Here is a 235,309-nt window from a genome sequence, read left to right as displayed (position 1 = left end):
CCACTACTGTGATCCTTGTATTATATATTAATTCATGTAATCACCCCTGACATTCTCTTTGACTAAAAAAAGATAATAATATGTCTCAGTAAAATTGTCATTATCCACAGTTACATGAGATGTTAACATAAAGATAGGCATAAAGTGATATCACATGTTAGCGAATAATTAGTAAATACCACTGGTATATTACAGTGCGCCGCCAGCTTGCTCTATATACGGGGACACAGGACATTAAGTCAAGTCAAGTAATTGGTATATTACATACAAAAGCTTTATAACGATTTGGACAAAGCTTAACAACATTTAAGTTACAATTAAACCATTATGAGTGGGGCGTTAATGAACTATTATTATTGCGCCTGAGAGTTCATTTTCTAAATATTCATTAACGGTCTCCTTTAGCGCTCACTTAGTAACTGAGCTAAGTAATAACACTTTATCAGATAAGTATTCATATGTACAAAGCAGTAAAATATAGTAGTCTATATTACTACACATTACTAATCTTATATATATAATTCTCGTGTCACAATGTTAGTTACATACACCTTTAAAACGACTTGACCGATTTCTATGAAATTTTATATGCATATTCAGAAGGTCTGAGAATCGGCTACTATCTATTTTTCATACCCCATTAATATTTTTTTTAATTGCGCGCGGACGGCGTCGCGGGCGTTAGCTAGTAAATATTATAAATATTGATGTTTGGATAATTCTTTTTTAGATGTATCTCCAGAACAGCCCAATGGATCTGGATGAAATTTAGTATAGAACACCGTCTGAAACTATAACATAGACTACTAATAAAGTTTTTTTTATTAATTTCAAACCGACGGAGTCGTTGGCAAAGGCTAGTAAAAATTAAGTATGAAAAATATGTGTAATTTTTCAAACCTATACTCAAGATCTATGAATGTTTTCACAGAAATTTTCCTCAGACATATCAAATTTACAAGACTGTTTTGACATGAAATTTATGGATAATGTCCAAAATAACATGACAGCAATAAACTGTTTACATGACCTTGTCTCTAATATGTTAATCCGATTACTAAAATATACAAACACAGTCAGCAACCACCATACAGTCCGAGCAGACAGTTTCATCAACAAATCATAAACATTGTCTTAGTTTACAAAATCAATTATAATCAAAATTATTGTTAAGTCAATCAAGTTAACTTATCTACCGTTTAGAAATTAGGTTCATTTCTTCTTCTTTTTAACACATTTCAGTTTTGTTTAGATTAACAAGAAAATAAAAGCTACATATTCTCCTCAGGATTAACTAAATCCTCTAGAATATTGTACAATATGATTGCCGCGCAAGTATATGTTTTAGCGACGTACCTTCCTCACTATGGCTTAGTGTCAGAGATATTGCTTTAGTTTGTTTAAACGTGGGTTGCTTAACTAACTTCAACTTTCAATTTGTTAAAATAAAATATACGTATCTTACTAACATTATAAATGCGAAAGTTTAGAAAGATGGATGGATGTCTGTTAAAGGGTAATGACCAGAACGGCTAAACGGATCTCGCTGAAAACTGGCATGGATGTAGTACATAGTGTGGAAGAACGCATAAGCTACTAATTAACGGTATATGCATAAAGAGATAGAGTTTCAGGAATTTAATTTACAGTATTCGTCTTGTAGAACAATTTGCATTCTACTTGAGAAAAGTCCTATTCGGTTTTAGATTATACATATTAAAATCTTTTATATCTTTAGAAAGAATAAAAAAAATGAAGTAAAAATAATTTGAGATTCTTAACGCCATTCTCTCTAATGGATTTTACGTTCATCGTAAAACGAAATTGCAAGCAGTTCGACAATAAAGCAGTAATAAGGAGAACACACACTGGAATAGCTTCAGTTATGAAAAGCCACGCTCAGTATCGCCGTGAAACTTTATTCTTGTCGCTTTTGCCCGATGACCGTATCTGCTTTATGCCTTCTTTACGGCTATTGTTTCCTGCTATTAGTTTTTTATTTAATTTTTCACAACAACGAAACGTTTCATATACAATGCCGCATTTTTTAGTTACTACGAAATACACAGATAACAAAACGCTTCGATGGATGGTCGCACAAGAAAAGCTGTCGCAATAATTGCGTATGGTTCGGTTTGTCTACTGAAGTCGGCGGATCAGTAATATTTCAGGATTCTAGGAGAGCGCACGTCATTCTTTTTACTGAAATATGAAAGGTATTTTTAAATCGCAACTAAATTAAATTTATGAATACACATATTATTTAAAAATTTGGTAAAGTTGTTTAAACGAAAACGTAATAAATAATTAATAAAGTTTATTGTTTTACATTACATTGCTCCAGCAAGTAAAGTTTAGACATCGTTTAAAAGTTTATTTCAAACTAAGAGAAATTAATGGATATTTGTCTACGATAAAAATAGAAAAGTGAATTTGTTTTTGCTGAATGCTATGGTGCACATGCGGTGAGTGTTATTTTTTTCATTATTTTATTATTGTACTGTGTAACATTGTAGAAAGTTTGTAAATAATTTGTCACTAGGTCTGACAATGTATGTTTTCTTGGTGCTTTACTTCGTTTTACTTAAACAAATTATGTTTTGACCACAAGAAATAGATGCGGGTATAATAAATATAAATATTATTAGAAAATATCTATTGTGTTGTAGAGGCTTATGGTAACAATAAAAATTGCTAACAAAATTACACAGCCGAGGTAACTGGAGCGGTCTTGAATAGGCAAAGTCTAATGAGATGAAATGATATCAGACGGTCAGACGGACTACTTTTAATCTTTAGATCGAATTAGAATACCGTACTTTGAATTTGTAGAAAGGTCGTTATAATATTGGAGAAAATTTGTATTCGGATATATTTAACTTTTTGCCTATATAACTCGTAAGTAGTATTATTAATCTTTTTTTAAGATAATCCGTAACCTAGTCTTTGAAGTATTTGTTGCGATAAGTTTGCCCTACGGGATATATAACTATGTCGGAAAAGGAATTGAACCTACGACTAAAAGTGGTAGCTACAGTTTTGGTTAGATTTACACATGAGTTGATTATTTAAAAAAAAAGTTTCTAGTTTCCTATTCGAAAAGTGATTAATCTATTTACGATTATTATTTCTAATAAGATTATTTATTATTTTTATTAGACATCGTTTAGTTAACAAGAACATAACAGTTATGAGTATTAAAATGTACATAGATAATATTAACAGAAATTTTACTTCTTTTTTCATTGGTCTTCAAAGGTAAATAATCTTCAGTAAAATATCCTGATTAAAAGATGGTATGATACGGAATACAATGAAACCCAACGACAGTCAGAAACTAGAAGTACTTCGTAATCATCGCATATTAAATAAAGTCCGGAAGGGTCGGATGATACTCTACGTAAGCTCGCTAATGCGTTATTGAATAAAATAAATTCTGATAACTTCTAATGAAAAAGTAAAAAAAATCTTTATTTAACTAAAACCCATTTTTCACGAAATTTGTGAAAAATGGTAAATTCGAAATTAGTAATGGGACTCTGTCTCCGGAACTTGTTAAAGCGTAGTAAAAAAAGTAAAAAAGCAGTAAATAATGAAACGAAACAAAAATAGGAAAAACATTTTTTACTTTATTTTAAGAGCCAGTGTTTAGTTTAGTCAGTTAAGTGAATGTCTATTACTCTTCGCATTTTTCAATATAAGTTGCGACCAAATAAACATGATAAATAATTTTGGGAACTACATCATAACGAAAGATTACCGCTCGGTCTAGTTACTTATCACAGTTGTTACCTAGGGGATAAGTAATGAAAAAAAATATTTCGTAATTCTTCGCTACTTTGCTAATTACAAAGGATCCATGACCCCCTAGTGTATACATTTAAAAACTAATTACCTTATTATTTGGTTCGACTTGAGAATTTACGAACTTATTATACTTAGAAGTCCTCTACATGGAACACTTAGTCAACAGCGTAGAGTTTAGAGACTCGAAGTTTAAGTTGTGATTCCATTAAAACTTTGAATAATGCTAACCGATTTATAATTATATAAATTAACTTATTGGAAATATTAATACCTAAACTTTTAAGCAATGCAATTAAATAAGAGCTTTTCTTTTATTTATAATTATTAAACATTATTAATTCCTTAGATATTAAAATTATTGCTTAAAATTTTTTAAGTTTTATTTTTCTACTCGCAGTTTCCCGCAACTGGTTCGTCAATTTTTCCATTCATTGCGCTAATATAATTCTGGTAATGTCCAGTGTGATTCCTTTAAAGGTTATATTGGCACCTTCGATTATGACTGCAAATTTCATTTGAAATACAATTTGAGATAGTGTCCGCAGCTGCGGTGACTGCGGGCAATAGGTGGATGCAATTACTGAAGCACTTTGTCTTACGAGCCTCGAGCAATTCCGCTAAAATCACATTTAACGTAAAATAGATGTATCAAAGTGATTTCCAATAATAATTATGAATATTTTAACACTCATATTTATGTTTTGACCTCGTATTGGAACACAAAGATTTTTATTCATTTATTAGTAGGCAAAAGTCATTAGTCTTAATTTATTATACCATAAACTCTATTTCAAATAGATTTATTACCGAGAACCACAGAAATATTAGCGTAACTTCAGAAATAATAAAAGGAAAGTAATGTACGTCAATATTTACTACAATATGGTTCTGTAAAGAATTGTTTGTTTTACAAGGCCGGAGGAAAAATGAATTATGAATAATTTGATTATGACTTTTGCATAAAATAAACGTCATAATGTGCTTGATAATAATAATATTAAGGTTAATATTCTTTTACTTAACAATTTTATTTAATTTTCTTTTACTTTACATATTGACCATGTACTAATTAGGTTTGAATATAGTCTTATAAAGTAATGTTTTAATAAATAATGATGTACATAATCATTTCTTCTTAAATATTACTTTTATAAAAACATCTTTAATCAACGAAGGTACCATATGGATTTTTTTTATATTATAAAGTGGTAAACGAGCAAACGGATACTTGAATTCGCCGAAATGGTGAAGCGACCGCTACCTATAGACATTATACTTGCGTTGCCTACCTTTAATCGACGTATATCCAATACGATCGCTTTACAATTAAAACATGTATACTATTATTTAAAATTTGTGTAATTTTAATCCATGATCCTTTTCACGAAAGATTTGAAATGTTTTATGTATTTACGTTATACGTGATTCACTATGTCACATTCATGTTCGCCTATTCTTACATCACTTGTGCATCTAGTCATCTGTAATAAGGTTCGTGCTGCAATTATGACGCATTAGTTAAAGCTTCACTAACGATCTAATAATGCTAATAAGAGTAAACGAAGCGGACATTACGACCAGCTCCATTAATTATAATTTAATTTAAAATTTATTTTGTCGGACACAACTTCTTACTTGTTTTAAAGTTTAGACACGCGTTTTATGTGTATTAACGTTTGTAATTTTTTACCGCCGTACTTGTATTTATAGTTGATTAGAAAGAAAATAATCGCTTACCGTTGGTTTCCGAGACCAAAATCTAAGTATTAAAACATCGTTACCCCTGTCATATCATCATCTTTGATAAAACAAAGATAAAAATATGTTTTAAATGGGGATATTGGTTCCAAAAATCCACGATAAGTAATTTAGGCATTATTACAATTAATGCTACCTTTTTATTTGTTGTTGGCGGTTTGACTGCATTTTCATTTTATTTAAACAACAAGCAGTGGCTCCCGAATTCGTCAGCGCAGACTAAAAAAAAAGGAAAAGAAAAAAATAGCCTTCCATTAAAACTCCTATCAAAATCGGTGCAGCCTTTTCGGGGATTAACGGTACAAACGCGGGTTTGCGGACACACAGAAACTCAGACGGGCAGAAACACAGACAAGAACTTTTATAATTGGATTTTCGTTATAGTTTTTTCGGTTTTTGCGATAAAACGTACAAACACTTCAATTTTATTAATAGATGTATAGACGAAATGATTAAATATGTATTTATATGTACTTTTTGCTATTCTACTTTTTTTAAATCAACTAAATATTGCAATTTATTAAATAAAATCCATAGATTAATTTGTTGCTGATATTACAATTTTATCGTTTAGATTCGCGTTGTTTTATCGAAATCAATTGACTATTGCTGCGAATAGTGTGAGAGTAAATACTAATTCGGTAACATGTCTCCGCGTTGAGTAAACAACAGTAAGCAATAAAACAATTAGAAGGAAAACACTCTAACTTATATAGAAACGGCTAAAACACTCACGTATATATATCCGGTGTCGTCACCGACTAGTTTCGAGCCCTACGGGGGCTCTTCATCAGGGTGAGTGGGATTGGTATTATTTCGCGGACGCGGCCCGTCGCTCACTCTCACAGCCCCCGTAGGGCTCGAAACTAGTCGGTGACGACACCGGATATATATACGTGAGTGTTTTAGCCGTTTCTATATAAGTTAGTGATAATGTCTCACGAAAGTTTGAATAATTTAATAGGAAAACACTCAGAAATAGCTCCGCTCGTTCTATTTTCCGGCGTTATATTTGGTTCCACTATAAATTATCTTTAATTCGTTAAATAATTTTTCCAGAAACTTTAAATTTCTTTGTATATTCTATATTTTACACAACCACTTAAAGTGCTCGAATATATATGTAAATGCGCCCCGTTAAAAACATTATATTAAACATTCCTGATTACCTTTAGAGCGAGTTCGAGTAATTAGATATTAGGAACAAACAAAAAATCATATCTTTAAAATCGATCCTCTTAATTTTTTAATTACACGGAATAAGAATATTATTAAAGAAGGAAAATAGTAAATCATTTTTCATTACTGGCATGTTCCAGCAAAAATGCAAATCAATTATTATTTTTGGTCGTTTGTTTATCCTCAATACGACACGGGGAATTCATCAAAGATGTTAAATATCAACAGTTTATGCTTTCTGTATTCAAATATAAGTAACTTTTTAAAAAATAGACATTTACAACATTAAATAGAACGAAATCAAATGTAGCTAATATTTTTTTATCGTATTACACATCTACTTGTAAAATTAAAAGATTTCGGGTTCGGGTAAAGCTCAACAGACAATGTTTACGTTAATGCTTGTCTACAACTCTGGAATAGTTGGATTGTTATAAATAAAACTATTCACTAAAAATAGTTATCAAAAAACAGACTGCCTCCAGCGAATGATACGGTAAATATTGATATATAAAGTTTTGAATGAATAAGAATTTTCGGTAGCCTTATCGGTAAGTTATAGAAGGTTTTTAGAATTTAATCTCCCACACTGTTTTGGGCTTGTTACAGTTCAACGTTGTAAAATGGACGAGGTAATGTACAGTTAAATTAAAATACCCTTTCTAAAAATATTTAAAGCTAGCAAATTATACCAATCTGTCATCTTAAACTTTGTATAACGCTAAGACATTTTTGTAAATTATACAAATTGTTTCTCAAGAGTTCGTCCATTTTTGTAAGTGGCCATAAAAATGTAAGTACGTCACGGCAACTCTCTTCTGTATAATTTTTATACTTTGCGCGAACATCGCTCTTGAATATTATGGCCTAGTATTTGAACTCAGTTTTTACTTCTATTAATGGAAGGAGGTGTAAAGTTATTCCAAGAAAATTACATTAGTTTTAAAACATAGCATAATAGTAACGTTTTTTTCTGGTTTTCTAATTGGGATAAGTAGTGTCGGACCACATAATTGTAGTTCTAAATTATTATTATTTTTTATATTTTTTATTTACCTGGCTGACAAAAAGGGTAATGTTTTTGCTTGTATGTAAGTTTGTTGGAACGAAGTTCCTTATCGCGCGTTGTGAAAGGGGGCTAGACGGAAAAAATTCTTACGAAAAGTTGTCACGACACTTTTTGCTATAGTAAGTATGTTAACGACGAATGAGCGCTACTTCACCATGGCAACGACGTGACAATATATAACGAAAATTCATAGAAATAAAATGTACTTCTTGTGAAGACTTAAGTTTTTTATTCATAGAATAAACATTGGTTCCTTCACTAATTAATCGAAAGGATACTTCGTTCCATCCGGGTGTCCCTTGACACCTCTCAAGTTTTTTTTTTGTATATGGGTTTGTATGTACTTTTGTAAATTCTATGTGACGAATTAGATCCCAAACAATTAAACTGATTTTGACGAGTGAGGTGTAATACGATTTATCTTCTTTCCCGGAGTGTAATGGGGTATTTTGCATCGGATACTCAAATCACATAATAGTGGAGAAAGATAATTCATTACATTTAGTTTTAAAACGTATTATTTTATCTATTAGAGCCTCAGTCAGTCGGGATTTTTAGTTTCTTGGGCTAGGTTATTATTATTTGTTAATAAAGGTCCGCCGCCACAACACATTTAGAGTTCTTTGATGAATCTCGCATTTACAATGATGATAGATTAAAAACAACTGTGAATTAATCGAAATCATCAAAGGCGACGCATGTTATTTCTGATTGCGTAAGAACTGCATTAATACCGTCACCGAATTACGTTTGTATAGTTTATAGAGTTTGACACAATTAGGGTAGGTAGAGACAAAATGACGTTAATGGGTAAAATGTTATTGTCTATTTCTTTTCTATTTCGAGTTCATAATTCGATAGATTAAAAAAAAAACTGCTACGTGGTTATAAGGAATGTGTGTATCCAGAATCATATTATTTATTATAGGCTAAAAGTATGAACCTATTTCGTTATAAATAACTATTATTGAAGCCATCTTGTTCGTATTTCCGTAAGTTATACCTAAGAGTCAAAGCTCTTATCGACTTCGAAATAAATCTGTCATAAATAACACAGAGCGTGTGATTCTGCCGCCTTCGACTGATTTTATTTTAGGATATCGTAAATCCTAGAAAATTTTCCTCAAAATATCTTATTTACAAATATAATATTTACTTATGTAGATAACAAGTTGGATTAAGGTATATTGCTTCTATTATAATAGAGTGAAAAAGTCTTATTGATGTGATTTGAAGCATACATTATAAAAGTAAAAATCTTAGTTTTTTTGTCGTCTGGTAGCTTTATGGGAACTTATAAACCTGGTAAATAGAGAATAATCTTATATTCCAGCTACGGAAGATTTAATCATTCCAGACACATTACATTTCAGGAATATTGTACATAAATAAATTCTAAGTCTCATTATAAAATTATACCTGATACATAATATTAATCTGGAAATTTGGTAGAGAAAATGAGTGGACGTCGACGGCTTATCAAACATTATCTTGACTAAATCGATACTAGTAGCAAGTGTGAACACAATTATTTTTTTTTTATCAAATATTACACCACTAAAATACCAATTCCATAAACATCTAATCATAAATTTTTTTACCGTGGGATAAATAATATGTCCACAATACCGTAAAATGAATATAATATTAGTATTGTAAAATTATGAAGAAAGGGGGGAAAAAAATTGACATTCAAGAACTTGACTGTCCAAATTTACAAGAAAAACTCCGATAGCTTTCCTTTAATACATAAATTCAAAGAGAGCTTTTCTGTCGTAGTTATAAAATAACCTGTGGTTTATAAAATTTCCCACTAGTATAACCACAGCTTTAAAGGACATACAGGCAGCAGTATCTCACATTTTTACGATGATGCAGAGATCACATGGAGTGATTTAAATATCTTACTGGAACACTATGAGTTTTATAGAGTATTATAGATGATATAAGAATATTTAGAGAAACTACTAAATGAAGATTGTAAAACGTAAAATTCTGGTTTAATTTAAATTCATGTTAAATTTTATCATGCATAATTATTTGTATAACATCGATATTGGTTTTAAATTTTTCATTTCGCTTTTGTCTATATCTTATACGAGCCACCTCGTGACTCTATGTCACACAGTGTCGGAAATGTCTATGTAACAACGGTAACAACTTCTAGTAATACGAATTTTAGTAATAATCTGTCTTAACAATACTTAATTTAAGAAATTATGTTTTCATTAAATATACATTTGGTTTGATTAATTTGTGAACATCTATTATTAAAACTCCTTATTAAGGGCTATTAATAAAGCCCCTTTGTCGTTTGTTCTAGCGAAATAAAGTAGTTTTGCCAGATGCAATCAAACAGCCATCGGGCGAGATATTTCGCAAAGGAAATAGAACAAGATTACGTAGATAGGGTGCAAAAAGAGTTATAGGAACAGCTCACTGTGATCGCAATTTCGATTGTGGTCCAATGATTTTTTTCTGATTGATTTATGTTCCGTTGTTGCCGATTCTTAGTTAAGATGGCTTTAATTTATCATCAGTTTTAAAAACTTTCACATCTTTTGTTGCCTAATATTCAGTCGTATAGGAATATGATAAAATATAGTGAAAAGACATTGCAAAAGCACTGCTTGCTTTCCTGAACTATATTAATAAAGAACAACACTTACACAAACCAAAGAATGTTTTGAGTTTTAATATAATGTATATAAGTAATGTTTATCTTAGTATTAAGTAATAAATTGAAAAGGTTTATTCTATACTTCAAACCAGTGAATTTCAGGCTTCTTATCTTTTCACAAATACGAGTAACAATATATCACGTGAAGGTTTATGAGCGCTGCCTTCGGCCGATTTTATTTCGTCTACGTGTTTGTACTTAATCCTATAACAAACATTGCTTTCAAATACGAATAAGTGTCAAATACTCCAAAATTGAGTACGGCAAATATCAAGTCAGCTTCTTATAAAAATACTTATTGAAATGTAAGATTCGATTTATCTTTTCATATGCTTTTTATGTCCAAAATAAATGATTTAGCTGAACTACCATGTTGATACTTTATTAGCTTGTTTTTATTGAATTTAAAAAGCTACACATTTGCTTATATTGTCTAAATTTTGTATTTGTTCAGCAGTGTTTTGAAATTGTAAAGTAAGCCATGTTTTGGTACAAATGTTTTGGAAATTCGTACCTATAGATAGGTGAACAACACTACGAGTATTTTAGTTTTATTTCGTTTGAAAGAATGTTAGAAGTTTACCAGGAAATTAAAGTTAGTTTTATGGTCACCGGTTGATCAGAAAAGACGGTGATGTGAGAAATTGATTTATAAAGCTATCTAAAATATATTTAACTTTGTATCTTCGAGTAACTCACTAAGTTAGAAGTTGAAAACGAGATTTTCTTTACAAATGGTAATCAAACAGCTCTTCAAAAGAACATTTCCGATTCGATTTTATTGCGTGAGTCGTTCCAATGTCATAATTATTTTTCAACGCAGAAATAAACATATTTGCAGAAAAAGAATTTTAACAATTCAATCGTGGTGTATGTTTATCTTTAGAAACTGGAACTTATACTTTACAAGCTTTTTTTTACTTATTTGTGAAGATCTAATTATGTTCATTTTATTTCAATAGGTTTCATTTAATTATCTCTATTATGAGAGATACTTAATAAGTGCGTACTAAATTAAAACGCGACTGGTTAATTAAATTACATATTATAAGTTAAAGTTTAAGAAGTGGAAAAGCTATAAATAACATCTAATGCAGGAATTGGTCAGCTTGACCGGTGAAATACCACAACAAAGAAGTCAGGCGTGCAGTGGAAACAATTAGTTTACCACCGAGTAAATAGTAAAACAATCGTTAGATAGTGTTTAAAGCTTTTATTTTCGTAATGTATATAAACATACATAAATGTAGTAATATGCGACATTAATATTTGCGTAATATGATAATTTTTGCGGTGCTATTGGGAGAACACTAATAATAACCCATTGTTTTAATACCTTGACCTAAAAGTTAAATTTATAGATGTACAGAGTACGCCAAACGTTGAACTAAAATTTGTTGAGACTTTAATCAGAGCAGGGACGAATTTGTGTACTAAATGTGAACCTATTTAAATTTTCTGAAATTAAAATAATGCATTTTTCTTCTTTGACTTTTATAAATAACTATTCAATGCTGACTTAGCAAATTACGGTCAGGTCTGGTCAAGCGTTTAACAACTGCGCCACCGCCGGTCCCCGGGACTCTAGGTAGCATTTAGATATCGGGTTCTGATGAAATCTACTGCTAAGAAAATTACTGCTCCTAAAATATTTTTGTCGGGTAATTTCAATTAATCAATCGGATAATCTAACAACGTAATTGAAAGTATTGGATTTTCGCGGCGCCGTGATTTAAAGGGCTCTAGAATCTCGTGTCTATATATTAAAAACGATTATATGAAACGTTAATAAAAAAAAGGAAATTGTTAATATATTTATTATTTTTATCATTCAATTTTACTTTCTTAAGGTCTCGTATTGCCAATCTATCATCCCTCGTAATACAATGAAACAAAGTTAGTGTTGTTTATATGTTCACTCGTGGCTAAAATAAATCACGAGGCGAAAACTAACACATCAATATCCGCGTAACACTTGGTAATATATTAACTTATTTTCCAATATCCTAACAATTCTGCACGAAATAGTGTTTCAAGATAGATATGAAATGTAAAAAAACTTCGAAGAAAATAAACATACTGCAGATGACATAAATAGTTACTACATAATTTCATAATCCACCTATGAATAAATATCTAACAATGATCCTACTTGAATGATTATCAATCAGTTTCAATTCGTTCAAAAAATTACGGTTCAAACTACCGAATTCAGAATCGTTTGAAAATTAAATCATATCATGACCTTCATAAGGTGTTCAAAGACTATATTTTATTAAAGTAATATGAAACTAATGAAAATATTTAAGAATAAAATTATATTAACGTTTTTTTTACAAATAAATCAATTTATGCAATTAAAAGTTTATAATATTTAATTTATTTATAAACTGATATTAAATATTAACAACAATTATATAAAACAATTTTCTTGAAACATATTTTTTTCAAATGTATAAATACTGTTGAAATATATATGTAAAGATCAAAGCACAGAAAATTATCTTTGAACGAACCACGCTCAGTAAAATATGAAAAGAGATTGTCATTAAATTGTCTAAATTTATCTCCAAAGAAAATTGAATTTTGATTGCCTGAACAATGGAATAACACTTATTTACTTTTTCAGTTACTTGACAAAGGTCTATCTCAATAATTGTAATGTTTATTGTAATATAAAAATTACAGACAAATAAGTGATAAAATATTTTGTTTTATTAAATATTCCATACTTTGACGTACACTCAAGTACATGTTAATCATAATAAATACCGAGTACACAATTTTTTTTAGTTGGACTTATTTACATTTTCATTAGGGTGTTTTGGACTTTAAGTAAAATACAAACTTCAAACTTATGAAAATATTACTCTTGGCCTACACGACCAATTTAATATACTAAAGTAGACTTTTTATTAAAAAAATAACAGATCTGAGAATCAAATTTGGGATAATTCGTGCGTTATTAGAATTGTATTTTATATTGGTTTATTTTTTGACACATTTCATCTTGTTTTTCATACCTGAGACTTGATTCATAACATTGTTTTTGTGCGTGTACTGATTTATTGAATTAAATTTCATCGATCAACAATAAATTACGATGATACGAAACAATCAGTTTACTTGACATACCAAGAATAGTCACGTAAAGCAACTTCTGCTAAATAATATATTTTTTTATTTATTTTTATAACTACACATATTTCGTGTCTGAGTTATTGAATAATTATATAACTAAACTCTAAAACTATATTCCACAAGAGTCGTGCATTGATTCGAAATGCAAAACTATTATTCTAATAAATTATTCTAACTAGTTATGTTTCATATTTAATCCCAATCCCAATAGTAAGATAAAAGTTTTATTGATATAGTGTTCTCAGTGTTTTCACCAATTTTAAATCTTGACTCGTTTTAAATCAGCGTTTAACCTAGCCAGTAATTAGTGTCGAACACAAGGGGCACCTTTGAACTTTAGATTGCTCCCTTGCTATAAAATTAAAGCGCGCATTAGGTCACCTAATTACTTTGGAACTTACCCATTAAACCTCTTCATTTACTGAACTGACTATGTATTATGGAATGTCAAGATTTTAGTTTTTGATACATCATCATCTGAGGCGCTACAGCCGCGGGTGGGTCTGGGCCTCGTCAAGTAAATTTCTCCACACCGGTCTACTTTGTGCTTTTTCCAGCTGTTAACGCCGATATTTTTGATACATGACATTCTAAAATCAACTTGTAAGTCTAACTGTGAGTTTACACTGTAGTAATACGTATTAAGAAACATTGATTATAAACATAAATAGGGTAATTTAAATTTACTTGCGTTAACTTCTGCGAATTAATTAGTTTTAGATTTAATAAAATAATAATTACCTGCTAATTATTATTAGAATTTCAATAATAACGTTCATTGGAGTTACATTAGATTTAGAACGTAAATTTATCCATGCCTTAAACAATTTAGATTGGAATACCGAGAGGCTGTGAAATTCTTCCTTGGAAAATCCGACGAGTTATTTTAATGTTTTTTTTAATATTCGAGTAACGCATTGTCTTTGATCTTTTTTGTGTGTGTATTTTATTGTAATAATCTAAAGAAAACATTAGTAAGTTTTAAATATATAAAAAGCATATGAAAAAGAAATAGTTATCTCATAATGTTTCCACTTATATTCATACAGTCAAGGTCTTTTTGAATTAAAACGCTTACATTAAAATGTTATCAGCTTAAATAAAAATTTTGCGCAATTTACTGTATATTGTTGTATCAGATAAGAATAAGAAATGTGTCCAATAAATTACAGCCCTTTTGTTCTTCCGCCACAAATTTCTTTTGACAAGTTTGCTAATAAACACAGTATGGTGTCAAAGTATAAAAAGTTCGACAAAGTTATCTCGAACTAACCAAAATAATGCGGAAAATCTGCGGTTATTGAACTACTTATCATATACTTACTTTTTATTCAACATTTTGAAGGACTTTAATATTAACTTTAGTATCGAAAAATATTTGAAAACATGCAAAAGTTACGATAGATATTACAAACCACATTTTTAAACCTCTTCCCTGTTTACATACACACTTTGAGAATTACATTATTCAATGTTAAACATTTTATTTTTCGATTATATACATTCGGCGTTTACATTTGAAATTAATTTTAAAGGATAAACTTTGATATCAATTCGTGAACTCCAGAAATAAAACAGTATTAAGTATAAAAGTTCTTTAATGCAATAATATTTTTATGATTAAATTGACACAGAGTTCATGAAATAATAAAAACTTTAACGACGTTTCCTATTTCTAAAGGAAATGAATTATCAATTATTCTATGCTCTGTATACTCGTATACCGGAAACTTTCTGAACAATACCGTTTTAATAAATTCTTAACAGACATTAAGTATTACTGTAGGTAATTAATTTATATCCCGAAATAATGTTTAAAGGCAACATTTTACAATGTTTTTTATCATCATATGTTTAAAAAAGTGATAAAACACAAATCCAACATATAATATTTTTTTTACATTTGCTTTGTGTACATATAACGAAATTGTTTGGTAAATTGCAAAGGTGTGCAAATAATATCTCTGATTCAAGTTTTAATAGGTTTTGGAATTTTAGATTGATTTCGGAATATTGACATTAATTTATTTTGTGTGGATTGTTTGATTGATGTGTATTAGTAATAATATTGTTCTAAAGAATCCAACAAACAAATATGGTTATTTCTATTAACATCAACTTTTCCAAAGTATTGAATTGCGGAACTTAATAATTATAACATACTTCTATTATAAAGCAAATTATTGTTAATCAGAACCCACACAACTACCAAATAAAATGCGCAGCCAATCCTTTCCAAACTTTCCAGTTAACAATTACATAACAAAATTTTAACATAGGTCTTATTTAATAATTTTACTAAAGGAAACACTACTACTGTCATTCCTTTTTTCCTAGACTATATACACATAGGTATTATGTAAACACAGCACCAATATGTATGTGTTGAAGTAGCCGTATCAATGAACATCACCTTAGAAAATTAAACCTTATCCAATACATTTTTTAATTAATCAATGTGAAGCTATAAAATAAAGAAAGCTAAATAAGTAATTGATATGAAGGAAAAATGTGTATAGGTTGTAAATGTGGGTGTGTAAATTTCATAAATTTCTAAACTAAAATTACAAGCAACGTATTTTAAAAGCGTTAACAATCGTACCTTATAAAAAGTAACTAAACTGTTTTTTTATTGCTAAAGACTGTTATTCAATTAATGATGAGTTATTTTGTTACTAATGCTTTGTTTTTAAAGCTCGGAACTTAAACATAAAGTCTAAATCTAAAAGTATTTGCTGAAATTTTGGCCTGTTTGTTCAGTATTAGGCATAACAAGCTTTAAATTCATTGCGAGGGTAAGAAAAGTTTTGCTCTTTTTTGCTCAAGAATAATAAGGGCAAATATTTTCTTAATTTGCGAGTGGTAATAAAAGAAAAGTGTGTTTATGTGACTGTATTTACTTATAGGTAATAAATAAGCGATGACAGTAAATAAGTTTATTTTAAATACTCTATATTACGAATGAATGTCTTTTTTATCTTATGTTTATTGATTAAAATTTTATCACAATATAATTAAAGATATTATTTTCCACAACATTCCAATATGTAACTTACCACGGAAATTATTTATGTCGAGCGAGCTTTATTAAATTGTCACCATTTATCACTCAACAACAACACGCGTTCACTTGCGATATGCGTAATTGGAACAAATAGGAATTAAACTTTTTAAAGATAAATATCAAAATTATTGTTTTGTTTGTATGAAAGTAGTTATAAGTATTTTACATGAATCTTATCGCCAAGATTGTAAGGTGCGCGTAGCCGTAAACGCTACGGCTGCTACGAGCTACGAATATTAACATTCTAACATTTTTGTTATGTTTATAAATCCACTGAAATATAATCCATCTGAAGTACCTCCTTTAGTATAACTTAATGAAATTAATTAGACTAAAATGTGAATTTGATAGAGATGAAAATAAATGAATTGTTACTTACTAGGTTATAAAACAATTAACCAGGCAAAAGAATTTCTACACTTTCTTCAACAAACAGTAAATATACAAGAATTTACTTTTTTGTCTCGCGATGCCTTTGTACTATGGGATTTTTACTTATAAAAATGGTTGATTTGTATTATATTTTCTATTGTAAAAATAGCTTACATTGAGCTATTTACCGATGAATTTAAAAGTAAACCTGCTATAATATATACATATAAGTACGATACGTTTTTATGCGAAAAAAAGTAATAATCTATTTTCTCACAATGTAACATAAAGGCACTTAAAAGCAGTGATAAAAAACTTTGTGTAGTAATTCAATTTATGAACGACGTGTATGGAATTATAATATTCACAGAATCTTCAGAATAGTTCAACACCATAAAAAGAAATATTTATTAGATTACACTACATTGAATATTTATTGGGCTAAGAACTTTGAAATTAGCGCACTTTTTTTTCAGTTCATTCACATCAATAGTATGGATATGTATTTTTTTGTATATTACCAAGATAGCTCGTTTCTTTCTTTGGACGGCAGTTATATCTTTTTGGTGTTTTACTAAATAAAATTAAAGGCTAATTGACAGTAACACAGATAGGTTGTAATACGACATGCAGTCACAATTACAATTTAATAAATCGATTTGATTAAACTTCTGTAACTTCCAAGACTTGCTGAATTCATAAAACACAAAAAAACTATTATATATTATTCAACTAATTTACGCATAACTCTGTTTTGCTTATTATGGTATAAAGTATTTTATTTCGATGAAATGGAACGCAATATTAATTACATTTCCAAAGGAACGTGCTTTTACTAAAGTTTTATTCTTATTCTAATAGGATTATGTCGGGAAAATATATGAAAGACTATTAATAAAAAATAAAGCGTTTCTTGTTTTACTATAATACAAAATTGAAGATTTAATATAACATAGTATATATGTGTATAGTGTGTTTTCTATATACTTGAAAGCGGCTGGAATGATTTTAATGAAATTTCCACAGTTCAGCGGTTGATCTTGTAAAGTTTGTTAATAATCGTATCACTTCATATGACTATCGATAAGTTTACTATATCTATAGGTATACATATACATTGTGATCTTTGACACAACTTTGTAGAACGTGTTTTTTATAAATAATAATTTTGCCTTAATGTTGTCACCGTCTGTTGTAATTAATAACTAAGATAGAACAACACTAGAGATTTATCCATGTATGATTTTTCCAAACGTGACACAGTTCAGTTTAATTAAATATAAAAAGTTATGAAGCTAATCCCCAAGCTGATTGGCGTTCATCGCGTATTCATGAATAATTTGCTAATCCTCTACGTACCGCGCACCTTAATGTTATGAGTGCAGGGCAAAAATAAAAAGGAATTAATGTTAAATATTCAATCTAACTTAAAGTGAAGCAATAAAATTAAGAATAGTTTTTTTAAAAGATGTTAATTTCGTTCCTTTAATACTTGCACTATATTATCACAGTGTAACAAAGACCTTTGTAAACGTCACTCTCTCCCAGTACAACGTCACACAAATAATGTAAATACATTCTCGCGCCGCGGGATACACATACACTTAAGAGCTTCAGCAGGGAGTATTGAATCATTCTATAATATCATTAAGTTTACTTCGATATACTGAAGACAAAGATAAAAGCTTCACGCCTTTAACATGATGTCAATTTCATTCAATCCATCGTCAATGTCAATTTCATAATCACCCTTTTTTGTAAAGACTTGGTCAATGCGTAAATGTACTAGAAGTGTGAGTGATTTGTGAACTAAATGATTTATTCCCAATTTAACATGGTTTAGGCAGTTGATAAACTCGTTTACTAATGATCTACTTTATCTCATTTTAAACGTAATATACTTATCATTAGAATCTTGACAAATTCAACCAAAATCCAGTAACACCCTTATCTGCCATTGTTAATAACTTTCCACGACTTATCAAATTACATTTTGAGGGCGTCTTTGACAAAGGGCATTGGAATTCGATTAAGGAAATGTAACAGATGCTTGACCCTTACTGATTCTATTAGTACTATACTTGATTCGCCAGTCCTAAAGATTAGAAACGTTATAACGATTAAGTAATATTTTAGATTTAGTTAGTTTATTGACAAATTTTTGTTAATAAAGAACACTGACTATGGCGATTTGACAATAGTACCTATGTATAAAATTTTACGAATGTATTTAATTATTTAAATTCTTATAAGATGATGGCTATGGTTTTTATAATTCGAATCCCAAAACATTTTGTTTTATAGAGTTACTATACAGTTTAGGGGAATTCGAACCATTTAACCAACAACTTTGATATCGTTAGTCTGACGTCAACTCACCGAGTGATCCTTGCGAGCTAAGCTTTCAATAGATTATAATCAGTCGGAGTAGATTTGTAGAGACGTTGAAAAAGGACACCACGTTGTGACACCATAACGGCTTTTACCAAGTTTATGTATATATTTTAACTGTGGATACGTAAAGCAAATTACATATCAAAGAAAACACACTTAAAATTTTTCATTTATTTACACTATTCACAAAATCACCATAGTATTTGGCAGTATAGGTCATAAGTAAATCGACTGTCGGGCGTTCTTGAGTCGAGGTGTTTCGTAGCTAAATTGTTCTACAACATTAGTAAGTCTAAACTAACAAGGAATGTTCGCTTGCCTAAGCACGGAGTAGTAGAGTTAGAACATTAGCTACGTTCATCAAACATTCAAAAACGTTGTTTAACTTTTTAGATAACTCAATACAAAAATTATAATTTACCTAATAACCAAGTTCTTGTCTAGCGTTGCCAGGCGTCCGGATAAAGCCGGACATAGGTTGGCTTTTTGATTGCGTGTCCGGCCAAAATAAACGGTTTTCCGGCTTTTGTTAGGCTTTTTACATTTGCCAAACGAGAGTGTACCTATTAATACTGAGACAAAATCCCAGATAATGTAGGGTGTCCTACCTTTTTACCCAAATGTCCGGCCAAACTGGCTGGTTTGTCCGAATAGTTTGGTAATAGGTTTGGCGACCTGGCAACCCTATTCTTGTCTGTTTGTACAATTGATACATTAATAATATTTTTTTTACAGATAAAAAAATTTAGACAAAATGGGTCGGAATTCTGGCGGTGTCGAATCTAATGGAGAGCTTCGAATATTGTTGGTGGTAACAGTAATAGTAGGACTCCTTCTGATGTTATCTCTGCTGATGTGCTACGCCTGCGTGCTTAAACGCTTGTGCTGCGGCACACCAAGGGAAAGGTCCAAGAACTTAGCGTGCGCTAGAAGAACTGAAAGCTATCCCATGGGAGATGTCACTCTCCTCTCTCAGCCTACGGAAAGCGAACGCGTTTAACACGTTCAATGTCACTACGATTTTTACGGTTTAAAGAGAACAAGGCGATTCGATGGCATTGAAAGTGTTAAAATAGAGTAATTATTTATGATAGTTATATAAGAATACAACCTGTATTTATTAGTAAACTTAGCAGTGCCAACTTTAAGACAAATTTTTATTGACAATTTTTTGTATGTTTAAAATGCAATTTAAAATAATATTAATCGATGCCCACGATTACTTAAAAAAAGTGCATAGACTAGGTCTATTTAATAATCTCTAATTTGTAAGAAAAAAAATATAATTTAGAGTAGGTATTTGGTATATTATAACTTGTTGAAATTTTAGTAGGAAATGTAAAACGATGTCATATTCTGAAGGCTAATTATGTATTCCGTTAATAATAAAAATTAAAGAAATGAAAGTGCTTATTTTAATGTCTGATTTAATATGTTCCTAAGCAAACAGCAGTTTGAGGCATAATACAAATGAATATAAAAGTTTGCAACTAACTTCAACTAAATTGAGAATAGTTATTATTGACTTTATCTGAAACCTTAGTAGTTTTGATTAAATATACGAAATTATATCTGTTTAATTTACTCGAATAAAACTGTTTTTTTTTTCAATTGTTAATATCAGAAAGTTTGTTATTACAACAGAAGAGGGTAAAGAGCTAGTGTAAAAAAACCACTAAATGTTAATTTTTAAATAACGTAATGTTTTATTAGCTTGGTTTATAATTATTTAACAGCTGTATTAAAAGTTACTATGTGTTTGATTATTTTTAAAACAATTCGGTAATAATTGAAATAAGTATGCATAGACAAAATAGAGCATAGCAATACACTCTTTTTATTGGGATAATTATATTTCGATTCAAAACATTCGAACAAATTCACAACATAGATACTTTTCAGATAAAACTGTGTACTTTTGAATTCTGAAGTATCCAATTATTCAACCAGATGATTGATGATGATTCTTATGTGTAGAATAATAGAATTAAAATATGAATTATAGGGATATATAAAATATACCAAGTAGGGTTGGCGACAGGCAGGCGGCCGGCCGTAAAAACTTAAGCCAAAACTTTAAGGTTCATAAAACCTTGTGTGCCGACCCTACGTAAGTGGGATAAGGCCAGGGAGATGATGAGGGATATATAAAATATACCAACAAATTAAACAATAAATGAGCAGTATTATTATTTATTTAATATACATAATATATCCCCTGTACTTGTATCTGCTTTTACCATTGTATATAAGTTTAAATTTTCTTTTAATTTTTAACGATGCAAATTTTATTTAAAGAAAACAGAATTATAATGAACAAACATTTTCAAATTACTCTGTAAACCCTTTAACAATATTTTAAAAATTCTTATATGAAATATATAAACTATAGATATGTTGCTATGAAATATTATAACAATGTAAATAGTACCATTATTTTTTAAAATTACGTTTAACAAATTACATAAAATTCAATATGCTACATTTATACAAAATAATCTATATTAAACTGTATACAAACTTTATCTTATTATCTAATTTTATTTAAATATTATTTATTTCATTTGTAATATACAAAATGTACATGTATACATTATAATGAAATTATAGTAACAACGTATATAAACTCATTGTAATTTGAAAAATAAAATATAACTATGGTGTATAATTTTGTTCCCGTAACACTCCATGAACCAAAGTCCTTAATGATTGCGGTTTACAGTATTCTTCCAGCCAATTAAATACGCCAGCAGAAAATTCAGCGAAATTGTTTGTGGGCACTGATTCAAATGATTCAAACAACTTATCCATTATACCCTGAAACTGATGACATAATAAAACAAATAAGATTTTATAGCTGTCTGGAAAAAGGTTATGACATTGATTCAGCATAGGTTATAAAATGGCAACTCTAATAATTTGCAATATAGTATGTCAATTTAAAGGCACATTCATTTGATCAAACTATTCATCTAACAAATCGATATACTGTCAAATATATTGACTTATAAAATTTGACAAAAACTTTGGTATTCTAAGCAACACTTCTAATTAGTATTGCCATATGTAAAGCTTTAATTTCTGATTTTTGACTGAACAGATCTAACAATTTACAACATCTACACAAACATATATGATATTATTAAAAATGAAAGAATTATATACTTTATACATACCACTTGAAATTTATCTTGATCAGTTAGCCTCTGTTCATTATGTCCAGGCACAGAATGTTGAGCTTTGACAATCTGTTCGTAGTTAGCCTGCATGATGCGTAGTGCCACTACATCTTTACGTAATGCATTCCTTTCTTCTTCCTGCCTTCTTCTTTGTTGAAGAAGATATTGAATATAATCTATAGATTTTTGAAGAACCTGAAATGGAACGACTTTTTTAATCAGCTATTCATTTTTGTATTTTAAAATCTAATTACAGTAAGAAATAATTAATGTTCATGTCATTGCATTTTATATACATGGTTGTTTTTATTTACCAGAAAAAAGCAGGTAATTTAGGATAAATTATATAAGATATGCAGTTATTTTTTTACTCCATAATGATAAACTTACAAAGTGTAATTTAAAAATATCCTGTTCAAATATGGACACACTACTTTTTACAAGCAAAATTCTACAAATCAGTCAGTCTATTAAAATGGCTAGGCTAAGTCAAAGATGGGTGTAAATATCATTTTAACTTTTTATAAATAGAATGTGCGGCAACTATTATTAAAAGGATTACCTTTGTGTATGCATGCATTTACACTGATATATATTTTTGGAATCAACCAATCATAAGGTTTTTGTTGAATTATTTTGGATTTTGATTTGTTTTTTTTTCATTTATGATCAGTATCCGCAACAGGTAGTGCTATTTATTTTTCTGGTAATTAAAAAATAACCATGTATAACAGGATAACTATTGAAAAATTTTATGTCAGTACATCTAATTATTTTAATGAAATATTAATATTTCCCATTTATTTTCTAAATAGAAACTTGGATGAACTGAGATACACAAAAACTATTTATTCTGTTCTACAACATACTTATACAGATAAGATAATAGTAGTTTTAATAAAATGAATATTATTCTTATCTAAGCAAAGATAACATATTTGGCACAGTTGATTGTTACAAATTGGAAATAAAACTTATCTTAAAATCCATGTAGACAAAGATGACAACCAAATAGATTATAAAATAACTAAACATGCAGAAGTTAAACATTTTTGTGTTTATTTCCTTTTACAATAGAAAAAAAAACAGTACAGTATAATACATTCAGTTATACAGCATTACTTAGCAGATAAAATTCATACTCTTAACAAGAATAAACATTATAGAATATAGGCGGTGTAGAGTACAATCTACAACATTAAACTGGTGTACTGAACAGTGTAATAATCTGCCTTCAGCTACTATTGTTGAATACTCAATTGACATACACTTTAAAAGCAAACATAATAAAACAAGCTATATAGAAGAAAAACTTATTATGATTCCCTTACCGCTGCTTTACTTGGTTTGTAACCAGATGCATCTGTTTGTTGGCATGTGGGCACCAGCTCTTGGAGCGAGTCATAACCTTTCTTTATAGCATCCCTTCTTTTTTGCTCGGCCTTAAAAGCGATGAATATTTAAAATTTCATTAATAACTTTGCCAGATTCAATACTAACTATGTATATTGTTTTATGGATAAGGACAGAGAGATGATGAAAATAATAACATATACTAATAATAACTGTACCATAGTTTTAAATTTTTGGCAAAAATGTCATTTCGTTGTTTTTGTATGTTGGGATTTTACTTAAATAGCTAACCTGTGTGTGGGCCTCTCTTCGCCTTTCTCTAAAGCTTAGAGCTGAAGCCTTGTTATCTCCACTATCATCTTCGTCTTCTGTAATGAAAAATAGAGCGGTATTAGTAGTACCGAATCTCTCAAATATTTTAACGTAAACAAATATTTAAACGTGAATACAGAATATGTTTGAATTTAAAATATATCTTGTGAGTCTGAAAGTAAATTAATAATGTTTCCCATTGAAATTATAAACATTAATTTCTAACCTGAATTATGATTAGATGACGAAGGAGTTTGATGGATATTTTGAATAGAACCACTGCTTCCACATCGAGGATACATAATATTAAACGAATAAAAATTACGACGTAATTAAACAATCAATTTACAACAATAAATAACTTTACCTATAGGTTATCAATTGACAGTTTTACAGAAATACCATTGATAATTGAAATGACAACACTTTGGATCAATGTTGCTAACATCTAAGTCCACCTCTCATAGGGATGGGCGTTGATTCAACGAATTAGTTGACAAGTTTACCGTTATTCATTCAACTAATTGAATTTAACGTTAGTCACTGCTATTCACCAACAGTGTAATAGCACTAACGTAGTATTGAACGTATAGTTGTATTTGTATTTTACTGATTGGCTGAAAAAAATGCTTGTAAGGTTTCAGGTGTTCAGTTTTTCACCTGTCACAATATTACTTTCGCTTTGTTATCGAATTATCTCCTGAAAACATCACAATTTTCCATTTTAATTAAATCAATGAATTGTCTGATTGGCATTCAAAAATACTCGTTTATCTATGGTTTTCTGCAATTGGTAAAAATTGGTTAAACCATGTCTGTAAAACTGTAATGTTGGTAGAACGGTAGTACCAAGTGTGAACGTTTTCTTTTTCTCTCCATCTCCAACAAACAAAAAATTATTTTTTGTGCAAGCTAAGCGCTGTAGTGGCTATTGCGTCTTAACAATTAAATTTGCTTGAAAACCAAAGATAAAATTTATAATTAATAAATAAAACATGTGCATGAACTCTTGAGTGAGTGATTTATTTGAGTTAAAATTGTTTGTCGGATCATGATGTCTATAATCGTAGGTATACCTACTTGAATGCTCAAGTGACCTAGCCTACCATGGCCACCATTTTAGAAATGTTCGATTGTGATCAACAGTATATTAGTATTTTTTTGTCGTGTAATTTTAAATAATATTACTCACAATTTCGAATCTTTTGCAAAATCAACTTATGACGACTACAGTCACGATCTGTCGTAATTTTATAATTAAAAAAAATTGGTCGTTAAATGAATTGTTGACTACAGGAGAAAGTTTTTTCAGAAGTAATAGAAAAATAACTAATCACAATGGTTTCGACGAGACAAATGAGTAGTATAGGCAGCAGCAATAGTGGCGGCGATGGGTCAGGACCATCTCACGCGGAACCGGTGACGGTGGCCCGTGTGACACGGCACTCGAGCGCCTTACTCCCCGGGGGCTCCTCTCCACATGCCGGTTCTTCTAAAAATACATTGGCACCGCCACCCAAAGTATTTACCACTAATTTCCTTGATATGCCTACCGAAGTCGTGGAAAAGATTTTTCGCATTTTGGGATTCAAAGCAGTCGCGCAACTGAGATTGGTAAAATTTTCATATTATAGCTACATACCAACTGTAAAATACATTAATTTTTATCCACAATTCTATGAATATTACTTTATGTTTATAGATAAAAATAGAGTTTAATGTACACTAAATTGAACACAAAACCCATTCTTGCCATTTAGTCCATATCACTTGAAACAGAGTTAAAATCTTAACTTAGTACTGTTGTGTTTTAGGTTATCACCATGTTGCTATAAACTATGTTATTACAGGTCAATAGGCAGTTCAATACAATTTGCAGTGGTTTATTAAACTCAACATTCCAACGTCTACAAAATCAGATGCTGCACAGATTTCAGTCAATAAAAGCTAAAATGCCCCGAAGGGAGTCAGCTCGTCGAAGCCATCCATTAGCATGTGAATCTGATATTATTGAAACATTACATATGAGATTGAGTCTATTGCAAATGACATTTGGGAAACATATTGAGAGAAAACACTGCTGTTTTTTTCCTGGAGAGGTAAAACAATTCTTTACCATATCTATGATTTTTTCATTTTTCATTGGTATACTTTAAAATTTTCTGGATTTAAGGTTTGCTTTACTTTATAGAAAACTATACAATTTACACCTTTACTATTCCAGTCTTCAACATTTAAATAATTTCAACATTTCAAAAAGTTTCAACATTGCAAATAGTGGTTATTGTCTTAGTTTGTTTTAAAATTTTACCTATATATTGGTTATTATTTTACTGTTACAGTAAAATACTAACTTGACCATTTCAAAATTTTACATTAAATAATTTGAAAGGTGAATCAAATCTTTCACTTTATATTTTCTTTTATAAAAGTTTTGTGTTTTAATAATTATCTTTAATTTTAGATACTGGATGAAGTGTATGGCATTCTATCATATTTGAAAACGGCAACTAAGTTGGCGAGGCCTTATAAAGTAACGGATGAGCTGTTTGATTTAACTACAATGGCAATGGAATATTTTAAAGAGCACATTGAACCTAATTTGCCTGAAATTACGTACTTTGGTACTGATTTCTTTGATATTACTAATGCATTTTCACGTAAGTATTTCTTTTATTTATTTATTTAATAGTAATAAAAAATTTATTTCTAGTATTTTTTAATTTTTTAACAACATGTACTAGGAAGGCCTAATTTAGCTCTCAATTAAACATTGACAGCTTGATTTATCAAGAATTTATTTGGTTATTTTCCTCCATATTAAATCCAAAAATACTAAAGATGTTTGTGATTGAACTAAACATAAGCTACATAAAGAAAATAACATAAAAATGTTTAGAGTCCTAAAATCTTACCTACATTATTCTTGTAATTTGTAAATTGGAAAATGATTATGTTGTTATGTTCTGTAAGAAGTCTTTCTTGAAACTTATGGGTCTTACATTTTTTTAAGTAGGAATGGATGGTTATAGCTTGGTACATATGCTTAATTTATTCACCTTTAAGTTAAAGGCAGTTTTAAGATGTGTGGCAGGTATTTTTTCCCTTCAAAAAAAGCATTTTAAAGTAGTTGAATAAAAAGTTACATTGATGTGGTCATTCTTGTTCATGATAAACTATTTCTAAATCTTGCAAATACAAATAACTTAATGTCATAGGTGTGTCATGAATGATTGTTTCAAATATTATATTTGTTAAAAAGGATTACATCACATAATCACATGAGAGAGTTTAGTCCAAACTTAAACTTTCCCCATGATAGGTAGAAGTTTATAGATCTGTTTTTTTTTTTTTTATAAAATGCAATCTGTAATACAAGTAGACATCATAACTCTTACTTATAGAAGTAGGTGTAGGTGTGTAGTGATTGTAAAGGACACAGCTAATTATATTATGTGATTTCATTGCATTGTGTTTATTTCATGTTAGCTTTAATCATCATAATGATGTGGTTCTAATTACTGTATTTGCTACTATTAACATTTCAGCCACTAATATTGATTTTATAGTTGCAATACCATAGGCATACTAAGTGAAAATTAGTTTCACTATATATATATGAAGTTTTTTTAAGCCTTTTTTCTTTATGGACCAAAAAAGTTTGTGTTACAAAATAAAATCCACTTAGTGCTAAGGGTTTATGAATTTTGTGTATTTATTATTTTTGTGAGGAGTAAGTGAAAATAATTTTCTGCATTTTAATTTTGAATAGCATTGTTTTTTCCTTACATTTTGTTAGTGACCATTGTTAAGATTATTTAAATTTTAACTTCCTTTTTGTGGAAGTTATATTTTGCAATAACATAAATATAATTACAGTGCAAATAGCTCTTTTTTCCTGTTTATGTATCACTGTGATATTTGCACAGTAATGTTTCTGATCTCAATACTTCAGTCATGAATATCTTACAATATAAATTATATGGGAAAGATAGAAGTACAGATATAGCTCCAGCACAAAGATGACATGCAATTTTTTTTTTTTTTTTAAGATAAAAGATATTCAACAATTACATTATAACATATGGATGTTGATTACTTGTTTAATTTTTTTTCGATATAAATTTCCAGCTGGTGAGAGTAGCAAGTCGTATTTGTGCCTGGACTCGCCGCCGCCGAGTGGGTTCGAGGCGCGGTCAGCGGCGCCGGGTGGTAGTAGTGCGGGAGACCGAGACACCTCTGTTATGAACCCCTATCTGGAGGAGAGCCTGCCACCCTCGCCGCCGCCGCCGCAGAGTAATATGGTGCTCCGGAAACGGATACATCGCATCAAACAGGGCATGAAAAAGTAAATTGTTTTTCAATATTGTCACTGTTGCTCATAATGAATAATTTACTGATCTTCAGTTTCTGAGACCAAAATCCCTGAATAAAACATCGTTTGTCTCCGTTTTATAATTTAAGTTTTATAAGAGGATATTATGTTTTATACAGTGATTTCAGTCTGAAACCGACAATGACACAAACAAACATGTACATATTTTATTTCTACTGGATGTTAAAATATTTGAATGCAATTTTATGTGTTTGAGTGATTCTCTGAATAATTTAAATTTACATTTGGAATAACTTTGAGCATGATCAGTTTTAGTTGATTTTATTTTTGAAGACAAACTTAATTTAAATTCTGCTTGGAATAAAAACAAAAATACATTTCTAATAAGAATCTTATTATGCTTTGCTAAGCTACTACAGTCAAAATCTGTTATAACGACATCGAAGGGACTACTCATATTGAGTCGTAAAAACCGATAGTTGTAACAACCGGTGACAGGTATTAATAGGAAAGATATGTAATAACATTCAGCCAGGACCTTTGATTTTGGTCAATTTAACCGGTATGTTGTTCTAAACGATGTCGCTATAAACGGTTTTGACTGTATTTTATTTCTTCAGTTAACAATTTTTATTAAGAAGGAAACATAAATAGATTTCTGTTACTTCAGGTACAATGACCAGCTGTCTGCATTACGCACGGACCTGCGCAGCTGCAAGCGGAAGACCGCCCTCCAGCAGAAGCAGATCGCAGAGCAACAGAAACAGATCGCGGAGCAGCAGAAACAGACCCTGGAATATGCCAATCGCCTCGACGACTACGACAAGAAGAATGAAGAGACAAGTCGGAAGTTTCAGACTTTGTTGCAGGTCAGACAAAATTCTATGAAATATTTATTCTTTAACACTTTCAATGCCACCAGGTGGCTTGGCGAGTTTACGTGGTGGCATGAAATTATTTAAAGCTCATCAAATCTACCATTTTGATACAAATCTGTTCAAGGTTATGAAAGTATTGTGAGATTGTGTTGTGATGGGATTCAGGACAATTTACCCAACCGTTTTTATTTCTACATTGGTTTACATTGCATTACTTGACGTCTTTCTAAAGGAAACTAATATGGCACAAAAAAAGAAAAAATGTGGACATAGTACGAGTATAATAACATCGGTGGTCGCGAATAGTTTTGGATTGAAGATTGTATGCGGGCTATGGGGTTTGGGTTACCCTGATTTTGGAAGAACCGATGTCATCGTGACGGTTGCAATGCGGCTCGATGCGGAAAGCAGACTAATGTATATAGTTAGTAGTTGTAAGTATGTATTGAAAGTTTAAAAAAGTCAGAATTGTATGAAATGGTTGGAAATACAATGCAAAACAGTATGTGGTATGATAAGCGTGATAGTTAAATGAACGATAGTGTCAACAATGCTAGCTAGATAAATATAGGTTATGCATAATTAGTTAGAAAAACAGTAGGAGTAAGGACTGAATTTTTGAATGGATTTAAAAGAAGCGATAATGTTTATAACTTTATTATTTCAGTTCTTCGTGTCGAACGAACAATATTAGATTTTAATTATATATATTTTAATTGGTTATATGTTTGTTTTCCAGGAGTTAAACAAATGTAAGACGGAGCTGCAGTACTGGAGGTCGCGGTCGCCGGCTGTGCCGCCGCTGTGTGCCGAGTGCGGGGCCTCACTGCGACTCTCACCTGCCGCTTTAGACCAGGTAACATTGTACCCCTACTTAAATTATAGTTATAGAAAAACAGCATCACAATTATATAACATTATGTCTCATTATACACTAGTGAATCTATGTTATGGTTTTGGTTATTACTTTAACCTTTTTATACATATACGAAACATGCAACATCCAACTATTCAAACACTCGCATTTATATTATTAGTAAGATGACAACAAGATAGTTAAACTCTGTATCTCATAGATGTGTAGTCTATTCAATCCTTCCAGGTGTTTTAAAGTGGAAAAGAAAAATACTTGATCAATTTTAATATTCAAATACGATTCTAATAATAAATAACTTAATAATCTAAAGTTGTAAAAAGAAATAGGAAACTATTTAATAGTTACACTAACGTATTCCAGTGGGCTACCGCGGAGACGGAAACTAATGAGACAGCAACAGCGGGAGGTAGCAAAGACGCGGCGGTTACACCGGCGTCTACTGAACCCGAACCTGTCACAGAGATCCCCTTGAAGAACGACCATAAATCTGAAGCCAGCAGCGGCGAGGAGAGCACCAACACTCCGCCTACACGCAGGAGGGCCTCCGCAGACGCCACGGCAACACCCGACCGCAAGAAACGTCGTCTTACCCGCCCAAGGAAACTTTAAACAGAGGTAATTTCTACCTATAGATATAAAACCTATTCCGGACCACAATATTACGGTGAAAAAGTGTCCGGAAGCCCTTTGTTGGGGTAAGATCACTCAGTGAAGTCATTTACAATACAGAAAATTTAGATAATCGACTTTCGATTAGAAGTCAAACTTGTATGAGACACTCCATCTATAGGTTATATATTTATGCTCGCTCTGGTATACTGCTGTTTTGATCATCCTGTATACCAAATACTTTACAGCGATTTTAACTACACATGTGGAAAAGTTAGTTCCGTATCAATTTGTAAAGTATAAATTTTTTCCGTTTGAAATTAGAGTATTTGTGTCAACAGTTCATGCATAATATGTAAAATAATCCTGTATTAAGGAAAGTTGCTGAAATTCTGAATTTGTTTTTAAAATAGATCATCTTATATACATAATTGAAAATGGCCTGATAAAATGAAATTACTAATAAATGCAACATGTAGCTCACATTTTGTCTATGAAAATTACAATTTTGTTTTGTCTACACGTCGTTGTTCTAACATTAAGAATAATTTGTTACATAAAAATCAAGTTTTATCCACAATTTCCTTAACCTTGGCCTTGATAACGGAGAAAATGCGTTCTCTGCATAAATTTTGATTTAAAAACGGTTATCTTTCTATAACTCCTTAAATATTTGATCGCTACATTAATTTTGTGTGGAAAATTGCAAAATTAATATTTATTACCAATACTACATTGGTACCAATATTAAATTATACATATTCACGAAATATAACGTGGTTAATAGATTTTTGGTTTGTATTTATTTATTATTACCTACAAAGACGCTTACATCTGAAAAGAAAATAAACATACAAAATATCTTATTTATTTATGTATATATTTTTTATATGCAATTGATGTTGCTATTTATATTAAAGAGTTGAACTTTATAATACAAAGTGAAAAAATCTAACTGTTAGGATATTTATGAAGATAAGATGTAGGACATCGCTCTTTATAAGTGATGTTGTCTTTGAATCGCAAATTAAACATACTTCATGACCTAAAAAAGTAAACAATTTAACAACAAAAAATAAACACTTGTCATTCAAAACATCTTGGATATTTGGCCAAGACACCGCATAAATACGAAACAGTTTACTCTTCGAATCGGCAAAGCCTTATACAAAAATACATGTATTAAAATCAAATAGAAATGGCTTCCAATATTTTAAATTGCTCTAAACTGACATCAATAAATCCTATATTTAACCTGGATCTTATTGAAAAGTAGACAGATTTTTCTCCATTTCTGGTTACATTAGTTTTGTAATCCACATACCAATAAAAGTACATAATCACAATGCAAACTTAAAAGCATAATGGAAATTTTAAAAGCATATATGTAATTTAATATATAATATGTTTAAATAGTACATTAAAAGTCACTTACTGTCGAAAAACATATTATCAATACTAGTCTATTATCTTTGTTTAACCTTCCTAATAGTACATGTTCAAATATATATAGAAATTATAAGAAGGATTTGTTCAATTGAATATATGACCAATTATATATCCAAGTAATTCTATTGCTTGGTATTTCATCTGAAATACCTTCATATTTTAAATAAAATCAATAAATGAGTATGCTTTTAATTAAATTGCCATAATTTAAAAAAATAATCTTAACTTTAACTTTACACAATCATTTACAGATTACATGAGAAATACATATTTTAGTATTACTTTACAAGATTTTTATTGGTAAATATATTGGAGCAAAATTTGAACATTTCAATTTATCCTTTAGTCACTTTATATTGTGTTAACCAATTATAATTTGTATTGGTTATTGATGTAGATCTTACACAGACATTGTTCAGGACAGTATTTATATACCAAATGGCTTATATAGAATTCTATAAAACTTTATTATTTAAGTAACCCGTTATTTGTAAAATGTCCATATTAGTGCGGAGAATTTAATATATTAGTAATTAATATAACCTCTACAGTGCAATGCTTTTAAGACAATAAAAAAGTTTGTGCGTAATTGGTATAACTCAAAAAATAACTCAATATTCACATTAAAAATAATTTCTGGATGTTTCTAAATTGGCCTAGTAAATAAAGTATTAATAACAAAATTGTATATTTGATGATTTGTGCATTTATAAAACAAATATTTGATAACATATCAACAAAAAACTATTTAATTTCAATTTATTACTTTTTAGACACAGCTTAATTCATATTGTTTAAAACACTAACAATGAGATGAAAATTATTTCCCTATTTTGAATTTGTCGATGGGTGTTTTCTTAAAAAATAATCGCTGTTTAGTTCATAGGTGTTACAGCCTTGATTAATTTCAGCGAAACTAGATGTAGACACATTTGTGAATATCGGTGAAGGGAAGCTTGGAATGTTGTTTTTTTCTTATTTTATGTGTAAATATTCTAAAAGAAAATCTCTCGTGTAATGTACAAATAATATATTTATGATTATCTTATGAATATAAAAACAGTGTATATTAAATATTTTTGTGACATGGTGTACAGTTAGATGAGTTTACGACGTAAGGTATTTTTCCTTACCATATGTCTACATGTTTAAGCCTTCACACAATTCTTACATCATGTCACTTAAAAAGCTAAAAACATATCAAGCGAACTCATCGAGATTTCAAACCATTAACAAAAAAAATAATTCATACTATATGTATTATATTTATTAGATACGCACAATTAACTAAATCTATTGGGAATTAGTATTGAAATATACCTTTTTATTATTTTATCTTATTTTATATAAAAATTCAGTTATTATTGATAGTTTATGAACTTCGACGCTGTATTTATATTTACGATTTAAGTACAATATTGTTAATTTATTGGATTTTTTATTATTATTTCATATAACGAGATATATGTTGTATTACTACAGATAAATTAAGAATACGTTCAAGATTCAATCGAAACAGGAAATCAGTCTTATATTGAATATTTCTTGATAGGTAAATAATATATCTAAAAACCAGACCATTGATTGTAGCGACGAGTATTGTCTTGAATTTTCCGAATTCTAAAGATAAATTTTCCCGGTACATATTCCACCATTAATTTCTTATGATTGATTTCTTACCAAAAGTGAAAAATATTAATATTTAATATAATTTATACATTTATGTTATTGAGTATTGCCGTAAATATAATTAGGTAGTTCTTAAACGGCCAAGTCCAGTTACAATACTTAACCATCCACTATAATATACCATCCTATATATTATTAATATATGTATTTATTTATTCTAATTTTGTTTCATCTTCGACTCCAGATTCTGTAACATACGGGAACTAGGGAAAGTTAAGATGAATGTCAAAAAAGACTTCAATGTACGGGACATTAGAAAACCTAAAATGTTCTTTGTTATATGATGAACAATTTTGAATGCGTAACTGCATTTAGCAGAGTGCAATGACCAATTCTGATCGTGCGATGCGCGTTACTTTGTTGTATTATAAAATTTGGACAATAAGAAATGTTAGTTACCATTTGTCTGCCACATTTACCCTTTTTAGGAATTAAATAATTGAGATTAAGTCATTAAATTCGCTTAATTTTATTTTATAATCTTTGTAAACATAGTTTCTTATATTTAACCGGCGTGAAACTTGTATAAAATCAACTTCACGTCATTTAAAAATGGCAATGGTAATTTAGTAAAAAAAGCACTTTTACTCTTTGATATTTATAGTGACTTTATTATAGAGTTCAAAACTCGCAAGTTTTCGACTATAGAGATGTGCATCGACAATTTGAAAAGGATTTTAAAACGATCTTGACCTTATTAATCTTTCTTTTAATCTCTTCAGTGCAATAGTTTTTTACTCGATAATTTTGAGAAGCAAAACCGAAATTCAAAATAATGGATGTTAAAAAAAATACAGTCGAATTGATAACCTCCTTTTTGAAGTCGGCTAAAAATCATTATAAACGTGAAATAGACTTGATATATTTCCATCTATCATTTAATATTTAGTACATTTGTATGTAATATTGGAAACTGTTTTACTAAAATGTACAAAATGATGCAAATGCATACAAAATAACTAACTGCATACAATGATTTGTATCTCGGCCGCTTACATGATGTTGCATTGTAAATGAAAATTGTGAGCAAAGCCCACGACGATTGTCTAAATGGGGTTATATTTTTGTATATAATAACAATTGTACATACTATGTATGCCGCGTTTTGTAGGATTGTAGATTTCACTGAGTTTAGCTCAATGTTAAGACATTGTAAATGTAACATGGAATAAATTAATGCTTTACGCGAAATCTAAAAGAAACGCTGCTATATATTTTCCATACATTGGAATCGACGGCGTCTAAACTTGTTGAGCTGAATTACCTTCAGTTAGATGGGAACTCATTTGATTTGGTGCAATTTGTTTATATTGATTTTTACTTTACTACGGCTATGATTTTTATTGTGTAAATAAAAATGGTAGGAAAAATTTCTTTCAAAAAGTCAGTCGCTAGCGTCTGTCAAAGATAAAACAATGTTTTAGTAGTTTTTTTTTTGTAACAGAGATGAATGTTGCAAGTTTTTTTTGGATTCATATTATTTAGCTGATTATTTAAATTTGCTTTGTGTACATATAAATAATATAGGTTAAGTAGTTTTTTTTTTTTGTTAAATAAATGCGCAATTTACGGCTAACTGGATTTATTTCATGAATAATATAATTAATTTTATGTATTTGTGAGTCGTGTCTTGTAAAAATATATTCACTATTGTAATTTTATGTTTTCTTTTCCAAGTAGGCTTTTTCCTTTACTTATTTGTAAGTCTGCAATTCCTGTGTACCTACATGTATAGTTTTAAAACTAGAATTTTTATTTGTATAACTTTATAATTGACGAATGTACGTTAGACCTAATTAGAATTTGGTGTTGAAATGTAGTATGTCACTGTTTGAAGCAAAATAATTCGTGTCCGTGTATTTTTAGTACTTAATCTCATTTCACTTTGTATGCAAGTCATGTCATGAACCCTTTATTTGTGTTACATGTTTTTTTTTTTTTTTGCATAAAAACTTCCATCTGCATCTCGTCTTTTTGATTGTAAACAAAAATAATATATTTATACAAGTAATATATGTAAAAATATGTACATAGACGAGTCTTAACTTTAAACAGTATTTGCTGAGAATTTTTTTTTTTCTTTAGAATATGGATGCAGGTGTTAATTGCTTACCAAATTTGTTTGATTAGGCCTCCCTTGTTATCTCCATCATCGTATAAAATATGTTCTTAAAATGATCTTATTGTAAATTACTTTTCGCAAATCTCCAATTAAAAATAATCCTAAAAGCCTACATTACAATAGACAATTTTTGTTTCAATAGTGCAATAAGTGAATTATATCCATTGAATGGTGTTTGTTTTTGCAAGATTGTATTTTTTTTATTTTATAATTGCTATAGGGTTGTAAATTAAGATAAAGTAGTTGTGTTAGAGAAACAAAAAATAAAAAAGTCCATGTTGTGCAACAACGCGCACTGGAAATATAATGTGCTCTGATGAGTGTGTACAACCAGCAAGACTGTCAATTGCTGTAGATATCTCCTTTTATGATAGTTATACGATATAGTATTTTTATTAGACAAAAATACAATAAATGTGTGAAGTCCATTACAGTATTTCATTTTTTTACACCTTCACTTTTCAAATTGATAGACAAAATTCAGAGTACCCGGATTCGTCGAGCTTTTAAGGGTTCATATATTTGGTCGTAGATATCTTAGAAGTAAGTTCCGTGTCATGCCACAGAGAGGTTTCAAGCAAGAGGTTGGAAGCAATTCCTGTGTCTGATTAGTGTGCGTGCTGGAGTCCTAAATTACCTCTCCCTTCCCATCCTTTCCTTATAAGAAGTGGATTTGACAGAAGTGGGGATGCTTTGGCAGGGAAAATATTTTCTTTCTGTGCGTCCCCTTCTCTATCGATTAAAGGTATGCAACGCAATCTGCAATTGCAGATGTCAATGGGCACCGGTCGCTTCGCTATTTCGGAGAATTCAAGTGACTGCTTGCTCGTTTGCCATCTTATTATATAAAAAAAAAATTAAAAACTATAAATTTTGTCTTTCCTCGTTGTTTCAAGTCTTTGTGTTTAAAATGTGTACAATTTTCTCTAAGGATTAACCAGAAGTTCCCTTGAATTTGATTAGTATTTTATTCAGAGTAATGACGTCTCTTATTACGAACAAGTTCGTGAAATACAAAATAGGTTATATACCCACATAGTGATAAACAATACTGATGAGGACATAGAAGTAATTAGTCATGTAACTGACTTATTGTTTAGACGAATTTACTACGAGACTTTTATCACTTGAAAATTAAAATAATAAATACTTGTAATTATCATCGGTTCGCAAAATTGTTCAACGCTATTTTAACAATTGCCTTCTTAAATATACATAATATGATTAAAACAGCTATTTAATTGTGACAATTTTGAAAATGAAAAACTAAAATTATCTATGATCAAATCGCTTTGTAATGTACCCGCATTTGATTTATTATGAGTTTTGTTAAAGAGAACACTTGTGTTATTAAAGCTTTGATTAGTTGTGAATCAGAGGTTCGTTGTTATAATGTCGCATTAAATAGTAAAATGGGGTACGTATATTATTATTTAGATATTTGCTTATATGCAAGTCATTAAAATTTTGAAATCGAATTATTATTCCTTTCTTAATTACTGTATACAGAACATAGATATCGCGAATCACTTATTTATTATTTAGTTCTATTTTTAATGACTTAATTGTGCTTGAATGATATTATTTGTTCTGTCGACACTCTGAAATATAACACCTATATAATTATAGGTTATAGGTAAACCTATATAATTATAATTATAGGGGTAATAGACTAATAGATGACCAAGTATTCCCCCTGTGAAAAATGTAATATTCTGTATTTTGTCAATTTAATGCCAACGGTACTTTCAGCAATAAAAGTGTTTTAAATTTATTTTTTAAAAACGAAAACTATGAACCATATTAACAATAATTTGAAAAGTAATTCTTTAAAATAATTAGCTTAAGAACGACAACTCACGGCTCTGATTGAATATGGAGTTAATCTACTTAATAGTAATTGTTGTCGGCCCGATTGTACAATACTATAAAGAATGTTATAATTTTCACAAGGGGGATACTTGGACATATGGTTGCCAGGTCGCCAAACCAACTAGCCGGACAGACCAGCCAGTTTGGCCGGACATTTGGGTAGAAAGGTGGGACACCCTATATTATTTAGGATTTTGTCTCCGTATTAATAGGTACACTCTCGTTTGGAAAATGTAAAAAAGCCTAACAAAAGCCGGAAAACCGTTTATTTTAGCCGGACACGCAATCAAAAAGCCTACCTATGTCCGGCTTTATCCGGACGCCTTGCAACGCTATTTGGACATCTATTACCTTTAATAGGGTGAATAAATGAACTAGCCTCCTCAAACTTTATTCTTAAATACGTATACTTCAGAACTTGACAAACAGTGTTTACAGTTAGTTAGTTAACAGTGTTTGTGAATAGATTGTTTTAATGTATAAACAAAAGACAGAGTTAAAGTTAAAAAAGCATTATCTTCTGAATGTGTGATTGATAAAAGGCACAAAACCTTTAATAATAATTTTTAGCTGAATTGATATATACTCAAATTTAGCGAAAGTCACGGAGTATGATCGTGCCAGATCACAAAGATAAACTTTATTTTATTTTATTCTTTGTTTTTAATGCTCAATATACACGTTGCAAATGATAATAAAAAAAAATGAGCCGTCATGGGACGCCTGGCAGATGTGAAACATCGTGTGTGTACAAGTAATAAGCATAAAAGATAATATTATTAAAATGAAATATATATATATATACCTCAGTATAGCGACCCGTCGCCACGCCAACAATTTGGTTTACAAGGGAGCCTATAGATGTTTCACATCAAAAAAAAATAAGACATATGTAATTGTAATTTAGAGAATGTTTTGATTCAAAATAACAAATGAATTAAAGATCGATATAAGATAAACTATAATTATATTGATTGGAGAGTATATCGTCTCCCCAATTAGTTAATGCATCTAACTTTCGCATACAGAGTCGTTAAGGAGGTTACTCAGTATACATGAAAACATGTGCGGGAAAGAAATTTTGACCTTTTTATATGTAATTTAACCTAACCCAAACATTAAATATGTATTTATCCTTATAAAATTCAAATCGCGTCATTACTTGGTTGCGGCTAGGTATCATAAGGAATACTAGTAAGTGACGTAGGGATTTCCAAACATAAATAAACTTATTATAATTAAAAATATTTAATATGGACAGGACAATACCAAGAGTCCATGAATGTCCATGAATTTGCAACCTTTGTCTATCCTGTTAATTTTTGTAATTTGTTCAGTATACATATATAGTATTTTTTAAATATTACATTTAAGTGTGTATGAATGTTTTATGTATTTATTATTCAAATGCGCTAAAAATTCGTTGATGAGTAAGCGACAAGAAGAGCAAGACATTCACCTGATGCTAATCAACACCTACCTACCTATAACACAATTTTGTATACAAAGGATTTTGTAATACAAAATCCTACGCTGTTTGGCCTCGTCTGAGAGGAAAGATCATTCGGCTGTATAGTTTTTATAAAGGAGTAAGAAAATCTTTTAATTTAATCTGCAATACATAGACGAAGGGAACAGAAAAGTTTTCATATTTGACAAAAAAGCATAATTGTTTTCGTGTAAGCTTGGTTAAAATTATTTATTGGCTTATTGTCTAGGCTTATAAATAAAATTAAAAGTATGATTTCCTCATTTATGTATAGCTAAAATTATTAAATATTCATATTTAAATAAGCAATAATGGAAATGCTCTAATTTTAGAAAACCACACCGAAAACAGGTGTCCTTTCGTGACAGGGTTATAAGCGCGGGAAAGAAGTTTCGCACGACAGTTGTGTTTGCTACTGCGTTCGCGTCACATCGCGCGCGAAATAATACCATTTCTACCCGGTACTCGTGTGTTAAGTTCTGTGTATTGTGAATTAAAAAATTTAAGACTTGTATGACTAAACGTCGAGATCAAATTAATTTAAACATTTGTATACATCGCGACTGCATGTAACTATGTATTTTGTAATATTATTTGTAATTACTGTACTTAAAGGTATGTGTAACAAAATATTTTAAATATTTAATATTAAATTATATTAAACAAATTATTAAATGACGGCTAGCTCAATTCTATGAGAGTACTGTAAACTATAATCTTCCATGTAATCTTTGATCAGAGAAAGTGAAATTAGTTGCATTGTGTTGGTTAAGATTGCGAGTGCATCGAACTAAATTACGAAACTACTTCGTTAAAAATATAAAAAAAAAACAGAATGGTCTTAAAACTTTATAACGTTATTTATAGAAAAAAGTAAAATAGCATTCAACTTTTCAACGTCAAAAGAGTTCCTATGAACGTTTTTAATTTATAACAATTAATTTTGTCTAACTTGACCACAACCCCACCTGATGTTACTGACTTGGTCTAAAGGTGTTACGCGTTAGCTTAGTTCACTCTTCTTGGCACTCTCTATGCACTTGGACGGAAACTCTAACACCGTCAACATCTTCTAATCTTCTAATTTTCACATCCTGTCGTCAATACTTTGAGGCGATGTTAATTCATTTATTTCTTTACCATCATCATCATCATCATCAGCCTTTTTCTGTCCACTGCTGGGCATATACATTTCCCGATGTCAATTATTTATTAGTTTTTGATAATTATATATATTATACTAACTGTCGCTCACGACTCGTCGGCGCGGAATTAAAAAAAAACTTAGTAGCCTATGTGTTTAGCAAATTTCAGCGAGATTCATGCAGACGTTCTGGAGATACTCAAACATCCATCCATTATGAAACATTCGCATTTATAATATTAGATTAAGCCGGTTTTAATGCACACATTTATTCCTAGATATTGTACTTTATCTGTAATATCTATAAACGGCTAATTGCATGAATCACAAAACTTTATAAAACCACACGAAGCAGACAATTGGTTTTATTTCTCAGATGTTATCAGTCAAATTTTTAAAGTTTTTATTTGATACAACAGTAAAAAAATGTGGGAAAAACTCAACACAATAAGTATTGAAAAATGCTTCTTACGTAATTTTTACATATTCTTATAATGGGTTTTATTTAAAAAAAAAACTGAAAACTTATTCAAATATGATTTGGCGAGTTCCAGCATTTCTCATAGTACAAGTGCCTACTTATTACGTTAGTGTTGAATGGAGACAAGTTCGAAGTTCTGCTTTTTTAAATTAGTTCTTTCATCGTGTAATCTTTTTATTAATATATCGAACCAACAGTGCATATTTTCCCATTTTTTTATACACGCTATTGTTATCATCTAGGCAAAGTATTGTCGCAATATTATCGACCCAAGTAGTTTTCTCTTCAGCGCTCGTAGGATTTATATTCGTGAATCATGACCAATTAGACAGTTGCTCATTTTCACACGCAATATGTATACGTATGTATTGTAAAGAATGAATTAAATACGTCACGACAAACGCGTGTCATTGTAACATTAAAAAAGGCTAATGTCCGTGACCGAGAGTAGTTATGTTCTGCTTTATATTGGCTCATACGATTTTCCATTTTGTATTTGAGATAATTTTTAGCTTCTTCGCATATTATGCGTGATGTGAAACGCATGTTAAGTGTATTATATACATTTTTGCATCAGACATAAGGTGACTTTTGTAGTTGTGACTACTACAAGTTATAGTTAAACAGTAAATTACAAACGGAATAGTTACAAGTTTCTTTATTGCCGAGGAAATCATGTTTCAAGTGTTCATTTCCCCCTTGAACGGAAATATTTCCTAGGAAATTGATAAATTTCTTTATAACATGTTTTGTCGTTATCGAAGCCGCTATGATTCATTTTAAATGTCTCCATGAATTGTTGACTTATTACAGTTCTCTAGTATGTACCGCTATCTGCAAGTGGCGTCAGTTTTAAGAATTGATATTTTATATTATGGCTATTTTATTGAAACGTAATTAAACGAACTAAAGAAAATATTAAATAATTATACATAAATAAATAAATATACATAAAATAAACAAACAATCAACTCTTTCCTCTTTATAATATTATATTAATTCATAAAAAAAACCTATAATAAATCATGCTATCTAATTATAATATGAAAACGACTTAAATTGTGTGCCAAAGCTAGTTATATAAATTAGATTTAACATAACTTGTTTGAATTTAAATAATTGCTGTAATCTCGTATCCTATCACCTTTCCAAAAATACAGTCCTTGATACGTGGGCTTGTGATTATTTCATTTTAATATGTTTACGAAATTAACGCAACGCAATATAAGGCATTCTATCTAAACACAGCTTGAGCTTTTTGTAACATATGTTATTAACTCATTCAAATTAGTGCTTAAAACTATGTAAAAGGGCTTTTTTATTTCATTAAGTCTTTATGGAAACAATAATCTTTTTGCCATTGTTCTCTAGGGCCCCTGTTCATGAGGTTAGCATTCACTGAACACCATTGTATTGTTGTCTAACAAAGATTATAATTGCGACTGAATTATGAATAACTTCATCCAATTGTATAATATAAAATACATTTAAAATATTCTAAGGGATCGTTCATTAATCACGTGAGGCTCGAATAGTAAAGTTCCGAAAAAATCACGAGGAGGAAGAGTGGACTAAAATAAGATATCAGGTGTATTTATATTCTGACTAATGATGTAAATTTATTAAATAAATTAATAGTATTTCAAAAATTTCCATATTACTTTGTATTAAAAGAATACACGTGATTTTAGGTATATACCTATCTATCACCAGAGTGGGACATAAAGGTGCTAAAAACCTTACTTGATTAAAGGACGATCCTTCTTTGGATTTATCACTTTTTAATAAATAATTTTTAAAACAATGGACGTTTAAGAAAGTTGTTTATGGGTTTATTCAGCCTATATAAATGTGATCAAGGTTTGGTTCGGTAATGTATACAATTATCTGGGATTAACGACAAAAGGATAGTGAGAGCAAAAATTTATCAGGAACTTGAATTCTGTATCTCTTGTTTTGGCCAAAAAAAAGTTATGAAAAAAGAAGAACGAAAAATTTAAGAAAAATATATTGAAAAATTTATAGTAACATGCAATGATCATTATATAAAGTGTGTAATTTATTGACTACATTTATCATATTGTGCCGGAAATAATTTTTAAGTCCAAAAATTTTTCGGCTAAAGTTTTTGCTTTGTGATAAATCTGAAACTAAATTATGATGCGGTCACATATTCGTATGTAGTATAAATTAAAATTTCAATAAATTCTACTTAGTGACGTCAGCCTTATGAATACTGACTGCAGGAAAATCACCAGGTGACGTTTAACATACTCGTACATCAAAGCTGCATAGTTATAACTATAACAATAAACTTGAAATGTATTTGGCTCCACGTGTATACATTTATATGCATTTCATCAATATTTATATCAGTTGGATCGAAACCAACATCCACGAGCAATAGATCACGCTTCGTACAAGAAATGTGGACAAAAGCCATTCAAATAATCATACTTGATAATAAAGACGATAATTTGGATATTATTGTACAACCTTGTATTCTAGTAACAGTAGATTTCCATTGACGAAACACTTAGAAATACAAAGGAGACATTTTGTCACGACTCTCATTCTTTTTTTTTAATAGAGAAAAATGTACATGGGCATATCTAGGGTTTCCACTGCTTCTGCAGTATGAGTTACGCTATCTTTATGCTGTCTTTGTTTAGTACTTTTTGCGAAGTTTTTAATGAAAAGTAAATCTTACTAATATTATAAATGCGAATTTTTAGATGGATGGATGTTTGTTTGAAGGTATCTCCAAAACAGGTCAACGAATCTCGACGAAATTTGGCGAAGAACACATTACACTTACAAAGTTTTTTTTTAATGCCACGAAGACGGAGTCGCGGGCAAAAGTTAGTAAAGTATAAAAGCTTGATATTGAGCGGCGCTATTCGTACCGCCGCCGACATCCACCGCTGATACGTTTTGTGTGTTTTTCAAAGGGTATAAGAAGGAGGTTCAATATGTTTTGTAGAGGATTAATTAAATTATTAAGATGTTTTGTAGGTGTTTCCGTAGTGAAAATTCAGTTATACTTGTAAGATAGTTTTTTTGCTTTGTTTTCGCAATATTGTGATCACTTTAATAAGCGTTAAAGTATTTATTAATTTTAAGAACACCGTACTTTTTTTAAGTTATTACAAATTTAGAACGTTAGCATAAAACCTCACTAAAGCTGAATTTGCAATAGATGACCAAAGTGAATCCTATAAGTGTGTTACGCAAATAACATAATATTTACGTAGAAAGCATGGATTTAAATTACCTAACAAGAAAAGAAAAGGTACACGTAGTTGATGTTCTTCATTTCAAGGTGCTTTACGTCGTGACTACGAAATTTGGCAAAATCTTTCCGCCGACTTTGTTTCCGCTTTTAAAATTTAAATCTTTGCGAGACAAGCATTGGACATAGTTTGAATAAAACATTTTGTTTCCTTCATTATATAGGTAGAGTACTTGTTTCAATGTTTAACGCTTTTTGTACTCATTTTCCTAACTGGAAACATCTCGAAATATCATCAAAAAAATATATTATACCGGACTTTAGTCACGAGAAGGCAATAAACTGTAAATAATCTTCACGATCTTAATTTGACAACAATGTTGAATTATTTCCGCTTTCTCCTTCTAGTACCGATCAAAAAAGCAATATTGTAGTGACGAATTTATATACAAACATTGCGAAAATTATCACAGATAAATGTAATCACAAATTTTGTTTAGCAAGGTAATTTAGAGAATTCGCTGTGACTATAAAAATTAACTCTATTAACGTTGAGAAATAAAAAAACGTTTACACAAATAAAGGAAAACATGATATTTTATTAATTCATTTCATCATCATCATCAGCTTACTATACTTCCCCACTCAAAGGTTCGGAGCCTACCCTAAATTAGGAGTGACAAGGTATAATCAACCACGCCGGTCAAGTGCTAGTTGGTTGTCTTCACACATATGTTTGAATTTCTTTGCAGATATCTGCTTATTGCAACATGATGTTATCCTGCACCATAAGAACATCGGATAATTTTTATCATTTTTTCTCGTATTAAATTATTACTTTGTAGTTATACTGAAGTTTTTCTTACTTTTTATTACTCGCAACAAATTAGTCTTTAACTGGCGTCTTTATTCGCTATTAATGCAAAAATGACCTTGGCTCGAGTATAATGTTCCAAACTGGTCCACGTATATTTTAGTATTTTTAAGTGCTTGTTAATATCGAAAGTGTAAAATATATAGCTTAATCATCTTGAAATTCAAACCTCTACATTTTTGAACTAATGTCTGACAAATACCCTTTATAATCACTACCCTAACAAGTATATTTATTGTTATATTACATATGGGCAAGTTACACACGGAGCGTCGGTGGCGCAGTTGTTAAGCCCTTAACCGGACTGGACAGTAATCTAAAACATCCAGGTTCGATCCACGCCATGTACCATTGTGTCTTTCGATTTTAGAATTTCATATGTACATTCTTAGAGTGGAGGAAATCTTAGTGATACAACCTGCCCATATCTGCAAAGAAATTCAAAGATATGTATGAAGTTAACCAACCTGCACTGGGCCAGCGTAGTTGTCTAGGCCTAGTCACTTCTTACTTGGGTAGCCTCTGAGGCCCTCGGTGGGAACCTATACTCACCTTAATCATCAGCCCAAACACACCAGTAGCCTATAATATTAATAGACTCGTCATCACTCATGATTACTACATCTTGCACAAATTCACTTCTAGTGGTACAGATAAGAAATAACCTTAATATCGTTACTTATAGAAATTATTTCCACATTATGGAAAATGTGGTCAAAGACAATGTCAGTTCATTAAGATATGAATTATGTAGTTACTGGGGGACTGGGGGACTGGGCGGTTGGGCGGGGACGTCGCGTGACAGACAAGCCTTCGGTTCATTATTTATTTCGTAAACTAATTCTATGACCGCAATAGATATTGGAAAGCAAGTTGCTAATATTAAATTCTGTGTAGCTATTATATCTGTAGTATATTTTATACAGAAACAATATACTCAAATATGTACATTGTCTAAGGCAGGCTCAACACCCTTACCTTAGAGTAACTCAAGTCCCTTCAAATTAAACATATGGAAACATTCAAATATAAAGCAAATTTCTGCATCAAATTTACTTGCACCAAGAACAAACACATTTATGTATAATGTACGTACATTTCCTGTCGGAATAAGTTCCGTCAGAACCAATTCTTTAATCTGATAACGTGAAATACAGTATTGTTGTATTTGTTGCTAGATTTGATTAAAGTTGTACCTGCATTTATAAATTACTTCCAACCATTACAAGTACAAATATTCCGCCTTGACTAGTGATCGACAGGTCGTACGTCGTACAACGTTGCCTTGCCTACAATTGTATTCGCATGGCATACTTGAATAGAAGTAATTCTGATTGAATGTGGACAGGCAGCGCTAGTCATTGTGCATTGTGCTCATGTCCCCCAGAGTCCGACATTCTTACTAATTAACAAAGTCGAAACAATGTTGAGCCTTCCAAAAGATTTCACAGCGAATTACTGTCAAGACTGACGCTTTTAATTCCAGACAAACTTTATTCACACATAAGTGATTCAGTGATTGTCAAACTTATTTATTTTACCGCCCCCTTTGAAAATCAATTATATTTCAGCGCCCCCTATTTTTTATTCACCCCTAAACCTTAAAAACCACAATTTTATTACTTTAATTAATTTCAACGCCCCCATTTTTTTTGGGCCTCTTAACGCCCCCTTCTAGGTTTCAAATGCCCCCAAGGGGGCGTTATCGCCCACTTTGGGAAACACTGGTCTATATGATAAGCTAAGTAAAATATTTGAATGAAAGCGAAAGCTGTTAGGAATTGGCATCCATTACAATCTTTATTTGGAGTGACTCCAATAATGTACTACTTGGTGATCGCATGGAATGATAAAAGAAAGAAAATGTTCACATCTTGTGAACGGATATAGCAAATTAAAGCCTACAACGCAGAGGGCATAGATATAGATTATGGATTTCTGATATGACATTTAAATCTTTTGTATATATGATTATTTAGATCTCTATCAGCTCGTTGTACTTGTGAATTCGTTGACATGAGAACTCATAGTTGTATTGAATACTAAAACGATTAGAGACATGATAATTACTGGCCGTAAAAATATATATCATTGATATATTAAAAAGTTACCGCGTCTATTGTGTTTATAAGAAGGTCAATAACTATTAAGTATTTCGTATATGCGCCGCAATCGAGTTTATCAATGAACTTTGTTGCGGTCCAGTAAGCGGTTATGGCACAATTTGTTTGCATTGATTCATTTGTCAACGCTTATTGTAACGTCACGGTGCGTAGCTATAGACTTAAAATATTAATCCGCCTTCATTTAGAGGACGGATTAAATTGCCTAATTCTCTTTTCCTCGGGTAAAAAAGTTGTAATAACCTAGATTTACACTGAAGCAGCTTTGAATGCGTTGATTTTCGTATTTATATAAAATAAGTTTCTAAAGTTACAAAAATAAACAAATGATTGAAATATGGAAAGCAATTTAAAGGAACCTCAAGTTCGGACGACGAGTACTTAACGCGAAACAATTTCAAAGTCGTTTACCAGTTATGGTTGTGTTGTAGTTAAAAAAAGCGTGTCAAGTGCATGTTGTGTCATTTTGACAGCTTCATCTAAAATTCAAGACCAATTGACTATTACTTGTGCAATATATGTACAATACTTTTTATAACAATACACAGATTGTTGGCTTTGTCAATAACTTTCCTCATTCTGAGTTTAAGCCAGCATTTTTAAATAACTTTGACCGTAACCTCTTGTAAACTGTATTACAAATTAATGTGAGGTTTGTATATATAAAGTCTATGAGTATATAACTCACTTCAGACTTTTTTGTTACAAAGAAACTCCTTAGAATTTATACACAATTTACAATTACATTTAAGGAGACCACTTAGTAATTCTGTGTGCGTTAGTTAATCCTCTTATAATAGTTTCATATAACAAAGTAAATCACATTGTGCCGCGAATTCTTGTTTGTACAGAATAAAACAATGCACAGATCAACATCACTTATATCAATTGTAATGCAGGAAATTATATAAGTACTTAATAAAGCCTCAACCCGAACAAGTATGTACGCGAACAAATGTAGGAAAATAGCTAATAATTGTTTTAATTACTTCAATCTTACTGGTAAATATTATAAGTGCGAATATTTAGATGGATGGATGAATTTTTGTTAGAAGGTATTCGCTCGAGTCGCGGGCGACAGCTAGTTATTAATAATCCGACAATATACAGGAAAAGGAATTCAATTTAATACGTGGAATGCAATGCTTTAACAACAACCAAGTAAGATAATCACTGCGGCAGGTTAACAAACTTTGGATTTAAAAATAAGAATCGGATAATAAGATACTTAGCTTCGCGAATAACTTGATTTTTTTCTTTTGAGTCTTTTTACAAAAGATCTTTTAAATATTCAAATGCAACAAAAGAATTCGAGTCATGCACATCGAAACAATTTCGTATCGAGTTAAATTAAGAACACATAGGTAACAAAAAAGGTAAAACAAAACATATGGTAAAAAAAGGTTTATTTGTTTTTCAAGGCTTAGACGTCACTTAGTTTTAGGAAATAAGATATTTTCTAAATATATTGTAGGATGACTTTATGTTGTTATTAACAATGTTTTGCCAATATTTCGTATCGTCCAATCATTACCGGGCTTAATTAACGTTAGCGATCTTTAGAGGTTTTTCACAAATCGCTAGGTTGACGGAATAAATTCACTCATTTTTACATGTTATAGTCATCTAATATATAAAATTCTCGTGTCACAGTTTTCGTCACCGTACTCCTCCGAAACGGCTTGACCGATTCTATTGAAATTTTGTGAGCATATTCAGTAGGTCTGAGAATCGGCCAACATCTATTTTTAATTATTTTTTTTAACTGCGCGTGGACGGTTTCGCGGGCGACAGCTAGTTTTACTATAAAAGTATATCGTGCGTTGATTGCAGATTTCCGCTATAAAATGTAAACAAAAGAAAACCTGTCACTGACATCCATCGTCACGGATATGTTCGGAGCAATTTCAACAAATGGTCCTTGTAGTGTTAACATTTTCAAAGACCAATATTCACCTTAAACTATAGTCAACTATCCTGAAGACTTAAGAATTATTATTTTTTGGAACTAACATGTAATTTAAAATGTAATTAACTAGGCTATTTTGCTTATTATTAGGTAACGTTTATTGACATAGATCATCAGGTCATCTTCTATTGCGTTTTGATGTCTTCTGACGCCAATCTACTGCTTTACCTTTCTTTAGAATATCTTATCGGTGACGAAACGTCTTATTTTATCCGAGGATTTTCCCACCTTATTACTAACTACAGTTTATATTTATACATTGTTTCGTTATACACTTTTTACAAATAATTTACTTCTCATAAAAAGTCATGCCAGCCATGATAAAAGTCACGATTTCTTGTTTTTGTTCTTTATTAAATATGAGATTGCACAGACATGACTTGCCATATATTTTTTCAACTTGTGCTTTTTTCTTGTGACGTTGTAAGGAACATAAATATTGGAATTCCATTTGTGACGTTTTTAATTTCAACTATTTTTCAGAGTTTCAATACAAAATCGTCCTTACAATTTTATGATAATAAAATTAGTAACTTGTCCAATGGACCGCGAACTTATAGAAATCGGGTGTAATCTAATTTATAGAATCAATTCAAAAAACAAAAAAAAACACCCGAGAAAACGTTTGTACAGTCAGCTTCATAAATATAGTGGCAGTCAAGATATCCAAATATATAGGAACACCTAAGGTGATCAATTATATAAGTACAACCAAAGTTATCAAATTAATTGAAGCATCCACTCTGCTCAAAAACACCGGAGCGTTCACATCGTCATATATATGAGTACATTCAAAGTGCCCATAATTATAGTTACAGACATAGCGTCAATAGTAACGAAGCATCGAAAGTATGCAAAAATATCGTAACATTTGACAAAATTGAACTCTATCTCTATTTACTTAAGATACACTTTGAAATATACTACTTCTGTTAAATTCATTTGACATTTTATATCAAAACATTTTTTTACTATTTACTTCAAGTTTACGTCCCGCATGACAGATAGGTACGAGATAGATAAGCAATATCAAATTTTAATTTGTCACCATATATGCCAGTTTGGCCTTACGGTTTAACTGCTCGCTGTAATACGCAGTTTTGGCGATTCGAATCCCAAACTTATTTTTACATTTTTAAGGTTTTTAATTTTATTATCAAAGCGTTATATAAAATTGAACTTTTTCGCAACAATTATTTGGGAGACGTCATTAGCATGTTTTTTTATTGTTCACGTTTATTATTGTAAGTTTCGTCATTAAATTCCGCGCGGACTAAGTCACAGGCGACATCGAATACGTGTAATAAATCTATGCTTGGAAAATTCTACTGCAACCGGACTAAAGATACCTAACAGGAAGAGAAAAATATTTTGATACTAATTGTCAATTAATTTAACAGAAGTTGTATAGATGGTCGAACCTAATCGTTATTAATTTTATTTAAATACTAGCTTTTACCCGCGACTCCGTCCGCGCGGAATAAAAAAACTAGAAAACGGGGTAAAAATTATCCTATGTCCTATTCCTGGTTCTAAGCTACCTGCACACCAATTTTCAGTCAAATCGATTCAGCCGTTCTTGAGTTATAAATGGTGTAACTAACACAACTTTCTTTTATATATATAGATTTAATACCCCAAAATTAAAATTTTTAAATTGTTTTTCTTAAGTAAAAACATATTCTAAGTAAATTACTAGATTTTTCCTTTTCATTAAAAATAAATCAAGCTCTATACATATATTGATAATATTGAAAAATAAAAACCTTGTAAGCCTGGGATTCGAACCATTAAACTTACGTACTGCGGCGAAAATAGTAAAACACTGAAACTAGCACATATTGTGACAGAATAAAATTTGATATTACTTACTAGCTTTTACCCGCGACTTCGTCCGCGCGGAATAAAAAAAATGCTCACAAGATAAAAAGTTCCTATGTCCGTCTCCTAGTTCTAAGCTACCTCCCCATCAATTTTCAGCTAAATCAGTTCGACCGAACTTGAGTTATAAACAGTGTAACTAACACGACTTTCTTTTATATATATAGATAGGTAGATTAGGTATCTGTCATGTATCGTAAATTTATAAATTTTAAGCGTTATAATAATAAGAAGAAAAATGTTGGGTTGTCCGATAAGTTCGTGCCCATTTTTAAGGGAAAATTTAAAGGCCCTTAAGTTTTGGCATACGTCTTTTAAATTATATTTGTTCGATTTTATAGCAAAAAGTCTTATGTATTTCGGCAAAAATTAAGTCAATCAGTTTTTATAAAACTGATAGAAAAGAACGAATCGTGTCCTACCATTTGTTAAAATATGGCTGAAGTTAAGCTTTTCAGTATGTATGTGTTATGTAAACATGTCATATGTTTTCAATAATTGTACCTATAATACGAGGGTCACACTGAAAGTTCTTAGAAAATCAAAAACTGAGCAAACTAGCAAGTTGTTATTTATATTATATCTTTTCAGAATATTACTATTAACATTAATACATAGTTGCATTCGATAGAACCACCGAGAAAACCACTTTGCCCAATCGTCCTTAGGGGCCTCTTCGATGGCCTTCTGAAACGCACCCACTGGTTGTTTGGCGTCCATAAAATTTTTTCCTCGAAGTTTTTCTTTTATTTTCGGGAATAAATAAATATAGCAGGGTGCGAGGTCGGGGCTAAATGGCGGGTGACCAAGCAATTCCACGTCTGACGACGCGAAATAGTCGATCGTTCGCCCGCAGGTGTGCGAACAGGCGTTGTCGTGATGAAGGAGGATCCTACTTCAAGGTCGTTTTTCTCGATCTTTTTCCAAGACAAGTGGCAAACATTTGTTAGTATACCACTCTGCAGTAAGTAACTTTTAATCTTCTAAAACAATTGTCACATAATTACCGGTCCTTCCGAAGAATGAGGCCACCATCTTTTTTCCTACACTTCGACCTTTCTTCAATTTAGTTGGCAACTCCTTGGAAGGAAACACCCCCTGAGCAGATTGTCTCTTGGTTTCCGGATCATAGCAATAAATCCAGCTTTCGTCACCCGTAAGCATGTCGAACACAGCTTTTGAGTCACCTCCGTTAAATATTTGTATCATTTCATGGCACCAATCAACACGACGGAGTTTTTGGGCCTCGGTCAAATAATGGGGTATCCACCGGGCACAAAGCTTCCTAATGGCTAAATGTTTGTGGAGGATTTTTTGCACTTGAGTCATATCGATGCCTAAGCTTGTCCGAATCTGTTGATAGGTTACTCTTGGATCAGTCTCTTTCATACATCGCACAACACTGATGTTAATTTCAGTCGTCGCCGCAGAAGGCTGTCCTTGACGCAGAGCATCGTTGAGATTGGTGCGACCACATTAAAACTCATTAAACCAGTTATAAACAGTGGCCCGAGAAGGGTCTTCATCGTGAAGTACAATCAAAGTCTGTCATAACATTCTTGTTGACTTAAATGACACCGAAAGTCATACAAAATCATGGTACGAAAATTTTCTCGCGTTAAATTCATACTGGCCTGACACCAACAACTTTCAATTTGCCGCCAAATCGTAAAACAAATGACAAACGAATTAAATTAGTACTCAATAATATTAGCAAAGAGTTCTATTTTCAAAATTTAATCTTATTTTTTTAATATATTCTTAAAAAGTAGCCAGTTCTAAAAACTTTCAGTGTGGCCCTCGTATATTCGGGTCTATTCTAAGATACCTATTGAAAATCGGAACGAACTTTTTGGACAACCTATTATGTTGATACAAAGCGTCAAATGAATTTAACAGAAGTAGTATATTTCAAAGTGTATCTTAAGTAAATAGAGATAGAGTTCAATTTTGTCAAATGTTACGATATTTTTGCATACTTTCGATGCTTCGTTACTATTGACGCTATGTATGTAACTATAATTATGGGCACTTTGAATGTACTCATATATATGACGATGTGAACGCTCCGGTGTTTTTGAGCAGAGTGGATGCTTCAATTAATTTGATAACTTTGGTTGTACTTATATAATTGATCACCTTAGGTGTTCCTATATATTTGGATATCTTGACTGCCACTATATTTATGAAGCTGACTGTACCTACGAAAAACTGGCCACGGCTCCAGTATGCAACTGACGTTTTTTGGACAAATTTAATTATGTGTAATAATTATCATGGTCATCGTACTTGTTTCAGCATTTCACTACGCAAACAGCGAAGATTTTGGCTACGATGGAGTAATAGGTATGTTTTTTTACATTTTTTCTTAAGAATGATAGAGCCAGGAACAACAATTCAGAAAGTACCATTTGACAAATGATAGCCTAGATATAGAGTTAGTACTTCTGTATCATGTGCAGTGCATAATTTAAAATCTTTTGAGCTTAGGACAGAGTCGTAAATATATAGTTGACAAATTTAAACTAGTCTTCCAAATTTTAAATAGAAAAATACGTTTCTAAAATGGAAGTCATTAATTTAGAATAAAAGCGGTAAATAAAATAAAAATCTTTACGGTTGTATTGTGTGATGATTGTTACGTATGTCACACAATTATCTATGTTTACACGATGTTTAATAGCGAGCAATTAGTTGGACTTGATATAATTTTCCATGACTAAAATATAAATACGTAACACAAAATTGCTGTACTTTTGTATTCGTAGAATAACTACGCGACCATATAATTTTCTTATTATTTAAACGAGGTTAAAGTGTACGTCCGTGACTCTTTGGACAGGTTGTCACATTAATCCATCTAATTCTTTCTTCACAATTAAAAATTGCAGTACAGTGTTCAATCTGGTATTTAACACTTTCTGGCATAAACACGTACAATTGTTAGCTTTCCTTTATGTATGTTCTTGGCTAGTAGTTGCTACTATAATGGTAATTGCAGTGTCAAAAGTCCTTCAAAAATCAATAGCATTATCACACAACACAATATCTTTTGTCTTCCTTCGCCTTAGTTTATTAAAGTAGGAAGGAGGTAAATACTTACACAATAGCATTCAACATTACCTCGACTTCCTTGTCTGTTACTATATGTGGTTGATAAAACTAAACAAGGCTAAATATAGACTGGGAGAGATAATACAAGAGCTGCATGTCACAGGTGCCAAATATGTGATATATGGCACAGTCCCAACACGTTGTTCTATTACATGAGAAAAAAATAATAGTGCTATAAATTTGATTCTGGCGCCAACATTTCATAGCTATTTAATTCAATTTATTTGTCAACAAATAACAGTTCTTGATGAAGATGGATGGAGAAGTGGTATATATTAGAGCGTAAGACAACACACATAAATCGCAAGCTATCATTTGCTTCCTACATTTAAGTCAATTTGTAAGTAAACAAGCTGTGGCGGCCAGTTACCTGATGTTAGCACCCTACACTATATAAACTGAACTGTCCACTTTCTCTTTGTTGCAAATGCATCGTTATACCGAACCAATTATTACTATGATAGTTGTCAAGTAACATACGCTGATACGCGATGATAATAACATGTTTTATTAGTCTTTATGATTTTTAGACAGAAACAATAGAAATTACCCATTAAAATGATACTAATTCTGTTAAGCTATTTAGACTACAGACTAAAATGGAACGTATACATACAACAACTGTTATATACGGAGTTAAAAATTATTTGCAAATTTCACGCGTCTGTATCAAATTGTAGTCTGTTGTTCTAAAAGGTCCAGTGCATTGGGGTGAGCGGTATCAAGAATGCAGAGGCAAGCACCAGAGTCCTATCGACATCAACGTGCTACGCGTCAAGCAGGTCGCTCTCCCGGACATCACTTTCATCGGCTTTGACGACTCTATCGATGATGTACACGTCACGAACAATGGACATACCGGTCAGTATAGGAAAAGATAACCAAGGTCACATAAACTAAACTGTACCATGCCTTTGATACAAAGGTTAGCATATAACCGTGCGTTTCCACTGCCTAAACACCGGTACAAAAAATTATTTCTGTTTTTGAGACGAGATAAAGATGAAAATATGTTTTGTTACATTTCATTAGCAGAAAGGTATGGTAAAGGCATAACGATTTTTGTAATGTAAGTGTTTGGTAATAAGAGTAGAGTATTTAATTAGAAATTGCATTACAGTAAAATTTACTGATTTTAATTTTTATGTGACATGTTATAAAGATAAAAAAATCTTAATTTAAGTTTAACATAATGTTGTATTTTTCATGTTGTCAGTGTTAATTGAAGTTGAGAATGAACCGCATCCCCGAGTTAGTGGCGGTCCTCTCGACGGTGACTACATTTTCAGCCAGATGCATTTTCACTGGGGCGATAACGATACATTCGGTTCTGAAGACAAGATAAATCATAGAAGGTAATTTTTGTTCTTTAAGATTTAAACACACAACTATAAAGTTTACTTAATAAGTTAGAATATTCACTCTTGCAGTATATTTAATATTTACTTATCTAAACGCACAGTACGATCTAATTGAGACAAAAGATAACACTTTAGGGGTTGTAATAACTGAAAACGATGGAAAATATCTGTTTCTGTTATCCGAACGAAGATAAGTGAAAGACAATAAAGTGCGTGACTCTACGGTGGAGCTTTTTTTATTCTTTCCAAATATCCGAACATTGCCTTATTTTCCACAAAAAATATTTGAATGTTTCACAATCTAAATATCGTGACAGATCGAAAAAACTTGTTTTAAATATATATTGTAAATGCATTCAAGCATGGGATTTGTTTTAATTTTTTTTAGATAGACTTTAAATGTGAACGCAATGGACATTTTTACTATTTTCGGCACAACAAAAGAGAACAATTGTGATCCCATCGTATTGAAATATTTTTTATTTTTAGACACCAAAATTTAAATGGCATTGTAATTAAGTTGATTATAGTGTCTTGTTCACCTGATTTTTTTACACTTGATCTCAGCTTTGGGAGAATATAGGTTACGCTTTTTGCACTCGTCCGGCCATGTCTACAAGTGAACCGCATGGTTGCCATGAAGGGGCGCTGCTATAAGTCTAATGAACGATAACCTTTACCTTCAAACAAGATTAAGGCTAATCTTAAAATAATTTGCAGTTTTCCTATGGAGCTACATATGGTGTTCTTCAAAGAGGAATACAAAACTCCTAACGACGCGGTACGACATTCGGACGGCCTTGCGGTTCTCGCCTTCTTTTATGAGGTATCCATTATATTGTAATTACAGCTGTAACTAACGAGCCTTAGACGAACAGCTCTATGCTTCATGAATAATTGAAATTTTGTATTTAAATTTGAAATTCTTTTTTTATTTTTTGTGGTATAAAGATTATTTTTGGTAAGTTACACGTAATGCAATACGTTCTACTAAATTCTTACATACAAGATTTATTTCAATGTATTGTTTTGTTTGATAAGTAAAGGCATGCTTGGCAAAAAATCGTCCGTCACACATTTTTGAACATAACATTTTAAATTATCTTCTTGACTATGTGTTTAACTTTTTATGTTTGTAAATTCCCTTATACGATATTAAGGTTAATTGAAGTTTCTTTAATATATTAGTCGTGTAAAGAGAGGACAGGTTGCATTTCGTCAGTTGACACCAATGATGTGTATAATATTCACTTTCCCGCCATCTTGCAAAACATATGGCATACCGAGCTGTTGTTTTTGCTTTAAGCTCAAATTACCTGCGCAATGAACATTACCGATAAACGCAACAAAGTGATGCTTACGGAAGTTTCCTTTTGTTTTAACAATACATATTAATATTTAGGTAGGTACATCTTATGGTAAAATTAGTGATTAGTGTGGGAAAAAGTGAGAGGGTTTGTTCAAACTAAAATGTTCATATTGTAACAGTTTTGCTCAAAGATGCATCTCATTTATATTGCATAGCATAGAGAATAAAACTATTCGAAACGTTATTAGTCTATGTAATATAAAAGTCAAAATTCTACCACCTCTGCAACATATATCTGAAACATATATAGTTATGTGATTTAATTGACGTATTTTTTATTTCAGCTAGATCGTCATCAACACCCAGCTTACGATGACATAACATCAGCGTTATCAAACGTGACAGAACCTCATACGAGTGTGGTAATGAACCATCCCTTCTCGTTCCTCAACATACTACCTTACGATTTGAACCGCTACTTCACGTACAGAGGATCTCTGACTACTCCGCCTTGTTCTGAAGTTGTCATATGGCTTGACTTCGAGCAGCCCGTGAGATTAGCTCATGATCAGGTAAGACTTTTTTTTATTTAAAAAATTCTACCCTAAAGCTACTTTCCATTTATAGAGAGATTTTTTTTAACACAACATGGTGGAAAACGATCCAACAGGTCATATGATATTAAGTGGCCGGAACGAATAACAAAAATGCATTGCAGCTGCGTTATCTTCCTTAGACGGATAGACATATCTGTGAATGGAGATTCCTTAGATGGAGGAAGGATAAACTGAAAAAAGCAGTTAGGAATATTTTAGGTTTTCCTTCCTAGGCTCTAAGGTAAAAATCTTTATATTTACTGTATAGACAGTTAACAAAAAGTAATTTAAAATTCCAGATAGAAGTATTCAGGGAGCTACGATCCGCAACTGGTAAAATTCGACACAACTTCAGACCGATACAACCTATAGGAGATCGCGTTGTTTTCTACAACATAGATAATAAATATTTCAGTTACAATGAAGTCGACGATCCCAATGAAGATATTCCAAAAAGAAAAAAAGGACACAATAATAGTTATGGATTAGTTAGCAGCGTTTATACTGTACTTAGTTTAATTATAATCAATGTAAGTTTGCTTTAATTTAGAAAATAAATACGATAATAGAAATAATCTAACTTGAAGTTAAGAAAATTCCAAATCGAATAATAACGTTACGGAATTAGTTATTTTTATTAAAATAAATATTTGTGTGATGTAACCTGTGATATTATGTACATTTGAAAATAGACATTAGAAATGTAGAAAATAAAACAAAACTCATAACAAAAGACCTAAAAAAAATTAATTAAATTTGTATAAAAAAAATATGAAAATGAAATATCTTGATAGTCTCCAAAACAACAATTAATTTTTATTTAATTTTTTATACATAGTATGATGAAAATATAATAGAAACTTTACTGTTTCATTTTTGTAATTGTAGGAAAAGATTTTTTTAATATATTTGTTAATCAAAGATGAGTTATTTGTGAATAACATGTAAGGATTTAGTACAAGGATATATTAAAACTAACGAATGTACGTCAATGTACTGATATTCTGTATTATATACATTACTAGCTTTTACCCGCGACTCCGTCCGCGCGGAATAAAAAAAAATAGAAAACGGGGTAAAACTTATCCTATGTCCTTTTCCTGGTTCTAAGCTACCTGCCCACCAATTTTCAGTCAAATCGATTCAGCCGTTCTTGAGTTATAAATGGTGTAACTAACACGACTTTCTTTTATATATATAGATTGTGAAAAAATAATTGTGCAGTCCACTTCTGTATTCACTAAATACATTTCTGTCATACAATAATATTTATATAAAACTTTATTATCAAAATGTGTACTTATACTAGATATTATGTAACCTTCCTACATTTGAATATATATACCTAAATTGTGTAAGCTTTTTTGTTACCTTAAGTTACAGTAATATATTATTTTTATTTATTTACAAAATCCTAATAAAAAAAACATATTATAATTAGTGTTTTAATCAGTTATGAAAACCTTATATCGAAAAAAAATTGAAACAACATTCTAGACATAAAAATAATTTCTATATCTCAAAAAAAAACCTGTATGTTTTGGGTATATTTAAAAAAAAAGTTTTCAACAATTCAACCATTCATATAGTTTGAATGCATCAAGCCTTTAGTTAACCTAATAAAATTTAGGTTATTGTACATAAAGGTTACAGTTTTTTGATATTTAACATTAAACCAATGTTAGCCAAATTCATACTATTCTAACCTATCCATTTTCGAACACTGCTGTACTAAGACAGCCCATTGCCTAAACTCTAAATATTGGGAACGGTTCTATTTCTGTGAGGTCTTATATGGGACAAAAACCCAAAGAAATAAATTTAGAAAAACCTAGTTCTTACTTACTAATGTTCCTTTGTTTTACAAATATTATTCATTAAATCACGTAAAATGACTATATTCCAGAAAAATCAATCTGCTAAAATTACTCCTCATCAGGTACTTTATTAGTCATTGTCACCAGAGCTCCTAAATTATCCTCTGCACCATCCTTCAGTCTCTCCCAAATTAATTCGGCTATCGCCTTTTGAGTTCTTCTCTCCAGCTTTTCTAATTTCTTTGCCACATCCCGCTTCAGATCCCAATCGGGTTTCCTCGGGGCTAGACTTGAAATATCTAGATCTTGTAATACAACCTGTAATATTACAAAGTGGTTTGTGTTTATGGTCCCTTTGACTCTCTCTTATCCAGGTTCATCCGTATTTAAATTTTGTTATAATTTGTAATAAAATAGCTGAATCTTGTTATGCCAAAATAAAAAGTCTAAATATTAAAAATAATATGAAATATGCATGCAAATGTTTTATTAAACAAAATAACATTTATTAGAACTGTTTCGGACACACATTGATTTTTAATAAGATAGATCATATCTATTTTAAATAAATTTATGTAATCATACTGTAAACCTATAAAGTATTTTGAAATAAATTAATATAATGGATAGAATGTTACTTAAAAAAAATAATTGTTTACCTTTTCTTTTCCCGCTTCAAGCAAATCTTTTACTTCATTATCAACAACAGCTGGTTGAGCATCATCTAGCTTAGCTTCCTGTAATGTTTCATCTTGAGGTCTGTAACTCCTGAATTTGGGCCTGAAAATATGAATGATAATTAACAATAATTGACACTAACATTGCAACCGAAATGACTGTATTCTAACAATAACATGACTAATTCTCTTGGTGCTGCACTACTTTAACCCTGTCTTGTACTTAATCCTCTTGTACAGTTTTGTCTACCTCATTTATGAAGACATTATTTAAAACAATAAGGCAGGGGTGTCGAGGAAATGGCACATGACTAAATATTTTGGACATGTCTCTAATTGTAAAATTCATTATGCACTACTGGAAAGGAACGAAAATGTGAAGTAGGTATTATATGATTGGCAAACACAAGTTATTCCTACACTATAAAATTCAAAAAAATTACTAAATCAAAATTGTTTGATGGCACATATATGACCTCATGATTGAAAAATGGCATGTTGAGATGTAAAGGTTTGTCACCCCTGATTTAAGATTTTTTTAATTTTTAATCACTGCTTACTACGTATTAAATAAGTCCAACCCGGCGTTTTAATCGATTTCAATAGTTAATGTTGACACTAATATTGTAACACTACTTACCTGTGTACTGCACTATGCAGTAGTGCGTACGATTTTTTAGGCAATAAAGAATATTTTAGTTACTCCGGACTCAACTAAATAATTAACCTAGTCGGAACAAGCCTTAAGAGATGTAACTACTTTCGTCGTCAACATTTAGAGGTTAACTTACTTTGGAAGTACAACCGCTTCTGCATTGGAAGTATTTGTTGATGAGTTCTCGTCCGAAGGATGTTTTCTTTTCAAATTCTTTAACCTTTCTTTTCTCTTCAATGCTTGTTCTTCTAAACTACCAACATTTTCCATTGTATCTAGTATCACCATAATACGTTTTGAAGGGTTATTCGGATTCCTACTCGAATTTAATATTTATAGGTACTATAAAGTTTTTATTCTCCTTTATTACTTCAGTTTTTTCGTAAGACGATAAATATTTACGAGAATTTCAGCATAAGAAGAAAACAAAATATTTTTCTACTGATTTGCTTACAAACACAACGCAGAGCAAAACGTTAAAAGTGACAGTGACACATGGTAAAATTTGACAATAGACCAAACGGCAATAGACAATAACAAGTGCCGTAGACCATACAACGCGAAGTATAATTTTTAATATAAAATAAGTACCTTTTCTAATTTTTGTTTAAAAAAATTGTAATAGTTTTGATAAGTTTAAGATAATTTAATATTTGGTAGTTGTTATAATTTTAATCTTTTTCTCATTAAAGCTTATCTTTTTAATTTTCGAACACGAATAAAAAGTCTAGTCCCGGTGGCAGTATAATTGCGTTAAGTTCTATCAGGAAATTTTACATAGACGAAACAATCTGGGAGTGAGTAGATGAATCTAGACAATGGACGGGGCACGATAAAACCGTTGTAATGTCTACAACGATATTTATTTATTTCTTTATTAAAGAGGTACACCTATTCTATTGCATGTTCAACAAGCACGAACGGGTACAAATAACACACAGACGATAAAACAGAGGAACACAGTTGAACGCGATGTTGACTTCGACAAGTAATTTAGGGACAGACAACATACCTCGCATGATTTTATATAAGAGCATTAGATCTGCTGCCGTTCGACGATGTTCTAAGGATGCAATATTGTTATAATTGGTGTTGAGATATGCTTTATAAGAATTTAGTTGTATATTTCTAGTATAACGGTAAATAATTAATAAAAAAATAAATATTTTTAATGTTTATTATATACAGTTTTCCAAATAAGAACTAATAACATATTTGTTTCTTAATTATTTTTTATTCGATATGAAAATTATATTTTGTACATTACAAAAAAGACACTGAGTTAAAAAATCACTGATTTTATTACTGGATGTTATCTTCATTCACTCCTACAGGTTTTAATTTATAATTACATGTTTCTAAAGGTCGCCCGCGTCTTAGTCAGCATAGAATTAAAAAAGAAAAAAGTATCCTATAACATGCCCGCGTGCGTCAGTAAATTTCCCTTCACGAAATATCACTCGATAATACATAAAGACACTCCAATTTTATTAGTATGTATAGGTAATGCTTTGTAGGTAGTTGCGGATAGTACGATAAAACTTCATATCTTCATACTCATAGTGTATTTTTACATGTATTGCAAATAAAGTCTAGATTTGTATTTTTCTTATAAACTAAATTTAAAAGTGTATTATGTACCATTTAAATTCTATTTGACTTAAATGTAAACATATAATATTACTTAAGATAACTACTTATGGCAGTTTACAAAAATAAAATAATAAATAATGATTTTTCTCTAATAATAGGTCCACTTATTAAAATGCGGAATGAAAATTTAAGCGCCGGGGAATACGTAGCGGTTTTGCGTAGCCTCTTTGGTTGTGTAATGACGTAATGGCTGGGGAAATAATTGCTTATTTGAAATTAAACAGCACTAGTATATGTATTTAAAGTTAATAGCAGTTTGATTCAAGCACTATAAAACCTGGCAGCCATTTACTTCTAAAAGTGTCCAGTTATATCGTGTTTCATATGACCTATAACGAAGTTCTAACGTGTCTCCGGCTATCGAAAGGCAATCTATTAGAAATGTTATTATTTATTGGTATACCATGATTCAACGACAAAACTTTTGTAACAATATTTAAATCTTCATGAGTTTTCCCATTAAGGCCTGTTTCAACTAACAATTGTTTTAATTGTGCGTCCGCATTAAACTGATTCTGTCTGTTCGATGGAAAAAAGTGGTTACTATAAACTGGACTGAAAGTATTGAATCTATTATATTCTCCATTCAACCCGAAATTTCCAACACCACTCTCTTGTCGAAATACTCGAGTGCTCTGTTTTTGTCTCGTTAGGTCATCAGTTAGTCTTAATTGGTTGAAGTTTGGTCCTTGGTGAAAAGGGGCTTGGCTGGGATTTGGGTGCAAGAAGTTGGTAATACCTTGGGGAAGATGGTTTTCTTGCAGAGGAAATTGTTCAGGTCGCTGACTACGGAGATGTATAAGAAAATCCACAGCTTCTCTGTTAGGTAACTGTTGTTGATTAGCTAGGAGGTTTACTTGCTCTAAATGTACACTCGGCTGAATTGATACTTGGGAATTCTGACTTTGTAACGTTGTGCTCGGGTTTAAAAACCTATTTGATTGCAAACCTTTCTGTCCCTGAAAACCGCCTAAAATCTGATTTGATTGGATTTTTTGTTGCTCAACAAGAAGTTGATGTCTTTTCAACTGATCCTGTTCGTATAAAATTTGTTGCTGTCGCTGCGCTTCTTTTTGTTGAATCAACAATTGTTGCTTTCTTAGTAAATCTTCTTGCTGCCTTTGTTGAAGTTGTAACAACTGTAGCTGTTCTTCAAGAATTCTTTGTTTTTCTTCAAGTTGTTTTTGTAATAATATTTGTTGGGATAAAAAGTTGTTTTGAGCTATCTTGTTTAAGTTCCTGTTATCGATCGAAAAGCTTTGACTTAAAATCTGTGGTGGTAAGATACCTGTTGGTACATTTGTAGTCGATTGTGACTTCAAGACTTCTTGTATATTTGTTTGTTGGTATATCGGCACAACTCTTTTTGGATGGCCAAGGCCATCCTGGTGAACGGTGAACGCAGCAACTAAAGGAGCTTGGAAGACTTGAACGTCTTTTTTGTCAACCTCTTCAATGTTTTTACCATCTAAGTCATGAGTTGGTTTCGGAGTTGTAGTTGTAGTAGTCGTGGTCGTGGTAGTCGTTGGTTTTGATGTGGAACTCGACTGTTTGGTATAAATATCAATTTTCGGACTTTGTTTCGTTCGTAAATGAGAGTAGTTGGTACTTTCTTTGGTTTGGAATATTTCTGTGTAAGGATTTTGAGTTGGGAGAGTAGACGTTACTTGGTTCTCTACATTTCCTACTGTCGTGTCCAAGATAGATACATTACTTTCAAGTAACATGGGTGTCGCGTCTGTGCTATTTGTAAAGGCAGATTGTCCATTAACTATGTATGAATGTATTTGTATGCCATCCTTAGATGTTTGTACTGTTGTTAAATCTTCATTTTGTCTGAAATATTCCGTTTCCGCTGTTGGATTTACAGCAGTTGATTCCGTTTCTGTAAAGTTATCACTTTGTTCGAGGTCAGTCAGAGCTTTTAACAATGCTTTTCTTATGTAAGGGTCTAACCTTACTGAAGGTTTCGTTTCTAAACTGTTAAGATTTTCATTATTAGTATCATATACTGTGCTTTCTTCTGCTATACTCAATGAGAATAAAGCTACTAATATCGCTACCGGCACCTGAAACAAGAGACATTTACAATTAGATTTATTCGTTCGATATGGGAATTGCTGTGACTTTACCATTTGTCGTTGCCATATAGATTGCTTAAATATGGTGTATGCAGATGTACTTTTTAGTCAATTATTATTAAACAATGCAATAAACGTCACGATCAACTTCCATGATTCCGCAGTTGGAAATTTTTATTCGTATTCAGTTACGTTCTTTGTGTTACGTAGAACAATGACTGTGCTTATGGTTGGATTACATAACGTGTCATCTTAAACGTGGAATTTACACGTACATTGATCACAATAAACCAAACAAGATATAATGTTCCAAAATTTTACTTTTTACTAATCCTAAAATATATTATTTGTAAGGTAAGGAAAACTCAATTTATTTATTTTTTTGTATAAGAAACAAAATAGAATAAACTTTTAGAACAAACTTCATCACCAATCCTACGTGACAATATTCTTACTTTAATATCTAGAAAAACTTAAGAGAAACAGGGTTTTAATTTAAAACAGTTAACCAAACTGATGGAAGTTTAATAAAGTACGTGTTTAAAAAATATACAATATAAGCAATTTTATTCAAATCAATTCTATTTTGACAATGTTTTCTATCACCATCTTTACTTAGTTTATCATTTAAGTATGCATGTATATAAGCTTAATTATTTTGTAGAGAGAGTTAAATGCGATAACTTCATTAAGTGCTTTTTCCATTACAAAAACAATTGATTTCAACACTATTCTTGTCAAAACTAATCACAACGCATTTCTTTCTGATGTCACAATCCTTTATATTTACTTATCACTCATCTCGAGTGAAAGTCGAAGACGCTTTTTGTGTTGTACAAGACGGATTTAAATATTTTTCATAATAAATCACATCACAAACGTTACCGGAAAACATTATAACATCAGTTTTGATTTATTTTATGTTAAATGAATCGATTTCTCTATATTTGATGAGTTGGATTCGATCCGAATTCGTTAATCTAGCATGTATTCGGATATTAGAAATCATTTTTAATTCATTTCTATAATTATGAATAAAGTAATAGGTTGTGACTCTTATATCATTTGAATTTTTATTAGATTGTATTTTATTTTTAACACATCCCAGGTCATTGCATTTGTGTTTGCAATTAATAATTTTTAAACACGAATATTAAATGGTTACTTCCTTTAAAAGGTTCTATTTCGTTTTGGTCTTCAATCAATATTGATGGGAAAGTAAACAATAAGACGTGACCTTTGATTTCGCTCGAAGCGCTTCTTAACATTTAAAAAATGTAGGTTGTGCTTGAGCTCTCGAATGGAAGGAGTCTACGGTAAATATATGTGTGAAATGTCGTAATCATTACCATGGATTTCCACTGGCGAAACATATGGCCAAAATAATATTGTCATCCCTTTCAATGTGTTTGAGTACTATAATACTTAACGTACTAAAAACTACAAGAATGACTGAATACTAAACTAATTCTAAGGCTTTAAAAATTAATGCAAAATAATAGGTATACTACAAATCTTTCATTCAACATTATCCTCATTAAGTTCGAGTCTACTTTCACTATAAACTATAATCCGAGTTCAACTATCAATATCGTTTCATCTCTTGTAAGACTAAAGGTCTCAGGGTCTTAGTCTCAGTTCTAGGTCTCAGTCTATAGTTAGAGTGAGTACTATGCACCCGCAGGTAAAGATTAAATGGATACCACTCAAGTGGTAACACTTTCTCTCGCCTTTGACCCTTACTATACGAGAATTTTCAATAATGTATATCAATTTAAAGTAATTCACTAATGAAATAAAATTTTTATAAATGTTAAAATGATATTTTATATATTAGAAGTAAATATAAGTTGAAGTAAATTAAGCTCTTAATTAATTATATGATTACATATGACTTATGGTGTATCCAAGATGTAAACTGGTGGTTACTTGTGTCAACTGCATGTCATAACTATTGAAAATACCGGTTAATGTGTTGACAATTTGTTTAAAATAGAAAAAGTTTAAAGTCCACACGAAGCGACGTTATGGAATATGTACAAATGTTTTCACATTTCTCACGACACAGCACCCATATAATTGTGTAAGAGGCTGTTGTACAACTTGTTACGACTAATTAATAAAATGTTTAATAAATATACGGAAAAATGAAGATGAAAATAGCATTTCTTATAATTTATAACTAGCATTTAATTTCATTCACTTGAGCAATTTGACAGAGGTTTGACTTCATAATAAATACATTTTAACTATTACTTTTTAAATACTTATGTGAACGATTAAAATCAGCAAAGAAATTCTACTTAGTCTAAAGACTATAGTCATTGAAGCTTTGTGTCAGTCATTATTAAGATATTATACTGCACCTATTATTAACTAGCTGTGGCCGGCGACTCCGTTCGCGCGGAATTAGATAAAAACATATTACATGAATACATAATAAAAACACAGTAAATATTCCAGACTATGTTCTATATCTGTACCAAATTTTATCAAGAACCGTTGAGCCGTTCCGGAGATACCTTCAAACATCCATCCATCCATCGCATTTATAATATTAGTAAGATAAGTAACTGAACGCTATTGACTTTTAACGCATATCATCTTTCACCTGTCCCTAATTGTACTCAGCTAGAATTTCTCTCAATACTTGATAATGTAAATGCAATTAAGTTGCCGTTCCCACATCCGATACGAGGCAAGCACGAACCGTGCGTGACTTGTGAATCGAATACGTCCAACAGATATGATGCATTGTTCTTTACTACAATCATAAAATGTTACAAGTGCTTGGCTACAGGAATTCATTTCATAATAAGAACATTTATCATATATCTTTTATAATTTACAAACAATAGCGTAATAAATGTGAGAAAAGTTTCAGAAAAAAAAATTATCACGAAAAATGAAAACAAAATGGGATATAAACATATAGAAAATATTTTATAATCCTCTTCCTATTATAAAATCTCAGCTACAAAACAGTTCGGTTACTATGTGCAATAACTGTTTTATTTTATACTAGCTTTTACCCGCGACTCCGTCCGCGCGGAACAAAAATAGAAAACGGGGTAAAAATTATCCTATGTCCGTTTCCTGGTTCTAAGCTACCTGCCCACCAATTTTCAGTCAAATCGATTCAGCCGTTCTTGAGTTACAAATAGTGTAACTAACGCGACTTTCTTTTATATATATAGATTAAATGGAGGCATCGTTATAAGAGTCAAATTAATTCTACTTGTTGAATTCAAAACAATAAACAAATCTTATTTTCTTTCTTGTAACTGTTGTTCGTACAAATTTTATGAACAAATAAGTAAAGATATAAAGACATTTTAAAGTTGTACATTTCATGCCCTGCGTAACAAGATAAACGTGCCGACATATTCAGTAAACGACAGTCATCATCATACCTATTTCATATGCGCACAATGCTACGTAATTACATAAGGCTGCATCAACGGGTAGGTAATTTCACTTTCTATGGGTGGAGACGCATATATACATACGTTTATAGGATTTGCCACAAAACATTCTTCACGTTGAAAAAAAAAGGTTATTTTTTTATTTATAGAAAATACTTGTCTATTTCTTTGTTTAGTGCCAGTATTGTAGTTATTAGTTTTTGGCTCATTTTTAGTTCTAGAAAAGGCGGTTCAGCATTCGATAACTTTAAATATGTATTTTAAAGAGTCAGTTTCAATTAGTTGGCTAATGTTTCAAAAACTATGATATTTTTGTCTCTTGAGAGTTCATTATGTTGTAATTTTTCTAATGATTCATATCGGTCTCAGTAATTTCAAAGCTTCTCACTTGTCAGCGATGATAATTCGTGGTTTTATAATGTAAAAAGACATTCATTAAATTAATATAAATGTCGGCCATAACTTCAATAAAGACCCCTCTAGGCATCATTACAATCAGTTACATGAGAGCCTTATTCAAGCTCAAATTGACTGGATTAAAGTTTGAATACATAATGCGGCCTTTGAAGAAGAGCGGGACATCATAATGACGTGTGTATCGATATTAATCATTACGTGCGCGCTTTGTGTACGTGCTTCGACAACGCAGAGGGTTAATCGCTGCTTTATTTAATCCTTACATCATTGCTATATAATCGTTTCGATCGAATTTAACTTACTTTTAAAAGTGTACTTGCACTTGTCATTAGTAAAAAAAAAATTAGAATTGATTACCCGATGAAATGCTATCGACGTTTCCGAAATTGTGCAATATTGTTTATGTCCGAAGATTTATTTATTTATTTATTTATTTATTCGGAGAATTAACAGACACAAGTTTATGTTATAGTTACATGCGTACAATCTAATATATAAGTACATAAAAACTTATATCCTAAAATATTCTCACTGAGACATACATAATTATAAAAGAAGCTACAAAAAAGTAAGAATACATACTAAGTGTAAAGTGACAAGTAATAATAATATGTAAACAGTCCAATCAAACATATTCTGCCCGGTAACAAAGCCACGTTACGATGAAAACAGTAAATTATATATTTACAAGTGTATAAGATGCAAGGGTAATTTAACTACTTAATTTAATAGTATATACTTAATTACTTAACCTTACTACTAAGTGTCATAAGCCCATTACAGATAGTAATAAATTGAATTGTAAGTATACCTACGTTACACATAGATACATTTATCTTAGCCCACAATAGCATTTATTTCTTTTTTAAATTTATATAAGCTGTTGCCGAAAAGGTTTGTAGAACCAAATTTTATATTATATGATTTACATATTCTTTGTAGAGGAGCTCGCTCGCCGGCGTTAGTGGAGCACGAAACTGTGTCCAGTAACGCCGTCGATCGCGTTCGTCTAGCGGGGGTTCTGAAACAAATTTCTGCCAACAAGGCAGGGCAGTTATACTTAGCATTACATATGTTGTACAATATAGTAGCATCTATTTGTTGCCTTCTATTTTTAAGTGTAGTTATACTAAATTTTTCTTGAAGTTTTTTATATGATAAAGGTTTTCCAAACAAGCGAAGATGCACCGCACAAAGAAATTTTCTCTGTATTCTTTCTAGTCTTTCTATGTAGGTATTATAATGTGGGTTCCACACTACTGATGCGTATTCTAATTGAGATCTAATTAAAGTTTTGTACAAAATAAGATAGCTTGAGAGCTTTTTAAATGGTTTGGTAATGCGCAATACAAAACCCATCATTCTATATGCTTTTTTGATAGTATTTTCAATGTGATGATCTAATATTAATTTTTCGTCGATATAAACTCCAAGGTCTTTTACTAATTTTACCTTCTTTAACAGTATATTACCCAATTTATATGTATTTACAATGTTCTTTTTATTTCTAGTAATAGATATTTGCATGCACTTATCATAGGCTAAATATAGTTTATTGTTTTTACAATACTGTTCCAGACGATCCAAATCTTCTTGTATCAATATACAATCATTGAAGTTTTTGACAGTTTTATATATTTTAAGATCGTCAGCGAACAACAAAAAAGACGCATGTTTGAAACAGCTCGAGATATCATTCACAAAAATAATATACATTAAAGGACCGAGTATGGAACCTTGTATAACACCAGATGTAACTTCTGCCTCATTGGACATATAGCCGTTTATAGTAACTTTTTGTATTCTATGGTCCAGGTATGATATAAACCACCTTAACAAATTCCCCTTAATACCATTATAAGATAACTTTTGCAAAAGAAGTTTATGGTCTACTTTGTCAAAAGCTTTTTGAAAATCGGTGTATATTACGTCGACTTGGTTTCTACTATCCATAGACTTGAACAAAAAATTGCTATATAAAAGTAAATTTGTTGTTGTTGATTTGTTTTTAACAAACCCGTGTTGTTCCTCGATTATGTGTTTTTCTATATGTGGATAAATTACATTATGTATCAAACATTCAAAAACGTTAGGCAAACATGATTGACCAGATACAGGACGATAATTGGTAACATAAGCTTTCGGCCCCGACTTATGAATAGGTGTGACATGAGCCATTTTCCATCGATCCGGGAAAATTCCCTCCGTCAAACTTTTATTAAATAATAAGTACAATGGATACGATATCACGGCCCTAATGTTTTTAATAAATATAGGTGGAATTTTGTCTGGACCTGGCCCTTTATTGACATCTAATTTTTCTAGTTGTTTTGCGATTATTTCCTCGGTTAACAATATATTGGTAATATTACTTGCGCTTATGTGTTCACTTTCCATATTTAGTTCCTCTGCATTTATACTAACTTTTTTTTCAAACACTGAATTGAAAAAATCCGAAAACAAATTAGCCACATCTTGTGGATTATCGGCAGATTTGTCTCCAAAAAACATTTTATTCGGATAGCAATCATCTGACTTACGCTGAGATGATACAAAACCCCAAAATGATTTCATATGTTCTAATAACAAATTTTCTGTAGACTTGGTGTAGCACTTGAAGTCTGTTTTTAGTAATAATTTACAACGCGCCCTGAGTAAACTATATTCGCGATAATCCGCCGATAATCCATAAATTTTCCACTTGCGCCATACTTTTTCTTTACGTTTTAGTGTCTTTTTCAGTGCTGATGAGAACCATACAGGATACAGAGTTTTTCCTTTAATCTTAAGTGGGACATGGACATCAATTATCTCAAATAATAGATCATAAAACGTATTAACAGCTGTGTTAGTGTCCAAGTTACCTAGTTTTGACTGCCAATCAATTTGCTTTAAAGCGTTAATTATTTCTGGGTAATTTGCTTTCCGAAAATTATATGTCGAAAGTGAGTTTTTTTTCATTACATGGGGAGACCTTTTTCTTTTGCTAAAGAACTGTACGGAGGGGTGATAATTGTCAATTTTTGTTAAAGGAATAGCTGTTTCAATATGTGAAATGAAACCTGAAGTACAAAACAACAAGTCTAAAAGTTTATTATTCGAGTTTAATATATGGTTGTATTGATACAAACCTAACATTTCACATGTTTCAATTAGCGATATACTTTCCTCATTCAGACCTGATATAATCGGTTTTAAAGCTTTGTCGATATCCTGAGTCCAACCAATGTCGGGCAAATTGAAATCACCTACAATACATACTTCAGTTTTTTGTTTAGTAAACTTATTACAAATACTTTCTAGATTTTCCAGATATAATTTATACAACCTAGTTCCAGATTTTGGGGGTAAATAAACAGCGTTTAAAAGAACTTCGTTTTCAGGAGTGGTTAACAAAATATAAATCTCCTCCCACGGATATTCTCTGCTAACTAGGCAGCTTGACTGAATACTTTTCTTGACAGCTATCAATACTCCCCCTCCGTCAGTTTTGGTTGATTTATTTAGATCCCTATCAGCCCGATATACGTTGTACCTGGTGTCGACAATCTCTGTGTCAAATATGCCTGGCCTTAACCACGTTTCAGTGAGAATCAGAACGTCAAAATCTGAATTTAGTATATTCAAACGTAACTCACTAAGTTTCGATCTTAACCCTCGGCAATTTTGGTAGTAAAATGAAAGTGTATCATGTATCATTTGTGATAGAACAACTATGTATGAATTTGTACACACAATGTATAATATATTTATGGGCATGAGTTAGACATAGAATTACACACATGAAATTTAATTGGGCTTTCGACGTTAGATTATTTAAAATTATATAGGTTACGTAAAGCTTTATCAACGTAAAGAGTACACAATGAAGAACGGTGAGATAAGAATGTCGATGTAGTCACAACTTCTCTAAATCATCCCCTTGCCGAATCGCAATCACCTTCGATTGATCATTCTTGCGGAGCAGTATGGTTGCATTTTTTATCCACACGTATTTGTAGTCTTTAGCGACTGCCACTTCTCTGACTTTAGAGAACAAAATCTTATTTTTGAGGGTAAGGTGTTCGTTAACGTATATTTGCTGTGATGAGTCACCTCCAGAGGCATAAGTAGTGGGTTCGCCTGGCTTCAAAGACGTAGTTGCTTTACGTAGTTTCTCAAGAGTAAGGTTTTTCCTAATCCTTGCTGCCGCTATGACCTCGCTTTTAAGGCGCCTAGACGTTAGTTGTACTATAATATTTTTGGGACGATTAGTCGAGTTGTTATTGTGAGCAACACGGTGGCAATCTCGAACGCGGTCTTCCGTGATTGGAACTCCCAACAAAACGCCAATTGTCCCCACAATGTGTAATAAATTTTCGTTTTTGCTCTCCGGTATATTTTGTATTTCGATGTTACATAAGCGTGACTTCTGTTCAGAATCATCGACCTGTCTCTTCAAGAACAATAACTCTTCACTAATTTTCTCCTTATTCTCTGATAGTTGGACTATATCTGATTCTAGCTTGGTAACTTTTTTATTTAAAGCACCTACTTCAGACTCCAATTCCACGATCTTCGTTCCCCACAAGCACACTGTTGACGTCAGGTTTTTAAGTTGTTCAGTAAAATCCGCTCTAAGGGATTCAATATTGGCATTTATGGTAGAAAAACTGAGATCAAAGTGGGCCTTTAGTTGGTCAACATCAATATTTACAATTGAGCGCGGTTGGTGTGTATTGTCTATTAATAAAGGCGGCATTGGGGGACTTTTGCCAGATGCGGATTTGCTCGGGCCACTTTTACATGGCACACACTTCCATTTTGGTTTATTCATCGGTAGTATTTTGTTTAGATCTTTCTCTGATAAGCCACCACAAGAGTAGTGCATCGAAACTCGGCAACTTGCACATTTAAGTACTTCCTCCGCCTTCAAAACATTACACTTTGCGCATTCCATTATTAGTTTACTTCTTATGTTAGAATAGTGGGTAACAGCTTATTTACCTGCCGACAGTCGCAAGTTAATATCAGTGATCAGCGGCTTGTTCGCGGCGGAAAGGTCGTAAGCGCCGTGTAAATTACGTCGCTTACGCGTTTTTGTCGAACACTCGCGGAATCACCAGTAGATTGATTGAAATATAACTTTAAATTCACTTTTACTTAGATTTAACGAATCCAAATTCCTAAACTATTATGAATTATTATGTGTCTCAATATTAGTGGTTGATCAATGTCAATTTAACACCAAAACTATTGCAGATTCACTTATAAATAATTATTTACTTGGAGCACAGATCGAACGTGCAAGTAGCTATTACGGTAATGATAATTTAGAATATATTTACGTTTATCACTGCAATATGCAGATGCGATGCCTGGATCGTGACTGTTACGTGTCAGGATAATATTTTATTGAAACACCAAGGTATTAACACTCAAATGTTATTTGAATGGATAGCACATTTTTATTTAATACATAAATATACTTATGTGAATGTTTCAAACACCATAAGTACAATGGCTACTTGGTTCGTTAAGTTACAAAGCAAGTACTTATATGGTTCAGGATTCGATTTCAAACAAAACAAGCTTGTTACGTATAGAAGTCATCCAGAATTACAAGTGATCTTACTACCAATAATTGACTATAAATAGTATATTGTAAAGGTATAAGTTTACTTTCAAATCTAAAACCAATGAGTTACATTAATGTTCTAAATGTAAGACTGATTTATTATAATTCATAAGTAAAGTAAAAACGTGACCAAAACATTAGGGTCACTAATAAGTCGCTAATTTAGTCAACTTGCATTGTTTTATATATATTGTTAATTTTAAAACCTACCTTAAAAGTTTACTTTTAAATAGCTCTCATTTTCCGCATTGTTAAAGAAAATTGCTCACACTTGAGTGCGTATTTAAAAACGCGTTCCACAAACGACTTGTTAATAGTAATAGGCAATAAAATAAAATTTCCTCAATCTGCGGTCGATGTATAGCTTTCTAAGGTAGTACTACGAAATACAATAACTAGTTGCATGCGGTTCTTGCAACTCTGATGTAAATATTCGTATATGTTATACGTATAGAAATTGTGAATATAATGGGTATATAGTGCGTGTACTGAATCGTAGAAGACAAATTGTTAAATAAAGTAAACTGCATTCGGTGCCTCTTAAATCAATTATTATTATATTAATATTGTGACAATAATAGTTAGTGGCTATTTTTTTAATCATCATCATCAGCCTTTGTCTGCCCACTGATGGACATCTAGACATAGACCTTCCCCAATGCCTTCCACAAAATACGATCCTCTACCTTTCGCATTCAATGACTTCCCGTCGTATGCACTAAGTTGTTAGAACACCTGGTGGTACCCCACACTCTTGGTCTTCATTGCGTGGCCTCCATTCCAGGATTTTCCATTTTTTTACGTTTTACTTATGATTCCGAAAATAAAAGGAAAAAAAGCTATAGCTATAGCTTATATTTAAGTTACTTTTGACTTTATTTCAGTTGTTGCTGTTGAACTTATTAACAGCAGCAGCATGATGATGATGAATGTATTTAGATAGAAATGTGTGTGTTTTTTTTATAAAACACATGTTTGATACATTTACATAAAGAATATTTCTCGTTCTCTTCAATCGTCAGTTTGCTGTCAATTTACGTAAGACTTTATTAACACCATAGTTTGGTTACGTTTGCTTCTTTACGAAATTCTTTGCTTAAATGATTATGCAACTTAATAATTCACTACTATTTTAAAATCAAATCTGTTTCAGTAGCTAATTCTTAATAGCTACTGAAACAGGTTGGTTTTTAAAATAGACTGTCTCTCGCCCGGTAGTCAGAAGGTTTTACAATTAAAGTTATTACAAATTTCTTCCCTATATGGTCAATAATTATGCCAATTATTTTCATAAACGCATTCCCTAATAATAATTAGCCAAAGGTAATGTTTTAGTTAATTTTTAATTTATTATAAAAATTTTCGAAATACGTAGTAAAAAACACGGTTGTGTAAAAGTCTTATTAATACCACATTTTTAAGCAACTAACAAACCAAATAACGAGATGCACGTTGCGATACCGCGGCCGGTGCTTTTGTTTTCGTCAAGTTTTGGTGGGTACAGCATTGTTAGCGCAGACGCGTAGGCGTCTTTGTACCTGGTTAGATTGGAACACTATGTGACACGAAATGTCACATGTCTTTTCAATTGATACCATCATGTACAATTCCGTTTTCGAAATAAACTTTATTGTGGTGTTAAAAATTATAAAACTGTCATATCTCAGACAATTGTTAATTAACGTGACTATGCTGTCATAAAAATTAAAATTATTTTTCAAATCATTTTTAAATTGTCTTAAAAAATTGAATCCGCGCTGGCCCTCACGGCGTATGGGGAGCGTCCTCCGGGTGGCGGAATGGGGGGGTGGTCGGTAGTACAGCTTAGCTACGCTATATTGCTAAGCCCGGTGGGCTCGCTGACCAAAGTAGGGTGTGGTCCTCCAGCAGAAAAAACCAATTGTTACGAAACCGACAAAAGAGAAGAGACGCTGTAGAGCTAGACTTGCTGGAGCTACAAGCGATGTACTGGCAGGAGAAGGCACAGAACAGACAACTCTGGCGATCTCTTGTGTCAGAGGCCAAGACCCACTTTGGGTCGCTGCGCCAGCGGAGTAAGTAAGTAAAAAATTAAAATACTATTTCAAACGACAAAATCTTTGGTAGTTGAAAAAAAATATGTCTATGATTTCTAGAAACGATTAATTTTTAATAAATAAATCAGTTTTCTTTGGTTCTCATTTAACTTTCAAATTATTCACACACTTTCGTGGATTAGGAAGTCAAAGAACGAGATGTTTGATTAAAAACTGCGATTACGAATAGTGATCAGTTCCACTATGAATTAAGAATTACTTTAAGATAACCATCTGCAGTGGAATTTAAGTAACGTTACCATAAATAAAGATTGTTATCTTCTAAGTTAGCTTTCTTTTAGTGAGTACTTAAGTAATAAATTACATATTAAGTTAGCTGGATTAATTAATAGTTGCTTGCTTTGCGTTGTCTTCATCTTATATTGTTCTTTGCTAAAACGTCTGATATAAGTAGTATTTGTGGAGATTTATTTCATTCTAAGTTACACTATACTGTATCAGCTAGTTACTTAAAAATTTCCTGGTTTTATTATTTGTTGAAGATTTTCTTTGATGATTATAATTTTATATTTATATTAATCTTCCTTCATCATTGGTTGATCTTCATACTTAGATATTAAGTCACAACAATATTTGCACAATGTAACAATATCTGTTTTTTCGATCGTACCACAAAGGTGCCGTATATCCGATATGGAAACGATAGAGTAAGCCTTGCGGTTAGACTTTAAGATGTTATGTGGATTTGATTTTCGTAAGAATACGAACAAAAATTATAGCCTAAATCATATAAAATGACGTAATATCAGGAATTGAAATATGTTCCTGTTTATGTCCAACATGTGAAGATCATTCATAACATAATTTACGATAACCTTTAATAATAGTTATTATACTTTAAATTAATACACAATAATATATTAATCTTTGCTATTATATGAAATGAACGTTAGCTAAAAGGCGGTTAATAAAAACTACGATTACGCCTAGAGACAGGAAAAATTTACGTAAATTTATGTGCATTCTGTCAAATCGTTAGCAGTCTTTAACTGCAAGCGCAGAGAAAGTTCACTGCGGTCTCAGTATCCGTGGTATGAACATCATTACTTTTAATGTTTACTGAATAATACTTGATACTTTTATAACTTAATTTCAACTGACATTGTTGAACCGAAGACTAATATATCTATTTCGTTATAATTTTGGAGTAAACAAATTTGGGATATATTCACTTTCTGCTCTTAAAATACTTAATGTTGTCATTGTTTCAACAACTTTTGTCTTAATTAATTAAAATTCTCATATATCGTTCCTAATATCTGGGTTGATTAATCTGTGGGAATGTAGTGAAGCAAGTTAGTTGTCAAATCTTTAATGTTATGACTTTGGATGAATTTAAACACATCGCAAGCTTTACAACACCTCATTACTCAAGGCCTAGTTATGAATCTGCATTGTTTGATACAATAATGTTGCATTTATATTTTTAATTACCTCTAATAAGGTTTACTCTGTTAGATTGTGTTGCATTTTGTCTATGCATTCGTATATACAAACAAGCATTGTCTCTACGTTACGTTCTAATTAGCTTCGATTAAAAGATTAAATACAATGCAATACAAATTACATTGTCTTCTGTATTCCCATAAACCTTATGAATGGATTCCGTACTTACTAAAGCGCTTAACTATCTTGAATGAATACGGATTATCTTCTGACAAAGATGTTTATTAGTTGCCAAACTTTTTTTCTTAACAGTTTTATTCATAAAAATAATCGTCATACAGCATCTAAATTTAGACCATGAGCTAAATCTCAGGCTTCATGTAACATTTTTGAAGATTCTTTTTCATACGTTATCCAAACAAGAACAGATATTTATAATAAATTCAATTAAATGATTATTTCTTATGAATAAACCTATAATTTTTACTTCTTCTTCTAAATTTTCCATTTAAGTAATTGCCTTAAATATTTTATTTGCTATGTCGACATTTAAGTACCAAATTCAATGGTTTCTAATCTCTAATCGTTTCGCTGGTGCTCGTGTTTTCTTAATAACTTACAAAACAATTTATTTGAGATTCAACGGTTGATGGAAGACATTTAACATTTGACTTGTAAAATTTTTAACTAAATGTCCAGAGATCATTAAACGAATTTTTACTGAAACTATAAAATTTTTATTCGTGTCACGCTACGTTAAATTAATGAAGTTAGTAGTTAAGTGGTCAACATAAATTTTATTCACTAAACGAAAGTCATTAAACTTTCATATATAATAGCATTAATTGTATCAGCAGTAGTTCTAGTACAATGCTTCGTAATTAAAATAAGAGTTAAGCTTCAATATACTATATTTTTTGATAATAATATTAATAAAAGCACGTTTGCACACATAATAAACATAGATTATATATAATTTAAATAACTATATAGTGTGTTTAAGGAGGTTTTTTGTTAGGTATGAACATGATCGAAAAATGATGCGCATTTCGTCTTATTCTAAGAAACCGTCAAACTAATTGTCACCTAGTTACAGTCAAATTGTTTTTGCTTCTTCAAATGGCCAACTGCAGCAACACATATTTTTTTTTTATAAAAACAAATTAAGAACAAAGGTCATATTTGACTTCTTTAATTGACACAGTTTTCTAGAACCGTTATATAACACTTTTAGCGGATATGCGTTCGATATTTTACGACGAATTTGCATTAGTTTCGTAACATTGTTTTATTAATTCAGTTTAACAAATGTTTCCGTGAATTAGACACATATAATACTTGCATAACTTTACTGCCTGGATAACATATTAGATTAGATTTATGTCATTTATTTGCATATATAAGATTGGAATTTAAATTTTTAAATACTACTGAATTGATAAGATTACCCTCGATTTGGAAATATAAATTTCTGTTCGACGCCTAAATTATGTAAACAAAGGAATGTAAAATTTGGTTAAACGAAGTTGAGCATTCATTAAAGTAAAATTAACTATCTCATAATAATGGCTTAAAATTGTTTTGTGGTTATGTACGATATAAAATTCATTATAGTAATAAAAGTAATTTTGCAACATTATAAGACTATAACATCTATTTGACTAAGAGTTAATAGTTGAGCTTAAAGCAGTTTCTATGAACACGTTGTTATTTCTCTTACATAACATACCGTTAAGTAAAATTTTGTGCAGTCACCAAGAAATATACATTTTCAATGCTAACGCATTCCTTTTATTGACTACAAAATGTCGATAATCAAAAAGTTATATTAAATAAACACTAATCCAGACGACACGACGACTTATTTATGCATTTTGTTATGTTTAGTATATGCAGTATGATTATGGAATACAAGCTGTGAAAATTTGATGAAGGCATATTTTCTGAACTCTATATGGTTTACGCATTATGCTATCAATCGATTTGATATATTAATTAGCGATTACATAGAATTCTATATTTCATTTTTGAATTGATGTAACGTCAATGTCAAGTCAAATAAAACCAAAATTCTAAATTCGTTAAAAATTACATAAAAAGTTGTTTGTTTTTACCGTCACTTGAAATGTCCAGATCGACATCATCTATTGGAGTGAAGTGAGTCAAGGATATGAAGATGGTCATAGAGAAGAATCTATTTAATTTCAAGATATTCCCAAGAAGGGCTGGCGACAGGCAGGCGGCCGTCCGTAAAAAATGAAGCCAAATCTTTAAGGTCTGTAACCTTGTGCACCGACCCCACGTGAGTGGAATAAGGCCAGGGAGATGACGATCATAGAATTTCAATATCATAAAATGATCTATGACGAACTTGTATCTATCATAATGTTTGAGAGCAGATTGAGAACTTCGTTAGTGTATTTATTTTGTAATGTTACAGAAGAAAGTAAGCATGTCCCATTAAACATTTTCGCAAATGTTTTCGTGAGTTTCACGTAAATCAAAGTGTAAGGTGCAGCACCGCGCCGCGCCTGACGAATTCTTAACAGGTCTCTCTTCCGATCTCTCATGTAAACAGCAAGATCGTATCATCACGCACACATTACGTCACATCGTAGAAAGTCCAATTTATATCTAATATTTATAACGCATTCAATATGTTAATTACAAAATAAATTATATCATAATCGCATTTTGTCATTATAATAAAGATTTTACAGATCTATCCAAATATAATTGTCATATCGCAACGAAATTATTTTTGTTTACAATTTACTTATTGTGTTCATTAATTAAATAAAGCTACGCAGAGAAATCTCAAGTATCACGATTCTTTAAAAATTAATTATTACATTTTATTTTTTAATTACACCATTGATTATAATAAGACACCCAGTGAAAGTAGTGACACTGAGATGACAGTAATTTGTAGTCAGACCGCGTGTGGGAACATTGCCAATTCAAGTTGGAACCATTTGGCATTAAATAATAGACTTCACGGTTATTATATTTCGATAATTGCATATTGTGAAAGCATAATCTTTTTAAATTAAATTTATATTATTTTACTTGTGAAATTACAAATTAAGATGCATACCACAACTCACAGTTTTAGTTTAAGCAAATGGCATAAATGATAATAATAAAAAATAAAAAATCACATCACTAAATAGAACACAGATTTAAAAAATAATCACGGGTACTCACTGGGCGCATGGTGTCAGTTGTATGTAGTACAGAATACTACGGGCTCGTGGTAGAGTGTACTGTGGGTCGCCTGCGCACCGGCGGTCTCTGCGCTACACAAAACAACACTAAAGTGGTCTGCGTCGAGTACATACATCGCTGCGCCCTGCCACCACACGACCCCCCTGTAAACTCGACACCCAAGAACAAGGATGTTTTGACACGGCAGTGATCGTTTGTTTACAAATTCAGTTAATTTTCACGCATTGTCCAATGTTTAAAATTCGCATTTATGCACTCGCGCATTGAAACGGCGAGTTTTAAATATAAACCTTTAATTTTGATGACATAGACAAGCATAATAAATTGATATATTTCGATGCCATTACAAGTTAAGTGCTATTTTATAATGTAAGATTTGTTGTTGTAAGAAGAGTTGACAGACAAACCTAAGATTTTGGCATCAACCAAAAAAAATTAAAAAGTTTGTACTATGCGTAAGGAATTCTTGTTGAATAATGAATGAACTTACAACATAATTGTATTTTTAGATCAAAAAGTTAATGTTATTTCTTTATACTTCCGTGATGGTAAAACCCATAAAAATACTACAAAAGATTAAAAGAATTAATTAACAAGTGACTTTTAACTTATTAGTTCGATTATGTCGTAGTAACTTTCTGTGTTAGACAGATGGTAAACACAAGAAGGTTAGACGATTTGCAACTTACCATAATCTGATACAAATCGCTAGCCTAGATATAAAAGTAATTACACCGCCATCTGTCAAATGCCACTGGTCTGATTAGATTTACGGATTACGAAATTTATTAAAATGTTTATTTAACATATCTATCTTAACTACATTTTATGACACTGTGTAATTTACATTAAGAACAAAGTACATTAAGATTATCGTTGCTGTTTTGAAAAACAGTAGAGAAAGAGTGCCATGAAAATTATTAGTATAAATATATTTGTAAAAAAAAATTAAGCCGTAATTTCTCCGCTTATAAATAACTATGAATAAAATTAGCGTGGTGACGTGTTGCAACTTTTTATTTGTCATGTATGAATTACGGAATCCATCGCGGTGAGCACAGTTAAACACAACCGGTCGTTGTGTAACGATTTGTATTCGTATGTAACGTAATTCTACAATAAAATTCGTCACCCTTCATAACATCAGCTAGCACCTCATCTTTTACTACGCTTTGTAAGCAACTGCTTTAATAAGACAATCAAAATCATTCGTAAATGTACGACATCATTATGTGTAAGATACACGTATAAGTACTTAATTTTCAAGATTTCATATTACTGCATAAATTGCATTCATTGTTAATCTAAATTAGCTATTCTTCTAATACAACTTAACAAGTGAAATTATTCCAAAATTTATTGAGGAGTTAAACATAGGAGCGCTCAATTTTAGCTAAATATTGCTGTAAACTATACATTTCAAATGATATTTACACGTGTAATTATAATTTCAGTTTTTAACCATTTAAATTTCCCTTTGCGATACAATCTGAATTTAACCCACAAGTGTTACATTATTTTGTACGTATAAAAGACTTCAACGAGTTCAATGACATTGAATAATTTATAAACAAGTTAAGTAATACGTTGTAAATCACCACAAGCACGCAAACGCACAGTAAAAAGTTGTCTAAAATTAATAAATACTATTTATCATTAATTTAATGACGTTTATACTTAATAAGCTGAGATTCCAATTTTGTTCTAAATGTGTAATATTAAGTAAAAAATCGCTTTTATACTAAATTAGCTTTTACCCGCGACTCCGTCCGCGCGGAATAAAAAATAGAAAACGGGGTAAAAATTATCCTATGTCCGTTTCCTGGTTCTAAGCTACCTGCCCACCAATTTTGAGTCAAATCGATTCAGCCGTTCTTGAGTTATAAATAGTGTAACTAACACGACTTTCTTTTATATATATAGATATCCGTACTTACATTAGAATCTTAATTATAGAAATTAAATTAATAAAAAATACTTTGGGTTTTTCTTTTACAACGTCCATTTATCATAAATCGATTTCTCATTGTATTACTTCAGAAAGGAAATGCACTTCCATTCTTTAAGAAGTGTGGGTTGGAATGTTCGTAGATAAAAAGTAATGAATGAATGCGCTTCGCCAGTGTTAGGGTCAAAGCGCCGACCGGTCTGCTCGCTCTCCACTAGAGACTTTCTTTTCCGTGAACTTACTTATGTTTCTGAACTTGTATGAGCGGTAATGTAAGCGATTGACAAATATTTCACTTAGCTCATTGTTACCCACGCATGTTCGCTAGAAAAACAAGTTGTGTGCTTGTCGTCGAACTTGTATTTGTACATAACATGAATGCATTGTTACCATCGCATGTGTTATAATGTTAGTAAGCAACTATTCTTTTTAATACGAAACTTATGATCGAAAAAAAATCAACATTAAATTGCAACTTCTTAATAAGTGAAGAAATGAACCTTGTCATTATACCAACTCCTTGTAAACAACAGCAGGTGAATTTTTTTTTTCATATTACATCTTTTATGTAATTTGTCTGAACATCTTTGCGTTGTTTACGACAACTACAAATACTTTAAAGTATTTATTACATAAAACAAAGATACTTTTTACAACATACATTTAATGAATCGTCATAAAAGCATGCTAAGTACTATTGACTTTAAATAATTGATTGATGTGTCTTCAATTATTAAACTATCCACATTCATTACTTATAACGAAACAAATGAACCAAATGACGTATGTTTCTTGATTGCGTTGTGAACTTGATGAATTTCATCATTCATAATTATTAAAAGGCGCCTAATCAAAGACTGTCAAGCGAGGTGCGGCACCTTTTATATTATAATCATGTTCGTTAAGTAGGATGTCATTTATAATGATAAACTGAAAGGTCAACAAAGGTCATAACTTGATTAGTAACTCAATAACTAACGTTTATATTATAGGGTGAGAACCTTTTCGATAAATGAAGTCATAATAGAAAATATTAAAATATATAACATTGATTTTAATTCGGATTACATATTTAAATTTTTACGCTGTACTTCTATTTATGTATACAAAACTATAGCGTGGTCGAGTCTAGTACATTTAATTAAAATAAACTAACAACGAGAACTAGAACTAACTTTTATAGTAATTTCTAAAATTTCTTATTTTACATACCTATAGTAAGCACTACTAATACTTATTTTTGTTGTTTATTATTTTTTTATCGTAACAAGAAAAATACAAGTTACACAAAAACTGTTGCTTCATTCGAACACAACAATATTTTTTTTAAGATGTATTTTAATATTTGTCGCTATAGCGCCTTACGTTCATTCAAAGAAAATCAAATTTTCTGTACAAAGGTGCTGTGGAAGTTTATCTTTGTGTCTTGAGTATTGTAAATAATGCAGTTTCTGCAGCGTGAAATGTCCACAAGATTACGTTGCTTAGAAAAAAAATGTCACGCTTTGTATAGGCGACAGTATTAACGCTTCGTAGACATTCGACTGATGGGCTTTCTCTGTCTACGTCATTTACATATGCTTTGTACTGTTTGTTTAACAATTTCACCATCGTATAGCACACTCCGCTTGTGCCGTATTCCAAACGCCTAATTACATGCTTCTTAGTTATTGTTTGTTCGCCTTTAATGTTTATTACCATACGTAACGTCATATCGCAAAACTCATACATTATATTATGTACTTTAATACATAGTAAGTATTTATTTACAAGAACACCACTGTATTTAAATTATATTACGCGTGTATTTATCCAATACAAAAATACTTTATATATTAGGTGCATTTACATAAAGGTAAGTTGTGTATAAATATATTAAGACTGCAAAAAATACAACATGAGTTGATTTGAATAAGAAACTTAATACTAAATGCATTATTTAGATCATTTAAACTATATCACGCTTGCACATAACGAAATAAAATTGCAGATATTTAGGTGTATTTTAACTTTTCAAGAATAATTCTCAATTACTATTTCAATTATTTTCATTTGAATTTCCGTTAAATTAAACACATTAATATAATCGTTTCAAATTGATACATCAGAAACGACGTAGTTTTAAGAATGCGTGGGTTAAATTTACGAGTAGAGACAAGTCGAATAGAATTAAGATAAGAAATAGTAGCAGTAAATAAAATAACGGCATAGAGGAACGATGTTGCCTGATATCATCAATCTACCGATGCATTAGATTAAACCAACTATAACGAGACCACTAATGGTATGCGGTCGCATAAAAAATTAATGAACAAGAATATACAAGACGCGCGGGTAAAGATCGTCTCTACATTTATATTTAAATGTTGTTCTTGCAGTAGCCTCTTTTAATATGAATCAGTACTTACATGTATTTTCGTTTATTTTGATATTATAGCTTAATATTATTTCTGTTTTGATTAAAGGGCGGTATTAGTAGCACCTGAATCCGAAAAACATGTATAAATGTGGAAGAATTGAGAGAGTTGTACCAGGACATCAAATGAAAATTCATAGACTACAACTACAACTACAACTCGGAGTTATCAATAATTTTTGTCTGATCTGCATTGGTTAATGTGTAATACTAGAGAATTGATGCCGCCAGTACCTCAGTTCAAGGACAATCTTCAGCGCTGATACTCGCTAGTTAAAAAGCTTTTATTCTCGTCTCGAGCTTTACTGAAGTTATTTAGCTGCCAGCAGCCAGCCAGTAACAACTGGCCAATATGATTTCTATTGTTTATGTTTATACAATATATTATGTGTATTAATTTTTTCACAAAAATATTTAAAAAGTAGTAATTGAAGTATATTAAATTCTTAAATCATAAACCTACTTTTTGCACAAATTTTTACGATTTTCGTAAACAATTGTCACATTTAAAGTTAGCATGACGATTAGTACCTAGTATATAAATGTTACATCCAAGTATCAAGTGCAAATTAACATAATTAATGTAAATTCTCTTTGTCCAGTGGCGGCATGTAGAGGAGCTGCGAGAGGTTGCTCCTGGCGTAACGGCCGCGCTGCGGCGCGCCGTGCCCCGGCCGGCCCCACCACGATGACCATGTCACATGGTGACGTACCGCCCTCTCCGCAGAGTCTCTCCTGCTTTCCTGGTAACAAAGAAGTAAAACTATGACAAATATGTTTAAGAATATAAACCTCTATCGTCACTAGACTCCATCCTCGTTACTCCTTGGACCGTAAATAATTAGTACTTGTCCCAAGTAATAACTTCTGTAATAATAATAATTCTATTTATTTTTTGTAGGATAAAGATATTTCTTAGGGTGAAGGAAAACATCGTGACGCGACATTGACTATGGCCTAGTCACCCTTAAAGTAGTGTAGGCTCAGATCCCCTCGGTGCCAACGTACGAGTATATTATGAGATAACAGCAAAATGATCACAGGCAATTATTTAAATCCACAGTTTTTCTCCTTTTATATTTCAATATATATCAATCCGGATATTAAACTGAAATAATATGACATACTTCCTTCAGTACGGATTTCGCCCGCATTTGCTGTTTCAACTGTTTTAAGTAGTCAACGTCCAGTATTTCTCGCCATCTGAAAATACACCAACAAAATGAATTACCTTATATTTTTATACATAATGAGATATACATTATTTAATATTATTTATTATTAATTAGGTCATTAGTGAAGACAGGTTTTGAGTATGTTTGATAGATAGATATTTTCTCTACATTCGATACAACGATTTCCACTCATTGTTTCCAACCAAAATTAAAAAAGAAAGCGCTTTGTGTGTGTCACATATGTATGCGAAATGTCACCGCGTGGGCGATTCCCGACGTTTACTATGATTATACAATTCCTTATAAAATCGAAGTAAAACTTAAGCAAGTTTTTATCATCAAGAAATAGTTAGTATATTAATATAAAATAATAAATAATATAAAAAAAACGTGTATCACTTAGTGTACAAAAGGACTTGTTACATCTTTTGCTAAAATCAGACGTCGCATGCAATTTTCGCTTAAAAACTGATTGATTTTAAGTTTCCGAACTTAATAATTTGATTAATATCGACGCAAAATGTATGAAATTGTCTTCACACAACTTCGTTCACTGGCCGGTAAACTTCTTTGAACCTTAATCACACTTAAGAAACTGACAACGCAATCAATAAAACTTTCGCATGAGCCATAAAAAATATTTATGTCCTACTGAAATGATCAAAGGGCTAAAATTCATATGTTAATATAACTCCACCCATAGAAAGTTGAGAATGACGCAGTGCAGTCAGATGATCGCTTGACATTCTTGTTGCCAGGGTTTCTTCTTACTTACTCATACAAACAGCACTAACATCATACGTATACAAAGAGTATTGTCCGAATAGAATGAATAACGAATCATTGTTAGCACCCGACTGCGACTACAAAAGAAGTAATTTATTTTATACCAGTATCAATATTACTGCCTAGTATTTCTTTATGTGTTCATGCAGTGTAATCAGTTCCTTTATAATACCAGGATCTACATCACAAAGTACTCACATTACCGAGGACAACAATTGGTTTTTCGTTATAAAAATCATATGATTTTGTTCATATTACATACAGACACTCCGCTTTTATTAATCACTAGCTTTTACCCGCGACTCTGTCCGCGCGGAATAAAAAAATAGAAACGGGGTAAAATGATCCTATGTCCGTTTCCTGGTTCTAAGCTACCTGCCCACCAATTTTCAGTCAAATCGATTCAGCCGTTCTTGAGTTATAAATAGTGTAACTAACACGACTTTCTTTTATATATATAGATATAGATATATATGTTCATCCCTTTCAGTTCCTATAAATATAGAGACAACAATATGTTTTGCAGGTATGTTTCAGCAGTGAAAACCCACAATTACAAAAGACAGCATAAATTAGATCACAGTTGTACACTCTTTTCCATTAACTACAATTAGGCTTTAACAATTATTTTTTTCACAAAGTACTTGTCTAATCTAAAGCTATTAATGAAAAACGAATATTTTACATTACAAAACATTTGATTGATGAGCTACTAAGTATAATATTGCCAGTTGCAAAAGTATGCAAGATTATAATATTTTATATGTATGAAACGCCGGAGGGACATAGCATTTAGAAAAATTTACATCACCATGTGTTGCGTGTTAAAATGCCATTAACAGAAATTTTCAGTTATTTAATAAAAAATAATAGATTAGTTAAATAGGTTAGCTATTTTATATGAGGTATATGTTGTTGTTTTCCTAGTTATAATTTTGTTTACATATTTCGTGAGTTTCTTAAAGCGTTTTTTGGTAAATGAACGTGACTTTTGAACAAAATGTCCTTTCATCAGAACTTTCGTTTGACAAAAAATAAAATAAGTGATTATTCATTAGTCAATTCATAAAACATAAAAATATAAAAGTTCAAAGTTTATCTTAAAAAACATGTAAAGAGAAAAGGTCAAATGCGACTATATGATGATTAAAAACGATTATTCTTTTTAAGTGTTACTCAGATACGCCATAAAGCGCAATATTACACAAGAGAAGAATGCCTGTGGCAACACTAGAGATGTCAAGTTGTATTCAATTAAATGACAAAGGATAATGATCTTTTGTGACTTTGTTAGCATTTAGAGATTACAAATCGATTCAGTACTCACTGACATGTCTGCTCCGGGGGTCGTGTCACATCGCTAGATGGTAATGTACGCGCGCCTACTCGCCTGCCCCGTGCCAGCAGTGGTACAAGTTCTATACCTCCTGTCAGTCGCTGTATTGTACCTTCCGGTGTTGGCTTTTTCTCTATTGCACCATTTGCAGCATTCTCAATATCATCGACAATAGATTTCGTATCGCGCCTTCCATTGCACAATCGTTTAACTTTACCTTTTCGATGAGTCTTATTACCGTTATAAAGAGAACCTTTTGATTCTTTTAACGCACTATCGCAGACTTTTCCCGTATCAATATTAATGTTTGGACTTGATTGGTTTGAAATGTCTGGTAATTTTTCTACTGTTGAAGATTTATACTGTCCGTCTGACCCTCGGTCTTTTAAATCATCATCTCTCTTTACGACTGGCAAAGTAAGCGAAGATCTTTTGTAACCATTGTGTTCTCTTATTAATTTGTCAAACATTTCGTTATTTGTCCATCCCTGTAACATATTAGTTGAAGATGTATTTAAAACGAATCATTTGAGGAGGTCAACATGAAAATTACATACCTATACATTAAACGTACCATAGATTTAGAAAAATTTAACCCGATATTACGAGGGTTTCTCCAAACTACACCACCGGGTCCTGGTTTTCCCCAAGGGCCTGCCATAGTATGCTGGAACAGAGGTCAAACATGAATATACAATGCCATTTTATATACATTTACTAGAATTAACTCACCATTTTACGCTCGTACTCCAAGTTGTGTTTCATCTCGTCTCTCATAACTTTATTTCTCTCTTCAACCATGTTATCTAAAAACAGAAATATGTTGAATAGAATTAAGGAGATTGCGACATGGCTCACACGCCGCGGGCGACTTGTATGCATTATTGTATTACAAAACCATTTATCATAAAGATACAAGCAAGTAGATAGATGTCACGCGTCAGTTAAGCATTGAAATACACATACAAATTAGAAGTAGTACTCTAAGCAGAACAAATACTTTCTAGTTTCTGATTTTTTTAATGTTATTTTTCTGTTGTTAAAGCGTACTATCTAGGGAGGTAAGAAAATAAATATTTTTCCTATTTCAAAGGATATTTTGGATTCAAATCCGGAACCTAAAATTTCTTTGTATCTCTTCTTTTGGTCTGCGGTCTGTTTGTATCTTATGTCGTTGTCGACGGCGCGGCGTAGCTGCTCTGCGAAGAACAGCTGCGGATCCTCACGCAGACGCACCGGGGCGCGCGGGATACGCGGGGGACGCCTTTTAGGAGAAGACCAACGACGCCACTCTTCATACCCCGCTATTCCCTGAAATATTTAAAAATCGCGTTCATATGTTTCTTCATAGGAAACAACTGCGTAATGCAAATTACGTAATGCCAGTTTTTGATTTTCTGATAACAAAGTGAAATGTTTGAAAAACGTTTACTGAGATCAACAACACTTACACCGAATAGTATAATCTTTTTTTACGATAAGCTCTTCGACTTTAATTAATTCAAAAGTGACATTTTATTGTTTAACCTTTAAATTCTTATCAATGGGAAATATCGCTATAACTGCCAGAGATCGTATAACAAAATACTTTAAGTTGCGACATACAAGTGAATGTTTCGTCAGTGTACTCACTGAATGATGACACTCTTTAATCACCCTTTTTACGTCATCATTTGCCATAAAACAAAAGGCGGCTGACCGATGACATAAAAAGACTGTGGGTGGGACACTGAGAGTGGACGGGCCTTAAATCAACTTACATCTTGTAGAAATATCTCTTGATATGATTTTTTTACCTCACTTTAATATAACATTCACTTAAAACATAAATTAAATTTATTTAATTATTAACTTTATTTAATAATTATTATTAATTTATAACTCAATTCACTTAAAACATAACGTATTCTCAACAGAACCTATTAGAATAAGTATTTTAAATTTGCTAAACCTTTTCTTTTGCGAAAGTTGTCTCGCACATGCTTTAAGTCGCTATGAATTGGGTAAACAAATCACTCATATTTAATAGAACTCAATTTAATAGAACCTTTATCTCATCATCAGGGTAAATGCCACGTGCTCGTATGTCAGTGAAGCGGCAGCCGCGTTTGTTGGGCGCGCCGCCGCCCGGCTTCCCCCACGGCTCGTACGACGCCAGCTCCTCAAGAACCTACACAAATATACGAGGAGATAACGTCAGTAACCTGCATATAATTAGGAAAGTTAACTATCACGCGTCTAATAAAAGATCGTCTCTATCTGATCAACATAACTAGCTTTTTTTTGCTTTGTGACTGATTATCATCGATTAGTATGAAAAGAATGAGATATGTAACTGATAAATGAAATTACTTATATATAAAAGTCATTTTTAGCCGTTAAAATGTAAAATACTTAAATAGTAGAAAAATTACCTTCCTCTGTTGTTCAATTTTCTCCGCACGACGTTGTTGGCGTCGTTGTTGTGCGATGCGCTCCCTTTGTGCCCGCGCTCGCACCGCCGCAAGTCTCCGTGCCGACCAGGAAGTGGGCACGCTTAGCCTTCTGTTATCATCACACAAGGCTTTTGGGCTATTCTAATTTTATTCCTTGTTTCTACTAAAAAAAAATATATGGCCGAAATGAATATTCAATCTCAAACCATTTTTACTTATCAGCGGTATTTTTAATTGGTTCAATTTTATCCTTGATCGATTATTTTTAGGGCAATCGAATCATTTTTATAATCCGTTTTATGAAATGTAGTTAAAATAATATCGCACCTAAAATTGTCTTGTTTAATCGTGTATATTAAATCGCCCATACTTTTTTACCAGCACTATTTTTGAGATATAAATCGTAGTTCTATTACATAAGTATAATATAAGAAACTTCCATACGCACTTAGCTCCCGCGTCTCTACAAGACCTGACTCATCACTTGCCGCGATGTGATCTAATCTCAATAGAAAGCGGAGGATAACGTAACTTGCAAATTAAATCGATCTTGTTTTACATATTTAGGCTTATAATCTAAGTTACCGATTAAATTTTCACTAATTTATTAAAATATTAAAATTATTGACATTACAAAGCCATTTAGGAAATTGTTAAAATTAGAAGCTTCTATAGATACATAATTAATAGATATTTAAATACGAAATTATCAACAAACTGACATCCAAAGAAATAATCCTGATATCAAACCGAACAAAGTGAAATATCAGGACCATACCTATAAAATATATAAACACTAGCTGACGCCCGCGACTCCATCCGCGCGCAGTTAAAAAAAAACTTAATAGGGGTATAAAAATAGATAGTAGCCGATTCTCAGACCTACTGAATACGCATATAAAATTTGGTAAAAATCAGTAAAGCCGTTTCGGAGGAGTACGGTAACTAACATTGTGTCATGGAAATTTTATATATTAGATTATTTTTAGACCTCCGTTAAATAAATACTTAAATGCTTATATAAATCGCTGTCAAACTACAACTACTACTAAAAACATACGAGTATAAATAAAGTATATTATTAGCATTTTGATTGCTTCCGTTATTTCTATAAATATTTTGAATTCTTCATTCCTTTCTTGAAATACGAATCAAATATACCTACCTACTTAACTGATATGTCTTCAATGCAAACATTTACTAATCGATTTCACATAACCATTAATTAATGTCACAAAATATTAACATATTTTTCACTATTATTGAATATTTAATGGACATAACTATTTAAATAAATCCAAATATCGGTTTTCAGCTAAGAAATCAAACGAAACTAGAAATGGAACATTGTCATGTTTAGAAAGCTCTCGCAATCGTTATGATTGAGCTTTCGCAAATAACTGCCAACTTCTGATTCTGAAACGACCCCGTGTAAATCGTGAAGGTATGCACGCTACAGCACGCGTTTCCATTACAGAAAATACTACGACACGATATATTTTTTCATAAACATTTTTTTTTTCAAATCAATTTTGAATGCTAGTTTTCTTTTTTCGTAAGTATTTTATTAAAGCCTAATGAAAAGTAGAATGTTAACTTGAATGTGAATCATATTGTGAGTACCATATAACTTAACTAACATAACTTAACACACTATTAATAATTGAAATTTCTGATTTTTTCAAGGAAAATGATAGAGCAATATTTTTGTAACACTGATCACTTTTTAACATTTGTACCTAAATAATGTTTTACTTACATGTTTTCCATTCACATTATACGAATTAAATATGTATTCAAAGTAGTATCTTATGAAATCTTACTCCAAAGAATGTCTACTTTGAATAATTTAACGTAGCTCTTCAACTTGACAGATTGCCGCTTGTCGCATTATTATGTTTTCATTACGTCACTGAAATAATTTAGATATTTTTTTTGTACTAACATCAAATCTATTAAAAAACTAATTATATATTTAATTAAATTAAACTATGTAAAACAAATTAACATCATTTCGTTAAAGACCAGATCGCATGAAAGCTAGAATGTAACTGAATACCCTCCACATTTATCGCCTGATAGAAATAACACAGTGCAAATACTTATTAGGGACCGTGTATAAAACATTTCTATTTAGATCACCTTAAGGACGGATAATGTAAACGAAATGAGCACTTTCAATTTATTGAAGAGTACCCACAATGGCATTAATTAGAAATGGTTAGTGGTGTAAATAATATTAAAATATTGGCAGTCATTTGTTTTAATTTTGTATAAATTGTTTTAGGATTCGCATTTTAAATAGTTTGACGTAACAGTAGAATAAAATTAATTAATGTAAATTAATATCCCAATTAATTCTTGATAATTGACTTATATTGATATAGAACGACTATTATTTTTTTGATATATATAAAATCTAAACCTAAAAGCAAATAATCTAACACTAAGTTATATGGTTTGTAACATTATCATTATATATTTAATATTACATTCGGCGATGTCGCGTCCGCCATCAGCTTGGAAATGCGCAATTTTCGGCAACTAAATGCGATACGCAATATTTTTTTGCATGCGCTACAATCACTAGTACAGAGCTATTACCAGGCCCTTTTACTGCTATTGATAGAAGTCACGATATAATACTGATATTGGAAGTAAAACGAATATTTTTTTGTACCAAAGTAAAAGAAAACATTGTACAGTTTCAGTAATACGACTATACGAGTGACTTAATTGTATCACGTATGTCCTATAAGTGTTTTTTGGAAATAGACTTTAATTAATGAAGTTACAGTTTAATTTCGATTGTCCTTACTTATTTTCGAGTGCCCTAGTTTTGTGGTGCTTCTAAAATTGTCCATGTCATTTTTGTGTTGGTATTCGTTTGGTCCTGCCGGTGCCGGGCGCGGGCGATCGATTGCCGCAAGCACAACCATTTGTTTCCTACATATCATAAATATCTTTTGTAAAGAAGTACTTTCGTATGAAAAGGCAAAGTTTTTTATTTGTAAGATTGGCTCATTTGAAAAAGTAAACTGGTGGTTGTTATTTTGATTGTAAGAAATTATATAATTTCTTGCCAGAAGTTACGTCTAGTTTGATCGATAAAAATATAAAAAACGCCTGGTAATTCTATATAGTAATTTTGGAAGGATAAATTTGTCACTAGTAAAAATAAGAAGCGCCCGATTGTTCACAATAGCAATTTTGAATAAAACTTCTTTTGCAAACAAAAATGTAAACTCTGATATGAAAGGACCAAAACATACGTTATTTATATATTAGTATGGATTAGTGTGTGATCGTGTGATAATAATATAGAATCTCAAAACTATAACTCCTTTAGCTACCACTTATTTAGATTTATAGAAATTTGGCCAACAAAGGCGAAGTAAGAGGATGAGAAGAGAAAGATGAGTAAAATTAAACCTACGGCACGCACACTCCTCAGAACAAACTTCGAATAGCTTCCACTTGAGGCCTGTCTTCGGTGTGGTCGTAGTATTTCACCAGGCGAGCCCATTCAAGCAACAGAAGTCATTGCTGGAAATTACCAATGTTAAAATCCACTCTAAACCCCCATTCGCACGAGCGCTTATTTAAGGCACCTTAAAAAGAATAAATGCATTTCCATGTGTTTGTTCATCATAGAGTTTTTAAAACGCGTTTTTTTTTATCGCGCAGTGAAGCATTTTGAGCGTTGAACAAACGGAGCAAGAATGATTTTAAAGCGGTCGGTCGAAAGTCACCAACGCCGAGTTTTAGAGCGTCGTTAAAAAAGCGCCCCTGCTAATGAGTGCTAAGGGTTTCCTTGAGCGACCTTTTTTTAATACCTTTTGCGCTGGTAACTGGTTACTAGAAATTCACATCATGCACATCACAATATTTAGAAATTCCTTACTTGATTTAACTCTGAAGAAAATAAATAAACTATGTTCGTCTTTTATTTCTAGTACTTCATGTATTTGAACAGTGACAATTTTGGCTGAAATGAAACGCAAAAAAAAATGAAATAAAACAATCGTTTGTAACTAATATTTATAAAATAATTCATGATTTATCATTTTACAAAGTAATCATATTTACAAACAGTATAATCTACATACATGACTAAATATGTATATAAATAAAATCCATTGACTTCCATTGTTTTTAACATTTAATGTACATGAAACATTCAACACAACGCCATTTTGCAGAATCCGACACAATGGCCAGAGCCATTCACGGGATGATTAATGCGAATTAAAAACAAACGAAAACAAGAAAATTAAAAAAAAAACAAACACACACAACACAAAACAATAAACCGACACCGTAAGTAAAAATATGTATTCAAAAACAACATTATACGATGGGTTAAAAAAAAATCAAACTATCAACTAGAGCCTCTATATTTTTTAAAACATTTTCTCGTAAAATATGCGAAACTAAAATTGAAATATAATGGAATTTCATTATTAAATAATACATAAAAATACTTAAGTCACCGCTGTCTCTTATATGATGGTCATTATGTCGGTTTGTGCGTATTTTAGAAATTATAACATCTTTTAAATTTTAAGCAATCACAACTTGCAAGTTGTAAAGTGCACATAAACATATTTCAATGTCAACAGAATGTTCAAAATTACAACAAAGTCCAGTCACTCTGAATTGCATTATTTACAAATTTTTTTTAACTAAACGCTACATAAAGTATTATTCCGTTAGTTCCTAAGGGCTTCGACAATTTTGTCTATTATATTCATTGTGCACATACGTATAAAAATAATAACTAAGAATTTAATACTATCAAAAGAAACATAGAACACATTATCGTGTTAATTGTAAACTAAAGAAATTGAGGTAATTGGTTCATGAAGATACATCGGGTAACTTGTCCGATGACTTCCAGTATTTACAGAGCACATTTTGGAAAGGGGACGGGACTCGCAATGGAATTATTTCTCGTAATGTTTACAACGGGTTTGTTAAATTTTCATTACAGGTACTTCACTAGAACTAAACCTAAGCGGAAAGATTGCACAATACAATATAGAGAGATAGAATGGACGTAAATTTATCGTCTATATACATTCCAAGTATTAGCTCTTTCATTGTGCGTCGGTACGTTGTTGCACACGCGCACGCGCACGCGCACGCGCACGCGCTCGCGCACGTATCGGTATTTGGTAACGAGTAGTCACACACGCTTACACTTTGCCGACACTTTCGTAATATCCTGTTTACGTTGATAAAATACTTTCAAACGATAACTTAACATAAATCAGGTCACACAAAAAGATATGAAAAGCGAATAAAGAAAAATCAACATACTATATTTTTATATATAAATATTTTAATTTTTAAATATATCGATATACTAGTCTACATATATGTGTATATAGATTATAATTCTTGGGCACCTTTAACTTGTAAAATATGTACGATAACATATCGTCATGTACAACGTAACTCACACACACAAGTCGCACGATCACAAAGTCTTCCATCATCTCATCTCATCTCTAGTGACTGAGCTCTAACACACACACATTAATACAAACCTACCTATACTTCAACTACAACAAAAAAGGTATCCAAAATTCTTAATTTCATATACCTTTATCTAACATAAAGGTCAAGCGTTCATTTCGAAATACTCTTAGGAGTGCATATAAGAGAGATTCAATTATATAAACCAAAGAGTATTTGGAAAATTCGGGAGTGCCGACCCATTTTGTATGTAATGTTCGGAAACATTCTGCAATATGAGCAACAGCTGGGCTTTCAGACTCTCGATGTTGCGTCGCTAGAACTTTGGATGCCTTTCTATAGGTTTAGTTAGTGAGTCTACTTGATCCTGTTGAGCACGAGGTCGGTGGTGACGACGAGGGCCTTCTGGTATGGCGAGTCTGTGAGGTCAGCGGCCAGCCGCGCCGCCTCCAGGCCGTGCTTGCGCGCCAGGAACCGCGTCTGCTCCAGTCCGCGCGACTTGTGCACCAGCTCGAACGCCTTCTCCACGTCCCCGGCCTCTTGGAATCGCCTCATTATCATCGGGTTCAGTTCTGGATACTGGAAAATTAAAAAAAAATCATAAGTCACTTAGAATTTAGGTGTATAAAAGTAACCACGACAGATTATTGTACAACAAATAACAAGGGACTTGTTAATATCATAAATATATCTGTAATAGACTCCTTAGTAAATTTTTTAGCTTTATATCGGTGTTTCTGTATTACGTACTTTCTCGCAAGCAAATAGTACAGGAGCAGTGGCGAGGCCGAGGCGCAAGTCGGCGGCGGTGGGCTTGCCCATGGCCTGCGCCGAGGACACGAAGTCTAGCAAGTCGTCCACCAGCTGGAACGACAGTCCGAGGTTGCGCCCGTACTGGAACGCCAGCTCGCTAGTCGCCTCGTCTGCTCCGCTGAGCAGCGCCACCTATTGACAAAACACTCCGTTACAGCGCCATCTATTGTAAGCTCTAGTATTACCATAAAAACATTTTATTAACTACCACGCCATCTATTTTGAGTATGAATTAACATTTATTCTTTTCTGTAATATATGGTGTGTATCAAAGGATTTTAAGTTACCAGAAATTACTTAATATTACATCAAATAATAACAAGTAGATTTCTAATAAACACAGTAACATCTACAAAATGCAAGATATAATAGAGGTGACTACTTTTACGTTGTTCTACTGCCATGTTTTTACTATATCTGTCCTGTACTATAATCTAGGCTACTTAAAGATAAAAAACACAAAAAAAAACAAATACTTACCGCTTTGACAGAGTTGGCGATGAGCGAGGCGGTCTTGCGGTATGTCTTTGTGAGGTAGTGCGCGAATCGCTCGTTCTCAGTCTCTTTGCTGCCGAGCTGCATGAACTCGCCCTGCACCAGGTCCGTCACCACCTGACGAACACACAAACACAATGTAAACATACAACTGTGAACAAATTTCATAACATATTTTTTCCAGTCTAATTAAAATACAACTTTAACAGCGGAATAAAGAGTAGCTATTTCAGGTCTGAAGTGGAACATCAGTCATACAATGGTTTTGGCAAGATACAGCTTTTCATTGTTTTCGCAAACTTAAAAGATACATCTTTCAATTTGTTACAGTCATTATAGAAAAGGTGTTTGCTTATTATTTATTTTATTACGACAAGTAATCGACCTTCATTCTCATATAATCGCACACATTTCTCAAGTCTATTAAAAACTATCTTTTACCCGCGACTCCGTCCGCGCGGAATAAAAAATAGAAAATGGGGTAAAAATTATCCTATGTCCGTTTCCTGGTTCTAAGCTACCTGCCCACCAATTTTCAGTCAAATCGATTCAGCCGTTCTTGATTTATAAATAGTGTAACTAACACGACTTTCTTTTATATATATAGATATCAAAAATTGCCTCAAGCCAAAGTATTAAGGCGGGGTACAATTTTTCTACGTATTATTCGCAGTTATTTTCGGCTATTACAATAATATGTAAGTTAAATCAATGGAATTTTCCATAACGAGTTTTATATGGCATACTTCAGTTAACAATTAATCGGATATGGCAGCATACAAACTATGGAATTATATTTAACGTTATACAAAATGGAAGATAACATTTTCCAATCGGAGACATAATGTACGGGGATAACAAATCCTTTGTGATTTATCTAACCAAATTAAAATCAAGCTGTGAATTAATTCAAGGTTTATAGGCGTTCTGTTACTAAAATTATAATAAAAATCCATTTTAAGACGTGTTTGTCCTAATCATATGACTTTTGAGATGATTCGACATAAAAAAATGAAAAATAAATGTACAATATTTCTTTTAGCGTGAACATAAAAGATTCGAAGAACAAAGTATCAAACAACGATAAATATAAAAAAACGAATGAACAAATAATTTGGCTTCTTGTTTGATTGCAAGAATCACGTGAGAAAAACACAATGGCGGGATGTTAAAATTATCAATGTTTAAGATATTTAACCTCAATGAATTAATCAATGCAAGAACTTGAATTAATCAAAACGTATAGAGTTGTCTAGAAACGATTACATATCGATTGTATTCTTATAAATATTCGTAAATGAAGGGCACAAGCTGCATGCAATAAGGGCTGCTTTACAGCGAGTGGAAAACACTCACGGATTTTTTTTATTAGTGTATAATTACGACTTTTATAGATGGAAGTCTACGACTTAATACAAATTGAATTAGAACATAAGATAAGTATGTCCTTTTTACATTTTAGCTTCTCTTTATTCGTTTTAACAGAGTCCTCCAGACAACAATAGTTGAGAACCTTTGAGAATTCCATTTTTGAGATCCATGTTTTCACTCGTTGCCTAAGTTTTCACCAATGAGTATTTAATTTAGCAGTATGACGGCTTACCTGGCTGAGTACGAGCGTGACCTCATCACTGCGCAAGCGAGCTATCATCATCGACGCCACGGCGAGGATGAAGTCGCCGGCCATCGCCACCTGAAAACAACACATTCTTATTAATTCTCAAAATAAATCATTTATTACTGATTTACAAATACAGATAATTTAGAAATACAAACATCACTACCCACTGCAACCATTTTGCCTGTATGTAAGACATGATGACATTCGTTACGCATGTTATAACACTAACAATGTTTCTGTGACTTCTTATAAGAATAAAGAATATATTCAGATCTAAATTACTACAAAGTCATCAACATTTCAAAACTTAATAGTGGCGAGCGATGCAATTCTTACTAATATCATGAATGCGAAAGTAACTCTGTCTGTCTGTCTCGCTTTCACGCCAAAACTACTGAACCGATTTAAATGAGATTTGGTACACAGATAGACTATCTGATACACAGATAGACCCTGAAAAGGTTTTTAACACGAAAAAGTTGTTGTAAGGGGTTGAAAGGGGGGGTGGAAAATTGTGAGAGAGTATAGTAAATTTTACAGTTAGAAGCTAGAAAATTATTTTTTAGTCTATTAATTTGATATAAATAAATATGACATTCAAAATTTGTAAAAGTTTCACCCTCAAGGGTGCTAAATAAAGATAGGGGGTTAAAGTTTGTATAGGAATATGTAAGGTTTATGTGAATGTTTTGTAAGTTTAATGTGTTTTGCTGTAATATGATGCTAACCGAAGACGAAGTCGCGGGCACAGCTAGTATTTAATAAAAATAAACGTAATGAATCATGCAGACCAACAGCAGTGTTGTACCTACGTATACATTCTATTTTATAAAACATTGTATTTAAAAAGCAATTTGCTGTTCTGAGACCGTAATTAAAATCAGTTCAATGACAACTGCATGCGGTTTGGCCGGCCTAGAACTATGATGTAAATATTAGGTAATGTTAGACCAATGTACACTATTTTGCACAAACATTAACTTAGTACTGTCCTAAGGACGCTAGTTCTCTGATTTGCATACTGGAGTAACTTCAAATAGGTTATAATTTTATATAACTTCTTTAATGTTTAAAGGCTAAACACAAAAGCAATTCGTTACATGACATCGGTTAAAATAATATGATGCGGAAATATATTTGAGCATAAAAACTAATCCTCATAAAAATTTTGTTATTCAGGATATTTTTTACTTTTAAATTTACTTCATATAAAGCTCTCGGTCGAGACGATACTTTCCAGAGTTTTCCTCTCATATTTTCAGCAGTGCTATTATGCAAAACCTATATTCTTCAAGATCCTCGTCGTTTTTATTTTAAAGCAAATCATTTTTCTTATTGAAAATTGTCGTTATTAAGTCAGAAATTAAATTTTAAAACGTATTTAACGTAACATAGTACACTTGTGACATTTATCAACGGTGGTTTTATTTAGGAGACAACAAGTAGGTACTATAAATAATTGTTATGTGTACCAGTGGCGCTCATTTCTCCGGCTGCCATCAAGAATGTGTAGAAAGTTGTGATGCGGCGGCATACTAATGCAGAGTGAGGCCGTTTCGCCCGTGCCGCACCGCCCCGGCCACGGACCGCGCGCGTCACGGCGACCAACAATATTAAGATAAAAGGGACAATCCCAATAAGAAATAATAAAAATCGTGATCTTCATTAATTATTAATCAAAACCTATGTATTCAACATTTTTACTTCTAATATGGGTGATGTTGTAAGACAAACAAATATTACAAAAAAAGAACACATCCTAAAAAACGTGAAGTAATTTCAATGGCATCAACTTAATAATATCATAGCCACCCTACACAACAGTACTCTACATGTTATTTATTTATATCTTGTAACGTAGTACGTATTAGAGTATACGCTTTTATCGTATAAACGTTAAATAATAACAATTGAACAAAGATTTTCGTTACATCCCCACTTTTTAGTACCCACATAATTCCCGGCGCTAGCCTGGCAACCCTAGCAGACATGCCGCTCATTAACAAACACTGGACACTGGTTAGCCTACATCCAGTGACCGGCTTGTGTACACCTACTTACGGACGAGCGGGAACTGAGCGCATTAAATCAAATTCGCTATCGAATACTTAACCTACTTACCGACTACCGACAACCGAAATCAATAGGTCGGCCTTGCGGCCATTTCCGAACGACATGCATTGTAGCTCGGATGGGTCGCCGCTTGCCAATGCCAGACACTAATAAAATCATTCAACTATTTCGAAAGCTAATTAACGGATGTCGTATTACAAACTTACAATACTATAAATTATTTCGTTGCTCATTTATTTGTATAACTAACATTACTAACTATAAAATGTTTTTTTATTTTTACAATTTATATTTTATTGAATTGTTTCTATAAAGATATAATAGATGCACTTTTTGTATTTTATTTCTTTTTCGTATTAACTCGAAGCGAATTTATAAAATTTTCAAGAACAAATTCCAATCAATCCAATAAACTGTAACTAATTCAAGTAGCAGTATAAAATTGAAAACTAATTTGATATTAAATTAATCGAATTCAAAAATTTAATAAAAAAAATCAAATGAAAAAATGTTTCTTGATAACTAAGTTTATTCATTATAAAAATGTAAATTTACAAGAAAGTGAAAGCAAAATGATGCGAATGGCGATTTTCCTCGAGTACATCACTCTGCAGTGGGGGAGGGGTCCTGCGTGTCCGGGTTCACAGTGACGTCACAGAGAGCTATGTCTCATTAAATATTAGCACAAGTTAACAGATCGATTACGCTCCCATACAGCGCTAACATAAGAATCAACATATTAAAATATTGAAGACTTCATTATAATAATGAATAACAATTCCAAGACCATCTCCGCACGTAACGTTTCGCCGATGAATCAATAATCGATAAATCTTATATTTGCATAAATATTCAGATAATGGTTTTCAATTTGATAACCATCAGAGTGACAAGTTATATGGGGGGTTGTTTTAACATTTGTAATAATTAAATTTTAAAGTTCGGTAGTTATCTAGTAGTGATCTAACAGACTTGTTTAATATTGAAATTTAAAATGAGAAATCACCAAGTATTTTTTTCGAAGATTTGTACATTATGAAGAAGATAAACAAAATTTACTATTCGATTCTGTCTTATATGTATTTTTATTCTTTAGTTTTATCACTGCATTTAGAATGTCTTCAATTTTATTTTCATGGTTACTTAGTTAAAAAGATTTTTTAGCAATAGAAAGTATGAAATTGCTTAACTCATTGAGTAGTCAAAAATATTTTTTGCGGAAGTAATAATTAATCTCTGTGTTTTAGTGCGTGTGAGTAATCTAATTAATTTAATTGCAAGACTAATTGCCATGTATAAAACCGTAGATTAAGTAAATTAGCGATGTTTATTTAAAACATTTTCAAAACGGTTGTTTCAGATAAATTTTGACTGTGTTTTTAGAAGTTTCTCTTGTTTTGGAGAAGTGAATAAAATTTCGTTATGACTTGCAATGGAGGAGTGTATTGAATATTTCGAAAGTATTACAAACATACGAAATAATATTTCGTATATTTTTAGACACATACACGTTTTTAGACATCTATGGGACAAGGAATATGAGAACCGTAGGGGATGGCTGGCGGCAATGGTGCGGTTCGGTGCGCAAATCGCACACATTAGCACACTTTCTGCCGTAGCTCACGAATCGCAGCAAAAACGCCGCCGTCACGCGCGTGTGCCGCCGACACGTAACTAACGTGACGACGAACCAAATAATTACATTAACAACTGTAAACGTGAAATAAAACTAACTTTATTTGTTATCAACTTCAATCATCGCTTTTAAATCGATTCATAAGAAATCCAATCGATTTTAATGCTTGAAATATATTAATTGGTATTTTTATTACAAATGGAATTCCCGACGACAATCGCAATCAATAACATTGGGACAATGTTACAAAAAATTATGATGGATCACTATAATGACGTAAAAGTTATCCTACGGACAATTTGTGATGACTACCAAGTGAGCTTTTGATCAAGATTTATGACGAATTGTTACAATAGCTAGAAATCTTGAACGTGGTGAGTAAGTAATAAAGAGAGATATCCACACTGATATCTATGTAAAAATGCGATTCACATTGTTTACAATGTGCCATTAGACTCTTATATTGTACAGACAGTAAAAAATTAGGCAAGTTTCTTTAAAAAAATTGACGTGTCATCAAAAGCCAGTTATTTCGGGCGTCTGCGATACCAGCTGTAGCCATGACGCATGATAAGAGTGAAAGGCTTACACGAGAACGCGTCGAAAGTGCCTAACACGGACCACATGAATAATTTACCAGAAAAATCTCTACGATTTCACGGTAACTTAATTCCAACGGCAGCAACTTTTCTATTCTGTTTTATTTACAAATAGCTTTGACTTTTACAGTGACCGCAAGTCAAAGGATACCAATAAAGGGCACTCCGTATTTAAACAATTTCCACACCTCTTTAAAAACCTGTAATACAAAATTACATTATAAGAAAACTTGGCTTCAACTCAATGAAGATAAATTAAAAACAAGAAAGTAATGTTTACATTAACGACGAAACTCTCTACAAGTGGCACATCCGCGAGTTGTTAGATATTTGCCCCATTCCAAAGCGGATCTTGTGGTGTAGTGCCAACTCCACTCTTGTTACGAGCGTCTGAGCGGAGTGCTTTCGCAACATAGCCTTGACAGTGGTGGATGGCAAATGGCGGACGAAAGGTGAATGTGGTGGGATGTGTGCCGTGCGCCCGACCTTGCGTCCCCCTCCACCTTCCCCCAACCCCCCCAAAGCCCCACCTAAGCCAACTGTATCGCGATGAATAAGAAACGTAACACAGCATCATAATTATGTCCATGAATCTCTTGATACATCTACTAATTTTTACCGTTTGCGTAACTTGCATTTATATTTTTAAAAATAGAATGTCTTTAAAAAAAGTGCAAATGTAATTGTCATTTAAATACTACATGTAATATTTAGTCGTAGTGGCAAATTTCCGCCATAATAAAAGTCTGTATCTTGAGAACTTAGTTTTTAATTAGTTTATCCAAACAGTGTGTTAGATAAGTTAGTATTATTTTTTAAAATTCGTAAAACTATTTAACATATGTGTTCTAATATAAGTAAGTCTTTTAATATTCTTTGAAAGTAATCTGTACATATTAAAATTGGACAATTCAAGGTCTTCGAATGTGAACTTTTATAAAATACTCTTTAAAAGACTATATTTTATTTCAATATAAAATAAACACAAATTGATATTGGCGATCAAAGTATATTCGAATTACCGTCGAATGAGTGTTTCATATCGAGTGAGCGGCTTGCCTGTGGCCGGTGTGATGCGATTGCGAAACATGCAAGCACGCCGGCGATTAGGGGCCAACGAGAGAGCCATCGTTTCGACACACCTGACTTTATACAGACGTGTACCGGCAAAAATCTGGTTTTGCCGAAATAACCCCGAACCGTGCTACTACTCAGATATGTTCAAAATTGGCGGTGTAATCAAAATACCTAGGAATGTGCGAGAATTTTTTTCAAGCAACCTGCAGATTAATAACACTTTCATGTAAGCCTGTAGACGCTAGAGTGGAAAAAATAATAATCGAGCCTTGTGAGTTCAAATTACGTCCTTTCGCGCAGCAGCTTTCAGTGTACAGAAGTAGTACTTATGAATAACTGTGTCTAGTAAAGTTATATGTTATCTGTTAGTGTTTCCTATAAGTAAGTATCATGAATCGACTAATCCGTTAGAAGTCATGCAATATAATCAAATGACCCAACCTTTAACTAGATATGAGGAGGGGCAGTTAAATAACCTTGACATGTGGAAGCCGAAAAAAGTTTTCACAACAACGTGGTGAAACAGATTGCGACACAATTCGACTAGTTTTTTTTAATCGAATTCAATGTAAAACAGAATTTTCTTTTAGATTATCATATGTTGGTCAAGATTTATTTTAGAATTAAGTTACAAAATCATTTATTTCAAAGTTTGGTTAATTCACATTTGGAGTCATTACTAATACGTTGTACCTAATTACGTAAAATATCGAAATGAAATTGTTCCATTGACAATCACAGCCATGGTTATAGTAAAACGGCAAATTTTATGAAGGCTGAAATAAAGGTCAAACAATTTAGCTAGTGTATAAATAAAAGAAATGATTTTGTGTTGTAACAAAAACCAGAATAGTATCAAGAAAACTATTAACTTAAAATGCTACATATAATATTTATAATGTGTAGATATAAAGGTTGCAGTAGTTTAAACGTGTAGAACGAGACAGCCGCGCGCCGCCTTTCGCACTATAAAGTACTGTTACCGCGACCAGTTCAAAACTGTTTATCAAACACGGCCACATCACAGGTGGGTCAAGCAAGGAAAGTGTTGAACGAATTTTGCTTTCGACGGTACGATGCCATCTCCCAAGTGCCAATAGAAAGTAATAGTTAACCTGTCTGTTTATTTGAATACGCTAATTATTCAGATTTATGTTGTAAATTACCATAGCTGCGTCAAGGAATGCGAAAAACACTAGCGTTCAAAATCAACGATGTAATACAACTTTCATAATGTAAACACTAAATGACGCCTGTGAGCCAAAACAGTCCATTCCAGGCCAACGCTACTATCCTACTGTACTGACATAATGTAAACCAGGCATTAGTTATAATACATAATGTAAACCGATCAGTTACGGATAAATAGCGTGTTGCAAACATGATCGATATGTATTCGCCTAGAGCCAACGCTGCAACTTACTTTACGACATAACTTGCTTACCTATTTTTCCCCGAGTGACAATAATTTTTAACCTTCATATTATATCTTACTGACATTTACGTTTATTCACTTCTCAACTATATGAAAGTATAAAATCATGAGAACAACTAGCATTTTTGTATATCAATCGAATTTATTTTACAAAATTAGCAGATATTTGTCAAGTCATTTGAAATTGAGCATAAATATTTATTATTCTTACAACAATAATTTTCATATAAAAGACTTCAACGATTTCACTATTTATATTTCGTTTATCAAAACTTAATTGAATTACTTACATCGTTTTTGTTATAAATGCAAAGCTTAATAATATTCATAATATGGCTATTTGATAAGAGAAAGTGGTTGACATTCAAAAAGTTTAAATAATTTGAGATCATTAGCCATGATTTCTGAGATCACAACACGTTTAAAAATATTGTTATCTTAGTTTTGTCAAAGATAACGACAGGGATGACGATATGTTCTATGCAGACTTCGGTCTCAGTGTCCAACGTTAAGTAAAGTAAAATGTTTTAAGTAAACTTATTTCATTTAGATATAATTTTAATCTTTGACAGTAAAATAAAGCTGATTTTTTTAAAACATAATATAAATTGAATGTTATAAATGAGTCATTTTAAAGTTTACCATCGACTTTTATTGACTTCTTGTTTATTTTCCTGTCACAGATCTCGAGTATTGTTTAATAAATGTAAAAATTCTACTTTCACGATCGACAATCCAGTTTCAAACTAATTTGTGTGTCTGATTTTTTTGAGTCCAATTTAATGTGACTGCATATTTACATTTATTTAGAATTATGTAGAATGTAAGATTTCTACTGGAAAAAGAGCAAAAAAATATAAAGTTTTTAATCAGATGACAGATTTAAGGCATTCGCGTGTTAACTTAATAAAGTAATTATAAAAACCCTAAATCATATGAAATTATGTTTAATTGCGGTTATACGAACTAGGACGTATTATACAAATAAGGGAATACAAAAGGTTCGTACACTGAGAATGTCGAAGCGTAATTACCTACGTCAGTTGGAAAAGAAAGTGTCAATTCCATTACAGATTTCCCCAAATAAAAATGTGCTACACGAAATTATTATTGTAAGTTAATTCCGATTGATGAGAAGTAAAATAAATTAAATTTTATATATTTATGTTAGATTAAAAGTTATAATCAAATATCAAATATCTGAATTCATTATCAACAATCAATTTGTTTTGTCAAAATGGCAGTAGTTTTTAAACAAAATTAACTAAACTCTATCGTTTTTGTTATATATTTCTATACCAATGTTTGACATTACAAAGTCTGATGCCGATTTAGACCACAGCCTTATATACTATGAACAACCTTATATACTAACAACATACATCTCAATAATCATTCGTGAACACTTAAATGTTTGTTTATGTAGAAAATTGCCGTATCATTTGATATTAAAGCATTAAAACGAATTAAATGAAAAGACTTAAAATCTCTCGGAATCGATGATTAAAAAATGGATGCTATAGAAATGAAGAGACTCCGCTCCCCTCTATTAATCTACGACTAGCGCATGGTGAAAGTCACCGCGCGTTGACCGTCCTTCACAGCAGGCTAGCCTGTCCGCCGCCGTGCTTTACAAATTATCAGTCATTAAAGATATCACAAAAAGAGTTAATGTTAACCTATAAAACAAATATTATATACAAATCAAGATATTTTTTTGCTACAATCAAAAATTTGAAAAACCAATCAAAAATCGTGTTATGCCGGTTATTCTAGACTCCGGAATACGGTCAAGTTAAAGGAGAGCTCGGCAGACAGTGCAATGGAATTGCGTCACGTTAGCTAGTACAATATAAAACTATGTCCTACGATACAACAGCGAACACTGATATGTATCATACATAATAATATTCCAGACGCGTACTATTCAATTAAAACTCGGTATTCCGCGGCATAGCAGACCGCTGAACAATAAGTTCGCGACATATTCTGAACAATGGTCACAGATACGATAGGAATCGGCAATACGGCGCTGACGTTGACGGCGCGGCACATCCTTGACAACGTGGCCTATTGTAACATTCTTTTATTTAAATCGCGTTAAAACGCATACGAACTACAGTTCATTGACCAGGTTTTTTTGTTGTTATGCAATAAAAAAAATTATTGACATAGAAGAAAATGAGCTATTAATTTTTATCACGTAATTACGTGATGGTATTTAAACAAAGCTTCGCGTGCGCATATCAACATCTCACATGGGTATCATCAAATAGACACGCCCTGATATCGTAGACGACTCAGAGTTTACACATTTACCCGTGAATGGCGGGTTTAAATAAACGCCGTTCAAAAAATCTACATATAAATTTTTATGACATAACTCAAATACAGGTTATTAGAACTCTGGTTGAGCCGGAGCGGTAAGAAAACATCCGCGAGTATGTGCAAATTAGTTTTCGCGTTTTCATACAATACAATGGAAATAAAATGATAATTAATGTGTCAAGAGAACTTCGCTTAAATCACATTAGCAGTTTCTCAGTGTCACACATTTTACATCAGTTGTAAAGTGTCAAATATGTCGCTCTGTCCGATTGCAGAACTATAGATATATTTACGTTATTATTGTTAGTTTTATTATAAGTACGTAACATCATTAACATCGGTTACTGGAATGGCTTAGCCGTTGACATAAATGTCATCAGCCATAAATGTACTAGAGCTGCAGAAACTGACAGGAAGCAACGTGAATGACATTATAAGCTTGTAAACGATTCCTATGAACGTGTGAGATCACATCAGCGCACGCCGCATCGCATTCGTACTGGGCATTTTTTCGTGAAGGACGGCGGCCAACGCGGCGCGCGTACAAGTTGCGTTAATAAGACGGACGAGATTCCACAGCAATAGGTTCCGATCTAATGGGGCCTCCGTGTCTCTACTCAGGATCATCCATTGTTTCGTACCGTTTCTATTCAAATTAGTTTAAGGCAAGGGAATACAAATGAACGATCCGAATCTTTTGGGAATTCTATTGTATTAATTAAAATATATAGATAAAACTGTTGTCTTTCTATAATCTTATTATAACGCCTTATAAAGTTATGTAATTACCTAGAAGAAATTAATACACATCTAATAAGTTAATAGGAATTTCGCGTATGGTTCATATCAAACAATATAAACTCATTAGATCATTTCAATGTAATTTTTGTATTTTCATCTTGAATTGATCAAATAAAATTCTAACTAATTAAAATAAGATAATCAGTTTTATTCAGTAAACGGTCGCCGGTATTAAATAAAAGTGACCCCGATCGTATATTGTGTCAGGCCTTACGAAAACCGCCTTGACAAACCTAATGGACGGAATAGCTTTAACAAATATATTTATTTAAAGAGGGAATTATTGCACAACGATCGTGTCGAAGCGTAATACTACATGCACGTACTCCATTTGCATGACAGCCAACATCGATACACTGAGGAACTGTAACTACAGTATTAGCGGCAAGAAACTCATTGCTCATTCATTCACATTATTGAGAAGCTTCTGTTATTGAAATATAAACTTTACACTGCAATTATTATTAATAACTTTTTCATTTTTGGTTTTTAAACTGTAACCACATAATCAAGAGAGTCTATAATCTACGAAATATGTTGAAATGTGTAATCCCTGTTCATCCCATTAGTACTTTTATCAAACTGAGTACCCTTTATCTTTATTATTTACATTAACCACTCACAAGATTAATCTTTCAGTTAGATTTGTTAAATTTGAACAGGCTTGTTGTATACTCAGACAGCTGTTTCCTTTTTAACAAATAAAAGAAAAGATAAGTTTAAAACAATCGGTTATCAGAAAAGTCATACATCGGCTATGGGGCTATAAGTTATCAAACATATGAAGTAAAAATAAATTGAGGTGGTATCAAAAACGCTATTAAAGTGCCGAGGAGAACTTTCACCGGGGGTCGCCAGCTTTCGACCATCGCCTCGCAGGCATCGGATCTCACCACAAACGTGCTATGGGTGCAACTACAAAACTTCAAAATTTTCAACCAATTATCATCTTTATTCATCAAATTTTACGAGCTATATTACCTTGTAAGCTTTCATTAGCTCGATACGTCAATACATAACACGATAAAGTAGCTCCGTCTCGTTTCCTCGAACGCACGAGAGAAAGGTTCAGCGACTTATATTGTTAGTACGGATGATGCGGACTACTTCCCACAGATCGTATTATTCTTTTTTTATATAACTGGAGCACGGACCTGCTCCTGACTCAGTGACCTAAATGAGTTTCTTATTCAAGTTCAATCGCAGTGCGTCGACGTTTGTACTTATTTCCTCGAATTATGTAATGTTTTAGAGTAACGACTAAGGAAAACGTTCTTATATGCTGCTCTATAATTTTATGATATTTATTATGTATCTTTTAAGTGTGGATTATGATGTCATAGACAACGAACTTGTAGGTCAAGGATCTGTAGATTAAATATTTGAAATACTTAAGTGGAAACTATCTGTATTGAAGCAAGGGGGGAAATTTCATTTGAAGATCGTTTGTAAAACTAACCATCTCAAGCCGATATTAGTCAAATAAATTACCACTGTTTACCCTTTTAAAGAAACAGCACTCTAATGTCCCTACGAGACCTACGACGTTAACATTTAAAAACAAAATGCTTTGCCTAATAGTATCCATATAGAAATGCTTCCTAAGTTTCTATTTAGTCCTAATAAAAAACACAGGTAAGGTAATGCATGTATTAAAAAAATGTATATTAGCTGTATTTATTTAAAATTTAAGATCAGGTATACACGAAGGAAAGTACCTGATGAAGAAACGTTCACGGGAATAGAGAATCAAATTAAATAACTATAAGTATGAAATTGTACAAATCAAACAAATTAATTTTTACGCAAGAAATAGGTAAACGACGTGTGTATACAGGCTAAGTCAACACTGCTAAAGAGAAGGTACCTCGCTCATGAGATATCTATATTTAACGAAGACTAGATTCTTTGACGATTACAGTAGTAGAGAAATGACTGAGTCAACGAAGGAATTCCATTGACTGCAAATGTTGCAAAGCTTAACTCTGACTAACAATGCTGGACTAAAATGACGTGATCTTAACCCAGATATGGTATTGACATATTATGTACGGATATGTAACATTTGCAAAATTAGTCACGAGTTATCGTTTCGAAAAGGTTTGCCAAAATCTGCTCAAATGCTCTATTCCCATATGGTACGAAATAAATCCAAATAGTTATTTTTAACAAGTAAATTGTAACTTGTTACAAATTACATTAGAGCATATAACATTGATAATTAAATAATGTAAGCTCTCTTGAAATGATATCCAGTGAAAATTTTGGTCTTTTTTCCGAATTTTAACTAAATTAGAGTTTATTTTAGTGAATACTATAGAGTAAACCTTTATTTTATAAAAACCAACTTCTTATGAATGTTTGAGTTTCTATTGTAGTATTTGCCTTTGTCTTTTGTTTTAATCATTATTTAGGTTAGTAAGTTACAAGATGTAAAAATAATCAATCAAGATTTAACATTGCTAGACGCCAGAAATAACATATGTTGCACGAATGGATCTGTTCACACAGTGCAATACCACGATCACACAGAAGATAGGCATGAAGTGGAAGTAATTCCGCATTTCGACTGATGTGTATGGTGCCAGAGGCCTTATAGTAGATATTTATTTATATAGATATTTAAGCTTCTTTCCCTTCCCACCCTTTTCTAATAAGGAAGTGGATTTGATGGAGGACAGGACGCATAGGAAGGGGAAATATTCCCTTCGGGGCGTCACCTCCTCCGTTAATTAAAGACAGGCCACGCCTCTGCAATAGCAGATTTCTATAGACAGCGGTCGCTTCGCCATTTTAGCGAATTCAGGTAGCCGCTTGCTCGTTTGCCACCTTACTAGTATACATGTAAAAAAAACATCCCGGATTATCTATGCAGTACGTTGGCTCCTAGATGTCGCGACTTGATCATCCCAATGCATAACAATGTTAATTCAAGTATAATTAATTGTGGGGTTTTTCATTACAAATGTACTGTGCTTACTATTTATAAACAAAAACACAACAAGCATATAAATTAGCAGCCGTAGTATAGAGTGAGTAGTAAAGAAACCAGAAATTAATCAATATATGTTAAATATATACAACAACAAGATCATAACCCACGTCCATAACCCAGGGGGGTAGGCAAAGACCACGGATTTCTATTTTGGTCGGTTATCAAGTGAAACTTACTCGTATCTATACTAAAAATTTTTTTGATAAGTTGGTGACATTATAATTCCTGCTGTAATTTATTTTGATTTAAAAATTCTTGAATTGGCCTTAACAAGTGTTAAATAAGCAATTGTTTAATGACAATGAAACAAAATCAAAACTATTAATTCAATCGGTTACCTGAAACTTCAAATCTACAGATGGTTCAGACGTTTGACATCACAATAGATATCTATTAAGTTTTTATTAGGTATGTCATAAAATATTCAAGTCATGGGCCGTTTTCCAACGTATATTCGCAACATTATTAACTAGCTATATATATTTAAATATAGATGTATGTTATTTAATTTGCATGTCATATCAAAAACGTATTTTCCGAGAACAAAAATAGATTTAACATTGTTTTTTTATTAGCTAGACGCTCATACCATTTATGTTTGCGACTGTTTGTTCCGGTTGACAAGACGTTAAATAACTTGATGCATTCAATGTACTAAGTATACTAATAAAATCGTTGCAACAGGATTTAACAGTTTTTCTTTAAACAATTGTCTATAAAACTAACTAAAACTATATATATTATATAATATACTATTGTATACTGAAACCTGTAAACTTAGATGTCGTTTACTAATTTCCTTTGTATTTAAAGGACTTTTAACATTACACTTAAAGAATAGTAGAGCTATAACAAAAAAAATCTAATAACGCGATTGATTAAAACTGAAAGATATATAACTAGTAAATTTTAATACGATTATAAATACATAAAAGAATTATAAAAAAAATTATAAATACACCTTCGAGTTACTATAATCCGACATGATTTAATAGATTTTTTTCTATAGATGCTTAATATATTGAATAGCGATGATCAATTATTTTATTACTTTATAGTATGTTATAAGAGTACAAAACATGCAGATATTACGTAATAATAAGTTTACCTTCTTATGGTTCCAGAGCACGTTGACTGAGGGTTTCCCGCGCCGGAAGTCGCTCTGGTCGATGACGTCATCGTGTATGAGTGATGCAGAGTGGATCATCTCGCTGATCATCGCAACTTGCCGCTGTGACGGCAGCAGTGCACTATATCATAAACACAACATTGATAGCATTAATATAATGACCATAACAAGACGATATAAACATCATGAATGTATATAGGTATGTGCCACAATCTTAGCCTTTAATCATTACTTAAGCAGAAGTAGTATTTATTTCACGTTCTAAATCTAAAAGTAATTTGCAAATTGTCACATTAAACTGCGATGCAAAATAAATTAATTAGACATCGACATTAAAATCGAAAAACTGCTTCATTGTGTCAATAACCTATTATATTCCTTTAACTTACAATATATACAGTAAGAAATTTATAAGCTTAGAATTCATTGAAATGTAGAATGCAAAAGAGGATAAATAGACGGGCGACCTTACAGCATGAAATAATAGAGAATTGCTGTTTCATGCAAAACATTTGAAACTAGGTGGTTTACGAAAGCCTTAAATGTGATGTCGACTGTTGCGTTCAAAATACAAACACTATCCTAATGATGTTGCATCAATTGCTTCAATCACATCGTATAATCTAACTTTTAACATTCGAATTGGAACTAATAAAAATTTAAACGAAACACTCTTTTCTACACAAAAATAGGAAATAAATTGCTAATTCAATAGTAAGAAAATAGCTAACACGGGTCAAAAAACAGTCCTATTAAATAACATTTTACAATTACAAAGTTAAATAGAGTTTGAAAGCTAACATTTTTTTTGCGGGCGCTACTATTTGTCTAAATATAAGAGGGCTCGGAAGCCTTGAGGTTTATGGCTCTTTTCAAACAAGATACACAAAGCAATATTTAAAAACTGGTTGGCAGCAGAAATTACATAATTCGTAATCATAAATTAAAAACCACTAACTTAAAACAATAGTTTTCGTAATTTAATACTTGTTCTACACATTAATTAACAAACTAAATACACGTTTGAATAAATGAACTAAGCCCGTGTTTAAACACGGTCCATTTTTTTAATTGAGCAAATGTTTTTACAACCCATTGACAACGGTTTTCATTATATGAATTATGATAATAAATTATTTATACCAGGTTTGTAAATAAGATAGAAATGTTAATCGGTTATATCATGAATATTTTTTGTACTTATATTTCTAAATATCACTATGTCGTTAAGCTAAAAACATTATACTCGGTTGGAAATTGGGATGCATCAAAAGAACGAATAAATAAAAAGATTAATTATTATTCAACGGTATAAAGTCGTTATTGTTTAACGGTAAATTAAATGACAGTGTTTGCTGAAGGTACTTTAGATAAATCTTACATATAATTTTGTCGAAAGGTTACTCAAATATGTTAGCATAGTACATAATCTGTTATTACATGACACAAAAAAGGATGGTTATGATGCACACATCAAAATTCATAGCTTATAAATAGTACTTAATTCTCACACATTATATATCTATATACTAGCTTTTACCCGCGACTTCGTCCGCACGGAATAAAAAATAGAAAACGGGGTAAAAATTATCCTATGTCCGTTTCCTGGTTCTAAGCTACCTGCCCACCAATTTTCAGTCAAATCGATTCAGCCGTTCTTGAGTTATAAATAGTGTAACTAACACGACTTTCTTTTATATATATAGATTATAAATCTTAAATTAGATTTATATATATAAGAGAAAGTCGTGTTAGTTACACTATTTATAACTCAAGAACGGCTGAATCGATTTGACTGAAAATTGGTGGGCAGGTAGCTTAGAACCAGGAAACGGACATAGGATAATTTTTACCCCGTTTTCTATTTTTTATTCCGCGCGGACGGAGTCGCGGGTAAAAGCTAGTAGGTTATAAAGTAGTTTTCATTAGTCTGTTTTTACTTTTTTTCTAAACAGATAACATATGTAATTCGTGTATTTTTTTGGTGCATCAATGAAAATTATCAATGAAATTAAATTTCTTTTAACGGTGATCAATTAAATAACTGTTAACCATGAAGTTTCAAAACATACAAAGCTATACCTCTCTGCGATCTTTAATAACGGCCACTCAAATAAACAGAGCGAAACGCGATGAACACACGAGTTAAGAAGAAGAACATAAAGAAACAATAAAGATAAATGGCACCTTTCAATTTATATATTCCAATCATGGTTATATCGCGAGTTAAATCAGGAACGTGAATGTATTAATGAAATAGAACAAACCATTAAATTCCTTCGTATATTGTAGGCAAATACATTTCACTGTGGAATTTTCCTCATCCCATTTCAACTAACTTAAAATGTCCGACATCACGGGATAAGTTTAAGGAAAATAAAATGTTTTTGTTACAATTTAAGAGACATGAATTAATAAATATGGTCCTGTGACATCTACTTTAATATTAAATAGACGAAAACAAGCCGTATGCAGTAAAATTAAAAAATTGGTAGATTAAAGAGTTAAAAGAAGAAGAAGAAGAGAAGTAAAAGAATTAAAGATTGCTAAGAAACATTTTTTTTAATAATTCTATCTATATTTTGTATACGAGAAAATAAAAAGTGTATTTACTATAAAACATACTATAACTATTACAGGCATAGTATAGTATAATTGCGTTAGGTTTTTTGTTAATTTAAGATAGCTAGTTATGCACAATTAAATCACAATCGTCCACAACGAAGGCCGTGTGAAGGAATTTTGAGATGTGAGAGTTATCAAAACAAAACGCTACGATCAAGGTCCTATAGACATTGAACTATGGCTCTTGTGATGAGCGAATGCAATCGAAAAGCGCGGACTTGAAATTGTGCAATAAGTTCATTGAATGTTGGTGCGACCTTGCTTTTAGTGTTACTACTCAAAAGAGACTGTTTTAATGTTTATATTTAATGACTCGGCATTATTTGAAAAATTATTTCACACTACATCAAGTTTAAATTTTGATATTTGTAATGTTTCTAAAATAGTTATTGATATAGGGTACTGATATTTCATTTTATAATAATTTTGACTTCAAAAAAACAATGAACATAATAGTTTTAGAATTTATTAAATTTGAAAAATCATTTATTTCCCGATTAAATGTGATAATTACGATTGTGTCGTTAAAATCATGTATTGAAAACATGATCGGCAAAATAATGGCATTAAACAGTACTTAAGATATTAAAATCGAGTTTAAAGTGTGTTTTAACTACATAAACCATTAGTTAAAGTCAATTGTTATTTAAATATTCTCTTGATGACTTTTTTATGACCAAATTATAATTAAACATACATTTCAGTTGTGATTTGAACTAAATTGTCATATAACCTGTAAATAAATTAAAGATATTTACCAAACATTTCTAAACGGCTCATATGAGACAGAGTTAGTTTCTAAGGTAATTAAAAGTTTAATAAACATTTGACAGATATTCGCATAAAGAGGTCTACGCATTAAAGCATATTCAGCGCATCGCCGTGTACACCACGATGAAATAAACGCGTAGCCCAATATAGAACGATACGATATTACCCTGGGCACCTTCTGCTCTACAGTAAGGAATTAGAACAATAAGTGATGTGGAACTGACCTGTTTTCGCCGTAGACGTGGTAATTGACAGCTCGCGCCATTAGTATAGCGACCATCGGCCTGAGCGCCTTGCCCTGTCCGTCGAAGTAGTATGTAGCTATGGTGTTCAGTTCCGCTTGGTTTGTGTTGCGTTCCAGCTCCTGTTGGTCAACAATAACTTAAATAGTAACTTCATGTTAAGGAAAATAATGTCATTTTGTAAAGTCTTCATAGGTTTGTTGGGTACTCAGATTCTTTAAGTGTTCACCCATTTAAAATCTACACTAATACCATACTTAGTGACTAATTAAAAACTCTTCGTAGGAGCAGTAAGCAATGGATGTAAAATATCAATATAAAGTAAATAGTAGTCACAAAAATTAATGCGGCCTCGTAAACTCCGTAACACTTAATTTAGAAACAGTAATCGTGATTTTGTAACGATCATTTACAACAGACGGACGCCGCTAGTTTGTCGCAACAGTTTAAACGACAATGCGAATCGTTGCAATTTTTTTAAATAATAACATCCAGATGGTTAGTAATTTTATTGTTCAAAACAGTTTAGTGTAAGAATGATAAACATGTTAGACAAAATAATGTCTGCAACAAGGTCATAATTATTTTTTTACATTAGTGCGGCACTTCAAACTCAAACATATTTCTGACCTCTTAGTGAAAACAAAAAAAAAACATACATTGATATCAATAAAAAAAACAATCAGAGAAAGGTTTTTGGTGCATCTTCGCCTCATTAGACATAACCTGTTGTTACAACGACTTTGTTCCTATATCTAAACATAAATCAACCAGCGTGGACGAAATTAGTTCTAGAGAACTAGAACTATGAGAGTTTAGAGTCGCTCTTTGCCTTTCCTTTTGACTTTTTCCTTTCTCTGTTTTTTACTTGTATTTGTTTACTAAAATATTCATATTCAGGACATTTTTCAGTTTTTATTCATACAACGTAATCTTATAAAGCTATCAACGTATTTAAACAATGTCTGTCGAGCCGGAGGAACAATATTGTTACCAACCTACCAATTTTAAAAATGAATGATTAAGTATAATGAAACAACAATATCATTTTTTGTGAAAAATATTTTATCTTGGGAAATTTAAAAGTCATTTTATAAATCAAGAATTCAAAGTGAAATGGTCTTATGAACAAACAATTGAAATTGTATTAAACATGTATCTGATGGTCAATTTCCCGGAGGCGTAGTTTCCCGGGCAACATCTACATACCGAACACAAGAGGCATGTATTGTAATGAAATATTAATTTGAAGTATTAGAGTTCATTGATGCATTTTGCGATTTTGTGTTTTAACACTGAAGTAATTTTGCAAAACAATATGGTAGCGTACTTATATACTTTCTAACGAAGTAATTTTATTTAACAGCGGTGTATATTACAATCAAATATAAGTTTGTATTGTATATTGTTAGTTGTTACATCCATCACAGAGCATACATATGGTAATACATAATGTGCTCATAGCCCAACTGTCACCACACAATATTACACTACAGAAATCTGTTAATCACCTGTCTTCTACGGAGATGTATTAACAATTCAAATATCATATTTTGTAATAAAGAAGGTAATTTACTGGACGGTGAGCTGTTTCAACTTTATATTAAAGCAAAATATGAAAATTAATATTTATAATTTAGGCTAATGTAGTCTGACATCATACTTACAGACAAACCTGGCATTAAATTGAAGCATCCTTTACTGCCAACCTCACAATCGTTTAATGGCCATTACAACAATCTTTTAGTGCGGTTTTAGTATGAGCGTATGATTTTATGCGACAGCTAAAATTGATTCATGTTAATTGATGGGATTTATAGATAACTCCATTTAGATTTGAACATCTTTCATTAGTAAGTCTTCTTCTTTCTATTTGACATTGTGTTTAACTACAAGCGGCTTACTGAAGACGAAGATGCCTATTTAAACCTTTAGTTAACGTAACTGATAATTATGTGAATGAAGCGAGAGAAGTGTGTCACGATTATGTTAATCAATGACAATAACAATGACTACTGAATGCCGCAGGAAATATTGATGCAGCTTCTTTATAATGTTCAAATGAAATTTTAACGAAGAAAAAATATTACGAAAATTCTATTTACAGCTGGGAAGGAAATTATTAGAGAATAAGGATACGATGCATTTATACTGGTGAATCCGACAAAGAGCAATTGCGAAAGCCGAGGCCAGAGCCGAATGAGCCCGTGCCTTGTGCAACAATCACTGCACCTCGATAATATTAATGCTGCGTAAATAATAATCAAGAGAAGCTTGCCATATAACAGAATTTTAGTAGTTATTAGACAGCTGCACATATTGATCTGCTTTTGACCTTTTCCAATTTTATTTAGTTATGCTCTTGGCGGTTTGTTGATGATGTTATTTTACGAACAATTACCACTTGACCAAGTTTGTAATCAGTCCCGTTAATAGGGGGTTAGAATACCACCTTGCCAAAAGTGCACTGGTTTGGCCAAATTGTTGTTAGCCAACCTGGCATCACTGTTCTGTATAATGTTAAGTAAGCTAAAGTCAGCGTAAAATTTTAGGGATTTATTAAACACTGCGAATGTATCAATAATCTTAAAGCGAAACTAAGAAGTAAATTTACTGACTGCAGTGTTTACGAACATCAAGTTCTTTAATGCGCCCGTTTAAGATATTCATTGCGTCCACATGTCATAAAATTAGAATATACCAACAAAATGTGTAAATCTTTGTTTGGACACGGACAGTCAATGTCGTATTACAACAGTATCGGGCAGCGAGGCGAAACTCTATTAGCGTTGCGATGGTACGTCGCATCGCGTCTCTCTGAAAATTACACTAGAAGGCTACTCCGTTTTGCTGCGTAATGCTTGATTAAATAATCGACACACTCAGACGTCACATGTTCGTTTCAATATGGAAACACAAGGACAAACTCTTTGACAACATTCTTCATTTTTCGTGGTTAAAAAGTTAGAATAAATGTACAGCAACATTATGTTTGTACAGATAAAAATGACGGAATATTACCCGATAACATAGCCCACATAGTCTGTACTATCAATAGGATATATATTAAAGCAACTCTTTTTTATTTCAAGGTGACAAATTGACAAATTGATGATAATTTTTATAGACCACAAATTTCTTTACTAGATAGTGTGAGAAGATAATTATCATCTTAGTTCCATCAACCGAGGAAGGTCAGCTTTACTTTTGTAAATTAGCAAATACAACATTGTTAAAATTACGCAGCGATATCTATTGCATGAATGGGCCTCTACTAAAGAAGTTTCACGACCTCAAACCAAGGTTATGTCAATGAGTTTTTCGTTTTCTAGTATATATCACGAATGACGAAAGGTTTATCTTCCATTTTTCTGGTAGCAAAAGAACTGAAACTAAATTATTCATCATAAAAAAACTAAATTGCCTTTACTTAAAATGACAATAATAAAAATATTTGTACGAGAAAACAAGAGTAATCCAAATGACTTCTCCTTTGACTAACAGAGTTTAAAATAAAAAGAGTAAACACATCCTTATCATAACTCTATCAAATCTAAATAAACTGTGGCAACAACTTTTTTTGTTTTACAATAAAAGTTCAATGCGGAATAAGTGACGGACGAATTAACAGTCAATGACCTGAAAATAATATCCGCGTTGCATAAATTGGCCTTGGCTGAGATACAAATTCAACAATTGATATTTAGCACATCTCTAAAGCGCTGTTAGCTACGACACAATAACGTTTAGTAAGTATTATAACATAACGAAAATAAATGATAATTTTAAAGTAAATAATTAGAACTAGATTATGTACATGAAGCAATTATGTACTTTTTCTACAAACAAAATAAACACACACTTTTTGATGTTATTTAGTTTTCATTTTCTTAACCATGTACCTATACTGTTCCTATAACTGCAAGTTGTATTTCGTAAGAGATATTACTATGATGGACTTAGCCTAAAAAACCAGATGCATTTAATAAGGCCGTTGCAACACTGACATCCGTTCATACAATTTTATAATTATGCGTCATTACCATTGTCTTTGAGACAAATCTGTGAGTTGCACCGACATTATGTTGCTTCGGATGCAGTTTATGCTCTACTAATTATGACATTCATTTTTAAGATACTATTTTTTTTATAAGCTGCATCTGCAATCAGTCTTTAAAACTTTAAGCATATATAAGGAACGAATAATTTTTCAGAATTATTTCTCCATTAAGAAACATCTTCTTTTAAACAGACCTTAATGGATCTTATTTGTTACATAACAGTGGCTGTTTTAAGCCTCCTTCTGTGGACACATTTAGGTAAGGTTGTAACCAGGGGATTGTAATGGTTTGCAATTCTTGCTTTATAGCGCTCAGCAATCACTTTTGGCTCCTGCTGTACGATGTTCACTTTTAGACATCAGCTGCATGCACCTCTGAGTTTTTATTAAACCAAGGGGCATTCGAGATGTTCTAAGATAATGTTAACACAGGTTTTAGTTTACACAAGCCCTGGTGCAAACTAGAATACAGTTTTAAGTAATCACTATCTAAGAATACGCAGAGATATTATTTCAATAACTTTAACTATAATACTGGCTAGGTCATTAAATGGAATTTGTGCCTTAGGAAAGAACTTCTAAAAATATGAGTATATAAAAAAACTGGAACAAGATATTACGTCTATCTACTAAAAGTACGAGTAATAACGGATGTCCGTTAGGGAGTACACATTCTGCACTACACTTATTAACTGTTGAGATAAATTTTATGTAACATTCAATGATAAAACTGGTTTAAAACATTAACCTCGATACTAGTGGATGTCATACAAGATAAGATACTGAAAACGATCGAATAACCTGCCTTTAAAATTACGTCAACCTCCTTTAGAAGAACATTAGTTAAAGAAATTATAAAACAGACACGTGGCCAGGCTCGTACCAAGAAAGTTGAACTTTCATAGTCCCACTACGGTTCCTGATGTTAAAAAACAGTGACATCAAGGAAAACAGCGTTTAGAAATGAGAGGCACAGTAGTATGGGCCTAGTTTTAGACGAGTTTTCCAAACAAGAAAGTAGGCGAACAAGCGAGCCGTATCTACCGTATAAGCGGTTACGGTACGGCTTAGAACAGAAGCCGGCACATGCGATCTATTCTGGTATAGAGTATATGAAGAGTTGAAGAAAACAGATTGCGAAAATATTATGATAATAAGAATACTACATTAAAAATTATCCTTAAAGAGCAAATAAAAACTAACATTATCACAAGTGCACTGACGATAGTATTTTATTATCAGGACGGCTAAGATATCTCAATAGTACTATTTTTAGGAGTGAAACTTGAAGTAGAAAGATCCAAACAATAAAATTGCCATTAAAGATGTATGTTCATGGGCAAATAATCACACTTACGAAAACAAAGCTTGATTAATCCTTACATAAGGTATAATTAGTCCACCGTCCCTACAATTAATTACTACAATCATCAATTTTAAAATACACTTCAAAATGTATCTGAAAGAACCAAGGCCATTTAAAAATAAACAATATAATTCATAGATTGTTCAACGACGAATCTGGTATAGTGCCATTCAAACTTCAAAGCAGCTTGCAAAATTCGAACAAAGAAATAAAGAGATGGAGCAGATCTCTTCGCACCCGTCTATGGGCCCGTTTAGAACCTATCTACAAATACATGCGCGTGTAGCTAACCGCGAGCTTCTATAAAGTTTGAGTCCATTAATAAGATCGCTTAGCAATATAACGATGAGTGAATTGCTCAAGCAACGCCCACTCGCGTGCTATCACGTTGTGTCTTTGACACACTTCCAGATCAATGGACAACACAATGACCTGTACCAACAAACATTAATTGTTAACGACTTGATTGAAACTAGCTATTCTGTATTTACTATTATCTTAACCTTGTTTGGCCATAAAAAACATGGAATCACATATAAAATAATTTTAAATGGCCGCATTTCTATCAAAATACACTATCATGGTCCGTAATAGATATCAGCAGATAAAATTAAACGTAGTATAATAATCGTATCAATCCATGATAAAAAAAATAATATAAAAAGTCATTCAAAGTAGGTCACGGTGACCATTTATTTACCACTAAACACAAGTTAAAAATTAAATGGGACAAACTAAACGATCACACCCTTAAAGTCATGCAGATTTGAATGTATATTTCAAACTACAAGATCCACGAAATGTTAAAACACTTGCGAGGTATCATTAGTTAAAACAAATAGTTCTAAGTGTTTTTAAATGTTAAAAGCTCTTTCTTTACGCTATGTTTCAACGAAATTACGAAGTTCTAAATTACAAGAGTTAGGAAACCAAACATAAACCAATTAATTATGGTATTTGGAATTAGAAATGTGACGGAATAAATATTTTTTTGGAGATCACTAACCGATCGTATGTCTTCATAGATGCCGTTGAGGTCGTCTTCTAGAAGGCGGTAGGGGTCGACGATCTGTGTGCCGTAGTCGGGCAGCGAGCCTGTGCTGGTGCTCTGCAGACTGGAGGCTAGACGCCGCACCGCGCCCGCCGCTGCCGGGCCCATGCCCGCCGACCCGCATGCCGGACCGCATGTAGTCACACGCTGCAATAGATTACATTCATTAGTTTCACTTGATTCTGTGAAGTGTACAACATATAGTGCGTTTGAGCGAGTATAGAACTAGCGGAGAACTTCAAACTCTTAATCAATTATAGCTATTTAAAAAGTACAACTTTCTTTGAACATCGCTTGCTTTGAATGAATTTACAAAAACATTTATAATTAGTTAACAGAGTAGAGACGGTTGCAGTCGTAGCGCAGAAATTGTTGCAATGTGCAACAGACATTAGTGCGGATTTGTAACTTTTCGAACCATTAAGCACATTCATTGCAGTTCCACAAGGACGTTACTATCAACTTTTGTGGAACACAACAACAACGAACAATGAACAATGAAATTAAAGTTTTTAATTATTGATTTCAGATATGCACATAAATGTGAACAGCGTCAACTCATTTACTATCATGTTATCACTTAAAGGTCAAGCCTCTAAAATTACAATTGTTTAGTTTTATAACGTTTTGTCATGTAATAATGTTGAAGGCCATAAAACGAAAAACAACAGTAATGACACGGAACTTTATTCAATGGGGAGTAAAACTACCATTTGTACAGTATTGATATGCAGCATGATTAAGAGTGGAAGTTGCACTAAATATACCGCACATATACAAAAAACACTTTATTTTAAATACAAAGTACGCTGTGGACTGTGACAGCAAGGATCTCCGTCAAATTCCACTAAAAATATTCAAAAATAAGCAAAACTAAAAATTTAAAAAGAAATATATTTATTCAATCGCTAGAATGACGTAAAAAATTTAACAGATGACAGCCTACTCTTGAAGCTAGCGCTACTTACTTCAAGCTTTCAGTATTCTCGACATTGCGGAATTTTTATTACTTAATCTTAGGTAAATTAATCCATTCAAATTGTCAAATATAAAGTTTTTTCATATAAGATAATTAAAGGGAGCACAAGTAAGTCACGTGTAAAAGTATGCCAAAACCTATCCGGAAAAGGGTATTACGACTGTGCTTGTTCGAAGTAAGTCAGGGCGCGGCGGCTGCTTTTGTAATTCATTTGACGCTCAACATTATACGCTATTACCAATACAACATCCATAAAATGAGAATTTAGTTCTGTAATTGAGACGAGATAATAATAATTTGTTCACCATCTCTTAGTGGGAGAATCAGCCATGTTCTAATGCTTTACAAAGTTTAAATTACTTCAAATGTTTTGTAAATAATGTCTTGATGTTGAATGTTACCCAATTTAATTTCTACTCCACTTTCATTTAACTTAGTTCTTTATCTTCAATGTGCCTAATATCAACAAGTTATCGTTAACCTTTATTATTTTTCACCTATTTTAGTTTTGTTAAAATTTACTTATTACAATTTTTCATGCGTGGTAAAAAGTGTCACTTGTTAATTTCATAGTTAAAGCTTGTAGTTTGTGTAAAGTATGTAAGACAGATTGTGTGAATCAGTGGTCCAGATCGTACATAGTGGGAAGGGGCCGATTGCCCTTAGCGGCATACCGGCGCGGCAGTGACCGCGATCCGACTGTCGCAATAGTATTTATGCAACTGAGTGCACGCACCTGATGGGCCCCGTACGTTGCAAAACGCTACGCGGGCGTCGCACATATGCACTACACTACCTACAAGGAGACCTAAATGATACAAGGGGTGTTACTGTCTTCGAAGAAAAACAATTTGTCGCTTCATACCTGTTATTGTGATCGATTTATAGGCACGAAATTTTAATGGAACTAATTAATTTTAATTGGATGGTGTTGAAATTCTTTTTTTATATATAAGATAAGGGTCAAACTAGCGGCTGGAACAACGAAGTAGAAAAATGAAACATACCGTATTCGATTAAACTAAAGGTGTTATCACACAAAGTCTTGTCATTATAAGAATGTTTATTTTGTTAACGATTCACATCCATTTTATTTATATTTCCAAGAGTAAACGTGACATAAAAGTTCATATGCGGTATATTTTAACTTTTTATCGGGCTTAAAGGATGTCAATTCTTATTGAAGAATAATTGATTTCGGGTGAAGTAAGTGCAAATATTTAACATTAAACTTTATTGCAGTTACATATGCGACAACCATTCATTTATCACTCATCCGTTATTTTTAAATTACCCATCGAATGAATTGGATAAAAATTGTCTTGACATAAACTTGACAAAAGATAATTTTTAAACCTATTTTACTTTACTATTTACATTTTTTTAATGATAATTTAAAGAAATATACATATGACTACATGAAATGATTATCGGCATGTTTAATATTTTATGGGCTTACAGCATGTCACTTTTTTTTTACTTAATTTTTGTTCTTAAAAAGGAATCAATATAAAGATTTCATCTTACGCGTCCTCAAACAAAACTTCGCAGCAGTCATCGTTTAAATGTTATTCATTACGAGTGCACTTATTAATAAAATATTTAAGCATTCATTTTAGATTACACTCTCCTTGACATTTCAGAAGTAGGTGCAAAAACTTATTCGATGACGCATTTAAAATAGAGCATAGGAAAAGGTACTCAGCAGTAATACACGTCGTTGAGAATTGCAAAAAGTGATTGTCGGACGACCTCCGGCCTAGACCAAACTAGCCCAAAGTACCCTGGGCGACAAAGGTCGCGTTAGTAATTAAGCGTGAACTGACTGTATCAAAAGCAAACCTTGTTCGCTACAATAACTCTATGCACAGTAACTGAATAGACCCACGTAATTGAACTAACAACGTACGTTACATTGCGCAACAAAAGTGATATATTTTATTATGTATTAATGAAGTGTACTTATGTAATTGCTATTTATTAGTGTCAGTTCAAGTGTTTACTGATACGTTGTAAGCTTTAAAATAAATAAAGAACGTAAACATTAATAAGCTAGCCACCCCGATCCCGATAAAAGGTGTGAATCTTTTTAATGTTAAGAATGTCAATGAACCTCTTTGGTTAGTGACGATAGTTTGTCAACTTCGACATATAAACACTTTCATTCACTAACCAGTTTTTTTTTTGCTTTCTGTAATCTTCATTTGTCACACAAAATACGATAGTATCTCGTTTTCATTTAAAAGCGGTACTTTGTAACGTTGAAGTGACATTCAACACACACACACACACACACACACAAACTCACAAAACACGTGTGTATCTTCTAATAATTTGTTTCATTTAAAAGATTTAATAAAAATCTTCTGTTGGATACACACCTTAGATAGACGAAGTATTGAAGTGCGAAATTGAGCTCAAGCCTAATATTTGGGCAACATCCTCAACTTATCGTGACGTGAATATTAATTACTTCCATACGATTTCACGCACGTCATAACAATGTTGCCTGGCACCTATGTTAACTCTACCATCCTTATTTAAACGTATTATTTAGCCCTACAAAATTTAAATATTAAATTAATGCAAACAAAGCCATTGTACATATACATAAATCAATATTTGTCCAACAATATTCATTGCTCTTTTTCAGTAGTAAAAATATAAATAAATTTGAAAAACTCGTTGATGGTAACTTGGTGACAATTCAAACTTCGACCTTAAGATACTAGCCTCAGTTACTGTTACAGAATTAATTGAAATTTTACTAACTGAAACTTAATATTCTTTGCAATCGATTACTGGAAATATTTTAATTGAGACATAAGTCAAATATTACGTGAGGAAATTAACAAACAATGCTTTGTTCAATATTTTACTAAGGTTCAATACTTATTTAATTTGTTAACCAAAAACAACAGACGGAGCTGTTATTTGATAGTTGCTTAACCAGTACAAACATATCTAAATTTAAAGATTTACTTTTCAATTTATGTCCGAAAGATCAGGACGCTTCAACATTTACGTCGTAGACGCTCTGTAGACCTTCGACATTCAATTCTAATAACAAATGCTACGAACTCTATCCAGTCTATGAAAGATTTACATTTTTTATTTATTCCTTACGTGGGAGCTTCGTGTCGCGTTTAATTATTTCTCTTGAAGTACTTATGTATTAAAAACTGAACATATCACTGTTATGCTACGTTATTCAACACTGAAGCATCGCATAACGCTCGTTACGAGCTCAAACCAAACTTGAACAAGAATAATGTTAGAATATCAATTACTGGTAATGCAAATGGCTTTTTACGTCCTAGATGCGGTCACGCAGTCGCGGCAAGTATGCAGCTCTGACAGGAACCCATGTGCGGCTGAAATATTAAACAAAAAAAACCGTACGTAATGTAAATTGATGAACAACATTGCCGCACGTAAAATTGCATGTGTCTGCGGACGCACATAATAATTAAAGCATGATAGAAAGTGAGAGTTTCGAACCCGAGGAGCGACCGCGGACGCCGCTCAAAATAGAAGCGAACGTCGATTGACACGTGCCATATTCGTCGCCATCGCCACGTAACCTACTCATTAATAATTATCGACAGCTTCATTAAACACCGTTTGCTCGCTTTGTCACACCTTCGTTGAAAATCTATGTTAAAATTTGCACCTTAATTTTGTGTTGCTATCGAAACGTTTATAATAAAATGTACACTATGTAATAGTCTTATTGTTTAGTAGAAAACGCAACACATTAAAATATTTACGATTTATTTGTTTTTATTCAAATATTTTTTTCTACTTAAATAATTAATTATTTATTATAAATAATACTGGTAAAATATTAGGTCCTTACATATGAAATTGGCGTTTTTCGTACTGGCCACTTTAATCACGAATTTCTCCTCTTTGGTAAGGAATTCCAAATTCAAATTTGTACAGCTATAGACTCATGTATTTGTGGTTCGATGACCGTCATTCATTTGTTTTTTTTCTTCTGTTTTTTTCTGTTTGCGTCACTCATTTTACAAAATGGAAAACTTAAAATATCGCATTATTTACGAGTACGAGTTCCGCCGTGGCACTAGTGCTGCGGAAACGACTCGAAGGGTGAATGATGTGTATGGCGGTCGTGTTGCAAAAGAAAACACAGTTCGTTTTTGGTTCCAACGTTTTCGTTCTGGAAATTTCGATCTGCAGAACAAGCCCCGTGGACGGAATGAGACTCAAGTTGATAATGAAGAGTTGAAGGCTATTGTGGAAGCGGATCCATCGCAAACCACGTCCGAGTTAGCTGCAGGCTGCGATGTTAGTGATAAAACTGTTTTAATTCACTTGAAGCAAATTGGGAAGATTAAAAAGCTTGAAAGGTGGGTACCTCACGAATTGACTGAAGCAAACCGGCAAACGCGCGTCGACTGTTGCGTTACATTACTAAACCGGCACAATAATGAAGGTATTTTAAACCGAATCATTACCTATGATGAAAAATGGGTTCTTTACGATAATCGGAAGCGCTCAGCGCAATGGTTGGATCCTGGCCAGCCAGCCAAATCCTGCCCCAAGCGAAAATTAACCCCAAAAAAGTTACTTGTAAGCGTTTGGTGGACTAGTGCCGGTATTGTTCATTACAGTTTTCTCAAATCTGGCCAGACTATTACGGCTGATGTCTATTGTCAGCAATTGCAAACCATGATGGAAAAGCTAGCGGCTAAACAATCTAGGCTGGTCAATCGCTCCACGCCACTGCTGCTTCACGACAACGCTAGACCACACACTGCGCAACAGACCGCTACTAAATTAGAAGAGCTTCAATTGGAAAGTCTAAGACATCCTTCGTACTCCCCGGACCTTGCTCCAACAGATTACCATTTTTTTCGAAATTTGGATAACTTCTTGCAAGGGAAAAAATTCAACTCCGATGGGGTAGTCCAAATAGCCTTCAAAGATTCTATTGATTTCCGTCCGACTGGTTTTTTTAGTAAAGGGATCAATGAACTACCTATGAGATGGCAAAAGTGCATAGAAAATAATGGTTCATACTTTGATTAATTAAATATATTATATTAAAAAATATTCGACTTTTTGTTCCTCCCATACAAAACGCCAATTTCATATGTAAGGACCTAATATTAAGACTGCATTTCGCATTTGTTTAATTATTACTAGAACAAATATTTAGAACCCTCAAAAAACCCTTAGAAAAACTATTTATATGTGTATGTATATGTTTTAGAACCCGCATATAATCTTTTATTTAGTTACGTTTTACATATAAACCTACAATGAAGGTCATATGTCAAAACTTTTTAGAGATAATTAAATAATACTGTCATCATAAAACTTCAACTTAATATAAATTAAGCGTACCTGTATACAATACAAAAAGATTAAACATTTTCATTTATAAGAAACACCATTATTGAGAAATACAGGAAGCCAATACAAACAACACGCATACATGAAAAACAAACTCCATAAAATTAAAATTCTCTATAAAACAGCACGTCTGTGAAGTTTATGTTCCAGTAAAAGTTTATCTTAACAACAATCCTATTTATAACCCGGAATTCCCCGATCGCTGACGATCATCAACCATTATAGTCAATACACGTATTATAGTTTTTATAATGCACATTTTAAAAACCCAAGAAGTGGCTGACATGACTACATATGACAAAGATTAAAATAACAAATTAAAAAAGCATACCAATAGAGACTATCAAATGTTTAAATGAGCGCTACGCATTAAGAAATCGTGCGTAATAAATAACAGCTACAATGTGCGTAGCAATGTGTAGCACGTGAATGTTTGGTAAACAAAAGACTTAAACGCGTTAGAATATTGTACAGAATAAACGATCGCACTTAAGTAAACAAGTCAACAATGACATTGCCAGAAATATGTATACGTAAAGAGGGTCAATACCGTCAATTATTTTGATATTAGATATAATTGTTCGCTGGCATGCGATGTAAAATTTGAAACTTGACGTCTAAATAGCGTAGTCAAAAATTTACTATACAACGCCTTCAATATATTTTCAATAGATCCATATTTAAACAACATGTTGTTTGAGTAACATGTCACGAAAATAACTCCTTTTTTCTTGTGAAGGTCAAACAGTATACCTTCAGAAGAGAAAAAAACATAACAATAATTCTTAAGAAATGTGAACTTTGAAAATACACGAGTTTCTATATGATGTTGTTTACTACAGTAGACGTAAAGGGAAATTATAACGGGAAATCACGCTAAGTGATGTCACAAATGTCAAGGTATGTGTCCCGGAAATTCTTTCATCCTTTGACCTTCGGATGAAATGCAATTTAATCGCTACCGGGGTCTTTATTTGGCATCATCGCATAAAGTACCACTTGTACCGATATTAATCATCACTTTCATTACAATCATAAAATGTCACTAACAGACAAAAACATGGTGCATTACCGGCGAACGCTTAAATGAATTATCGTAAAGACACAAAGGATTGACCAGGAAAACGATTATAAATTCCTTGGCAATACTTCCGTAAAATCGAAAAATTCTGCAATCACTTAATGACATCTTTAAATTATTGTTTTAAAGGCTGAAATGAGTTATTAAAGTTAACATTATGGAGTCATCAGAAGATAGCGATTATCGCCATTTCTTCCGTAATATAACGACACAATAAAACTTATGGAAACTTAGCACTATGCATTTATATATGTATTTTTACAACAGCATTAAATATCGACATTACTGGTAGCTAATAGATACGCGCACAACAGTGAGATTTATTAGGACGGAGTCCTAAGAGATAGGTTTATTAAGGAGGTGGAGTAATTACCTTAAACACACCACCTAATAACAGCGTTTGAAGCGAGCAAGTGGGACAAAGATCACGACACCGCATGCATCAAGCGGTCGCTTTCAAGGGCAGACAGCGCATTTTATTGATTTATTTTGAAGATAAATATTTTCAACTTTATAGTACCGCTCTTTAAGTCACGATACTCAGTGAGGTAGACAGAGCTGACTTTTATTTATTTCAAGAATGAAAAACGTTATACCTCACTGAACATACAATTAAAATTAGCGAAATGACAAATATCCTCAAGGTTAACATTTTAAATTCTGAAAAGGGGAGATATGATTTCTACTATCTGACAAAATACACAATAAAACTTTGTGCAATACTAAGTAACTTGAAACGAAGCAACGGGGCGTTACTTAATTGAGTCCCAATGTCACAACATTTCTCGAGTTTTAAATGTCAGTTATTTTTGGCGGTAGTCCTACTGTGAGGGCTTTAACCCCACCAGAAGACGGCAAACAGCTAGCGCAATAGCGCTTTTAGATTAACTTTCGGAATCGGATATGCATAGCAGTTCCGGATGTGGCGTATATATGAACTTCACAACAGTTTCGAGATTTAAATTTTTTTACACACTTTAAGAATTTCGATATACAATAACAATTATAAAAGATATCTCAAATACTGATGTCATGTGCATTTTGACATAATTATGACTTCGTAGAAATGATCACAAGACGCGGATTACGGATCTGGGCACGTTGCAAAACTTGACTTCGTTACGGTCTCAAAACCCGAAAACATTTCACATGTAACTTGTATTGTACTTAATGAGTATGCCCATGAACTTTTGCTTTGCTTGCCAATATTGAGAAAGGGGGAAAATCTCGTTTTACGAAAACGGAAAAATGGAATTCATTTCCAGTTGCTAGTTATAACAATTGTGTTTTTGTACAAAAGCATAAAGCTTTATATCAAAGAAAAATAATTTCATACATATTTTAAAAATTAATACTATTTATGCCAATGGTATTGTTAAAAAAGGATTAGCAAATATTATCATTAACATTTTAACTTCACTATAACTTGTCGCCTAGAACAGCACAGAGTGGAAAAACACTTTTTGAGAGATGGTCAATGGTATGGTAAAAAAATATTCTTGTAAGGAAACATTAAGACAAGATGTAACATTAGGTAACTACTAAGTACATGACATATTGCCAAACACAAGAATAGGAAGGCTCTTATCAATAAACGTAGACGTGAGCAATTAATATGACACTCATAGACACTGATGAGTTCATTGTTTGCGAGTACCAACCGAAACACTGTTGCTCAATGCACCCAGCTAGCTCAGCAGCCGCAAGGACGTCTAGTAACTGGTGACCGCCTCTGCGGCTACTTATTATTAATATATTTGACATGTTTAGTCGGCGACGGGCTGGACAGGTCTACGCAATTTGCAACCGACCACATGACGTTCCAATCAAATTTCACACTTTTACATATTCTATAAAAATGACGACCTTATCGGTAGAGTATCTACTTTACTTGGTATTTATTATTACTCTAGGTCCATCTCGATTAGATTTTTCGTTTCGGGCTTCCTGTCTTATTTAGAGGATCCAAATGCGAAAAAGCAGACAGTATTTCTCTGGTTATTTCAAAATTATCAAAGATCGTCGGAGGTTATTTAAATAATCGAGATACATAGTATAAGTTCAAAAATTTGTAACCATATGCGTGTGTCAAGTTTAATAATGTCACAATCTCCCCTGGCCAATAAAGCTCGTTCAATCTTACACAATACATAAACTATAGTAAAAATCGACATATTAGCTTGGTGAATAATAATGAGATGCGTTATTGCGAAAATCAATTTGGATAATCAGTAAGAAATAGAAAAACTATTATACAGTAGGCATTTGACAGTATGTATTGAATAAAGTCCAAAAATTTAAACTGATTATTACGTTTTTTTTTTTGTAAAAGCCTAGTTTAAGTTAATGAAAATATGTATTAGAAAAAATTATATTTAAAGAATTTATGTAATTTTTGAAGTGTGTTCAAAGAAATAATAAAGGTAAATTTATTTTCCTAGATTAAGACATTCTATAAAGTATTTCATGAATTATGCACACTTCACAGATTGTAGTTGGATACGGGCACAGACTGGGCTTGAAGGGCTTAAACATTTTCCACTTCGCCACGCCCTTTTGTATTGTCAGCACGTAATTTAGAATTGAAGAAAATGTTGTAAGTCGAAAATAACATATGCTATGTAGTGTGCGTTGCCGCAAACTCTTATACAATGATGTCGACTGAACAAATAGCTATGTGTTCCGCATTTCTAGTGAGCTTCATTTACGCAGGACGTTACGTACCGCGTGCCCACTCAAGCGATTCGTTTGCCTAAATAACTACTAGTAATAGAAACTAACTATTGACAATTAGTTACTTACTTAACAAACCGCATATTCGTTTAATTCCGTTTGCTAACGCAAACTCTAGCGTTAGCACATCGACGACCGATGTCGAGACAAAATCAATAATGTCATTTCTAAATTATCGCCCTAAGTCCTGTTTGACCGCTTAGTAATTTAAATATATTTAAATTCAAATTATTATAACCTACATTTTCCGGTAGATAAAGCGACGATTTTACAAAATTCTTACTTAATCAGTCAAGGACGGTTCGCGATCAAAATCAAAGACACGGTGTGACTTCGAATAGCTAACGGGGTCAATGTTCGAAAAATAGACCAGTATGAAAGAAGAAAGGCTACAACACTCCTTAGCACGACAGGTTACTTACCCAGATTTGGCGCTATTAAAAATTCAACGAATCTCTCACAACTTTCACTAACAGTCGGCCAGCGTGTGATGCCGCTTGGACTGCCGCGTAAACAAATAACATTCATTCACTCTTAGTCTCGTGTAGGTCACGATTGGAACTTAATAAAAAATAGTTACAGCTACACCATTACATACGTATATCATTGTTCATAACTTCCAATATATTTAAACCTACATACCTTTATACTAGTTAATGATTAGTGTCAACCTAGAAAATGCCGCTATATTGTCTTGGGTGGCATTTAAACTTCCAAAATAAAATATCAAAACAGTTTATGGACAATTAATATGTAATCAATAAGAACATCATTAAATAATAATTAATCTTTATCAAACGTTAAATATAACGATTTTTTATTATCGTGTCTTGCTATAAAATAATATTTCTGTTTTAATTTGTATTTAATGGAACTTGTCATTTATTTAATTGTTCATCTCATTGTATTGTATTAAGAGATGTAATTTGTAGCATCGAATGACTTTATCAATTAGCAGGAAACGTTATTGAATTATGTATTTCCCCTATTATCAAACTGTGTAAATGAGGACGTCATACGTAAAGAAATCGACGAGTAATTCAATAGCTATCGAAGGTGCAAATGAAATATTAATGCGAAAAATAATTGTTGCTTAGAAAGTTTTGTGTGACTGGAGATTTTACATCGCATGCTCGCACGCCGCGCGAGAAAGCACGACGCGCCGCATACTACTGGCCACAGACTCGCCAACGCCAACAAAGTACAGGCTACCCCAAATACCTCTAAACACCGGTATTTCTAAATGTATACGATAATGCTTTCGTTTTATACGAAAATATGTAAAGTTACTTCAAAGAAAAAGTACCTATCAAAACAGTCACATAATATGGACCCAAATGTTTAAAAATAAAGTAACAGTAACAACGTCTTATAAGAAACTAATTCAATATTTAATCAATGGTTTTGTTTGCAGAAAGTAAAAGTTATGAACTCGGAGAAAATCGGTTGTCAAACTCAACAAACTTGTACCGACTGACGTGCCGCGGACTTGAGGAGATTTCACTTTTAAAATTTCCAATGAATGTACGACCTGCTTCTTTCTCACTAATAATTTACAAAAAGTCATAGATTTTCAATTATATCCACATTAAATAACTGTAATTTAGCTGCTACAAATATAGATCAGCTGACTTTTAGGTTAAATGTCATAATGTTATGTAAAAATTACTTGTATGCCTGAGTATGTATAAGATGTCTTGTTATGAAAAATCATCGTATGCCGCTAACTTAATTATGACGTTATTGATTGTAATTCATAAAATTAAGTGAAATATTTTGAAATATGAGGCTTTCTAACCTGACATGTTCGTCCAAATATCCGCAATGGAGTTGGTCCTGGAGGTTTGAGTTTCACAAATACAGTTTGCCTTCGAACTTTATGTCCAAATTGACACATTAACTTATCTTGAACACGAGCACAGAGCCTACTCGGACTTAAACACGCCATAGCTACAACTGCTACGAGACGCTTGCGGACATGAACTACATAACACACATAGCACATAAGCGCTGTGCCTTTTTCTCCCCACTCAAACCAGCTGATTGTCATCGGCCATGTTATTTGGTATTGCTACATAGAAAGTTTATAAATTACTAAATTACTCATCCATCTTGTTTTAAATAGCTTTTTATAATTTTCGAAAACTAGTTATTTTAATTTTGTTCCATTCTAAGCTATTAGGTTTAAGTATCAGCTACAACAGTTAATGGCAAAAAATTGGTTTTGTGCTATTGGTAAGATTAAAGCATGTTTTTGACATTTTTACTCTTAATACTGTTCTATGGTTTTGATCTGACACATAACCTAAAAAATACAATAGTTTTAATATATGATTTTATAATATATAAGTTTTAATATAATTCTTAATCTGAGGTTTTAGCAGCTTTTGATTGATCGTGATTTATTGTTTAATTGACATCTTTCAACCACAAGAACAAAAACATTTATTAAGCTGAAGATGTTACCGAGATTTGGATATATGCTAAACTTTTTAAAGACGATTGAAAGAAATGTATTTCACATGTTTGGCCATCCACCAAGAGGTATGTTTAATTTATTCATGTTTCTTTATTATTTATAATATACAATATATAATGAATAATTACATGTTTTATGGAGACCGTTATTTATGGAATACCTGCAACAAAAAAAGTGTATATAAACCATGACAAAATTGTTATTTCCTGTTTTTCAGAATTAGCTTTAGTCCAAATTTATGAGAAACAATTACCACATCCCAAAAAAAGTTTTTCCATTAAGGACATAGTTGGAGATGGCTTTCTTCTTGCTGTTCCTAAATTTAGGAGGACCATTGAGAAGAAACTAAAAAGAAAGTTTGGATATCCAGAATATGTATGGAAAATGCTTGTCCCTAAAACTAATATCAAAGTATGTAATGAGTGTGGACATCATCATGAGAGGGGACGCCTTTGTGGTAATACACACCTGAAGATTATATTTTATGTAAACAATAAAGTTATGTGGGTATTAAAGTACTCTGAGTAGATCTGTGAAAAAGATAAGCAGGGGTGTACTTCTGCAACCTCAGACATACTTTTATGTAGCTTTATTACATACTAGCTTTTACCCGCGACTCCGTACGCGCGGAATAAAAAATAGAAAACGGGGTAAAAATTATCCTATGTCCGTTTCCTGGTTCTAAGCTACCTGCCCACCAATTTTCAGTCAAATAGATTCAGCCGTTCTTGAGTTATAAATAGTGTAACTAACACGACTTTCTTTTATATATATAGATTTTACTATCCTCTTACTTCATTTCTTCCAGAACATTGCTACAAAAAAGTTGAAAAGGAAACAAAAGAGATTCAAGCTAAAATACAAGAGAAATTAGGCAATAGCCCTATTGAGAAAGATGTCATTGTGCTTTATGAAGGAGAAAATTCTCCTAATATGGTAACTATTTTTATTTCATTAAAATTGAGAATATAATCACATTACATGTATACATACAAAAAATTATAGTGACAAAAGATGTGGTAAGCCAAATGATGCAGTGACCCGAACAGTTCTGACATTGCCAAAAACAAATTAACAGGGATGTTTGATGCCTGCATCATTATTTTTTTTGCAACTTATACTAACACTGCAATATTTAAATAAATTATTTAATTTTACAGCCCAACGAGTTTTGGAATGGTAAAAGAGTAGTAGAGATGAAGAAAGAAAGACCACAATGGTTCAGTAAAAACCTACTACAGAAATCAACCCAACAGCCATCTGACTCCACAGATGTGAAACCAACTGACTTAGCATAATTTATATATATTTTAGATATTGTAATTAATTTGTAGTTTTAAATCAATAAACACTTTTAAAATGTATCATAATTATTTATTCTAATTTTAAAATTGGTATTAACAGATTGTCTAAATTAGAAATACTGGCAATATCTTATACAAAAGGGAAATTAAAATTTCATGATAATAAGTATAATGATTTTCATATCTTTCATGGTTCTTCAGAAACACTAAAAAACATTGATCCACTCAATCAATCCAAATCAATTTCAACCATTGATAGGTCTACTTCCATTGGAATGTTATAGCAATGGATTTATGAAGGTTAATGAATAGTTTGATAGAATCTCTTGTAATATAACTTAGTAAATCTAGTTTTATTGATTTTGTAAAAACTAAATACATACATATTACCATGTCTTTCTACAGCTGAAACAACTAAAAACATTCCTCTCATTATTTTTCAAGAAAGAATATGTTTTTCAATGAAAACTCAGTTGCACATTGTCATGCAACAATGCCTATGCCAGAATAGTAGGGTAGTTGTGCGGGCCTGGCATGATTTGTTTTGGCTCACTATGGCTCCGTTATTACTGCCCTCTGTACTGGCATATTAATCACTTGTCAGGAAAAATAATTCCACAAATTTTTACATCCATATTTTAAATTTCTAATCAAGATACAAAAAAAGTGTGGTATTTAAATCAAATGTGAAAAATATGTGCTGTAACTTTTTAACTACCTCAACCATTATTTTCAATTGCACTATCATACAAATATATCACTCAATTCAATATATACTTATCTATAAAAAAGCAAATGTATTATTGCAGTTATGTTTACATCACAGTTCTAAACTAAATGTAAAACTGCTAACATTCACACATTTATTAATCCAAACTAGTCAGTGTTGACACCAGATAATTGTGTGAGCATCAACCATTTTATATTTCACTAGCTGTCGCCCGCGACTCCGTCCGCGCGCAGTTAAAAAAAAATGAAAAATAGATGTTGGCTGATTCTCAGACCTACTGAATATGCTCACAAAATTTCATGAGAATCGGTCAAGCTGTTTCGGAGGAGTATGGCAATGAAAACTGTGACACGAGAATTTTATATATTAGATTTATAATAATGTCTCACAAAAGTTTAAATCATTTAATCACTGTTCTACTATATTAGGATTTAATTAGCTTTGAAATATCAGCCTTACATAATATTTTCAAAAGAATTGTGACCATTATCTAAAGTGAATGAATCTTCAGTTTCACCGATAAAGTGTTGTTCTACATGAGATTGAAATATTGAAAACTCAATATGTTTTTTAAAAGTTTCACCGCATATTGGACACATTTTGTCATATGGTTCAGCAGTTTCACTATTTGCATCATAATCTGAATCCTTTCGGACTAATGATGTGCTGTTTTCATTGAAATTTTGAGACTCGGCTAGATCAACAAGACTGGTACTTGTTTCAACTTCCTTGTCCTCTGTAGTTATCTGTTTTGATTTGTTGACCGCACATGACGGACATTTGTAACCTTCTGAAAATATAAAAAATATTTTAAACCTTATACATCAGATTAAATATTTCTTTACAGGAAACATTTATTTGTCAGTTAAGCCTTTTAGAAATTAACATTATTTTATTCTTATAATTTTTAAATAAGATTTTTAGTAAAGAAAACTTTTTTAAATGTTTGCTGCGACATAGATCTCTTATATAACTTGCCAAAATATTTACTTTTTTCAGCCACACTAAGGTAGGTCGCCTTTGATGAGATTCAGTTTACCAATTTTTGTCTTGCCAACAAAAAGTTATATTTTAGAAATCTATATATATAAAAGAAAGTCGTGTTAGTTACACCACTTATAACTCAAGAACGGCTGAATCAATTTGACTGAAAATTGGTGAGCAGGTAGCTTAGAACCAGGAATAGGACATAGGATAATTTTTACCCCGTTTTCTTTTTTTTTTTTTTTATTCCGCGCAGACGGAGTCGCGGGTAAAAGCTAGTAAGAAATAAAAAGAAAAAATTACCGAGTAGAACAGACTCTACTTTGGAAAGTACTAATTTTAAATCCTTTTCCTGTAATTCTATCTCTTTTTTTAAATTGTGCAATTTCTCTGTTTGATTGTGTATTTCTTTCAATGAATCAAATGCTGGGTCCTCTATGTATGTAAAACCTATAGAATCAACATTTAGAATTTCATCATCTAGTTCTTGAAGCTGAGACATTTGTTCATATTGCTCTACTAACTGTGATTTTTCTTGAATGTAACTGTTTATAAGTTTTAAAGATATTTCTTCTAAACTTGATTCTGAATATTTTTCTTGACAGTTAGCGCTTGATCTTAGTGTGTTATTTACATATGTGTTTGTACGTAACAGTGGTTGTTTCAGTCCTTCTCTAGGTGTTTTGTCTGAACGCTTCAAAGTCGAAATTTTATTCCACAAGTTTTTATTCTCACATGAGACCATAAACACATGATGCATAAGTTGCGACTTTTGCTTATTAAGCTCTGCTATTTGTTGATGAAGTTTTAATTTCTCGTCTTCTTGCAATGGAATGTAAGGGGAATTTCTCTTTGATATATCTAATTTTAACTTCATGTTATCATTTTCTAAAGTGTTTAATCTTCGTTGCAGTAGCAAACATCGATCCCGCATGGCATGCAAGGCTAATTCATGTACGCTCACATCACCTTTTAGTGTGGTCTGATAAGTTGAATCATTGTTGAAACTCACTATTGACGAAGCATCCATAATTTACTGTAGCCTTTTCTTCATAAGTTGTATCTGTTCTGTCTCGTAAAATATCTATAAGCCGACGAAAAATTTAACCCTAAAGATACTCAACTACCGAAAAAAACATCTAATTTGTAAACGGTAAACATTCATGTATTACACAAATTGGAAGACAAATTGTATTTTATTTTCCAACAAGAAAAAATGCCAAAATAACAAATTTACGAATGTTAAATGTAAATGTCACAATTTTTCTATGGTCTATGGTCTCTGTTAATGTCAATCCTAGTGATGGTTTAAACATTTAACATCAATCAATCTCCTTTGAGCTTCCCTCTTCAACGCGACACTGGCGAAACAATCAGTGCCCAGTTAGCACACCTAAAGGCCACTGCTTGGAAATTGAATTGAATTAAACATTTAACATTTTTGTGTCGAAGCAATGAAATTTAAAAAAAAATCTATGAATGCAAATGAAGTATTAGGATCACTGAAAATACTACAAGGCAGAAAGAGTAAAAAATAGAGGTATTTGTGTGTCATTATTACATCTGGCCATTGGAATATTAATGGAATATGGTCAATTGAAAATGTATTGTAAATGATTCTATAAAGGAACGAAAGGTTACTTCTTTTTATTTAATACATAAAGCTAACAATGAAATGATCAAATTTGTGATTGTTTCAAAAATGAATTAGCAACGGATACCTTGATTTAATAGTGCCGAAGAATGATTTGATACGGAAGGAAGTGTCTACTGCACATCACTTTTTCTCTTGTCATCTCCTCCAACCCTTCAACCATTTGCTCTTTGCCTCGAACTATAGAAATAGTCTACTCTGTGCCTGTGTTATCTATGCCACACTTTCATCTTTCATCATTTTCATTTTGTCTTTGTGTTGTCATCGCTCGCTCTACTATGGTGTTTTAATGTGCGTGAATGTGTTGTTATTTTCTGTTTTAAATTTTTTTAGTACGTGTTTATATATCAATTTACTCAAAATTTTGACTTTGTTAACTAAAATTGTGTCATAAAACTTTACAGGAGATAATAGTGTTTTGAAAAACGTAGCAGTACTTTGTTCTATATTTTAATGTTTGGTTTGCATAAGTGATTTAAAGAAGAAATAATAGTGAATCACGGTTATACAAAATACGAGAACTTATTAACGTTAATAGGTAAGTGGTAATAATTGCATTTAATCTACTCATTTTCATTTTAACTTGTACTGGATACAAGATAATAGAAACAGTTTCAATGTTGTCGGATTGGTTTTTTTCAGTAGTTTCTTAAGAATTTTAATGGTGTTTGCTATTTTGAGCAATATGATGGTTTTTGTAATTTGTGTCATTCGAATAGAAAGTTATTTTGTTACACTGAAAAATATGTCCAATAAGAATTTGAAACCTGTGGGTAGAACTGTTTTTTAGTTAATGTGTAATGTGTGTGGTAATTGTTTGACACCATGGTTCACATCACTCAGTATTTTCATACTAAATCAGTCTCATACCAAATATTGTAATATTCATTTCAACTATTAATGTTGAGGTCAACCCAAAAGGTTAGTGATGGCAAATAAAAATGACCATGGAAAATGGTTATTTAGTGACCCATAAATGATAGATAGAAGAGTGTTGGTGGCTCAGGTGTTAAGCACTTGACTTGTAATCTGCAGGTCCCATATTCGAATTCCATCATTTACCAATGTGTTCTTCGATTTTCGATTTACATATGTACGTTTACTCAACATTCATAACTATGGGTAGGCTCCGAGCCTTTCAGTGGGGACTTGTAGTGAACTGATGATGATGATAGTTACTAACTTCTAAGCCAACAGCTTTCCAGTTCTATGTTCACTATGAGTCAGGCTGATTTTTGCAACTTTTCTTTCTGTACTTTTTCCTATGTTAATACTTACATCATTGTTAAGTAAATGTATGAATAACTAACGTCTTTGCCCATTTCAACAAACCTAGTTAATATGTTCAATATCAACTTCACCAAAAAAAATCAAAATGGCATATAATATAATGTTAACAAAAACAACCAAACATGTCACACACAAGAAGTAGTTATGAATACATATCTCTGGTAAATAAGTTTTACTTGGCTAATATGCATGTGGTGTCAATAGGTAATAATATTTATATATAAATTGGTGTTTTAATAACAAACTTGTAAGTGCTCTAGTTTCCACTAATATTTACATAACGTGAAAGCCCTTCATTTACAAGAAACTAATATAACAATGCTGTTGTCAAATATGTTTAGTTGTTATCAGGTTTTGTTATTAATCTAATCAATTATGAGGGATTATTAACAACATTAATAATGTAATATATTGACAGTTTCAATTTATTGTATCATAACTATCAAAATCTGCTTTATTGGTTATTCTGATTTGGCACTTTATATTACAAAAACAAAAGTACAGGAAATTATAACCATCAGTTTTCGGTTTCTGATTTCTGAATCATTTGTACAAAAACATTGCATTAAAACTCTTTAGAAACTGACCAAGCAGTATCTGATAGTACAACAATGCTTATTGCCAGATAATTTGATGACCCTGTAAACAATTCTTTTTAGTTCGTAATAATTGTACGCGTTATCGCAGCGACATCCTGTATGAGCGGTAGGCTCTGAGCACTGTGCCTGTATCCCACAGAAAACAAAGTGTGAATTCACAGAACATACAATTGTATAAATAATTTGTTATTGTTTCATGATATGCCTCTGAGCTATACTCAGAATCTCTTTCTTATCATATTGTACTACCCTAATCAATATAATGATGAATGTTTATGTGGATGGAACGATGGATGTTTGTTTGAAGGTATCTATGGAACGGCTCAATGGATCTTGATGAAAGTTGGCACAGGAGTAGAACATAGTCTGGAAGAACATATAGGCTACTTATTACGTTTTTTTTTAAATTCTGCACGTTAGGAGTCGGGGGCGATAGCTAGTTATTAGATAACATTTCAATATATTCGCAGTTTAATTCTTGATATGTTCACAGGAAACAATTTAAGCTTACTATAATGCAGTAATTTCACATCAATACAATTTCCGTGTAATTTCTATTTTTCAGCTATCTTTTCCTCTGAATGGTTATTCGAAATCATTTATAAAATAAGTTTATTCAATAAGTGTCCTTAAGAGCCAGCAATGTAGTAGTGCAAACTAGTGTTGGGGATTCCTAATTCTAACCAGTAATGCTGCATGTACATTGTACATGTAACGTGTACAATTTGGTATCACAAAATATTGTATTACATATTCCAGTGGTAAAGTGTTATAGATAGTGTAGTAAGCATATTATCATTAAGCCATATATTAAGATGACACATGTCTGAATTTTCTTTATATAAACTAGCTGTCGCCCGCGACTCCGTCCGCGCGCAGTTAAAAAAAAAATGAAAAATAGATGTTGGCCGATTCTCAGACCTATTGAATATGCTCACAAAATTTCATGAGAATCGGTCAAGCCGTTTCGGAGGAGTACGGTGACGAAAACTGTGACACGAGAATTTTATATATAAACATTCCCAAGATATTTACGCATTTTTATTAATCAAATAGTGTATACTTCAAAGCTGACTTTTGATCTGTGTATCTCCATCTATATTGTGGCTAGATATAATAAGAGTGTCTTGTTGAATATGAGTCATTAAGTCAGAACCTAAGTTGCTCAATACATAGATAAATAAATTATCGTGTTCTTATCTTCTTAAGCATATTCCACGAAGTTGTAAAAGTTCTCGACTTGACAATTAAAAGTCATACGAAAGAGTGTCTACTCGTATAATATTTGACCAGAGTACGACAATGGTTATTTTTATTAACTGTGTGAAGTACGTACAAAATATAGCATGTGTAAAAACAATTAATAACCATTTGTTAGCATAGTAGAATAGACGGGGCCTAGGAAGCTACCGCAAACATCTTGTAATTACCAGGCTATTTATACATGCAAGTATTAATTGCGTTTTAGCTTGATATACTTAATCTTGAGGATAAGCGGTCAAAACCTCAAAATAATTGTTTAAATATAAACGGCGGAAGCGTGCCAATAAAGTAAAAACAGCGTGTCAAACTTATAAACCATTGTAACTGCAGACTTCATTGTTACTGAAAATTTTTTGTCACGCGCGTTTACTTCGCTTGCTCGTTAATTAATAACTTATAAAAAATACATTTTAATGAAATCATATGACACAAAAACATACTCGTTTTTATAAATTTTTAGAGAGGACAAGTATCCACTTATAAATTTCAAAGCCAGGTGGGTAGATTTTTGGTGATTTATCTAGGGTAAATGAACAGATGTTATCCTGTCTGGTATCCATTAAAATTGTTAATGAGATTTTTATGCTTAATTGTCTTCCTCAAATTTCCGTACAAATGAGCACGGGATATCATTGAATTAATTAATGGTGTTGTGGAAAGGTAAACAAGCCATAGCTTTACATCTTGGGACAGTCGGCTAAAATGTATCCAGTGCCTGTGCCCACGGCTTTATTCATTTGACCCGCTTCATAACTGTCGCAATTGTTTTAATGCGACACACCGTCGTTGGATTGTGTTTTGATAATAATAAACTGCACCCTCCTCGTGTTACCGTTCGTAAATCATAAATCACACACGCTTTTGCTGTTATTCTTGAAACAGACAATGGTGGTGGTTTTTACTCATGTAATTTGAGCGAAGTTGAAGCGAAGCTAAGTTGAGAAACCTTTAAAGTGTGTCCATTTAGTGTTTCAGGAAATTATTTGATTTTTATTATTTCATTGTTGAGATGCATTCAAGGTTTGTTTCTTTCTCTGTAGATTTTTTTTTGGTATGAAAGAACTGTTTAATTAAAATTGTAATCAGACAATCAATTGTTTAAAACACGCTATGAAAAAATACAGAAAAAGCTGTCTTAACTTCACTTTTTAGCATACAACTAAATACTTCGTATTAAACATATTTGACACCATGAATGAGCGACCTAAAAAGTAGTAATGATAACGCATTTTTCCGGACATGAGAATACAACGTGTGGCCTTCAACTCTCGAGATAAAACTTCCGCGCCTTAACAATCAACTATCCGTTTAATGTCTCATTTAATTAACTATGTGTTTTCTTTAATTATGTAGAAAATTTACTCTGTTTCATTCTATCGAAGGATTGAATCACCATAATTATTCATGAATAAGTGAACAACTTTGTGAGTTCCGTTCTGAAGAAATTACTTAGTACAATTTTACAAAGCGTAATTCGTGAGAGTACTTGCGTAGATTCCAATTAAAAAATAAAACGCATGATCACCGCCATGAAAGAAAATTATTACTTTCTCATATAATTTAATATTAGGTCCTTACATATGAAATTGGCGTTTTTCGTACTGGCCACTTTAATCACGAATTTCTCCTCTTTGGTAAGGAATTCCAAATCCAAATTTGTACAGCTATAGACTCATGTATTTGTGGTTCGATGACCGTCATTCATTTGTTTTTTTTCTTCTGTTTTTTTCTGTTTGCGTCACTCATTTTACAAAATGGAAAACTTAAAATATCGCATTATTTACGAGTACGAGTTCCGCCGTGGCACTAGTGCTGCGGAAACGACTCGAAGGGTGAATGATGTGTATGGCGGTCGTGTTGCAAAAGAAAACACAGTTCGTTTTTGGTTCCAACGTTTTCGTTCTGGAAATTTCGATCTGCAGAACAAGCCCCGTGGACGGCCTGAGACTCAAGTTGATAATGAAGAGTTGAAGGCTATTGCGGAAGCAGATCCATCGCAAACCACGTCCGAGTTAGCTGCAGGCTGCGATGTTAGTGATAAAACTGTTTTAATTCACTTGAAGCAAATTGGGAAGATTAAAAAGCTTGAAAGGTGGGTACCTCACGAATTGACCGAAGCAAACCGGCAAACACGCGTCGACTGTTGCGTTACATTACTAAACCGGCACAATAATGAAGGTATTTTAAACCGAATCATTACCTGTGATGAAAAATGGGTTCTTTACGATAATCGGAAGCGCTCAGCGCAATGGTTGGATCCTGGCCAGCCAGCCAAATCCTGCCCCAAGCGAAAATTAACCCCAAAAAAGTTACTTGTAAGCGTTTGGTGGACTAGTGCCGGTATTGTTCATTACAGTTTTCTCAAATCTGGCCAGACTATTACGGCTGATGTCTATTGTCAGCAATTGCAAACCATGATGGAAAAGCTAGCGGCTAAACAACCTAGGCTGGTCAATCGCTCCACGCCACTGCTGCTTCACGACAACGCTAAACCACACACTGCGCAACAGACGGCTACTAAATTAGAAGAGCTTCAATTGGAAAGTCTAAGACATCCTCCGTACTCCCCGGACCTTGCTCCAACAGATTACCATTTTTTTTCGAAATTTGGATAACTTCTTGCAAGGGAAAAAATTCAACTCCGATGGGGCAGTCCAAATCGCCTTCAAAGTTTTTATTGATTCCCGTCCGACTGGTTTTTTTAGTAAAGGGATCAATGAACTACCTATGAGATGGCAAAAGTGCATAGAAAATAATGGTTCATACTTTGATTAATTAAATATATTATATTAAATAATAATCGACTTTTTGTTCCTCCCATACAAAACGCCAATTTCATATGTAAGGACCTAATATTTCTAGTTGTTAATACATGTATTGAAAAATCTCTAGATTCAAAACTCGACATTCAAGGCTGTTTCAAAAGATGAATGATTTAAAACGATTTTTGAAGAATGATAGAAAAAAGTTCGTCAAATATTAACTAATCGTGTCAATGCAAAATGTATTTATGAATATAATCACAGGTGGGCACAGTTAATCGAAAAGTTAACTTCGTTAATCGTTAATTCGTTAATTAAAAAATTAACTTCGTTAATCGTTAAAGCGTTAAATTCTCGAAAATTTAACGCAAGTTAAAGTTAATCGTTAACAGTTAACCATACCAATATTATACACACTAATTTCACACTTATTGTGGCGACACTTGTTTAAAATGTAATTTGACTTTACATTCTATAACACATTAGTATTATAGACAAGTATGAATGCATTATAGTATATTTCATTACGAGTGCGGAAAGCCTGTCATTGCAAAGAGTTCCGACAAATGTCTACCCGAGCCGAGGCGCAGCCAAAGGTGAGGGTTGACAGTTGGAACAAGTTGTAATGACAGTTCCGCACGTGTACTAAACAACTATTTTTAATATAGTTGCGAAAAAATGAAGCAATTAAATAGAATAATAAAAACACAATAAACTTAACCAACGAAAATGTTTGAAAAATGGCGCCAACCGTAAAAGAATACAAACGAAGATTTTTTTTGTTTTCTTCACCCATTCTGGGTAGGCAAAGGGAACTATGCCCAAACAGCCAAGTCTTCAGTAGATTATTTTTATTTATATGAAATGAAAATGAAATTTAATGAGATGAAATAAAATGAAACCTAACCTAATTCATTGAATCAAATCATTAAATCTGATATTGTAAACAAATTAGGAGCTTCTTTTTAGAAATATTTGCATGAATCATAAAAACTTCAATGATTTTTTTTTGTAAAAACTTCGTGGTTGGTTTTTTCTTTTTAATAGACATTATTTTTACAGTTGGGAAAGAGAACGCACGAGTTTGGAAAAGCTAAAGAAAAAGCACGAGTAAAAAAGTGTTTTAATACAGTTGCTCAAAAAGAGATTGAGGGTATTGCAGGGACGAAGAGCGTTCGGAATGTGGGCTATTATTACATACTCTTGCTTTTATATACTCGTAATGAAATATACTATTTCGAACTTTCTTTTGATTTTGTCCTGTTGGTCACGTCTTTCCCGGATGCTCTGATACATTACACTTGCACGCGAACTTCACATATATCAAATTATCAACTCGTTCGTTCACCATTCGAGTCGCCGACAGTCGCCCAACATAGCTGAACTTACGAGTGAGGCGTGGCACGTTATTTAAACAAAATGACAGCACATCTCCAAGTTTCTAATTTAACGATTAACGGACTTTTTTAACGGAAGTTGAGTTTAACGGAAGTTAACAAAAGCGTTAACACTTTTTGAAGTTAACTTAAAAGTTAATCCGTTAAGCAAAATGTTAACTTCGTTAATTAACGATTAACGGATTAACGAGTTAATGCCCAGCTCTGAATATAATACATACGTGTGAAAATTAAAAAAGAACTGGAGTCTTTTAAATCAAAACACTACGTGCGTGTTAGCGAAAATGCCCGTACAACGTGCACGATACCAAGAAGTCATTTTAGCGGAGTGTCGAGACGTAACCTGATAAGTCTTATACTAAGAGACGCTACGTGACCCTCTGATTATTTAAGAACTACACATTCTGAAAACAGGTTATAAAAGGGATGGTATAGCTTTAGGTTTTGAAATGAATGGATGAACATAATATTTGATTAATTGAAGCAGTAAAAATGGAGATAGAGTTATGATTATAGAAATTATTACTTTATTTATTTCTATATACCAGAAAATAATATATGTCTTACTCTATATTATATTATGAAAATCAGTTCAGATGGACTGTAATCTTGAAGTAATCAAAAAGTATTTGTTGTAATAGTATGTGGTCCTTATTTTGTTAATTACATATACTACTCTATTTTTTTTTTTATTTAACCTCTGTAAGTGCGGCAATACTTATATTTAATTCGTGTGATTTCTTAATAAATATCATTGTCGCTGGCCCTTTATACTTTTTATTTGAAAATGTTACCCGCTTTCTCGTATTTGTTTATTATTGATTTTTTTTTCTAGTATGATTTTAGAAGGACTTAGTGCTCAATACAACACAACCGCTCTGCCACGACGCACTCGAGTATTAATAGAGTTTATTAACTATGCGTGCTAACCTAATTGGTGCCACGAAAACAACACGTTACTTACTTAATTGCTCTGTATGTACCACATGTTAAAACTCAATAGAAGACTGTGGTGCAAAATCCGGTGACGTATGGTTTATGCCTGTACTAAAAATTTATTCCTTTATAATTATTATTTATTTTATGATTAATCAAAATTTGTGGGTGGTGTTAAATATAAATGAATAGAAAGGGTAAGGTATTCCAATTGGAAAGTTTCATTTACGCACCAACAATCATTATTTTCATCATATCCTTTTATACTAATAAAATATAAGGGAATGATGAAGTGAATGAAGCGATATTTATACTATAGATAGTAAACTCATCAGTTGAGTCATCACCAGATTTCTGTACATTGACCGTAAGTTTAAACTGCCGTATCACCTATACAAAACATTATTGTTATCACTGTATTTTACAGGTACTGCAGCAGTAACTCATGGTAATATTTATGTTCCTATTCCCTGTTTAAAATACGCCATAGTAATGTATGCAAATATTCAAAAAGCGTATGAATGTGTTCCGGTTTACTGTTAGTGTTGGTTTAGTTGTTAATGGTCGATAGAGAGCAGGGTCGAAGCTCTCTGCATGAACTCTGCTTATTGTTTTGACCTCTTGTCGACTTTGGTATCGAAAATAGACAATATATATTTGATCAATATTCATTTACATATTTTCTTTTTTATTATTTCAATGATATGGTTATTTAAGAAGTGATTAGTGAACTCGACTTATCGCGTGTTCTAGTGGCTAATAACTGTGATTCTTTTCATTGTTACAGGTAAACATGTGCTAACATTGTGAGGTAATCGTGTAGTCGTGTGTAAACAAGAGACTTATGGGGTGCATTGTGAAATAGAACTTGCAAACGACATGTGGCGGACGGTTGTGATTTTATTGGTGGCCAGTGCGGCGGCAGAATTAACAGGACCAAATGTATGCACACGGCAGGAACCGTAAGTATTATAACAACAATTTAATTTAATTCTGGTGCTAACTGCCATCTGTTCGTTTAATATTTACATGAGCAGCCTGTAAATTCAAAAGTAGAGGATTTTAGCTACGTAACTTACGATATGCAAACGAGCAAATCCTGTTCTACAGATAAAGAAATAGTAAGTATATTAGAATGTTTATGCCACAACTTTAGCGCAACACAAGACACGCTAGCAACTACCGTGGTAAGTAGATCCCGGTACTAAAATAGTCCCCACACATTAGGATTTGCATGACGGTTTGAACAAACCTAACGTGTTTTAATCTTAAATTGACAAAGAGGTTTTCGAGTGATTAGTACAAAGAACCTCTTTACTCACTACAGTTGTATGAATCAAAGCCCCTATGTAGAACTGGGTCTAGACACAATAATTGCTAACTAATAACGCTTTGCTTATTATCGTATGTCTAGTAGCGTGTTCGTTGTATTTGTATTGTTAGTTTATACATTGTTCCTATCGGAGGGTTAGTTAGGCACGACCTAAGTATTAATTGTATTTGTCAAGTGAGTTCCACAAGATGATTCATAATTTAATATGAATCAAATATAAGTAAGTGTAGCTATTATAATTCTTGACTTTGGTCCTATCTTTGTCGCCAACGACAATTAACTTGTTACTCATATGTAAACATTAACACAGCCTTATAATATTTTATGAATATTATAACTTACAATATACATTATTTTGCAATTTTATACAATTAGTATTAATTTTTAAATTCAAAATTAAAATAACAGAATCTACTTAGGTTAAGTTACATTATGCAGATGATAGGTTACACGGTTAATTGACATTTTAATTAATGACAGAGGTTAGTATTAAATTCAGTGATCAATATGAGTAAGATTTGGGATTATTATTATTTAACTAATTAGTGGAATGTGTAACATTTCTGTACTCCTCTAATATGAATAATCTTTAATTTAAAACAATATTGCTCTCATAGAAAAATATTGTATTCACTCGTATAATCACTTGCTAACCTTAGAGGTTTCTAAAAGAACAAAAGAAAGTAAGCCTTGTATTGTGTTAGTAGGACAAATGTTTTCTTCTGTCTAATGCATATTTAAATCCATTGAGAAGGCTACCCTTTAACACGTTAATAATTTAATAAAAACAGAATTCTTTACATATGTATGGCTTGATATGTGAATTGTGCGTTCTGTTTTTCTGAGTCCACTGCAAAAATGTCTTCATAAGAAACATAATTGTAATCAAATTTCATAAAAAAAAATCCCAATGTTTTGTTTTACCGTTATGTAATCTGAGATATTGCCGTCTAATATTTTTTGGGTAGGTTCTTCACTAAAGTAAAATCACCTTGAATAGCGAAGTGAGAGGTGAAATAATTTACAGGAGTTTACCTTAGCTTTTACTAAATCAGGTGAAAGTATACGTGTTTGTACACAAGTTTAGGTTACTTGCAGTTTTCGTTGTCTGAAAATTCGGTCGACGTCGTAACCACGAAACAATTTCTATCTAGCAATATACAGGTTAAATCATATAGTATTAGCTACGTATATCTGGGGACTTTCAACTTCGGGATTAAATACATTATAGTGATTTTAAAATAGTACTTTTAATAATAGCACGAACGTGAAATTTTCTAGAGTATTTTCTTTGTTTATTTTACAGAATGAACCTTCTACGCTCTTAGTACGCGTAATTATAGACAATTGGAATTGTATTATAAGGTCCAATACCGTTATTACTGGATTTTATTGTCAGCCTTTGTATTGTTTAACGCTTTGAATACATTATCATTTTGTTATTATAGTCGTATTGGGTCGCCTAAACAATGTTACGTAATCAGGTCTTATTTAGCGCGGTGGCAAAGGTTGCTAAATATGACTAATTCTTTGTAGTTAAAAATCAAGCACAAATAAAATAAACGATAAACATTTCATAGTCTACTTTGCAGATCTATTGCAGATAGTCTTATCGTTGGTTTCTGAGACCAAAATCCCTGTGTATAACATATTGTCATCCGTCTCATAATAATATGTTTTATACAGAGATTTTGGCTCAGAAATGTAGTTAAATACAACATAATATGCTCATCATTCATCAAACATCCTCTAATGATATTCAAAGAATTTAACCAATATCTATGATATATGTTGGAACCACATAGTAATCACAATACCAAGTGATTTGAGTACGCTGTGATAAATTCCATTGCGGAAGGCATGATTTGCATATTCCTGATCTGCGGTTAATGTTGATATACCCGTTTTAATCGTATCCAATTTAACTATGTGCTACATATTATATTATCTAGGTACTAAATATTCTGTTTTGCTTCGCGTCGGGATATATAGATAAAATATTATACGATATGTTACTGGCCGAAAAGGAGCTTAAGCTGTGTAATAATTTTTGAAATCGTTCGAATAATTTAAAAGTTACTCGGAAATGATACACAAACCAACTTTTCAACTGTAATTTCTTTGATTTTTAATTTAAAAGTAAAACATCTTAAAAATGTTATATCTCCTTAGTACTTTACGTATTTTCGCGAATGAATGCCGCAACTGCAGAACCCCAGTTGTTGTGTTCGTCCCACGCACGGACTTAAATATCTTGCCAGATAACGCACGCCGGCCATTGGGTCTCAAGTGCAAACAGAAGCAATATCATTATCTTCTGAGAAATAGTTCTATGACCCGGTCTAAATATAACAATCCCCTTTAGTGCACTGTCTTAATTAAATAAGGAAGGAAGGGATAAGGATAAGGAAGGTTAAGGATTCTCATATTTTATTAAGGCATCCTTAACCTGTATCCCTTTCCTGTTAAGTTTCCTGGAAATAAATTAAAAAAATAAAACCTAAAGATATCAAAAGGGCTTATACATTCGGGAAGACAATGGCTCACCTTCAAAGTTCAACGGGGTTATCAGATTAATATTATTTTGGTAACAAAAGAAAATTTATCGAAACCTATTCTGGTAATATTTAAATTCGAAATAAAAACTCTCATTAGTAATGTAGAATACCGTATACTAATATTAAAAAAATAGTCTTTGCAGTTTTCTTATTTCTTCGTGAACGGGACACTTAAATCCAAAAGTAACATCCTAACGTGTTTCCTTTGTTGTTAGGCTACTAAAGTTATGTGTAATCTAGTATGTATGTGTGTGTGGTATGTAGGTAATGATGTGCAATTCGTATGACACATCGGAACAGTTGCCCCTGATATATAGGGTCGGCGTTACCGGCGCAGTGCGTACGGTGCGTCCGCTGTACCTCGGCCGAGGTAAATGGCTTTGTATGTATGGAATCAGAAAAGATATTACACGAACGCCTTTGGTTATAGACAAGAAACACTAATGTCTAGATTTAATGGAATCCTTGAAAAGATTTGAACTATGTTATTAAAGTGTAGTAAAGTGGTCGACGACGATTCGACGTGTACATGTGCGAATCGTTAAAAGTAGGTCGAAATAGGATGCTATAAAAATAATCTGAAACACCCCGCAAAGAATAATGATGGTGCCCATATGGTTGATTTGCAAAAAATGATTCTGCCGTTTATAATTCTTCGGAAAACTGAACGATGACGTGGCGAATACGTGCCATAAATTGTAAAGTACTACTGCTTGGTTATATGACTAATAAACAATGTGTATTCATTCATTCAACCTCTAGCGTTGGTTTTGTTGAGTTATTTTGAGAACCTCATGACGAAGTAGAGCATTAAATACATAAGTCAGCTATTTATTACACATCTTAGTACATACATGAATACATGTATATTTGTATATTATTAGTTATTTTTTAATTATTAGTGTTTTAAGCACATTAATTGATGCGTGCCGGATGTAGCGTCGATATTCTCCATTCCTTTAACGTATTAAACACGATCAGGTCGATTTCATTGACCTGATTACTATTATATTTGCAACGTGTCAAGTTTTGCTTGATAATTTGATCGCTATACTTCTTGGCTATAGCAATATGATACGGAAATTTTGTTGATTTAAGCAGTGCTGATTAAATTACAATCTCTAAAAAATTAAAGTCATCTATGTAGTTACATTATTGGCAGACTAACATCTGTGTACAGACTTATAAAGACTAAATCTTGCATAGATTTCTGCTATGAGTATAAGCCAAGTACCGCTCAATAAAGTTACGATCTTACGCTCCTGTGTTTTATTTACGTGCTCACAATAATAAGTAATCGTTTATTTATATTTGCAGATACACAACATCGATCCGAGTGTCGGAACAACAGCCGTACCAAGTGAAAGAGTACGCATGGTGCTTCAGTGTTCCGCCGCGATGCTCCAAATACAAGATAAAGTTCCGCCAGGTGTTCAAGACGCAGACATTGGTAAAACACAGGCCGGTGGAGGAATGCTGCGCGGGCTACGCGCCGGACGAGGATGGCCGGCAGTGCGTGCCAGTGTGCGCCGCCGCTTGCGTGCACGGCAAATGCGTCGCGCCCAATACTTGCGCCTGTGACCACGGCTACGGCGGCCCCGCATGTGATATATGTGAGTTGAAGTCCCTCCGTACCCCTCGGGCCCCTGTCCTTAAAGCCGGCTCTGCGTATGTAAATTGAACAGATCCACCTCCTACTCGACCCCTCCTTACGCTCCCCCCCTTACCCTCGACGTTGTATGCGCTTGTCGCAATTGCCGCCAATTTTACGTCTGTCTGTAATGTAATTGGATTTAAAAACAATTGTGATTCGAGCTGTCTGATGCAGTCCGGTTGTATGTAGGCAAACGCAATTTGCTTATTCAGATTATGTGATATCATTTTTATCAATAACGATCTAAAGGGATCAAGTTGAAAACAACTTTTTTCGACCACCTCCGCTTTGCAAAGAGAATGAACATTACTATTTTGGTATACCAACCGCCAATATTAGGGTTTATTTTTATATCAAAAGATGGCAAACGAGCAAACGGCCACCTGAATTCGCCGAAATAGCGACCGTTGCCCATAGACATCCGCAAATGCAGATGCGTTGCCTACCTTTAATCAACGGAGAAAGGGGACGCACAGAAAGAGGATATTTACCCTTCCTATGCATTCCATTTTCCACCAAATCCATTTCCCCTTCCCATCCTTTCCTAATAAGTTAAAGGGTGGGAAGGCAAAGAAGACTAAAATCAGGCCTGCGGCACCACACTCATCAGACGAAACGCGGAATTGCTTTCACTTGACGCCTGTCTTCTGTGTAGTCGTGGTATTTCACCGGTCGACCCGGCCTATTCGTGCACCCAACAAATATTGTTGTTGCGGGTTCTACCACTGTTGAGAGTAACTCTCTTGTTTCTTCTTTAAGAAGATCCTTCTTTAAGACTTATACGTTGGGTTACGTAAACAACGAGTATATTTCGGTCTTTTACAATAATGTGTTTGTACTCTTTAGACATTTACAGCGCATTAAGTGGTTTTAAAATATAAACAGATGACGTCAGAATTGACAAGCGATGCTGTAACCACTGTAATCTATGTGGTTCAAGTTTGCACAGATCGGTTTCATAATATAAAAACTTTCATGTACTTTGTACCTAATTACCCAAGTCATTCATTTGAATGACTAATTTTGAACAGACATTACAGTAATTTTCCAAATTATAATAAGCCGATTCTTATAATCTTAAGAGTTAATTACCTTTAAGTCGACAATTACATATTGTTTCCTTCATTTGCCGGAATATATTATGATACAATGTCATTATTTTATATTTATTCGATCCAAAACTCCAAAAATGTTTATAGTTACCTTATTTCGCGTTGGTATTTTCCGCGTTATTACAATTCTGTACGCGGTATTTCGTAGACTGCTAGTTGTGTAGTTTTCAAAACATTACCATAGGTTGTTCTTTTGTTTCCTTTTGTACGAAACTAAATAAATATTTTAAGTACAGTACGGTAACGCAGAAATGGAATTTCCTCAAATAAAAAACTCGAATCTGCTTAATGACAAAAACGATATCAGTATTTTTTTTAACAAAAAAAAAAAACAGTTTCTCGTTCTGTTGGAATTAATAAATAAAGATTAAGTAGAAGAAAGCAGGTCATCAATTATGCATATTTCAAATACTTTCTAGGTCAAGTTATAACAAACGTTTGCTAGACGGCTCGAATCGATCAGTTATTAGTCCGTATTCCAAGTGAAAGCGCAAATATGTTGATGCAAAATAGTATCAACAATTTTGGTTTTAAAATTTGACCATGTATTCATTATTCGAAGTTTTTTTTTTTATAAATTTAAATTATGCACTGACAATGCATCAAAGCGTTTAACACATTGAAGTAGGTACAGTTTACAACACAAAACGGTACAATGTACTCAACAGCTTAAATCGTCTTACCTTCATACACTTCCATATAGATTAAAATTATGGTTCCTACGTCTTAAATAGGATATTGAATATAATGTTTATTTGCAGCATGTCCGGACGGTAAATGGGGTCGGAACTGTCAGAACGATTGCCGCTGCTTCAACGGCGGTACTTGTGAGCCGTTAACAGGGGAGTGCTCTTGCGCGCCAGGCTGGCGAGGCGACGCCTGCGAGCGACCCTGTCAGCTCGACAGCTTCGGCGACGGCTGCCAGCAGAAGTGTCAGTGCCAGAACGGCGCCGCCTGCGACCCCGCTAGCGGAGCCTGTGACTGTGCGCCCGGATACACGGGACCATTGTGAGTTCAGTCGAAGTTTTTTATCTAACTAGGTGTTGCTCGCAATAAAATTTGAATAATTGTCGTAGCAACAATTGAAATTTATTGAAACGAACTGTCGTAACTTTAGCGTCCCCGAAGTCGTTGAATTAAACCCATTCCTTCATTTCCAGATGCGAACAAAAATGTCCCGGCGATGAGCCTTGTAAGCAACAATGCAGATGTCAAAACGACGGAAAATGTAACTTCATCACCGGCGAGTGTGAATGTACTGCCGGATGGACTGGAGAAGTGTGTGCCAATAGGTGAGTAATAATATAGCGGAATAATGCTATTGTGTACGTAGAAACAACACAATGTACTTGTAGTTGCTAGGATTATAAATTGATCAATGGCTGCTGTGAATTTTGCAGATGTCCCGCAGGCCGGTGGGGTGACAAGTGTCAGAGGACGTGTGAGTGTGCCAACGGCGCGGGTTGCCACCACGTCACCGGGCAGTGTCAGTGCGAGGCCGGCTTCACTGGGGAGAAGGTCAATTTTGTTTTAAATATGCCATGCTACTTTTCACATCTGACATACATTTTTGTTAACTCGGTCATACTTTATGTAGAGTATTTTTTAATAAATAATTGATGTTTTCAGTGTACGGATCCATGTCCGCTGGGTCGGTACGGCGTGGGGTGTGTGGGCGAGTGCGCGTGCGAGCACGGCGGCGAGTGCTCGGCGCGCAACGGGTCGTGCGCGTGCAGGCCCGGCTGGCGCGGGGACCGCTGCGAGCGCCGCGCCTGTCCCGACGGCAAGTGGGGGCCCGTCTGTGATAGAGACTGCGAGTGCAACCCATCCACTACTGACATGTGAGTTTCATTACAATTACCAATGTGTTTTCCATGTTTTAGCAAAGGGATACTAAAAGTGGTTGACCCCTTACGGTCGATATCGAACTAAAAGCAACGGTAATTCTCATTCTGTCTTCTTCTATTGATCTAAGTCAAAATGAAAAATAATAATAATAATTGATCTTAAAAGTAGGTAATTTGGCCATGGGGACTCTGAGGTAACATTTCATTTTGGAAAAGGGGTCACTTGTCCAAAATAGTTTGGAGATCCGTGTTCTAGTGCAATATGGTTCGTAGGGCGTGCAAATCTATTCATACGGTTCTATCACCCCGATTGTAGTAGTAAGGAGGTAAACTTAGCTTGTCTTGGTTTGTCTTGTCTTGACTGAATACTTGAATACTTTATATGTAGTGTAAATGTTCTGTATGCAATGAATCAGGTGCGACCCGTGGACGGGGTCGTGCGAGTGCGCGGCGGGGTGGGGCGGAGAGACGTGCGCACGTCAATGTCCGCTGCTCACATACGGCAAGGGATGCCGCGCTGTCTGCCGCTGCGAGAACAGCGGACACTGCTCGCCTGTCAATGGTACATACGTCTGTAGTACTCACCCAACACTAACTACACAAATACTTCTATTATTTACACCTAAACAAGTATACGCAATAGATTATATGACAAAAAATCAATTTAATGTTTTAACACTCATTTGAAGTGATATCTTCCTGTTAATAAAAATTCAATAAACTTCTTGAATTTGTTACGAATTGAACTTATTATTCATAGCTTTCGCTATGTCTTTTAGTAACGGACCTGCTGTTTTAAGTGTAAAAAAGTGCTTTATTTATATACTAATTATCGCCCGATACTCTGATCGCGCGGAACTGAAAAAAACTTAATCAGTAACCTATTTGTTCATCCAGACTATGTTCTATATGTATGTCAAATTTCATCATGATCCGGTGAGCCGTTCTGAAGATACCTTCAAACAAACATCCAGCCATCTAAACATTTTATTTACTTTGTTTAGACATTTTCTTCTAGGATTTAGGTATTTAATATGTAAAATGAAATGTTTGTACATTAGGTTCATGTCTGTGCGCGCCGGGGTATCGCGGGCTGCGGTGTGAGGAGCCGTGTCCGTTCCCGCAGTACGGAGACAACTGCGCACACACCTGCCAATGCTTCAACAACGCCACTTGCTCCCACGAGACCGGACAGTGCGACTGCCCGCCGGGGTACACACATCATACAATACATATATACTACTAGCTGTCGCCCACAACTTTAATTAAATTTTATTTAAAAAAACTTAATTAGTAACCTATGTGTATTCTTCCAGACTTTTTCTACATCTTTACCAAATTTCATCGACATCCATACAGCAGTTCTACCTTGTAAAAAACATCCATCCATCTAAACATTCGCATTAATAATATTAGTAAGATAGAGGTTTTCAAATATCTTGGTGTCTGGGAACATCGTAATAGTCGCTGCGCAAAACACAATTTTAAGTTTAGCAAGGCTTTAAGATTATGAGAAAGACACTGTACAGTGCGTAGATGACAAGATTTTTTTAAAGACTGTAGTCTAATTGACTCACTTCTGCATAATCTATGTTAAATGATCGTTTAATAATCCAATCTTTGTTTAATTCCTTTTGCTTCAGTTCTCTTTGTATTATCCAATTGTTAAAAAAATATTACAGATTCGATGGATTGAAATGCGATCGGCCATGTGATGGTAAAACTTACGGTCTAAGATGTCGTCAGCCTTGTAACTGTGAAAATGACGCTCCTTGCAATCCTGTTAATGGTCAGTATCTTAATATCTATGTAACATGTTTTTATTCATTCATTTTGTTATATTTAAGCTTCATTCAGCTATTGAATTCAGATATTTGTAGTTACTGTTGTTTTTTCACATTTTGAAGTTTATCAAATAGTTTGTCTGTTTTATTTATTAATACTAAAGAAGCCTTTTGTGATTGTGTATATCTTGGCTACATTGTAGAATGTATGTGTATATTTTATTATATTAAAAGATGGCAAACAACCGATCACTTGAATCTGCAATTGCAGATGCGTCGCCTACCTTTAATCGAAGGAGGAATCTTCACAGAAGATATTTCCCGACAAATTCTCATACTTTCCTTATAAGAAAAGAGTAGGAAGGAAAAGGGAACTATTTTAGCCACCAGCATCACACTCATTAGACTCATTAGACATGAAATTACTTCCACCTAAGCCCGTCTTTTATGTGATCGTGGTATTGCAACGTGCGAGATGGTCCATTCATGTAACAGATGTTGTTGCTAACGTCTATAATTGTAATAATGTACTGTGTTGAGGTGAGTGTGTGTGCGGTGCGGGGTACAGTGGCGCGCGGTGCGAGCGGCGCTGTGCGGCGGGGTACTGGGGCGCGGGCTGCTCTCTGCGCTGTGACTGCTCGCACAACGCGCTCGGATGTCATCATGTCACCGGGGAGTGCATCTGTGAGAGCAGCTGGAGAGGTACACTTACATTATTAACTGTCGTCCGCAACTATAAAGTAAAAAAGCGTAATAAGCATATGTGTTCTTCCACACTATGTTCTACATATGTGCCAAATTTTATCAAGGTCCTTTGTACCGTTCCCGAGATACCTTCAAACAAATATCTGTCGATCTATCTAAACATTCGCTTTTATAATATTAGTAAGATTTTTTTTTTCTTTCATAAGTCGGCCATCATAAATATAACTTGCACTCTCAAATCCACGGTCCTCAATACCGAATGCTATTTGAAGAACTTTCTGTAGAAATGTTCCTACAACGTAAGGTCTCGGCACGAAACGTTTTCGATTATTTATTATAAATTATTACGATATGAAATGATTTTTATACTTTTGTTAAATTGTTTTCGAAATAAGTTCCAATAAATAATAAGATATTGAACACCGTATTTATAAAATTGCTAAAAGTGATAAATATAACTTATTTGTAGTAACTTATTAGTTAAGTAAATAATCAACAATAGATTTAACAATAATTTAAGTTTTTTAGATCTTTATGAATCACTTATCATTAAAATTGAACCATATTTCATTATAATTCATCTAAACAGGTCTTACTAGGAAAATGGGTAAGATGTATTAAATAAAAAAATTTTTTTGCTAGACGTTTTGGGGAAAAAACTTTTTTACGACAACGTTTGTAACAACTCATCGAAGACACACGAAAATGAAGATGTTACCAATAATTTTATACAAGTCGGAGATGCGATGCAAGTGTTGTATTTATCTATTAAGAACAATAAAAATAACGTAACTGAGCATGATACGAAGAAATTGGAAACAGAGGTTGAATTTTATAAAGGTGCTTATAATAGCTGTTTAACTTTTGAAGTAAGGGATAGTTCATTCAATCCTCGATTAATATTAAAAACGATAGTTCAAACACTTAAGGAGTACGAACATAGTCATCCTAAAGCTGTTTTAATGATCTTTGACAATAAAAAGACTTTACTGAAATCAATTGCCATGGTCTGGAAGATTGCGTTCGGGGATAAGAAAATTTATTTGAAAAGCTTCTCGTCTGGATATTTACCTTATTAAATGTGTACAATTTCAAATAAAATTATACCTTTGATGGATGTGTTTTTTTAGAATTTCTCAAGTTGTTCTATGTCTTTTTACGATTTTGTGTCACTTATTTGAGTTATGCTAAATACAAGATTTTACAAAAAAACTCTAAACAAAATGCTATGCTAACATTTTATCTAATGCTAATATTTTTAGATGGTCGTTGAGATTCTGTGTTCGGTGCAATATTGGTATAATTTCCCATATTTGGAATGTAAATTGTATAAGATTTAAACATTACGATTTTTGTCATGTTCAAATACTTATGTATGCTTACTGTGACACAGTTTTACATAATCTCTTAAGTTAGGATAGTTCTGGCATTTCCCAGCTAAATAAATAAAAAAAAACAAGAAGAGGTCTACTTTACAAAAGTCTTAATTTAATTTAATTATTATAAATACAATGAAAATTTTCTTCTATAATGTCTTGGTAACGAAGTCAAACCAAGAAATAACTATTTCGTGTCTCGTAAATGGTTTTTTATGATCTGAAAACATTTTGATATTTCTCAATAAAATTATTGAAATGAAATAAAGGACGTCTGTAATATTGTTAATTTATTGATTTTATAAACTAACTAAACGACCAGTGACCAGAGTACCCTTAAACCTTGTGAGTTTTTGTACTGCTCACTAATCTAAATTGTTTTTTTTTTTGTACAATAAATTAAAAAAAAATGTTTGTACATTATAGGTGTGCGTTGCGAGAGTCAGTGCCCTGCGGGGCGGTACGGGGAGCAGTGCTCTGAGCGGTGTCCGTGCGCCAACAACTCGTCGTGTGACGCGGGCACGGGGCGGTGTCAGTGCGCGGCGGGCTGGCGCGGGCCTCACTGCGACCAGCCCTGCCCCCCCACACACTACGGCGCAGGCTGTCTGCAGATGTGTCCTGAATCACCTGACGGTATGCCTCAACTTATATCACTAACTGTACATTGCGTGTCTTTTCGTAGCCTTATTTGAAAGTATGGCTGACAAATTCTAAGAGATTTTTTGAGGTTAGTGTATTTGAATAATTTAAAAGTAATGGGTAATTAGAAAAGAGAACAACGAACTGGAATCATTTATTCATTCAAATATTCTTTTTCTATTTTCAGATATTTCTCTTTACCCTCGTACAAAATACATGTAAATTTAAATAAAAATAACATGTTCAGTTACAATATAAAGAAAGTGACACCATTTAATCACAAGTATATGGACATTCCATAAATACATATTTATTTAACATTTAAAACACTTTTTTAATTATGCAATATCTTTCACTTCAATAGAAAATTCAAAACTTATTTGACACGAGACAACTACTAGAGATGAAATAACTGAACACAATAAGAATCAAAAATGTTCTAAACACAATTCATATTTGTATTGTGTTTTGTAATCACGCTATTGTTTTGTGTGTTTGTTTTGTTCCAAGCTTGATAACAATAGTTGTTTGTTCGTAGGTAACACAACATGTGATCCGGTGAGCGGCAAATACACTTGCCCGAGCGGTTTTACTGGCGTCACTTGCGAGTTCCCCTGCCCACTCGGCACATACGGCCTCAATTGTGCTCAGAAGTGCAACTGCAAGAATGGAGCCGACTGTCATCATGTCACCGGTATGTTCCATTATTACCATACTAGATTTTGCCAGTGACTTCGTTTGAGAAGTATTTAAAAAAATTTGAAAAATATCAAGTGCTACAAGAATTTGTACTAAATATGTGCCTAATTTCTATAAGATGTTGAACCGTTGCGGAGTTATCGAATAAATATGTATATCAACGTATCCCACTGGAACCGTAACTGTTTTAGGGATCAAAGATAGCTTATTTGTTCTTCCAGATTATGATCTATATCTATGCCAATTTTCATCGAGATCCATGTCGTCGTTCTAGATTCTAGAGATAAACAACATAGACGGGATACAATAAAATTTTGTCACAACAATTTTTTTTCTGAAAAGACCCACGCCCAATTGTCTATTTTTAAAGGTTACACTTTCTTATTTCGACTATCTTTGTCTCACTATTAAATTATTTTTTTAATTTCACGATGGTCAGCAGGAATCGTAACTTTGTAACACTATTTGATTACGAGGATGTTGGTTGCAGGCGAGTGTCAGTGCCTGCCGGGCTGGCGCGGTGTGCGGTGCGGAGAGGCGTGCCCGGCGGGGTGGTGGGGGGCGGCGTGTACACAGCCATGTCGCTGCGCACGCAACGCCCCCTGCAGACCCAACGACGGCTACTGCCGCTGCCCGCCCGGGTACACCGGCGCTTACTGCACACAGTGTTAGTACTACACACTTCCCCTTGCTTAATTGATGCAATATTTAACATCTTAAGGACAAGTTACGAGGTTCATTGTATTTTTTTTTTCATAAAAAAAAACAATAGTCAGTTAGAGCAGTGTTTCCCAAACTTTTTTTTTTTGAAACTTAAGAGGGGGCGATTAGGGGCCCAAAAAATTGGGGGGCATTGAAATTAATTAAAGTAATGAAATTGTGGTTTTTAAGTTTTAGGGCTAAATAAAAATTAGGGGGCTCTGAAATATAATTGATTTTCAAAGGGGCGGTGAAAGAAATAAGTTTGACAATCACTGAGTTAGAGGAAGTTATGCAGCAGCACTATTACGTAAATTAATATTTGACTCTATTGATTCCAGTCTGCCCGGAGGGTTACTTCGGGGATCACTGCATGGAGCCCTGCGATTGTCCTGCTCACGGCAGCTGGGAGTGTGACCCTGTGCGCGGCTGTGTGTGCAGACGTGGCTACATCGGCGAGCAGTGTGATGTACACGCCGCTGATGCTATACACATCGACCACGCCTCCGGTACTTTATACATACTTTTTTTTGTGATTTTAGACAAATCTGCAATATGTCATAAACAATATAAGTGAGGGTATCTCATTTTTTTAAATAAAAGGATAAAGAACAAGATAAGACATAAGTTAAATGTGTTAAGTTAATATTTATTCAGTAGGTTCATCAAATGCCGGCTTGACAACGGTGATGGTGATAATGGTGCTGCTCTGTGCTGCGGCGGCGATCCTCGTGCTGCTGTACTACCGCAAGCGTGTGCGCAACCTAAAGAGAGAGATAGCACACGTGCATTATACTGCCGACCCCAATCAGCCGCCAGGTGAGAAGTCTTTAACTAGTAGTACTTTATGGTACGTAAGGTAGTGGATTTGACGGAAGAGGGGGCGCTTAGGAAGGGGAAATATCCTCTTTCTGGGCGTTCCCTTCTCTGTTGATTAAAGGTAGGCAACGCATCTGCATTTGCGGATGTTTATGGGCAACGGTCGCCTCGCTATTTCAGCGAATCCAGGTGGCCGTTTACTCGTTTGTCGCCTTTTGATATATAAAAAAATAGTAATGTTTAAATTAGAAAATAAAAACTAGAATAAATATGCGGAGAGAAAGGAAACTTTGGTACTTGGTACAGTAAAAAACGCAACTTCCTTGTATCAATAAAATTTCCAATGGTTTTATTTCAGAACAACACTTCGACAATCCGGTGTACTCCTTCCAAAGTTCAACACGTAGTGACGAAAGCGCGTCTACATTATTGAATAACTCTAACAAGATATTCAACAATTTGAACCCCGGCAGCAAACTCAATAATGCCACATTGGAGAAGTTGAGAATGACAGCCAGTAGTTCTAGTGATAGTGAGTAATATATTATTACCTTATAACATATATCGTTGACTCTATTTTTTCATAAATGTGAAAGATAAACTTCAATTAGTTTACTTTTCAAAAGGTATTTAAATAATCGTACAATTTTGCTACTTGCTATTTCTTTCAGCTTACGATCCGCTGTCATCGCTAAAGAACAAAGACGCGGACGCGACCAATCCCAACTTGTACCACTGCATTGATGATGACAAGCTGGACCACGTCTATGATGAGATCAAACACAAAGAAGGTTATGGTAAGTAACTTACCTCTTTTCTAATGGAAGTCAATGAAAATCAATATTCTGTATAAAGTGAAGTCAAAGGAATTGTTATTTAAAGCATTATACTCTCTTATTAAATTTGGCAATATATTTATATAAGTACTAGCTGTTGCCCGCGACTCCGTCCGCGCGGAAATAAAAAAAGCTTAGTTAGTGTTCTTTACACTATGTTTTATATCTGTGCCAAATTTCAGCGAGAGCCGGTCTTCTAATAAACAAACATCCATCCATCTATATAAATCCTATAAGGAAAATTGGATACGTCTAAAAACTTTCATTTAATATACCGTTTTGTGGATTTAATTCAATTTATTGTACTGATTTCAGAAATGGAATACGACCACTTAAACTACACGCCGCCGGCAAACACTTGGAAACCTCACTACCAGCGGATGAACAACGACTTGCCGACCACACACACCAAGCCGACACCGATACACCCCCAACACGATCACCCCGCCGCGGAGGTATCCCCCACACCCCCCACACCGCCTATACCACCACTGCCCAAACTGAACATCACCCCCATACCACCACCGCGCTCCATCGACAATATGGAAGTACCAGTTCCTCCCAAAAGGGAAGAAGGAGCATCCTGTATCAATGAGGAGGAAAATCAAACACCCTGATGTGTTCTTTACGTGTAACTAAAGCAATATTTGTGCTAATTAGTGTAACGTCAAAATTAAAAAATATATAGTATTCGATATTTTGATATGCCTTTTGGAGTTTATGCGTCTAAATTGTTACGCTGTTTATATATTGAGATTTTACGTAAACAAAATATAACTTACTGTCTAAATTATATTAATGGGTCTGTTTATTTAAAGAGTTTGAAATATCAGGAAGTTTTTGTCAATATCACAAATATTTTAGTTATTTTTTGGCCATTTACGGCTTGTATTAATAGGCAGCTTTAATGTAATGTTCTTAATCAGGACCTTTTTTTTTTAGAAAATAATTAAAAAAATTAAAATTTATTATAATAAAATATTAACACAAATTACTTTGTACTGGATGTTAAAAGCATTAGAATTTTCATATAAGTAATTTTTATAGCGTCATAAGCATTTTATTTTTTGCTTACATAGAATCTCGTACAACGAGTACACAAAAACATGAAACACGCGTTGAATGAGTTGATTACCAACTCGTAAATTATATTTCTTTACTTCTACTGCATGTAAACTTGCGTAGTACAAACTCTTGTGACGTCATCACACTCAGGTCTCATGTTATTGTGCACGAGTTTTAACAGACTGTAAATAGTTCTGTTGATAATATAATTAAGTGTTGTTTAGTGAGTGATCTCCTCTACACATTCATTTTATTATTATTTATAATTTGTCTAATTTTATAGAATTTTTTCATGAAATCAAATATTTAATATATTATCTCTTATTAAGATTAGCAATTTAAGGCAGTCTATTTAGATAGAGAAAATGTATTGCCGTTTTTTATTAGTATGAAAAATAAAGTTTTTTAATCGATTAATTATTAAAAAAAATCAAGGCAATGCTCAACATCACTTGTATATGAATATCACATATTTATTAAGATATTTTTAACTTACAATAAAGGTTATTTTTTAAGCTAAGGTTGTTAAGGTTGTATGTAAAAAAAAAACTCAATTCATAAGCAATCACAATTACATATCATAGCAATTTATATATGAAAAAAAAAACTATTTTTTTTAATTTAAATGAATCAACTGTCACCAATTTAATTCATGGACAAAATATTTTTTGTGACATTTTAGTGTTTTTTTTCTCTCTCTCATGTCATGTCATGTCTCTAAACATCGCGATTAAATCAAACGATGTCTCGCTACAACGCCATCTCTTAGGGCGCAGCAGAAACGGCGCCAACATACATCATTTTAATGTTATTATGTAAATGGATATACAAGTAATATTTCTTATAATTTACAATTAAAATTAAGTTTTATTAAACATTTCACAAAATATTTAAATGAAAACCGATTATTTTGATTAACTTAGTATGTGGATAATTTTTGAACATTCCACAATATTGTTTCTCTTTTTCACGCAAACATAAAATATGATTTAATTTTATTAAGTGTTGCCCGTTTTTAACAAATAATATTTTATACTATGAACTCAATGTAACGTTAATTTTGACGGATGAGAAACATTGTTTATTAATTTAAAAATTATTAAAATTCTAGTTTAAAATAATAATCGATTAATTTGTTAATTTTTTTCTTTATAATTATAAAATCGTGAAGTATTTTGATAATGTGATAATTGTATTCAATTTCAAAATATAATAATTTTGGTAAAATAAACAGAATATATTTGCTCATTGTGGTGCCAAATTATATAAAAAAAGTATGTATTAATTAGGAAATTCCAAATCTATATCAGTTAAAAAAAAAATCATAATCGAATAATGTACAATGGCTTTACAATACTTTTGTCTGGGATAAAAAACATTTATGTATAAGTAATGAATAATAAATTGACGGCATCATTTATAATTTCAAAACAATTATTCTTTTTCATGAAACTTACTTTTAACAATTAAATAAAACATTAACCTACAAAGTTATCTTATCTGTGGGGATAAGTCAAAATAAGTTACGATAACTCACTAGCGCCCCTTTGTCAATGTCAAAAACTGTCACAAAATGTTTTGACTCATGTTTTTTTTTTATATAATTTTATAAGCCCATTAATGTTTTATATGTTTACTGATAAATCTAGCCGCGACAGCAGCGCCTCTTATCGGCTTACGGCGAAATAATTTTGCTCAGGATTAACACGCATAGTCTTTTAATAATTAATTAAGGATTCCCTAAGTGTAGATTTATTTCATTAAATCTACATTAAGGAACCTTCTGAATAGTAATTTAGTGACTTTCAGTGTTTCAGTAAAAAACTTATGTCTGTTTTAATTAATTAATGTCTAATTTATCATATTCATACTGTATTTTAAAGGAAAAAGTCTCAATTTTTTCCCATAAATGCATTATTTTATTAACAACGATTGGGTTTAGGTGAATAACTTATACCTATATAACATCTACATATCCTTGTAAGAAAATGTAACGTAATTTATCAAAGTTTTGAAATTAATTGTATTAAAGAATTTGAATGTTATAGTTCACTTTAATGACTATATTTTAATTGCCATCGAAAAATAGGTTTTGTAATATGTTTGTTAATTTTGTATAGAATCCCTACGTGATGCATGAAATTTATTATATGCGGTCGCTCATGGCCGAAATGTTTGCGACTCCTGATTTTTTTCATGTAACAAATAATATATGACAATAATATTAAGTAACATTTATAGACTAAGGATAATGTAGGTTAAGTTTTTATCACTTGTCATATATTTTTATTGTATCTCAAATTTAGCTGATTGTAAATGAAATAAGATACGACTATCATTTTTGTAAACTTGCACTCGCATGTACCGGGATAGAAGCCATTAGTCTAAAGTTTGTGATATTCTGTTTAATATAAGACATTTAAATGAATTAAATACACGTTCTTCGTAATATATTTGAGGTTTTTTTTTTAAAAAGGAAAGCTTTTGTTTTAAGAATTTTTTTTTTTTTATTAATTTACCATAATTACGATTATATCTTATTATAGCAGCTATTAAAAACCTTAAAACGAAAAGTGCTATTTCATAGAGAAAAGAGCTACATATATAGTCATTTATTGTGCGTAATACTAAATCTATTTTAAGGAACGCCCTAAGTGGATAAAGACTAAAGGTGGCTATTATAGCCTCAATTCTTACATATTTTTCTTTCGTTATCATTTATATTACGGGCCTCAAATTATACAGTATACATTGTATTATTGTTCTTAAAGCAATGTTAAATGCGTAATTAATTGTCGATTATACTGCAAATATTTATACAGATGTTTGAAGGCGAGTAACGCGTGGATATTTCAGCAAACACGCGTAAAACACAGCTAATGTAATAAAACCATGGTTGGTATATCAATAAGACAGTCTGTTTTTTTTGACTCAACAATGTTGTGTAGGTTTCGTTATAGTGAAAGAAATTGCTTCAAAATGAATTTCTTGGTTATAATTTTTATGTTAAATGTGCACGTAAGTAAATATTCATATAATTGGATTTATTAAAATTTCAAAAATACAACACAAAAAGAATATTTATACGTCTTACTAACATAAATGCGAATGTTTAGATGGATGGATGTTCGTTGGAAGGTATCGTTAGAACGGCATAAAGGCAGATCCATTGAGCCGTTTTGACGACGAAATTTGGCACATACCTATAATATATAGAACAAAGTCTGAAAGAACACATAGGCTACGTATGATCATGAAAATGTGCAAGGTTCCCATTGGATATGCTTAATTCACACATTTACTAGATAACTCACACCTTATTGTTATGTGGTACAACATAGTATCGAATAACACATGAAATACTTCATCCTTTATTTAATCCCGCGCAGAACAAGACGCGACCTGTGGATGAGATTTGGTATAGATGTAGGACACTGTCTAGATCTCTAGATTATTTATCAATTAACACTGTCTGGAATATTTAACTTCTATAGGCGACATGACAAGTTTTTTTTATTTCTGCGCAGGCAAAGGCTAGTATTTTTATAATCCAGCAATTTGTTGTTTTCTTTTATTTCATAAACTTAATAATTTTATCAAACCTTTGAAACTTTGCTGATTAACTATATTATAATAAGTTGATGTGGACATTAGATGTTCTTATCAATTTAGCGATTTCTAAGTCTATATCATTATTTCGTACTTTATATACGTTCGTTTTAAGTCTGATTTGTTTGTTCGGATTCAATGTTTACTTTCTCAATTAAAACGTTTAATTTCAGGTGCATGCAGGATCAATATTCGGCGAGTTTCGTGATGTGATGTCGTCGTTGGAAAATAGTTTTCAGAAGATGATAACTGACGTTGTTACCGATGTAAGAGACACAATTGATTGTACTGTGGAAGCAGTTGAAGGTGCGTTATCTCTCGGATCTACTATTTCTAATCCTAAATGCAGGGGTGCTATAAAAGACTACCAAGTTAAAAATAATCACGGAAAAGGTATGACTTTGAATATTCTACCCGATACTTCGTATATTGGTATACATAATAATGACAAATACAAGAAAGATATTGCGAAAACAAATAATTACGAAAATCAACAATATATGAAATATAAATTCATAAATGATGAAGATAGCTTGGCAAAGATTAAAACATTTCTTAAAGATGAGTTTGAAAAAATGTCAGTAAATATGAAAATACAATTTGAAGAAATAGAATCTGAAGAGAAGTCAGCGTCAGATGCCATAATAAAGTATATAAATATTTTACATAATATGAAGCACAATAGTAAAAATAATTCCGAAATAAACGAAGCGAAGCGAATATTGGACGGTGCTTCGAAGATTTTAAATGTAAATGTTAAAAATGATGACACAGGCGATGGAAAAGTAAATAAAATATTATCAACTTTAGAACATGGGTCATATCAAGACAAAGTTAATATGCAAAGTACATTGTCTAACATAGCAGAAAATAAATTTACAAACGATAGACACAATACTTCACATTTATCACAAGGAACTTTTAAAGACATATTTAACAAGGCGATAGATACAACTCAGGTTAAAGACAATACGGTGCAAAGGAATCAAGGAATCGAAGATGTGAAAAGCTTGCCATTGAATGGTATAGACTTGGCTCACCATAGCATCGAAAATCATAATGAACCGATAGATTACGATTCACTATTTGGTGGTAGTCATAGTGAATCAAACAAAGACGTATTGGACGATGCTACTAAAATACTAGAAGATAGTAAAAGAACTAATTCTATTTTGAGTAACCTTTTTGCACAAGCTGCTCAAGCAGGTAGCAGTATCTTTGATAATCCTGAACCATTTTAGTTATTATTTTTTCAATTTAAGCGAAATATCGTAAATTGTTTATTTATTTGTTACATATAAAACTTTTAACTTGAGACACGACACTAATGCGTGATTTGTTCTCATCGTTAATTGAGTTTATCAAAGTGGTTAATTAAAATCAAATTGTGGTTCTATTAATTGTTAAATAAATGGCAAATCATTATAAATGTATTATATCGTATTAATTATAAACAAGATTACAAAAATAACTTTGAATTTTAAATATCACGTACAAACAAGTAATCTAATATCCAGTTATGTTTAAACTTAAGATTTTTTATAACAAAGAAGAGAATTCTTAAATAAAAAGTCACTTTCTATATAATAACAATTTTATTAACAATATAAATAGATAAATTACAAATTTATTTTACTACAATTGAGCTGCGCTACTCTACTGCAAACAGTCAAATGTGCTTAATCCTTAATCGTTAAATACCTACACATTCCTTTTGATTGCTCTTCAACAGGGACCCTAAACTATGCACCAGTACATTTCCTAGTCCTCTCATACTGACAATTTTTCATAATAATTTTCTATCAAATGACTGCACTATTTGAGTGCGTATCTATAGTAATCTATTTTTACACATTTATATCAACACAAAAAGCATTCCCATTTGTCTATCAAATCTTCGTCGATCTGTGCACACAATTTTTGATTCGAAGATTTTAAATTACATAATACATAACGTAATACGTTGCTAACATATTTCGTTTTGTTTTCAATTCCAGTCCAATGTTAACCACTGATTTATTTAGTAAAAAGCGTATCTAAAATTATTGATATTTACAATAATGAGCTTACGTATAAAACATGATGTTTAATTGCAGTGTTGAATTTCCAGATATCGTACTTTATATCGATATGAATACCGACAGAACTTTCTTGAACATCAGTATAATAGTGAGGCCGCCAAGAAATACACAATCTGAAGGGTACTAAGTTAACATTAGTTAGTTACTAAGTCACCAATACCATAAAATGTTAAATCAGAAAAAAGATTAGCATAAATAAGACTTAACGAATTTTAAAATATTATAAAATTAATTTTTAACTCCTGAAGTTTTTTATTCTTCGTCTTGTTTAGCCTAATTATATCATATACGTACGGTATAAGGAAATCCTTCACTGATTAATTCGTCAATTCTAATCGCAATAAACCAAATGGATAGTCAGACGAAGCTGACGTTCACTATACATACGGAAAAGCTCCAGTGACAGATCAGCATTCATTATTAGAAATACTTGTAAAATTGAGCAAGTATCACTTTAAAGTAAATTGTTATATTGTACTTATTATCATAAGGAGTATTTCGTATGTTGGGTTTGTAATGGTTTGTTGTAAAGACAATGTGAACATAATGAATTGAATTACAAAATTAAAAACGTTTAATTGATGATTATTTTGATGACTGGATTTAAAAGTGTACATTTCTTAAAAATATGAAAATTGTTATATTTAATGTACATGTTCTATTCTACGACAATTGAGATTATGTATAGAAGAGATTTTAAAAGTGAAATACATCTCGAATATAGTGGCGAGATATAGTGATAGGTACGCTAGTTCTTACTTTAAGTCGAGATTAGTTATCTACCTAAAGAGTTATCTTAATGTTGTTAAACCAAATGAGAGCTAAAACAAAATTCATAAGAAGAAGCGAGGTGTATCGTAAAAGGGACTTGCAACATTACATTGGCTCTATACCACTACGTTATTTTAATAATTAACCCATCATGTTGAACACAGACAGCATCGATTTGGTGGTGTTTCGTTCATTAATTTAATACTATATCTATTCTTCAAAACTACATACATAAATCTAATTTTATTACTGCACAATTACGTTTTGGTTAATTTTATACAGCGTTATAAAACGCTTCAATTTATTTCATTATTTTATTTACGAACACTACAAAAAGTCCTAAATATCGAAAAATTTATTATAAATTTAACATTATTTTTAGTATTTGTTTTTTAGGTTAGTTTTTTATGAATTAATGTTACAATAAATCGTTGTTAGCGATATATGGTCAGGTTCCACGGCAAAAATAATTTAGTTCGGTACTTTTATTGTCATAATACTTGTAATGACGTGATAATTTAGGACAGAAGACATATAGATTATGATAATAGTTAAGAGTTAGAAGGATAGTCGATGAGTGCGTAAGGTAAATGTTGGGTGCAAAGTTTAAGAATAATGAGAAGAGATTACGCTAGTACAATGTACGTGTCGTGGAATAGAACACGTGCGGGCAGGACGGGTGTGCGTTGTGTTCCGGTGCAGTGCGCCCCACTCTCCCCCACTTTCCCCCACTCTAATTGGCTCTGCACTGCAACTTGCTTGCAACTCTCTCCGTTAAACCTTTATTCTAATACAACTAAGTATATTTTTTATAAGAAACAGATTATGTTTAAAAACAAACGCACATATTAATATCACTGGGATTCCGAATTTAAAAAAGATTCACTCCAATCGTGATATTATTATACATATGTCGCACAGAAACGTCTCACTTTGTTTCGAATATGAGGTATAAAATACCGACTCGGACAGAAGAAGAAAATTTTCTTTGGCAAGTACTTAATTGATCTTACATACTAAATTGCTTTTTCTGCTGCATCTGCAAGCACCTCTTACTCCAAACATTCCGTCTGAAAAGTTTCAAATCCTAACAACATAAAACGTGTAGTACGTTCAGTGATGCTTAAAACTAGAACTCCAAAATAAAATCACCTTTACCTTTTGATGAGAGTAGAATAACAAACAAATTGTAGTGAGAGTGTGGTCTGGGGGCGCTGCACATGGCGCGACGTCTACGAGGGCGGCGGGCAGCGCACCAGCGTTGACGTGGCGATCTGATTAAATTGCTTGTCGATGGGCACGCGGTCGTCGTACAGCGTGGGCGCCTGCAGGATGATTCCCGCCGTGCCAACCAGCACCGCCAGCGTGAAGATCCACAGGAACAGACGGTCGAGCACCATCGCTACGTACTTCCAATCTTCTTTCACCTAAAAAAATTCAAATTAATTATGAAATTCTTACAACTTTAAGAAATCCATATTTCTTAAATAAATAGCAGTGAATTCAACGTCTCTTTAGTTACTGTTTCTACGAGATTATTTCGATACCTTAGTAGAGTCTTCTAGCATTCTGGTGTGTTCCGCAATGAAGCGGACGCAGAAGCAAGTCTTGTGCATATGAGGCGGGCAGGCGGAGTGGCTGAAGCTGGGCGGAGGGTCGGGCACGGGACTGAGCGCCTCCTCTTCGGAGCCCGGGCCCCCCACACCCAGGGCGCCGGCCTCACCCGAACCGTGCACCACGCAGCTGCCGCCGAAACGGTTACTCTCACCCATTCTACAGCACAATCGAACAAATCATTCAATAAGGAAATAAATTTACAAGGATCTGGTCACGAAGAAGGCTGAAATGTTACACGCCACGGTGTCATTAATTTATCGCTAACGATCCACTTATCTTTCACCTATCGTTTCGTTTTGATACATATATTGTTTTGGTGCTGTGGTTGAATTGTAGTTATTACCTAAATTATATCACCTGTTAGATTATATCAAATCTCAGCTTCTAAAGACAATTTTTCACTTGCCTTTTTCCCTTTCCTTCTTCCCTACTTACAACGGAAAGCAGTTACCCAGAATTGACGTAAGTGGTGTGCGTGAGATCCTCCTTGCTGGGTGTGCGTGTGAGCGGGCGCGCCGGCACGACAGGCGGCGGCCAAGCGCCTGGCGCGCAGCAGTCGTCGTCCGCCGCCGCCAGCCGGTACGGGTAGAGGGGCCGCGCCGCGCCGCCGCACCGAACCACCACACCGCAAGCCGTGTATCTTGACCTAGTCATCACAATCAAAATATAATAAAAAAAGTTAACTTACTGATCGACTTGAGCCTCTGGCTTTGCGGAGGGACGTCTCCGTCGTCAGTTTCCTTTGCATTATTTATCTTATATACCATGGGGAGCGTTGCGACGAACTGTTTGAAATGATTTCATCATCGGATTCGCGACAGACCGTCAGGTGCCATCCACACCACCAGGATGGCCAGCTTTCCTCAACGGTGTGACTCTTGTAGATTTAACTACCACGTACAGCCGCGTTGTAAAACGGTCTCTCTACCGCGGCATTTACAAACCAGTAGGACTTAAGGTCTAAAAGAACGGCAATGCATCTGCAGTTCGTCTGGTGTTACTGATGTACATTTGCATCGCGTTCCCGCCGCTCGTTTGCTCCCTTCTTTTATAAAAAAAACAGATGATGAACAGTCTCCAGTGATCTAAACAGCTTGACGCATGGTCGATGAAGAAAATCGACGAAGGTGCGCCAGCATCGTTTCGCATCTTGGCCATGGGACTGTTGTGTAATTGTTTATGTGTGTGTAAATATGTATTAAGTACTAATTTTTCCAGCGTTTGTTTGGTATGTGATAAGTAATGTAATCGTTCATTCTTTTAGTTATTATCTAACTAGATATTATTTAGACTTTTGCGTTTAGTTTGATAGACGAGGGTCCGCTGTCATTCGCAGAAATTGTACACATCAAAACAAAGATAAAATTAAATTAAGGAATCACGGAGTTTTTGCAGGACCAATGAATATAGTCCTTGTTAAAAACAAAATAATTTTAACTAAAGAAATTTTCGAAAAAGTACATACATTTAGCGGAGCGTTAAAATCCCGTCACGATATTCCGACTGTATGCGAGTGTAACTTATATCCAACGACAAAACAAAGCGATTCTCAGAGTAATCCTCTTAAAATATTCGGGTATACAAACTACATCACTTTATTACACTTTAACTTTGTATTTGACCTTGTAGAACAAAAGGAGGGTAATTTTGTTAGTTTTGTGAATGAATACAGTCTATATAGAAATCTATTTTTTTTAATTGGGGATTTTAAAAACCAATTTCAGCATTTCCAAATCAAACTCCAAGTATCGAAAACGTCCGAAAACAATAACTAAAATTAATTTTTAAAAGTCCGAAAATGTAGTACAAAATAAATTTCGACGTGCAATAACACACTTCAGTGATAGAATTTGTTTTCAATCAATTTAACTAGAGAGGCCAATAACTTTATTATGAACTACGAATAATATAACAATTTAGAAGAAGGGTTGATCCAACTTGTTCAGATATGAATTATTTATGCGAATCGATAACTTGTTAAAAAGTTGATCTTTTGCACAGTTTTCCTAACCTTTATTTATTGTTTTCATTTTTTTTGTTTTTACATTCATTGCTCCTCCGTTCTTTTTTTCATAAAATTAATAGTTGAACTCATCGTTATTATCAAAAATAAGTCTTACCGTGGGTTTCTGTGTTTCAGTATGTGTAAAACATCTCTGTTTTACACATACTGTTTTGTGAAGGATAATGACAGGGATGACGATATGTTTTATATAGAGAATTTGGTCTCAGAAGCCCTCTGTTAATGGAGTACAATTCATCGAAGTAAAAAAGCTGTTATTGTGATATACTGTCAAGATAAACTCTAGTAATAATCTATGAGTATACTGCGTCCACATTGTAGCTTGCGGTCTCATCTGTCCCGGCTGTCCATTTACGTAACGATCTGAAACCGCCCCGTGACGCAGCCCTGCGATATACGATTACTTTGATTATACAGAAACAGACTAGGTAAAGAGCCGCCTAAATAAATTCTGCGACTTTTGGAGGGAGGTCAGGTAAATGAGATAATCACACATGTGCATCTAATGATGACTAAAAGTTGATACGTCTTTATGGACGCTCAAAATGTAAGTAAAATAACCTATATATAGGTATAACGACCACACAAGCAAGTTTAGAACTTATTGTTAATTTTTTTTTTGGCAGAAGGAAACGTATGTGCTTGACAAGTCCTATCTCTTAAAAGTCAAAGTACCACTACTACGTTAATTAATAGACAGCCACTGCCTCTAACGTTGTATAGAGGGGTTTGAATCATGAATGATTTTGTTATTGAAACCCTTCAATATGGATTTCAAATCGAGCGATTAAATTATTACTTCATTGTTTTCCTTAAGTTGATGAATATTGAAATGAAAGGCACAATCTTGATTTATATTAAGGTAAATTTGAATATCGCTTTCAATTTGATATTTGAATAATTCAGAGTGAAACATCGTAGAGTTGCGAGTAAAATATGTTTTAATAAATTGTAAATGGATTTATATATTGAATACTGCAACAGTGACAGGCTTCATTATCTCAACGGATCAATCATCATCATCAGCTCACTTCACTAAGCGTACCCTCCCAAAGGGGCTCGGAACCTACCCTTAGTTAGGAGTGACAAGGCCATTACCACGCTGGCCCAGTGCGGTTTGGTTGATTTCACACACAATCTTAAATTTCATCGCAGATATGTATAGGTTGCATCGCCAATTGTTGTTGAAGGATTTTTTCGGATAAATATGTACACTTGTAAATCGAAAAACATCATGACGAGATTCAAACCCAGCACGTACAGATTACAATTCATGTACATAACCCCTGAGCCACCGACAATCACCAAGCATCATAGTACATGTCAATTACCATCTATAATTATAATAATCTTGAACTGATGAATTAGATTGCTTGTTTTTAAAATACAATAATAAATTGAGTAGAGACTAAAGACTTAACATGATCCCACTGCCTAAGTAAATACCTGTATTAAACATTGTTATCACTATTTTTCAAAGAAAATAAACGGAATACAATACAATTTTATTCATATGTTCCGACAGTTTAGTTGTAAGATGTTATAAGCAGTGTAAGTAGAAAGTGTAAGAAATAAGTTTAATAATGAGCAAAGCCAGAGTTCGGGAAAGCTTGTAAGTTGAGTAATTGTAAAGTTAGGGCGCGATGGAATCCCGGCGCGTCGCTAGTCTACTAGTTATTACACCCGATATTAAGTTGTTAGGAACTTGTGTACTGAATACGCCAACAGAAGGGCCGCTTGCTAATAACTACGGGTTCACTATGCTATCGCCGAACTTTGTAATTATAATTTCGTTTGCGAACAACCAATGTGTAAATAGAATTGACTTTTAATTACTTGGTACATGAAATATGAAATACATACGCTTATAAACCAAATAATTTATTACATTAGTTAAATATGGATAACTAGCTTTTACCCGCGACTCCGTCCGCGCGAAATAAAAAAATAGAAAACGGGGTAAAAATTATCCTATGTCCGTTTTCTGGTTCTAAGCTACCTGCCCACCAATGTTCAGTCAAATCGATTCAGCCGTTCTTGAGTTATAAATAGTGTAACTAACACTACTTTCTTTTATGTATATACTAGCTTTTACCCGCGACTCCGTCCGCGCGAAAAAAAAAAATAGAAAACGGGGTAAAAATTATCCTATGTCCGTTTTCTGGTTCTAAGCTACCTGCCCACCAATGTTCAGTCAAATCGATTCAGCCGTTCTTGAGTTATAAATAGTGTAACTAACACTACTTTCTTTTATGTATATACTAGCTTTTACCCGCGACTCCGTCCGCGCGGAATAAAAAAATAGAAAACGGGGTAAAGATTATCCTATGTCCTTTTCCTGGTCCTAAGCTACCTGCCCACCAATTTTCAGTCAAATCGATTCAGCCGTTCTTGAGTTATAAATGGCGTAACTAACACGACTTTCTTTTATATATATAGATAGATTTGGATGTAATGTACACTACAAGAGAACTCTATTAACTTACACCATAAAGCAATATTAAATAACGAAACAATTTACAGTCAAAATTTAACAAAACAAATTTAAACTGTAAATGGTTACGTTAATAAACTTCCTTTAACTTTAACCTATTATTGTTAGTAAAGCGTAAATTTATATGAACATACATACATAAGTCATTAATACTAATGAAAAATATACTATTATTAGAAGAAATAGTTTATCAATATTTATTTAGCTGAAAATCGCAAGGTCAAAGAAAAATAGAGAAAAAATTCGTTTATAGAGCGTGCGCAGGGAGGTCGCTGCTTGTAACTTTCACGAGCTATTTTATTTTATTAGGGCATCAGATGTCGGCAACGAAAGTTTAATCTAACATACACTTTTATCGTACATGTAAACTTATTTATTTTTGTAAAAATCTTTCTGCTTGTTTACAGTAACAGCTGGCAGATAATGACTAATAAGTTTTGATATTTTTCTATAATAAAACCAAGGAGACGAGATCAGATAAACTAGTTGGATCGTTACTGAGATGCATTGTGCGATTTGAGTAATTTTGAATAATGCAATAATATTTCATAATTACAATAGATTTTATAAGGTTTGTCAAATACATCTTTCGATGATAGGGCCTTCAGATTTATAACCAAACTAGATTTTGCCCGCGAGTTCGCCCGCGCGTAGTTAAAAAATGCCTATGTATGTCTTCTTCCAGACTATGTATGTTCTAGGTCTATGGCAAATTTCATCGAAATCTATTTAGACGGTTAGGAAATACTTAGTAATAAACATCCAAACATTCGCATTTATACTTATTACTATGAAGTATCGTACTATATAAAATACTTGCCTAAAATCAAGTATGCTCAAGTAAAGACTTGAAAGCTGAGTTAAACACCGACGTACAATATTAACACAACTCGTTGCTGGATGCTTACAACTTAGAACTTATTAATATTTAAGTTATCAGGGTGGCGGTGGTGTTAGGCTAGTCCACAACTTTGCCTCTGAAAGTCACCGAGAAGTTATAATTAATTTACATTTGTCATCGTGTGGTGTCTGGGGCGAGGGGTGCGGGGGAGGGGGAGGGTCGTATAAAAGTTTATCTTAACTTTTAAATGAATCCCGATAGCTTTACCTAATAAATGTAATTAAAGGTTAATTATATTTATTATCATTGTCGAGTTTTTATTTACAAATCGTGCATTTAATATTTCGATGAAATGTAGCTTGGACGTCAATCAAAATATGTATATGAAAATCAATTAACTTTGGTATCAAAAGTGCGTAGAATCATATTTTCTGAGTAAGAAACTGTGTCCAAAGTTGTGACCAAAACATTGTGTCCAAAGCATAATGTAAGTACTGCCACATTCAATAGTTAAATAATCAGTGGAAATTTTTCCTAGTAAATCTACAAATAGAGACTCCCTTAGTTATCATTAAAGGTTAAGACACCTTTGAAACAGCCTCCTATCTGAAGTCAGCCTGAAGACACCTTCACCTTGAAAGGTGACCGATAGTTATATTATCTACATATTTTGATTTGTATTTGTATCAATGATGGTTACCTGTTGGCGTCGAACTTGTACTGAGGTCTTTTCATGAAGAGCAATCGAGGCAGGATGTGTATGAAAACGCGCTTCACCCACGGCGCCATGCGGTGCGTCTGCGGCGACCGGAAGTGCACGTTCAGCACCACCACCGTCACACATATACTGCAACCATACACATCATACATACAAATTTTGTAGCAATAGCTTGTATTATCTCATCATCACGTGAGGCAATATAGCCGCCAGTGGGCCTGGGTCTAGTCTAATAAGTTTTCTACGTCGGTCATAAATAAATTTCAATGTAAATAAGGAAGAATTTAACTTAACATAACAAAGAAATTCAATTACGGGAATAAGGCTAGAATAACCGCGATACTGCAAGTTCACGGCAACATATAATGAAGACACTAATTAATCAAGATTTATCACGTGATCTGCACGCTTTGTCCACTGTTGCTTTGTTGTAGGGCTGACACTACGACATTAATAGAAACTTTCATTGAAACAAAAAACTTAATCGTAAACATTAAATATTTGCCATCGATAGACATGTAATAACTACGATATAAATAATTCCATCACAATTTTTTATTAACCTATCCTTTTTTTATATATCTCAAAAGAGTAATATTATTGTACTTGTTATATATGTACGACATTATTTTAACCAAACAAATAACTTTACTGATATTGTATAAACGTGGTTTTGAATAGATTGAACTATGTCTATGGAATTTATCTTTAATTAAAAAAGCGTTTGTGTGAGAACTAACTAGTTAATAGTAAGTGAGGCAACCCTAGATGTGGGTTAGATTGGTTAAAGGGAGGAAGGGCTCGTCCCTGAATAAGCAGTTTCCTTATTTACCTACGCGCAGGCAGCTAATAAAGGAACCGGCCGATTAATGTGGCCTTGTTGTGCGTCCCATCTTCCTACTCCCTACAACATCACAGCAAACGTAATTCAACGTAACGGGGATAATTGCTTTCATTTACCTATATTTATGCGTTGTTGACTACGTAATTAATATATAGTTGAGATACATTTTTGATTGATATAATTAAATTTTCAGTGATGATGAAAACTTTTAATTTTACAACAAACACATTATTAAGAATCTCTAGTAGAATACTATTGTAATAATATACTGGCCTATTCTTGGTTTATTTTTAATCGTATGATAATTTATTTAATTTAAAATTTAATAACCATTTCAACAATAAGTTTTTAATTATTTAAGAATTTCAAAGATACGTTTAGAACTATGTCTTGATAATAAAATCTTAACAGAACAATTAGAACTATGTAGGCTCATTATCTTAATTGTTTTTAGATTACAGAATAAATGTATCTTGTTCGAAAAACGGTTTTTAATTTACATGTAAATTCTGCGGTTTGTAAGTGAATTTTACTTTGGGTAAAAACATTTAAATTGCTTTTCTATGTGGCTTTAATGAGAAATATTTTGGTAAAAAGGGCCGAAGGATATGCGTTCTTTACAGTATAGAACGTAGCATGAAGGATTTAGTTTGTGTTATGTTTATACTGAATTAAAAAAAAGCTTTTTCTCGGATTAAGGAATATGTACATGAACGGATTTTAAAGATTCTTTAATAAAGAAAAAGGCTTTCTCAGCAAGCCTCCTATATTGTTTATTAGTCTATTTACTCAAGAGGAACTGAGGATGTGGGTATTATTACAAATAGTTCTGTACATACCTAATAGACACGAGTATCATAGCGAATATGAGGTACTTCCCAAGCAGCGGCACTACTAAAGACGTCGGCGGGATGATTTCCACAACCAGTAGGAAGAACACGTGCAGGCTGATCAGGATGGATATTGATAATGTAACCTGTAACAGTTACTAGAGTTAATACTAGAGTTGCCATATAAAATATTGACCATATCACCACTTAACACCAGATAGTATCGTGGTCAACCACTGGTTTCACTTCTTTTTACTTATTTATTACTGCCGTGTATAGAATTTTTACTTATTCTGTTTTGGCGTTTTATCGAAACGATATATAAAATTAGTCTGTAATAAAATAAAATGTATCTTTTATTTATGAAGTACAAAGTACATTTCTATCACTTAGAAATATCAGAAGGTACACGGAAAGTGTACTTATATATTGATTCAAAGCTTATTCATGTTTACTACCCTTAGTCCCCACTTCAAAGCTTTCGAGTAAAGATCGTCTGGCAAAAGGCACGTATGCCTGTTTATCTCAAGTCTGAATTGGTCGTTGGGCTTTAAGTAACACATCATTATCGAATTGGTTTTGTTTCGAACTGACCCAATGTTTACATGGAAACGAAAAAGGTCTTATTTGGTTTAGAATTTAAATAAGCCGCTTTAAATATGTTACTAAAGTAAGCTGCTTACAGCTTACTTTAGTAACATATACACCAAATATACTGTGTTCCAACACTTGTAAACCCAAAGAAATAAGTAGGAATTACAGATGTTGATTTTTTTCCATCATATCTTAAATTATGTAGGTAGGTATTACTTTATTAAATTAATAAGTGCAATGGAGATACTGCATAATGCGACCTTAACCAAAGATTGTTCAATCAATTGTTAATTAGCAAGTCAATTAAGTGCGAGTTAAGTTCAACATTAATTAACAGTCAATAAATAACATCGTTAAACACGTTATCTTATCGACAGAGTAATTCAGTTTGTAATAAGACGGGCCGGGTTTGTACTTGATGGATGGTTATTATAATCTCTTCTGAAATTTAGTATTCAAGGTGTGGAAAGATTGAGCCAATAAATTTCGTGTTATATTTCAGGTTTAACGCCGGCTTTACGGCCTCGTTAAAGAAATTTTGTTCGCGCTGTTTGGTTTATACGTTGTGAGCAATATCTTAACATTCAAACTTTTGCGTGAAACTTTCAACATGATTCGACAAATTTGTTTGATTTATGATGTTTTGAATTATTGTGAGTTATTTGGAATTAATTTATTTGAAATTTTTAAAAGTACAGGTGGAATTCAATTGTCAAAATAACTGTATACATTTTTTTGTCATTTTAACAAAAACAAATCGGTCAAGCTATTAAGGGTACAGGCTTTCATATCATATATCCTTTGAACAGAAATATATACTTTATCAAAGTATTAGGCTCTTTCGAGTTTTTTTTATCGTATTAGGTACGTGAAATGGGGAATACTTAAGTTACCTAACAAGGGGTAACCCTTGTCTTAATCGGTTAGCCAAGGCTATTCGGCTGACATGATTTTAAATAACAAAGTCATAACGTAGGTATTTACCTTTTCTCCGCTGTCTGAAGGTAGATAAAATGTGAGCACGGTGAGGAAAGATATGCCCATGCACGGTATAATGATGTTAACCGTGTAGAAAAGTGTTTTCCGCCTCATCGTGATGTTGAACGTTATATCCAAGTACGGCTCATCACAACACGTGTAAAATTTCTCGTTTCTGAAAAACAACGCAATTATTATCGCACATTTAGGTGGAGGTAGGTTAGATGGTCCGCTTTTCAGGCAAATTTTTACGTAGATTGTAAATGTAGTTGTTAAAACATAAACTTTAAATGATTGCTCAATACGTTTTGATGATAATAGAATAGATAATAATTAATTGTAAAATTAAGTAATTCAATTTGAAGCATTTTCCTACACTTCGCAATACTTATTGCGATTTATGTCCCACTACGTACATTTTATTGATTATTCAATAACCTCTTATAATGTCGTCCACTTACAAACGACATGTACACCGTACTTACAATTTACGACGAAAGGGAGACATAAAAATGCATATATGTATACGCAATTTAGCGGAGTGCCTCATAAAACGCTTCGTCGTTATTATATCTAGCGTTTCTATTATGATAATGTAAATATAAGGTGAGAAAGAAATCTCCCCAGCGTAAACTTCAATGACGTGTATAAAATAATATGTTGAATATCAAAGAATGAATTCGCACATTTGACCGTCAGTTTCCAATGCTGTGAAGCTCTTTATACAAAAGCTTTGTCATCAATTCTTTCTTTTTGTAAAAATATAGATATCAATTTTAGACATGTATTTTCGCAGTGGAAATAGTCTGTTCTATCTATTAACTTTCAACGTTCATTGGGTTAAATGACATGAATAAAAGTTACTCGATTTGATGACATGAATGAAAGTAATTCGATGCGTACGTCGCAAATATAATTCAGCAAAAATTTCTCCAAAGCTTTCTTTATTCGAAAGATTATTGGAAAACTTCTATCATAATAAACATGAGGCAAGCTAACTTACGGCAACTTTAATTATTAAGTAGGAAGAGTTGGGAGGCCTTCAACGCTTACCGTGATAATGGAAGATACCCCGAAGGCATGTCGGCGTCGAAAACTTAACGTCAACATTATTTATTAAAATTGATAGAATGTTATTTGCATTATATTCTTAACAAAATGTGAATAAACAAGGCCAATTAACGTTAAAGGATAACAAAGTAGTATAAAGTCATAAGTTTTAAATATGTTAAAAAAATAAAAGGATATACAGTGAAACCTGGTTAAGTGAGACATCAAGGGACCTGCAATGTCGTTTCACTTATAGAGGTATTCCACTTACCCAGTGTCTCAGATATACAGGTATAAATAAATATCTGTCTCATTTACAGAGTGTTCCATTAATAGAGGTGAGAATACAGGTTATTTCAGTTTATTTCAGTTATTTCAGTTTGACATTTTTCAAATAAACATCTGTATGACAGTAAAGCGAAACTAAAATTGAAGGTAATTGAAGCTCAAAATTTGTACTTACGTACTTGGAATTACGTGTTCAATTTGTGGGTAGAATAAGTGTAATAAACAATGTTATCTCAGTTACAGAGGTTTATGCATATAAAATTTACTCGCTGTCTCAGTTATAGAGGTAACCTTACCTCGTCCCACTAACAGAGGTAATTCAGTGCCAAAGTGTTAGGACCTCAGCATGAGTTCCAGTTATGGAGGTTTCTCACTTATCCAGGTCCCACTTAACCAAGTTTCACTGTATAGCATAATTATGGCACACGTTTCTCGTTACTTTTAAGTTCAATTGTGATAATACTAACGTCCTTTGATTCTAACTGGGGACTTGAATGTGTAGTTGGTTTAAGTTAAATATTAACTACCTACTTATGGAATCAAGAGTGACATACTTATTGAGATCTTTTGCTGCGTGATTACAATAGGTGATGTGTCGGCATGTCCTTGTAAAGAGGACCCGTGATAAAGACGTGGGGCGGATTGAACTTTGCAAGGCGGTAACTCGACGTCGTAAAAATGTCGAAGTAATTTTACGGCCCGACACTTAATATGGCTCATTTTCTCTTATATTTAACCTTACCTTAAACAAAAGTCAGCAACGTCAGGTTTAAGGAGGGACACTCTGATAAGGAAATTTATTTATATTGATCCGGACACAATTCGTCTCGTTGTCTACCCGTTTCACTTTTACATAAACGTTTCCCGATCTTGAATTCATTTATTACCATTCTCCATATTACTTTTACGTTATTCATCTGGTTTGCTAAAAACCACTTAGAATTAGGCTCCTAAATCTTTGTTGACAGTTCATAGTCAAACTTATACATACCCAATTTAAAATAAGAACTTAACGTGCATGAATAAATTTTCTTTATTTAAAAAAAGTTTGCTACTTTCTTGCAAAATGTAAAGTTTTCACATCTAAGTTTAGGTAAAGACATTAAGTCGCAGACACGTCGTATTTTATATAAGCGGTGTGCGATAAGATTTAATGAATAGTGTTTTAGTGAAGCTTGAGTCAGCGTCAAAGTTGACGTGAAGAGGTCGCGGTAAGTGACGTTGGCTTAATAACGGGCCGCGTGCATCGGGTAACCGGGCGACGTCTCCTAGATGCGAAGATAACGTTTTGAAGATACTTTACTTCATGAGCATCTAAGCGCTCATGCATTTTATCGCTTTGTATAATACGATAAAATTTAAAGCATTTTTGTGCACATAAAATCTGTATGTTATAAATGTACTAAACTTTAAGTAACATCGATTACGATATTCCGAAACATTCGTTTCTTAACAGTCGTTAACAGTCCCAATAGTGTGTATACACATTTCATTCAAAAACTACATTAAGGGATGTCCTCAATGAACATGGAGTTACTCTGAGTTCGGCAGTTTGACTTTATCTCTAATGCCGTAGCGTTTTCTCAGAACTGATTGAATACCACGAAGCTTAACTTCTACCTTCACCTATTTGTTACTTTTATTTTAATTATCTGTGTTTCAGATTGTTTAAAAGTTAGTTACTAAATCCTACTGTAGTAATATAGATAAGTTTACAAGTATCTCCGGTACGGTCCATGTTAATAGTCCGGCCGTAATGAGTGTGACAAGTGGTTAACTTTTATGTGGGACATAACACTACAGGAATAACTTTGTTATATTGCCGTAACACTGAAGATTAGGTTGCTTTCATTATAAGTCTTGTCGTAAACAAATTATAAACATTACGGATATTAGTTATAGATCAATTTTCCAACAGACAAGACAAAGTTGAATGTTATAAAAGAAAAGTTTTTAACTACCGAACTAAATAAAATTACGTATCTTTTTCTAAAATTATTATAATTTTTTTTTTCTAATTTTATTGTTCTTCGAATAAAAATCTCTTTTAAGTGCGTAAACGAACTGGGATCGTGTTAGAAATTTAATTGATAAAAACTTTGTACCCAGCTGGAGTTGATTAAAATTGGGCAACGCCACAGTCAAAACTTAGCACATTGAAAAGATTTACATTCGACTTAAATAATTCAAAATTAAAATTATTTGTATCTAGATTAAATAAACTACTCATTACAAAAAAAAATCATCATCTTTTGTAACAATAAAATAATAAATAGGTACAAATAATCTGTCACGTTCATGTCATATTGTCATAATTACCATAATTAACACATGTCATAATTATAATATGTACATTTTTTGAGACATATCTCGTAAAAAAACACTTTTTTATTATTTGTTAACGCGCCTATTTTGTAAAATAAAACGAAGCTTTCTCAACAAATCCATCGTAATTGTACCCAGCGGTTAGTGTAGGGAGTGTTTAAATTGTCTTTGAAAGGCCGCAAATCTTTTGTTGAGCTTCATAATGGATAATGCGCGAATCAATGACGTTTATATCCGAGACATGTGAGATTCTTTTGTAGGATTTTTGCCGAGAATTCAGTACTTTTTTATTGTCCATTGTAGTCCGTTTGCGTTATCAAAATTGCAAAGAATTCAGCATAATAGAAAATGAACACGCAACTAACGCAACATGTAATAATCGTGTTACCATTAAGTGAAAATACACCAGTGTAATAATACCTAGATATAAAGGCAAACATAACTACATTTAGCTGTAAATCTAATATATAAAATTCTCGTGTCACAGTTTTCGTTCCCGTACTCCTCCGAAACGGCTTGACCGATTCTCATGAAATTTTGTGAGCATATTCAGTAGGTCTGAGAATCGGCCAACATCTATTTTTCATAACCCCCCCCCCCCATTTTTTAACTGCGCGCGGACGGAGTCGCGTGCGACAGCTAGTGTTATCTAGTGTTATATAAAATTTTGAATAAATTCCACTACAGCTGTCACATATACGAGTAATTGATTACAAATCACATGATTTTCTTGAGTATTCTCTCATTAATAAATTATTATTTATAAGAGTAATTAACACAGCAGACACTCAGACTCTGTCCTTAAAGAATACTTCTTCAGACATTAATACTAATGATTCAACACTGATTACTCATATTAAGTTTACACTTATTAGTAGTACGTTACGTAGTATTAAAACAGTAATATAAGTCGAATTCATGTTAAAAACGAGTAACTAACCTGACTGCGGGTACTTCTAGTATATCCCATTCAACTGACATGTAGAACTCCGAGAGGTCAACTCCGACTGACACCACATTGCTGCCGGCCTGTTCGTCCATATGCCGTAGATCGACCTGTACACGAGTACTCCACAAACATTATTCAGTACTTTATGTTGTTATTAAAATAAGTAAGTATACAACATCATTCAAAATTGCAACAAAACAAATGTATTTTTTTATAATTGAGACTTTATCAGGGTAGACAACAAAACATATCGTTTACAATATTTTCGTATCAGACATCTTTTGTCAAGTTATAGATAAAAAAAGCAAAATATTTTCTTGGAAATTGGCCAAAAATAATTAAATTAATTATTTAATTTCGTTTGATGATTAATTTTGTTATGCAAATTGATTAAGTAAATGAATATTTCATCAATAGTTCACACAAAAGGACGTATTAAAACTAAAGTATATATCATTAAATATAAAACATCGACAATCACAAAAAACATACAAAACACACAATTTATTTGGCAATGCTTTTAACTGTTTGCTTTAGAAGACAGGCGAGTAACAATGCAATTTATTTCTCTACATATTTGCATAGAACAAAAATATGTAATTAAACTCTTGCTTTTATAAATCAAACAAAACGCTTAAATGTTTTTGTTCCGATGCAAATAAATAGATTTATTCATTAAAATTAGTTTAATTTATTAAAACACCGCGTTTTATTGTGAATAAAAATCATTAGTTAAACTCGAGACATGCACCCTGCCACACAATGTGAACCTATGCTAGAATGCCACACATCAAAAACACCATCTGGTCTAAAACACTAAATCAAACTCGAGCGCAGTTAAAACTCAACAGCAGTTAACTGACGTCCTTAGAAGACGATGTAACGACTAAACCATACCACAGAGTGTGCCAAGTAGGTACCTGTGTCGACAAAACGATCTAAAACAATTAATTAATAAAGTTTTAAGGCCACTCTTTTAAAACATTTATTACCAAAGAAGACAACAACAATAATGTCAATTCATGCGAAGTAATGACAACTCGTAAACTTTAGTAACACACCTATGTATGAAAGTCCGGATATTCTGGTGAACGTGAATCGGGAGTCGGTCTTCTTATCGGACTCTGACGCAATCGCAAGGAGATTTTAATTGCTGTCTGGTAACAAATGACGTGGCCGTCTGTTCCCTGCGATTTGTCACAAACAAGTAACAGAGGAGATCGGAATACCGGCTCCGCCGCGCTGTGTGTGTGCCGCACATCAGCCATGCGCATCATGCCAAATACATAACATTATTTAGGATCTTTTTTTAAATTATTAGTTAGTTGATGTGCATGGTTTTGGCATCAGCGTTGACTTTCTAAAGTGTAGCGTTTACATGCAATTTAAAAGGGTTTCGTCGATTGAACGTGTAAATTCCGTCGACGAAACAGCCACTACTTTCAACATCTAATTCGGTCTGTGTGCACTAAGGACTCCATGTTTGAATTTGAGTTAGACTGTATCTGAATTATCATTGTTATGTTAATAAGATATCATGCAATGGTCAGTGACACCAAATTCTTACAGCCACTAAAGAATCGCTAATAGGGAAAGGTATAAAATATGAACGATGGTATCAATTTATGTTCGGAAGTGTCCAAGTAATTTTGTGTGACGCGGTGTAGTCTGATTACCTGGTGTCGTGAAGGTGTCGTGTGAGGCTGTGTGCACCGGGGCAGGAACCGAGGCTCGCAATGTGATCAGGAATGCAACCGGATCACACAAGCCGGATACGTGCAGTGAGTTGAGTGCAGAAACAAGAGGAGCATGCAGCAAGCACCGGAGGGTCGTGTGTGTGGTGTGTTGTGTGACGCGAGCGGAGCCAGCTAGGAAGAGGTGTGGTGTTTGGCGCCGCACCGCGCAGCGCTCTTAAACTCAATACTAAACTAGTAATATAGAAAAATATATTTACCCATATAATATCATCATTGATTCAATATGTATAGTTTTCCAGAAGCTAATAAGAGTCAGCAGTCAGCGCGGCGCGGCCCAGCCGGGGCGGGACATGTCGGGAGGGATAGAATCGAGTGATGTTGCATCCCATATCACCTGGCATTAAAATTTTATACCTTTCCGTGTCGAGCGAGGAGGGCCGATCGAACTAAGTGGAACCGACCGAGTCTTTATCTGGAGCATTTGTGGACACGCGCGTAGATATGCTGCTACTCCACATATTACAACATCATCATCACAATAGATATAGTAAAGTTGCAACATGACAGAGCAGAAACGCGGCAGGGCGAGCGAGCGGAGAGCGTGCAACCGGGATAGGCGTGCGCTCTGCGCTGGCTGCAGCCGCCGCGCGCTCGCGGAGAGCCAGTAATATACCACATGGACAAAGTAAGACAATACACGACGAGTTACGTTCGAGCGGACAAGCTACTGCACGGACATCGGGCGGGCGGCGGGCTCTAGGCTACGGCCCGCGCGCCCTGCGCCAAGCGGCGTACAGCGGGGCGTCACCTTGAAGCCGTCATATGTCCAGCTGCCTAACTTAAGCACACAGGTTTGCACGTCGTAAGGAAAGAACTCGACGTCGATCGAGCAGGAGGACTTATAGACGGCGGGCGGCTGCCACACCACCATGCCGTTGTAGTAGACCGTGGCCTTGGTCATCAGCGTCACCTCGTAGTTGCCGTCGGCGCTGCGGACAAACAAAGCGGTCAGCCGGGGCGGGGCGGCGGCGCACGCACATTTACCTTGAATCCGTCGTACGTCCAGCTACCGAACTTAAGGACGCACGTTTGCTCGTCGAACGGAAAATATTCCACGTCTATTTCACAGGAGGACTTGTAAATTGCGGGCGGTTTCCATTCGACTAATCCCTGGTGGTAGATGGTCGCCTTGGTCGCCAACGTTACCTCGAAGTTGCCGTCGGCACTGCAATGTTAATGTATTTTTACAAGCGGCACAGGCCTCTATGAGGACCCCGCTTGTGGCGTGTGTACTGTCGCGCCGTCGTTGGTTATGACGATGTCATTTGCGAGATTGTTGAGTGCCTATGAGATATCTGTACGTGTCACTGTTGCTGTAATGTTTATACTTACTACCGTGTATGCACTGTGTACATTTATGATGATAAATATTTCAGATTAAATTATTCATTTAATATTCATACAAGTTCTAACTAATTTGAAATCAATCTTGATGCGTAACATTGTGTGAAATATATTTAAATTCTATTGTGGTGTGTATAAAAATTACAACGCGCTATTTGTTTTATCTGCTAATTGTTTTAAGTTTTAAATCTTACTTTTTAGTATTTAGTTATAAATACTTTGTAATTTACTAGGTGTTCGTATAGTTGTTATATTGTGACATTTGACATCATTATGTATTGGAGTATAGTCCACAATTTATTAGAATAAACAAATCTTTCCTCTTTTGTTATTTACATAATTACTCCATAACGTCTATAATCAAAAGTAGGTAAACAAAAATAGGGATTAAGTAAAAGCAAGTCGCGGACGTTAGGAGAGTAGGCACAGGTTGCGGAGATGTCGCAAATGAATAACGAGAGTCGACCAAATCGTTTATCAAAGTCCGTCTGAGGACGACGTAGTCTGCGGACAGGACGAAATGAATGTCGCCTTATAACTCAACGACAACTGGACCCCAATATCCCTTACAAAGCGAATCTTGAACAGTTCTAATTACATTTTTCATATCACTGCAATACTATGTAATTTCTTGACTGAAAATACTTTAACGTTTTCCTGGTTCAAATAAGTTTTTCTGTACTTGAGTCTGTACATATAAAAGACTAGCTGTCGCGGAATAAAAAAAACTTTATTAGTAGCCTATTTTCTATAACTATGGTAAATTCCAACGGGATTCATTAAATAAATTTGCACATAAAGTTATCAATAAATAAGCTTCATGTAGGGAGAAAAGAAAAAAACAGCGAAGAAATTTTAAAATACACTTCGTGATGTGATTAAATTTTAACAATAGGGGAAAACAATTTAAATTATTAGGACGGAAGGGAAAGGATAGTAATAAAAAGGTGTAAATGTTTCCATGGGTTTTTAATGCCTTCAATTAAGCTGCGGTCAGCAAGGGACAATACCGCCAATTTATTATTTTCAGAAAAGCTCTTAAATTGTGATTTTTTTTCTATAATTCGTAAAAAATAGAGCTTATTAAACTTTGTCGTTATTTTTGACAAAAGAATGATAAAAATACGTTTTATATTGGGATTTTAATCTCAGAAATAAACGTTAAGTGCGGCAGTTTATGTTTTCAATATCTTATTTCTGCATTCCCATTTATGATGATACAGTACTAAACTATGAATGTTCGTATCTTTGTTCAAAGGGGCCGGTTATCTAATTATATCAGAGCAAATTCCCGGCGTATTATATTAAAGCGCGACATCCTGCTGCTAACTTTGTTATTACGAATGTTATCGCGCCCAAGTTTTAAGCGCTTCCCGCTTTTATGAGGATCACAGAATTTGTGAACTAGACCGCCGAGACGTGCCATCTTAAATTTAATTTTGAATTCGTACAAACCGAATAATGATAACGTTTAATTCTTAAATAAATTTTACCTTACATATTATACTTTTCAATTTTGTAATTATAAAAAAACCGCTTAACTTTCGCTAAAGTTGATTGTTTTAATTAAAGAAGTGATGCTTTTTTGCATTTAATTATTTTATTTATTTAGATTGAAATTATTATATGCAGATAAAAAGTTCCTCACAAAATCTAAGTGTCAATTGCTCAATTCTGCGTCCAACATGAAAGCAGTGCACAGAACTATTGTGTTCTGCTCCCTAGTGTCCTGTTTACGAGTCGATTTACCCATTTATGTCGTAGTTGCGGTCGCAAACGCTTTATATCGTATTGTATTTAATAATTTTCATGTAGGTACATGGAAAGATGAATTAAGTTCAACAATATAACATAACAAAAAGAGTTAAATATTGAATGACTAAAAAAATTGTCCTCTTACTTTTTCACTCCGCATTAGTGGAAAAATGGTTTTCTGTATATTTTAAACAAAGTTGATCCAACAACAATCCTCAGTATAAATTTGAAATTGATAATAAATTGATATTGTTACCTTTTCTTTGGGCGATAACAAAAATATTTCGCTGTAAGCCAAAGATAATCGGAAATTCGCGATTCAGTTTTCACCGGGTACAGCGGCTTTGCCCGAACAATAGACAGTATATGCCTGAAAGCAGCTATTGTGCGAATCTTAGCTCTTTCTGTTTTTTGTCCCCAGAAAGCTTATTTTTAAAATATATTTTAATGTTAGACTAACTTTTTACTACCAATTTTTTGCTGTTAAAGTAATGTTTTATTTTAACTATATCAATACTCATTACTACTATTTTATTAAAGTTGAAATTGTTAAGACTTCACCAATAGTTAGAGATTTTTTAAATGGAATATTAAAAGTACAGTTAGTTTGACATTATATACTTTAATGAATATCCTAAAAATGAGTAACTCTTTGTATTCTGTAAAAGATGTTTTAGAAAAAACACATAAGCAATATTATGTAATATTTGCAATAGAGAATTTCCTTACCAACCTTTTCACAAGAAGTCTGGATCATATCTAGATATAATAATTATTAGTTTTTAGACAATATTTAATGGTACTAGTTACTTTTGTGTTAATTATAATAGTTTATGTAATGTTTAGAGTTATTGTAAATTAAAACAGTGTTACGTGCTGTTTGAGTGTTGTTTAGTTAGATTGTATTATTTAAGAGACATAAATTTTAATTGTTATTAAATTAAACCAATTTTAATACCATTCTAGTAGCAATGCTGTTATTAACATATTGAGTATATTTATAAAAATAAATACGACTACATTTTTTTCTATGTATTTGTACGTTCCAAATGATTGATGGAAAAATAGCGCAAAAACAATAGACAGCTTGAAAACTCTTTGATTAAAATCGTATCTTCTTTCTCACTCTGTGTCGTGCGAAAAATAGGTTACAAACACTTATTAATTAGGTCTCGTTATGTTAGGAAGTTATATAATAAGTTTGAAAGTACTTAGTTGTAAGTAGTGCCAGATGCACTTTCTTCCCATCTGGCTTTTAAAAGTTGTTCCACGTCTATGACTTGTTAATTTTACAAAATATAATGTCGCTTGTTGAAGATATTATAGACACTACACACTGCTACTAGAAAGGCATTGATTTTAAATAAATTTTAAATTATAATTTATAATGAGATTATTTATATCTCACTTATTGTAGAGCACGATGTCGGGCCTCCAGATGTGGTCTGATGGCACGTGTAGCATGTGCACGCCGCCGTACTCGCGCGGCTCCCAACGCAGCTTGTAGTCGTACCAAGACTGTTCTACCCACAGATTGGTCGTCATTATCTGGTTCTTTAAATTCTGCAACAAAAAATTGGAAATTTCAACCGGTTTTCACTTAAAAAAGAGCCTGATTGTACTCCAGTTACAGTCTGAGAAATAATATGTATCAAGTGATACCTCAAACTTCGAAATCAGTCAACCGTTAAGGCGACAGGAGGTTAAATGGTAAGACCATTACATAGAAAGGCCATACATCTGAGAAAAATATTTTGTTAGTTGGACCAAAATCATACACGAACAGTACTTAATAATTTATATTGATGTGCAGAAACAGTGATTTGATTTACAAAATTCTGAAAACGTTTTTATAAAGTAAAGAGTTCAAATGTAAAGTTTTAAAAATCCTTCATAAATGCAAACCAATACTATAGTCTACAAGACAACTATTATTCAACATGTAAGCTTTTGGATATAATCAATAAACTATAGTTACAAGCATGTAACAATCCTATCATACGTACGATAAACCGCAGTATTTACGCGGTTCGTTAATAACGTCACTCGACAACAAAAGCGATACCCACGTGTATATCGATATATTATACAATGTAAGCCACGAAAATGTATGTAATATTTATATGTATTAATTTATTGCACAGTACAATATCGATAGACATGTATAGCATGAAATGAAAAGACTGGAAGGGTGCTTAAATAGGTTTAAAGAAATGGTTGAGTAATTTTTAGTATTCACGTCACGGCCTTCTTAATCATGTCACCTTTTACGCAATTCATCCATCTCTTCCTAGGCCTACCTCTACCGGTGTACCTCCACACTCATACTTAACGTCTCGTTGCCATATACGATTCTTCCTCCCTACATGCCCGTACCACTAAGTTTTTACTTCTCAATTTTTCTACTACTGGTGCTACTTTTCGTTTCTGAGCACTTCATTATGATTGCGATAGGATACAGCCTAAGTTACAAGTACAAAAGCAGCATTGTGACCTGCCAAAACTACACATTCTTTTTGTTCTCCGAGCTCGTAAGCAAAGTCGCGGAGTGTTCTCGCAAAAAGCGAGTATATCCGAATATTTTAAGAGGATTACTCTGAGAGTCGCTTTGTTTTGTTGCTGAATGTGAGTACAGTCGCGTGCAGTCGGAACAACGACCGTACTCCGATGCATTGCTGTCTTGCTGTACTTTTTGGTACATTTGTGCAATCATAACTGTTTTGTTTTGCTTAAAACAAAAGCTTATTATTCATTATTAAAAGTTGAATTTTACAACAATCGAGATATTTATGTATGAGGTTTACTAAAATACGTAATTTGACTTTTAAATTGTAAGATTCTAGTGTTATTATTCTGTTCTGTTCTGATAGCTTGGAAAATTCTCTTAACTATTTCTAAGTTAGTTAAGTATTCCAATAATAATTTTAAATAGAAAACAATTCTCAGCTCTAAGTTAATTCTTAAAATTAAATGAACAAACTTTCATACATAAAGGAAACCACTGTCATATTTGACACCTTATAAACGGATAACGATTATTATATCTGCCTATAATGTATGTCGATAAAAACAGGTTAGAAACTGAACAAAATATTCTTATGTCAAATACCAAAAACGTGAGATCTAAGTTCGCATTACTAAGCGAAAAGCTTATAGCATGAATCATGTATGAGTCATCCAGAAGGCAGCCGCGTAATTTTTCCAGATAAAGCCTTTTAACAGTGTTAGCTAGAAACAAATTTATTTCAACAACGATAAGATTACATTTACATTGCCATTCTTTTTTTCCAACATGATTCTACGCTTTCTTGGAAAGTTCTCAAACAGTGAAAACTTTGGATGTTTTAAATGTAGCACAACGTCAATTGCTTTGTCAATAAACGATACAATTTCGACTTAGTAAAGTATAATATATTTGGTGGCAACGAAGAATTTAAAATTAACTCAATTTAAAATGTTAGATTCAAGAATATAAATGCCACAACCAAACTTTTTAATTAAATATTAAAGGAGCTATAAAAAACTCCACTAAAGGAATGTTTTCTCTTAATTCTGAGTTAGCAATTTTAGGGATTTTTTTCAAAAATGAAGTTTAATATTTATTCGTGTTTAAATGGATGCCCTATTCAGCTTTAAAAGGATACTTGTCTACAAAAGTCCTTGAGAGCGACTCGCCCATTAACCGAAACGCTTCCGTTATGAAATCCATTTTAAGGGAAATTCATTGAAACATTGTAGAAAGTGTATCAAAAAAAACAAACCGAAACATTGACTCAGTAGTTTTGTAATTTTACTAATTGTAATTTTAGAACTAGTGTTTGAATTTTAATTGCAAGCTTTCGTAAAACATTTCACGTTTATTTCATAATCCGTTCAACAAAAAAGATTTTCAGTAAGCGCAAATATTGTTACCGTTTGAAAATAATTTCACCAGAATGATGACGTCACCTTTTTCTTTTAGTAAGGAATTGTTTGATAATGCAAGTCATATAGTATTCGCTATAGTTATGTAATCTAAAATTGCTAACATTCGATCGATCGTGGCTTATCGGTGTTAATATACAAACATTTTCATATTCTGAGCCTCTACTACTCTCTACCATCGTATATTATTGCTTTTATTCGAACAAGTTCCAATACGGTACTAGTAAAGTAATACATTTAAAAAAATTTAACACCCACTTATTTTATGCTTATCAATTATCACGAGAGCTTTTTAAATTTAAGCTTTGAGTTTTTTTTTAATACGAGTATAGGAACCGAGCGATATCGTCTTGCAATATCATCGGGGAATGAATTTACATGTTTTGACGTTGAGATAACACATTTCTCTTCTTCAAAAATTTATTTTTACGCACGAGGTGCTACGGGCGGCTTACGTAAGTATTACTTTGACATAATTTACTTTAAGTGATGAATTACTATCAAGTATATATGTGTAATATGTTTTTACACAGTGATCATAAAAAAAAACTAAAAGATACCGTGTAAAGTTAAAAAAAAAATCAGAATATTTCGAATTGATATTATGTTTCTAAAATTATGTACTTTATAATCTCTAGCCTATAAATACTCTTAGTATTATCCACTATGTTTACTAAATAAAAGTTAGAAGCAAATTTAATTCTGCCATATGCCAGTTGAACGAACACTACGCCGCACCTAGAAAACGTCGTACTTTTTTCATTTCCGAGAGATCAATTTCGCGTGGAGTTTTTCAAAGCTACGCGCGGCTCGACAATTTTAACGGGATTACAGTCCCACGCCTTTTGTTTTGAATACCGAATGCTACGCTCACAATTGGTAAGCGAAAATCTATTTTATGCCTATTGTTATAAAGTGATTTTTAGAATGTTCGCATTTCCAAGTAAGCATTATTGTATAGCAAAATGTGAGATTTTATTGTTTAGATACAACGTTTTTATGAAAAACTATGAAATCATAAAATGTTTGCTATCGTATCGATAAAAATCTTGAATCCTAATCTTAGTTCGCAATGTTGTTCTGTGGATTTGTTGCGGTTCATGTAACTTTAGTTGTGATATTTTGCAAGACCCTCTTCTAATGAAGTTCTTGGCAACGGTCGAATTCCCTACGGAAGTATTTCCTTTCTCAATCATTTCGACAAGTAAATTGAAAACCTAAAGGAAAGTGGACGACGTATACTGCATACTCGAATGTATTGTAATAAAAAAAGTGAACCAAACTGATAAAATTAAAATAAAATGGTAGTGTTTATTAATATTTTTTTTTTAAGTTTAAATTATGGCTGTGCTACTTACAAAGACTATTGATTAAAAAAAAAATCTTTTTAGAAATTGAATCCAGAATATTTTTACCACAGTACTTTTTATCATTAGTAATTATTAGTTTTATTTGTGCTTTGTTAACTAAAAACTGTGGTTAGATAAACTTCTGTTATAATTTCAAAAATAGAATAATTATTTGCAACTTATTGTCTCTCGAAAATACCTAAGCAATAAACAAAATTCAGTTGTACATTTACGCGACATAAGTAGAACATTTTATATTTTAACAGCACATTTAAAGCGACTTATTGCCAGTTATCCGAACCATGAATTTAGAGGAGCCTGTCGCATAAACAATGTTCATTCGTGTCCGTAAAATTTCATAGCACTGTTCCCGCACTGAAAGAAGTAAAAGTCGATATTGCTCAACAATATTTCTTTTACCTTTCTCTACCAACTTTCAGACCATAATACGTTCTGCAAATAACTCAAAGGATCTTGTTTGGATTTAATATTTCATTCCGGTGTATTCATAAGCCGCGTTATCTCCTTTATTTGCAGCCAATTGCCGCTTTGTTCCGATATTAGTTCTGCAAAAATTGTCACGTGTAATTTTCTGTACAAAGAAGAAAGAAAACTTTGTTTAAGTACAATGCACAGCTAACATTAGTATTTACCAAGACTAAACAATAACTAAATTGTATGTAAAAAAACGTAAAGTAGAGCGGACAAGTCCTGGAGTTATAAAAATCAACATTACGAAATTGCTTTATAAATGCTATCTTTTAAGAATACAGTCCATGTTATGTGGGCGGTAATATAAAAAATGATTTGTAAAATTTTTTTAGCTTTACATTATATGAATTCGAATAAATGTAATGTAAATTCAGCTTTTAGAAAATTCAAATTTGGTCCGCCATCACGTTATTTAAAGAAGGAAATTATTTTAATACAGAATATGAGGGGCAATGAATTTTAATGGGTACCGTAACAAATCGAGCGTGTCAAATATGAGTTCAATAATTCTTCTTGCATTGCGAAAGGAATTTCTAAATTAATTCTTAAACAGTTGCATAACCTCTCAAAGAATCTTGTTTGAATTTAATATTTGAGTCGAGTGAGTCGTGAAATCAAATAGTTACCTGCAATGTCGAACGTTTCACTGCAACTTTGTTGACTCTATAATATTCGTTTAAAATTGTTTCTTAGCAATTCAGTTTCTTTTATAAAATAGTGCTAAGAAATATTAAAGTCACTACTGAATGTTAGTACTATTAAAACAAAAGCAATACTTTAAAGAGATGGCTAAACCACAATTTATATCTATATGGAAAATAAAGTATTCTATAGAGTACTTTAAATAAAAATATTTAAATTAGTGTGTTTGTAACCGACGTATTAATAGGTGATGAGTAATATAAGTATGAATTAATATTTCATAGAATCATATAAGATTTTACAAACCACGGAAAATTCACCAATAAGATAACGATTACAATTTTAAGATTTTCCGTTAATTAAGAGATAATGAGAAAACAAAATCAATTGATTTGTCTCATTCCAGTATTATCATAATTACATCTTAAGTGTTGTCTGTAGTCCAGAGGCAATCTTTTATTGCGTAATTTCGTCGGACACTTAATAAAATGAGGAAAGAATGTTGATTTTATCTGAAACTACGTGAGGTCTCACAGATTCTTTATTGGTCTTAAACTCGATACGCTGTAGAATGCAAAATTAATTTAAAACACAGTTTTCCTACTTACACAAGAATACTTTTACAAATTGTTGGTGGCCTGTATTTTATTACGATTTTTCTTATTTCGAGTCTTAGCATCTTACACACTATACATTTACAGATATATTTTTTAACAGTTACAACTAAGTTACTTAGAGTAATATCAACTTTGTTTTATATACTTCCTCGGAATGATATAGAAGTGGTAATGTTTTATTTAATTATTCACAATTACATTTTATTTCGCTCCATAGTACAAAGTACGAAATTTTGAAAATAAAGCTATTTTGTCGTTGCAATACGTACAAGTTTGTACATTTTACTATACTATACATAAGATTTAATGCACGGAAACAAAGTTAACAAACACAAGGTACGGAAATGTTTCGAGTAAAGAGAAGTTTACCTTGTTAATGCGGCCCTGCAGAGGCAAGTTGTTTGAATAATTCGTATTCGCCGTTCGTTACAAGGCGGTCGCCGCACGCCGCTAAATTTTGATTCTCATTTATTTACAGTCGACAAACAATTTTGTAGTTGGCAAAACTGTTCTAAAGTCGTTTGTTGCTCAAAAATTATAATAAAAAGTTTTGGGTTTGTTAGGTTTTTACTTAGTTCATGTTAAACAACAAAAACTTAATTTTATAATTTACACTAATATTATATGGAAAAAAAATCCAAAGAATAAATTCAAAACAAACTATGTAACCAGTTTCAAAAGTTCTTTTACCATTCTATTTAAATCTTTAAAAATAAATGTCCATCCATGAGAAGACAGGACGGACCTCTAGTTTTAAATAAAAACTTTTTTTCCAAACATTTCTCTCTAAGAATTGATATATTTCTCGATTTGTACTTTGAATTCTAAAGCAATCCTGGCTGGAAGCATTATTATAGAGTTCATAGTTCATATCAGCATACCCTTTATGATGTTTGTCCCCCGTGAGTTCTTAAACCACCGGACATATTTAGATGATATTTTTTATAGAATGTTGTGAGTGCGTTGGAGAATGTTTGTGTCCGAATTTGTTAATATACGATTTAAATTATACTGAGATTTTTCTTTTAAACTATAAAACAAATGTATATATTTCCCTTACATTGCAGAAGTAAATAGTCTTTGGTCACATTGTCATATTATGCTTTAACAAAATCTCTTTAAAATATTTCACGTTTAATCAATTTACATGGTAATTTATCCAGTATGATATTCCAAACAAAAAAAAGTTTGTAAAAACGCTGTAGAAAATTTTTAATTTAGTAGAAGCCACGTCGATAAAAGCTGAAGCGAAAATTAAAAAGTAGAAAAGTGAGTTCAAACTACGGCTAAAGTGTCGTGCAAAATTAAAATTTAAAACATTCAAATTCTTTTATACGGCGAGTCGATAGCGAGTGGCGAGTGGTGATTCAACAGTTCTGAAGCGATTGCTCTCCAGATATTATGAAGTGTCGTTAACGAGCCGGCCTCGTCAACACCCACATTGCATTCTGTGCCTCATTCAAAATCATTAAATATTATTTCTATGAAGTTGTATTGAACTTGAAGACAAGTATGAGAATACTGGAAAAGTATTCTCAAACTTGTCTTCAAGTCTTGCTTTTCATAAAATTAGACTTTTTTAATAAAGTTATGAACTGTTTGTGTCTTGAATATATAAAAAAACTACCCTACAAAAAAAATCTCGCGACTTCGTCTAGGCAAAATTAAAAAAAAAGGGTGAAAAGTATCTCGTGTTACTCAAGACTATTTTCTTTATCTGTGCCAAATTTCAAAAAGATGTGTTGAACCATTGCTTTGTAATCGAATAAATATATAAATCAAACGTATCCCACGGGAACCGTAAACATTTCCGGGATCAAAAGTAGCCTATGTGTTCTACCAGACTGTGTTCTACATCTATACCGAATTTCATCGAGATCTGGAAATACCATCTAACAAACATCCATACATCCATACATCCAAAGATTCGCATTAATAATATTATATAGTAGGATTAAAAAGGCAAGATTACTTATTTAATTCGTAAGAAAGTAATGACGTTTCACGAAAAAAAATATCAAAAAATAAGTGTGAAATAAATATTCTTTCTAGAATAAAACGCCGGAACTAAGTAACGGAAGCTTTTAGGGAAATACACAAAGACCCGGAACAAACCAAAGGTAACGTTAGAATAATACAAAATGAAATCCAAGATCTTGTGTGTAAACAATAGAATATGCATTATGGTAATTGTAAAATATTTGCATAGTTAGACTAATAATAAAAAAACCATTTGTTGTATACTTTTTTCGAATTAATCTTGGTATTATTATGGTGCTTGGAGGGTCCCATTTTATGTATTAATTTTTAATTTTCCCTTTGGTATATGCTTATATATTCGTTTATATTACAATTATAAGTAAAAGTAATTAGAAATGATTTAATTTGATGTCAATCTCTAGCGCATACTGTGGTCGAAGTTGTAAAGAACTATTCAGAAGTCCAGGAAACTATCCGGAGACAACAGAGTCGACGCGCAATAATACATAGCGACGGGAACTGGAGACAGCTCTCTTTGTTAACTTTAATACGACTTTCCTTAATGTGATTGGATCATTTAAAATCCTACTGGTATTTTTAATAAGCCAGATAATTCCAAACAATATCTAGACTTTTTAGATCCTTTCAAATAAACATCAAAAAATGGTTTGTTCTAATTTTTACTATGGTAATAACGGTTCCCAGTAGCAAAATAAGTTTATTAAGCGGGTACTACAAAATGTATCCATAGAATTCAAGTACATACTTAGAACTTTGTTTCCTTTGAAACAGCAAACGCAAAGCTAATATATGCCTTCAGTACTTTGAACTTTTTTCCTCATGAAGCAAAGTATCGGAGCGGTCGCGACCTAATTTTTGAATGTCTTGAATGACGTTGACGATGTAATATTTTGTCCAATTACTGCGATAGTAGGTCCGTTCAGATTAAAGGTTCCTCTTTTCACTCCGCGTCGTCGCCATCCCGCCTTTTCTTCTCTCTGTCGCCGTTGGGTTTCTCTTTGCATTTATAACTTGGAATAGCTTCTTTCTGTCATTTTATATACTTATGCCTATTAAATTACTTAAGGCTACAGTTTACGTAAAGTCTCCTTATAAATATAGTTAAGCTAAATCAAATAACACTGTAATATATAAATAAGGTAACTAATAATTTTTATAGCAATAGTATAATCTAAAATTTAATGCAAGATTATATAGGCAAACTAGCTGTCGCCTGCGACTCCGTCCGCGCGCAATTAAAAAAAACTTAATGGGGTTTGAAAAACAGATAGTAGCCGATTCTCAGACCTTCTGAATATGCATATAAAATTTCATAGAAATCGGTCAAGCCGTTTCGGAGGAGTATGGTAACTAACAATGTGACACGAAAATTTTATATATAAGAGACAAGTATTTCATTCGACAGCTTGTGTTAAGTATTTTTGTTTAACGTTTAATTCACATTCATGCGGGTGTGCAAAATGAACGCAAAATATAGACAGAGTTCAATATGCACAAACGTTATGTTATATATCTTTTAACCTTTTGACCTAGATGGGTCCTATGTATAAGGACCAAAGTAACAAATTAATGATTTTTACTTTTTTATGTTAAAAACTACGTCTTAGTCTGGTTAACAAATGCACATTTACAGGTATAAACATGTTTTTTTGCTAAAATAAAAGGGCCTATGCGGCATCTTTTCCTATGTGGTTAAAACTTTGAGAGCCTCACCTGTAAGTTGTCAATTTGCACATTGGCCCTGATTCGTAGGAGCCATCGACATATCAAGGACTTAAATGAAAAAAGTCCGCTTTTTTAAAAGTACCTATATATCTTAAATTTAACGCAGTTTTAAGTAATTTCATAATTAAGTAATAAATATTCAAAGAATTTATAGTATGTATTTATTTCATGACAGAAAAATATGTGTAAAATAGAAAATGGTTTAGTTATATAAATTATAGATTTTAATTTAATTTTCATGCTCAACATAAAAGGTATATTAAAATTATAAATAATAAAAATCATTAAAATAGAAACAGATTATTTTTGTTACAACATTTTCGTTATACAGGGATTTTAATAAAGAAAAATTTTGCTGTAATGAAAAAAACGGTCGACAGCATTTCAATTTAAAAAGTATGCCAAGCAAGACTTTCACCTTCAGTCTATTTTATGTTTCTTAAGTAAAATACAAACATTTTATCCTAAAATGAACCAAAACATTTTAGTGTATTTTAACACAAAAACTCCATAATTAATTTCTTTGTATTTTTCTGTATTTGTTCAAAATCAAATGACATGATGAAATGAAACTCCTCTGAAACGGCTTGACCGATTTTTATGAGATTTTATATTCATATTCAATAAGTCTGAGAATCGGCTACTATCTATTTTTATACCGCTATTAAGTTTTTTTACCTGAGCGCGGACGAAGTCGCGGGCGACAGCTAGTAAGAATATAAACTACCTACACTGATATCCGTATTGTGTATAATTTTGTAATCACTTCTTTGAAATCACTGGAAACCAATTAGCAAAAGCATTGTACCGCTAAGTAATTAAATTGAGATTAATAATAATTAATCCATTTAATCCATTTGATATAAAACTTCATCAGAAAGCTTAATTAAAATTACAGGTATATAATTTTCCAGTACTAAAGCATTTGTACACACACACATTTGTCATCTCTATTATTCCAAAGGGAATTATAAGGATGGCAATATGTTTTGTGCGAGTGTTTCGTCTGTGGAAACTAACCGAATACATACATGAAAACTTGTTAATTATTTAGAAAATATTTCTGTTGTACTATCACCTTATTCGTGTATCTTCTTTTAATTATTAAACATAATAAAAATGAAGTAACGTTTAAATTATTAATTTAAATAATTTCTTACAAGCCTTAAAATTAATCATATTACATTCATTTGTAAATATATTTTATTAATACAAGTGTGAAAAATGGCTTTTGAAATAGGAATGAATTTTCATTACGTTTTTCCCGTTCCTCGTTTTTTTCCACAATGAACAGTAATAATAGGGAAGTGTATTTTAATCGTTATACCCGGCTTACTTTTTATAGCAACACTTATGAATACAATGGGTTATTGTAAAACACGCACTTTGTACATTTTTATATTTCATATAATATCATCTTTACATATAAAAAGAATTTTAATAAAAAATGGGGCAAGCAAAAGTTGATCATCAATACCCATGGACCGAATGATTTGCAGACACGTTATTGACTGATAAATATCGACACAAGGTGTGAATTACTAGACCAAGAGATTCGTGTACATAGATTTTTGTTATGTTGGCTAGCTCTAATTTATAGGCACTTACTAATATTATTTAGATAATTTGATCATATTCTTATATTTGTTATTGAGGTTTTATTATTAAATCTTCACTAAAACTAACTATTATATGAGTACAAAGTTCTAATTAGACGCCTTAGTACAGCTTTGAATAGAATTTTATTCGAGAAGACAAACATATCTGTAACATAGGGAAGGCTTCCATTAAATCTCGCATTCGTTCTCCCCACATATCTAAAATCTAGAGTAGTGTGGTACGTTCATTGTGAGATAATCCAGATACAACAATTTCTTTCCCAACCAGAAATTTATATGTGTAATAAAGACAAGCTTTTCAGAGACAAAAGGCGGCAAAGAATATTTTGTGAAAAGAAATATGGTAGGGCTTTATGACGTCATAACTGAATTGTCTTAAATATTTCAAGCAGCTTATGTTGCTGCTTAATATGAATGAATTGTTGTAATAATATCTTAATGTAATGATAATTAAAATCATTACAGGCAACATGCTGCACAACTGACAACATTGATAAGCATTTATATATATAAATAGTAGACAGCTTTATAAAATCAGAGTAAAATAATAACAAAAAAGTCTAACTGATTGCATCAAGATGGAATCTGTTAGGTTATATGTAATTGGTGTACATTGCAGCGCTACACAGAAAAGAACATAACTATGTACAATAGGTTTGTTTTATGTATTACCATTTTAGTCAAAACTGAAACAAGAGAAGTGACATAAATTATCATTTATGTAATGTAGAACACTTGAAAGTTGAGTAGAAGTGTGTTTATGAATTCTGAGTCGGTGAGAAGGAAACATTTAGATGAAACATTTCCGTGAATGTTTTGGCGACGTCGGGCTCTCTGCGGACAAGTGCCCTCGTACTGAGTATGACACGAACGTTCTACGACTACAGACAGTTACTGTAGCCCTCCTTACTCTCCTGAACTTGAATATATGTACGAGAATAGAATTAAATGTAATACAGAGCTTACCGAAAATCATACAGAAAGGGTTAGACTCTACTTATTATTATTGCTAATAACAAAAATGATATTATTACTCTTTGTAATCGGAAATAATAACTTTATCATTAACGCGAGCAAGATTTGTTGACTAGATGTAAATTAAGTACTTATTTGTTTATTATTCTCTCATAATTCTGAATAATTTTCTTTTTACAAAGATAAAACTTCGTACGATTGTATATTTTACCAACGTTACCATTGCAACAGAAATATTTCGTCAAATTCTATACTAAAATCCCAAACGATAGATGTAAAAGGCTTGCTTACGGAGCCGAGGCTGCTGGTAAAATATAGATTTCGAAGAAAGCTGCGGTTGTTTTCACGTTATCTGCTATCGATTTGTCATATGTTTGAAATAACACATACGAAATGAATGAATTTTGACGCATTATGACATTTCTTTGAAATAAAAATATCTATATATGTATATATATATATATATATATATATATATATATATATATATATATATATATTTATATAGAATTCACTACGTTTTATATACACATAACATAAGATGAAATTTTAAAAGAAATTTAATTCTAAAAGAACCTAAAAATAAACATTAAATAATAAGAGTTGGCCAAATTGTTTATAATCAGAGTTGAATGTAAAACATACTGAGCCCATTAGTCACTTTTATGCAATAAAAATGTAAAATTTAACTTGAATTTCTTTTAAAATGCGACGCTGAATTAAAATAAATTTTAAAAAGTTGCAGAAGAACATGCACCGTTTAAATTGTAGCGTGAGTTAGAGCCGACTTTTCATTCGACTGCAAAGCATGCATGCTTATGAATATATTTTGCGTAGGTCCGCTGCTCTGATTTATGCTATGACATTCTCCTTCGAGAATTTTCCACTTTTACTTCAACATTAAGCATAAAATAAGATATACAAATTGTTGTAAAACTATTGTAGTAAACCACCCAAGTTTTGCCAAGAAAAAACATAAAAATTAATTATTAAATATGCTAGCTAATGGAAAATATTTCTATTTTTCAATCTAAAAATCTTTAAATTGTCAGTTTATTTAGAACACACACATAATTGACTCAATTCTATTCTCCATATTTGTAGTGTTTTATTTCCACGAAGTACATTTCAACACTATCGATAAAGATTACTACAATTTGGTACGCGTTTATATTTTTAAACCTAGTGCCTATCAACCATTGATTATATTTTAATTGAAATAATAGTTTTACATGGTATAATTTTATTTTTATTTATCAGAAAACTATACAGGTTCACGTAATTGGTTTTTTATGTCATTTTCCATAAAAATAAACACAACAAATAATCTGAATTCATGTCATGTTTTCCATTACAATAGCTTAAGTTAAAGTGAATATGATAAAACAGAAAACCTTTTTCATAATCCGTTTCAATCCCTTCGGCGCGTTCCTTGCATTCATATGAACTAGACCTACTGATTAAATTACTCAGAAAAATACCTTAAAACAGGCACCATAGAGGTGCTTTTTGATTGAATAAAATTCTACTGTCTTAAGTGATTGTAATCGTATTATATCCACACTAAAGATTTTTCGAACAAAATTAGCTTTAGGGTTATATTTGGTTTAATTTCAGATACATTTTATCGCCAATTAAAAATATTCAGAATTCAATCACCAAAGATTTATCCTTTTCTTATTAAATACGAAAAGATTTTATTTCGAAATAAAAATTAGGTAAAAAAAAAGGTTTTAAATAGCAACTAACTAAAGGTTACGACGTCATGAATAGTTGAGCAACGAAATGCATTAAATAAATGCTCACAAATAGCGCACAGACTGTAACGAGATTACTCAGTTCAAGCCCGGCCGCTCACTGCGAGCTGCAACTGCCATTGCGACACGACACGATACCCTGGCTCGAGTTTTTCATTCGAGGGAAATGCTTGCTTGCCTGTGAATACATTATACTCTCTACGATTACGCAGCATATCTGACTTTCATATTATAAACCACTAAGACTTTTTATTTTATTTTACGTCTGCTATGGAAATGTAAAATAATGTTAGAGCTATCATTTAGTTCAATTCGTAAGAATTTCAATATAAAAGGTTGTCAGTTAATGTACAAATATGCTTAATATGTTTCTCAAAATCATTAATTTTATTTATTAATCCTTTACATTTATCTCCAAATTTTCTAACAAATGTTTTCAATTGATCTGATTAACAATTGGTTAATACGCAAGTACACATTTAAATTTTACACGTAGTTAGTTAATTATTTAAGTTTAATCAGATACTATGAAATCAATATAAAGAATGACGTCACGGGAGAGAATTTCATGTGAGTTTATGCCAAAACCGTATGTGAATATAACATTACTGAAATCGATAGTCCTATAATCGAAACTGAGGCAATATCGCATAGACGTAATTAAAACTCTATCCAACGGCTAGCGTAATTCAATTTCTAAAATTTGTTACACTTTTCATAGACACTGATTACATATCTTTTAAAATAGAAGCTAATTCATTAAATAAGGTTCGAGTCAAAGAAATACTCACCATCTCTTAATGGAGTATGGTGTTAACTAATACTTCACTTTGGAATCGTTGTTTAAATTTCAAACTTACTCGAAAGTACACAAACAGACACTTGACGAACACAATAAGGAAGGTAAGTCTTTTAAAAGTGGTTAAACTGATAAATATTTCGTGAATTATTATTTAAACGAGAAAAGTATTTCAAAGTCTGTACATATTAAAAAATATAAAATAAAATTAATTATATATTTTTGTATCATCAGCTCACTGTACGTAACCACCGAGGGGCTCGGAGCCTACCTCAATTTAGGGGTGACTAAGCCATAGTAAACCACGCTGGACAAGTGCGGGTTGGTTGACTTCACACATATCTTTGAATTTCTTCTCAGATATGTGAAGGATGCATCACGATGTTTTCCCTTCACCGTAAGAACGTTGGATAAATGTACATATATAAATCGAAAAACCCAGGACCTGAAGATTTTAAGTGCAAGATATTCTGATACAAAGATCAATATTTCACATTTTATTTTATGTCAAATTTAAAATGCTGTTTACAAGTTTGCAAATTCACCACTGTATATTTAACTTAATATAAATTAAATAAAGAATAATTAATTGCCATATTCCCTGCTAAGTTTGGTTAATATTGTCATTAAGTTAAGGTAACGACTTTTTTTCTAATTGGGGTCATTGCTACACAACAAATGAAACGTTAAACTAACTTAAGTTAACTTGATAAATGCTCTTCCATTATTCCTTGCCTACGTTCACGTCTCCCATCAAGCCGACTAATTCGTGTTTCGGCTAGTTTTTATGTTGGTACTAAAAAGTTTCTACAAACGATTTTCTCTACAGCGATATCGGCTAGCCGCACAATGTGCTGGATCATTCAAACTTAACGTTCTTGATCGTTTAAGTTACATTATCTTACAAATTGAATTTGAAACCTTTGCGAATGATTTAGTAAAAAACACGTCTTGTAATCTATCAAGATCGGTTTTTTTAACTTACGAACGAAATTTACGTTATTTTTAATGAAACGGGAATTAATAGGTGTGTTCTTACTTAATTGCTTATTACCAAATTGCGTAAGTAGATATATTTGTAGTTAGTATTTTTTAAAGAAAGTAATATTAATGTTATGTTAAAGTAATGTAATATTTACTTTTGTTATAATGCGATGATTTTTAAAAGTCATATCGCGCGTAGAAAAAGTTAAGTTTTGACACTTTATGAACAATATCTCATTTACATTTTCATCTTTGAATAGATTAAATATGTTTAAAGCCTTTATTAATTTTATGACACTAAAATATTAATGTAAGAACCTGAAATTAAAACCTTGCTAACTGACCTAATTACTTTTGTAGAGTAATCAACGCACTAAGAATATTAAAAGAATTTCTGCCCTTTTTCTCATTATTTTATAAAGATATTAATTTACAAGCTTTCAGCTCGTAACTTTGTCGGAGGCTTCATTAAAATATTCTATGAACGTAGTGTTAATACTTTATCATGGTACGCTGTTTTTCTCCTGTGTTTATTTAAAAAAAAAAACAAATGTCAGAAGTTATTATGTCTCTCTTATAAAGTTACCATTGTTGACAGCATTCTGAAACATGATAGAAAGAGGGAATCAAAAATAGTATGTCAAAGCGAAATTACTGTATTGTAGTATATTTGGTAATACAAAAATGTATTAAAACATGTTGTCGTCTGTCTTGTTTTCGGAAATAATGAGTGGGATAACATTATAAGGTAAGAATAACTTGAAACTGGTTATGCTTGAATAAACATGTAAACGTAAGCAAAAAACCTTATATTTGTAAAAGGTTATCGGAAATGGTTATCTTCAAGGGTGTACGGTAAAACCTTTTTGCAATAATCGAAACTCTACCTTTACCAATTGATTCTCAATAAAACGCAACCCACGCCTCGTTTAGAGAATTGTTTTCAGAGTTTTTATAATAAATTTAAGAAAGGATTACGTACACAAATTGCTTTATAAGTGATAAAAGTTATATTCTAATTTACTAAAGTATGTAATCTCATGTGTAATTAGGATAAAGAGAGTAATTACACAGCTGTTTACTATCTATTTTACTACTATAATAACGGAGCCTTCTAAGGATTCCCTCACTAATATTATTTGTTATAAAAATCAGAGTTAATTTTGTCTATAACAAAATTCCTATAGAGGCAATTAGTAGATTTTTGTACGAAGAATCAATGTTTAATGAAAAAAAGAATAAATACCGTCACTTAATTAATACAGAGTAAATAGATATCCTATATGCTTATAAGATCACATACAGAAGGGTTGCCAGAAATCGATGTTTATGGTTTATGTATTTGATCCTTATATTCTTTAATTATGTTTTTTATTATCTGAAGTATAGTATAAAATCTAATTGGAAACTTGATTGAACGACATTAAGTATTATAGGCAAGCGAAAAAGAAAAAAGACGTTAATGTTGCCAGTCTCATCTTAAGGTATCTTTAACTAGAAATTTTATTTAGGTCAGCGGATATTACAATCTGGTTCGGTGGCTTTCTACAAGAAATCCCTTACTTATTGTGTGATTTAAGAGTAATAATAAAAATTTAATTATTTATTCAAATATTTTAATTCTTTTAAAGCGTATGTTTCAGAAGGATAACTTTTTAATAATAGAAAAAAGCGGAAAAATTGTGTACCTTCAAAATTTCTTTTTGATAAAGTTTTGTGACAAAATTAAGTTATATTTTTTTAATCAAGTAAAATAAATATTATAACTTTATAAGACATAAAATTAAAGATTGTAAGCGAAGCCATAAGACATTTCTGGCCATTAACGAAAAAGAAACACGGTGCTATTATTTAATTAAGCAATTAAGCTAACAACAAAATCTGTCTGTGTTACTTAAGATTAATACATTAATTCGGCCTGAGAATAAAAAGATAATGATATAATTTTATTTTCTGTAAGAAAAGTTATTGGAAAATTAGTTAACTTAAGTGTGATGCAGGCAAGGTTGTAAATAAATAACTTACAATATTATAAATGTAAATCTGCTAAAAAATTTAATGTAAAAAAGCAATAATGTAATTATAACGAAAAATAATATTTAAAAAAAATTGTTATTTTTATGAAATGAAACGACAGAGACATGTAGACAATAAAATAGTACACACATATGAGTGATTGACTTAAAAAAATAAACAATATTATGTTATATATATTTTCCAGCAAAGTATATTATTTACTTACGTTTTTGCAAGCAGCACAAGGTCATTATTTTGAATGCAACATTAAAAACAATGAACAAAAAAGTCTTTCTTAATCTCCGATTTTTGTCTTAGCATTTCTTCCGAAATAAACACAAAGAAAAAGTTTCCTTCTTTCAAAGAGAATTGGCAATTACTTAAGAGGTATCCGATGCGGACAAGACATTCCAGTAATTAAGGTCAGGTTAATGAAACTTCTTAATTACTGACATTTTACTTTTCATTCCAAGTATACTCTTGTGATTACGGAACACAATAAACATTTGTTAAATGAAACTGGCAGTATGGAGAATTGGATTCGTTACTAAAAAAATGCCGTAAACACTTACCCTTGTCATCCTCGCAGCGATTACATGTACATAGATAGCTATTTGCTACAATCCTGACCGCTTTAATATCCAAACATTTTCGTATACGTATATTCAAAATGGAGACCTAAACTTTACAAACTACTATTACGGAAGTTTAGTTTTTGATATCATATCTAAATTTCCTTTGGTTACGGTATCTCGCGTGAACAGCTGGACCGATTTTTCTAATTCTTTTTTTGTTATGTTTGTTATTATCAGGATAAGATTCTTAAATTAAAATAGAAAATCATGATTTCGATAGGATAGATATAGAACGTGGTTTGGAAAGCAATGTATTAGGTTTGTTTTTTAATTCAGTGCGGTCGAAGTCGTAGGCAAAAGATAATAATTAATTATTTGTAAAAGCCGCTAATCTATAACAACTATTCATTACAATGTTAATTTAGATACGATAGATTTAGATGTAATTCATTTTTCTTGTTGTGTAAAATATATCAAATAAATTTATAGCGGTTTTATAATTTTTCTTCCATTCCACGCAATATTAATTGTGATAAAAATATGTAAAGATGAAACAGCTTTAAAAATTATTAATAAGTTTTTCTATGAAACGTTGTCTTTTATAAACCTCTCCATTGTGTAATGCTTTTCAAAATAGAATGAAGGGCGTGTATTGTTTGATAAAAGCTATCGCTTTCTTACAAAGACTCAATTTTTTTATAGGAATCTGAAATATACTTGAAACAGTTCTTCAACAATTTGTTATTGTCTCGATCATCTTTTCTTTAAGTGTGCTTTGCAGAGTCCTCGCTCTCCGTGAAGCGTTTTGGGTGGATTACAAAGATAGGTATTGATCATAATTAATAAAATACCAAAGAGTTTCTATAAGGTTCCAGAGGAAAAATTCGTCAAAAATTTAATATCACGTATCTACAAAAAGTTAAAACGCAAATTTAACGAGGAACAAAAGAAAATAATTATTTTACGGTTGGATTATTCTAATCCCTAGAATAATAAAAACCTAGAACCTAGGGTTCTTTCAAACACTTCGCTTTCCAAAAGGATCTCGTAGACAAAAAGTGTGAGAACTGCTGCTCTAGTTGTATTTATGAAAAACTGTAAGTTTTTGGTGCAGTTATTTTTTTCATATTCTCTATGAAAAGGATTATAAGATGTTTTGGTACAATGTTTTGGCAATCAAACCCCACTATATGATTTACTAATACTGTTTTTATTGTTATGTTGTGGTTAAATTATTTCTTAGGCTTGTAATATTTTATTACATCAGAATAAAGAAAAAAAAAATCAAAGCCAAAGTAAATACTAACACATTATCTAATTCGAAGTACAATTGTTTTTATGTATTTTTTATAAAGTTATAAAATGACAATAACCGTAATAACAAAGTTAAATAATATATTACCGTTTTAAAAATATCATTGAATAAGTTTAATATTTACTAAAATTCTGAACTGAAAATAAAATAACGTTCGTCGACTAAAAGCCTTTAAGTGAGCCTTTCAATAGAGTCAAAGGCTGCCAGATGATAACCGGCATCGGCGGTGTAAAGACCGCAAAAGTAAAGAAAATTGTAGAAAGCTTTCATAGGTAAAAGTTTAATAAAATATCTCGATTAAACAACTCACGAACTTCTGAATTATTAAAGACCATTGAATTTTTCTCACGTTGAACAAATATTTTAATGAAAAAAAAGGAAAATATCAACTCCAAATGTATTTTATTCATCGAAACAGAAAATATACCGACACTTAAATAAATATAAGTAGACACTCAAACGTGGTAAGAGACGTAAATAATGTATAAAGCACAACATTCCATACATGTTTGCCTTTACACATTTTCACCCAAATAAAAGTAAACATTTTTATTTCGACCTTTTTTCTCTATGGTGTTTATTTAATTATGTACATGTTCAACAGCAATATATTTTTAATGCTTAAATTGAATTATAACAATCAATATTTCTTAGCAAAAGTTAAAAATAAACTTGAACCTAATTTTTCTGTCTAGTAAAACAACACAAGTTTGATCGCCAATGCTCAGTGTGATTCTTTCGCAATTTCAACTTCTTCATTTATGCGATAAGAGTTTTCTTTGCGCGAAACTAAATGTGATACAAATTTCTGCAAGAACGAGCAGCATGGGCGCTATAACACTGCAAGTTTGAGTAACTTATTTTTTGTTGAGTTGCCTCTAACGAGATCAACTTTGCTTAAACGCCTTTGCTTTAGATTTCGAAGAAAAATTAACTGAATTAAAGAAAAAAATACAATTGAAACTTTACAACTTAACTCAACTTTTGTATTTAATTAAAGATCAAATGAAGAAACAGAAGAGGTAATTAAATAAATGTTACAAGTTCACTTTTTTCAGAGAAATTACAGTACTTTTTCCATGAAGGTTTTAACACTTTAAGGTAATAATTATGTGTATAATACAGAGTGATACATATGACCATGTGATAAAATAACCTAAAAATAAAGCCGAGCAATTGTAATTAACTAATGAAGGTTTTTCAAAGCATCGAGTCTGGCTAATTGTCCGAGGTTTTCTAAACACTGTTGCTAACATTGTTTACAATAGACTTCTGTTTACGCTATGTTATTTGTTCTTTTCAATCGTTATAATGTTTTCAAATATAGATCATTGAAAAGGATAAGCCTTAAAATATTAAAGAAATTAACATTAGGCATTATATTGATAAAAGATTGGTACATGAGCTTAAAACAATTCAATATACAACTCGAATTTTCATCAACTTTGGGTCAGAACAATATTGGTTAAATCGTAACAATCTAATCATCTATCTAAAATCCATTAACTTGCATGTTTCTCTCCGCAGGTTTATTCGATGCTTTCGCTAGCTTTTGTCGATAACTTCGCAAGTTGTGATTTGGTATAATTCTAAATCTTACTAATATTTTAAATGCGATAGTTTGGATGTTTGGATTGATATTTGTTACTGGGTGTCTCCAGAACAGCTTAACGCATCTCGTTGAAATTTGGCATAGATATAGAACAAAGCCTGGAAGAACACATAGGATACTAATAAAGTTTTATTTATTTATTTTTAGCTAGTAAATTATAAATTCAAAATTATTGACAATGGTAACCGTGAAATTGCAAATGTCACAATACACATGTTTTGTTTGTTTCTTTTTTTAAGAACGAAAGAGTATAAAAATATTACAAAGTTTTCATCAGTTAAAACCCACCGTAACCAACAGTGAAAACTCAGATTAAGATCGGGCAATACGCGTAGGCGTTAATTGCTCTTGAACTGACATGAAGTATGTCGGAATAACACAAAGCTTCGAATTAGAGGTTAGCGTTAACGAAGAGTATGCTTGACGAAAGATTCAAGACGTTTTGTACGACAAATTATTAATATAACGTTAATTGCAGTCACTCACTTCGTATTCGTACGAGGTAGTTGCAGTTTAGTGTAGCAACAAATTATTTTTAACTTGGATTTTTTTAATTACTACGCTGCATTATTGATAGGGTATAGTTTCATTTCAAAGTGTTACACAAAATCTTATACCGTGTCCTCCAACATAGCATATTTTTTACGAGACATGCTAACTGAAATAAACATTAGGAAAAATTAATGTAAAACAATTTGAATAATCTGTACTAAGGCAACAGGTTATAATATAGTTTTTATAAAATGTAATTTAGTTTGGGATTGTATCCGAATTACTGCAAGCTATTTCAGTAATCTTCAATACGGTAACCCTGCAAGATTGTAGCCGTTCCCTTCAACACGTACCTCGCATACCTATGGCTTCACCCCGACAGCAAGGTATTCAAGCAATGTACGTCCTTCACTTTATAAAATTAAAGGTGAATTTCTAGTGTATATCGTGGAGAACATGCGTGTAATTTAATTATTATAGTTATACGCAGCTGTGAACTATATGTGTATTGCCGGTTTACTCGTAACCTATGCAAATAGGGTCAATGGGCTGAAATTCAATTCTATTTATGACCTAAAAATGGAAGTAGATAGATATTTTATTGAAGTATAAGCCTGAAGGTGTAAATAAAATATGGAGATATATAACATATGTTAAAGTTTTCTGTTTTTCTGTCTGTTTCTGTATTATAATTTTATTAAAATGTTGTGTTAGCCTTTAAGTGTATTACATGACAAAATGTACTTTGATATAAACATTTTTTATTAGATTTTCATCTTTCATGTAATATGTTGGCTTCCTAAAATAAATAAATAAATAAATAAACATTTTAGTAAATAAATGTCTTCCTCAAAAAAACAAACACACACACAGAATTATATGTTGATATATTTCAAAGCAGATTTGCTCTGAACTTTACGTTTGTAGCGGTCGTTTTTAAATGAGTCTCCGAGGAGTTTAGACGTTCTGTAAAATCGAAAAGTAACTCATTATTGAGCTTTGGGTTAAAGTAAAATACCGTCCTGTGCTGGTTTAATTCATACATTATCTGTTTCACGATTTAATTTACGCATTATTCTATCCAACAAAAATAAATCATACAGTATAGGCATTACGTAAACTGTAAAAAACGATTAAACAGCTACTATCCCTTTATTTATAGTTTATGACTGATTTTAAGGTATAACTTATTTTAGGATTTCACTTATTTTAAATTGGACCAAAAGCTTTGTAGGAGCCGAGTATCCAAGCCTTAATTAAGCAATCGAACAAGTTAAATCCTTTACACTATACACTATAGAAAAACAATGGCGAATACGAAGTAATTGACACACAATCGTATTATGTTAGTTGAAGATTGTAGTTGCCCCTGCTAGAGTTAAGCCAAGTGGTGATTTAGTTAATAATAAAACAGGAAAGCGGGGATGCTGAAGGTTTAAGGCAACCAAAATTTACACAGACCGCTTATCTCTACGAAATTTGATACACAAGCCTATTTGAATAATTTAATTTGATATTTGAAATGGTTATTTCTACAAAATATGCAAACAAACATATACACCAGGGATTTTGACTTTTATCCTAGACCACATTGTTGTTTTAATATTAAGGATAGTATTTTTACAGGTTAATTTGGGCTAATTTTTGGGTTAATTAGGTCAATTTGGAAAATAGTGCCACTAAGATTAGGAGTCAAAGCTCTTATTTAAATAAAATTTTAAAAAGAAACGCGTGTTTAGTAAAACATATTTGTTTATTTGTTTTATGCTCCTTTTATCACATTAAAATATAAGTACTAAGTTAAAAACTAGGTCCTACAGCGTAAAAGGTAAGCAACAAAATATTTGTATTATTATATGGTCATAATATAGTGAATATGTTTTTCACATCACACTCATACTAAGTATGACAAATATGTATTTTGTCAAACGAAACCCAAGTCGAAGTAAGCCTTGAATTATTTATAAATCAGATACGTTTGATGTTATAGTGATACGGGAAAAGAAAATCTCAATATGATATTTTTTTTCCCACATGTTTTTTTTATTTATTATAAAAATACATAGTATTTTTTGTTCAAAATTAGTTTACAATTTTTGTTATGTTTGTAAGTATTTAGAATATACAAAACTAAAAACAAAATTGTACAAAACAAATAGATTAATATTGGAGTTTTCTTTTAATCGTGTTTTCTTTAAAAAATATATCTTAATTTCGAATAATGAGTACGGAATATTACAATTACTAATATAAGCCAATCCGCTCTGCATTTAATTTTTAATCTCTATTAATTAAGAGCTTATTCTACGAATTATCGTTTGCGAAAATGAATATTTAGTTTGCGAATATTCTCCAACCTCTAACAAAATGAATCACGAATCACAGACACAAAGAGACAGTATCGTGTGCGTGCTCGATAAACATTCTGCGAACGTTTACGTCTTGCTGTGAAAATCCATTATTTCGAAAGCATATGGATAATCAAATAGTGCGTTTCCACTGCTGAAAACCAGTATAAAAACATTATTGTATTTGTACATGTTAAATCTATATATATAAAATTCTCGTGTCACAGTTAGGGATTGCAAACCGGAAAAACGGATCCGGTAATCCGGCGGATCCGGCATCATTTAATGGTTACCGGATCCGGTACCAATATACCGGATCCGAAAACCGGATCCGGTGCTAGCAGTTTGTGGGAAAATAATATAGCTGTTGCATGCGTAGGTACTTTAAATGCGTTGTGCGTATATATTTGCAGCTCTTTTAGAAGTCGTTTAGCTGATGACACAATTAAAAATATTTGTTTTCTACGATCTTATTTTCAAAATCAATATTGATTTTCTTTTAATACTTATATTTTTTACAATTATTACTTAAAATAATTATTTATCGTAAGTTGATTAAACTAAAGAGTTCTAAACTCATTATTGAATGAAATGAATGAATCTGTCGAACGAATATTCATTCGTCATCAAATCATGATGGTATCTGTTATAATCATAAATACCTATAAGACTTGTTTGTTAGCATTCTCAAATACTTTAATAATGATTTTGATCTCATTTCAGTTAATTACGTAAGGTTAATTGTATCTATTAGATATTATAGTTACTTGATAATTAATATTGTTACTTATAAATTGATCTATCTGTGAAAGTGAAATCTAGAAAGACTAAGCTACTCGTTACGTCGTAAAATTATTACTAGTTACCTACACTACTAAATTTTAATTGTTTTCTTGTTGTCTATTTGTCTTAACATTGGTTAAGAAATAAAGTCGATTTTATATATTTGTGAATTATTTTTAATAAACTACCTACATATAAGTGCAGTGACACTTGATTAACTTACTTATTTTGTACTAAAAAGCGAAAATCATCTTGATTTAATCAATCCGGTCGGATCCGGTCGGATCCGGCCGGATTGATGGGAATCCGGTCGTATCCGGCCGGACTGAAAATGACGCCGGATTGCAATCCCTAGTCACAGTTTTCGTCACCGTACTCCTCCGAAGCGGCTTGACCGATTCCCATGAAATTTTGTGAGCATATTCAGTAGGTCTGAGAATCGGCCAACATCTATTTTTCATTTTTTTGTTTTAACTGCGCGCGGACGGAGTCGCGGGCGACAGCTAGTAGACAAATAAAATTATAATGTTTTACAGATCGACAATTAGTTTGTTCGTGATGAAGCTATGAAATTAATGAAGTAATTTAAATAGAACTATGACTATATTTAATTAATTTTATTAATAGTACAGCAATACCTAATATAATAAAAAAAAAATCAATTAAATTTCAACAATGTTTACTAATTTCCATAGTGAAACTTCTAAATTATTTAAAATAAATTGGCAGAGATTAAAGAGACCGCTATTAACATTGTAATATTGGAATCTAGGAATCTTGGCGCTCAGTTATACTTCAAAGAGTATCTTCAAAACGCAATTTAAAGTTTAATAGTTTACCCCTCGGTCTTAACTTAGTTAATATTTTCCCATATATACTTCGCACTTTAGTATATAAATAGTTTCAGATGTAGTTTTATTAAATTGTTTGTATACTAATTCTTTAATTTTGCATTTATGTATAACTGGCAGTCGCCCGCGATTCCGTCCGCGCGCAGTTAAAAAAATCTTAATAGCGGTATGAAAGATAGATAGTAGCCGATTCTCAGACCTATTGAATATGGATATAAAATTTCATAACAATCGGTCAAGCCGTTTCGGAGTAGTATGGTAACTAACATTGTGACATGAGAATCTATATATATAAAAGAAAGTCGTGTTAGTTATACTATTTATTACTCAAGAACGGCTGAATCGATTTGACTGAAAATTGGTAGGCAGGTAGCTTAGAACCAGGAAACGGACAAAGGATAATTTTTACCCCGTTTTCTATTTTTTATTCCGCGCGGACGGAATCGCGGGTGAACTGGCTAGTTTTATATATAAGATGATTAGGAATATACACGAAGGTCAAGATTGTATTAAGGAATATTATTTGGTATATATCTTCTAATATTATAAATGCGAATGTTAGATATATGGACGGATGGATCTTTGATTGATGGTATCTCTAGAACGGCTCAACGGATCTCGATGAAATTTGGCATAAATACAGAACACACATACTCTAAAAGAACACTTAGGCTACATAGGGTGGAGTCGTAGGCTACAGCTATTTTGATATAAATACTTGAGTGATTTATATGAGTAGAATGTAATGTGCAAAATAAGATAAAAAGACGTTATGATTTCAGCAATACTGATCTGTTGATAATAAAAATTACGTCGTATAAAACCAACCGTAAAATAAAATAAAAATACCTTCACACTTTAACCCGTTAACATTTTGGTTTTATTTTATAATGAACATAGAAAAACAAAGTATTTCGCATAAACTGCACATAAAAATAAAAGTGCGCTTCAAAAGTAATTATTTTTTCATTTACGATATAGATTACCGTCACCAGCTAGCGCTTGACGCGAAGCGCGTTTAATACCCGCTGGTAAAGATCAACGCTTCCTCTTTTATGCATATTTCATTACATAAGTATATTATTTTTACCTCAATTTTATGGTAAGAGTATTATAACGTAATAACGTGTTAATCACATAAGTGACCATAAATTACAATTAGTATATTTATTGCGCTTATCAGGTTGTCAGATATACATAGATGTTAATTATTTTTATCGAAGTATAAATGTAAATAAATAAGAAGAAATAGCAGTTAGGAGCCAATGAGTAGATACATATATTTTACTCGTATATCTTTGCTTTTACTAAAGTTATTTTTAAATATAAGTTCGCATAATCTACAATATTTTTTTTTTTAGGGTAGCAAACGAGCATGCGGCCACCTGAATTTGCCGAATAGCAAATGCCACTGCCCATGTAAATTTGCAAAATGCAGATGCGTCGCCTACCTTTAATCAACGGAGGCAGGGACACATAGAAAGAGGATATTTCCTTATAAGGAACGTGAACTAAAATTAGGTTTTAAACTAATTTAAACCTGCGTAGCGTTTTGGTAACGACAAACACTTATATGTTAACTGATTTGGTTGCAGTGTCTTAAGCAATATTTAGAAAAATACCAACATAACTCGTCTATCCTAATAAAATTCACAGTCAATAGAGTAGTCGGCATGTGAGCTGCGTCTTGGGCGTACTGTAACAAATGGTAATAAAATATCAAGCCATTGTTTGCGCGTGCCCCCGAATATCAAAATATATTCAACGATTTTTCGTCTCGATGATTTGAAGCATATTGCAAATATTATCTCATATATCATTTTCGTATATGTTTTATAAAAAAGTACTTTTATATTTGTTGATAAATTTAGATTTTTTAAAATATTGTTCATGTAAATTTTTTATCATACAAAATTTTTTATATAAACATAAAAATGCCACTTAGTGAAAAAAACATGAGAATTTTGCTATGTAAATAAATGTGAGATTACAAATTTTTGTGATTAAGAGTTTTCTCCATAAACAAAAAAAATGTTTTGAAAAAAAATATTACGTATTAACAATACATCATTCAATTAAAAAAGACAAAAGTGGTTTGAATAAAATCTAGCAGAGGTTAAAGCATAAATAATTATTTATCGAAAATGTTTTGTACTATAGTCGTAGATAACTACTACATTTTGTAAGTGTAGGCCATCTGTAGTGTCAGCTCTGTAGTCACGCCAACGTTGTTATATGATTGCAAATTCCAGTCATTGAAATGCAGAACGCAACGTTTTTAGATACGGTTCCTGAAGCCAGAATTACCATCGCGCAGAATGTTCAATAAATTATTTGACGCCTAATAAATTGGAAAATACCTATCAAGTTTGCAATCATTAGTGAATTTAAACATCTCTTAGCATCTGACAAATCAAATAGTTGTTTTGTGATAATAAATTTAGTAATAAACGCAATGTTCATAGCACGTAATCGAATAAATTGTGTCACCGTCACCTACATTGAGAAGCTTTCTACTGGAATCTGAATTGTGTTCGTTATAATGGATCTTTATTCAGTGATTAACGATAAAATTTAACTTTACTAAGTCAACGAAAGGGACTTTTTACTCCTTGCATTGTATATTACCACATGTGTTTTAAGTCAATATAATGCTGTCACAATATCTCAAATCTCCCTATTTTGCAAAATATTTGCAGCATTTTATAAGCCTTTGTTGACTGATGTTCATTTTTTCTTTATGCTTTATGCTTTTTTTATGTTTCCTTCTTAAGTGCTGTCACTCAAAATTACGAAGAGACAGACTGGCGTACGGGTGGGGAAGGCGAGTGGTCCCGACACTTACCTCCCATTCCCGACTCCTCAAGATTTATGTTAAGCCGAAGTGTCCCACAAAAGTGGGTCGCGTGCCGGAGGCGTTGATTCGTGTCTTTTTAAAATTGGAAATGGGGCTGCACGCTGCCTGAGCCGGCGGTGGCGGTGCAGCGGGAACTAGGTCAGCTGAGGACTTACGACATCGATGAGCTGGCTCAGCTTGAGCTTGATGCAGACGCGAAGTACGTCGGTAGTGTTGACTACAGGCCGCACCAGCTTGTTGTAGTTCGAGAGAAGGTCGTCATAGAGTCGCTTGGCGTCCGGGTTGCCGGCGGCGACGGCGCGCGCCAGGCACCAGCCCGTCAGCCACCACGCGAGCGTACCCATCAGCTCGCACCCCGCAGCGGCGCGGCCATCGTTACGTAAGGCGCGCGGGAGACGCGCGATCGGGCGCGGCGCGGCACTGACTGCTGCCTGCCAACCCCGCGCCGCCCGCATGCTACCCCCGCCCGCCCCTCACGCGACCCTCTCGCGCCCTCGCGCCCTCGCGCCCTCGCACCACGTCAAAGATTCGCCGCCCGGCGCGAGACTCTTTTGCATTTTGTCCGTGTTCCCTCTAATTAACACTAAGCGTTTTACTTCGGTCTCTGCATGTCGCTGTTATTATTTTTCATGCTATTGGCTTATGTCGTGAATATAAAAAAGCTTCAGAAAATGCTTATGTATTAATAACAATCACTGAACTATCCAATTATGATAGATGAAAAAGGGAAATACATACCTTAGATACGTGGTCACACAATGTTATGAATTCGTTTTTTAATAAATAAACGCAATGCACAGCAATTAGGGATTGCAATCCGGCGTCATTTTCAGTCCGGCCGGATACGACCGGATTCCCATCAATCCGGCCGGATCCGACCGGATCCGACCGGATTGATTAAATCAAGATGATTTTCGCTTTTTAGTACAAAATAAGTAAGTTAATCAAGTGTCACTGCACTTATATGTAGGTAGTTTATTAAAAATAATTCACAAATATATAAAATCGACTTTATTTCTTAACCAATGTTAAGACAAATAGACAACAAGAAAACAATTAAAATTTAGTAGTGTAGGTAACTAGTAATAATTTTACGACGTAACGAGTAGCTTAGTCTTTCTAGATTTCACTTTCACAGATAGATCAATTTATAAGTAACAATATTAATTATCAAGTAACTATAATATCTAATAGATACAATTAACCTTACGTAATTAACTGAAATGAGATCAAAATCATTATTAAAGTATTTGAGAATGCTAACAAACAAGTCTTATAGGTATTTATGATTATAACAGATACCATCATGATTTGATGACGAATGAATATTCGTTCGACAGATTCATTCATTTCATTCAATAATGAGTTTAGAACTCTTTAGTTTAATCAACTTACGATAAATAATTATTTTAAGTAATAATTGTAAAAAATATAAGTATTAAAAGAAAATCAATATTGATTTTGAAAATAAGATCGTAGAAAACAAATATTTTTAATTGTGTCATCAGCTAAACGACTTCTAAAAGAGCTGCAAATATATACGCACAACGCATTTAAAGTACCTACGCATGCAACAGCTATATTATTTTCCCACAAACTGCTAGCACCGGATCCGGTTTTCGGATCCGGTATATTGGTACCGGATCCGGTAACCATTAAATGATGCCGGATCCGCCGGATTACCGGATCCGTTTTTCCGGTTTGCAATCCCTAACAGCAATGTTCTCTTTGTTAATAATTAATTAAATATAGGTAGATTTAAGTATTCATTTGTAAATTATGTGACAAATTATACATTGTTATAGCTACTTTACACTCGTAATAAAATTAGCAGATGATAGAATGTAAAACAAGTGGATTGTGTTCGCAACCCTTACTAACACTGCTATACACACTAGTGATGTAACGAATATTCGCATTCGCATTCGCATTCGCCAATATTCGCATATTTTTCGATATTCGCATTCGCATTCCTATTCGCAAAAAACGATGCGAATATTTAGCGAATGTATTTAACAAACAAAAAGGAAATTATTATATGGTTGCATATGAAATGATAACACAACTGATAAGATTTATATATTTTTATTTAACCACACTTGAATTAAAAAAAAATATTATGGAACAGTCTTGGTAAGCAACTAAATTAGAAACACTTTCTCTTTTGTTCTTGTTAGTCTAATTAAAATATTAACAAAATCACAACTTAACTCCACCACAGAAAAAATAATGAATGTCCATGCCTTACATATATTTTGAAAAAAATCTAATTCTAAATTCAAGTATCTTTTGTGAAACAGAACTTCAGAGATCCAATCAAATCGAAGTATAATATTAATTTATAACCTTTTTGGCTTTAATTATATATTTTTCCATCCCACTATATATTTTCTAAGAATTAAATATGATAATGAAATATAAACTTAAAAAATCAAATAATGAATACTTGACTATTTGTAAATAAGCTTTTTACAAAAACAAAAAAATATTTATTTCTATTTAAAATTGGGTTAAATTTGGGAAATGCAATAACACCAAACTAACCTCAAATCAAAACAATACTTTTCGAATGAACTTTCTGTGACTAACTTCGTTCATTCAACCTGTATCGGCTCGGCTATGTTCAATTTAAACATGGCCGACACGAAATGTCAAACATTTTGCGCGCGCTTTATTTGAAATTTAACATTCGCATTCGCATTCGCATTCGCGAATATTGAAGATGAATATTCGCATTCGCATTCGCATTCGCGAATGTGAAAAATCCAACATTCGTTACATCACTAATACACACTATACACTTGAATCCGCATGCGCGCGAACGTGCGCGGACGTGCGTGTGCTATCGGCTTATCTACCGTTTTCGGTGCAATGGCGTCGAGTACTTTAAAATGTGCGAATTGCAATATAGTTATTAATGAACTTCTTGCATTTATTCAGAACAAGGCTGATGTTATGGATGAGGCATCCCTCATACGGCTATGCAGTGATAGTTTTATGGAAAGTGAAATATTAACAGCCAAAAAATTGCTTTTTGATTCAATTCCGACGTCCAAACGAAGAATACGAAAAAACAAAGGCAAAAATGCACGAGATATCGATGACATTATATGTCTTTTGAAACTTACTGACCCTGAGATAGTGCCAATCTTTGTGGCCCGTGATCTTCAGAAACTACCACCTGTTACGTTTGACCACATAGATGTAACGAAAGTGCTAAAAGATATTATAGTCTTACAATCGGACATAAAATTCTTCAAAAGTAACTGTGCCACAACAAGCCAACTACTAGAATTAAGAATGGAATTAGATAATCTCAAGAGTACCTCAATACTGCCCAATAATTATGATTTTATTAATAGAAGACGAGGTGGTTTTGCAGCTGATTTTGAAAACTTTGACAGTGGTCCTATGGCTCTGCAGCAGCATTCGGATTCGGGAAACAAAGATAAATCTCTTAAATCTCCTCCGCAGTCGCATACTAGCAATTATTCGCCTAAATATGCCGGTATTGAGAAAAATATGATATCGACGACACAAAGCATCGACGTCGCGACGCAATCAGCTGCTGGTTTTGTGCATGAAAGAAACGTCGCTAGCCCTGTCCCGCTCCCACAACGACAAGATAATGTGAGTCATACGTCATCTTTAGAGCAAGTCGTTAGCGAAGAAGGCCAAATAAACAAGCAATGCGCAACGCCTACTATGAGTAATAATCCCACTAACTCGAACGTAAACAATAATGTTTCGACTATTTCTCGAGGCAATGAGTGCTTATCGATGGCGGAGGTACTTAAAGCGAGTAACGAGAGTAATCCAATATTAAAAGAAAAAGAAAAATGGAAAGTTGTGACTAAGAGAAGGCAAAAGAAATCTACTGTAAGTGGAAACATGGGCAAGGCATATGTCGGGCCCGAAGGAAAGTTTAAGGCTGCCATTGTCAAAGTGCCACTGTACATATCTAATGTGTGTAAACAAACCAGCGAGAGGGATATTATTGCTTATGTTAAGGATAAGACCGAGGAAGATATAACTCTGTATAAAATTAACAGGCGACAGGAAAAGAGATACAACTCCTATAAGTTGTACGTTCCCAAAACAAAGCTGGAGGTATTTCTAGACAATAAATTCTGGCCCGATGGTATATCTTTTCGACGCTTTGTAAATGAAGCCTATGAGTCGAAGAATGGCAGATTAGAGCAAACATCGTAACACTTTATGGGTGACAAAAACAAGTACGAAACAGTTCAGTTCATCAGTTTTAACTGCAAATCTGTTAAACGTTCTGTAGATGCAATAAGACGTTTGTGCCAGACAGCTACCTTGGTATGTCTCCAAGAAACGTGGTTGTTGGACCATGACATACCATTCCTTGGTCAAATAAATGAAAACTTTGAATACACTGGAAAGTCAGCAGTGGACACATCATCAGGGATTCTGAGAGGGCGACCGTATGGCGGCGTAGCGGTTTTGTGGCGTAAACATGTGTTTGATTCGGTATCTGTTGTTAGCTGTGTTAGTGTACGTTTGGCAGCTGTGAAAGTGTCGCTCGGGGACAAACGTATATTGGTGTTCAGTGTATATATGCCAACTGACTCTAGTGACAACTTAGCTGAGTTTACTAATTGTCTAAGTGAAATCAGTGCAATTATCGAAAGTAGTAACATTGAAACAGTTTATATTCTTGGCGATTTCAACGCACATCCGGGTGAGTTGTTTTGTAGTGAACTTCTAGATTTTTGCAGCGAACAACAGTGGATTTGTGCGGACATTGAAAAGATAGGTTTAAACTCGGGTAATTATACGTATATTAGTGACGCGCACAACTGCCGACGATGGTTGGACCACTGTGTTGTCACACAATCGGCGTGGTTGTCAATTGCGGACGTGGGCGTGATTTCTGATGTGTATTGGTCTGATCATTTTCCCTTATGTGTAGAATGCAATTTGGATATAATTAAACCAAAGGTTAATTTTGCTAAATCGTTTTGCAATAAAGTAATATGGGGCGAAAGGGACAATGATCAGATAAAATTGTATCGGGACTTATGTAACAGTAAATTAAAACTGATCAATTATCCCGAAGTATTTGATTTATGTAGTGATAAGCACTGTAACAATGTAGAACATAAGCAAATTATTGATGAAATGTACGCAAATATTGTATCTATTTTATCGGAATCCGCTGTACAGAGTCAAGTCGAAACTCGGTCGCGCAGACATGCTGGCCGGATTGTTGGCTGGAATAAGCATGTAAAAGATGCTCACGGGAAGGCCAGGCTAAAATATCAGCTGTGGTTATATCACAACAAACCAATGTCAGGCGAAATTTATAAAGACATGTGTTCCACTCGAAAAATTTTTAAAAGCAAATTAAGGTGGTGTCAGAACCATCAGGAACAAATAAAGCTTGATATAATTGCTACCCACCACAAGGCTAACAACTTTCAAAAGTTCTGGAAGTCTACCAAAAAGCTAGACGTTAGACCGGGCCTCCCCGTGAGTGTTGGAGGGGCTGATAATCCGGAGGGCATTGCTAACATGTTTTTAAACCATTTTAAAATTGTCTCTCCACTTGGATCGCCTCTACGGGTGCTCGATGACGGACATTGTCGTGAAGCCGACCATGTGCGCTTTTCCGCAAAGCAGGTGTACAATACAATAAGTAAAATGACTCGAGGAAAGTCCCCTGGTCACGACGGTCTGAGTGTTGAGCACCTGCAGCATGCGGGTCCACACATAGCTCGAGTGTTAGCTATGTTTTACTCGCTGTGTATGTGTCACTCTCATCTTCCTACCGATCTAATGCGAACAATTGTTGTACCTATTATTAAAAACAAAACTGGAGACGTTGCGGATAAGAGCAACTATCGACCCATCTCGTTAGCTACTATCATTGCCAAGGTGCTGGATAGCCAGCTGAACGCGCGTTTAGACCAGTTTTTGCGATTACATGATGCGCAATTTGGCTTCCGTAGTGACCTGTGCACGGAAACCGCCATTCTCGGACTTAAGCATACAGTACAATATTATACAAGTCGACGTACACCTATCTATGCTTGTTTCTTGGATCTCTCACGTGCTTTTGACCTCGTATCATATGATATCTTGTGGAACAAGCTACGAGAGAGAAATGTACCAGTCGAATTGTTGCGTATACTTCAGTATTGGTACCACAACCAGATAAACTACGTTAGGTGGGCCGATAAGCTCTCGTCGCCATACAGTTTGAACTGTGGAGTTAGACAAGGCGGGATAACCTCGGCGAAACTTTTTAATCTCTATATAAATGACCTGATTGTTGAGCTCAGCAGCAAGAAAATTGGATGTCGCATTGATGACGTGAGTATCAATAACATCAGCTATGCTGATGACATGGTGCTGCTGAGTCCAACAATCAGGGCAATGAGAAACTTACTAGCTTGTTGTGAGTCATACGCTCTGACGCATGGCCTAGTATATAATGTGGCAAAAAGTGAATACTTGGTCTTTGGGGCAGGTGGTGGTAAATATCCAGAGGTCGTACCTGTAATTAAACTGAATGGTACTGAACTAAAACGCGTCTATCAATTTAAATATCTAGGTCATTATGTGACTGCCGACCTTAAGGATCAAGTGGATATAGAGAGGGAGCGTAGGGCGCTGGCAGTCCGATGTAATATGGTGGCGCGAAGGTTTGCTCGTTGTAGCAAGCAAGTAAAAGTAACGCTTTTCAAAGCTTACTGTCAAGTGTTCTATACGTGCAGCCTTTGGACCAACTATACGCAGCGGGCTGTCAGTGCTTTGCGCGTCCAATACAATAATGGATTCAGGATGCTGATGGGGCTGCCTCGTTTCTGCAGTGCATCTGGTATGCTTGCTCAGGCAGGAGTTGATGGATGCCATGCCATCATAAGAAAAAAGTCTGCTTCGCTGCTCTGCAGACTGAGAGCTAGCTCCAACTCCATCCTGGGCACCATAGCATGGAGATTTGACTCTCCGCTGTTACTAGGAATTGTTCGTAGATGCATTTCGAACAATAACCTAGTAACAAAATAATTTAAATATGAACTGTTTTATTTTACTAACATAGTCGTAGGATCTGTTGTTCTATTTTTATTTTCTACTAACACTTTATGGATGTAACTTGTCCGAAATAAAAGTTATTTTATTTTTATTTTATTTTATTTATTTATAAATATGATAGTCAATAGCGCATCGTATTTTCAGGCTGCTGTTTGTGAAGGCTTGCAGAGAAAGTTTTCTTTCTTTGAATGCGGCATGTCCATCTCACTTTACAATTTAAAATTTACTCTTTACATAATAGAATTGCAGCGGCGCGTTTAAATGTTCGAAAATATGCAAATAACTTTTAAAACTGTTAAAGAGCTTTAGCGTCCGTGACGAATGCTCTTTTTATTTGCGAAATATTATTTATTTTTACATTACTGAAGTGCGATGAACTTTTTCATTAATCGCACATTAAAATTGAATGCAATAATATTATGTACGTATTAAGTTTTAATTTATACTTGAATACGATATGGAGTGGAAATAAATTCGTAGTAAATGCTTGGCCTAGTCCAATGTTCACGGTGAGAGGAAAAGCAATAAATGTAATTTCGAGCTTTAAGCCCACGCTAGTGTTTGTTTGTATTCCAAAATTATATTTATTTTTACCAATGAAATATTGTGTTCAACGAAATTACATAGCGATGATGTCATGTAAAATGTATTACAAATCTTTCACTGCAATAGTGAGAACATAGAGTTTAGATAAATATGTACCAACCTTTGGAAATTTTATTCTAATTTATGTTATTTATTATTACGAAAGCCTGTGATACAAACAAACAGGGATATTTTCAAAATTCATTCGCGGTATTTACAAAGGATGTTATTACTTCATGGCCGTTTTCTTTTACCCTCCTTTTGTCTTTATTTTTTTTATGAGTGCACATTACCTTGCCTTTTTTGTTTTATGTACGTTTGCATTTATATAGTAAGTATTATATTTTGAAATCAAGTTGTGAATACGATATGTTTGTATGATTGTACATACTTAAAACGTGCACAAAACATTTAGTTACAAAACACGTACGCGGCAACCATTATCGCTAAAATCCGCCCTGTCTCTTAAATCCGCTTTTTGTTCCTCTTCTCTCGTATAAACCCGCATTGATGCGGATATTTCTGATAATCCTCTCACATATATTGTGTCCTACTTAAGGACATATGGTGCGATTTTTACTTATTCTATAGTACATATTGTTGCGGTCTTATATAATTACTCCATTAAATTAAAGGAGATTAATTATATAAAAACTCCATTAAATTAAAGGAGACCCAAAAATAAAAGACGAAATCTTTGGTCATCTTTGGTTTTGATGTCAATTACGGTTTTTTGCAAATATATAAAACAGTTTGATCTTTATTTTAGAAAATTGCTTTTATTAATTTAAGGAAATTTGTAAAAAAACAGTTAACTTTAGGCTAATTGAGCGACCAGCAGATACACTTTGACCCAAAAATTGTATTTATGCTTTTCTAAACTTTGGCATTATAAAAATGTGGTTTTGCATAAATTACTTAATATCGATGTCTCCTATAGGAATACTTCCATTTTGTTTAGAATCTACATAGATTGAGTATTTTGGTTAAGCAACTTTTGGGAGTAATTAAGCAATAAGATCGCCGCCCTACTATGACATTTTTAATGAATTTTAAAGATGAAAAAAGCAAAAGATCACGTTTGTTAAGATAATTTTCAATGTAATTTACACTAGAACATAGATTAATTAAAGTATCGAAGCTGCGAAGATGATCCTCGACCCTTTTAAAGTCGCACAAAAACTTTGTAGCCTGTAAAAGGACTGTACAATATTGTTTATTCTTGTATTAACAGACCACAATATAAATAATATAATTACAATAGTAATGGTAACGTAATGGTTGGTATTGTAAAAAGATTTTTTTGGTCACGGGAAAAAAAAAGTTTTTATATTTCCTGTGACAGGTTGACTTCAAGACTTAAAGTTATTGTACCTGATATTTTACCTAAAAAAATTATAAATAAAATAAATTCCTGAAAATTGTTACTTTTTCATTTTCATAAAAGAAGTGGTAAATAACGTAGCGATTTGTTATCATTCCAGCTAACTCATATATTAAAATACAACAACTGGAAAAAATAACATTACCCTGAATGTATATTTAATTCGAATTAAACGCTTCGTCAGCTCCGGTTCTTTCTCTCACTTTATACGATTTTTTGCAGTTGATGCAAACTGAAGGGGGTCTACTTACGGGCACTTAGAGATAATGATGTCTTAAGATTTTTCACTGCGTCAAAAGACGGTATTTAGTGAGGCGTTTTAAGTCCATTACACTTAAGTGTTGTACTGATAGATACAACGTCTGGTTCATGTAATATTTAAAATAATAAATAAATCGTACACGAAAAAGTTTGAAAGTGAAAAGTATTTAAACACTTTTGACTAACTCGTTCCAGGTCGTTCAAAAAAGATAAATACTATGACTAACTAATTACTGGGTTGCTTAGTAGTAAAATAAGTTGGTCTTAAATACATATAAAATGTGAGAAGGTGAAGACAAAGTCATGAGAAAAAGTTTGTTAAATAAAATAAATGCCTTCACTGTTTGAATATAAATGACTTGGATGGACAAAAAGACGATCGCTAAGCAATTTGAAATGTTAATTTTACGTACAAAAGTTTAAAGTGTTTATGAATGAACGTTGCGATACGGTATTGATTTTCAAATTGTTTCATTGCTACTTTATTTTTAACTCATATAAAAAATGATTTAATAATTTAAACAGAAAACTTTGTTACAAGATCGAAAAGAAGCATCAAATATTCCGCGTAGCAGTTTTCAGAACAAGCAGACATAAATCTGACTTATCATAAATAATATTTATATCGCTTTCAAAGCGTTAAAAGATTAGAGTTCAAAACAACATTACATCATTTAGAAATAAGTTCAATGAAGCACAGATTTATGGTCAAATATACAATGTACTCAATTTTTTTAAATGTAAAAGTATATTTGTAACTTTACTTCATTAGCTTCAAAAAAGAATATATCACGTAGCGATTTTGATTGAACAATGAAAATGCTTTCAGCTTCTTTTTCAATTTATTGACATTATCGCTACGCAAGTCATTTGCTGACCATGTTATTTTTATTTTCAATTGCAAAAATTTTAATTGGAAAAAAACTGGCAGCACAAAGCGCCCTCAATAAATCTGAAGATTCTTTTCAAACTTTTTATCTTCGTTCATCGTAATTCAGTTCGCTCGGACATTCTTCTCAATTATGATTTCAAAATTCTGTATACTGTTCCAATACAGCACTTTAGCTATATCTCCATTCAATTTTTCTATAAATGTAGTGAACCCATAATTTCCCATTTGACACCAAAAACTGGTAAGATAAATGGAAACAAAAAATATTTATCTTAATTTATAGTAACACTAACACATACTCGTAATTACTGTCACTACTGAACTTATATTACAAACTGTACAAACCTTTTATAAATTTTAGTTTCAATTTTCTAAAATTTTTATAAAGGACATAATTTACATTCATTCAACCAATTCTTTCATACTTGCTCCTTTGTGAGGTATGTAAGAAAAAGAAAAAAGGGGCTACTAAAGTTACACTAACTTCGATACAATTTAAAAACATGTAACAATATTCTTATTACAATATCGGAAATGTTTAACCATTTTAAATCGTTTATTATTTCACTAAAATTATTATTTCGTAACGATAGCGGCTTAAAATTTAATATCTGTTGCAAATGTCTACCAAATTTTTACAAATTTTATTTTATTTTTGCGTCCCTTGGCTAAGTATTAAGTTCCCATTACACTTAGAGACTTATAAATTCATCTTTTTCGGTCCCTGTGGGAAACATTTTATTGTTACCGTATTACATTTTGTAATTGAATTTGTTTTAAATTAACTTAAATATTTGCGTAGTAAATTATTTCAGTAAAAAAGTATCAGAAAAAATCTTTACATTCGTTTCTTTAAAACTTTTATAAATAGAAAAACGTTTTTGAGTAATGTTTCAGTTACTTAAGAAATCCTTCAAAACGTTTCTTTACATGAGTTGCTTTAAAATAATAATAAACTTTATTTATTGCCATAAAAATTAAATAGAAAATTATTTCGTTTTTAAGACGTAGGACAGAAAATGTTTAAAAAGTCTCGTTTTGGTTCGACGTTAAGATAAGATATCAAAAGATTTATAGAAAGCATTGCGGAGGGTCGCGTGTCGGCGGCGAAGTACGCCTCCGACTGCCATTACTACATAAAACATCGCCGCTGTGCGTGTCCACGATTCTGTGGTTGAAAGTGTTTTGCTCTTTTTTAAATTATTCATTTTACTATCACTAGCTGTTTTGATATTTAACGAACAACTTAATTTATTTTTGCTCCCTCTCGCCTGATATTTTTAAATATTTAAAAATTTAATAGAATCATTATAAAATATTTGCTTTTAGATTTATAAAGTCAAAATTGTCTTGGGGCATTCTGTGAGATTATAAAAGCTAGTGAGCAAAATAAAGTTACTGAATAAACGAGGAATAAGTCTTTGTTTTTTAAACAAAAAATTGTAATTGTTAACAAGAATTCAATATTTCCACATAGCAGAAAGTGAAGGTGAAACCGTGTTGGTATAAACTTCATGTTCAGCACAAAACCACTGTATTTACAAATAAAATTGCCTTCAAATTCACAAATTCACTCTGTAAAAGTAGGACTTCGCTTTGGATATCAGTCAAACGACGCCGCTTCAAATGAAATCTATATCGAGAAAAGTTTTTCAACTTGCATATATGAATCATTCAAATAATATGAATGAAGTTTAAAATGTAGGTAGAGTATGAAGATGAAGAAGTTTAAAGCTGTGTTTGTTTAATTGTTCTTATTGAGCAATTTTTAGTCCTTATCTAGAAAAGTTATACAATATAGTATTTCAATAACTATTTAATGTAGCTAAATTGCGAATATAATAATGAAGGAATATTCTATTAATCATTAAAAAGCTAAATCGAGTGTAGCTCGGGTGCTGTATAAAAGACGATGCCAGTCGTATTATTTACAGATCGACGACGGGGAAAGCAATAAACTGGGAGGAACGGGAGCGGAACTGGAACCTTACTCTATATTCCGTGAAAGGAAACTGATCTTATAGAGAAGAGAGCTCTGTTTATTCTATTGTATTCTATTAAATGTTTGGAAAGTATTTAATTACAGTTTAAGTAGTTTTTATTTATCACGCGTTGGCCATACTGTTAAAATTCTAACACAACTGCAAGTTGAAATTGCTGGCAGATGGAAATCATATTCCCATAATTCTTATGGTCTTTGAAAAAAACATAGATATGTTTAAGAAGATGTATTTCACCAGTCAAAACTCCCGTTCATGTATCCTGATGACAAAATACAAAATGTCAATGGTCAAACAAAATTAAAAGCTGAGATGATGATTTTTTAAATCGTCGTTACTCTTCTTTTGTAGAGATGGTAATTT

General features: G+C 32.5%; 12 protein-coding genes across 19 annotated transcripts; 5 read left to right on the top strand and 7 right to left on the bottom strand.

Moving 5' to 3' along the window:
- Positions 1 to 22,102: 22,102 nt before the first annotated feature.
- Positions 22,103 to 24,669, bottom strand: LOC106717435 (max-like protein X). The gene is made up of 5 exons (XM_014511300.2): positions 24,535 to 24,669; positions 24,288 to 24,364; positions 23,975 to 24,085; positions 22,641 to 22,838; positions 22,103 to 22,287 (listed from the first exon to the last, which is right to left on the bottom strand). Exons 1-5 carry the CDS (start codon positions 24,608 to 24,610, stop codon positions 22,120 to 22,122), a joined length of 630 nt encoding a protein of 209 aa, XP_014366786.2. The 5' UTR covers positions 24,611 to 24,669; the 3' UTR covers positions 22,103 to 22,119.
- Positions 24,670 to 25,162: 493 nt separating this feature from the next.
- LOC106717425 (F-box only protein 28) lies at positions 25,163 to 31,330 on the top strand. 6 transcript variants are annotated; one of them, XM_014511292.2, is made up of 8 exons: positions 25,163 to 25,321; positions 25,624 to 25,922; positions 26,159 to 26,407; positions 26,773 to 26,968; positions 28,440 to 28,656; positions 29,315 to 29,513; positions 30,262 to 30,378; positions 30,760 to 31,330. In XM_014511292.2, exons 2-8 carry the CDS (start codon positions 25,647 to 25,649, stop codon positions 31,006 to 31,008), a joined length of 1,503 nt encoding a protein of 500 aa, XP_014366778.1. In that variant the 5' UTR covers positions 25,163 to 25,321; positions 25,624 to 25,646; the 3' UTR covers positions 31,009 to 31,330. The 6 variants fall into 6 exon arrangements, with proteins under 6 accessions (XP_014366778.1, XP_014366775.1, XP_014366774.1 ...); XM_014511289.2 differs by having other exon boundaries at positions 25,621 to 25,922; XM_014511288.2 differs by having other exon boundaries at positions 25,308 to 25,374; positions 25,621 to 25,922.
- An 8,717-nt stretch (positions 31,331 to 40,047) lies between these two features.
- Positions 40,048 to 58,270, top strand: LOC106717452 (carbonic anhydrase 7). Its single transcript, XM_014511320.2, has 7 exons — positions 40,048 to 40,244; positions 53,632 to 53,679; positions 55,144 to 55,308; positions 55,664 to 55,802; positions 56,529 to 56,634; positions 57,462 to 57,689; positions 58,013 to 58,270. Exons 1-7 carry the CDS (start codon positions 40,205 to 40,207, stop codon positions 58,256 to 58,258), a joined length of 972 nt encoding a protein of 323 aa, XP_014366806.2. The 5' UTR covers positions 40,048 to 40,204; the 3' UTR covers positions 58,259 to 58,270.
- A 990-nt stretch (positions 58,271 to 59,260) lies between these two features.
- Positions 59,261 to 61,306, bottom strand: LOC106717434 (coiled-coil domain-containing protein 12). Its single transcript, XM_014511299.2, has 3 exons — positions 60,999 to 61,306; positions 60,190 to 60,310; positions 59,261 to 59,848 (listed from the first exon to the last, which is right to left on the bottom strand). Exons 1-3 carry the CDS (start codon positions 61,148 to 61,150, stop codon positions 59,639 to 59,641), a joined length of 483 nt encoding a protein of 160 aa, XP_014366785.1. The 5' UTR covers positions 61,151 to 61,306; the 3' UTR covers positions 59,261 to 59,638.
- A 1,273-nt stretch (positions 61,307 to 62,579) lies between these two features.
- On the bottom strand, positions 62,580 to 80,872 carry LOC106717428 (putative uncharacterized protein DDB_G0271606). Its single transcript, XM_014511295.2, has 2 exons — positions 80,745 to 80,872; positions 62,580 to 64,584 (listed from the first exon to the last, which is right to left on the bottom strand). The coding sequence occupies exons 1-2, from the start codon at positions 80,751 to 80,753 to the stop codon at positions 62,845 to 62,847; spliced, it is 1,749 nt and encodes a 582-aa protein (XP_014366781.2). The 5' UTR covers positions 80,754 to 80,872; the 3' UTR covers positions 62,580 to 62,844.
- A 4,835-nt stretch (positions 80,873 to 85,707) lies between these two features.
- On the bottom strand, positions 85,708 to 91,503 carry LOC106717414. Its single transcript, XM_045679078.1, has 9 exons — positions 91,496 to 91,503; positions 90,841 to 90,970; positions 90,474 to 90,596; positions 89,545 to 89,737; positions 89,159 to 89,232; positions 89,001 to 89,093; positions 88,418 to 88,914; positions 86,257 to 86,332; positions 85,708 to 85,872 (listed from the first exon to the last, which is right to left on the bottom strand). Exons 1-9 carry the CDS (start codon positions 91,501 to 91,503, stop codon positions 85,708 to 85,710), a joined length of 1,359 nt encoding a protein of 452 aa, XP_045535034.1.
- A 4,724-nt stretch (positions 91,504 to 96,227) lies between these two features.
- On the bottom strand, positions 96,228 to 135,668 carry LOC106717422 (all trans-polyprenyl-diphosphate synthase PDSS1). The gene is made up of 8 exons (XM_014511286.2): positions 135,433 to 135,668; positions 123,415 to 123,606; positions 116,965 to 117,104; positions 113,324 to 113,465; positions 99,254 to 99,343; positions 97,636 to 97,767; positions 97,093 to 97,287; positions 96,228 to 96,921 (listed from the first exon to the last, which is right to left on the bottom strand). Exons 1-8 carry the CDS (start codon positions 135,637 to 135,639, stop codon positions 96,700 to 96,702), a joined length of 1,320 nt encoding a protein of 439 aa, XP_014366772.2. The 5' UTR covers positions 135,640 to 135,668; the 3' UTR covers positions 96,228 to 96,699.
- Positions 135,669 to 136,024: 356 nt separating this feature from the next.
- On the top strand, positions 136,025 to 137,427 carry LOC106717437 (39S ribosomal protein L32, mitochondrial). Its single transcript, XM_014511301.2, has 4 exons — positions 136,025 to 136,178; positions 136,331 to 136,570; positions 136,922 to 137,049; positions 137,274 to 137,427. Exons 1-4 carry the CDS (start codon positions 136,094 to 136,096, stop codon positions 137,409 to 137,411), a joined length of 591 nt encoding a protein of 196 aa, XP_014366787.2. The 5' UTR covers positions 136,025 to 136,093; the 3' UTR covers positions 137,412 to 137,427.
- Positions 137,428 to 138,510: 1,083 nt separating this feature from the next.
- On the bottom strand, positions 138,511 to 140,362 carry LOC106717431 (protein spindle-F). Its single transcript, XM_014511297.2, has 2 exons — positions 139,435 to 140,362; positions 138,511 to 138,937 (listed from the first exon to the last, which is right to left on the bottom strand). The coding sequence occupies exons 1-2, from the start codon at positions 140,159 to 140,161 to the stop codon at positions 138,603 to 138,605; spliced, it is 1,062 nt and encodes a 353-aa protein (XP_014366783.1). The 5' UTR covers positions 140,162 to 140,362; the 3' UTR covers positions 138,511 to 138,602.
- A 696-nt stretch (positions 140,363 to 141,058) lies between these two features.
- LOC106717450 (protein draper) lies at positions 141,059 to 165,767 on the top strand. 3 transcript variants are annotated; one of them, XM_045679161.1, is made up of 20 exons: positions 141,059 to 141,076; positions 141,190 to 141,323; positions 149,820 to 149,994; positions 154,241 to 154,536; positions 156,451 to 156,697; positions 156,850 to 156,981; positions 157,090 to 157,207; positions 157,319 to 157,530; positions 157,953 to 158,098; positions 158,598 to 158,748; positions 159,219 to 159,325; positions 159,861 to 160,022; positions 161,828 to 162,034; positions 162,579 to 162,734; positions 163,230 to 163,406; positions 163,780 to 163,947; positions 164,096 to 164,257; positions 164,616 to 164,789; positions 164,929 to 165,054; positions 165,409 to 165,767. In XM_045679161.1, the coding sequence occupies exons 3-20, from the start codon at positions 149,912 to 149,914 to the stop codon at positions 165,708 to 165,710; spliced, it is 3,126 nt and encodes a 1,041-aa protein (XP_045535117.1). In that variant the 5' UTR covers positions 141,059 to 141,076; positions 141,190 to 141,323; positions 149,820 to 149,911; the 3' UTR covers positions 165,711 to 165,767. The 3 variants fall into 3 exon arrangements, with proteins under 3 accessions (XP_045535117.1, XP_045535118.1, XP_045535116.1); XM_045679162.1 differs by lacking the exon at positions 141,059 to 141,076 and having other exon boundaries at positions 141,086 to 141,323; positions 164,099 to 164,257; XM_045679160.1 differs by lacking the exon at positions 141,059 to 141,076 and having other exon boundaries at positions 141,086 to 141,323.
- Positions 165,768 to 173,747: 7,980 nt separating this feature from the next.
- LOC106717413 (acetylcholine receptor subunit alpha-like) lies at positions 173,748 to 223,214 on the bottom strand. The gene is made up of 10 exons (XM_045679077.1): positions 222,915 to 223,214; positions 194,435 to 194,589; positions 190,912 to 191,092; positions 188,162 to 188,277; positions 183,565 to 183,733; positions 181,996 to 182,132; positions 180,295 to 180,441; positions 174,688 to 174,882; positions 174,167 to 174,392; positions 173,748 to 174,046 (listed from the first exon to the last, which is right to left on the bottom strand). The coding sequence occupies exons 1-10, from the start codon at positions 223,212 to 223,214 to the stop codon at positions 173,852 to 173,854; spliced, it is 1,821 nt and encodes a 606-aa protein (XP_045535033.1). The 3' UTR covers positions 173,748 to 173,851.
- A 3,757-nt stretch (positions 223,215 to 226,971) lies between these two features.
- On the top strand, positions 226,972 to 229,830 carry LOC123721179. Its single transcript, XM_045678922.1, has one exon. It carries the CDS (start codon positions 226,978 to 226,980, stop codon positions 229,795 to 229,797), a length of 2,820 nt encoding a protein of 939 aa, XP_045534878.1. The 5' UTR covers positions 226,972 to 226,977; the 3' UTR covers positions 229,798 to 229,830.
- Positions 229,831 to 235,309: the final 5,479 nt, after the last annotated feature.

The sequence above is a fragment of the Papilio machaon genome, chromosome 8, assembly GCF_912999745.1.
Source record: "Papilio machaon chromosome 8, ilPapMach1.1, whole genome shotgun sequence".
NCBI lineage: Eukaryota > Metazoa > Arthropoda > Insecta > Lepidoptera > Papilionidae > Papilio > Papilio machaon.
This window is presented reverse-complemented; position numbering and strand designations above follow the sequence as displayed.

Bases quoted from the DNA above. Each gene is read 5' to 3' on its own strand.
- LOC106717425 (XM_014511292.2), top strand. From the start codon at position 25,647: ATGGTTTCGACGAGACAAATGAGTAGTATAGGCAGCAGCAATAGTGGC. The intron at 29,514-30,261 runs GTCAGACAAAAT...TTTGTTTTCCAG, and splicing joins AGTTTCAGACTTTGTTGCAG to GAGTTAAACAAATGTAAGAC. The intron at 30,379-30,759 runs GTAACATTGTAC...AACGTATTCCAG, and splicing joins CACCTGCCGCTTTAGACCAG to TGGGCTACCGCGGAGACGGA.
- LOC106717431 (XM_014511297.2), bottom strand. From the start codon at position 140,161: ATGGATGCTTCGTCAATAGTGAGTTTCAACAATGATTCAACTTATCAG. The intron at 138,938-139,434 runs GTAATTTTTTCT...TTATATTTTCAG, and splicing joins AGTAGAGTCTGTTCTACTCG to AAGGTTACAAATGTCCGTCA.
- LOC106717414 (XM_045679078.1), bottom strand. The intron at 89,233-89,544 runs GTTCCGGATTTG...TTCTGTTTTTAG, and splicing joins GAGATACAAAGAAATTTTAG to ATAACATGGTTGAAGAGAGA. The intron at 89,094-89,158 runs GTGAGTTAATTC...CCTCTGTTCCAG, and splicing joins TGGAGTACGAGCGTAAAATG to CATACTATGGCAGGCCCTTG.
- LOC106717437 (XM_014511301.2), top strand. From the start codon at position 136,094: ATGTTACCGAGATTTGGATATATGCTAAACTTTTTAAAGACGATTGAA. The intron at 136,571-136,921 runs GTAATACACACC...CATTTCTTCCAG, and splicing joins TGAGAGGGGACGCCTTTGTG to AACATTGCTACAAAAAAGTT. The intron at 137,050-137,273 runs GTAACTATTTTT...TTAATTTTACAG, and splicing joins GAGAAAATTCTCCTAATATG to CCCAACGAGTTTTGGAATGG.
- LOC106717434 (XM_014511299.2), bottom strand. From the start codon at position 61,150: ATGGTGATACTAGATACAATGGAAAATGTTGGTAGTTTAGAAGAACAA. The intron at 60,311-60,998 runs GTAAGTTAACCT...TCATATTTTCAG, and splicing joins GAAGCGGTTGTACTTCCAAA to GCCCAAATTCAGGAGTTACA. The intron at 59,849-60,189 runs GTAAACAATTAT...GTAATATTACAG, and splicing joins TTGAAGCGGGAAAAGAAAAG to GTTGTATTACAAGATCTAGA.
- LOC106717413 (XM_045679077.1), bottom strand. From the start codon at position 223,214: ATGCGGGCGGCGCGGGGTTGGCAGGCAGCAGTCAGTGCCGCGCCGCGC. The intron at 174,883-180,294 runs GTAACCATCATT...TGTGATGACTAG, and splicing joins TACAAGTTCGACGCCAACAG to GTCAAGATACACGGCTTGCG. The intron at 174,047-174,166 runs GTATCGAAATAA...GAATTTTTTTAG, and splicing joins TGCTAGAAGACTCTACTAAG to GTGAAAGAAGATTGGAAGTA.
- LOC106717452 (XM_014511320.2), top strand. From the start codon at position 40,205: ATGTATTTTGTAATATTATTTGTAATTACTGTACTTAAAG. The intron at 40,245-53,631 runs GTATGTGTAACA...TACTTGTTTCAG, and splicing joins TGTAATTACTGTACTTAAAG to CATTTCACTACGCAAACAGC. The intron at 55,803-56,528 runs GTAATTTTTGTT...AATAATTTGCAG, and splicing joins GACAAGATAAATCATAGAAG to TTTTCCTATGGAGCTACATA.
- LOC106717422 (XM_014511286.2), bottom strand. From the start codon at position 135,639: ATGTGCTATGTGTGTTATGTAGTTCATGTCCGCAAGCGTCTCGTAGCA. The intron at 117,105-123,414 runs GTTAGTGATCTC...GTTGACCAACAG, and splicing joins TCTATGAAGACATACGATCG to GAGCTGGAACGCAACACAAA. The intron at 97,768-99,253 runs GTAAGCCGTCAT...TGTGTTCGTCAG, and splicing joins TCACGCTCGTACTCAGCCAG to GTGGTGACGGACCTGGTGCA.
- LOC106717450 (XM_045679161.1), top strand. From the start codon at position 149,912: ATGTGGCGGACGGTTGTGATTTTATTGGTGGCCAGTGCGGCGGCAGAA. The intron at 158,099-158,597 runs GTACATACGTCT...TTTGTACATTAG, and splicing joins ACACTGCTCGCCTGTCAATG to GTTCATGTCTGTGCGCGCCG. The intron at 164,790-164,928 runs GTGAGTAATATA...TATTTCTTTCAG, and splicing joins AGCCAGTAGTTCTAGTGATA to CTTACGATCCGCTGTCATCG.
- LOC106717435 (XM_014511300.2), bottom strand. From the start codon at position 24,610: ATGTATCCTCGATGTGGAAGCAGTGGTTCTATTCAAAATATCCATCAA. The intron at 24,365-24,534 runs GTTAGAAATTAA...TTTTCATTACAG, and splicing joins GTCATCTAATCATAATTCAG to AAGACGAAGATGATAGTGGA. The intron at 22,839-23,974 runs GTAAGGGAATCA...GTTCCATTTCAG, and splicing joins ACAAACCAAGTAAAGCAGCG to GTTCTTCAAAAATCTATAGA.
- LOC123721179 (XM_045678922.1), top strand. From the start codon at position 226,978: ATGGGTGACAAAAACAAGTACGAAACAGTTCAGTTCATCAGTTTTAAC.